We start from the raw sequence: 224,977 nt of genomic DNA, 5'->3' as shown, positions 1-224,977 counted from the left end.
CAGTCGGGTTTTCAAGATATCCCTAATGAATATGCATGAGAGAGATTTGCATATAATGGAAGTGACAGGCATGCAAATCCGCTCCATGCATATTCATTAGGACTATCCTGAAAACCCGATTGGCCTGGTGGTCCCCCAGGACAGGGTTGGGGACCACTGATCTAGATCACTGCCCCTCCATGGTACTGTAATGTAATAGATTTCCTTTGGAGGCTGAATCTTCAGTTGTGGGCGTATCAAAACTGCTGCTCTGATGACGTCTGCATTTTCTTTCATGAGAACTCGTGTGACAATCCAGGAGCTTAGTATAAGATTGAGTCTTTTGGGGCTCTCGCCTATCTGTGTTCCCTTTCATGTGGTTTTGTGCACCCTAGACATGGCTTTTCTCAGTGAAGTACATAGCATGTCGGGTTGCATTAGCAGTGTGTGGTGCAGCGGTTAAAGCTACAGTCTCAGCACCCTGGAGTGGGTTCAAATCCATGCTGCTCCTTGTGACCCTGGGCAACTCACTTAATCCACCCAGGTACTTTAGATTTGTGATCCTGCCAGGGTAGAAGGCGAAAAATGCTCAAGTACCTGAATAAATTCTTGTAAACCGTTCTGAGCGCCCCCCCCCTGGTAGGACAATTGAATAAATGAATAGTGTGAAAAGTTTCAGCCTCTGATAACCAGAGCTGGTATTGTGATGTCATAATGCCTCATTCCACCAATGCCTAAGAGCCAGCCTTATCAGTGATGTCACAATGGCTTCATTGTACTAGACTTGGCTCACTTTTGCTACATTTTGATTTCTAGAGTGGCGCAGTGGTTAAAGCTACAGCCTCAACACCCTGAGGTGGTGGGTTCAAACCCACACTGCTCCTAGTGACCCTGGGCAAGTCACTTAATCCTCCCCCCCCCCCCCTCATTGCCCCAGGTACATTAGATAGATTGTGAGCCCACCAGGACAGACAGGGAAGAAAATGCTTGAGTATCTGAATAAATTCATGTGAAACCATTCCAAGCTCCCCTGGGAGAACAGTATAGAAAAGTGAATAAATAAATATCTTTTGTCTCGGTAGTAGCCTTCAGTCTGATTGATCACAGGTTGTAACTGATTAGACTGGCGTCTTTTTGAGTAAAGGCTTTAGTATGGGACTGGTTTGCACCATGAGGCTGAGCTGTGAGCGAAGACAGCTGGAGGCTCTTCTAGGGTAAAGCACCCTTCGGGGATTCAAGACAAGGCTGGATAAGTTCCTATAGGAACAGAACATACGTAAGTAAGTCTAGACTCAAATAGGGCACTGGTCTTTGACCTAAGGGCCGCCGCACGAGCCGACTGCTGGGCACGATGGACCTCTGGTGTGACCCAGCAGCGGCAATTCTTATGTTCTTACACCTTATGTAACAGCTTTAAAGAGGATTGTTCCAGTAACAAAAAAACAAAAATGGTATCAATGTAAATAGCTTTTCAGCTATATGGCAAATATCCTTCAATGCTTTTAAAGCCAGGGACATTAAAATGCATTCTGTATTCTATTGGAAGCCGATACAATTCAGTCCATATTCAAGAGCCGGGTCGTTTGTAGTGCGTGCCTGTTTTTTTAAAAAAAATTTACTTCTGCTGTGCCTTTTGTAACTTGTTCCTCTTAGACTTGCTGTTCCTATCTTATGTGTTAAATTTGTATTCTTTGTAAACCACTTTGCAATGTTCTCGTGATTGGGGGTATATTAAGTTGAATAAACCATAGTGCAACTATGAGAGAGAATGGGGTGGGGGTGATGAGCAAAGGATTTGCCTGTCCTCCCCAATCCATTCTTGAGAGTATCTCCAAATTAGCGAGTTTTGTTCATGCCTTGAGATGAAACAGTCCTAAGCCAAGGCATGCCAAATATGACTCAGCCCTTTATATTTACTTTCTTATGCTTGGTATCGTGCTTTTTGTTGTTTCTAAAGCACTTTTGGAGTTCATAAGATGCCAAATGTATAGGCAACCTATCAAGCTGTGTCTGAAACCCTTTTTTTAAAAAAAAAAAAATCAAGCCCATGGCTCCCAATTCAATGGAAAATATTTCTGTATCTTATCTGCAACATCGTATTGGTCTCGTACTGCATTTCTTTGTACTTGCGGATCTTTATGACTCCCAGAATTGGGAGTTGCAACAGTCTGAAGCTGGAGCAGGGACTTGAAGGATGCCAAAGATGTTGCTCATATCATCGGTGGACAGAATCAAAGAGAGCTGTGCAGGGGAGTATTGAAATGATCAAGGCCGTTAGGAGTGGCAATGCAAACACTGTTCTTAGAAGCCACATGGTTCAAACGATCAGCGCTGCATTTGGCCTAGTGCTCACCAAGACAGGCTCTAGTCTTGTTGAATCACCGTCTCCCACTAACTTACGAAGAAGCTTTCTGCATTGGAGGATTTGAAAATGGAACCCAGAAACAAAATTGCTACACTAGAATGAAGTCTTTTGTTTTCCAAGGTTCACAGTTGAACTGATGGGGTGGTTATGAGCAAGGCTTAACCAGAGTCAAAGATGCCAAAGACAGGGTCCAGGCCAGGGGTAGACAATTCCGGTCCTTGAGAGCCACAGACGGGTCAGGTTTTCAGGATATCCACAATAAATATGCATGAGATAGATTTGCATCTCAAGGAGGCAGTGCATGCAAATTTATCTCATTCATTGTGGTTATCCTGAAAACCTGACCTGCCTGTGGCTCTTGAGGACCAGAATTGCCTACCCCAGGTCCAGGCTGCCCTATTTCTACGCCTGCAACAACCAAGCTGTTGCCCAGGACATGATCTCCTATCTACTTTCAGCTCACCTATCTTGGTAGAGTCTCCAGAATGCAACACTTGCCTCAAAACATCCAAGACCAGGTTAAAATTATGGCTAAGAACATGTACTGGAGTTCTGCCATCACCTTGAGCAAGGGTCTCAAAGTCCCTCCTCGAGGGCCACAATCCAGTCGGGTTTTCAGGATTTCCCCAATGAATATACATGAGATCTATGTGCATGCGCTGCTTTCAATGCATATTCATTGGGGAAATCCTGAAAACCCGACTGGATTGTGGCCCTCAAGGAGGGACTTTGAGATCCCTGACCTTGAGGGACATGTCTGAGCAACTCCTCTCCACCAGCAAAGGACAGCTGAAGAAAACAAAGCAGCATCTGGATGAAGTGATGGATTATCTTGGCAACACAGGAAAGGCAAGTCAAGTTTTCAGAACAGCCACAATGAATATGCAAGAGAAATTTATATGGATCTAATCTCTTGCATAATCATTGTGGATATACTAAAAACCTGACCCGCCTGGTTTCTCAAAGGACTGGACTTGCCTACCATTGTAGTATCATAGAAACATAGTCTGCCCACTCTAATGACCCACCCCCCTAACTTCTTCCCCTAAGAGATCCCACATGCCTATCCCATTTTTTCTTAAAATCTGGCATGCTGCCGGCCTCAATTACCTGCAGTGGAAGATCATTCCAATGATCACCCTTTCGGTGAAGAAATACTTCCTGGTGTCGCCATGAAATTTCCCGCCCCTGATGTTCAGCGGATGCCCTCTTGTGGCCGTGGGTCCTTTAAGAAAAAAGATATCATCTTCCACCTCGATATGGCCCGTGATATATTTGAACGTCTCAATCATGTCTCCCCCTCTCTCTATGTTCCTCAAGTGAGTATAGCTGCAATTTACTCAGCCTTTCCTCATACGGGAAATCCTTGAGTCCTGAGACCATCCTGGTGGAGATCATCCTGGTACACTCTTTGTGTGCACTCTCTTGAAAGAATGTGCACTATTAATTTTCATGGGATTTTTTTTTTGGGGGGGGGAGGTTGCTTGTTTTTGTTTGCTAATGACAAGGAATGAACTGTATCAATGACATTTCCAATATTATTGCAAATGAATGCCCATCCCTATTAGACACAGGGATTTTCCATCAAAGGTAGGCACTGGATATGTAGGCCTTTAAAACCCTGGCCTACATTTACAATGCCTTTGCTGGAAGACATGATCCTGCGCCGAGCGCTACCATTTTGAAGGCAGCAGCCGGTTGCGCCAGAATCTGGCTCTAAGTTTTTTAAACTTCTCTTCTAACAGAAATAATCTCAATCCAGTTAAAAGTTTCATACTTTGCTTGTTAGGAGTGCAAAGAGTAGATCCACTTATATTTTATGGTCATTGCAGACAGAAAATGGTTAATCGCTTTATTGTACAACTAGTCTTATAGCCCGTTACATTAACGGGTGCTAGAATATATGTGTGTGTGTCTCTCTTTATTTCTTTTTCTCTCTCTCTCTCCTTAGCCGCTTTCTTTCTTTCTGCCTTTCTTTTTCCTTGGCTGTCCATCACCACCTCTTGCCTGCTCCCCCTGTCCATTCTCCCTTCCTTTTACCTCCCCTGTGTCCACCACCACCCCTTCACAGCTCTCCTTATTTAGCAGCAGCCCTTCTCCCTTTGTTTTACCTCCCCCCTGTCCAGCAGCACCTTCCTTCTCACCCTGTCCAACAAATGGTTAATCGCTTTATTGTACAATGGATTCTAGAGGAGGAATTAATGGCATTAAATGGGGCAATTCTTTCATCCTTGTTTTCTCTTTCAAAGCCTCATATTCGCTATAGAGAACTTCACCACTAAATACTTACTATAATATCTCTGGTTATGAAACATTTGCGGTCGGTTAAAAGAGTCCTGAAATTCCACTTTAGTAGCAAATTTCTCTCATTTGGTACAAGAAATCCAGTCTCTATGAAAACCATGAGATTAACAGCTTTGAAAAATTGTTGTGGTTTATACTCTACTCCACTAGGTGGCAGACTGAGTTCTTTTAAGGCTAAAGTAATTGCCGTAGTAAGAGATGTGGGACAAGGGAGGCTAATCATTTGACCCAAGTAGAGGTCAATTTGTAGCAGTTACCCAAAAATTGGCATATTACATATGCGTGGGAAGGCCTGGACCCTGCTACTTAATTTGTGGTTCAAAGGTGGACCTGAGTCTGAGAGATGCATAGTAATTGTCCCTCGTCAGAGTGCCATATCCAACTGGGACCCTAACGGCTAAAATGTTTTTCAATTTATTGATTATACTGTTGCATTTAATTTCAGTAATGAAGCCACAGTGCTGAACTGCTGCTCTTGTTGTTGTTTTTTGGGGGGAGATGAACAAGGCATACAAATTAAGCTGGTTTTCAGACCCACTTATATGCAAATGTGGTTGATGAATCTCCTCAAAATCAGGTCTGTTTGCAGCCTTCTCCTCCCCAGGGACCACATTTTACACCTCTCTAGCCCAGGATCTCTGATGAAAGGATAATGAGTTTGCAGGCTTCCTGGAAAGAAAACTTGTTGAAGCAGCGAAAGGAGATAGCCCGGTTCCACACCATGAAATAATATTGTGGGGTACAGCACCGGAGCTTTCAAGCAGGCAGATTATTCTCACTTGTAGGCAATTTCCTCCATGGAGCTCGGTATGGACAGTCTAAAAGTGCATTGTCACTTTAAAAACTTCAAGCATTTCAAGACCGCTCATCCTGCGCATGCACAAGTACCTGCCTACCCAATGCCATCATGCGGTTCCTTCATTTTTTATTTTTTTCCGTGGAGTGGAAAAACTATCTCTCAGGACATCTATTATGTATGTATGTTTATTTTTAAAATATATTTTAGACATCTAGTTTTGTGCCTTCCCTTCATTTTAGACGTATATTTTCATTTTTCTTTTCTCTGGTGAAAAAAATTTTCAATTTTTTGATTAACTTTTCTTTGCAGGTCTGCAGGCTCTGTTCAGCCCATTTTTAGGCTGGAAGGATTGTCTTTTTCTGGGCATAGTGTCTACTCGATATCCTGGGACCTTTGTGTCCTTTTTCTTGTAAATCTTTTTTACATTTTCCGAACTTATACAAGCACAAACAAAATGTACAATCAGATAGAACAAATAACAGCACTTCTCTTCAAACAAATATTATATTCTGTAACAAAATATTAATAAAAATGATTGAACTGAAAAAAAACAAAGTACTTTACTCCAGTAGCGTACCAAGGGGGGAGGTGGGGGGGAGGGGCGGTCCGCCCCAGGTGCAAGCCCTGAAGGGGTGCTCCCGGCCTTGGCGTTCAGTCCCCCCTCCCCGAAGGACCGCTCGCCTCCTGGCTTCCCCGCACCACCTACGAAGCAGCCCGCAGCGGGATCGCGATGCCAGCGATCCCTGCACTGCTTCGGCTGCTGCTTCCCCTGCCACGGTCCCGCCCCTCCTCTGACGTCAGAGGAGGGGCAGGACCGTGGCGGAGGAAGCAGCAGCCGAAGCAGTGCAGGGATCGCTGGCATCGCGATCCCGCTGCGGGCTGCTTCGTAGGTGGTGCGGGGAGGCCAGGGGGGCGAGCGGTCCTTCGGGGGGGGTCGGGACATCAGGCCTTCAGGGTGGGGCGGGCAGGCGGCAGGCCTTAAAGGGGGAGGGGGGTGACAGGCAGGCAGGCCTTCAAGGGGGAGAGGACAGGCAGGCTTCAAGGGGGGGACAGGCAGGCAGTCCTTCAAAGGGGGGACAGGCCTTCAAGGGGCGGACAGGCAGGCAGGCTTTCAAGGGAGGAACAGGCCTCCAAAGGGGGGGGGGACAGGCATTCAAGGGGGGGGGACAGGCAGGCCTTCAAGGGGAGGACAGGCCTTCAGGGGGTGCAGGCCTTCAAGCTAGGATTTAACAGAGAGGAAAAGTCCTTTTTGTTTCTTTATTTTATTTACACCACAGCGCCAGTGTAGTTAGGAGAAGCCAAAGGGGGGTGAAAAAGCTATAAAATAAACCCACCAGGATGTTTGAAAAAAAAACACAAAACAAACACCCAATTGGGCAGGAAAGTTGAATCGAAAAACCAATTCAAGAGGCTGAATCGAATCGAAAAAAAAATTTTTTTCTTGAATCGGACAGCACTAGTTTGCGCTACTGTCTTAGACTTTAGGACCTGGGATTGGGGAGAGATGGCATCCTCAATACTTTATAATGCAAGTGAAACGAGGATTTGGTCAGACTTTTGAAGAGTCTGCAGAAGAAAAATATTGTATAGGCCGGGGACATGAGACAGCAGGAAACGAGAACTATTCTTCCTTCTATTTTTGTGAATGGCAAGGCTGAGGATGTCAGAGAGTTCAGTTAAAATATGTGCTTTATAAGAAAATATAATAATGTGTTTTATAAAGTTTTTAAGCATTGCTGGCCTACCCGGTGAGATGTTCCTAATGGTGGTGGTGGTAGCAGTGTGTCAATGTGTTGAGAGGAAGAGGTGGTCTGGGAAATTCTGCTGAGCAAACTCCGGGCCCATTTCCACCCCCCAGTTAGTCCACTCCACTCAACTAGTTCACACACTGAGTGGGTCTTTGGGTGTTGTGCCTGGGTAGTTGTTTTGGGATCGCTTCCAGTGGTTTGTCAGTATCTCCTTGTGGTCCAAGGAAGGAAACTTTGTTAACCTTAGCATTGACCTTCAGAATATGTTTGTAACAGCGCTGCTTGTGTGGCATTATGCTATGTAGTGATCGAAAGAAAAAAACAGACCTTTGCACATTTTTGCACTATATGGTGAGTGTTTGAGGAGATTCACATTTCCTGCACAGCTAAGTCCTTGTGAAGTTACCTTGCTCTTTCTAGCATCTAGCAAGGTATCTGTTTGGAAGGAAAGATCTAAGCTTAAAAATGAAGTGGCCAGAAGTTATGGTAAAAGCAGATAGCGTTGCTGATTTTAAGAAAGGTTTGGACAAATTCCTGGAGGAAAAGTCCATAGTCTGTTATTAAGACATGGGGGAAGTGTCTGCTTGCCCTGGATCAGTAGCATGGAATGTTGCTACTCTTTGGGTTTTGACCAGGTACTAGTGACCTGGATTGGTTACCATGAGAATGGGCTACTGGGCATGATGGACCATTGGTCTGACCCAGTTAGGCTATTCTTATTTTATGTTCTCATCTGTAGGGGCCTTAGTTTTCACTTATTATTTTAATGTATTTTTTTTCTGGGAACTTATCAGTGTTTTTTAGAATGGGAACAAAAATGGAAGAGAATTAATGTGTGTGGAATGGGGGGGGGATAACTAATTTCTTCAGCTAAATAATTCAATCCACCTCAACCAGACATAGGAGAACTCACGCATCATTCACACACCCTCCAACCAAAATTGTCAAAAGAAAAAAAACTGTTCGACAATCTCCTAACACTCGACCCCCAACTCTACAACCTATTGACCTCGACCACAAACTACAAAACCTTCAAAAAAGAAATAAAAACCCTTCTATTCAAAAATCACATAAAACCAAACTAACACAATCAGAACTGTCCCAAGCATCACCTGCAACTACTCCATATGTACTTCTGATGTCATGACAATTCAGACATAATTTATGTTATGTTATGTTTGGAATAATGGTTACATATATGAGGTTCAATAAAAGAAAATTTTCACTGCCTGTTTCTATTATGACCATTTATTCCGCGTCATGGTTATTACAAAAAATATTTTTTTACATGGGGGGGTGTCAAAAAATGATGGGCCCCGGGTGCCACATACCCTAGGTACGCCACTGCTTTACTCCCTCCCCTATCCTCCCTCCCACCCTCTCTGGATGTGTGTAGAAATCAGCAAAGAATTAAAGGTTAATCAATCAATCAGTCTTTTATTAACAAATGCCTCTAATGGACCCCATATTTAAAAAAAAAAAATTTTATTATTGCCCAATTGGTCCACATTCATTTTTCTGGCACTGGCAGTTTTTCCGTCCATGAGCAGCTTCAAGAGGTGTGATCAACGCAACAAGTGCCTAATGTAAATCTCGAGCAATTCACAATGCTCTATAGAATAGAAGGGGATATACTGAGATGGATAAGCAAATGGCTGGAGAACAGAATGAAGAGGGTGTGCATAAACGGGAAGTTATCGGACTGGGAAAAAGTAACTAGCAGCGTGCCACAGGGCTCGGTTCTTGGGCCCATCTTATTTAATATTTTTATAAATGACCTGGAAGAAGAAACGACCAGTAAAACCATCAAGTTTGCAGATGACACCAAGCTAAATCGGGCAATCAGGTCACAAAAGGACAACGAAGAGCTCCAGAGAGATTTGAACCAACTAGGAAGATGGGCAGCAAACTGGCAGATGAAGTTTAATATAGAGAAATGCAAAGTGATGCACCTGGGCAGAAAAAAACAAGGAGCACAAAAATAAAATGTTAGGTGTAAAATTGGAAAAGTGCGAGCAAGAAAAGGACCTGGGGATACTAATAGACAGGACCCTGAAACCGTCGGCTCAATGAGCAGCGGCGGCTAAGAAGGCAAACAGGATGTTGGGCATGATAAAGAAGGGAATCGCGAGTAGATCAGAGGATGTCATAATGCCGCTCTACAGAGCCATGGTCAGACCACACTTGGAATACTGTGTCCAGCACTGGTCTCCCTACTTAAAGAAGGATATAGCAATACTGGAGAGGGTGCAGAGGAGAGCGACGAAGCTAGTTAAAAATATGGAGAACTTGAGCTACAATGAACGCCTCGGAAAACTGGGATTGTTCACCCTCGAGAAGAGAAGAATGCGCAGGGATCTGCTAGAGACTTTTAAAATACTAAAAGGAATCGACAAAATAGAGCAAGAAACAACGTTATTCACGTTGTCAAATGTGACTCGGAGAAGAGGTCATGGACTGAAACTGAAGGGAGACAGGACCAGGACAAACGTCAGAAAAGACTGTTTCACACAGCGAGTGGTGGACGCCTGGAACGCACTCCCGGAAGAGGTTGTGGCAGAAACTAGGATTTAAGGGCAAGTTGGACGCATATCTTCTTGCAAGACACATTGAGGGATACGAGTGACCAAGGTCCTCGACGGGGAACACCAAGCTGAGCCTCCGCGGGTGCGGACCACCGGACTAGATGGACCCGCAGTCTGATCCGATGTGGGCATTTCTTATGTTCATTTTTCAAGATTGGCTTGTGCTCATTTGCAGAGACAGCCAAGTAGCCATGTACTATATGAACAAGCAAGGGGGGGACAGGCTCTCGCCATCTTTGCAAGGAGGCCATGCAGATCTGGTTCTGGGCGATTCCTCTCAACGTTTTCCTGGCAGCAAAACAGAATATCTGGGCAGACAAATTGAGCAGAATGTTACAACTGCACGAGTGGCTGCTCAGTTCTACCACTCGACATCAGATCTTTGCAGATTGGGAAACACCAGAAGTAGGTCTCTGGTTTTCCCCTTACAATTACAAATTTCCACTCTTCAGTTCCAGACTCTGCACTCCCAATTGTCCTCGACTGGAGAAACAAGTTCCTTTATGCTTTCACACCAATTCCTTTCCTCAGGAAGCATTTATTCAGGAATGCATCAAACTTTGCCAAGAACAGGCCACCATGATCCTCGTAGTAACATAGTAACATAGTAGATGACGGCAGATAAAGACCCGAATGGTCCATCCAGTCTGCCCAACCTGATTCAATTTAAATTATTATTTTATTTTTTTTTTTCTTTTCAACCCATCATGCTACCAATTTTTCCAATATTGCTGACACAGAGCAAGGGCCCTCTTCTGCATCCCAATCTATGTTCATTGATACTCGAAGCACGTCGACGCTTTTGCAATTTCTGCACCAGTGCAACAAATGATAAATGATAGGCAGAAAGCAGAATGAAAAATGCAGCAAAAAAGTTTTCTCCTTTTGTTTCATTAGAAAAAAAATTAAACAATCCCTCAGGAGATCCTATTCATTTCAAAAACAAAAAATCAAGGCCCATTAAAAAAAAAAAAAATAAATATGGGATTCTTCTGCTGTACAACTCCTACCACTTTTGCTATTTTACCTGTCCTCTGGTTCTATGCTCTTGCCCTACCTTTTTCAGAACATTTTGTGCATTCAGCTAGGCAAAATGGATCCCTAGTTACCCGTCCTATATTCAGAATGGTCCTCGCTGAAACTGAGGCCTGTACAATTTAGTTGTGTGGCCTATAAAACCCAGATGTCTGAATCTGTTCTCCTTACTTCAATTGCTTTCAATGGAAGTAAAACCCAGATGTGTCAATATGTCGTCCTTTTTCTGGAACAATAAATAGAAAAAAAAACCTGATGGTGACCTATCGATTAAATATAATTTACATAACCATCGGTATAAACCAAAATGACACTGAAGGTGCTTGTTTAACTTTTTTCTCTTTATCTAATTTCTTTTATCCTATAAACAGGAACAAGCCTCAGATTATGGAGTTTTACCCATTCAGGGTTCTTTCAAAGAGAAAGACGGGTTTTTCTCTTACTCCTATTAGCATCACTGGCTTGAACCCATCCTCCCTACCTTAATCCTAATGTATACTATCTTTTATTTCTTCAATCTTCAAATAATTTATGCTAAAATACCTGACTAGATTATTGCCTTCTAATATTATTGCTTTCTAAGAAACTCAATGTTTTCAATACTAAATTCATTCATATTAAAGATCATTTGAACCTCACGGTACATTTCAGAAACTCAGAATCGGCAAAAGTGCACTAGTGCAAAGTGAGCTAGTGCTTTAAAGTGCTACATCAAACGTACCATAACAAAAGTGCATTTGTTCTGTAAACTTTTTCAGCTTCATTCAGACTTTTGAGACGTTTGAGACTTCTTAAAACCTAAGGTACTTAGCTTTTGCTCTTTAAGAGCCAGGGCCGTTGCTTGCTATTCTCAGTCCCTCAGGGCTGATTTTGAAAATGGGACCTGGTATCCATTACATTTTTTTTTTTCTTCTTTCACTGTTTTATATATTTATTTTTTTCAATTTGACATTTATTTTAATTTGAAGAAATGTGACCCCCCCCCCCTCGGGAGAATGCCTTGGCTGTAGAGCAGGAGGTGGGAGGTTCTCCTGGGGGGTCACTATGATAATGGAAGCTGGTAAGCTGCCTTAAATGGGTGGAGTTAAGGAGATTAATACAGCTGGGAAAATATGATTCGGTAAGTAAATAAATACTAGCCACTTGCTTAGCACACAGTCACATAAGTCCAAAATTGTAACAATATTTCTCACACTGAATTATCAGCAATTAAAAGCACTCCTTTGGCTTAATCAAGATCTGAAAAGCTAAACAAATTTTTGTAGGGATCTTCAGAACGCCATCGGGGAATATACAACACCCGCCTGCTTTTAGTCTTCATCGATCCAATTAATGTGCTCATTAATCATTGTGACATTTCCTCCATTATACATTTTCATATACACTTTTTCATAGTGCAGGGTTAAAAACTTTATCTTGCACATTTGTCCAGGTGCATAAGTGCTTTAGATTGCCACCTCTCCTGACATGCATGTTTCAAAGAAACTTTCTTCGGGGTTGAGGGGTTCTATAACGTTTGTGGGATCATTGAACTGCCGATGGTGGCTCTCCCCAATGACCCCTGATGAATGCAGCACTGAGAATCTAAACCCCCTCCCCCACAAGAGAAAATTGGCAGGAGGGATGGCCACTCCCTCCTGCCATGCCGCCACCCTCCCCCAAGAGACAATTGGCAGGAGGGATGCCCACTCCCTCCTGCCAACGGAGGCAACCCCCAAACCATCCCCTACCCTCTCCCCCCAAAAGGCAGGAGGAATGCCCATTCCCTCCTTCCACCGGATGCTCTCTGAACACCCCTCCCCCCTCCCATGGTAACTCAGTTTCCCATCCCATCCCATTAAAACTTAACTCTGATCAAAATAAAAAAAACTTTTGCTTCCCCAGGACAGGACATGTCTGGAACATTTATCACGTGAAAAAATATTCAATATCCCGTTCAACCTACAGTTAAACTTTTGGGGATCACTTTAGATCAGAATCTCACCCTGTGGAACTAGGAGCTCTTTTTACAAAGGTGCGCTAGCGTTTTTAGCGCACGCACCGGATTAGCGCGCGCTACCCGAAAAACTACCGCCTGCTCATGAGGAGGCGGTAGCGGCTAGCGTGCGCTATTCCGCGCGTTAAGGCCCTAACGCACCTTTGTAAAAGGAGCTCTAGCTGGACACGGTTGTCCGTAAAGGTTTTAACATCTTATGGAAACTCCAAACACTCGGAAGCTTATTTTGATTTTTCAGCCTTTAGAATTTTGGTCCGATCCTTAGTACTTAGTCATTGTGACATCATTTGCATAGCATGTACTGAGAAAAACCATATCGAGTTACGAATAATTCAAAATACTGCAGTCAGGCTCATCTACGGATTGAAAAAATGTGATCATATAACATATTATTATCGTGAACTGCACTGGTTGCCTGTCGAGGCACGAATCCTTTTAAAACTGGGATGTGTTTATTATAAGGTAGCAGTGGGTCTGGTTCCTTCTTATTTGATATATATGTTTTGTTATTTTTCTCTACATTGCTCATATAGTACCAAAGCGAGGTTTTGTGTTTTGTTTTTTTCCCACCAGTTAAGGGCTGCAAGATATTGTGATAGAACTCTTTCTTTCCAGGTTGCACTACGGCAGTGGATCCCAATCCTGTCCTGGAGGACCACCAGGCCAGTCGGGTTTTCAGGATAACCTTAATGAATATGCATAAGAGTAGATTTGCATGCCTGGCACCTCCATTATATGCAGATCTCTCTCATGCATATTCATTAGGTCTGTCCTGAAAACCCGATTGGCCTGATGGCCCTCCAGACAGGGTTGGGAACCACTGCACTATGGGATAAAGATTTCAAATGGCTGTTATCAAAGTCTATCTCTTATCTTCATTAGAGAAAACAATTGAAAACTTTTGTTTTCAAAGTTCTTTAGCTCTTAAAAACTAACTCATTTGTCATTTCGAACTATGTATTATAGCTAATCTTTTGTAAACCGCATTGAACTCTCTGGCAGTTGAGGTCTAGAAATAAATCCTTATGTTATGTTATAGAGTTCTTTTCCTGTCCCTGCCCCTCTCCTGCAAACTTTGAACTCATCTGCACAAGCCTCAAACACTTTAAATTAAAATCATAAGAAGCAATATTCTAGAACTCAGATTGTGATGTCATAATGTCTCATTCCACCAATGCCTAAGCTCTGTCCTCATCTGCACAAGCCTCAAACACTTTAAAATCCTAAGTAGTAACATTCTAGAGCTCAGATTGTGATGTCATAATGCCTCATTCCACCAATGCCTAAGCTCTGTCCTCATCTGCACAAGCCTCAAACACTTTAAAATCACAAGTAGCAACATTCTAAAGCTCAGATTGTGATGTCATAATGCCTCATTCTACCAATGCCTAAGCTCCGTCCTCATCTGCACAAGCCTCAAACACTTTAAAATCACAAGTAGCAACATTCTAAAGCTCAGGTTGTGATGTCATAATGCCTCATTCCACCAATGCCTAAGCTCCGTCCTCATCTGCACAAGCCTCAAACACTTTAAAATCACAAGTAGCAACATTCTAGAGCTCAGATTGTGATGTCATAATGCCTCATTCCACCAATGCCTAAGCTCCATCCTCTTCTGCACAAGCCTCACTTTAAAATCACAAGTAGCAACATTCTAGAGCTCAGACTGTGACATCATAATGCCTCATTCCACCAATGCCTAAGCTCTGTCCTCATCTGCACAAGCCTCAAACACTTTAAAATCATAAGAAGCAACATTCTAGAGCTGAGATTGTGATGTCATAATGCCTCATTCCACCAATGCCTAAGCTCTGTCCTCATCTGCACAAGCCTCAAACACTTTAAAATCATAAGAAGCAACATTTTAGACTCTAGAGCTCCGATTGTGATGTCATAATGCCTCATTCCACCAATGCCTAAGCTCTGTCCTCATCTGCACCAGCCTCAAACACGTTAAAGTCGTAAGTGTCCGAGGCTTGTGCGGTTAAAGCAGAGCTTACAGCACACATGTCAAACACGAGGCCTGTGGGGTGAATCCGGCCCGCCTGGCTGCTTTATGTGGCCCGCGTGATTATGCCGCATCCAAGCGCCTGACCGTGCAGCCCCAGTCCCAGCAGCTCTCCAAGCACTTCACAATGCTGCCTCAGTACCCATTTGTAGGCAGAAGGACCCAGTCCCAGTCCAAAACTAGGGCGCTCCACACAAGTTCCTGACCGTGCTTATTGTTGTTTTTAGAACATGATTAATGCACGAGAATGGGTGTGATATGGTGTCTCAGGGTGAGGAAGGATCTATACTTCTACTAAGACTACCTTAATATAAAATTTGGCCTGTATTTTAGATTTCTGCTCTTTATGCGATTCAGTTTGACACCCCTGGCTTACAGGAATGGGGCAGGGACAGTGACAAAACTCGCAGGGAAATTGAGTTCTTGTGGAGACAGGGATATATTTGTCCCAGTGTCATTCTCTAGGTTGGGGCAGGCTGCAGCCAGACAGGATGGGATTGTGGAGCCGCTGAGCAAACAAGCTGAGTGGCAGGAAGTCAGAAGGAAACCAGCATATTATAGTGTCCGAAGATCTAAAGGCAGAGAAACAGTGTGACAAGTCGGTGGCTGTTGCCAGAAGGATGCTAGGCTGTGTAGAGAGAGGCGTAGAGGCCAGTAGAAGAAAGAAGGTGTTGATGCCCCTGTACAGGTTGTTGGTGAGGCCCCACTTGGAGCGCTGTGTTCAGTTTTGGAGACCGTATCTGGCAAAGTACATAAGAAGACTTGAAGCGGTCCAGAGGAAAGCAACGAAAATGATAGGAGATTTGCACCAGAAGACATATGAGGAGAGGCTAGAGCAGTGCATCTCAAATTGTGTGCCGGGACACACTAGTGTGTCTCCTGAGATTTCAAATGTGACGGCACACTGAGGAGGAAGAGAGGCGCCTGCCAGCTGACTTCCCCATGCAGTATGGCGCCAGCGCTGCCCGATTCGCCGAAGGCCTGCATGTTTCCCCCTTCTCTCTAGCGTCCTACAGTTCCCCCCCTGGCCTCCCGGTCTCACCTTTAAAGCTAATTACAGCAGCCTGCAGAGGATTGCCGGTAGGTAAAATGAATTTATTTTCAATATAGTGATTGGAATGTGTCAGTTTTGAGAATGTGAAGCACCAGGCACTTTAGTAGAAATTCTAGAATAGAGGGTCTTCCGCAACAAAATCCTGCAACAGTGAAAAATTATTCCACTGTCTTACCACACCTCATTCAAAGAGATTACTTATTCAATTTTTAGGTCCTCAGCGGGCCACCACACACTCAAAGTTTTTTCATTGTGCGAGGCTTTATGCTCCTATTCGTCATTGGACCACTTATTTACTCTTAATTTTATAGAAAATACGTTTTAAATATGTGAATGCTAAAGGTACTTAGCTTAGAGTTTTGACGCTAGCCGGGAGGGTAGAAACATCCGTCACTAACATGTTTCGCCCATATTACTTAAGGGCTTTGTCAAGGCACCCTCTCCCTAGATAGAAATAAAACTAAGTGTCACAACTACCATAAAGCATATGAATAATACAGAATAAAATACTAACCAAACTCTCTTACCGTTCTCAACTATTATGTTTCCACCATCGCGTCTCCGACGAAATGGCGGTCACGCTCTTAGTAAACCTATTTATACGTCACCCAGACATGTACGTTAACGTCCCAAGAAATCAGGGACGTCAGGGGTTGACGTCAAAAGTTTTTTTACAATAACTCTATACCCAGTTATTTTTTCTATATATATTATATTCTTTTATAAAGGATAACATTCGGAACCCCCATAAACATCTCATATTAGAGAAGCCCACTCCAACTCGTTATTCAGTCCATAAGGGACCACTGTGTTAAGGCGGTAAATCCACCGTTGTTCAATGTAATTTAGTCTAGCCTCCCAGTCCCCTTCCATTTGTTGTTCAGATATATGCTCAATAACCCTCCATTTAATATGTTGGATCTCGTGACCCTTATCTAACCAATGTTGAACTATTGGGGCTTGTATTGCCCCTGTGGTGATACGGGATTTATGTTCGTTCAGACGCACACTGATGGTTCTTTTGGTGCGTCCTACATATACAAGATTGCAGGGGCATACAATAATATTATTTTGAGAATGTTTTGAGAATGTTTTGAGAATGTTACATCTGCTGTGTATATGAAAAATGAATGGAAAAAATTGCATTACAATTAGTAAAGGGGATGGGAATCTGGGACACAACTTGGGTGGGCCTAGGGAGGTCTGTGGTTGGGGTACTCAGTTGATATTTGTTAGACTTAGGGGGTACTTAGCTTGAAGTAGTTGGGAAACACTGCTGTAGGTAATCGGCTGGCGCCAGTGCCTCTCCTCTCCGGCCCTCTTCCCTGCTGGCACCTCCTACTGCCGTCTCAGGCCCCGTCTAGAGGGACAGGGGAGATGTCATTCAGACGTTCAAATACTTGAAAGCTATTAACGTAGAACAAAATCTTTTCCAGGTAAAGGAAAATGGTAAAAACCAGAGGACATAATTTGAGGTTGACTCAAGAGTAATGTTAGGAAAATTCTTCTTTACGGAGAGGGTGGTTGATGCGTGGAATGCGCTCTCGAGGGAAGTGGTGGGAGAGTTCAAGCAAAGTGTGGGATGAACACAGAGGATCTCTAATCAGAAAATAATGGGTATATATTGAAGGAACTAAGGCCAGTACTGGGCAGACGTTCAGCTGAGGATGAGCTGGGGAGGGCTTCGATAGCTGGGTTAAGATGGGCTGGAGTGAGCTTTGACGGAGACTCCGGTAGATAGAATCTAAGCACACTACCGGACAGGGCTCTGGGTTTCTGGCCCAGAAATATTGAAGTAGAAGGACCATTTAAATTAAATGATTAATTTATGGAGCATGGTTGGGTTGACTGGATGGACCATCCTCATTCCAAATGCATCCTCTTATCAAACCTTCAGGAAATCCAATTAAAACCTATCTCTTTGATAAATTTCTCTGACTCCCTCCCTGCCTTGTATCTCTGATATGCCTCCGGATATACCTGACTACTCTCGACTTGCTAAGCTAATCTGAATGTCTTGTATGTAATATCACTGTCTGTGTACAGTCTCTTCCTCTGTAAACCGCTCTGAACTGTTGTGGTACTGCGGCATACAAAAATAAAGTTATTATTATTAGTATTTATCTGCTGTCATTTACTTTACTATATTACATTTAAAATAGACTGAATAATATGTTTGCGTTCAGTATTCCAGAACCTATAGACCAGTGTTTTTCAACCTTTTTACACCTATGGACCGGCAGAAATAAAAGAATTATTCTGTGGACCGGCGATTAAAGAACACTGGGCTAAGTCATGGGCCAGACCCCGCCCATCTCTACCCAATCTCCACCCCAGACCCCGCCCCTATAATAGTACTAATTGCACCTTGCATGTCCTGTGTCTCATCTGGAAGCCTTCCCTCTGATGTTGCAATGTAAGAGAAAAGGCTTCCGGTTCAGGCGCAGGATGCCCGTAGGAGCATCCTGGCCCATGGCTTTGTGCACTGAATCAGTTAGGAAGAGGGAGCTGGCTCAAAGATAACACCGCATCGATCGCACCGTGGACCGGCAGTTGAAGAACACTGTTTTGGGCCTGATGAACGTGCTGGCCCTGTGGACCGGCAGGAAATTTCTGTGGACCGGCACTAGTCCATGGACCGGTGGTTGAAGAACACTGCTATAGACGATTAAGGAGAAGTAACCAACTGAATGCAACCCATAACCAAGTTCGTGTCGAACGTTTTCAAGTTTTCCAGTAAAATTCTAGTTTTAAAGCAACTCTTGAAGTAAGAGTGCTTCCCCCCTTTTTTGGGAACATTGCTACAACTAGACAGGTGGCGTCTTAAATCCCTTTGCTAGGATTGCTTTTTATTTGTTTCAATGGTATTTACTCAAATTTGGTTTCTAAGTGATTGTGAACCAATTACGTCGACCATATGGTGAAAAAGGAAGGGTGTTACTCTTTCTTCTAAAAATCATTATTATTATTAAATCAAATTATGACTCTGGCTTGTGCTCTGCAGCATCTTTCTTATTGGTCCTCTGAAAGGTATCACAACCTCGACAAGTCTCAATGTACAAACTGCACAGAAACGTCAGCCATTTCCATTTTCCCAGCTCTCATTCCCATCGTCCCTTCAAGTATCATTAAGTTTGCTTAAGTAGTCAATAGTTACTGCCGAAAAGAGCCTGAAGTGATAAATTCATGGAAGCGGGCTCTTCGTAATCAAGTACATGCTCTTGTCTAGCACTGTGCAGGTTGTCACTGTACAATTAATGTCACTCCTGGTATGGAATGTAATTAAAGTTTAAGAAATCAATCCATATGCTTATGAATTTCTGCTGAGCTGATATCTTTTTTTTTTCTTTTTCTGTACGGTGCTGAATCTTGCAGAGATCTTGCTGCACGCCAGTTACCGTAGCAATCTGTGCCCTCGGGTCTTCGGCTGTGTGACTGAACGCTACACCATCTGATTTACAGCACATGACTGGTGGCATCGCCCTGGACCTCATCGGTCAAGTTCAACATTTTGTCCACTGAATGATTTTCACATGAATATTACTGATCTGTTAGTACTTTAAAAAAAAAATAAATCTTTTTTTTTGCAGTGAAATGCAAGAAATATAGGGATCCTTTTAATAAAACTAACTCCCCCCCTTTTACGAAGCTGTGTTAGGTTTATTTATTGCCGGCTGTGGCGGCAATAGCTCTGACGCTCATAGGGGTTTTATGAGCATCGGAGTTAATACCACCGCGGCCAGTGATTTAAAAAAAAAAAAAAAAAGCCCAACGCTGCTTCGTAAAAGGGAGATAAGAAATGGGTCTAGCATGTTTTGAGATCCTACCATATATGTTTTCCATGACCCCTCCATATATGTTTTTTTTTCCTTAAATGTTTCTGTTTCCTTTCTTAAAAAATTTGTAGTTCACCCCTTTTGCCTTTTGTACCAGTTTGCAATAGAATGCCAAAATTTGTCTATATTATCTTGTTTTGTCCTCCCCAATTTGTTAATTGTTATTTTAAAAACAATTGTTATACGCATTGAAATATATGATATTGCGTAGATAACAAATCCCAATAAAACTTGAAACTTGACTTTGCTATGCTATAATCCCATTTCTAACACATCCCTAAAAAAGGCCCTTTTTTTTTACCTTTTGTCTTTTTGCAAGTCTCATGCTAATTTTTCCATTAGCATGCAAGATCTGCTAAAATATTATTGTGGAAGCACTTACCATCTTCTATTAAAGAGACATTAAGTGCTCCCATGATATGTCTGAGTTATCCAGTTATCACATGCAAATGTTCCAGCTGGAATAATGCTTCCATGCCCATTCCCTGCTCAAAAAAATAAGTTAGGAGTTAATGAATAGTATTGACTGTTTCTTCTTTTCTAGGGGGACCCTTGATAAAGCGCTCTAGCGAAACATGTCGGGTCATTCCCTCCCGGGTTACGCACAAGATAAGTGAAAAACTAATTATGGCAAAGTTAAAATCAAAGTCTATTTGAAATTTCAGTGAATGATATATATTTATTGAATGTATCTTAAATTAATTTATTGAAAGTATATTTGAATTAATAGAAAAAATGCTGGGGCCAATGATGAAGAGCCATGTAATTCTTCCCACTTAAAGTTTTTGCTAGGCGGTGGAGTGGTGGGTCTGAGGCCGGTTTATTAAATAAACATTATCCAGCACGAGACTGAATAGTGCATTCCCTGCTCAAGACACGTTCCCTCCTAAAAACATTTTTTTAAAAAACTCTCACCTCACAATTAACATACAATATCAGTGTATCGGTGGTATAAATTGTTAACTGGATTTATTAAAAAGAAACCACTTGTGCATTTATTGAATACCAACAAAAGCTTTATTGTCAGGATCTCTTGTTCTGTATTAGTATTGTTTTATTCTTATGTTATGTTACAAAAAATTTTCAATAAAACATACTGAACTTAAAAAAAAAAAAAAAGAAACCAAAAACCGGTCTGAGAGACATTTGGAGTATTGAGATTAAGCATCAAATTTCTGCATCTCAACGGACACGAATTTGGACTTGGAAGATGAGATGTACAGTGTCAGCATGTATGAGATAAACTTTTTTTTTTCTGTTACATAGAGCATTATGGACCCCTGTTTGGTTACAAAAGTTAGATCGCTCTAAGTCTAATAGATGTTGCCATTCTCATCTTGAAGCAGGGACTTTAGATCATTTATTGTTCTATTGTCCATTTATTATGGCTTTTTGGAAATCAATTTGGGACCAAATTAATTATTTATTAGAAAACCCAGTGGCATTGACCTATGATACTATATTATTTGGCATGTCAATGAAGGCAAAGAGTCAGATATCTTCAAATAATAACAGGCTTTTACTTATTATGACAGGGGTCGCCATACAACAAATTATATGTAATTGGAAAAACTGGACTAGATTGAACCATAATTTTTGGTGGAACTCGTGATGCCATATATATATATATAATGGAAAGAGAACTATCTATACAGAAGGGGTATTTAAGGAAGTTTCAAGATGTATGGGAGCCGTTAACAAAATATTGTACTGAATAGATATCATTTTTCCCTTAAATTTACAAGTTCAATACTGGGGAGGGAGGTAATTTTTAGTTTATTATTTAACAATATAAGAATGATAGGGGGAAATTTTATCATATGATACATATGTGGTTGATCGCTGGAATAGTCTTCCACTACAGGTGATTGAGGCCAGCAGCGTGCCTGATTTTAAGGCCAAATGGGATCGGCACATGGGATCTATTCACAGGGCAAAGGTAGGGGAGGGACATTAGGGTGGGCAGACTAGATGGGCCATGGACCCTTATCTGCCGTCTATTTCTATGTTTCTATGTTTATGTTTTATATTTGCTATGGAAGGGTGGGGGAGGGAGGGAGATAAGTTATATGATTTGGATTATTGCTGATTATTAAGTGTTCTATCTAATGTTAAAATGTTTTAACTCACTGTCACACTTATTGTAAGTTTTAAAACGAATAAAGATTTTATAAAAATAAATAAAAGGACCGCTAAGGGAATTAGTGTGCACAAAATTCTAAATCCCATTTTATACCTATAGGCTTTTACTGCTGAATTCTCTAAATGGCCTTAAAAGCAGCTGCCGCCTGGGTGTCAATCATGCGACGGCACCATTTAGAGAATCGCGCCTCCGGCAAAGATAGGCACCAGAAATATAGGCCAGGGTTTTCCAGGCCTATATTTCCGGTGCCTACCTTTCATGGGAATTATGCCTCCGGCGGTGCTTACTGGTGCCAAACGCCACTTCCGGCATTAGCCACGCCTACAGTGGCATTAGGCATCAGGAGGCGCGATTCCAGCGCCATTTGTTTAGGCACTGGTAGGTGCTTTGAATTTTTATTTAAATACCGTTTAAAATGGCATTTCCCTCTTAACTTAGGTGCTGGTAGGGCGCCTACTGGCTAAGTTAAGGCATCATTTATAGAATTTCCCCCTTAGTATTTAACGTTGCGCTTTAGAAATGCTTAGTAGTAGTAATGCTCGCTAATTTCCTTGGCGCATGTTAAGGTGTGTTAAACCCTAATGTTGCTTGATGAATTCACACCCGCTTAAAAAGCCCTATATACCCAACGTTACCATTTATTTTTTGCCTCAAAATGGGACAGGACCCTCCCTCCCCCCTCTCCCCCTCCTCCCTAGACCCGCTGGATCCCATTAAATATAGTACAAAATAAAGACAGCAGATGTAAATTCTCAAAACTGACACATTTTGATCACTAAATTGAAAATAAAATAATTTGTCCTTCCTTTGTTGTCTGTGATTACATGAGTCCCTGATTGCACTTCCTTCTGACTGTGCATCCTTTCTTTCATTTCTTTCTCTTTCTTTCTTTCTCTCTCTCTCCCTGCCCCCTTTCTTTCTTTCTGTCTTTCTTTCTCTCTCCATGCCAACCTTTCTTTGTCTTTCTTTCTATCTCCCTGCCCCCACTTTCTTTCTTTCTGTCTTTCTTTCTCTCTTCCACCCACCCAAACCACCGACAATTTCTCCAATCCACCGCAGCAACAGATCAGGCTTGTGCAGCCTTGACTGCACAAGCCTCCCCCTCCCCCCCCGACATCAATTCTGACGTCGGAGAGGAAGTTCTGAGCCAGCCAGGCAGCGATTGGCTGGCCGTAAGTTCCTTTCCGACGTCAGACTTAATGTCGGGGGGGGGGGGGGAGGGGGGAAGGCTTGTGCAGTTGCGGCTGCACAAGCCTGATCTGTTGTTGCATTGGCTTGGAGAAATCCCGGGCTCTGCAATCGCCTGTCCCATTGTCCCCAGGCACAGCTTCAGGACGCTCTTTCTAAAAATGGGACATTTCAGCGTCCCGAAGCTGTGTGTGGGAACAACGGGACAGGCGATCTAAAAACAGGACAGTCCCGTTCAAAACAGGATGTATGGTCACATTATATATGTTCAAACAGTTTTTATTGAAGGAAAAAAAAACATATACAGCATTTACCCACAGAGGAAGACATGCCATACACCAATAAGAGTTTGCAATACGCAGGGCCAGAACTCTGAAGGCTCCACTTCTTCAAGCTCTGCATACAACATCATTCCTTCAAAATTTTTATATCTTATTATCAAATAACCTATGTCAAACCCCCAAACCAATAAACCATAATAACAGGAGAAAATAATCAGGTACAGGTCATCAAATCCCACTGTCCCACCCAAACCACCCCCACCCCAAAAACCCCCCCTGTTCCAAAACAGACACTAGAACTCCTTGCCAAAACAGAAGTAACTTCCCCCAGGAATAGAAGAAGGAAAGGAGATAAGAAAAGAAAAGAGAAGAAAGAGAAAGGAAAGATCACCTGGTGCCTCCTCAAAGATGGAACATGCCCGGGCCTCAGAAAGAATTACAAAGAATTCAAAATGTCACTTCGAGTCCTCGGAGATAATGAAAAAAGGTAAGAATTCCAGATTCGAAGGAAGAGACGCTTTCTGTGTAAGCTGAAAGACGCATCCTTCCGCTCCAGCAGCAGCAGAGCATGCAAGCGATTCCTCCAAGCCCAAAAAGAGGGCAAAGTATCACCAATCCAAACAGATAGAATTACCTTCTTCCCCAGCACCCCCACCCGTCTCATAAACTGCCGCTGCCCCGAATCAGGTAAACAAAAGGCCTCATATTTATCCAGCAGGAGACCGGCTGCCGAAAAGGGAAGCGTCAATCCCAAAACACGCTCCACATAAGATAGAACCTGCCTCCAAAAACGCTTGATTTTCACACAAGACCAAAAGGCATGAATAAACGAGTGAGGTTGCTGGTGACATTTGGGGCACAAAGGAGAATCCGTAAAACCTGAATAATACAACTGACTCTTCGTGAAATAGCCTCGATGTATAACCCTAAACTGACACTCCCGAAGATCAGCATTGACAGACACTCCTGGTAGTCTAGCAATCAAGGAAGAAAGATCCAAAGCGTCCTGAGCTATCCCTAAATCTCGACACCAATGATCCTGTAATACGGTACGATCAGTCGTTCCCAACCAACGCCTGAAATCTCTATAAAGGCCAGAAACCGTAAATCCATTTTCCAAATAAGGATCTAAAAGTGTTGTAAATTTATCCTCAATAGGAAATGCTAGCGCAGCTCGGGGGAGAGAATGAATATAATGATGAAGTTGTCGAAACGCAAAGTAGTCACCCACAGCAAAAACCCCAGACCGGACCAAAGCATCCCAAGACATTAAGGAACCATCAACTTGAAGCACATGGGTAAGTAACGTGAAATCCCGGGACGCCATCTCACGAAAACTAGCATTCTCCATGCCGGGGCTAAATTGCAGATTTCCCTGAATAGGTAAGTATCTAGTAATCGTGGGAGTCCCTTTCCAGGAGTTCAGTACAAAAGACCAGACGATACGTAGAGAATGCAACAACAAACTTCCCCGAAGTGACATCGGTAATTGAGAGCGAGGGGACTGTACCAAGGACAAGATGTGCCAAGGGGCAAAAAATTCCTTCTCATAGGGTTTCGGAGTAAAATCCTGGCGGTCCGATAGCCACTCACCCAAATAACGCATCAAACAAGCAGCATTGTATAACCGAAAATGCGGCAGCCCCAAGCCCCCACCCTTCCAGTCACCAAACAGGTAACGCAACGCCACCCGCGGACGCCGTCCCCCCCAACAGAATCGAGAAAGCATAGAATGCAATTTAGCAATATCCCGTTTCAAAAGCCATAACGGAAGTAACTGCAAAGTATAAAGCCATTTAGGAAAAAGAACCATATTAAACAAATGAATCCTGCCCGACAGGGACAAAGGGTATGGAGCCCACCTAGCAAAACACTCAGCCGAAAAACTGAACAGGGAGTCGATGTTATCCCGATATAACCCAGAGGTACACGGTGTCAGTATTATCCCTAAGTACCGAAACGAAGAGGAAGCCCATTGAAGAGGAAAGGACCCAGGCCAAGAGTCCCGTATTGATGATGACGTGGCCAACGCTAAAGATTTGTCAAGGTTAAGCTTAAACCCTGAATAATCTCCATATTCCTGAAAAGTGGCCATCAAATTGGACAGAGAGATAACGGGGTTCGAGATATGAACCAGGAGGTCATCCGCAAAAGCCGAGATTTTAAATTCCGAGGAACCAATGCGAATACCGGAAATAGTTTTATTAGTCTGAATATCCCGAATCAATGGGTCTAACGACAGAGCAAAAAGCAATGGGGAAAGAGGACAGCCCTGACGTGTACCACGACATATGGGGAATGAAGAAGAACAATGTCCATTAGCCCAAACAAAGGCCGTAGGGGAATGATAAAGTACCCGAACCGCATCCTGAAAAAAACCCGTTATGCCATACCTAGTCAAAACCTCAAATAAAAAATTCCAAGAGACCCGATCGAAGGCCTTCTCAGCATCAAAGCTGACCAAAAGGGAAGATATATTGGTTCTTTCCACGAATTCCAAAGAGGCCAATATGGATCTAATATTTTTCACACTAGTACGTCCCTGCACAAACCCCACCTGCGGGGAAGCTATCAAATCCGGGAGAACACAGGCCAGCCTGTTAGCCAAAACCTTGGCAAACAATTTAGCCTCCACATTCAGCAGCGAAATAGGGCGATAAGAGGAAGAAAGGGTAGCATCTTTCTGGGGCTTCAAGAGCACTATTATTTGAGCAGAAGTGAGAGAATCCGGGAGAGCACCCCGATGAATGGCGGCTGTGAAAGTATCCGCCAAGACTGATGCTATCGAAGGGTGTAGGAGTTTATAAAATTCCATCCTGAAACCATCCGGTCCAGGGGCCTTCAGTAAAGAACCCTTCTGTATGACACCGGACACCTCCTCAGCCGTAATAGGGTTATTGAGGTTAGCCACCGCCTGAGCGGATAGACACGGAAGGGTAATACCGTCCAAATATATAGAGCCCTCCATTAAGTCAGATGGTTGAGAATAGAGCTTCCTATAATAATCATAAAACACTGCATTAATCTCGGCATCCGTCCTGACCATATCCCCCCTTGCCGAGCGGAGCTGTAAAATATGAGTACGACCCGTAGACCGACGGACCACCCTAGCCAAGAGTGCCCCCCTTTGATTCCCATGTCTGAAAAATTGATATTTATAATAAGCAAGCGACTTGACTGCCCTAGCATGCAACAGCTCCTGAAGTTGACTCTGGGTGGCTAAAAGCCGAGAACGCAATGAAGAGGTGTGAGATTGACTGTACAGCCGACGGAGGTCCCCAACCCTACGTTCCAATTGCAAAATTTCCCTATCTCGAGCCCGACGTTGATGACTGGAATAAGCCAAGATCTCACCGCGGAGCACTGCCTTCGCTGCCTCCCAGAAGAGAGTAGAATCCCTCCGATGGTCAATATTATGGAATTGATAGTCAGACCATTTCTGAAGTAAGAACTCCTGAAACTTCGGGTCCTTGTACAATCGAAGCGGAAATCGCCAACGGTAGGAGCCCGGGGAAGAGATATCTAAGTGTAGGGTTAACAAAAGCATGGTATGATCTGAAACGTCAAAGGATCCAATTGTAGCCGATTCAATTTGAGAAAACAAAGAGCTAGAAGTCAACCAATAATCAATCCGTGATAAAGAGGCATGGGCCCTAGATATGTGAGTATAGTCACGCTCACCTGGATGAAGCGTCCGCCAAACGTCAAGAACATCTAAAGAAGAACAAAGTAAAGAAATACCCCTCGTAGGCTGCATCCGGTCCTGAGGAGCCGGGAGCGACTTATCCAGCAAAGGATCATGAACACAATTGAAATCCCCTCCCACAAGTAATGGTATGTCAGAATGTTGGCCAAGAAGACGTATAAGTGAGGAGAAAAATCGAGATTCATAATTATTAGGCGCATAAACATTACAAAGAATCAGGGGTTGACGATGAAGAAGCACCTTAGCAATGATATACCTACCCCCCGGGTCTACCCACTGCTCTTGGAGGACAAAGGGTACCCCCTTCCGAATCAGAATCAGAACTCCCGCCTTCCGATCGATCGCCGGTGCTCCCAAATGCTGACCGACCCACCAAGTTTGAAGCTTAGCATGCTCTGCTGCTGACAGATGTGTCTCTTGCAAGAAGGCTAAATCAGCCTTCTGACGATTCAAGGCTCGTAAAATTTTTTGTCGTTTAATAGGTGAAGTGACACCATTTATATTCCAGGAAATACATCTAAGAGGCTTCATGAGAAAATGTAGAAGGATAATGAGCCGGTACCAAACCAGAAAGGTAACCGAGAGCAAGGCCGTCCCAGCCATCGACCCGCTCCCAGCTCCTCAATCCAGACCCGAGTTTCCACCAATGGACAGAAGGCCAAATACCAGGTTTCAAGAACACGAAAGAAGAAGAAGAAGAAAGAAGGAGGAAAAAGAGAAAGAGAAAAGAAGAAGAAGTAAGAACAAGAGGAGAGCCCAGCACACCCTCCCCCCCACCATCCCTCCCCCCCACCACCATCCCCCCCCCGTCCCTCATATGACCCACTGGTGGTCTAAGGGCCCTGTGCAGCAACTCCCAACCCCCTCCCTCCGCAGACTATATCTGCCAACCTCCAAAGCGGGAGAGAGAAGGAGTCACGCACAAATGTGAACAGGGCCCCGAGTCCCCCCAGTCCCAAACCTTCCATCCCCATATTCCTCCCGCCCAGATCTCAATCCACATAAAGAATCCCCGAAATAATTCACACCTGACCATCCCACTGTACCCATCCAGAACCAACCATGAGTATATGATGGACATAACATCTCAAGTAACAAGCAGAAGCATAACCCAACCCAAGTAGCGCCACCAGACATCCAGTAATAGAAATGCGTCTCTCAGGGTACACAGAAAGAAGCCCCTGAGAGTCCCCCAGAGGCACCCGTTGAAACACACATACTCCTTCCATGGCACTGTTTTCACCATCCACTCCCAAAAAAGTCACATCCAATATAGACATTCGTACCATAACCCCAGCTCAACACCCATCTTCCATCCTTACCCCCAACACACAGGACCAAACCGCATCCATACAAAACATAAGAAAGGATTGTTCATCCAGAGAGTCCTGCAATGCAAAAGAACAAAGAGCCAAAGTGTCAAATTTAACCACCGGACCCAGCTCTACAGGTGGATCCACGCCGGGTGAGGTCTGCATCTACCCAATCCGAAGCAGCACAAGTCCTGGTCACGACTAATCGCCAAGCGTTCAGGCTATGCAGCAATAGTGGGCCATCCGGAAATACCCCGGTAATTCAACAGCAGCAGAGGCCAGAGGAGCAAAAGCCCGAACCCCAGAAGCAGGACTTCAAGGGCATGCAGAACCATCAAGCTGTCCTTCAAACAAGGATCCACAGGATAGAACAAGCAACAAGCCAACAAGGAACAATTGTGAATCCATGTCTAAAAGGAGAAAACCGCTCAGCATCCCGCCCTCCGGTCAGCCAGGAAAAATCTAAGGTCCCAACTCAAGCAGCGCCAGGACACCACCTCAGTAGCAGAAATACCAGCTCAGAAAGGAAATTTTCAGGGGACCGAGGAAGGTCCAGCCTCCCCAGGCAGAGAATCCAAATATGCCTGAGCATCGTCCGCTGATGTGTAACTTTTCCATCCTGTAGCAGTCCAGATCCGCAATTGTGCCGGATAGAGCAGCTGGAACCTTTGCTGACGATCAAAGAGAGCGGAGCAGACTCTAGAAAACCGCTTCCTTCGCTCCTGCAGTGCTGGAGAGTAATCCTGGAAAAGACGAATCTGTGTTCCTTCAAAGGTAAGATGGTTGCGCTTTTGACGGTACTGTTTCATCAATTCCACTTTATGCGCAGAGTTATGGACTTTGAAAATAGTGACCCGTGCTCTGGTGTGATCTTCACTGCGTCTCCCCAGGCGGTGGGCCCGATCCAGCCGCAAGATGCCCATACCTTCAGGAAGAGGTAAGGCTGTGCGAAGCCAGGATTCCAATTTAGTGTGCAGCAGGGAGTCAGGCACTGTCTCAGGTAGACCTATTAGACGAAGATTGTCCCGTCTCGAGCGGTTCTCGAGGTCTTCGATTTTGTCTGCCTGCCGAGCAATTAGCGTTTTAAGAGAGGTCAGATCCGCCGACGAAGCAGAGTGGGCCTCCTCCACGTGCGCCACCCTGGTTTCCAGTTCTCCGGTCCGGCGCGTTGTTTCTGTGACCAGGGACTCCAAAGAGGAGAGTTGACCCGACAGCTGCTCAACTCTAGCATCCAGAGCCCGCACCACCGAAGCGGAAAGAGCAGCGATATGCGCCTCCGACAGCGGGAGCTCAGGACCCGCGTCTGGTGTCCCGGTCGCCATCTTTAGTTCAGCGCGGTGTAATCGCGCCTCCCGATCCTTCGCTCCCCGGGTCACCTTGCCGCTCATTACAGGGCTCACAGGCTGGGCAAAACGGTCCATAAACTGCTCCCACCAGGACACAGCGAAATCGCAAGAAATTTGTTACTCGTTGGGACAAAAGAGGACCCGGGACCCCGGAGCTCGAGCAGAGCACGTCTTGCTCGGCTCAACACATCACGTGACCCCCCTGGTCACATTATATATATCGGGCCCTATAGGACTAGGTTCTGTATTTTTTTGTTCTTATTATTTTATCTTTGTTTTTTTTTGTTGTTTTGTTTCAAAGAGCAACTGCATCAAGGGGTCCTTTTACTAAGGTGTGCTAACCGATTTAGCGTGCGCTAAATGCAAAGGCGCCCATTATATTCTATGGCCGCGTTAGCATTTAGCGATCGTGAAATCGGTTTTCCCGCCTTAGTAAAAGGACCCCTAAATGTGCATATGTGTCATACTTGCCAAAGATTTACTTTTGTTTGCTTCATCTCTTCTCATTTTTCCTTTCTTTGCTGGGGGGGGGGGGTACTGCAGGTTTTGAAAATATTCTCTTTTCTTTCCTTGAATGTTTAATATTGTTTGCTGCACGGTCCTCCATTAATTTTCTTTGTGTTTTTATTCATTATAAAAACTAAAATTTTTTTAAAAAGAACATATTAATGGATACTAAACTAAACTAAACCTTAAGTTTGTATACCGCATCATCTCCACAGAAGTAGAGCTCGGCACGGTTTACAGGAATTGATATAGAAAGGAACTCCAAAGAAAAGTAGAAGAACTTGGTGCAGAGAAGTTTAGAGAGACTTAGTATATCGAAGAGGGAGAGGTCGTTACATTTTAGAGAAAAGCCATGTTTTTAAATGTTTTCGGAAGAGTTGGAGGGAGGTCAGACTCCGAAGCGGGATAGTAAAGCTGTTCCAGAGTTCGGTGATCCTGAAGAAGAGGGATGTCCCTAATTTTCCTGCATGGGATATGCCTTTTAAAGAGGGGAAGGATAGTTTAAATTTTTGAGTAGCTCTGGTGGTGTTGGGATTCGAGGAGTTCCAAGATAGTGGAAAAAGGGGAGGCAGGATGCCGTGTAGAGACTTGAAGGTTAGGCAGGCGCATTTGTTTGTTTTTTTTCCAATTCTTTATTCATTTTCATATCTCATAACAAGTATACAATAATCATTCAATATTCATACAATTCACTTGTATACTTCATATAATATTAAATCTTATATTATCCCCCCTCCCCCCTTCCCTTCCACACATATCAACATTTTATTTGAATCTCACACATTATACCCTCCCAATCCCATATCATATTATTCTTCTATAAAAAAAAAAAAAAGTGTCTAATCATTCGAATATTCAATCAATAGCCCCCAAATTTTTTTAAACTTGTTATAATTTCCTTTTTGCATAGCAAGAATTCGTTCCATTTTATAAATATAACATATAGAATTCCACCAAAAAGTATAGTTAAGTCTTGTATAATTGTGAACTCTAAGGATTACTGGGAGCCAGTGAAGCTTAGGCAGAAGCGGGGAGACGTGGTCGAATTTGCTTTTTTGCGAAGATTAGTTTAGCCGCGGTGTTCTGAATCCGCTGGAGTCTAAGAAGGCTTTTCTTGGTTAGGCTTAGGTAGATGGAGTTACAGTAATCCAGTCTGGAAAGAATGATGGATTGAACGAGGATAGCAAAGTGTTGTTGATGGAAACAGGATCTCACTTTCCTTAACATGTGAAGATTGAAAAAGCATTTTTTTTTACTAGGGAGTTAAGGTGGTCGTTAAAGGACAATGTAGAATCAATGATGATGCCCAGAACTTTGCTTGAGTGTTCAAGCTGCAAAGTGGTGCCAGAGGAAAGTGGGATGAGGGTGGGTAGCTGATCTAATTTTGGGCCGAGCCATAAGTAGTTTTGTATACACTAATTAAAACACGCGAGACAAACATGCGCCGACAATGGCACGCTGGACTTGTATGCGCCAAATTAAAGCAGTTACAGTATGCGCTCCGAGGGGGGGGGTGTGGTGGGGGAACCTTCACATTAAACTTAGAAGTGTTCGCGCTCCCTTTGGGGTGGTGATGGAGAGGGTGACGCCCCCCTCTCCATTACAGAGGAAACTGCTGTTTTACCTCGTTTTGGGGGGTAATCAGCAGTTTCCTCTGTCATGGGGGCTTCCCCCACACACATATCCCTGATGGGAGCGCAAACACGTCTAAGTTTAGTGGGGGGGTTCCCCCCCCCTCCACACACACACACCCTCGGAGCGCTTACAGCAACTGTTTTAATCCGGCACGCATAAGTCCTGCGTGCCATTGTCGGCACGCGTTTATCCCGCGCGGTTATGACATTCCTCAAAGCTGTTTTTTGCTAACAAACCTCTCCTTTTACAAAATCGTAGCGCGGTTTTTCGGAATTCTATGAGCATTGGAGCTGTTACCACCGCATCCAGTGCTAAAAATCACGCTACGGTTTTGTAAAAGGGGGGGTGGGTGGGGAATGTTCACAACACCCTTTTCAGATCTGAAAATCCCACAGGACATGACATGTGTGCATGTAGTAGATCTTTCCAGAAATGTTTAAGATAGGATGAATATAGTAAATGAAACTACCGTGTTTCCCCGAAAATAAGACCTACCCTGAAAAGAAGCCCTAGTCGTAGGCAGCCATGCTTCCCCCCGCCGCACAGCCGAACCCCAGCTGACCCTATATCCTTCCCTCCCAACCGATTCCTGCCGACCATGACCATAAATACCTTGCTGCAGAGGAGCGTCAGGCCAGCAGCACTTACAGGCTGCTTCGCTGCCTTCTCGCTGGGACCATCTGTGTACTGATGACGTCATCAGTAACGCGGCACACAGAAGGCCCCAGCGAGAAGGCTGTGAAGCAGCCTGTGAGTGTTGCTGGCCCGACGCTCCTCTGTAGCAAGGTATTTATGGTCGTGGTCGGCAGGGATCGGTTGGGAGGGAAGGATGGAGGATCATCGGTGGTTCGGCTGCGCAGGCGGGGGGAAGAATGGCTGCACGAGGGATGGGAGGGAGGGAAGGATTGAAGCTGCAGAGGGAAGGCACACGGGGGATGGGTGAGAGGGGAGGAAAGATGTTGCACATGTGGGGGAAAGCAAAGAGGAAGAATTGGGGTGACGGAGAGGAAGGGAGAGATGATTATGTATATGAAAAAAATAAGCCCTACCTGAAAATAAGACCTAGTGCCTTTTTTTGGGCCCCAAATGAATATAAGACACTGTCTTATTTTCGGGGAAACACGGTAGAATTATCTAGGATGAGACTTAGGGCTCCTTTTACAAAAGTGCACTAGCGTTTTTAGCGCACGCATCGGATTAGCGCAAGCTATAGCGTGCGCTACCCGAAAATCTACCGTCTGCTCAAGAGGAGGCAGTGGCGGCTAGCACGCGTGGCATTTTAGGATGCGCTATTCCACGCGTTAAGGCCCTAACACACCTTTGTAAAAGGAGCCCTTAATAGGATGAATATAGCGCATGGTGCTAGAGCTATTTAGGATGTGTGTAAATATAGATTACTTAGTTGTAAAGGTTAATGTAATGTAATGTAATTTATTTCTTATATACCGCTACATCCGTTAGGTTCTAAGCGGTTTACAGAAAATATACATTAAGATTAGAAATAAGAAAGGTACTTGAAAAATTCCCTTACTGTCCCGAAGGCTCACAATCTAACTAAAGTACCTGGAGGGTAATAGAGAAGTGAAAAGTAGAGTTAGAGGAAAAATAAAAATAAAATAAACATTTTAACAAGACAGCATTGATCTAAATACTTTGGAAGGTAGAAGAGAGGAGGGTGTAAATATGGCATACTTGGAATGGTTAACTGATACATGCATATATAATAGTGTAATAATGTAAATATGTTACCCTAAGCAAGCAGCTAGGAGGCCGACAACAATCACAGTGGAATCCATCGGAATCTGTATTTAAAATTCATCACAGATGTCTTTGAAAAACACTCTCAATTGACTCCCCAGTCATTAGGAGCGGTAGAGAAGCTTCCGATAACGATAAAGATAATTTCCTTTAGCGTAGCTGATCATTTTGCTGTGCATATAAGTGTATGATTCTATGCCTTTTTTTATGTAAATTGCCACCAGCTCTGAGCAGTGCCAAATTCTAACATTAAATGTTACTGCAGTTTATTTTCATTTTCATCCAACTGAATGACAGTGAGGGAAAATCACTTTATGAATTCATTGCATTATTATGTCGGATGGGATTGATTCAGACCGAGCAAATTTACTTTTTGCAGATATTATTTGTACTTGTCCCTTTTATCTACATAATAATATAATAAATGTTGATTGACAAAGATTAGTCTATCCAGACTGCCCAGAAGTAATTTATCTTACGTCAGGTAGAGAAGCAGAAATAGTTCCAAATGAAAAGTGAAATCTTCTTCTCCTTCCCACTATATTTTATGGCTGCAGTGGCCAAAAAAGCAAACAGGATGCTGGGAATTATGAATGTTATAATGACCAATGTATTGCTCTATGGTGCGACCTCCTAGTAACGTAGTAACATAGTAACATAGTAGATGATGGCAGATAAAGACCCGATTGGTCCATCCAGTCTGCCCAACCTGATTCAATTTAAATAAAAAAATATATATATTTTTTTTTAAATATTTTTAAATTTTTTTTCTTCTTAGCTATTTCTGGTCAAGAATCCAAAGCTCTACCTGGTACTGTGTTTGGGTTACAACTGCTGAAGTCTCTGTCAAAGCTCACTCCAGCCCATCCACACCTTCCCAGCCATTGAAGCCCTCCCCAGCCCATCCTCAACCAAAAGGCCATATACAGACACATACTGTGCAAGTCTGCCCAGTACTGGCCTTAGTTCAATATTTACTATTATTTTCTGATTCTAGATCCTCTGTGTTCATCCCAGGCTTCTTTGAACTGGAGTATTGCATTCAATTCTGGTCTCTTTATCTCAAGAAAGATATAGCGGCGCTAGAAAAAGTTCAAAGAAGAGCAACCAATATGATAAAGGGGATGGAACTCCTCTCGTATGAGGAAAGACTAAAATGGTTAAGGCTCTTTAGCTTGTACAAGAGATGGCTGAGGGGAGATATGATTGAAGTAATGTAATGTAATTTATTTCTTATATACCGCTACATCCGTTAGGTTCTAAGCGGTTTACAGAAAATATACATTAAGATTAGAAATAAGAAAGGTACTTGAAAAATTCCCTTATTGTCCCGAAGGCTCACAATCTAACTAAAGTACCTGGAGGGTAATAGAGAAGTGAAAAGTAGAGTTAGAGGAAAAATAAAAATAAAATAAACATTTTAACAAGACAGCATTGATCTAAATACTTTGGAAGGTAGAAGAGAGGAGAGAAAGGAATAGAAGCAGAAGGGGGAGCCGTTGAACAGTAGAATTCTGGAGAAATTTAAATGATAGAAATAGAACAAAACAAAGACAAAAGGCAAAACAATAGATAAAATTAAAGATAAATCATAAGCTGGAAAGAAAAATAAAATAAAACTTTGTCTACGAAATCCTGAGTGGAGTAGAACAGGTACAAGTGAATCGATTTTTCACTCCGTCAAAAATTACAAAGACTATGATAAAACTGCAAGGAAATACTTTTAAAACCAATAGGAGGAAATATTTTTTCACTCGGAGAATAGTTAAGCTCTTGAACGTGTTGCCAGAGGATGTGGTAAGAGCGGATAACGTAGCTGGTTTTAAGAAAGGTTTGGACAAGTTCCTGGAGGAAAAGTCCATCGTCTGTTATTGACAAAGACAGAGGGGAAGCCACTGCTTGCCCTGTATGGGTAACATGGACTATTGCTACTCCTTGGGTTTTGGCCAGGTACTAGTGACCTGGATTGGCCACCGTGAGAACGGGCTACTCGGCTTGGTGGACCATTGGTCTGACCCAGTAAGGCTTTTCTTATGTTCTTATTTCTTCAATGTTTTTCCATAAATTTGATGGAATAGTTAAGAGTTGTAATTTCTATTAAATGTGTTGTAAACCAGTTTGGGTGAATCTCTTCATAAAATCTAGATAATAAATAATAATACAATACAATGTCTTATATACTACAATTCTCTACAAGGAATCTACACAGTTTACAATAAGTATTTAATCAAGTGCTTGAAGTTACATTTTTAAGCCCGATCTTGTGGTTGTTAATGGGAAGAAGTGAAGGATAGGAGGTTGGCTACAGAGAGAAGAGATATAGGCCTTAAGTTTCTTCCAGAAATCAAGGCAAGTGATGGGTTGTCTTATGTAGGCTGGCAGTTTGTTCCAGATAAGAAAGTCCTCTGTATTAGAGAATGACATGGTGACAAAATTCATCACCGTTCCCGTCCCCGCGGGAAACCATCTTCATGTCATTCTTTAAGGAGAGAGGGAAGAATCAGAGTATGAATGGCCACAACCACTGACCCGCAAGCTTTGCTTTGAAAAATGCTGGTGTAGAAGGACAGGTTGAGATAGACACTACAGAATGGCAGTCTTTGGTATCCAGAGCAGATATTGTGATGTCATAATGCCTAATTCCACCAGTGCCTAATAGCCAATCACATCAGTGATGTCACAATGGCTCCCATAAGAATCAGAGTATGAATGGCCACAACCACTGACCCGCAAGCTTTGCTTTGAAGAATGCTGGTGTAGAAGGACTGAGGTTGAAACAGACACTACAGAATGACAGTCTCTGGTATCCAGAGGACATATTGTGATGTCATAATGCCTCATTCCACCAGTGCCTAAGAACCAATCACATCAGTGATGTCACAATGGCTTCATTATCCTTGGCTCACATAAGAATCAGAGTATGAATGGCCACAATCACTGACCCGCAAGCTTTGCTTTGAAGAATGCTGGTGTAGAAGGACTAAGTTTGAAATAGACACTAGAAAATGACATGGGATTATTTCCCGCAGTTATCCGCGGGGACGGGAACGGTGATGAATTTTGTCACCGTGTCATTCTCTACTCTGTATTCAAAGGTAGCATGAAACATCTTCTTCCGCCGAACTTGTTGAGGCGATGGGAACTGCGACTCTGCAAGTTACCCTGGTTCTTCCTAGCTGCTAGGGTTTTTGTTTTTTAATTAATCATTTTCCATAAACATATCAAGTATACACTTGTACAGAAAGGCGGAGCTAAATAAAGAATATAAAATTTCCCATTAAGATTAACCACAATCAAGACAAAGTAATCTTAGACTCCGCCTCAAGTCCTCAAATCATAGATCCAAGAAGTAGAGCAGCGAGCCTACTAAAATAAATCATAGAAATATAAAGAAAGGAAAACAGGGATACAATTAGCTGTGGGAAGTGACCAAATTTAACATTGAGCACTCATGTTGTTGTCCCAGCTTTCCGGTGTGTCACTTGTATAGGATCAAAGAAAACATATTTCTGCTTTTGATACACTATCACACATTTACATGGGTGTCGTAAAAAGAAGGAAGCTCCGAGGGCAATAACTCCCGGCTTCAGAGTCAAAAATTCACGTCGACGCTTCTGGGTATCTCGTGCCAGATCCGGAAACATTTGTATTCCGAGTCCCAAGAATTCTTTTAACTTATTTTTGAAGTAAAGTCTCAGCAACCAGTTTTTGTCTGGTCCCAAGGCAACAGTAAGCAGCAAAGTTGCAGGTGCTCCAACATCAACGAAACATGTTAAGTCCTGTTGAACCTCTTGTGGTGTCTGCTAGGGTTTTAATCAGGCAGGCTCAGCACCCGCATGTCCAAGAGGGCCCAAAACCCTGCCCAGAGCTGAAGTGGCAACAGCAGGTCAATGGGATTTGGGATCCACTATCAGATTTCTGCCCTGAGTCCCTGCGTCTCTAACCGAGGCCTTCTAATCAGGCCCAATCATTTTATTAACACACTGAGGCCCTTTTCCTAGAGTGTGGTCGGCGGTCGCCCAAAATTCTATTTTAAAAAAGCGCTAAGAATTGTGCGTGTAATTTTGGTCATGTATCTTAATTGCACACACACAGTTTGAATAACAAAGTAATTAGTGATGATAATTGGCTTCTTAACAAGCAATTATTGGCGCTAATTAAAATCAATTAAATATTACACGCATACGTTTAAGCGCATGATTTGTGCCTAAATTTTACATGTGTGTCCAAAAAGTGGTCACGGAAATGGGCGGAGTGAGGATATCCTTTCAATTATGCACATAATTATAGACTATGCGCATCCATGCCTAAACTTGCCCCCTCTTCTACAAAACTGCGACGGCAGTTTGTAGCGCAGTGAGCCGCGCTGAATGGCCCACACTGCTCCCGACGCTCATAGAGTTCCTATGAGCATCGGGAGCAGCACGGACCATTCAGCGCAGCTCTCTGCGCTACACACTGCTAGCACAGTTTAATAGAAGAGGGGCTTAGGCTCCATAAATCCAATAAATTTGGTCACGACCATAGGTAGCGGGAACGCTGCTTTGTTAGGGGGAGGGGGCCCAGGAGCTCTGCCCTGGCACACGACCTCTAAACAGCTCCTGAGTCCCCCACCCACCTCCTCCCAGCGCTTTAGTTAAATATTCAGCAGCTCAAGAGGGCTTCCTCAGGAGGAGATTACTTGAGGCAGAGCAAGCGAAACCGCTCAGGCAGCATAGACGCTGAAAGACGAAGGCTTTGCCTAAACTAATCTTAATGTATATTTTCTGTAAACCGCTTAGAACCTAACGGATGTAGCGGTATATAAGAAATAAATTACATTACATTACATTACATTACAAAGTAAAAGGGAAGGACGATGAAATAATCTACCAAAGCCCAAGTTTACCTTTTCCCAAATTTGGATGCCAGCAGGGAAAATATTCCAATGGGGTTTTTCTTCCTCTTAGCAGATCCTCACTCGGCACCTCTTCAGGACAAGGGAAACCTCACCTCTTTAACTCATGAGAGAAGTTCCATCCTCTTTATCATTTTGGTCGCTCTTCTTGGAACCTTTTCTAAGTCTGCTAGATCTTGTTTTGAGATAAGGCGACCAGAATTGAACGCAATTGAGGTGAGGTCACATTATGGCATTCTAATATTCTTGGTCATGTTTCCCTTTCCTAATAATTTTTGGCATCCTGTTTGCTTTCTTTGTCGTCGCTGCACACTGGGTGGAATATTTCAGCGGTTTTGTAAGCTCTACTGAGAAGGAACTGTCTCCGATGTTTTGGGGGTTGTTGTGTGTGTTTTTTTTTTTTTTTTACCCCCATCCGCGACGCTGTGTACATCTAGAAGTGTTATTGAAATGATAAGTAGTAGCGGTCTATGATGACACCTAGATCTTTTTCTTGGGTGCTGACCCTTAAGGTGGACCCTAGCATTTGATAATTATGATTAGGATTATTTTTTCCCAGTGTGCATCACTTTGCATTTGCCCACATTAAATTTCATCTGCCCATTGGATGAAAAATTTTGTTTTGGTTACAAAACCAAATAAAACCACATAGGAGACGACAGTCAAAAATGACATCCATCCACATTTTATGTGTGATGTTGATTGATGCGCTTACTTTTAACGTGTTAAACGGTGAGCAGTTTTCAAACACTTCACTGACCCAGGTACATGGGGGATTTTGAAAACTGCATTCTAAAGAAATATTTATTATTGTCCAATGAAGATGATGGAATGAGCGATTTTGAAATCCTTCATGCTTTATTTCGATTTTAAAATCACGCCTATCTTTTTAAAATTATGCCTATCCTTTATACCGACTTCATTGAAGCGATGCTTTGATTTTTATCCATTGACAGCAATATGCATGTGTCACAAATTAACCCCTTCTTTCACAAAAGCCGGCAGTGCAGGCCGCCGCGCTAAATGCTCCGATGGCCATAGGAATGGAATGGACATTGGAGCATTTGTGCGGCTTTGTAAAAAACACAAGGGGCCTAATTTTTTTTTTAAATATATACTAAGATTTATAATTTCCTCTCTCCTTTCCCCCCCAAAGGTTTCACACTATTATTTTGGAAAACTGTAAACAGAAAAAAAGCAATTCAAATGCCTATGATTGACCTTCCTGGGTCTGACTGTGGGTTCTCATACTCTGTTGCAACATTTATGTTTGTCTCCCCACCCCCTTTTTTTCTCTCAGTTGTTTTTTTGTTTTTTTTTAAATCTCTCTCTCTCTCTCCCTCCCTTTCCCTAATCCCTCTTGACCCCTGTCAGAAAGGCTCAGGAGGGGAAGCATGCAATTTAGTTTGTAGGACGTTTAGAAGCCGGGATGCAGAACCACCAGAAAGAGCACCTCTACAAGATCCTAGTGATCGGGGACCTCGGGGTGGGTAAAACCAGTATCATCAAACGCTACGTGCACCAGAGCTTCTCGCCACACTACCGTGCCACCATTGGAGTAGACTTTGCCCTGAAAGTGCTGGACTGGGACTCGGAGACTGTTGTCCGACTACAGTTATGGGACATTGCTGGTGAGTAGGCTCAAGTCACGGAGATGATGAACAAAATGCGGGTTAAGGGGGGGGGGGAACTTGGCTTCACTCTCCCCACTGGATGCTCTACATACATTATAAACCTAAAATTGTGCTTGAAATAGTGCTGAATGTAGCTATACAGTATAATGAAAGAAGTGATAGATTCATGAGCTGGGTTTCAAGCCAGCTACAGAGGCTTTTAGCACAAGTAAGAGGAATGCACATGTGATGTTATGACTATTTGCTTCTACAAATTCCGACGGTTGTGCCGTTTCTTTAGCATAAAGCTCATGTATCTATGTAGGTTTAATCAAATAAAACGAAGATCAAGAATTAATTTGCTATGTTCCTTTAGCCCAAATACGAGGGGGTGCTGAAACGTTTTCAGCCCAACCAACCAACTTCCTGAATTCTGAGCGTTATTTTGCCACTGTAGCTGAAAAGAGTGTTATCTTATTTCGTTAAGTGCCAATTTGCAGAATCAAAAATTCTGTTTTATTTGACGTCGTTTCAGATCATTGATTGAACCATATCCACCTCATTCTCTTCTTGGCTGGGCTTAGAACTTTTCAGCACCCGCTCCTAGTGTGAAGCGGTTCAGTGTCTGGTAACCAGAGCTGAGATTGTGATGTCATAAATGCCTCATTCCACCAATAAGAGCCAACTTCATCAGCGATGTCACAATGGCTTGATTGTCCTATACTTGGCTCACTTTTAGTACATACGAGGGGGTGCTGAAAAGTTTTCAGCCCAACCAACCGACGTCCTAAATTCTGAGCGTTATTTTCCCACTGTAGCTGAAAAGAATGTTCTTAAAGTGCCTCGCCTTCCTCTCTATTAAGGAAATTAAAGCCTTAGGCAAGATATGTCGATCCTTTATCTTTTCTTTCATTAAAATTTGGAATGATCTCCATGTAGAAGTCAGTCTTCTTCCTTCTTAAAAACTCAAAAACTTAAAACCTAAAAAACTTACCTATTTCAGAAATTCTTAACTGACTCTCTAATTTAAATCAAGGATTATACACGATGAAGCCTTCACCTTAGGGCTCCTTTTACTAAGGTGCGCTAGCGTTTTTAGTGTACGCGGCAAATTAGCGCTAGCTAACCCTGCGCTACGCAGCTAGAACTAATGCCAGCTCATGGTGTTAGCATCTAGCGCGCGCTACTCTGCGAGTTAATGCCTTAATGCAGCTTAGTAAAAGGAGCCCTTAGGGTAATACCGCGCGCTAAACCGCCGGCCGCGCTAGCCGCTACTGCCTCCCTTGAGCAGGCGGTAGTTTTTAGGCCAGCGCGGGGGTTAATGCGTGATGAAACGTCGTGCGCGTTAACTCCGCTAGCGCGGCTTGATAAAAGGAGCCCTTAGTATCTTGTTCTCCTTGTTCTACAATTAATCTTTGTGAACCGAGTCAAGCGCCATTAAAGGGATGAATCGGTATATAGTGTAAGACCAAGGATTGGATTTTTTTGTCATTGTTTCAGATCACTGATTACACCATATCCAGATCATTCTCTTGGTTGGGCTGAGAACTTTTCAGCACCTCACCCCACCCCTCTTCGTATTATATTGCTGCTTACTGCAAAATCCTGTTTGCATAAAAGAAGTAAGAGCTATTATTTTATGTGAACAAAATTAGAAAGCAGTAATTATTATTCTACTTATATCAATTGTAAGCTATGCCATGCAGAGCTGAATCTCTGAAAAATAATTCATAATTGTAGATTTGTGTGAATTTTTTTTTCCGACGGACTGTGATACATTGTTTGATCTCTCTTCATTGATGTTCTTCTACAGTTGCTTGTTCTTGTTTTTTGAAATATACCAATAAAAATATTGAACTTTAAAAAAAAAAATAATTGTCTGTAATTTTCAAATATGCTGTAATTTTTAAAAAAATTTCAGCTCAATTTCTGTCAAAAATTATCTACTTTACATTGATAAAAAGATAATAGTTTTATTTATTTATATAGTAACATAGTAGATGATGGCAGATAAAGACCCAAATGGTCCATCCAGTCTGCCCAACCTGATTCAATCTAAAAAAAAATTTTTTTCCTTCTTAGCTATTTCTGGGCAAGAATCCAAAACTCTGCCCCGTACTATGCTTAGGTTCCTACTACTGAAATCTCCGTCATAGCTTACTCCAGCCCATCTACACCATCCCAGTCACTGACACCCTCCCCAGTCCCAGACAAGCAAATATAGTAGGTATCACAGTGGAATTTAGAAGAAATCTCCATTGAGCTAAGATACGCCAGCTTTTACAAAAATGCGGAAGCAGTTTTTAGTGCAGGCTGGCACGCTCCCGACGCTCATAGGAACTCTGAGTATTGGGAGCAACGCAGAGCATTCAGTGCGCTGGCCTTCGCTAAAAATCACTTTCGCGGTTTTGAAAAACAGGGGGGATAGGGCAGATTTAGCCATACCTGTATGGAACTATAAGTCTGTTCTAAGTTTATTGGCCAAAATAATGCAGATGGCAGATAGTTTTCTAAACTTCACTATAGCCCACTGAGCTATTCATATCTTTCTTACCAGCGGTAACCTTACATAAAAACATAGAAACATGATGGCAGATAAAGGCCAAATGGCCCGTCCAATCTGCCCATCCACAGTAACCATTATCTCTTCTTCTCTATAAGAGATCCCACGTGCCTATCCCAGGCTTTTTTGAATTCAGACACAGTCTCTGTCTCCACCACCTCTGCTAGGAGACTGTTCCATGCATCTATCACCCTTTCTGTAAAAAAGTATTTCCTTAGATTACTCCAGAGCCTGTCACCTCTTAACTTCATCCTATGCCCTCTCATTCCGGAGCTTCTTTTCAAATGAAAGAGACTTAACTCATGCGCATTTACGCCACGTAGCTATTTAAACGTCTATCCTATCTCCCCTCTCCCGCCTTTCCTCCAAAGTATACAGATTGAGATCTTTAAGTCTGTCCCCATACGCCTTATGATGAAGACATCCTTTTTATATCTTTTTGAAGGTGTGGCCTCCAGAATTGTACACAATGTTCTTTTTAATACCATATAGCATTGCTTCCATAAAATAATCTTTTCACAAAATATTTTTAATTATTTTATATATAATTTTTAATTTTCAATTTATTAATATACTTTCAAATCACAATGTGATAACAGGAATTGGAAAAACATTCTAGGCAAATTCACACATAAATTTGAATATTATCTCTTCGTCCACAAGAAAAGGGAATGAAAGATCTAAGATTCTAGGAAAATACTTAAAGGAAAATAAAGATAAATACAAGTGACTACGCAAATTTGAATCATGCTAGCGACCTAAACAGCTTTACAACTGTGAGACTAAACCTGGACGTGAACTACTTCTTTTGAGTTAAAAAAAAATCAATTAATTGTTTTGATGAAAAACCTGATATATTTTACTCTCATAGGAAACCAAACAAAAGGAAATCTTAATACAGAAGTAGTGCCAAGGGCTAAAGCCCTGGCTTTCAACCTTATAAATTCTTTTGAGATGCTCTAGATCAGGGGTCGGCAAACATTTTTTGTAAAGGGCCAAATAGTAAATATTTTAGGGCTCCTCTTTCTAAGATGTGCTAAGCATTTAAGCACACGCTAACCACACGCTAAATGCTAGCGTGTGCATGTTAGCGCACCTTAGTAAAACAGGGGGTTAGTTTTTGTGGGCCAAGGGGTAAACTCAATGATATTTTTGTAGAAAGGCCTTCTTAAATAACAAGCAAAAAAAAAGTTTTTGCAAATTTATTGAACAAAATATACCATAATCAAAATAATAATCAAGTTTCAAGTTTAATAAAATTTTTGATTAATCGCTTAATCACATTTCTAAGCGATGAACATTTTAAAAAAATTACAGAATAGATTTAAATAAATCAATTTTCTCTGGACACATTTCTTCGGCTGCAACAATTAAACATGATTTAATTAACTCGCCATCAGTGAACGGCTTTCCTTCCTTGGCTAATAAATGAGATACTCATAAACTTACTTTCATAGCAGCCTCATTTTCATTTTTGTGAAGAAATTGCGTTGCGATGAAATATTGGATATGGATATGCACTGGTCATAAAAGAAGAATTATAAATGACACAGAGAACTATTACAGATTCGCGATAGAACAGCATGAGCAGAATAGCGATACACAGAGGGGTCCTTATACAAAGGCGCGCTAAGGGCTCCTTTTATGAAGCCGCTTTAGTGGCTTTATCGCACGGGACTAAAAACTACCGCCTGCTCAAGAGGAGGCGGTAGCGGCTAGCACAGCGGGTAGTTTAGCGCACGCTATTACGTGCGTTAAACTGCTAACACGGCTTCGTAAAAGGAGCCCTAAGTGTTTAAGCGTGTGCTAACTGGTTTAGCGCGTGATAATTGATTGAGCACACACTAAACGCTAACGCATCCATAGGATATAATGGGCGTAGTGTCTAGCACGCGTTAAATCAATTAGCGCGCCTTTGTAAAAGAGGGGGATAGTACTATAAATGCTGCCAAATTGTAACTGCGACTGCATGGCATCACAGCAGAGGCTACCAAGAGCGAGAAAATGAGAAGCTGCAGGAGTGCCCCATGGGGTCTTTCTCACAACTCCGCAATTTGACTTGTCAGCCGCTATAGTGCGTACTTTGAAATTTTAAAGAATTTGAAATTGTAAAATCCATTCTTAGCTCATGGGCCGTACCGAAAGAAATGAGTATGTTCATAGTGGAGGATGTAGGAGAGTCTATGAGAGTGTGGCAAAGTGGTTAGAACTACATTCTCAGCACCCTGAGGTTATGGGTTCAAACCCATGCTGTTCAGGTTAGATCACACTTTTCTTTAGCCGTGCACACTCCCTTGACAACCTTGGCCAAGCTCCTGTTCCTTCCCAAGAGGCAAGAATTCTCTCATATTTTGGAGAACAGTTAATATAAGTTGTTAGGTGTCATTGGCTTCTGTTCAAGTCCTAGCAACTTGATGAATTGTGGATCTAAAAGGAAATAGGCTTTGTGCTAGTCCGGAAAGGTCCTTCAGCGTCATCCCCATGGTTGTTTTCAATGTGTCCAGCCATCTGATAGCAGGTCACCCTCTTTGCCTGGTTCCTTCTATTTTCCCAAACATGATGGTTTCGGGGCTAAAGGGTCTCCTGTACGAAGAAAGACTGAGCAAATTGCAGCTCTACACTCTCGAGGAGCGTAGGGAGAGGGGAGACATGATTGAGACATTTAAGTACATCACGGGACGGGTAGAGGTGGAAGATGATATCTTTCTTCTCAGGGGACCCTCGACCACAAGAGGACATCCGCTAAAACTCAGGGGAGGGAAGTTTCGTGGAGATGCCAGGAAGTACTTCTTCACGGAGAGAGTGATCGAGCATTGGAACAAGCTTCCAGTGCAGGTGGTCGAGGCACGCAGCATCTCAGACTTCAAGAACAAATGGGATACCTATGTGGGATCCCTACGAGGTCATGCCAAGGGTTAGGGTCACTAGGACTGAATGAGCGGGTCAGTAGAGTGACAGTATAATTACAATTATTCTTTAGGGGGTCAGTAGATTTAAGAGGGTGGGTAAATAGTGTGGGCAGACTTGATGGGCTATGGCCCTTATCTGCCGTCATCTTTCTATGTTTCTATGTTTCTATGTTTCTATGATGTCTCTCTCTTCTGATGGCGTGACCAAAGTAAGACAGCTGCAACTTTATCATTTGGGCTTTGAGTGACATAGCCGGTTTGATCTCCTTCAGAATTGATTTGTTAGTTCTCCTGGCGGTCCACGGTACGGCTGAAATCCTTCACCAGCACCAAAGCTCACACTCGAGAGGAGAAGACTGAGAGGCGATTTGATAGAGACTTTTAAAATATTAAAAGGATTTGATAAAATAGACCAAGAAGCAGCATTACTAACATTTTCAGATGTGACACGGACAAGAGGTCACGGCCTGAAACTGGGTGGTAGCAGGTTCAGGATAAATGCCAGGAAGTTTTGTTTCTCAGAATGAGTGGTGGGCGCTTGGAATTCTCTTCCTGAGGATGTTGTGGCGGAGACTACTCTTCGGGGTTTCAAGCACAAGTTGGATATTCACCTTCTTGCAAATCATATTGAGGGATACGGTAATTTCAGGTTTTCATAATAGAGAACCTAAACGGGCCGCCGCGTGAGCGGATCGCCGGACTTGATGGACCTCGGTCTGATCCGGGGAAGGCATTTCTTATGTTCTTATGAAGTCAATCTTCTTTCTGTTTTGTTTCTGTAGTGTCCAGCTTTCACATCCGTAACTGACCAGTGAGAAAATGAGCAGGTAGACAAGTCTGATCTTAGCTTGCCTTTGAATACTTTGTTGAGAGCCTTGGTTGAAGAGCAACCAAGTGCTATTCTGCGGACTATTTCCTCCCTGCTAGTGGCTTCTTCGTTTACAAAACAGCCCAGGAAATTGAAATCCTTTACAACTTCTATTCTGTCGCCTTCAAGTTCAAAATCTTTACCATTACCGTGTTCATGATCTTTGTCTTGTTTATGTTCACTTCTCATCCCATGTTATGACTTTCGGCTTTGACTTTGCTGAGTAGATACAGCACGTCTTCTTTGCTGCTGGTGATGAGCGTTGCCTAGCACAGGTGGTTTATATTTCGGCCACCAACTTTGAAAATGACACCCTCATCTTCCAAATTTGCTTTTCTGAAGATGGTTTCGCCGTACAGGTTGAACAGGTAAGGTGACAAGATGCATCCTTTGCCTGATGTCACATTTTATTGGAAACCAATCAGTGTTGCAGTATTCAGTTCTCACTGCAGCTTCTTGATTTTCATATGGGCTCTCTTATCATCTGAGTTATGTGTTTGGGTCTTCCCATTTGCACTGGAGTTCTCCATTGTTTATTGTGATCCACACAGTCAAAAGCTTTGCTGCAGTCGATGAAGTAAAGGTATAGGGGGTTTTGGTATTCATATAAGTACCTGTATTTAAATTGCAAAGCATTTTGCTTGTACCACAGAAAGATGGTATATGAAATAGATGACGCTTGCCTTTGGGTGCTTCTATTTTGATCTTCTCAAAGTATCTCCATTTATTCTAGCTTCTTCCCTTCAAGCCCAGAAGAATCAAATGTTTCAATTCAACGATTCTGAAAACTGAGTAGTCCAGCTTGGCTCCTGTACTCAAGCTCAGTGGCGTAGTAAGGGGGGGGCACCCCTGCCGCACGCATGCCCCCCTTCCTTTCCCCCATACCTCTAGCTGTTCACCACCATGAGTAACAACCTCAATGTGCTCCTCGTGACCGCATCTGCTCCTGATGATGTCACTTCCGGGTGCCGCGCATAGGAAATGACATCAGAGGGAGAGGATGCGGTCGCGAGGAGCACGTTGAAGTTGTCGGTTGTGGCAGTGAACAACTAGAGGGAAGGGGGGAACGCACACATGTGGTGGTGGGGGGGGGTCAGAGAAGGAGTGAGGGGTGGAGACGAGGGGTGGGGGAAGGGCACCACTGCTGCTAAAGCTTAAGAGCCAGAGGATGTGGTAACAGCGGATAGCGTAGCTGGTTTTAAGAAAGGTTTGAACAAGTTCCTGGAGGAAAAGTCCATAGTCTGTTATTGAGGAAGACATGGGGGAAGCTTGCCCTGGATCGGTACCATAGAATGTTGCTACTCTCTGGGATTCTAGAATCTTGCTACTCTTTGGGGATTCTGTATAGAATGTTGCTAATATTTGGGGTTCCGGAATCTTGCTTACTCTGAGATAATGGAATGTTGCTACTCTTTGGGGTTCCGGAATCTTTTGTTACTCTTTGGGATTCCAGAATCTTGCTATTCTTTAGGATTCTGAATGGAATGTTGCTACTCTTTAGGTTGTGGCCAGGTACTAGGGACCTGGATTGGCCACCGTGAAAACGGGTTACTGGGTCTCACCCAGTAAGGCTATTCTTATGTTCTTATGACTGCTCTGTGCAGCATTTTGCCTGGAGCCGGTTTTCTCTCCGTAACAACATGATTGTGCTAGTAATTACCTCAGCCACTGTTCTTTCTGAGGAAGAGGTTTCTGTAAATGGTATGCCACAATGAAAAAAAAAAAAAAAGGAATCGAAATTGGGACATCAAAGTATATTTCTGTATAATTTAAATAATTTTGGTCATTTTGTACTATAATGTTCATTTTTTTTGAAGAGCAGATTAAGAGCTGGATTCGTAAATGATTTCTTCCCATCTCAACAGAATGGAAGCCCGGACCATATGTAACAAAGAGAAAATAGCAAATTGAAACTCAAATCTAGCCGTCCTGTCATGCAGTTGTGTACTTTGTTATAAAATAATATGAGATATTTTCAATAGAAAGCTTTGCATTTTAAAGGTCGCTAGAAGCCAGATGAAATCTTTACACTTGTTCTCAATAAAAGAACATTGAAAATATGCAATAGCAGCATAGTAATCACGATAATTCAGTAATAATCTATTATTTTCATATTGTTCAACGCATTAAAAACATCAGCAGACAGAAAATGAAGATTTTCAAGCATTTAACTGGCTTTCACCGAGGACAGCGCAGATGGCGTGACTTACATTATCTGGGAGTGAGCCAGAGTACTATAATTACCATGGCCAATCATGTGAGAAATAGCATGGGATCTTTCTTTTTTTTCTGAGAAATGGTGCCTCGACTATATCACAAGATCCTCAGACACCATAGAACATAAGAATTTGCCTCCACTGGGTCAGACCAAAGGTCCATCGCGCCCAGCAGTCCGCACCGGCCCATCAGGTCCATGACCTGTCAGGTCACCATGATCCAGCCCCACAGCCCCCCCGCTTCCATCCACACTCCTTCCACGCTGACATCCACCCCCCTCTGCATCCCCCAATCCTCCCATCCTTCAGGAATCCATCCAATCCCTCTCCGAATCCACGCAGCGCACTCCTCCCGACCACTTCCTCCGGGAGCGCGTTCCATGTGTGGTCGGGCAGAGTACGCCACAGGGATTCAAAGGAGGACCGGATGGACTCCCAAAGGACAGGAGGACCGAGGGACACAGAAAGGGGTAGACATCAGCATGGAAAGAACACAGACAAAAACAAGGGGACCACAGGGCCAAATCATGACAACCTGACAGGGATTTAATAATGGTTTCAAGGGAAGAGTTGGGGATTATTTTCTAGACTGTTCTCCTAGGGGTGCTCAGAATGGCTTACATGAATTTGCTCAGGTACTCAAGCATTTTTCCCTGTCTGTCCTGGTGGGCTCATAATCTTTCTAATGTACCTGGGGCAATGGGGAGATTAAATGACTTGCCTAGGGTCACAAGGAGTAGCAAGGGTTTGAACCCACAACCTCAGGGTGCTGAGGCTGTAGCTTTCACCACTGCGCCACTCTAGAAATCAAAATGTAGTAAAAGTGAGCCAAGTCTAGTACAATGAAGCCATTGTGACATCACTGATCAGGTTGGCTCTTAGGCATTGGTGGAATGAGGCATTATGACATCACAATACCAGCTCTGGTTATCAGAGGCTGAAACTCTTCACACTGTTCATTTATTCAATTTTCTCTACCATTCTCCCAGGGGAGCTCAGAACGGTTTACATAAGTTTACATACTCAAGCATACGGTTTACATACTCAAGCATTTTTCCCTGTCTGTCCTGGTGGGCTCACAATCTTTCTAATGTACCTGGGGCAGTGGGGGATTAAATGACTTGCCCAGGGTCACAAGGAACAGCGTGGGTTTGTACATTCTATAATGGGTACTCATAGAAGAGCACCCATTAAATATTAGTGTTGGTGCCAGGAATTACATTTGCTGAAACTATGAGGGGATGCTGAAAAGTTTTCAGCCCAACCAAGAAGGGAATTATTTTTTTTCTTGTATGAAATGAAACAAAGTATCAATAAAATGTGGAATAACTTGTAAGTTTCATGGCTCCATATCATTCTCTTCTAGGTTGGACTGAGAACTTTTCAACAGTTCCTCGTATTGTGATGTCATAATTCCTCATTCCACCAATGCGTAAGAGCCAACTTCATTGGTGATGTCACAATGACTTGGTTTCCCGATACTTGTGCCCATTTACTAGATGCATTGAAATAACAAGTGTAAAGAAAAATTTGGAACAACTTGTAAGTTCCATGGCTTCAAATCATTCTCTTCTTGGTTGGGCTGAGAATGTTCCAGCTGCCCCTTTTAGCTGGAATCCCTGGCACTCAACTTGGTACACATGCCCGGCATTCTATAACAGAGCATGCAAATTTTAGCAACACCCAGGATCCATATATGTATCTCCCATAACCACACCCCCTTTTGAGTTGCACACCATGGGATTTGGGCTCACGTTTTTTTTTTTTAAATAGAGCGTAGCAAGATGTACATGCAAATCCAAATTGGGGCCAATTAGCACCCAACTATTGGAACTAATTTGGCTTGTTAGCCAATTTAGTTGGTCACACATCTTGGATCAGTGCCCAAATATCGAGGCCCAATTTTGGACACTATGGGGCTCATAATAAAAAAAAATAAAGATGTCCAAAAGCTGTCATAAGTCAGCATGTGGACACCATAATTGCCGGGACGTCAGTGTTGAATTTTTTTAAATTGTCTTCCTGGACGGTTGTGAGGCATCCAAGCCACTGAACATCCAAACTTTAAGGGGGTATGTTGGCAGGCGTGTTATGGGCAGGCTTAAACTTAGACGTCTTGAGGCGATAATCAGGCCTTTCCCATGATATCCTGGACAGAGCTTAGACAACTGGAGCGAGACTTATTTTAGAAGTGTCCACATGCTACAAAGGTACCCAAACTGATCAGATGGATGCATGACCACTGGATGCATGAAGGTATGACCCCCCCCCCCCAACACTCCCAAAGAGGTCTCTGACTCCCCCCTCCCACTCCCCACAGATCTGAATAAAACTGTACATACCTGTATCTAGATCAGTAGCATTTGGTGTAGAAAAGACGTGTGGAGTTACTTGACGGGTGCTATATGGAAACAGAGAGAGGGAGATCCAGGCCTACAGTATATACCACTCTATCCACTACATTTAGGGTGGAAAGTGTGAGCCCACCAAAACCCTACTATACTGCCATATAAGTGGCACCTGGAGGAATAAGTGCTAATGGGGGTGGTAGGCAGGTGGGTATAGTAGGTTTGGGGGGGAGTTTTATAGGGCTCACCAAACACTATTGAAAATGACCACATATGGAATCCTGGGGTACCCTCTACCACAAATATGCGCAAATTTCAGGTACCGAGTTTAGACAGAAAACAAGTTGGCCTTTGGGGCTCAGTGGGACTAGATGAAGGAATTGCTCTACAAAGCAGAGATTATTGAATATCTCGTGACTTGGATTTTGGTCTAGTAAAGCCCCAAAGAAAGATCATAAGACTCCCCGTGCTGTGTTAAGGCAGGGAGTGCACATGATCTTAGATGATTCTTTTTTCTTTTTGGAAAAAAAAGATTTGCAGTGTCAGTAGAGAAAAATGTTTTAGGTATAAAAGTCTACCCTTGGGGGGGGGGGGGTTTATAAATCACATCATGAAACTTGCCTTCGCAGCACAATTAATTATGCACAAATAAGTTAAAACAGTGTGACGATAATGTTGTGTTTTTGTTTTTTTATTTAGAAACAGCGTACAGTTGTAATAAAGCGTGCATGTACGCCACAGGAAATATCATATGATAAAGTGAGTTCTTTCGTCTTTGTTCAAGGACCTGGTTTTTCAGACTTTTTAGGCCTGATTCTGTGAAGTTCTATGATTCTAAAGTTAGGCACTGATACTGGCACCAATTCTACAAAACTTAGGTGCCCATTAAGAACATAAAAACATAAGAAGTGCCTCTGCTGGGTCAGACCTGAGGTCCATCGTGCCCAGCAGTCCGCTCACGCGGCGGCCCAACAGGTCCAGGACCTGTGCAGTAATCCTCTATCTGTACCCCTCTATCCCCTTTTCCAACAGAAAATTGTCCAATCCGTACTCTGCCCTATCACGCCCTCTGGAAGCGCATTCCAGGTGTCCACCACACGTTGGGTGAAGAAAAACTTCCTAGCATTTGTTTTGAATCTGTCCCCTTTCAACTTTTCCGAATGCCCTCTGGTTCTTGTAGTTTTCAAAAGTTTGAAGAATCTGCCATTCTCTACTTTCTCTATGCCCTTCATGATCTTGTAAGTCTCTATCATATCCCCTCTAATTCTCCTCTTCTCCAGGGAAAAGAGTCCCAGTTCCTCCAATCTTTCTCTTTCTCTCTCTTTCTCTCTCTCTCTCTCTCTCTCTCTCTCTCTCTTTCTCTCTGTCTCCATTTCTCTCTCTCTTTCTGTCCCTCTCTACTCTCTCTATGCCCTTCATGATCTTGTAAGTCTCTATCATATCCCCTCTAATTCTCCTCTTCTCCAGGGAAAAGAGTCCCAGTTCCTCCAATCTTTCTCTTTCTCTCTCTCTCTCTCTCTCTCTCTCTCTCTTTCTCTCTGTCTCCATTTCTCTCTCTCTTTCTGTCCCTCTCTACTCTCTCTATGCCCTTCATGATCTTGTAAGTCTCTATCATATCCCCTCTAAGTCTCCTCTTCTCCAGGGAAAAGAGTCCCAGTTCCTCCAATCTTTCTCTTTCTCTCTCTCCCTCTCTTTCTCTCTGTCTCCATTTCTCTTTCTCTTTCTGTCCCTCTCTACTCTCTCTATGCCCTTCATGATCTTGTAAGTCTCTATCATATCCCCTCTAATTCTCCTCCAGGGAAAAGAGTCCCAGTTCCTCCAATCTTTCTCTTTCTCTCTCTCTCTCTCTCTCTCTCTCTCTCTCTTTCTCTCTGTCTCCATTTCTCTCTCTCTTTCTGTCCCTCTCTACTCTCTCTATGCCCTTCATGATCTTGTAAGTCTCTATCATATCCCCTCTAAGTCTCCTCTTCTCCAGGGAAAAGAGTCCCAGTTCCTCCAATCTTTCTCTTTCTCTCTCTCTCTCTCTCTCTCTCTCTCTTTCTCTCTGTCTCCATTTCTCTCTCTCTTTCTGTCCCTCTCTACTCTCTCTATGCCCTTCATGATCTTGTAAGTCTCTATCATATCCCCTCTAATTCTCCTCTTCTCCAGGAAAAAGAGCCCCAGTTCCTCCAGTCTTTCAACGTATGAAAAGTTTTCCATCCCTTTTATCAGACATGTCGCTCTCCTCTGAACCCTCTCGAGTATCTCCATATCCTTCTTAAGGTACGGCGACCAATCTTGGACGCAGTACTCCAGATGCGGACGCACCATTGCCCAATACAACGACAGGATAACTTCTTTCGTTCTGGTTGTAATACCCTTCTTGATTATACCTAGCATTCTATTCACTCTCTTAGCGGCCGCTGCGCACTGTGCTGTCAGCTTCATTGTCATGTCCACCATTACCCCCCAAGTCCCTTTCTTGGGTACTCTTATTCAATAACATCCCTCCCATCGTATAGTTGTACCTCAGGTTTCTGCTTCCCACATGCAATACTTTACATTTCTCAGCGTTGAACTTCATCTGCCATCTCGTCGCCCATTCCCCTAGTTTGTTCAGGTCCCTTTGCAATTCTCCGCAGTCCTCTTTAGTCCGAACTCCACTAAATAGTTTGGTGTCGTCTGCGAACTCTATTATCTCGCACTTCGTCTCTGTTTCTAGATCATTTATAAATATATTAAATAGCAGCGGTCCGAGCACCGACCCCTGCGTAACACCACTCGCGACCCTCCTCCAGTCCGAGTAGTGGCCCTTCACTCCTACCCTCTGTTTCCTACCCACCAACCAATTTCTGATCCATTATAGAATCATACTTAGGGGTGTTTTAACTAAGGCACGCTGGTCATTCATAAAGTAAGGGGAGGGTCATTTCTGTTCAGGGAGGCCAAACCCCGCTGACCCTCCATCCTTCCCTCCCATCCGATCCCCGCCTTCCGTGACTATAAATATCTTCTGACAGAGAAGTGTCGGGCCAGCAGCATTCACACGCTTACTTACTATAATGACTAGACACCATTTTCTATTGAAAGTATATTTGCAAATGGGGGAGGAGGGTGAATTAAAGTTTTACTATAGGTTTAATCAATAGTAACGAATATTTATATTTGTATATTTTTGATTGAATGCTAAAGGAAAGGGTGGGTGGGAAGGGAATAAATTTATTTATTTGATGTTATACTAGAAAGAAATTCAAGTGATGTATTTAATTTTAAATGTTTTATTATTTGTACACTTGTTGTAAGATAAAAAAATGAATAAAGAATTTTTTAAAAAAAAGCATTTACAGGCTGCTTCACAGCCTTCTTGCTGGGGCCTTCTGTGCGTCGCGTTACTTTTATGGGCCCCAAATAAATATAAGATACTGTCTTATTTTTGGGGAAACATGGTAGGTGCTTAAGGGGGAGGGGGAAACCCCTTCATTAACTTTCCTAGAATAAGAGGGCTTTCCAAAGTTACTCAAAATTGCACTTCAGTCTTCAAAAAAATGGGCTGCGTAGTTAGGTGGGAGCTTTGTGGTGGTGAAGTTGCTTTGCTGCCTTTTAATTTACATCACCACCATTTAGCTAGTGCTAATTGACATAAGCATAGTAAATGGGAGCCTGTGTGTCTATGGAATAAAAGCTTTGTGAAAGAGGCCCTGAAGCCTTATTAAATAAAGATTTGTTTCCGTAGGCACATGAGGAACCGGATGAGGGTGCATATGCTATTAGAATTTAAAGAGAGACCTTAGCGTGCGAAGTGTGAAATGCTTGAGGTGCTTAAGTGCTCCAATTAACACATTTTCCAAACACACAAAATGCATTTCAATGTATTATCCATTTTTATTTTTTTTTTAGGAGCCTCACAGCAGCTGTATTAGGCAACGCAACAAAAACAGAGGGTTGTGGTTGTATTTTTAAATCCGAGGGCAATATTCAGAACTTTGCAGAGTTAGAGGCCGATATGGGGGAAGCCGCTGCTTGCCCTGGATCGGTGGCATGGAATGTTGCTACTCTCTGGGGTTCTAGAATCTCGCTACTCTTTGGGGATTCTTTACGGAATGTTGCTACTATTTGGGGTTCCGGAATCTTGCTTACTCTGAGATAATGGAATGTTGCTACTCTGGGATTCCAGAATCTTGCTATTCTTTAGGATTCTGAACGGAATGTTGCTACTCTTTAGGTTGTGGCCGGGTACTAGGGACCTGGATTAGCCACCGTGAGAACAGGCTATTGGTCTTGATGGACCATTGGTCTCACCCAGTAAGGCTATTCTTATGTTCTTATTTGGTTCATGGTCGGTAGGTGCCTAAATCCATGATCTATACCAGGCCATTTCTTGCAACTGGCAATGAATATTCAGTTTCACTTTTAAGTATGGCAACTTAACTGGTTAAGCAGGTTTTCCACTCACTAAGGCCGTTTTTAGCACTGCTGGGAAATTTCTATTCTACAATAATGGTCACACACTAATGGGATATTAGCATATGGTCATTACTGTGCAAGCACTTAACAATACTTATTTCTGTAGGTGGAAAGGCCCAGATTCTATAAATGGTGCCTTCCAAAAAGTGGGCATGGTTAGAGGGCAGATTATTGTCGGATCTTGGGCGTGTTTGGTGTCTAGGCATCAAGAAAATCCTGGCATAAATAGGAGGCAGTGTTGTAGTAAACGTGGTCTGCCCTGGGTGCCATCTTGGTGGGGATGCCAGCACCCATCCTCCCCCTCCGCTCCTTCCCAAATCCGCCCCCTACCGCCGCATGTGTGCTCCCCTTCCCTTCCATCATACCTCTTTCATTTTCCCGAAGCGAGCAGTATCACAAACGTGCTGCCTGCGTTGCTGTCGGCTCTCTCTGACGTCACTTTCAAGTCCCGCCCCTAGGAAGTGACATCAGAAGGGGAGCCGACATGACGCGGACAGCAAGCTCATAATACTGCTTGCGCTGGGAAAATGAAAGAGGTGTGGGGGAAGGGGCGGGTGGGTGGGTGGAGCAAATGTCGGGGGAGGGTCATCACCGCCCCGGGCACCACTCAGCCTCACCGCCACTAAGAGGCGCCTAAGATTTTGATGCCTATTTGCACGTAAATCCAATTTAGGCACCACTAGGCTTGATTCTATAAATGGTGCCTAATTGAAGATTGACATGCGCTATGCGCAACACTTCTCAGTGCCTATCTTTTAGCCGTCGTTTATAGAATCAGAGCCTAAGGGCTCATGTGCTAACCATGCACTGGGGTGGGCAACTCTGGTCCTCGAGGGCTGGAATCCAGTCGGATTTTCAGGATTTCCCCAAGGAATATTCATTGAAAGCAGTTCATGCAAATAGACCTCATGCATATTCCTTGAGGAAATCCTGAAAACTCAACTGGATTCTGAGTGTCAGGTCAAAAGCGCGCCGGGACAAAGGCGCGCGCAGACAATTGAGCGCAACGCGGAGCCGCGTGCCAAAGAAAATGACTGTTTTAAAGGGCTCCGACGGGGGGGGGTGTGGGGGAACCACCCCACTTTACTTTATACAGATCGCGCCACGTTGTGGGGGCGTTGTGGGGGGTTTGGAGGGTTGTAACCCCCCACATTTTACTGAAAACTTCACTTTTTCCCTAAAAAACAGGGAAACAGTTAAGTTTCCAGTATAATGAGGGGGGTTACAACCCCCCAAACCCCCCACAACGCCGCCGCAATCTGTATTAAGTAAAGTGGGGGGGTTCCCCAACAAAACCCCTTGTCAGAGCCCCTAAAAACATTCTTTTTCTTCGGCACGCGCTTCCGTCTTGCGCTCAGTTGTCGGCGCGCACCTTTGTCTTCGGCGGTTTTGTCTATGAACCGGATTCCGGCCCTCAAGGACCAGGGTTGCCCACCCCTGCATCGGTTAGCACATGGCAGTGTATCTGTGCTGATCAATGCATAACACGCCTACTCTCTGCCTACTCTCTCTTTTATTGTTTAGTGCTTGGGTAATGCGTGCGCATGCAAAATCTATGGCAGGAAGCCTGAGCACGCCCCACAATAGTGCGTTAACCTGCGGTAAGCGTGTGCCAGTGCTGACCACAGCTTAGTTAAAGGATCCCTAAATTAAGCTTGAAAGGTGTAGGTACCGCTAAATACCGCTAAGCCGGCTAACTGCCGATATTCAGCGGGAGACGGTCAGCTATCTGCCGTTGACTATCCCGCTCACTGGATTGTGGAATCCTTATCTGTGGATAATTGATGTTCTCATCCTCAGTATATCTGCAGGGATCCACCATTAATTAAAAATTTGAACTGGTTAAAATTTTTGTTCATTCTGTGATTGTCAATACAAGACCATTAAGAACCATTTTGCATGTGTTATTTGATTTTTATTTTTATTTTTTTAGATCATTTCAAGTATTTTATCAATTTGTTTATATTAGTTTCAAGTTTATTTCTGTTTTTGATTAATCGCCTATTTTAATTTCTAAGCGATGTACATGGTACAATAAAATACTATAAAGAAACTTTAATAAAATAACAATGTTTTCCAATTCTGACTGACATGAGTAATAGGAAGGCGGGTAAAGTTACATTTTTGGGTATGGTGAAAAAAGGGAAGAACAAAAGGAGGGGTATAAAATTTACCAAAGCACATTTCGTAAACAATAGTTAATCGTCTGTTATTTAGAGATTAAAAGCATCCTTAAATAAATAGGTTTTTAAAAAGATTTTAAACTTTGCCATATCTTGTTCTGTTCTAATGTACTGGGGGAGAGTATTCCACCATTGTGGCCCCGCGACAGTAAACATTAGTGTTTTATTCATGTGTTGCTGGGTTTTGTTTTTATGGATTTGTAATTTTATTCTCTTGTATGATTTGTTTTTTATATATGATGATGGATATATTTTAGCATGTTTTCACATGTTGTGTTTTATATTTATGTTTTAATTGTTTATGTCAGTTTATGAATAAATGATATTATTTGGTTTGTTTACAGACTCCTGAAGAAGGTATTATTTCAAGGACCGAAATGTTTGCAGCGTTGAGTCTGCTTACACTATAGAACTGAGTCCTTGCTTACAATAAAGATCCCGTTTGGAAACATCTCACCATTCCCACTTGTTTGTCTTCGACTATGTCATGTCACAAAGTTGGTCACTGCCAAAATCCATCAGCTCTCCGGCCAGATAGACCCGCTGAAAAAGCAAGTCTATCTTTGGCTGCTAGGTTTACAGTAAGCCGATGGCTATCGGATTGGCTGGCTAAGTCCGTGGCAGCTAACTTTAAATCGGAATGTCAGTGCTGGTGGCCGGATACAGCTCCAGCTTTGAGTATTTGCGATCGCCTTTGACCATGAGAGGTAGCTGGGCTGCCTTCCGCAGTCTGAATATCGGGCCGATGATGTTCTAACACAAATTTGTCTTTATCTCATACTGCAGGGCAAGAAAGATTTGGAAATATGACACGGGTCTATTACCGAGAAGCCGTGGGAGCATTTATTGTGTTCGACGTTACAAGGCCTTCGACGTTTGAAGCGGTGATGAAATGGAAAGAAGATTTAGACTTTAAATTAACTTTACCTAACGGCGCACCTGTGTCGACGGTGCTGTTGGCCAACAAATGTGACCAGGGAAAAGACGTATTTATGAACAATGGCATCAAAATGGACCAGTTCTCCAAGGAGAATGGTTTCGTGGGCTGGTATGAAACCTCTGCAAAGGTAATTATTAATTTACTTACTTATGGGTGTACTAAAAAAGATACGACCGTGATATCTGCAAAGTTTAACTGCACATTTGTATCCTGCTGTATCCGAATGGTTGAGCTAAGCATTGATATTATTTTAATTAACCCTTTTGCCCCCAATACAGCTGCTGTTAAAGCTTATAGTTCTTATAAATAATTTCATTTCATTTTGGCCCTCTTCTACTAAGGTTTCTACCATGGTCCGGGGCACTAAATGTTCCGGCGCTGCTTTGAAGCGCGTAGGAATTCTCGTGTCAATCACACTTAGGCTCATATTACAGAGTCGCGCCTCACTTAAAATTTAGGCACTTGTCCTTTAGAAAATCACATCTAGCCGTTCCTAAGCCCTTATCCTCCCCTATACACGCCTACTTTGGAATTTGGCACCGCTAGACCCCCCCATGCAATAGATGTCTATCGTTTGTAGAATTGCGTCTAAGAAGATCGGCGCACATCGCCCAATTAATATTTATTTTTTTCAATTATCAGCTTGTTAAAGCTCATAATTGAAGCCAATTTCCTAATTGTTAGGAGCCTCATATATTTCCAACATAGAACATTGGACACCCGATGTAGGCCTTCACACTGAGTAGCAAAGAACAACAACAATGGTGACCAATTGGTGTTCAGTCTCTTTATATTGTAATTGACTCGACACGATCGTGTTGCGGCCCATGAGGGGCCTGCCTCAGGAGTCTTGTAGTTAAATCGTGATAGATGAAATCACAATGTTCTTGTACTCCTCTTGAGAAATACTGGTACCAGGGCAGGATTAATTCGTTGAGGGCCCCTAGGCACACAAGGCCCCCCTGCCCCGCCCCACCCCATCATGCACCCAGGCGGAAATAGGAAGCTACATCAGAGGGAAGGTTTGGGCAAGCAGCACCGCTTGCAAAATTACGGTTCCCGTTGCCTTTCTTACCTGCGTTGCTTGCTTGTCTTACTTTCCGTCAGTGGGGGGCCGCGTTGCTGATCGGGGGGGGTGGGGGCTGCGTTGCCGATCGATGCTGGAGGGGCCCATCGCCGTTTAGAAAAAACAATGTTGATGCTCTCCTTCATCGGACTCCCCCCTGACCATTTCAGGCCCTACCCATGTGCATACTTGGCCAATTGGTTAATCCTGGTACCACTCCTTGTGAAACCTGCATATGCGCCTGAACTGCTAGCTTGAAAAACACCAATTGGTCACTTCTGTTGTTGTTGTTCTTTGCTATTTACTGGTTTGAAGGCAGACTCTCCTGTTCGTTTTCCAAGGCATTCACACTGAAACATGGCTGTGTGGAGTCTGGCTTCTCCAATTCTGATTTCTTGCTTGAAAGATGGACTGTTTGTCTTTCTATTATGGTTGATAAATAAATTAAAAGTGACTTTGTTACACATCCAGTGAACCCTTTGGGCCTGATTCTATATAGATCCCCCAAACAATCGGTGCTGACTAGAGCAGCGCTAAGCGTGATTCTATAAAAAATTAGGCGCACTGTGTAGAATCGCGCTTAGCACCACCTAAGCAGGGTTACCAGACATCTGGATTTACCCAAACGGCTTTTCAAAACCCGGCACTTTGTCCAGGTTTTGAAAAGCTTTGAGCTCGGGGCCATGTCTGGAGAGCAATCTGTGCATGCGCAGATGCGAAGCAGTGACATCATGCATAGAAACATAGAAACATAGAAATAGACGGCAGATAAGGGCCAAGGCCCATCCAGTCTGCCCACCCTAATATCCCGCCCCTACCTTCGCCCTGTGAATAGATCCCACGTGTCTATCCCATTTGGCCTTAAAATCAGGCACGCTGCTGGCCTCGATCACATGCAGTGGAAGACTATTCCAGCGATCAACCACCCTTTCAGTGAAAAAGAATTTCCTGGTGTCCCCGTGCAGTTTCCCGCCCCTGATTTTCCACGGATGCCCCCTTGTTGCCGTATGCAACATTCATGTTATCTATTCTAGAAACATAGAAACACAGAAATAGACGGCAGATAAGGGCCACGGCCCATCTAGTCTGCCCACCCCAATGACCCTCCCCTACCTTTCTCTGTGAATAGATCCCACGTGTCTATCCCATTTGGCCTTAAAATCAGGCACGCTGCTGGCCTCAATAACCCGAAGTGGAAGACTATTCCAGCGATCAACCACCCTTTCAGTGAAAAAGAATTTCCTGCTGTCCCCATGCAGTTTCCCGCCTCTGATTTTCCACGGATGCCCCCTTGTTGCCGCGGGACCCTTGAAAAAGAAGATATCTTCTTCCACCTCGATGCGGCCCGTGAGATACTTGAATGTCTCGATCATGTTTCCCCTCTCTCTGCGTTCCTCGAGTGAGTACAGCTGCAACTTATCCAGCCGTTCCTCGTACGGGAGATCCTTGAGTCCCGAGACCATCCGGGTGGCCATTCTCTGGACCGACTCCAGTCTCAGCACATCCTTACGGTAATGCGGCCTCCAGAATTGCACACAGTACTCCAGGTGGGGGTCTCACCATGGATCTATACAATGGCATAATGACTTCCGGCTTTCGGCTGACGAAACCCCTGCGTATGCAACCTATGACTTGTCTTGCTTTGGATGAAGCTTGCTCCACTTGATTGGCAGCCTTCATGTCCTCACTGACGATCACCCCTAGGTCACGTTCTGCTTCAGTTCTTGTTAGGATCTCGCCATTTAGGGTGTAAGTCTTACATGGATTTTGGCTGCCCAGGTGCATGACTTTGCATTTTTTGGCATTGAAGCTGAGTTGCCAGGACCTAGACCAACGCTCCAGTAGGAGTAGGTCGTGCATCATGTTGTCGGGCATTGAAACATCATCTATTGTGCATTTGCCCACTACATTACTTAGTTTGGCGTCATCGGCGAATAATGTTATTTTACCCCGAAGCCCTTCTGCCAAGTCCCTTATAAAGATGTTGAATAGGATTGGGCCCAAACAGGTGAGCTAATATGTTTCACGACTTTCTTTTATTCACTCAGTGACTCGGCATGTACATGTTTCGGCCCACCTGGCCTGCATCAGGAGCCTTATGCTTTGCAGAAGTAACGCTAAAATTTATCAATTCAAGGACTTGGCCCACTATATTTGATAAGCATGTGCTAGCTTATACAATAGTTTCTGTAGAAAGCTTCCCCTCTGTGCAGGCACTGGAGCTTAGCTTCTCCTCTGGAAGTCTGGGCTCCCTCTAAAGTTCTCTGGCATGCTTGGAGGCCTTCCAAACGCGGCTCCGAGCTCAAGAAGAGGAGGTTTGTGGGAGGGGCTGGAGTGGAATCAGGCGTGATTTGGGTGAAACAGGGCAGGGCTGGTTGGACCTGGGCGGGGCCGAGGGGGCAGGGCCAAATGTCCGGATTTTACTCATGTAAAATCTAATAACCCTACACCTAAGTTTTCAAGTTTAAAGTTTTATTTAAAATTTGATTAATCACTTAATCGTACTTCAAAGCGATGTACATAATTAAAAGCTTTACAACTTTCAGGGGGGACGGAACATCTAACCGAGACTCGACGTACTTGACATACGTTAGAAAAGGGAAAAAGGGTAAGAAGTGCAATAATTGATAGAAAAGGAAACAAGGGATAAAACAACAGGGAGGTGCTAAGTAGAGGTGTCAAGAGGGAACAGAGGTTAAAATTTAATGGCGCTAACCAGATCTAAGGGACTAATCAGTCAAAGGCATCTTTAAAAAGAAAGCACTTTAACTTGCTTTTTCTTTTTTTTTAACTTTATTTAGTTTTTAATGCCAACAAAAAGTGCAATACAATTTATATCCAAATAATGATAATCAACCAAGCACTTATAATCAATCAATATCTATACAAAAGATAAAAATTCCCTCCCCCATCCATCATTACCATTAACTTGCTTTTAAATCTGTCTATAAGATGTTCCACTGTTACGTAAATAAGTAGGGAATTCCACGTTTGTGGAGCAGTGAGGGAAAATATATTTTGTCGACGTGTGGCGATAAGTTTAAGGGAGGGGAGCATCAGTAGGTGTTGGTCGCTGGATCTAAGCGTTCTGGCGGGAGCCTAGGGAACCAAAAGTCTCTCAATGAAGGCCGGGACTTTGTAAAGAAGAGACTTGGGCGTTATCAGGCATATTTTAAAGGTTATGCGATGAGACACCGGAAGCGTTGTTAGGCATTGCTAGGCATTCTGACTTTAGGTGCGCCATATTTAATGCCAGGTTTTCTTTACCTAAATACCTGCACCTAATTTTAAAAGAGACGCCTAACTCAAAAACACACACATGAGGCGCCCCTAACCATGCCCATTTTTTTTTTTTTTTTTTAGTTAGGCGCTTTGGACTAGGTGCCTACATTTTGTAAAATCGTGTTTTTTGGAGTTAGCTGCCTAAATTTCACTTATCGGCACCGATTAAGCCTATTAACCAATTACGGTGGACTAAATAGGATTTGCCAGTTCGGTTTTCCTTTTAAGCCCTCATTGCTACTCCATCATGCGTTCGAAGCAACGTGGAAAGTGTAAACGTCACACATCGTTTATAACCCAAAACAACAGCAATACATTAAAAAAAAAAAAAAAAAAAGTCAGGTTTCTTTAAAGTGATGTTGTGTTCCAGTTTTAATGGAGCAGGGACTGTCTTCCAGTGTATCGTTCAGTTTGGTGTAGTGCTGTATACGCCTGGTAACACTATGGAAATGATCAGTAGCAATAGTAATGGTTATCAGCCATGAGCACATGAATTTTTGAGCTATTTCAGGTTAGTAAACAATTCGCCATTGGCTTGGCTTCAAGGCAGTGTTAGTAAACTCTAGGGGGAAACCATTACCCTACATGAAATGACTATAGATTTAATGACTCTTTCCCCCACCTTCCTCTGACCTGCCACTTAGTTTGCTGTCAGGTGATTAGAATGAAGTTAATATCTATACCTTTGGTCTTCCTAATCAATTTTTAGTCAAATTATCATATATACCCAGAAAAGTGATTATACTATAATAAGACCAGCGGAGGAAGTTAACACAATTAAAATGATTAATTGTGAACAAGAATTTTGCGATCAATCCACTGCCCTAGAACTTACAGCAGGGGTGTCAAAGTCTTTCCTTGAGGGCCGCAATCTAGTTGGGTTTTCAGGATTTCCCCAATGAATATGCATGAGATCTATTAGCATACATTGAAAGCAGTGCATGCAAATAGATCTCATGCGCATTCGTTGGGGAAATCCTGAAAACCCGACTGGATTGCGGCCCTCGAGGAGGGACTTTGACACCCCTGACTTACCGTTACCCTCCAGGACTGAAGTCTGTGCGTCAAAAAATCTTTCACCCTTGCTGTTCTGTTTATCTAGCACGGACATCCTGAGACAGTCCATCACTGACCATCTTTTTTGTTCCTTCAAGTCGCTTCAGCTGTCAAGGCACTAACTTCCTTTTCTCAAGCATTAGCATGCGGAACAACTTCCAGAAAATAATGTAGACTCTAATTATACCAGGGTGATGAAATTAGCTTCTTCCCTCTCTCTCTAAGCTGCTAATTCAGTCACTGCCTGCGCACGGAGACCCGCCTCACTGACTCAACCCGCCTCACTGACTCAAAGTCAAAGTCCCTCCTCGAGGGCCACAATCCAGTCGGGTTTTCAGGATTTCCCCAACGAATGCGCATGAGATCTATTTGCATGCACTGCTTTCAATGTATGCTAATAGATCTCATGCATATTCATTGGGGAAATCCTGAAAACCCAACTAGATTGCGGCCCTCGAGGAAAGACTTTGACACCCCTGCTGTAAGTTCTAGGGCAGTGGATTGATCACAAAATTCTTGTTCACAATTAATCATTTTAATTGTGTTAACTGGATTGATCTGTTCTCTGCCTTCCCTTCCCCAGCTACATTGTGGTGCATAGCTGTACCTGCCTTCCTCCGCTGGTTCCCACAACACTTCCTGCAGCCACGTTCCAGTCTCAGAAACAGGAAGTCGTATCAGAAGAGGTGGGATCCGCGGAAACTGAGGGATGGAAGGCAAGGCAGAGAATATCCTGGCACAAGCTCCTGGAGTAAAAATCCAGTCTGCTATTGAGACAGACTGGGGGGGGGGGGGGGGGGGGGGGAGGGGGGAGCCACTGCTTGCCCTGAGATCGGCAGCTTGGTATTACATTACATTATCATTTATATACCGCATAACCTGATTTAGTTCGATGCGGTTTACAACTTTAAGAATCTGAGATGATCTCAGCAACCACAAAATGACAAATTATCGTGTCCTGATTATATGTTACAGAAATTTATCAAATATAGATAGGTTTTCAACAGTTTCCTGAAATGTTTATACAATAAAGCGTTAGCTATTAGCCGACTAAGGCCCCCTTTTACTAAACCGCGCTGGTGGTTTTTAGCGCCGGGAGCTACGCTGAATGCTGTGCGCTGCTCCCGTTTTTGTGACACCCAAAAAAATCAAAGCTGATAAAAATTAGTACTAAGCGCTATTCTATAAAGCATTTCAGTCAAGGTTCAAAACTATTTAACCAGCCAGAAACAACCGCCGGTCCATTAAAGAGCTTGTTTATGGCTATCCCATCATTTTCAGTGGCACTTAACTGGTTATCGTCGCTGAAAATGGCCGATTAGCAGCACACTCAAAAGTGGCTAACTTGTTGGCATTCTACGGATGGAGTCAGGTGTGACAGTGACCCTGGGCTGCGCAGTGGGGATCCTTTATTCAGTACCCTGGAGGTCCCTGTTACTGCCTTTAAGCAGAGATTATGCCTGGAAGTGCCCCAGAGCAGAAAACTACAACTCCCAGAACTCCCTAGGTTTATTCCTTTCCCTATAACAGGCAGTATTTAGAACCCATGGTAAAAGGCGGATGGTTCCTGTAAGATTCTGCCTGAATTAGTAGAGGGGCAGGATAATGCAAGGCCCTTTATCTCTGATAGCTTGCCAAGCATAGAGGGGAGTCCAGAGAAAGGGAGAAGCAGGGAGTCCTGGAAGGCTCTCCCACACCAGTTGGCTGATTTGGGGAAATGGAAGATGTCAGCCCAGCGCCAGAGGGTCCTGCAGAGGAAACTTGCCCCAGACGCCACCATGCAGTGGGAAAGTAGCTCACCCTTGGAACTAGAGGGGAAGTACGGCATGTAATGTAATGTAATGTAATTTATTTCTTATATATCGCTACATCCGTTAGGATCTAAGCGGTTTACAGAAAATATACATTAAAATTATAAGTAAGAAAGGTACTTAGAAATTCCCTTACTGTCCCGAAGGCTCACAATCTAACTAAAGTACCTAGAGAGTAATAAAGAAGTGAAAAGTAGAGATAGAGGAAAAATAAGAAAATAAACATTCTAACAAGACTGTATTGAACTAAGTACTTTGGAAGGTAGAAGAGAGGAGAGAAAGGAATAGATGCAGAAGGAGGAACCATTGAACAAAAGAATTCTGGAGAAATTTAAATGATAGAAATAGAACAAAACAAAAACAAGTGGCAAAACAATGAATAAGATTAAAAATAATTCATAAACTAGAAAAACAGAAAAATAAAACATTGTCTTCAATCCACGGTTTCAGCTTCAGTGATGAAGTGGAGCAAGTAAGTTTTGGAGGAACGATGACGTTCCCAGAAAAAGGACTTCTTCACGTAAGAGATTTGGTTGATAGTCCCAGGATGCCCATGTCTCCTCCTCTGCGATGGTCTCCTCCATGCAATCCTCCCCACGACACACTGCCCGTGCTCCAGCCGCTGCCCTGAACGGCTGCTCCAAGGAGACTGCCCTAGATGAGGCCTGTGGTGACTGTTAGGGTTCCTCTTCTGCGGAAAAGCCGCATGGTGCTGATTTTGGAATGTGTTGGTGCCGCAGGAGCTGGGGCTGACAGGGAACCCCTGCTTTGCTGCTGCTGCTGCGTTCCCCACGGTGACTGTGCGACACCGGCGAGAAACTCTGGAGAAAAGCCGGGCTGATGAACGCTGGGATTTCAGGGCAGAAACCCTCAGACTCCGGGCCGGGCAAGCGCCAAACAGGCCGCTGCCGCCGGAGCCAGGTGCGCAGGAGACAGGCGGAGGCGGCGAAGAGGACCGCACCGACCACGGGGCGCCGAAGCTTTAGTCACAGCACGGCAGGTGGGAAGTTTCCTACTTTAAAAGCTATTACAGCTTGTTTTTGTGTGTGTGCTGTGCTAGCACCTGGGAACAGGAAGAAAATAAAGCCTGGTTTGCCTTTTTGTTTCGTTTGTAGTTTTGCTCGGGATTGTGAGGCCCAGAGAAGTGGCTAAAATGGACTTTTAAAACTAAAATACCTGTAGGACTGGAACTCAGGTGGGTTCCAGGGAAAAGAAAAAAGTTTTGTTTGGGGTTTTTTTTTCCCTCTGTGGTCAGAATTGCTTATCCCAGGACTGTTCTGGAGAAGATTAAAGAACGGAAGCCTTGCAGAGTGGGAATAAATGTATCTATTTTGTTTCTGCTTTATTTTTGCTCTCCTGGAGAGTGGTGCAAGCCAGTAAGCCCAGGGTGGGGCTGCTGCCGTGCAACTGTGTGAACCCCCCCTTCCTCCCCCAGATTGTTGGGTTTTTTTTTAATTTTGGAGAAAAGATTGTAATGCTGCCAGAGCATGGAAAATGTGTTTTAATCTGATTCTGAACTGTTGAGAACTTTACTGCACAAGAGTTATTTTTGTGAATTACTGGATATTTGGCCACCTGACATGAACTGAGTTTAATGAAAGCACCCGAATTAAACTAAGAAGTGTTTTTTTTTGTTTTTTTTTGAAAACTTTGTGTGGTGAACTTTATTTTTCAAATACAGTCCCCTAATGGGAAAGGTTATCACAAAATATTATTACTCACAATATTCCCATATATATATGAAAAAGTGTATATCACTTATATACTAGAAAATGTGTGTGTAGGAAGAGGCCTCAGTAACGGAGCTCCGTTACTGAGGCCTCTTCCTACACACACATTTTCTAGTATATAAGTGATATACACTTTTTCATATATATATGGGAACTTTATTTTTCCACACAGCGAAGAGAACAGAGCCAGAGCACACCAGTGGGCGGAGCCACTGGCAGGTTACAGGTCACAAACATCTATTCCTTGGTGGCAGGGGCCCCGGGTGGGTCACTCTGGCTCAGCCCAAGCGTCACTGCCACACAGGTCAAATGCCGAAATTTAGCCCCTCACCGCATAAGTATACAGCTTAAATTTAGCTGCATAAAATAGTGGTTTGGCTTTGGCTAAATATTGACTTAGCCAGCTAAGTGTGAGCTGGCTTTAAAAAAAAAAGTGCAGTGTTTGGAGCTACAGCCTTGGCATCCTGAGGTTGCGGGTTCGAATTCCGCACTGCTCCTTGTGACCCTGGGCAAGTCACTTAAGGGCAAATTCTATAAGAAGCGCCCAAAAGTTGGGCACCGAAATAGGCACCGTACAGCGCGATTCAAGTAAAATTGGGCACTGTTTAGTGAATCGCGCTGAGCGGCACCTATTTTGGAGGCGCCCATTAAATAAGCCAGCTCTAGGCACAACTAAAAGTTAGGCGCCCGTGTGAGCTCTTAAGCACGCTTAAGAGCAGCGATTCTGCAACGAGGCGCCTAACACGTAGCCACGCCCACACCTAACGTGCATGGCGCCTATTTTTTTTGAAGGCCGCCTAAATTTTTAGAGGCGCCTTATTGCAGAATCCCTCTTTCTTCATAGGCGCCTAAGTTTCAATTCACCAATATTCTTACATCGTTGTTTAATACCATATTCTCCAGCTAGATCTCTAAGATCAACAGATCAGCATCTGCTCACCAATTCCATCTTTGAAAATAATAGGCACTACAATTTTTTCTATCCTAGCACCTCAGCTTTGGAACAAGCTACCAATTTATCTACGTGCTGAAACCTCTTTAGAAAAATTTAAAAACACACTAAAAAGCCACTTATACAAAGATGCATATGAGTCATAGATTGGATAACTTTTTCTATCAACAATCTTAAGATCAAACAATTAAATTTAACCAGATCCATATATAGGTCACAATCTCTCTAATTCACTCTTAGACCTAGTTTTATTTAAAATATTTTTAATTACCCTCCTGATGTTGTTTCCCCTTAATTGTTTTCTATTCCTTAAAAAATTGTAGTTCATCCCCTCTTTCCTTATGTTTCACTATCTAGTATGTATAATAATAATAATAATTTTATTCTTATATACCGTCAAAGCCATAATAGTTCAAGGCGGTTTACAACAAGAAGTTCTGGACAATCAGGTTTTATATGTTTTTATTGTAGACCCCTGTCGCAGGCACATTGTTAAAGCATAGCCTGTTTTGGGTCCTCTAATAAATTAGTTGCTTCACCCCAGTTCTTGGGGTCCATTGTCCTTTATTCCTTCTGTGCTCTGTTCACATTTGATTCCCTTTCTCCTGTCATTCACGCGTTCCAGTTCTTGTTAATATTTTTGTAAGAGATACCGTGGAAGGGCTGTTGAGCAGTTTGCCTCTCTGTTGGTGAGCAAAATCTGCAACAGGGTGGGTGCTCTTTACACTGCAGTGGTTGCAAGGGAACTTCTACGCATGCTCAAAAAAGAGTTTCTTTGCAGTGAACTTCCCATCTCCAGTCTTCTGCACTTGTGACAGATGTTCATCTTCAGGACCTTCCTCTGAAACAGTCTCGGGCTGTCTTTCTTCATTATAGTAATTGTATGTTTATTGGTATAAATTGTTTTATCTTGCCCCCTAAAATTATTATTGTTATATGCATTGAAAATATTTGATATTGCGTTTACATCAAAATTTTAATAAACTTGAAACTTGAACTTGAAACGGAGTAAAAAGCTTAATTGAGCTTAATCAATTTAGAGAGGCGCCTATCTAGTTGGGCGCCTCCAAAATAGGTGCCTAACATTAGGCGCGGTTACAGAATTTGGGCCTTAATCCCCTTTGCCCCAGGTAGAGTATGAGCCCGCCGGGACAGTTAGGGAAAAATACTTGAGTACCTGAATAATTGGTAATCCGCATAGAATTGTAAGATATGCGGAATATAAATTAATTAAAAAAAAAAAAAAAAAAAAGTCTGGTCAGAGCCAGGGATTGAATAATGCCAGCGGCACTCAAACGCTCATTGCGCTGGTGGACTATCAGGGGGAATTTGGTTCCTGGCTCCAAACTCTGTCGGTCGCTTTTTAAATAGGTCTAGAAATGTTGCCAGGATGAGTTCCACTGGAAGAATATTTGCACAAATCTCAGTGCAAACACTGACATTTCTCTAGCCTTAAAAGGTCGCTTTAGATTTTTCTGTTTGATACAGTTCCGATGAATAACCCTTCTCCAAAGTCCTTGTAAACCTTTTTAATACAGTTAAACAATTAATCATAGCTGCTCTTAACCTGCCACTTGACATTTAACCATGGTGCTCAGTAGAGAATGACACGGTGAAAAAATTGGTCCCCGTCACCGCCCCGTCCCCGTCTCACCATCCTCTGCACCGCCCCGTCACCGCCATTCCCTTCACCGCCCCGTCACCGCCACTGCCACCCCATTCACCGCCCCGTCACCGTCACCGCTGCATACATAAAAGCCTCAAACGGGTACGATTTTATATACTTTTCTAATATCTCCCCTATGTATCTGCCATTGCCCCCCCCTGTGTCCATATACCATCCCCATGGCATGTCCCCTTTTTGTCTCTGTCCCTATGCCCCATGCACATAATTTCCCCTCTTTCTGTTACCTTCCTGTGTCCAGATTTCCCCTATCTTCCTCTTCCATACCAGTGTGTCTCTTCTTTTCAACCCCATCTAGCTTTTTTCCCTCTTTCTTCCCCCCCCCCCCCTGCTTCTAGCATCTGGCTCACCTGCCTGTCCTTCCCTTTCTTTCCTGCTGTGGGTTTTTCTTTCCGTTTTCATCCCCTTGGCCCAGAATCCTTTTCCCTTTCACTCCCTCCTTACAGTCTGAGCCGGGAACACAGGTGATCGCACGGTCCTCGCAGCCCCCACCCGCCTGCCCAATCGATCCTAGTGTTTAGCCAGCTCTCTCCCTTCTCCTCACCTTAATTTGCAGGCTTTCTTTTTCAGCGACCTGCACGCTTTCCCAAAGAGCCGCACACGCGCGGCTGCTCAGTGTTCAATCTTCTGCTCTGCTGCAACTTCCTGTTTCCGATTGCGTCAGAGCAGAAGATCGAAACTGAGCAGCAGCGGCTCTTTGATAGCGTGCGGGTCGCCGAAAAAGAAAATCTACAAACTAAGGTGAGGAGAAGGGAGAGAGCTGGCTAAACACTAGAATCGATTGGGCAGGCGGGTGTGAGCTGCGGGGACCGCGCGATCCTTCATGCCTCACTGCGGGGACAAGACCCATTCACCGCCCCGCGGGCGGTGAATGGCCTTGTCCCCGTCATCGCAGCGACTGCTAGTTTTCTTCCCCGTTTTCGGCGGTGACCCGCGGCTAAAATGCGGTGGCCGCGGGTAAACCGCCACCATGTCATTCTCTAGTGCTCAGCGTTTAGGAAAAATGCCAGAGGCCGCAGCTAAAATGAATCTAGATATCCAGTACCTGGTACCTAGATATCCTGTTTCAGCACCAGCCCAGAAGTGTTATTGGGTTAACAGTCTAAATATGGCCCCTCAGAGGGAAATTCTATAGCGTGCTTGTTGACATTTGCATGTTCATTATGCATGTAAATGATTAGAAAATTGCATTTAAACTAAACTAAACCTTAGGTTTGTATACCGCACCATCTCCGCAAGCGCAGAGCTCGACACGGTTTACAGAGGTTGAGAGGAAAGGAACTACAAAGGGATATAGGAGAGGGACTGAGAAGATAGAGAGGGAACAGGGTACTAGAGAACGGGAGGAGATTAGATTTTTGAAAAGAGCCAAGTTTTCAAGTGTTTGCGGAGGGATTGGAGGGAGCTAGAATTTCTGAGTGGGGATGAGAGGTTGTTCCAGAGTTCTGTGGTTCTAAAGGGGAGGGATGTTCCAAGTTTTCCTGTGCGGGATATACCTTTTGTAGATGGGAAAGATAGTTTTAGATTTTGGGAGGATCTAGTGGAGAGTGGGTTTGAGGAATTCCAGAAGAGTGGGATAACGGGAGGGAGGACGCCATGTAGAATCTTGAAGGCTATGCAGGCACATTTATAGAGGACTCTGGAGTATACTGGGAGCCAGTGAAGCTTGGAGAGGAGTGGGGAGACGTGATCGAACTTGCCTTTTGCGAAAATAAGCTTGGCCGCGGCGTTCTGAATTAGCTGAAGTCTATGGAGGTTTTTCTTAGTTAGGCTTATATAGATGGAGTTGCAGTAGTCCAGTTTAGAGAGGATGGTGGAGTTCCCGACGTAGTCTCGAGAGACTACGGGAACTCCCAGCAGCCATTTCCTCATGGCGATCTGCACGGGGCAGGAGCGTAGGAAGATCGCTCCTGCCCCTGAAAGCCCTCTAGACCACCAGGTAAGGCCGGGAAGGCGGCAGGGAGGATAAAAGATGGATTTTTTTTTACATGAAGACTGTTTTTTTTATTTTCCCCCTCCCCAGAAAAAAATTGCGATTATATGAAACCGCGAGTGCAGGAACCGCGAATGGGAAGGAGGAAGTGTACTGCTACTGCTATCCATTCAGTCATGTCCAACCCTTGGATTAGAGCTACCCGATGTCTGGATTTCCCTGGACATGTCCGGGGGTCCCGACGGCTTTGCAAAACCCGGCACTTTGTCCAAGTTTTGAAAAGCTTCCAGCTAGCAGGGACGTCGGGACGGCATCTACGCATGCACGGAAGCGACGCGGTGACATCACAGCGCATGCGCAGATGCTCTCCTGACAAGCGACCAGGTTGAGGGGGCGAGGCTGGGGGCGGAACGGGTCATGACTCGGGTAGAACAGGGCGTGACTCAGGCGGAACGGGACAGGTCTGGGGGCGGGGCATGGGTCCGGATTTTCGATTCCAAAAATCTGTTAACCCTACCTTGGATACTCTGTGGGCCAGTCCTTGCCATTCTCCCCTGTTTTCCACAGCTTCTTTCAATTGCTTGATGTTCATTCCCGTGTCATTCTTGATGATATCCAGCCTTTGGTCTGCTTCCTTTTACTACTGACCACCCCGAGTAGCACCTCCTTTTCCAGTGAATTCACCCTCATCACATGTCCAAAATAGGTCTGTTTCTGTCTGGTAATCTTGCCTAAAAATTATGGGAGCTCAGAACAGTTTACATAGATTTATTCAGGTACTCGAGCATTTTTCCCTGTCTGTCCTGGCGGACTCACAATCTATCTAATGTACCTGGGGTAATGGGGGGTTAAGTGACTTGCCCAGGGTCACAAGCAGCGGCATGGGTTTGAACCCACAACCTCAGGGTGCTGAGACTGGAGCTTTAACCACTGCACCAATCTAGAAATCAAAATGGAGTAAAAGTGAGCCAAGTAAAGGACAATCAAGCCATTGTGACATCACTGATGAGGTTGACTCTTATTGGTGGAAGGAGGCATTATAACATCACAATCTCAGCTCTAGTTATCAGAGGCTGAAACTTTTCACACTATTCATTTATTCAATTTTCTATACTGGTCTCTCAGGTGAGCTCAGAACGGTTTACATGAGTTTATTCAGGTACTCAAGCATTTTTCCCTGTCTGTCCTGGTGGGCTCACAATCTATCTAATGTACAGGGGGCAATGAGGGGACCAAAAGACTTACCCGGGGTCACAATGAGCAGCGTGGATTTGAACACACAACCTCAGGGTGCTGAGGCGGTAGCTTTAACTGCTGTGCCACTCTAGAAATCAAAATGTAGCAAAATGAGCCAAGTGTAGGATAATCAAGCCATTGTGACATCACTGATGAGGTTGGCTCTTAGGCATTGGTGGAATGAGGCATTATGATGTCACAATACCAGCTCTGGTTATCAGAGGCTGAAACGTCCCACACTATTTATTCCATTTTATATACTGTTCTCTCAGGGGAGCTCAGAACTTTTTACATGAATTTATTCAGGTACTCTAGCATTTTCCCCTGTGTGTCCTGGTGGGCTCACAATCTATCTAATGTATCTGGGGCAATGGGAGGATTAAGTGACTTGCCTGGAGTCACAAGGAGCATTGTGGTCTTGAACCCTCAACCTCAGGGTGCTGAGACTCTAGCTGTAACCCCTGTGTCCCCGCGCAACTCTCTAATTCCAAGGGAATCGAATGGGCTTTTTTTTTGGCATTCGACGCACCACTAATTGGTAGCAGAGTGTTGTACAAGGACCCCTTAATAATCCTCTATCATGTAACAATGGAAGACCTCGGCTACCATCAAAACTTAGGGAGTAAATAAAAGCAGGCTGCCTTTATAATGAAATCACTGTGGAAAGCAGCACAGTATTAGGATATGTGTTATGTAAATACTAATAGAACTACTATCAAAACCCCAAGTATATAAGAATGCAAATTCTTGTGAAGCTAGTTGCATTGAAAGTGATTTTTCTTTTGTTGACATCAGCTAAGGAAAACAATGAATCTAGATGTAGGATAAGCAGCATACATTGTAAAAGAAACTTCTGATTCCATTTGCTTTTTGGAAATTCACTTTAATTACATTTCTTATGGTTCTCATTAACTGGAACAGAACGAGTTTTCGAGTGTTCAGTCGTATGTAATGTGTTTTCGGGTACTTTCCATTAAATTACTAACAATTTGCAAAATATGGGGCTCATTTTCCCAAAAAGAAATTGCAGACATCCAAAAAAACCAGCATAAACCGGTCTCCAAGTGCCAGTTTTCGAAACCATCTTTCTGGATGTTTAGCAAGGCATCCTGGCCGCTGTGCATCCAAAATGAAGTGGGGGAGGGGAGGGTGATTGGAGGCGCGTTATGGGCGGGCTTAGACTTGGACGTCTTGTGGCAATAAATCGAACCCTTCCCAAGACGTCGTAGACGGAACATAGACGTCCAGAGCTAGACCTGTTTTAAAAGCATCTTAAGTGCTAAAACGATACCGAAACAGACCAGGTGGCCACTGGAGAGATTAAGTTGGGACCCGCCACAATCCCCCAGTTGTCATTGACTCCCTACCACCCCCTAAAAATCTGAATGAAGCAGTACATACCTGTCTGTAGAACAGTAGCACCTGGTATGGGAAATCCTATTACGGCATCACACGTGTATCTTAAGTAGCTTGATGGGTGGGCCACCTAGCGAGTTAGTGAACAATAGAAAGAACAACACAGGCTCATAAGCCACTCCCACCAAAATTCTACTATACCGCCATATATCTGCCACCTACCCATCACGGCCTCCTTCACATTTTTTGCAATGAATGATACATACTACATTGGTAGAAGAGCATGAGTAGCATCCCTTTATGTTGAAGGTTTCCCCATATTAGGGTTACCAGATGTCCAGAATCTGGACTACGGACCGTGTTGGGTTCAATGAAATGGGGCAAAGGAATTTCCAAATTGGCCTATATGTTTTAAGAACAAAAGCATAGCCTCACTGGGTCAGACCAATGGTCTGTCAAGCCCAGTAGCCCATTTTCACGGTGGCCAATCCAGGTCACTAGTACCTGGCCAAAACCCAAGGAGTAGCAACATCCCATTATCTCAGAGTAAGCAAGATTCCGGAACCTCATATAGTAGCAACATTCCATGCAGAACCCCCAAAGAGTCGCAAGATTCTAGAATCCCAGAGAGTAGCAACATTCCATGCTACCGATTCAGGGCAAGCAGTGGCTTCCCCCAGGAACTTGTCCAAACCTTTCTTAAAACCAGCTACGCTATCTGTTTAATATACAGTAGCATAGTTCTAAAGACATTCCCTTCTCCACTTGTTTTTGTTTTCTGTTTGATTATATGTGAGGCTGTGTTTTCCTTTTTGTTGTGAAATATATTCATGCACTAATGTAACCATGAGTGTGTGGTACCTGCAGGACATGAATGTGGGACCTATTTAGGTGGTACCAAGAGCTCACGGATTAATTGTGGCTTACGTAACTAAGATGCTCATTTTCAAAGCCCATGGATGTCTCAAAATGGCCAAAAAAAGGTCATCTGCCCAAAATGTTGGACTCTTAAAGCTGACGGTAGGAAACAGAAAACGGGGACCGACCAAGCCAGCAATTTCTTCGTTCAGATTGTTATCTGCACCGGGGTTCTTAATCTGATTTATCCTACTGCACATGTTCTGAATTGTATAGACACAGGATATGATGAGAAATATGAGGGGGGTGCTGAAACGTTTATAGCCCAACCAAGAGACTGACGTGGATATGGTTCAATCAATGATCTGAAACAATGTCAAAATGTAGAATTTCGATCCTTCAAATTGGTACTTAACGAAATAAGATAACACTCTTTTCAGCTGCAGTGGCAAAATAACGCTCAGAATTTAGGTTGGTTGGGCTGAAAACTTTTCAGCACCCCCTCGTATGTATTAAAAGTGAGCCAAGCAAGTATAGAACAATCAAGCCATTGTGACATCACTGACGAAGTTGGCTTTTATTGGTGGAATGAGGCATTATGACATCACAATCTCAGTTCTGGCTACCAGAAACTGAAACTCTTCACACTACGAAGGGGTCCTGAAAAGTTCTCAGTCCAACCAAGAAGAGAATGATGTGGATATGGTTCAATCAATGATCTAAAACAGGGATCTCAAAGTCCCTCCTTGAGGGCCACAATCCAGTCAGGTTTTCAGGAATTCCCCAATGAATATGCATTGAAAGCAGTGCATGCACATAGATCTCATGAATATTCATTGTGGAAATCCTGAAAACCCGACTGGATTGTGGCCCTCAAGGAGGGACTTTGAGATCCCCTGATCTAAAACAATGTCGAAACTGAGAATTTTGTTTCTGCAAATTGGCACTTTACGAAATAAGATAACACTCTTTTCAGCTACAGAGGCAAAATAACGCTCAGAATTCAGGAAGTTGGTTGGTTGGGCTGAGAACTTTTCATCAACCCCTTGTATAGGTCTTTTTACTGAACAACATAAACTACTTAATATGCATTAAATACTGAATTCCATGTTTAACATTCATTAAAAAAAATATAAATTTACATTTTTACTAACGCTTGCTCAAGCATTGCCAATAACAAGAAAAGTTTCTTATGTCAGTGCTTTGTCCTTGAATTAGATAATAAAAGCATAATTTAATTTATATTACATATTGGCTTGTCACTTTGTCTAGCGATTTAAATTTACCTTCATTCCGAACAATATTTCTAGCCACTCCACCAGTAATAAAAAGTGTTCACCCTTGAAAGAAGCAATGAGAATCCATGTCTTATGATGGGGAAATACAAACTTTTTCTTTGCCTGCATTTTAAACACAGAACCTCTCTCAGCATCCAGGAGTATTTCCAACAGGAAGGTGTGTTTTCGTTTTTCAATGTTTGTCTAATTATCTCTCGGGAGGCTTTGGGTTCGTGCTTGTCATGTCCGTCGGAAATTATTCACTCGATGTATGCTTTCAAGGAAACTAAAAGCAATTGTTAACTTAATGGCAAACCTGTGAGGGCACTGACACAGCAAAGAGGCTGTGAATCTATATATTTCAGGCTAAGAGCAATTTCAAATTTTATCTTGTTCATTATTTAAAAAAAAAAAAAATGCTAAGTCGCAATGTTCAAGGAAAATCTTCTTTTGCACATGACATGGTGCTCTGCTGATTATGACCTTAGAACAAATTGGATTGGAATTCAAATCGTCGTTCATTTTAATTTTCTATGCGTTCCGTTGCAATGCAGTCGATAACAAATAAGCTCATATTTGTTCATTGAAAGAGTTTATCCTCAGGGATTTCACTGGATGATGGTTGAACTGCAAATTGGAAGGATTCTGTATGACAGCTTCATGGCAAAAATGTAACACATAAATATTTAAAACGCCCTAAAAGAATAGAGGACTTACAAATATTCCGTGCACTGCAGTGCTGCAAATGAACGGAAGCAAAGACAGTTTATAACTACTTAACAGGACCAGCTAAGTGGTTGAATTGGTTTATTAAAATTTATTTTTGGTTATTAAATAATAATCGGTCCTTTTTACTAAGCTATGATAGAAAGTGGGCTTACGTAGGTCTTTCCTACACACTGAGAGGGTCATTTTTAATTGGGCATCTAAATCCGGCTTTGGACGTTTCCCACGAGACATCCAAAATCGGAGGCAGAGAAAGGGCCATTTTTGCAAGTGGCCACTGCAAGACATCCAAAGTTGTTTTATTGTTTTTAATTGCCTAGTCCGATGTCTTGTCCAACCTCAGGATGTCCAACCTCAGGACGGCCAACTTTCTTCACCATCTTCGACCACAAAAGTGTTCAGGTTCAAAATGTCCTAATCGAGACCATTTGGATGTGAGAAGGGTCACCATTGTAATGGACTGGCCACAAAGACATAGCACAGCAGTGGAGCATCCTAGGGGGCACTGCTGTGAACTTCACCTAAAGAGTGCCAGATGTACATCTCACCATAACCTCCTTATAGTGTATGGTAAGCCCTCTAGAGCTCCCCCAAAACCTAATACCACCCTTATGGCTGCAAGTGGCACCTATACATCTGTTTAGCAGGATTTTAGTAGGTTTTTCTGGGTTCACACTTTAGTGCCGAGAGTGGCTTATGAACCTGGGTCCTCCTCTCTGGGGCTCACTAGCCCACTCACCGGGCTACTTAAAGATCCCTGTGTGCTGCTGTCCTAGGCTTTCCCATACCAGATGCTGCTGTTTTAGAGACAGGTATGCACTGCTTAATTCAGATTTTTGGGGAGTGGGTCAGTGACCACCAGGGGAATGTGTGTGTGTGTGTGTGTGGTGGTGGTGGTGGTGGGGGGGGGGTTATTACTTAATCCCTCCAGTGATATTCTAGTCAGTTTGGGTATCTTTTGGGCACAGACACTTTAAAAACAGGTCTAGCTCAAAACATCGAAGTTCCATCCAAGACATCTTGGGAAAGTTTTGATTATCACCACAAGGGCACACCATTAAAAGTATGACGGACAAAGCCGCACCGACATACATGCACTGGACATATGCACGTTGCTGGTTCACTCTATTTAAAGTCTTATCTTTTACGCTCTGAGGGGGGGTGTGGGTGGGAAACCCCCTGACTACAGTTAGAAGTACTGGCGTACCCATTGAGGAGAGTTGGGGGACCCCCTCAATACACTGAAAACTCCCGTTTTTCCCTGTTTGGGAGTTTTCAGTGTAGTGGGGGGGGGGTCTTTTGGTAATGTGGTGGGGTGGGGTGGAGCAGCGCCGGTGGCCGGGGGGGGGGGGGGGAGAGGAGGTGGAAACAATCGAGCGAGTTTCCCTTACATCCTATGGGAAAACTCGCTTTGATATACGAGTAATTTGGTTTACGAGCATGCTTCTGGAACGAATTATGCTCGTAAGCCAAGGTTCCACTGTATTTGAATCGATGTGTTTCGCTTCTAAGAATTTCTTCAACTGCCGGGAATCAAAGTAAATGGACCAATTATCCTGACACCCAACCATGAGGGGGTGCTGAAAAGTTCTCAGCCCAACCAACCACCTTCCTAAATTCTAAGCGTTATTTTGCCACTGCTCCTTATGACCCTGCGAAACTCACTTAATCCCCTCATTGCCCCAGGTGCATTAGATAGATTGTGAGCTTGCAGGGACAGATAGGGAAAAATGCTTGAGTAAATTAATAAATGAATTGAGTAAAAAGAATAAATTAATGTAAACCATTCTGCGAGAACAGGTATAGAAAGTTGAATAAATAAAACCAAAGTGCCTAAGTGGAAACCAAGCCTGTTATAATATACGGTCATATTGCTAGGGGCCTAAGTTTCATTTATTACCAATTAACAGTACCGATTAGACTTGTTAAACAAGTTAAGCACCTACATTGCTAGGTGCCTAGTTTCATGTGTTTTTTAAAAAATTTATTATTCTAGGCGGTGTACATCAATCAATAAAAACAGTTAATAAAATAGACATAGTTGGGGGGAACAATTAACCAAACGGACAAACTTGAACAAAAGGAAAAGAGGGGTCGAACTACAAAATTATAGAGGAAAGAGACACTGAAGGAAAGAACAAGAGGTGGGGGAAAAGTCCAAGAGAAGGGATGTCGAAATGTCCTTAGGAGGACTGTTGCTATTTGACGGCGTTTTTAAGAGAGCAATCGCTACCCAAAGACGTCTTTAGACAAAAAGCTTTTTAATTTTGATTTATTTATTAAAACATTTATATACCGCATACAACTATGCGGTTTCCATATCACATACATTAAATCTTATTTCCCTACGATTTCCATATATAACATAGACATGTCTGGACAACATCATAATCATCCCCCCAAAATGAAATATCAATAAATCAAGTCAAGACAAAATTAATCTTTTATTACATTACATTAGTGATTTCTATTCCGCCAATACCTTGCAGTTCAAGGCGGATTGCAAAAGAAGTTATCTGGCCATTTCCAGAGGAATTGAATATTAGAGCGATTTGCTACAGAGAGTTGGGATGAGTCTTGCGGTGTTAGTTTATCTTCAAGGATGTCATGAATAGGATGGTTTTTATTTCTTTTCTAAACGATTTGTAGTCTGTAGTCATTTTCAGTAAATTGGAAAGTTGGTAGTCTAGTTTTGCTGAAGGCCGTCATACAGTTTTTTTCATTTGATGTCTCTGATTGGGGGTTGAGTAAACGGTTTGTGCGTTCTCCTGTGTCTGGTTGAGGTAGTTTGGATTAGGTGGTTGTTTAGGTAGGCTGGGCTGTCTATGTTTATGGTTTTAAATAGTAGGCAGTAGAATTTGAATTTTACTCTTGCTTGTATTGGGAGCCAGTGTGAGTCTAGGTACACCACCGTGGTGTGGTCGTGTTTCCTCAGTGAATAGATAAGTCTTAGCGCCGTGTTTTGAACAGTTTGTAGTTTTATCATGCTTGTGGGCAGGGGAGATAGAGTATGTTGCAGTAGTCTAGAAGACCTAGGACTAGGGACTGGACCAGGAGCTGAAATTCTGTTGAAGAATTTTCAAACCTGTCTTAAGTTTCTCATGACCCGAAATGATTTTTGTATTGTTTTGTTGATTTGTGGTTGCATGGTACAGCATCTGTCAATTGTCATTCCTAGAAGTTTTAGAGTGGGTTGTATAGGGTATGTGATTGAGTTTATAACTAGATTTGTTATAGTTTGGGTTTTATTATTTTCGAGGAGAATGAATTTTGTCTTGTCTGGGTTCAGTTTCAGTTTGTGATTGTTCATCCATGTTGCAACTGTTTCAAGTGTCCTGTGTAGAGTGTCTGTCTTGGAGGACGTTAGTTAGTCAAAAGGAAGGAGAATGGTGATGTCATCTGCATAGCTATAGGAGGTTAAGCCTAATTTGTCCAGGCAGGTGCCGAGGGATGCAATATAGAGATTGAAGAGAGTTGGAGATAGTAGAGATCCTTGGGGTATGCCGCAGGGGTTGGACCATGGTTCTGATTTTTCTTTGTTCAACTTGACTCTGTAAGTTCTTGATTGTAGGAAGTCTTGAAACCATGTGAGAACCTTGTCTGTTATTCCTATTGTTTCTAGTATTTGTAATAAGATGTTGTGGTCCACCAGATCAAAAGCTGCGGTGAGATCCAGTTGTATAATCAGCATTTTTTTTACCTGTGCTGAGGTGTTGTCTAGCTGTGTCCAGGAGGGAACCCAGTAGAGTCTCTGTGCTGTAGTGGGTTCTGAAACACGATTATGTAGGATGGAGTATGTTGTGGTTTTCTAGGTAGTTGGTGAGGAGTTTGGCTACCAAGCCTTCCATTAGTTTGACATAGAGTGGTATTGAGGCCATGGGTCTATAGTTGGATGGTTGCTCTGTTGCTCCTTTAGGGTCTTTTAGGATTGGGGTGACAACGATTTCGCTGAGGTCTTGCTGGAAAAGGCCATCTGTGAGCATTGTTTGTATCCATTGTAAGAGGAGAGTGCGGAATTTGGTGCTGGAGGTTTTTAATAGGTATGGTGGGCAGTGATTGAGATCGCAGGTTGCGTGGCTGTATTTTTTGTACAATTTGTTTAGGTCAGACCATTGTATTGTGGGGAAGTGGGGCCAGGTTCTATCTGCCACTGCTGAATCTTTTACTGTAGGGGGCATTGTGATCTCTTCTAGGTGGGTTGGGCTTCCGGAGAGGGTGGACCTGGCAGTTGTTTTTAAAGTATTCAGCTAAAAGTGTAGCTGAGAGGGGAGGAATTCCATTGTTGGCCAGATAGGGTTTGGTGTCTGTGCGTTCTTTTAGTATTAGGAATAATTTTTTTGTGTCTTGGGTTTCTTTGCCTATTAGGTTGGAGTAGTGTGTTTTTCTTTTTTCTTTTAGTTTCAGTTTATATTGTTGGTTTAGTTTTTTCCATGCTGTTTTCGTGGGTTCTTCTTTCTCCATTTTCTTTCTAGTCGTCTGCATTGTCTTTTGAGTAGGAGTAATTCATTATCGAACCATATGTCTGATCGTCTGTTAATTCTGGTTTTTGTTTGTATTGGGGCGAGCTTGTCTAGGGTAGCTGTGCTTAGCTTGCACCATTGTGAGACGAAGTCCTTGAGGTTGCATTCTTGGATTGCTGCATCTGTTTTAGTCCAGAATTTGGAGGGGTCGATGTATTTACGAGAGTTGTAGGTTTGGTTTTGTCTTTGGCCCAGTTGAGGTTGAAGGAGTATGTGTAGTGGTCTGACCAGAGGGATCTAGAACACTTTCCATTTGATGTTTGAATCTCTGGCAGAAAGGGCTGTTGGGTATTGAAGGCTGCTATGTCTAGTTGGTGACCTTTTTCATGTGTGATTTGTTGGTCTAAATCTTGTATGTTAGGGCTTCAAGGAATGACAGTAGGTTTTCTTCTTGTTTGGAGGATTGGTCTTCGAGATGGAGGTTAGGTCTCCTAGGATTAGGTTGTAAGGTGCTGTTAGTGAATTTTGGTATATAAAATCTTCAAGTTCAGGTCTGGCTGTGTTCCAGTTCCCTGGTGTTATGTAGCAGAGCATGCATGTTATGGATTCTTTTAGTGCAGTGCATTAGAGTTAGCAGGCTAGTAGATCCATTTAAGGGGTGGACGTTTTGGCTAGTATATTCAGATTTATGGAGTTTTTGACTATGATGGTTAGACCTCCTCCTCCTCCTCTTTTCTTTTCTCTGCAGACCAGTGGCGTACCAAGGGGGGGTGGGGGATGCGGTCCGCCCCGGGTGCCAGCCCTAAGGGGGTGCTCCCGGCCTTGCCGTTCAGTACCCCTCACCCCTGAAGGACCGCTCGCCCCACTAACCTTCCTGCACCACCTATGAAGCAGCTCGCAACAAGATCGCGAACTCAGCGATCCCTGAGCTGCTTGGGCGCTGCTTCCTGCGCCACGGTCCCGCCCCTCCTCTGACGTCAGAGGAGGGGTGAGACCGCGGCGCAGGAAGCAGCGCCTAAGCAGCGCAGGGATCGCTGACGTCACGATCCTGCTGCGGCTGCTTCATAGGTGGTGCGGGGAGGCCAGGGGGGGCGAGCGGTCCTTCGGGGTGGGTCGGGGCGGGCGGGCAGGCAGGCAGGCTTTCAAGGGGGAGGGGGGTGATAGGCAGGCAGGCCTTCAAGGGGGGAGGCAGGCCTTCAAGGTGGGAGGCAGGCAGGCCTTCAAGGGGGGAGACAGGCAGGCCTTCAAGGGGGGGGCAGGCAGGCCTTCAAGGGGGGAGGCAGGCCTTTGGGGGGGTGCAGACCTTAAAGGGGTGCAGGCCTTCAAGGGGGGACAGGTCTACAAGGGGGTGGGACAGGCCTTCAAGGGGGGGACAGGCCTTCGGGGGGGTGCAGGCCTTTGGGGGGTGCAGACCTTCGGGGGGTGCAAACCTTCGGGGGGGTGCAGACCTTCAAGGGGGGGACAGGCAGGCAGGCCTTCAAGGAGGGGACAGGCCTACAAGGGGGGGACAGGCCTACAAGGGGGTGGGACAGGCCTACAAGGGGGTGGGACAGGCCTTCAAGGGGGGGACAGGCCTTCAGGGGGGTGCAGGCCTTCAAGGGGGTGCAGGCCTTCAAGGGGGGACAGGCCTTCAAGGGGGGAGAAAGGCAGGCAGGCCTTCAAGGGTGGGACAGGCTTTCAAGGGTGGGGACAGGCCTTCAAGGGGGGGACAGGCCTATAAGGGGGTGGGACAGGCCTTCAAGGGGGGACAGGTAGACCTTTAAGGGGGGACAGGCCTTTGGGGGGGACCCTGGTTTAGAAGTACATGGAGGGAAGGGGGTGTTCAAAGAGACGTGCATATGCCAAACTTTGGGGGGGGGGGAAGAAATAATGGGTCTGAAAATAGAGGAGAGGGAGAGAGATGATGGACCATGGGATTTAGAGAGGGAGGGAAGGAACAGAAAGGGAGAGAAATTGGACACAAGGGATGGTGTGGAGGAGGGATAGAGATACTGGATAGGAGGGTAATTGGGAAAAGAAAGGGAGAGATGGTGGACTCTGGGGTGGTGGGGAAGGAGGGAGAGATGCCGGATGAAAGGGTAGTTAAGAAAAGGTGGATCTGTGGAGGGAGATGAAAAAAAGGAAAGATACCAGACTTCCTGGGGAGGGAAGGGAAATGGAAAGGGAGGACAGAGTTGGCAGATGGATGGTTAGCATGCAGAAAGAAGAAAGAAGGAGACCCTGGCAAGCAAGTTATCAGAAGAAAACCAGAGCCTTGGACCAACAAGATTTGAAATATAACCAGACAACAAAAGGTAGAAAAATTAATTTTATTTTCTGTTTTGTGATTACAATATGTCAGATTTGAAATGTGTATCCTGCCAGAGCTGGTGTTGGACTGCAAACGTGAGCTAGGATTTAACAGAGAGAGGAAAAGTCCTTTTTGTTTCTTTATTTTATTTACACCACAGCGCCAGTGTGATTAGGAGAAGCCAAAGGGGGTGAAAAAGCTATAAAACCCACCAGGAGTTTTGAAAAAAATCACCCAACTGGGCAGGAAAATCGAATTGAAAAACCAATTCAATAGGCTGAATCGAATCGAAATTTTTTTTCCTGAATCTGGCAGCATTAGTTTGCGCTACTGTCTTAGTCTTTAGGACCTGGGATTGGGGAGAGATGGCATCCTCAGTACTTTATAATGCAAGTGAAACGAGGATTTGGTCAGACTTTTGAAGGGTCTGCAGAAAAAAAATATTGTATAGGCCGGGGACATGAGACAGCAGGAAATGGGAACTTTTCTTCCTTCTATTTTTGTGAATGGAAAGGCTGAGGATGTCAGAGAGTTCAGTTAAAATATGTGCTTTATAAGAAAATATAATAATGTGTTTTATAAAGTTTATAGCATAGCTGGCCTACCCAGTGAGGTGTTCCTAGTGGTGGTGGTGGCAGCGTGTCAATATGTTGAGAGGAAGAGGTGGTCTGGGAAATTCTGCTGAGCAAACTCCTGGCCCATTTCCACCCCCCAGTTAGTCCACTCCACTCCACTCAACTGGTTCACACACTGAGTGGGTCTTTGGGTGTTGTTTTGGGATTTCTTCCAGTGGTTTATCAGTATCTCCTTCTGGTCCAAGGAAGGAAACTTTGTTATCCTTAGCATTGACCTACAGAATATGTTTGTAACAGCACTGCTTGTGTGGCATTAGGCTATGTAGTGATCGAAAGAAAAAAACAGACCTTTGCACATTTTTGCACTATATGGTGGGTGTATGAGGAGATTCACATTTCCTGCACAGCTAAGTCCATGTGAAGTTACCTTGTGCTGTATTTGACATCTAGCAAGGTCTTTGTTTGAAAGGAAAGATCTAAACTTAAAAATGAAGTGGCCAGAAGTTATGGTAAAAGCAGATAGTGTAGCTGGTTTTAAGAAAGATTTGGACAAATTCCTGGAGGAAAAGTCCATAATCTGTTATTAAGACATGGGGGAAGTGTCTGCTTGCCCTGGATCGGTAGCATGGAATGTTGCTACTCTTTGGGTTTTGACCAGGTATTAGTGTCCTGGATTGGCTACCATGAGAATGGGCTACTGGGCATGATGGACCATTGGTCTGACCCAGTTAGGCTATTCTTATGTTATGTTCTCATCTGTAGGGGCCTTTGTTTTCACTTCTTATTTTAATGTATTTTTTTTCTGGGAACTTAGCAGTGTTTTTTATAATGGGAACAAAAATGGAAGAGAATTAATGTGTGTGGGATGAGGGGGTAACTAATTTCTTCAGCTAAATAATTCAATCCACCTCAACCAGACATAGGAGAACTCACGCACCATTCACACACCCTCCAACCAAAAACGTCAAAAGAAAAAAACTGTTCGACAACCTCCTAGCCATTCGAGCTGCAACACTCGACCCCCAACTCTACAACCAATTGACATCGACCACAGACTGCAAAATCTTCAAAAAGAAATAAAAACCCTTCTATTCAAAAAACACATAAAACCGAACTAACACAATCAGAACTGTCCCAAGCATCACCTGCAACTACTCCATATGTACTTCTGATGTCATGACAATTCAGACATAATTTATGTTATGTTATGTTTGGAATATAAGAAAATTTTCACTGCCTGTTTCTATTCTGACCATTTATTCCGTTTCATGGTCATTACAAAAAATATTTCTTTACATGGGGGGGGGGGGGTGTCAAAAAATGATGGGCCCCGGGTGCCACATACCCTAGGTACGCCACTGCTGCAGACCACTGTTATTTTGTATCCATTGGGGCAGACTTCTGTTATCCTGGGATCTGAGTCTGATGCAAGCCAGGTTTCTGTGAGGAATAGGCAGTCCAGGTTTTCGTTTTCCATCCAGCCTTTTATGTGTTCTGTCTTAGGGCCTAGAGCTCTGATGTTTATGTAGGCACATGCAAGTGTTGTGTATTCTGTTTGTGCACTGCTTATTGTTTTAGGATAGATGAGTGGTCTTGGGCGAGGATGTGGTTTGGTCATGGATGGATTTGTCGGTCTTCTTCCCCATGTTGATGTGATGGTGTGGTGTGCATAGGTCTGGTAATTTATATGCCTGTCCACTGTGGTTCTCCTGGTTGGGTGGTGAATTCTGTTAGTTGTTGTAATAATTGGAATTGGGGAGATGTTGTTCGCTGTTGCTTTCCAGTTGGTTAGGAGTAGGATGATCACTAGGATAGTTTGCATTTGTTTTTTGTGTTGTAGGTTTCATTGTGTACGATAGGAGGTAGGAGTTGTAGAGAGTGCGGTTGTAGGAGGTTTTTTGGGTTGGAGAAGTTGTTGGTTTTTTTAGTTTTAGTTTTAGTTTAGTTTATTTAGAGGGGAAAAGGAACGTTGCAAGTTTTTTTTTTTGTTTGTTTTTATTTAAGAGAAGAAAAGGAACGTCGCAAAGGCCGTTGGGGGTGGAGTTGGGCTCCCACACCTGACCAACTCCTTCCCTTGTGGCTGATTTTAGTCCGGTCGGGTTGGGGCAGCTCCCGATTCATTCACTAATCTCTCTCTATATATATTTTACGTACTTTGGTATCAACAGCGCCTACTGGTATGCGCCATTTGTAGAATCAGGCCAACAGAGCATAGTGAACATATGCACTTGAATTCCAATCAGTTTTAGAAAAGACCAGCCCGGCACAAGGAAGTAGGAGGATCTCCCTCACACCGCCCAGCCCAGCAACAACGAGGGAGGATCTTCGGGCACTGGCACTGGCACGTCCTGTGCATTGGTGCTGGTGCCGGTGCCCAATCGGGTAAGAGATGTTTTGCGGTGCTGGGGGGGGAATGTAGGATCGTGGGGGAGGGGGGCCGATGTGAGCGGGGGGGGGAGGATGCCGGTTCGCAGGCCAGAAGAGTAAGCGGGAGTGGAAGGAGGTTATAGCAGCATGCACGGTATACGCGTGTGCATGCTATATAAATTTTTTTTTACAGAAATGCTTTGGACCCGCGCGCTATACGCGTATGCGTGTTATACACGTATGCGCGTTATATGCGTGAAAATACGGTATATCAAATCCCATCCCCTTAATTGGCAGATTCGTTTACTCACAGATCTGTACCCAACTTTGGGCAAACTACACAGAATCCAGCAGTAACCATGCCAAAAAAAAAAACCAAAACCCCAGGAGGTGGTGCAGGAATAGCCACGCTCTACCCCTGACATATTTTCTCAAAATAAATATAAAAAATAACACACAGCCCACACACATTCTGAAACAAACGCAGGATGCTTTGGAGCTGTCTCTCTCAAACTTTTTCATCTCTGGCACACTAAACGGAGCAAATGTTTTTTGCAGCACATTATAACTGAAATGATAAGATTCAAAACCAACAAAAAAATGTGAGATTTATTTATTTAAAGTTCTATAAGCTAAATATAAGTAATTGTAACAATGGTGAAACTAAAGTAGATAGACTAGAATTGCTAATCAATGGGATGGATGAGCTGGTTTTTGAGTGCAAATTAAATAAAAAAACGTGGCTCGATAGTCGACAAACAAACAGGCATTTCATTATCCACCATCTGTAGTCGTTCTCATTTTTTGATTTAATTTCTGTCAGAGCTGAAAATCCAAGTTTCGCAAAAATAAGAAGATCCAAATGGTAACAAAGCCTCAATTGCTTTGTTGCTCAAATTAGGATAACTACTGCATAAAAAATAAAATTACTCGCTATTAGTTTTTAAGGACCAATCACATCAAAGAATGACGCTTGTCTGGGCAGTTATATCCTCACGCATCATACAGACACTCATAACATTGCCAGACTCTTCCAAATGCGAAGTACATGTCATCTATTGTAATGTATATTTATGTAGCAAAATTTTATATATGTTTTGGGAATGCCCTTTGATTTGTAATTTTTGGACAGAGATTTTCATTAAGGTTAGTAATATGTGGCATGTTAAATGGCATTATAATAGTTACTAGTCTTTAAGCCCATTACATTAATGAGCTTAAAGACTAGATAGATGTGTGTTAGTCTTTCTTTCTTTCTCTCTCTCTCCTTGGCCGCTGTCTGTCTGTCTTTCTTTCTTTCTGTCTCTCTCTTTCTTCGGCTGTCCACCACCACCCCTTGCCTGCTCCCCCTGTCCAGCAGTAGCCCTTCTCCCTTCCTTTTACCTTCCCCGTGTCCAGCAGCACCTCTTCCCTGCTCCCCCTGTCCAGCAATAGGCCTTATCCCTTCCTTTTACCTCCTCCTCTGTCCAGCAGCAGCCCTTCCCTGCTCCCCCTGTCCAGCAATAAGCCTTATCCCTTCCTTTTACCTCCTCCTCTGTCCAGCAGCAGCCCTTCCCTTCTCCCCCTGTCCAGCAGCAGCCCTTCTCCCTTCGTTTTACCTCCCCCCTGACCAGCAGCACCTCTTCCCTGCTCCCCCTGTTCAGCAGCAGCCTTTCTCCCTTCCTTTTACCTCCCCCTTGTCCAGCAGCACCCCTTACCTGATCTGCCTATCCAGTAGTACCCCTTCTCCTTTCCCTAATCCCCCCTGTCCAGCATCCATTAGTCCGGGCAGCCTCTGGGCTTTTGCTAGGTCGGCCCACCTCGCATCATTGAAGTGGGCCAGCCTAGCAAATGCCCCGCGGCTGCTGCGTTTGCTGTTCTGGGGGTGAGGCGTCCCGGCATCAGCAGTGCAGGAGTCAAATCGCCACCGCCGCTCAAATCTCTCCACGCACAAGCCGTCACGAGCTGCCCCACATGCCGGAAATCGAATTTGGCATGGAGGCAGACAGCACGGTGGCAGGGATCACGAAACCCTAAACGCGCATGCGCACTTAGGGTTTTAGATAGAGGATAGCCTATTTTGGTTTTTTGATATACAACATCCAGTGCCTAAAGGGTTTAAAGATTTTTTTGAAAAGGGTGATTTTATCAGGGTTAAAAGCAATTCTACATGGATAGGGTCTACGGGAACAAATTATGGTCATTGGAGGCCACAAATGTTATTTTTAGAGCTAATGGAGGCTATGCCTGTTTCTGACTGGGATATGAAGAAAGGTAGGATTTTGCTTGATATTTGGAAGCCATTTTTAGAAACATTGACTCCAGCTGCTCGCAGTTGTGTTCTTTTAGGAAAGCCTTAATTTGGTAATTTTTTTTTTTTTTTTTAAATTATGCAGTTCTGGAAGGGGATATAGATAGCTATATTTATTTACTTATTTGGCTATTTATTTTTCAATTATTATATTTACATATTTATTACTTTGGAAGTTGGGTGGGTAGGGATGGGACATGAAATGGTGGGATAGAGATTGGTAGTTGAAATTGCAATTGTTTAAATTTGATCTTTGATATTTGTATAAATGATTTTCTTTTATTTCTGCTCTTTATTGTATTTCCATATGTTTCATAAAAATAATTTAAGTAAATAAAGTCAAATTCTGGAATCTCTTCGGGGCACACGGTTTGAGAGACATTTCTTTAGAGCAGGGGTAGGGAACTCCGGTCCACGAGAACCGTATTCCAGTCGGGTTTTTAGGATTTCCCCAATGAATCTGCATGAGATCTATTTGCATGCACTGCTTTCAATGCATATTCGTTGGGGGAATCCTGAAAACCTGACTGGAATACGGCTCTCGAGGACCGGAGTTCCCTACCCCTGCTCTAAGGCTTCTTAGGTGGCCATGATTCTATATCGGGGGTAGGGAACTCCGGTCCTCGAGAGCCGTATTCCAGTCGGGTTTTCAGGATTTCCCCAATGAATATGCATGAGATCTATTTGCATACACTGCTTTCAATGCATATTCATTGGGGAAATCCTGAAAACCCGACTGGAATACGGCTCTCGAGGACCGGAGTTCCCTACCCCTGCTTTAGAGCATCCCACATTAGGCTTTTCTTTTCTTGCTGTGTTGATCGTGCATTAGTGCTTAACATAACTTAATTAAAAGTCCTCTGTATTAATAATAATTGCCCTGCTCTCAGCCTGTATCCTTTGTGCTATACTGTGCTGCAGTTTAAGCAGAGAAAATATCAAGAATCATTAAAGGTGCTTCAGCAGCTTAACGAGAAACCAGTTTTAATTTATTTAATGTATTCAGGAAGCGGTGAGTTAGCCATTTCACATGCTGATGGAATAATAGTTGGGAGAGAAAAAAAACTTTTAATTAGTTGCTGACTTTGTAATTGATTCCACCCTCCCCCCCCCCTGCGGAATCAAACATCTGTCTTCAAATTCTTACTCTCTGCCCTTTCTGCACCGGGCAGCCCATGAACAAGCAGGAACATCACAACTTTTATTGACATACCTAATAGCTGACGTGTGGCACGGACCCTATGATCGGCATAAAGTGCCTGCGACCCCAGAACTGGAGTTCACTGGGGGACGAGCTTTCAGACTTCACTGTTACATTTCTCGTCTGTGCAGCAAGCCATTTTCAAAGGGCTGCGAGATTTAATTAGATCGCTAGGGCAACAAAAGAATTAAGCACTTAAAGGAGCCGTTATCAATAGGTCAAGTAGAACAAAATGGGGTGGGGTCTTATTAAGCTTTTCTTTTCCCAAAAATACCAAAAAAGTGGGAGAAGCCTTTAATACATCAGGCCCATAGCTCAATAACCTGCAACAAATTGCTGTATTCTATACTCGTCTTCCCCCAAGTCAAAGTGTCTGAGGTCTTGCCGTGGCGGTGCACTTTTGCCGCTGTCCGTGCTGGGCTCCGTGAATGATGTCACCCACATGTGAGAATATACTGCCTGCTTGGCCTTGGATAATAAGTTTCAAGTTTATTAAAATTTTAATATAATTGCATATATATATTGCATATTTTTAAATGATTAATATACATATGAATTTTATTATTTGTGTATGGTTATGGGAGGGGGTGGGATATAAAGCTTTTAGATACACATTGTGATGGAATTTTCAAGTGATAATGTATTATGATAGTTTGTATTTAATGTACACTTGATGTATGTATTAAAATGAATAAAGATTTGGAAAAAAAAATTTAATATAAACGCAATATCAAATATTTTCAATGCGTATAACAATAAAAAAAATTGGGGGGGAGGACAACGTAAAACAATTTAAACAGTCAAACATACCATCAATGTACACAATTAATAAGTGATACATAAGGAAAAAGGATTGAACTATAATTATTAAAGAAAGTAAAAGAACATTTAAGGAAAAACAATATCTGGAAAGTAATTAAAAATGTTTTACAAATAAAACGAGGTCTAAAAATGAAAGGGAGAAGTTGTGAACTATATATAGATCTGGTTAGATATAAATATTTGAACCTGAAATTGTTGATAAGAGTTATCCTGTTTATGACTCGAATGTATCTTTGTATAGGTGGCTTTTTAATGTGCTTTTAAATTTTTCTAAAGAAGTTTCCCCACGCAGATAAACTGGTAACTTGTTCCATAGCTGGGGTGCTATGATTGAAAAAGTTGTAGCTCTTCTGGTGCCTATAATTTTCAGAGACGGGATGGTCAGCAAATGCTGATCTATTGATCTTAAGGATCTGGCTGGGGAATATGGTATCACAAAACGATGTAAAAATATTGCTGTGTTGGTTTGTTGAATTTTGAAGGTTAATAGTGCGATTTTATAGATTATTCTATGTGAAATTGGTAGCCAGTGTGCTTTTTGTAACAGGGGAGTGACATGATCGTATTTTTTGGAGTTAGTAATAATTTTTATTGCAGTATTTTGTATAATTTGTAACCTTCTTATTTCTTTCTGAGTTACGCCATGGTATAATGTATTGCAGTAATCCAGCATGGAAATAACCAAGGAATGAATCAGAACATTAATAATAATAATAATAACTTTATTTTTCTATACCGCCATAATCTTGCGACTTCTAGGCAGTTCACAATGAAGAATAGCTGTACAATCAGCGAATTACAGTAAATAAATAGATAAAAGGTCACTGAGCGGTCAGTGATTACAGGTGCAAGGTGGTTAGAAGAAAAACTAAACATAGGTTACAGTATAAGAATTAACCATTATACATATTACATTGGAAATGGTCGGACACCAGCAAGTAGCTGGATAACAATTGTGGAGAGGAAATTTTTAACAAACAACTTTGGCTAAGGATCTAATGAGACGTAATTTGTAAAAACAGTTTTTAACTACGGAGCTAATCTGATGGTGTCAGGTCAAAAGCGTGCTAGGACAAAGGCGCACGCAGACAATTGAGCGCAGTGTGGAGGTGCGCGCCGCAGAAAATTACTGTTTTTAGGGCTCTGATGGGGGGGATGTGGGGGGGAACCCCCCCCACTTTACTTAATAGAGATCGCGCCGCGTTGTGGAGGCGTTGTGGAGGGTTTGGGGGGTTGTAACCATCCACATTTTACTGAAAACTTCACTTTTTCCCTGTTTTTAGGGAAAAAGTTAAGTTTACAGTAAAATATGGAGGGTTACAATCCCCCAAACCCCCCAAAACGCCGGCGCGATCTCTATTAAGTAAACTGGGGGGCTCCCCAACAAAAACCCTCGTCGGAGCCCCTAAAAACTGTAATTTTCTTTGGCGCGCGCCTCCGTCTTGCGCTCAGTTGTCGGCACGCGCCTTTGTCTTTCACGGGGTTGTCCATGAACCAATCTGATCATGGAAGGATAATTCATGGTCCAATAATACTCCCAGTATTTTTGTCGTCGTTACTTTTTCTAGTGGAAAATTGTCCAAGAGTATTTGTGATAAAAATGTAAGATCCTTTTTCCATGGAAAAAACATCATTGAAGATTTAGATGGATTCAGGCCCAGCATGTTGTCTTTTAGCCATTGACTAATTTGTTGTGGCTTATTGTTTATATTTGTTATCTCATTAAAGTCCGCAGTATATATTGAAGAACTAAGGCCAGTACTAGACAGACATACATGATCCGTGTCCCGTATATGGCTATTCAATTGAGGATGGGCTGGGGAGGGCTTTGATGGATGGGATGGTTTAGATGGGCTGGTGTGAGCTTTGACGGAGACTCCAGTAAACAGAATCTAAGCACACTGCCAGGTAGGGCTCTGGGTTTGTGGCCCAGAAATATCTAAGAAGAAGGACAATTTAAATTAAATCATTAATTTACAGAGCGTGTACATTTGGGCAGACTGGATGGACCATTCAGGTCTTTATCTGCCATCATTTACTATGTTACCTCAGTGACACCTCTCCCCTGTCACCAATAGCTCATAGCGGTAAAGCTTTATATGTCCTCTCGTCACTGGTCCCCAATATTTATTTTAAATTTCTTATTATACTTTTCAAACGCTTATTTCAAACATTTCACTTATCTTGAGGGATTTCTCCTAAAGGATTTTCCCCATGGTATGATCTGGGAGGGCTAGATCCAACGTGTTTCACCCCGAAGCTTTTTCAAGGATCCTCCCCAGAGCCGTTCATTGCCATCCGACTCCACTATTTAGTAAATAAACACTATCATCTCAGGAAGAGCAAATTTCTACATGCCATCCTTAAGAATTAACGTGAGTATTCACACCTTTCCCCCTCCATTTGCTCACTCAATAACCCCGACACTTGTGGCAAATCAGGCCACAGCTTTATTTGGCATTTTAACAGTGTTTCACAATTCTGACAACGTTAACGCGTGATAATTTCAATTATAAAAAGGGTAGTATTTACCCATGGGCTAAGCCCAAAACTCCATTCAAGCAGAGACATAAGTCTAGATCCATTGCCAGGACTGCCAATGTCACCGAAGATCTAAAGATATAAGTGAAACATATGAACAGAGTAGAAAGCGAATTAGAAACGGCTCGCATGAAGATTTTGCGTCACCACTGACCAGCCCTTCCACGTCATGTGCAGTCACCGCCACTAGACCCACGACTGTTACGAGACCGAATTCGTTTTCAGAACAACTTTGGACATCGGAGAAATTCATAGAGAGATCACAGAATCGTTGTTACCCTTAGAGATTTCCAGCAGAGGGAGGTAGCAGGGTGACAGGCTGGACTCCCTGGAGTCCTTCAGAGTTTGCCTGTTCCTCGCTATTGAAAACGTGATACTGAAATAACACCCCCTAACTGTCAAAAATGTAGGCAGAGGATTTCTGCACAGCTTAGAAAGAATGTTGCTGGCTCTCCAGGAATTTTAGAGACTTCTTTTGCCGTGGATCTTTATTGAACTAGATCCAAAGCTGATCATACAGCTGCATTTGGTGCATAATGGGAATAATATTCTAACACATGAGTTTCAGCTAAAATGTGGCAATATATCTATTTTTAAGAACATAAAAATAGCCTTACTGGGTCCATCATGCCCAGTAGCCTGTTCTCATGGTGGCCAATCCAGGTCCCTAGAACCTGGCCAAAACCCAAGGAGTAGCAACACCTCATTATCTCAGAGTAAGCAAGATTCCGGAACCCCAGATAGTAGCAACATTCCATGCAGAATCCCTAAAGAGTAACAAGATTTTAGAATCCCAGAGAGTAGCAACATTCCATGCAGAATCCCTATAGAGTAGCAAGATTCCAGAACCCCAGATAGTAGCAATGTTCCATACAGAATCCCCAAAGGGTAGCAAGATTCTAAAATTCCAGAGAGTAGCAACATTCCATGCTACCAATCCAGGGCAAACAGTGGCTTCCCCCATGTCTTTCTCAATAACAGACTGTGGACCAGTGGCATACCAAGGGTGGGTGGGCAGTGCGCCCCGGGTGCCAGCCCTGAGGGGGTGCTCCCGACCTTGCCGTTCAGTCCCCCCCACCCCCGAAGGACCGCTCGGCCCACTGACCTTCCTGCACCACCTGTGAAGCAGGATCGCGACGTCAGCGATCCCTGAGCTGCTTGGGCGCTGGTTCCTGCGCCGCGGTCACGCCCCTCCTCTGACTTCAGAGGAGGGACGGGACCGCAGCGCAGGAAGCAGCGCCTAAGCAGTGCAGAGATCGCTGATGTCGCGATCCTGCTGCGGCTGCTTCATAGGTGGTGCGGGTAGGCCAGGGGGGGGCGAGCGGTCCTTCGGGGTGGGTCGAGGCATCAGGCCTTCAGGGTGGGGCGAGCGGGCAGGCAGGCAGGCAGGCAGGCTTTCAAGGGTGAGGGGGGGGGACAGGCAGGCAGACAGGCCTTCAAGGGGGGACAGGCCTTTAAGGGGGGGGACAGGCCTTCGGGGGGGTGTGCAGACCTTCAAGGGGTGCAGGCCTTCAAGAGGGAGGGACAGGCCTTCAAGGGGGGGGCAGGCAGGCCTTCAAGGGGGGGACAGGCCTACAAGGGGTGGGACAGTCCTTCAAGGGGGGACAGGCCTACAAGGGGTGGGACAGTCCTTCAAGGGGGGGACAGGCCTTCGGGGGGGGTGCAGGCCTTCGGGGGGGGTGTAGGCCTTTGGGGGGGGGTGCAGACCTTCAAGGGGGTGCAGGGCTTCAAGGGGGGGGGGACAGGCCTTCAAGGGGGGAAAGGCAGGTAGGCCTACAAGGGGGGGACAGGCCTACAAGGGGGTGGGACAGGCCTTCAAGGGGGGGACAGGCCTTTGGGGGGGTGCAGGCCTTCGGGGGGGTGCAAGCCTTCGGGGGAGTGCAGGCCTTCAGGGGGGGTACAGACCTTCAAGGGGGTGCAGGCCTTCAAGGGGGGGACAGGCCTTCAAGGGGGGGACAGGCAGGCAGGCCTTCAAGGGGGGAACAGGCCTACAAGGGGGAGGACAAGCTACAAGGGGGTGGGACAGGCCTACAAGGGGGGACAGGCCTACAAGGGGGTGGGACAGGCCTTCAAGGGGAGGACAGGCCTTCGGGGGGGTGCAGGCCTTCAAGGGGGGGACAGGCCTTCGGGGAAGGGTGCAAGCCTTCAGGGGGGTGCAGGCCTTCGGGGGGGTTGCTGGCCTTCGGGGGGGTGCAGACCTTCAAGGGGGTGCAGGCCTTCAAGGGGGTGAAGGCCTTCAAGGGGGGACAGGCAGGCAGGCCTTCAAAGGGGGACAGGCCTACAAGGGGGGGACAAGCTACAAGGGGGTGGGACAGGCCTTCAAGGGGGGACAGGCCTTCGGGGGGGTGCAGGCCTTCGGGGGGGGTGCAGACCTTCAAGGGGCTGCAGGCCTTCAAGGGGGGGACAGGCCTACAAGGGGGGGGGACAGGCCTTCAAGGGGGGTGCAGGCCTTCAAGGGGGGACAGGCAGAATTTTAAGGGGGGACAGGCCTTGGGGGGGACCCTGGTTTAGAAGTACACGGAGGGAAGGGGGTGTTCAAAGAGACATGCATATGCCAAACTTTGGGGGGGGGGGAAGAAATAATGGGTCTGAAAATAGAAGAGAGGGAGAGAGATGATGGACCATGGGATTTAGGGAGGGAAGGAACAGAAAGGGAGAGAAATTGGACACAAGGGATGGTGTGGAGGAGGGATAGAGATACTGGATAGGAGGGTAATTAGGAAAAGAAAGGGAGAGATGGTGGACTCTGGGGTGGTGGGGAAGGAGGGAGAGATGCCGGATGAAAGGGTAGTTAAGAAAAGGTGGATCTGTGGAGGGAGATGAAAAAAAGGAAAGATACCAGACTTCCTGGGAAGTGAAATGGAAAGGGAGGACAGAGTTGGCAGATGGATGGTTAGCATGCAGAAAGAAGGAGACCCTGGCAAGCAAGTTATCAGAAGAAAACCAGAGCCTTGGACCAACAAGATTTGAAATATAACCAGACAACAAAAACGTCAAAAGAAAAAAAACTGTTCGACAACCTCCTAGCCATTCGAGCTGCAACACTCGACCCCCAACTCTACAACCAATTGACATCGACCACAGACTGCAAAACCTTCAAAAAGAAATAAAAACCCTTCTATTCAAAAAACACATCAAACCGAACTAACACAATCAGAACTGTCCCAAGCATCACCTGCAACTACTCCATATGTACTTCTGATGTCATGACAATTCAGACATAATTTATGTTATGTTACGTTTGGAATATAAGAAAATTTTCACTGCCTGTTTCTATTCTGACCATTTATTCCGTTTCATGGTCATTACAAAAAATATTTTTTTACATGGGGGGGTGTCAAAAAATGATGGGCCCCGGGTGCCACATACCCTAGGTACGCCACTGCTGAGGACTTTTGTTAAGATTATTCTATCTAGGCTTCTGTCTAGGAGAAAAGAAGAACTGGATGTATAAAGCCAATACCAGGGGTGCCCAATACATCGATCGCGATCGATCGGTAGATCAGGAAGGCAATGTGAGTCAATCGCGGAGCCCATCCCGGGCTCCGTGATAGACTCGTATTGCCATCCCGATCTACCGGGCCGATCAGCCTTCCTCTCCCCGACGTCAAAGACGCCGCCGCCGGGCATCCACTTTAATCTGTTTTTTGTCATTTCGGAGGGAGTGGTGGGGGGGGGGGGGGGCGGTGGCGGCGGTAGCAGCCTGAAAAAGAAATCATCCTGGCCAGGGTCAGTGTCATGATCCGGAGCTTCTACCTCTTCCAGCATCCTTCTTATCTGGCCCTCTCCCTTCTACCTGCATCCGGCTACACCCCCTGCTCCACGGCTCTCTTTGGCAACTCGTCAGCAGCAACAAGCTTCTGACGTTGGGGTCTACCCTCTGCGAGTCCCGCTTGTTTCAACTTCCTTTTTCCACAAAGGTGGGACTTGTAGAAGGTCGGCCTTGATGTCGGTAGCTTGTCTTGATCACCGTTGCTGACGAGTTGCTGAAGTGGACCACAGGGCAGGATGTGTGGCTGGATGCAGGTAGAAGGGAGAGGGCCAGATGCAGGACTCGTGGGTGAGGGAGGAGAACGAGAGAGAGAAAGAGAGAAGGGAAGGAAACAAAAGGAAATATTTCATACTGGGCTGGGCCGGAGTGGAGGGAGGGTGGAAAAATTCTGGCTACAAGAAAAGTGTGGAAAACTGAAAATGGAGATAGTGACACAAAGAAGAGAAAGGGTAAGCAGGACCTACTGAATAAGGATAGAGATACAGAGGAGACATGCTGAAAGCAGGGGTGGTGGTGGTTTAACACAGAGGGAGAAATCCTGAAAAGGGGTTACATGGGTTTACAGAGGGAGACAATGCTGAAAGAGGCTAGATTGGCACATAGAGGGAATAATGCTGAAATGGAGGGTTGATGGGGATACAGATGGAGCAATGCTGAAAAGGAGGAGAGGAGATAGGGACACAGAGAGGGAACAATGCTGAAGGGAGGTAGTGCTGAAAAAGAGGAGGTGAAATAGAGACATAGAAGTAATGCTGAAAAAAAGGGGGGGAGATAAAGACATTGAAACGGCAAATGGTGAACATGGGGTAAAGACAAGGACAGAGACAAAAGAAGATTCTGAAAAAGTGGTGAGATAGGGATATAGGTGAGATGGACACAAAGAAGGGTGATGTTGGAAAATAGGTTGAATGGTAATTCTGACAGACACAGAAGGGAAATGCTGGATCAAGGAGAGATGGGGCTCAGGCTGGATGGAATGGGGAGAAATGCCTGGTTGGCCTGGAACTTACTCTTCTACATCAGAATTGACATTGGGGAGCGGAATGCTGGTCAGCGCGACACTTCTGCAGGGAGAGCTTGGGGGCTGTTCCCCGATGGCAGCGGCGGCAAACTGAGTGGCTTGGGGGAGGGCAGGGAGAAAGAAAGAAAGGGGGCAGGCAGGGAGACAACAAAAAGGGGGAACAGGGAGACAGGAAGAAAGGGAGGCAGGGAGACAAAAATAAAAAGTTGGGGGAGAGAATGAGGTCTGGAGGAAAGGAAACATACAGGAGGCTGAAAGAAGGGAAGAAAGATTGGATGCACAGTCAGAAGAAGAAAGTGCAACCAGAGACTCATGAAATCACCAAACAACAAAGATAGGAAAAATGATTTTATTTTCAATTTAGTGATCAAAATGTGTCCGTTTTGAGAATTTATATCTGCTGTCAATATTTTGCACTATGGCTCCAACCGCAATAGCGTTTTTTAGCGCAGGGAGCCTATGAGCATCGAGAGCAGCGCGGAGCATTCAGCGCAACTCCCTGCACTAAAAACTGCTATCACGGTTTAGTAAAAAGGGAGGGGGTATATTTGTCTATTTTTGTATGGTTGTTACTGAGGTGACATTGCATAGAGTCATCTGCCGTGACCTCTTTGAAAAAAAACCTGGAATATGAATGATAATTAACATTTTCTCTGCCTTTCAGTGTGCTTTGTGTTTTTTTTTTAATTTCATTGTTGGTAGATCATTTTGACTTGGTCATTTTAAAAGTAGCTCGCAAGCCCAAAAAGTGTGGGCACCCCTGGCCTATACAATAGAATTTCTCCAACAGAATCTCTCTCTTGGCCTCTCACAAACAGACCTAGCTACCACCCCCCAAAAAATGTACATTTGGCACGTTTTCTTCTTTTCTGCATTCCCTTTTTTCTCTGTCTGGATTAACCAAGACGCTCCTGGGAAAATCTCTTATGTACTGCAAATCAATTTAAATAAAACTGTCAGTCACTGAAAAACCAGGGAATAAAGGATTGTTCTTATTTACTTTGGATTTAGCTCATGCTTTTGCATGGATAGGTCAAGGCAATGAACATTTCCATACAGTATATATTTCCCTGATCCAGAGGGCTTATGCTCAGGGAGGGCAAAGTACATATCAGGCATCCTAAATTTCATAGTTTTATATGTACTTAGATTGTACCACTTTTCTAAGGGAAAATAGGCACATACTTTCCCTTGGAAATTAGTCCATGAGGAAAGTAGACATACACACGTAGGACAGGCAAACAGAAGAACACCTCGCCTCAGGATGCAAGCAGTCAAACAGAAAAGGCAAGGGAGGTGTCTTTGGGACCACTATATCAAATAGAATAAAACCTTGGTTTACGAGCATAATTCATTCTGATAATGCCATTGTATAAGTTTCTGTTGAGGCCTCATTTGAACATAAGAACGTAAGAATAGCCTTACTGGGTCAGATCATTGCTCCATCAAGCCCAGTATCCCGTTCTCACGGTGGTCAATCCAGGTCACTAGTACCTAGCCAAAGCCCAAAGAGTAGCAACATTCCATGCTACCGATCCAAGGCAACCAGTGGCTTCCACCATGTCTTTCTCAATAACAGACTATGGACTTTTCCTCCAGGAACTTGTCCAAATCGTCCTTAAAACCAGCTACTGGAATACTGTGTGCAATTTTGGAGACCCCCCCACCTTCAAAAAGATGTAAATAGGATGGAGTCGGTCCAGAGGGCTGATATAAAATTGGTTAGTGGTCTTTGTCATAAATCGTTTTGGGACAGACTTAGGGACCTTAATATACAGGTATATACTCTGGAGGAAAAACGGGAGCGAGAGGATATGATAGAGACTTTTAAATATCTCTGTGGCAGTTAATGGACAGGAGGTGAATCTTTTTCAAATGAAGGACTACTCTGGAAGGAGAGGGCATAAGATGAAGTTAAGAGGTTCAGGAGTAATGTATGAAAATACTTCTTCACAAAAATATTGCACCCTCCAACAAAACAAACAAAAAAATCACCTTTCTTTCCAAAAAGGGAGAAAAGACCTCAGTGTCTAATAGGGGCTTTATAAGCTTCCCACATAGACAGGCTAGTTTTAAACAGAGTTTAATCCTAGCAGACACATCCTTGGTCAAAAAACTCCCAAATTACATATGAAATTCTATTCTTAATTTTTCTTATGATTTTCTTATAATTTTCAAATTTTTCTTCGTATTTTCAAAATTAGTCTCTCATGTTAAACAATTGAACAGTTGTTTTTCAAAATAGAAGTCACTTATCTGAGTATTGGTATTCAAGTGTAGTCCTGGGGTTAAGAAAGCAGGAAAAACTGTTCCATGGAAGAAAAGCTACCAATCATCCAAGCTAAATATTCTTCCAAAATATCCAACAGGGCCCCCTGTTTCACAAAAAATGCTTCTTCAGGGATTTGCTGCAAAACATAAAGAACAAATTGTAGAAAGTTTCAAAATAAAAACAACAAAAAAACTTTGGAAACTTTCTACAATTTGTTCTTTATGTTTTGCAGCAAATCCCTGAAGAAGCATTTTTTGTGAAACAGGGGGCCCTGTTGGATATTTTGGAAGAATATTTAGCTTGGATGATTGGTAGCTTTTCTTCCATGGAGCAGTTTTTCCTGCTTTCTTAACCCCAGGACTACACTTGAATACCAATACTCAGATAAGTGACTTCTATTTTGAAAAACAACTGTTCAATTGTTTAACATGAGAGACTAATTTTGAAAATTCGAAGAAAAATTTGAAAATTATAAGAAAATCATAAGAAAAATTAACAATAGAATTTCATATGTAATTTGGGAGTTTTTGACCAAGGATGTGTCTGCTAGGATTAAACTCTGTTTAAAACTAGCCTGTCTATGTGGGAAGCTTATAAAGCCCCTATTAGACACTGAGGTCTTTTCTCCCTTTTTGGAAAGAAAGGTGATTTTTTGTCCTGTTTTGTTGGAGGGTGCAATATTTTTGTGATTTATTTTGGGCATCCTTTTCTTGAATTTTTTTGATATGTTTGAAAATACTTCTTTAAGGAAAGGGTGATAGATGTGTGAAAGAGTCTCCCGATAGAGGTGGTGGAAATGAAGATTGTATCTGATTTCAAGATAGCATGGGACAGGCATGCAGGATCCCTTAGGGAGAGAAGGAGATAGTGGATGTTTTGGGATGGGCAGACTGGATGGGCCATTCGGCCTTTATCTGCCGTCATGTTTCTATGTTTCTATCTGGCAGATCTCAGTTAAAGTAACAGATTGCAATGATAGATGAAAGATTACCAGCAGTAGGTCAGCACATTCTTGTTTCTGTGCCTTCAGAACTCCAGGGTGAATCCCATCAGTCGTTTGATGTTGTCCTCTTTAGTCTGTCTGCTTTAATTCATCCCTGCTCTTAGGTATCCCTTCTGTCATGAATTTATTCTGCTCTGTTAATAAAAATACTCCGAAAATGGAGAATGAAAAAGGAGGAAATATTTCCGCCAGACCACACATGTCTCGGAATTGTCATCTCTTATTTCATAAATCTGGCACTACCTGCAAGAAGGCGATTAGTCTTTTTCCAGCTTCTCTCAGAAAGAGTGCATGGACACAGCGAACACAGCCAGTGCCGGGTCAGCTTTTTATCGCTGATAAGAGAGCGTCTAAACCTGCAAAACCGTTGTTTCAATAGCATTGCACATTGTACAGCACTGAAAGCTTTTGGTAATCTGGCATGAGATTTTTCCCACTCTGTAAATTTTTAATTTATTTTTCAATTTGGTATCAGTGAGTATTGTTTGCTTAGTATGGATATGTAAGAATTTTATGTATGTGCTAATTGTAAGCTGCCTAGAATGGTTGGATAATGTGGAAAAATTTTTTTTTTTTTTTTTTTTAAATAACCTGTAACACGTTCTGAGCTCTTTGAGGAGAACGAGATAGGAAATAAATTAATTAGTCCCTCCCTTTTACAAAACCGCAAAAGCGGTTTTTAGCACATGCCGGCGTGTTGAATGCACTGGGCTGCTCCCGATGCTCATAGGAACTCTATGAGGGGCGGGAGCAGCGCAGAGTATTCAGCGTGCTGGCCTGTGCTAAAAGCCGCTATCACGGTTTTGTAAAAGGGGGTAAATAAATTTTAAATACAGCGTCATTAGCTTTTGGTTGATTTTAGAGTTCAATGCAGACAGGGGAGATGGGGATTCCTCAATGTGTGCTTCTGTTAAGACAGGTTATTTTACCACAAATGGTGGTATTTTTGCACAAGGTCTCATTGTGTAAAAAGGGCCCCTGTCCTAAAATAGCACGATTTGTGGTACAAAGGGCCGTTGAAAAGTTTTCAGCCCAACCAAGACACTTTTCATTTTAATGATATGAAAATAAATGAAAAAGTGTCAAGAAAGGTGTGGAATAACTTGTAAGTTTCATGGCTCCACATCATTCTTTTCTTGGCTGGGCTGAGAACCTTTCAGCGGTCCTCATATTGTGATGTCATAATGCCTCATTCCACCAATGCCTAAGAGCCAACCTCATTGGTGATGTCACAATGGCTTGGTTTCCCTACACTTGTGCCCATTTGCTCAATGCATTTGCCTCACTGAAACAAAAAGTGTCAAGAAAAGTATGGAATAACTTGTAGGTTTCATGGCTTCCACAACATTCTCTTCTCAGTTGGGGTGACAATTTTTCAGGAGCTCCTTGTATTGTGATGTCATAATGCCTCCACCAATGCCTAAGAGCCAATCTCATTGGTGATGCCACAATAACTTGGTTTCCCTACACTTGTGCCCATTTGCTAGATGCATTTGCCTCATTGAAACGAAAAGTGTCAAGAAAAGTGTGGAATAACTTGTAAATTTCATGGCTCCACATCATTCTCTTCTTGGTTGGGCTGAGAACTTTTTAACGGCCCCTTGTAAAATAACCCATCTTAACAGTAGAAAACAATGATAACTTTAACGCATTAATGGAATTAGTGCACGCTACATGCTAGGTTCCCAATGGGGTTTGGCACATACCATGTGCTAATTGCATTACAGTAAACCCCCGTGAATTCGCGGTTTGCAAATCGCAGACTCAGTAATTCACGGTATTTTCCGACCGCTTCTTCCTGGTACTAAAGTTATGGTTACACCAATCAGGAGATGCTTTGACATGCTCTCTGGCGTATCAAAGCAGCTCTGATTGGTGTAACCATGACTTTAGTACCAGGGAGATATGGTTGGAAAATGTGCCCGGCTTTGTAAGTACAATTTAAGCACCCGCCAGCGCCCCAGCTGCCCTCTCCTGCCTTTGATCAGCTGAAAAACCGTATTCGCGGTTTTTATTAAATTCACGGGTGTTCCTGGAATGGAACCCCCGTGAATTTCGGGGGAATACTATAATGCACATTAAAGTGGTAATGCTCCTTGATGAATTCCCCCTTAGTGCTCTAATCTAACTCATAAGGCACCCCAGTTTACCTTTCCCTATGACAGGGGTAGGCAATTCCAGTCCTCGAGAGCCGGAGCCAGGTCAGGTTTTCAGAATATCCACAATAAATATGCATGAGACAGATTTGCATCTCAAGGAGGCAGTGCATGCAAATCCATCTCATACATATTCATTGTAGAGATCCTGAAAACCTGACCTGGCTCTGGCTCTCGAGGACCGGAATTGCCTACCCCTGCCCTATGATGATCTTACATACTTCTGTTAGAATCTTACATAAATTGCATAATAGATATTTTTACATTCCTCCACCCAAACTAGCCCATCTAGAATCTACTAGGTTTAGAGCAGTGGTTCCCAAACCTGTCCTGGGGGACCCCCAGCCACTCAGGTTTTCAAGATATCCCTAATGAATATGCATGAGAGAGATTTGCATACCTGTCACTTCCATTATATGCAAATCTCTCTCATGCATATTCATTAGGGATATCTTGAAAACCTGACTGGCTGGGGGTCCCCCAGGACAGGTTTTGGAACCACTGGTTTAGAGCCTTTTTCTATGCTGCACATCTAATCTGAAAATAGATTGATAATTACCCCCCCTAAAAAAAAAAATAATAGAGAGAGAGATGGCACTATGATAAATATGTGAAAGAAATAACAAAAAATTAAATGGAAAACATTAATGAAATTAAACAATTTGCTATGTACAGCCCTCAGTTTCAATAACTCCAGCATTGGTGTGGTCCGACTGAGTCCTGTTCATGATTATTTTGATATAAGTTTATCCATTCAGACACAAGGAAGAGCTCAGGCAAATTTCAGATTTCAAGGATTTTTAATACATATTAACAAACAATCCAGAACCAACATATTTTTTTCTTTCTTTCCAGGAAAACCTAAATATTGAGGAAGCTGCCCGATGCCTGGTGAAATACATAATGGCACGTGAGAATGACATCATACCGTCTGTAGAACCCGATATTATAAAGCCTCAAATGAATTCTTCCAAGATTGCAAGTTGTTCAGGTTGCTTCAAATCCTAGGAAGCTTTTTCCACTCAACAATACATCAATTAAAAAAAGGAAAACAATTGAACTGAGTTTGCAGCTTTGCAATTCTTCCCTGAGTGTTTCTAAAACGGAGAGCAGCAACAGCCTGGGTTATTTTAAATTGTCTTCTATGTTGGATCTATGGGGGGGAAAAAAAATGTTTAATAAATCGTGATTTCAGCTCTTGTGATGAAGGTCTTCTATGTGGAATTTAACTAAAGTACAGTACGTATTGTAATGACATGAGAAATAAAAATTATATTCAGAACGTTACAAAACCCAAATGCTTCAGCCTCACTATTTACAGGATAAGAACGTCATAAACCAGCCATGATCTGTGAGAATGAAGGGAGTGAGTTGAAATGGGCAATGGCTGTGGGAAGTTTACTATTGGTCAAGGAGCAATGGCTTTTACTAAATACCCCTCTTCTACTAAGCCATGGTAGAGGTTTCTACCACGGCCTGGGGCGCTAGGGAAAATGCTTAAAGTACCTGTATGTTCTACTGTAGATAATGTGGATAGGTAGGGACTATCTCAGAATATATGTCGGCCAAGTCTCTTCCCTGAAGAAGCCCTTTTTCTGGAAACTAAAATCTTGTTAAAATGTTTATTTTATTTTTATTTTTCCTCTAACTCTACTCTTCACTTCTCTATTACCCTCCAGGTACTTTAGTTAGATTGTGAGCCTTCGGGACAGTAAGGGAATTTTTCAAGTACCTTTCCTATTTCTAATCTTAATGTATATTTTCTGTAAACCGCTTAGAACCTAACGGATGTAGCGGTATATAAGAAATAAATTACATTACATTACATTACATTACATATATGCATATGGTCCCACATACAGTAGTCATTTACCTCATTGACCAAATACTGTTTGTCTCTTATTCACAACCAATTACAAAAGAATATAATGCCAGAGGGAAATAACTAACTCATTGAGAAGATGCAAAAAACAAACAAAAACCTAGAAATGTTGATTTTTTTTTTTTTAGACTCGTTTCACATATTCATTTTAAAAAAACTCAAACCAGTGTTAAAACATTTTAACATCCTCAATAAACTAGATAAACACTAACAAATATATATCCCAATCCAAAACCTAATCTAAAGAATATGGACAAATTCATACATCCAAATAAGAAGACCTAAGATTTATAGGCCTCATAAATTTTGCAGCATGTACAGATTTTTTTTTTTTTTAAAAGTAAATAAATCTGACAGATTATGTGAACAAGACTGAAGTATTCAGTGGTGTGTACGAAGAAGGCCATACAGGAAAAAAGCTATCCACATCCATCACTCACTGAAAATCTCAATGCCTTCCTAGTCATGGCAAGTGACAGTTCTTAAATTTGTGCAAGAATAAGCAGAAATGGAGGACAGCTATCAAAAAAGATGTCAAAAAAGACACCTTTCTGATCGAATGTGATGTGGAGGCCTCTTATTCAGCGGAATGTTTGCCGTGCCTACATTTCCGATGAATTTTAGAAAAGTCCATTAACATATTAATTTACAACACGATGATCCTTTCAACTCACAAACACACCCTACAGTCAGTCCTATCTCGTCTAATATAATTAAAATGTTCTTTGAGAAAAAAAAAAACCCATTTGTTTATGTTCTTGAACTCATCAATGATTCAAATTATCTTGAGTTTTTAAATGATGTATGTACGACCTGCGTCAATTACAACAGCTAGAAAATATAGAGTTCCTTTTATCAAACTGTGTTAGAGCCTTATACCGCAGGCCGGTGAGATAAATACTCTATAGCTCATTGGAATTGAATGAGCGTAGGAGCATTTACCTCGCCGGCCCACAGTAAAAGGCTCTACTGCAGTTTGATAAAAGAAGCCCGTGGAGACTATAATGGACTATAATGTCTTCTTGAGATAGTCAGGATAAAGCCTGCCATGCTGTTCTACTCCTTGCAACAAGGCCTCACGCTCCACTGGGTCTTTGGTGAAACCGGTGGCAAAGTCAGTTATCGATTTAACACCTCGCTCGGCTATGTCATTAACTTCATTGTGTTATCATGTGAGACGACCACTAGAGGCGCCATTTTGGAGCCAGCAAAGGACTGGGCAGGAGCAGCTGAGCATCACTTCTACCTGAAAAGCCTCCTGGACCCCTGGAGGACCCCCCACCCTGAAACACCAATGAACGCAGTATGGTGGGAGAGGGGGGAGGAACACAAAATGAAAGAAAATAGAAAAAAATAAACAAAACCAGTGATTTGAAAATTTAAAAAAAATGATTTTATAGTAAGTAATTTCTAGGATATGAAAATATTAAATATATGAAAGACCCAGAAATATAAATATATATCTCCCCAAAGTGTAAAAATTGACCACCAGGCCAGGTTTGCAAAACGGATGCCAATATGAGAAGTGAAATTAATATGAATAGCCTTTGTTTGTATTTCAGTTATGACTTCGTTCTGGCATCCTTATACTTCAACACACGGAACAATGAAGGTCACAAAAGCTATTTAGCTGATAATGTATTATGACAAGGTGATTTGAAAGGCAAAACACATTGGCATGGCTACATTGTTAGTTCTGAATGATTTTCCATTCAGGGTGGAAATAGCTGCAGTTTTACACTAGCTGCATACAGAATGCCTTTAGTTTGTGGCCGTTCTTTATTGATCATCTTTAAGGCCGAAGACATTCAATAATGAATAAATGTTTTTATGCTTTTATTCTTCATGTGCTGCCTGTCGCATTGTAAAATGCTTTGAACTAAAATGAAGAGTGGAGGTAGCGTCACACAGAGCCCGATAAACATTTGTTGAAGGGGGGTGATCAAAGCAGTGCCGAAAACTCTCACTTGTTCAATGAGTCCTAAGAAAATAAACTACGGAACAAAAAAAAAAGTCCAAATTCTATAAACGGCGTCCCGATTGTAAGCGGTGGTAGATGTCCTACCACTGTCTAACCAGCCAATCAGGACGCAAGTTAAGCCCCCCCCCCCAAAAAAAAAAACACTGAGTTAGGCTGCCCATATTAAAGGTGTCTTTCACGGTTAAGGGAGATGTGTAGGGACTCTTAAGATCACTTAAGATCACTCAAGGCTAGGCGTGGGCATGGTTTCACCCAGGATTGGCCTTGGGAGAGCTTAAGTGGCCCTAGGCGTCTCCCTAGGGCTGCGATAGGCACCTGAAATGTAGGCCATTGAATTGCCGGCCTACATTTCAGTTAGATACGGTCACTAAACTGATCGTAGCAAGGAAATCTCCCTGCCATGATCAGTTGAATGGCCATGGCAGGGAACCCGCCCTTGCCCGCGAAGTCGGCTGGCACCCCTTAAAGCATCCCCCAGCAGGAAGAGTGCCCAATTCCTCCTGTTGCCTCCCTCTGAACCATCCCTCGGCAGGAGAAGTTCCCAATTCCTCCTGCTACCACCGCCAAAACATCCCCCAACCACCCCTGTGACAACTCCCCTTCCAGGACCCCTCATCCACCTGGAGACCTCACCTGGCATCCCCCCTAACAGGAATACCACCCCTGTACCTTTACCGGAGGGAGGCATACAGCTGGAGGAAGGCTGTGTCGGCTGGCAGGCCCACTACTGAAAACTGGCTGGCCTTCCCCTTCCTGGTGCATTCTGGGATGCACTGGGGAGGAGCCTAAGGTCCTGATTGCCTCAGATGCCTAAGGTCCCTCCCATGTGGGGTCCTTAGGCACCTGAGCCATTTGAGGTCTTAGGCCTCCTTCCCAGTGCATACGTAAACCCCCATGGGAGGTGTTTTAGGTATCTAGCCAATCGGAGTCTTAGGCCACTCCCAGAGCATCTCAGGATGCACTGGGAAGGAGGCCTAAGACCCCAGCTGGCCCAGGTGCCTAAGGCCCCCTAAGAGAGGTTCCTTTGACATCTGAGCCAATCAAGGCCTTAGGCTCCTCCCCGGTGCATCCCAGAATGCACCGGGAAGGGGAAGCCCACCATTTTGCAGTGGTGGGTCTGCTAGCCGACACAGTCTCTCTCCAGCTGGACCTTTATTTTAAAAGGTATGGGGGAGTGGGGGTGGTCTTCTTGTTAGGGGGTGCTGGGTGAAGTCTCCAAGTGGGTAGGGGGCCTTCCTGGAAGGGGGGTGGGCACCAAGTGGCAAGGGGATGCTTTGAGGGAGATGCTTTGGGGGATGGCAGGAGGAATTGGGCACTCCTCCTGTCACGGACAGTCAGGGTGGTGGTTTGGGGGTTCTGGCAGGATGGAATGGGTATCCCTTCTGTCAACCAAGTTGCAGGGCGGTTCTCGAGTTCCCTGCTGCTGCCGCCGCTCAGATGATCGCATCAGGGAGATTCCCTTGCCACGATCAGCTCAGCAGCAACGCGATTCTCTAAATGGCGCCTGTGACATGGACGCCAGTTATAGAATCGGGGTGGTTAGGCGGGGTTAGGTCAGACATGATTCTGCATAGGACTCCCGCGTGTATTTCTCAAAAGTTGCTTAGGCGGCTGCTGAGACCAGGCGTCCTATACAGAATCAGACCCTAGGTGTATAGTTCTCAATGGAGACTGCCCCAACTTTGTAGACTGGGCCGAGAACTTTCCAGCGGCCCCTTGCTACGACTCTAGGAGTTGATGTAGCTGTACCCAACATACTGCTTAGTTCCTGGCTCAGTAATAAGTATAGAACCAGACTATAGTCTGTTGAAAAACACATCTTTCATCTTTCATCCGGCATCTCTCCCTCCTTCCCCACCACCCGAGTCCACCATCTCTCCCTTTCTTTTCCCAATTACCCTCCTATCCAGTATCTCTATCCCTCCTCCACACCATCCCTTGTGTCCAATTTCTCTCCCTTTCTGTTCCTTCCCTCCCTAAATCCCATGGTCCATTATCTCTCTCCCTCTCCTCTATTTTCAGACCTATTATTTCTTCCTCCCCCCCCCAAAGTTTGGCATATGCACGTCTCTTTGAACACCCCCTTCCCTCCGTGTACTTCTAAACCAGGGTCCCCCCCAAAGGCCTGTCCCCCTTAAAGGTCTGCCTGTCCCCCCCTTGAAGGCCTGCACCCCCCTAGAAGGCCTGTCCCACCTCCTTGAAGGCCTGTCCCCCCCCTTGTAGGCCTGTCCCCTCCTTGAAGGCCTGCCTGCCTGTCCCCCCCTTGAAGGTCTGCACCCCCCCGAAGGCCTGCACCCCCCCGAAGGCCTGTCCTCCCCCCTTGTAGGCCTGCCTTCCTGTCCCCCCCTTGAAGGTCTGCACCCCCCTGAAGGCCTGTCCCCCCTTGAAGGCCTGCACCCCCTTGAAGGTCTGCACCCCCCGAAGGCCTGAACCCCCCCGAAGGCTACAGACCCTGGGGTCAATCAAAGCAATTTAGCCAGCCAGAAATGGATTCTGAATGGTTAAATCGCTTATTCAGGGCTGACCAGTCATATTCAGCAGCACTTAATCAGATCTTGCTGCTGAAAAAGTCTGGTTAGCACCCAACGTGAAATCAGCTATTTTGGGGATGTTTGGGGGTGGAGTCAACACTTAACTAGCCAATGAAATTGCATAAAGAGGATCGCACAAAAGTTAGTCCCATCGATATGTGGTTCGTCGGAACCGGTTAAACGTTGAATATCACACTTAACTAGGGTTACAAGACGTCCGGATTTCCCCGGACATGTTCTCCTTTTGACGTCACTTTGTCCGAGTTTTGAAAAGCTTCCCCAGAAATTGTGTTGGGCAAGAGGGCATTCACAAATGCGCAGATGCCACGTGATGATGTCACGCATGAGTGTGCATGATGTCATCGTGTCGCGTCCATGCATGCGCGGATGCCCTCCTGCCCGACCAGAGCAAGCAGCGGGGCCGGGGCTAGGATGGGATTGGGGCAGTACTGGGGCATGACAGGGCGGGCCTAGGGGCGGGTCTAGCGGTCCGGATTTTACGAATGTAAAATCTGGCAACCCTACATTTAACTGGCTATGTTTTCACTGGTTTTCACTGGCTCTGTATATCCAGAAGTTCAAACCTGGATCCCAGACATGGCCCGACTCTGAATTTCTAGGGATAACGCCGATGACAGACAGCAAAATGCTGATCATGGCTGGCTGAATATTAGGCCCCATATTTATCTACATTTAGGAGTCTTCTCTACACTTTCCCCTCCCCATTCGCGGTTTCACATAATTGCGATTTTTTTGGAGGGGGGGAGGAGGGAAAAAAACCCATATTTTTGTCTTCCCCCCGGCATCCCGGCCTTACCTGGTGGTCTAACTGGTTTTCGGGGCAGGAGCGATCTTCCTACGCTCCTGTCCCGTGCAGATAGCCATTAGGAAATGGCTGTGGGGAGTTCCCATAATCTTTCGAGAGACCACCAGGTAAGGCCGGGACGCCAGGGGAAGGCGGAAGGGAGGCGGGGGTGGGTCAGAGCCGGATATTCATGGTTTTTTGCCATTCGCGGACCGGCTCTGCCCCTATCCTCCACGAATAACGAGGGAGAAATGTATTTCATACATGCTTTATTCAATTCTGTTACTATTTTTGACTCCACTGTCCCCACTAAACTATTTCTAACAGCCTTTCCATTCTGATGTTGCTCCTGAGCCTTGCCCCCAGGAAATCTCTTTTTTTTATGGGGGGGTGGGGGTGGTAGGTCTTCCACCTAAGGGTTAACCTTATTTTGTGTCATCACCCCATTTTTTTAAGACTTCTTTCTTCTGTAGTCAAGTTTTGTTTATAGAAAACACGTGTATGCAGCATAAAACGTTTGCTGTGACATTTAAGGGAGATTTTATTTTTTATGTTTTTATTAGGGCTACAGAAAATTTTAAAAGTTTAGGCTTTGCTTGATCATATAAACCCAGAGTTGTCCCTGGAAGGCAAGATTACCAGACGGAAAGTGACCTATTTTGGACATGTGATGAGGACAAATTCACTAGGAAAGGAGGTGCTACTCGGAAGGCATCAGGGAAAAGTATACCACAAGATTTATTGATGTTAAGGGAGCGTTTATTTATATGGAGCCAATCACTGATCTTGTCAAGTTTATTATTAATTTCTTGTATTTCGTTTATTTTTGAAGAGTCAACAGGGTGGAGTAGTTGAATGTCGTCTGCCTATGCGAAAATTGTAAAAACCGATGGACTGATCTAGGGTGAGAAAAGGGAGATAAAAATATTAAATAGTAAAGGAGAGAGGATAGCATGGGTTTAGCACGCGCTAAAATTCTGCGTGCGCTAAAAACGCTATCGCAGCTTTGTAAAAGGAGCCCTTAGAACAGGGGGCGCCCAAAATGTCGATCGCGATCTATCGGTCGATCGCAGAGGCAATGCCAGTAGATCGCTGAACCGGTCTTCTCCCTAGTGTCTTTAGCATCTTTTAGCCGGGCACTCTGCCCAGCTAATTTAGGTGAGCACCCAGCTGTCTTGCTCAGATGACATGTTTCCCCCTCAGCGTCCTCCGTTCTTCCCTGTGGACCTACCACAGCTGAAAGTTAATTACGGCAGGCTGCAGAGCAAACGTAGCAGCCTGCTGTTGGTCTCTGTAGCACATTCCCTCTGCCGCGGTCTCGCCCCTGACGTTACAGGAGGTGAGGGACCGCAGCAGAGAGAACATGCTACAGAGGCCGACGGCAGCCTGCTACGTTTGCTCTGCAGGCTGCCGTAATTAACTTTCAGCTGTGGTAGTTAGGCCCAGAGGGAAGAACGGAGACGAGGACAGTTTGAAAATAAACTGAGAGAGTAAGTCTATACCCTCATCCATCCTCTTGTTGAAACATAGCATTTAGGAAAGTACTCCTCCCAGTAAGGCCCCCAGAGTGCCTTCCCAGCTGCCTGTGGCATCCGTTTGCTGAGCACTTTGAAATGTATTCATTTTAAGTTTGCTACTGTTTTGTCTAATTTCAGAGGTATAAAGGGGAATTACCGTAGCTCAAGTTGCAATCAAGAGGTAAGGCTGTGCCCATAGCGAGGGCCCCTGGTGGGATGGGGGGTTGCCTTAGAGATGCTGGATCGAGGGGGGGAGAGTCAAAAGGACCTTAAGGAGGGGAGGGGGAAAGCAGCTTTGAACCAAAAGGGAGGGGGAAGACAGGGCAGATCCTGGACTATTAGAGTGGTTAGAGAGGGGAAACACCCCGAACCGAGGAAAGAGAGGTGCCAGGCCCTGGGGAGGGGGAAGACAGAGTGAGAGAGACAAAGACCTGGACCAAAGGTGGGAAGACTCAAAATGTTAGCAGAAGGAAGATAGAGAGAAGGAGAAACCTGAAACAAAGGGGAGGCTGAAGAGAAGGGGGCAAATGTTAGCTATGGAAGGTTTTAAACAGAGGGGGAGAGACCCTGAGGAAGAACAGAGAGATGCACGATCATAACAGAGGAGGGAGAGAGAGGGAGACATGTTGCCAATAGGGTTGGAGGAGAGAGGAAGAAAAGTTGGACTCCCAGAGGGACAGGGAGAGATGTTGGTTGGGGAATGGAACGAGGTCTGGAGGACAGAAGAGGTGCACACAGTACATATAATAAATAAATATGGAGGTCTTTTACTAAGGCGTGCTAGCCGATTTAGCACATGCTAAATGCTAATGCGTCCAAAGAATATAATGGGCGCATTAGCACTTAGCGTGCACTAAATCGGCTAGCACACCTTAGTAAAAGAGGGGGTATATGTTTAGTGTTTTTATTGTTGGTAGATCATTTTGACTTGGTCATTTTAGAAGTAGCTCGCAAGCCCAAAAAGTGTGGGCACCCCTGCCTTAGAATATAGGGAATTCCATTCCATAATTCTGTTAGTTTGAAAGGAAAGGATTGGCTGAGGTTCCTAGTTGATTGTATTCCCTTAACTGAGGGAAAGGAGAGCTTATATCGTTGGGTGCTTCTTGCAGGACAGGATCAATAAGCGTTCCAAGATAAAGGGACAAGAGAAGCAAAGATACCATGAAGGCAATGCAGACACATTTGAAATGAATCCTGCAATAGATGGGAAGCCAGTGACGTTTTAGGAGCAATGGAGACACGTGATCATAAGAATTGCCGCTGCTGGGTCAGACCAGTGGTCCATCCTGCCCAGAAGTCCGCTCCCGCGGTGGCCCCTAGGTCAAAGACCAGCGCCCTAACTGAGACCAGCCCTACCTGCGTACGTTCCAGTTCAGCAGGAACTCGTCTAGCTTTGTCTTGAATCCCTGAAGGGTGTTTCCCAAAGATCAACTTGGCAGCAGTATTTTGTATTAATTGGAGTCTATGCAAGGAGGTCTTCGTGGAAAAGAGGGAAGCAAGGCGAGGACTGGCCTACAGAGTCTCCAAGGGTGGGACATGACCGAAGAGATAGTGGCATCAGCAGTATTACCTAATGCTGCATAATAAAAGGGTCCCTTAGCCTGGGACAGAAAAATATTTACTCTATGTGAATGTAACTTCAATTGAGGTGCTCCAGAAAAAGGCGCGAGCAAAATCCTGCCCCATTCCGTTCCATCACAAGATGAGATTTGCTGTGTTGTAGGGAATGGATTTCAGTTTATCTTCCCGCCCTTGTTGCAGTTGTTGTTGGGTTCTTTTGTTGGGTTGTTTTGGTTTTTTTTTTTAATTAGTTAGCATATTTTTTTACATTTTTCATTATAATGTTTGCTAATCTTTTGAGGTTTATTGCCCTGGGATTTCCTCCCTGATAATTCTGCTTCATTAGTGTTTTCTTCATATCTTTGAACACTGTGTTCCTCGTTACAACTTAATTACTGCTGTTTTCTCATATTACCGTATTGTGATTGACACGTTATCTGTAAGAAATTCAGTGTGGTGTTTCATTCTTTTTCTGGTCTGGCTTCTATTCAATTTTCAATGTATATTCTAATTTAACCCCCCCTCCCAACACCCTTTTACTAAGCAGCAGTAGAGGTTTCAACTGCGACCTGAAATGCTAAATGCTCCAATGCTGCTCCGATGCTCAAAGAAATCAGAGCAGCGTTGTAGCATTTAGCGTACTGAGCCGTGGTAGAAACCTCTACTGTGGCTTAGTAAAAGGTGGGGGGAGGGGTGTTAGATTTTTCAGAATTTTTCACATATGTTTTTATTGTTGAGATTATGGCTGGGGGGGGGGGGAGAGATCATGAAGGAGTCTATGATTATCAGAATCAGAAGGAGATAACATAAGAACAGTCATACTGGGTCAGACCAATGGTTTATCTAGCCCACTATTTCCAACAGTGGCCATTCCAGGTCACAGAACCTGGCAGAAATCTATACAGTAGCAACATTCTAGAGCCTCAAAGAGTAACAGGGTTCCGGAATCCCAAAAAGTAGCAGCATTTCATGCTACCAATCCCAGGACAAGCAGTGGTTTCCCTCACGTCTGTCTCCATAGCAGACTATAGACTTTTCCTCCAGGAACTTCTCTAAACCTTTCTTAAACCTAGCTATGTAATGTAATGTAATGTAATGTAATTTATTTCTTATATACCGCTACATCCGTTAGGTTCTAAGCAGTTTGAAGATAATATACATTAAGATTATAAATGAGAAGTAAGAAGGTACTTAAAAAATTCCCTTACTGTCCCGAAGGCTCACAATCTAACTAAAGTACCTGGAAATTAATAAAGAAGAGAAAATAAAGATGGTTGAAAAAAGAAAAATTCTATGTGAATTTATAGGATGGAAATTAAACTGACAGTGAAGAACTGTATGAAAAATACATATGGAATGCAGTTAGAGAGGGTAGGTTACAATCTATTTATGGTATTTGTTTAATTGGAAGGTGTTAAGGTGGGTAATTTGGGGGAAGGTTATCTGAAGGTAGGTGAATCTTCTGGAGATAAAAGAGGAGGGGTTAAGATATTTGGATGAATTTTTTGAAAAGCAGGGTTTTGATTTCTTTTCTGAATGTTTTGAAGTTGTCTGATATTGTCATAAGATTGGAGATGGAATGGTTGATTTTTGCTGCTTGTGTTGCCAGAAGGTTGTCAAACATTTTCTTGCGTTGTGTGCCTTTGAGTGGGGGGAAGGCGAAAGGGTTCGAGGTTCTTCTGTGTCTTGAGGTGGAGATTTGGTTTAAGCGGTTGTTTAGATAGGAGGGGGAAGAGCCGTGTAATGCTTTGAATATCAGGCAGTGGAATTTGAATTGGATTCGTGCTTGCATGGGTAGCCAGTGAGAGTCTAAGAAGGCAGTTGTTATGTGATCATATTTTTTGAGTGAGTAGATCAATCTGAGGGCGGTGTTTTGTATGGTCTGGAGTTGTTTTATCATAGTGGCTGGACAAGGAAGATATAGGGAGTTGCAATAATCCAGCAGACCTAAGACTAGGGATTGGACGATTAGTCTAAATTGTGCTTGGTCAAAGAATTTTCTGGTTTTACGGAGATTTCTCATGCTAACCACTGTAACAAACGAAGCTGCATTAGGTTTTTTTAATCGCTGGCCGCCGCAGATTTAGCTCTGACGCTCATAGGAATTCATCGAGCGTCCGAGCTAATACCACCACGGCTGATGATAAAAAAGCCTAATGCGTCTTCGTATAATGGGATCTATATAATCATTAACAATGTCATAATGACTACTACCTGTAGCATAAAAAGAAAAAAAAAGCGGTGTATATCAAAGAGGAAGCAATTAAGAACCTCAGAGTCCCTGGATCTGCAACCGGCTTTAACACATAGGTCCATTTAGAGACTTCATTTCATATCACTGGTTCTAAGTGTCCTCTTGAAATAATTCAAACTGCTTACAAAAAGCTTACAAAACAACGAAAACCAAAATAAAACTGAATGGAGATAAAAGACCAGGTTAAAAAAACACCACAGGGGGAGAAAAAAAAACATGGTTGAAAAACTCCAGAATAAAAAAAATATTGGGTCAGTATTTAAAGTGATTAAACCAGCCAGAAATGGCCTCTGTTTGGGGCTAACTGGCCATTTTCGGTGGTACTTAATTGATTAGTGCTGCTAAAAATGTCTCAACTCAAAACTGGCTATTTAGGGGGAGTTCCGAGGAAAGAGTTGGCACTTGGCTGGTTAAACAATATGCCCATATGCAGTTACATAAATAGGACGGTGCTATTTGGATGAATGCCCTTCCTATTTCTGTGCTCTCTTTTTGGCACGGATCCTGCTTAAATATACATGCATAAATTTAAATTGGCACCAATTAATACTAATTGCTGGTGATGGGACTAAATCGCGCGAGACAACGGCGCGCCGACAACTGAGCGCAGACAACTGAGCGCAAGGTTGATGGCACGCCGAAGAAAAGCACTATTTTAAAGGGCTCCGACGGGGGGTGTGGGGGGGGAACCCCCCCACTTTACTTAACAGACATTGCGCTGGCGTTGTGGGGGGCTTGGGGGTTGTAACCCCCCACATTATACTTAAAACAGAACTTTTTCCCTAAAAAACAGGCAAAAAGTTTGGTTTCAAGTATAATGAGGGGGGTTACAACCCCCCAAGCCCCCCACAACGCCAGCGCGATGTCTGTTAAGTAAAATAGGGGGCTTCCCCACCAACACCCCCCGTCGGAATCCTTTAAAATAGTGCTTTTCTTCGGCGCGCCGTCAACCTTGCGCTCAGTTGTCTGCGCTCAGTTGTCGGCGCGCCTTTGTCTCACGCTATTTTGTCTATGAACCCTAACTGCTGGTTAAGAAGTAAATTATTAGGGTTAATTGGCTCATTATTCAATTACGTTGCACGTACAAATTGGGCTCACGCTCAAATTTGTGTTTACAATTCAAAGTGCCATTTTTAAAGAATTGGGGGGGCAATGTGCATTCTATAAGGTACACATGTTACACCCACAGTACAGTACAACCCCCCCCCAAAAAAAAAAAAAAAAAAAAATTCTGGGAAAAAAAATACAAATCACCAAAGTGACGGGAAACAAGTAGCTACAAATGCAATAAACATAATTTATAATTGCTTATTGATATGATTTAGTTTTTGGTTTTTTTAGGTACATATCCAGGGTAGGGTGGGAGGGAGGGGGGATTATTTCTGTCCTAGTTTTGTTTTAGGATACTTACATTCGGGATTGGGTGAATGGATGGGAAGATATTATCAATTAGAATAGGATATGCCTTTTTGTAAGTAAATGTGCTTTTATTGTATTATTATATGTAACATTTGTTGTATGCACTATTTAAGAAGTGGGGACATTAGATCATCTTTTATTTTATTGTCCATTCATATTACTGTTTTGGAAATCAATTTGGCCTCAAATAAATAGGATGTTGGAAAATCCGGTAGCCTTGACATATGATACGATTTTGTTTGGTACTGCAATGAGAGCTCGGAGTCAAATCTCGTCAAATAATAACAAACTTTTATTTATATTGACTGGAGTAGCAGTTCAACAAATAACATATAATTGGAAAAATTATGACAGATTAAATTACAATTTTTGGTGGAATTCAGTTTGCCATATATATAAGATGGAGCGTACATTTGCAACACAAAAAGGTTATATTGATACGTTTAAGAAGATTTGGGGACCATTAACAGATTTTTGTAATGATTGATATAATTTTTCCCATAATAAGATACTGAATAAAGGAGGGGGGGGGTTTGGGTTATTCTCTTTATCATAAACTAGCTGATGACCCGGCGTTGCACGGGTATTTAATTAGAGCAATAACACAGTAAATGGATTGAAATAAAGATACTTTATAGTGGTGAATGAAATTATTTTTTTACAGCTTTATAAAAAGTACAATAATCAAATTATAATGTGAAATATTTGACAAAATGAATACAATACAACTAACACAAAACTTGAATATAAACAACAATAATAGTTTCACCTCCAGGAGCAAGAACATATAAATTCTTGGGTGAACCCACCCTTGATCAAGCAACATAGAGTTGTCCATGGAAAAACAGGGGGATCTTAAATCCACTCCACAGTATGTAATAGTCTGTCCCTGTGATTTGTTGATTGTGATAGAGAATGCAAGTCTCACTGGAATTTGCAATCTCTTAAACTGAAAAGGAAGATCTGTTGGAATAAGTGGCATCCAAAAGTTTCAGTATTGATTTAAACAACTCAATATGTGGAAACTCAGGTTGAAAAGAAACTCCATGTAGTTTGTTCCCGGTTCAGAATGGAACCTGTGTTCCTAGTTCAGGATATGTGAGTACTCATGTAATGTAATAACATTATGAACTGGGGTGCATGAAGGAAACAGTTACAAACACAGTTAGAACATACAAACTCTATATGTATGGTGTCCGTGGTAGAATAGAAACGATGTCCCTAGTGGTTATAGTGTCATAGAAAGTGTTTTATAGTTGGAATTACAGTGAGAATGGCAGCTTTTTACATTTTTTCCATTGACATGAATGGGTGAAATCTGATTTTCTGTTTGTAGCTCCGCCCACGTGTGCAGGTGGGCAGCGAGACCCCCAGAACATATCACCCCAGGTAGTGAGGGATCTGCATACCAAGTTTTGTTCAAATCGGTCAAGCCGGTTTTGAATTACAGTGAGAATGGCAGGTTTTTACATTTTTTCCATTGACATGAATGGGTGAAATAAGATTTTCTGTTTGTAGCTCCGCCCACGTGTGCAGGTGGGCCGTGAGACCCCCAGAACATATCACCCCAGATAGTGAGGGATCTGCATACCAAGTTTCGTTCAAATCGGTCAAGCCATTTTTGAAGTACTGTGAGAATGGCAGCTTTTTACTTTTTTTCCATTGACATGAATGGGTGAAATAAGATTTTCTGTGTGTAGCTCCGCCCACGTGTGCAGGTGGGCCGCGAGACCCCCAGAACATATCATCCCAGGTAGTGAGGGATCAGCATACCAAGTTTCGTTCAAATCGGTCAAGCCGTTTTTGTGTGATCGCGGCACATACACACACACACATACATACCTCCGATTTTATATATATAGATTATAAATAAATTATTATAATAGTGGTTATATTGTGTGCAACTAACAAAATAAGGGGAGGGAAAGGGATTCATAATTGAATAATAGTTGATAAAATTATTAAAAATTTTTTATATGATGTCCAAAATTATAGTAAGGATTATATAAGATATGATGTATGTACAATATGTTATGGAGATATCAAGTGTATACTTAAGATAATTGTATGAATCTTTATGACACACTTGTTGTTATATGAAGAAAAAATCAATAAAAAATTTAAAAAGAAAATCAATAAAGAAGTATAAAAATAAAAAATAAAAAAATATATTTTTTGTTGTTAATGAGATGCCCGCAGATTAAAAAAAAAAAAATCACCTGATCATGTGAAGCCGTGTAATGTTGCTTTAGAAGGTGAAAGGAGTTTTCTCATTCATAGGGATGATCTCACTGCCGTTGGTGACATTTTTTATATATTGTCAGAAAACGAAAGTTCATCAGGAACAAGAAGCATTCTCTTGCTTCAAACCAACTTTAAATGTGCAACAAACAGGAAAGTTTCAAAGCTGTGAAAAATGCATCGCAGCCAGTACTTATCGGAGCTGTGTGTAGGATCTCAATGCAACGAGCTGCTGAAAGACACGCTGAACTGGCAATCCACAAACCGTGGTTTCCGGAAAACAGCCGAGTCCATTAGAAGAACAAAAGAACTCTTCCCTGATCCAGACGCCCAACTCCGCCGGGGTTTCGTTGTCAGAAACTGCTTCAGGGGCTTAGTTAAAAAGTATTCATCATAAAGAAGTCTTGTTCCTCGGACATCAACTGACTGCAACCCCATAAGAGCATAAGAACTGCCATACTGGGACAGATCGAAGGTCCATCAAGCCCAGCATCCTGTTTCCAACAGTGGCCAACCCAGGTCCCAAGTACCTAGCTGAAACTCAAAGAGTAGCAACATTCCAGAGCTCAGATTGTGATGTCATAAAGCCTCATTCCACCAATGCCTAAGAGCCAGCCTCATCAGTGATGTCACAATGGCTTCATTGTTCTATACTTGGCTCACCTAAGAACATAAGAGCTGCCTTAATGGGACAGACCAAAGGCCGATCAAGCCCAGTATCCTGTATCCAACAGCGGCCAACTCAGGTCTCAAGTACCTAGCTGAAACTCAAAGAGTAGCAACATTCCAGAGCTCAGATTGTGATGTCATAATGCCTCATTCCACCAATGCCTAAGAGCCAGCCTCATCAGTGATGTCACAATGGCTTCATTGTTCTATACTTTGCTCACCTAAGAACATAAGAGCTGCCTTAATGGGACAGACCGAAGGTCCATCAAGCCCAGCATCCTGTTTCCAACAGTGGCCAACCCAGGTCCCAAGTACCTAGCTGAAACTCAAAGAATAACATCATTCTAGAGCTCAGATTGTGATGTCATAATGCCTCATTCCACCAATGCCTAAGAGCAAAACTCAGGAGTGATGTCACAATGGCTTGATTGTTCTATTCTTGGCTCACATAAGAACATAAGCGTTGCCATACTGAGACAGACCGAAGGTCCATCAAGCCCAGCATCCTGCTTCCAACAGTGGCCAACCCACGTCCAAGTACCTAGCTAGATCCCAAGTAGTAAAACAGATTCCATGCTGCTTATCCTAGGAATAAGCATTGGATTTCTCCAAGCCATCTCAATAATGGCCTATGGACTTCTCTTTTGGGAAATTATTGAACCTTCAACAATCCCTTTACAATGGATAACATTTTCTCTCTGTACTGTGAGGTTGGATTTAGCATGCAGTTAGTGTTCATTCCTCCTTACGAAACGTCCTCTGCCCTGCTTGGAAGACATCCACCAGCTATTTGCATTTTTACTCATCTGGACATTGCACTCTCAGCCTCCTGCCTGGAATACTGAAATACTTTGTTATTCTGTAGCTTGTAATATAGTGTTCTACAAATCCACGACAGATTCTGTCATTAGCATGTAACCGTCTAGGTGTCCGATCTGCAAAATTTGTTTGTGTGCAAATTGGGGTCAATTTTATAATGTTTTGCCCATGTGTAAAATCAATTTCTTGAACAGGAAAAAACTTTTCATAAAATTCTTTGGCCATATACATATGTACATGTATGCACACCAACAAAATGGCATGTGCTTATCCATATTTTAGACTAAGTAAAAAAAAAAAAAAGGGAGAAAACACAAATCAAAAAGAAGCGTAAGTTGCATGCTTACTTAGAACATTTATCTAAACTCATGCAAAAATATCAAAAGAGTTTACAGTTCAAATTCTCATATGTGGAAAGGTTGTGCTCAGAGACATGGAGGAAAAAGGGGACGGAGTCCCCAAAAAACCTCACCACCCAATCATTGCAGTACTTCCACTTGTAATGTAATAGATATTTACATATTTTAGAGCTGAGCTCACATCTCATTCAAACATTTAAAGAAGCTTTCAATCATTGACACATATGCAGTGGTTAGGCGGAGGGTTTCCCTATAGGGCTTGTCCCTGGGCGGGCTCCACTCTTCTGAGTATATGTGAGATTGAAAAACTATTTTTTTGTGCAAGAAATAGTTATACTGAATCACCTGAACACGTGCTATGATTTATGCATTATTGATATTTCATTTCACCATTTTTGCCCTGATTAAGATTTATTTACAGAGGCATCAACACCTCCTTTCTTCTACTGGTTACACCTCTCTCTATACACTCAATTTTCCCGTCAGTTTTGTCCCTGTCCCTGCCCCATTCCTGTAAGCTCTACCTTAACCGCACAAGCCTCGAACACTTATGATTTCAGATTCAAACAGTTTGAGGCTTGTGTAGATGAGGACGGAGCTTAGGCATTGGTGGAATGAGGCATTATGACATCACAATCTGAGCTCTAGAATAGAGGTCTGCACGGGAACGGGGATTGCAGGAATCCCGCGGGGGACCCACGGGAATCCCCCCTAACCCACAGGACTCCCACAGGGACCCCCTTCTAGCCAACGGGACTCCCACGGGGATGGAAAGCTTTGGAAACAGGGTTCGTCCATATAATATAATGGACACATCAGCCTTAGTAAAAGAGGGGGTTTATAAGTTAATTACCTGAACAGAAAACAAAAAAAGGGTTCCACCAAAGAGATTCCACAAGGAAAACAGCAGCACAAACACAAAATAAACTGTGGAATTGATGATCCTGTCAGAAGTAATTGCTGCTTTTTATGGGGACGGGTGGGGACGAAGAGGATCCTGGCGGGGACGTGCGGGGATGGGTGGGATTTCTGTCCCAGCGCAACTCTCTACTCTAGAATGTTGCTACAGATGACTTTAAAGTGTTTGAGGCTTGTGCAGATGAGGACGGAGCTGGCAGGGATGGAGCAGGGACAGGAAAAGAACTCGCCGGGATGGAGAAAGATGTGTCCCCGTGTCATTCTCTAACTTCAGCTCATCAAGTTTATTCAAGAGCCTCCTATGAGGAACTGTGTCAAAGGCTTTCCTGAAATGTAAGTAAATTACATCTAACACATATCCTTGATCCAGTTCTCTGGTCGCTCAGTCAAAGAATTCAATCAGATTCATTTGGCACGATTTACCTTCAGTAAAACCATGTTGCCTCAGATCTTGTAAAATAATAGATTTTAGGATATTCACTATCCTTTCCTTCAGCAATGCTGCCATTATTATTCCAATAACCAAAGTGAAGCTTACCAGTCCGTAGTTTCCCACTTCAACTCTGTGACCACTTTCGAGTAGAGGGACCAGATCCGCTCTTCTCCAATCCCACAGAACCTCTCCCATCTCCAAGGATCTATTGAACAAATTTTTAAGAGGACCCACCAGAACCTCTCTGAGCTCCTTCAGTATCCAGGGATGAATCCCGTCCGGGTCCCATGGTTTCACCCACCTTCAATTTTTCAAGTTGTTCTTAAACACTTTCTTCCGTGAACGGTGCGGTATCCACTCCATTCTCACGTTTAACGTTGCCAGCCAATAGCGGTCCTTCTCCAAGATTTTCTTCAGTGAGCACAGCACAAACGTTTGCTTTTCCCTCCTCACTCTCCACAAAGCGGTTCAAAATTTCAAAGCGGTTTACAACAGGGAAAGTTAATACATACAGGGCTCCTTTTATGAAGCCGCGTTAGCGGTTTAACACATGTAAAATAGCACGTGCTAAACCACCAGCTGCGCTAGCCGCTACCGCCTCCTCTTGAGCAGGCGGTAGTTTTTCGGCTAGCGTGGGGGATAGCGCGTGATTAAAAGTCGCGCGCGCTAATGCGGCTTCGTAAAAGGAGCCCACAGTGTGAATAGAAATAACATAAGAGGTAAAATCTATAATAATAAAATGCTGCGCGCGCATGCGCACTCTCACCGCGTGTTCCCTGAGATCTGATCTGTCGGGATGTGCCGGCAAGAGTGCGCATGCGCGCTTACTACGTCACCAAGGGCCACAACTCCTCAGCACTGAAAAGTTGCAATTGGCGGCATGTCTGTCTCCGCCCAGGAGGGAGGGGGGCAGCCCCAGCACCTAGGGCAGCGGGCACCCTCCTTAGGCAGAGCAGGTCCTGGGGAAAGGCTTCCGAGCGACCGAAGAGGGAGCGAGACCCTCCCCCCAACACATAAACCGCCAGCACCCCCTGCCCTCTCCGTCGCGGCCCAGGAGAGACGTGGCAGTGCGAGGCCTGGACGTCACCGCCGGGCGACGCGATGCCTTTGCGCTGCACACAGAAGAAAGCGCTGCGGCTCGCCTGGGCGGACATGTTGGTGGTGGCGGCTATGGAAGAGGGAATGGGAGGATGCTCAAAGCTGTGTTTGTAGGAAGTGCTTCTGTCCAAGGGTTGAAGGCGATCGGACAAAAGAGATGACGGGAAGCGTAGAGGAGTGAGACAGAAGATCAGTAGGGACTCTAGAGAGATTGGAGGAAGCGGCAGCACCCGTTAATGTAACGGGCTAAAAAAAACTAGTAAGCAAATAAAATTGGAATAGATCAGTTAAAACATGAGATGTTTTGTAAAAACACGGAACGTATTAAGGCGTCAACCTATCAAACTGATGGGTCTTTAACAGTTTTCTAAAATCAAAATAAGAGGTAGCCTCTAACATAGTTTTTCCAAGCCCCGTATTCAGTTTAGCGGCCTGGAAAGCAAAATTTCTCTCTAGATACTTCTTATAGTGACAGGATTTAATAGTTAAACAGGTTAATCCTATATACACTCTTGTCAGAGTGACTCAAGAGAAAATGGAGAGCAAGATATTTTTTATTTTTTTTATTTATTCAATTTTTCTATACCGTTCTCCCAGGGGAACTCAGAACAGTTTACATTAATGTATTCAGGTACTCAAGCATTTTTCCCTGTCTGTCCCGGCAGGCTCACAATTTATCTAATGTACCTGGGGCAATGGGGGGATTATGTGACTTGCCCAGGGTCACAAGGAGCAGCGTGGGTTTGAACCCACAACCTCGGGGTGCTGAGGCTGTAGCTTTAACCACTGCGCCACACACTCCGAAAACTGCTTTATAACAGACACGAAAGAATTTAAACAGAACTCTGGACTCTACTGGCAACCAATGAAGTTTTTGATAAAAAGGAGTAACATAGAAACATAGAAGATGACGGCAGAAAAGGGCTACAGCCCATCAAGTCTGCCCACTCTGCTTACCCACCCCCTGTCTATGCCCTAATGACCCAATTTCCTTATCTTGACCCTCGTAGGGATCCCACATGGGTATCCCATTTATTCTTAAAGTAATGTGCTCCTATTGCAAACCAATAATACAGATTCCCGACCTTCAAATGATACAATGGTTCTTGGTTTATTGTGGAACGTCCGTGTTAGAAAAGACCTGCACAGTTTGATATCCTGTGATGTTGCAAGTTCTCATAGCAGTCTGCTTTGAATCCTTTCATTTTGACGAAACTGATGGAATGGTTTGTCATGGCAAACTTCTAGAATGCCATAGAACGTTAGACATGCATAAAAGCCACCATCAGACACTGTCCCCTAATCATTGTTAATTTATACATATCGGCATGAATTTTCAGAAATGGGCATAACTTTACCTTTATATTCTGCAGGTGAATTTATAACAGTCCATTTGCATAGGCAAAGCAGGGTTTTAACCATAGAATGCTTTTGAAAATTGCCCTCTAGCCTCTCCTGAAGGCACACACAGCTGGAAGGTTTTTACAGATCACCACAAAAAAATGTGCCTACCATAGATTTCCATACAATGACTCTCTAAAATATATGCGAATCTGGCTCATGCATATTCCTTGTGATGATCCAACAAATCCACTGACTTCGGGAGACAGTTCAGAGGCACTGTACTGAATAATTAATTAATGAGCCACTGTCTCTGTGGAAAAGGAGCACACAATTTTGGTCTTTATTCATAAGATGCTAAAGCAGAATTAGCATGCAAAATAATGAAAAGCTCATTACCTAAGCAGACAAAGGTGCATGCACGGTTGAATAATATGCTTGGATTAAATTAATTCTCCAACAATTTGACCTTGAGTATGAGTTTTCTAAGTATAAAGGTAATTTTCAAAGCAGTACTTTAAAGTTCAGCAAAGGTCTATTGTAAAAGAGCCTGTATAACATGCAGACAAACTGGTCCATGGGGGGGGTGCGAAGGGTTTTGCATTTGCGTGCATATATTGATCATATGCATCTAAGTTAACCACAAAAATCCAGGCCTTCCAATGAGCAAATGCACATACTGTACATGCACATGGTTTCTCCTGGGGTCATTTTTCAAAGCAGAAGTATGTTAGTATTTTCACTTTGAGAACAGTCATTGAAAATCACCAAAGTAAATGGTCGTGGTCAGTGGTGTCAGGTCAAAAGCGCGCCGGGACAAAGGCGTGCCCAGACAATTGAGCGCAGCGCACGCCGCTGCACCGCTCTAAATTACTGTTTTTAGGGCTCCGACGGGGGGGGCGTTGGGGGGGAACTCCCCCACTTTACTTAATAGACATCGTGCCGCATTGTGGGGGCGTTGTGGGGGGTGTGGGGAGTTGTAACCCCCCACATTTTACTGAAAACTGAACTTTTTCCCTGTTTTTAGGGAAAAAGTTCAGTTTACAGTAAAATGTGGAGGGTTACAACCCCCCAAACCCCCCATAACGCCGGCGCGATGTCTATTAAGTAAACTGGGGGGGTTCCCCAACAAAACCCCCCGTCGGAGCCCCTAAAAACTATAATTTTGTGTGGCGCGGCTGCGCGCGCTTTTGTCTTTCACACCGTTGTCTATGAACCGTGGTCAGTAGTCCCCGCCCACAAGAACCTGACAACTCAGTACCATCATGCACAGGCTTATCAGCCTAAAGAAACAACAAAGGAGAAAAGAATCCTTAGGGTTGCTAGATTTTCTCTTTGGAAAATCTGGACCTTAGGCCCGCCCCCCAGGCCCACCTAGTTCCACCCATACCTGCCCTGTTACACCCCAGTCCCGCCCCCCAATCCTGCCCTAGCCCCGCCCCTCACTGCCTGCTGTCATCGGGCAGGAGGGCATCCGTGCATGCGCGGATGCGATGACGTCATCACATGGCATTCGCGCATGGGCGGATGCCCTCCTGCCCAACGGCGATTTCTTAGAAGCTTTTTCAAAACCCGGACAAAGTGCTGGGATTTGAAAAGCTGTCCACGCCCCCGGACATGTCCTCAAAAGACGGACATATGCGGGGAAATTCGGACGTCCAGTAAGCCTAAGGATCCCACGTTGGACACAGAGAGGAAAGAGAAGTGGGGTCCCAAGAAAACATCAAAAAAAGCAACAGTGGTGATGAGATATGTCTATATAGATATAGATACGTGTCTGATCTTCAAAGAAGACATGTAGAGCTTTCCAAAAGGAAGTCTTTATTCATGAAATCATCAAATGGAAGCTACGCTGGCACCATGGTTTTTCCACAGTGCTGTTCACAGCTTTTCTGAACAGTCTACTTTTCCAAAGATGCGTCAGGGCCTTAACGCGTGGAATAGCCCGCGCTAAAATGTCGCACGTGCTAGCCGCTGCCGCCTCCTCTTGAGCAGGCAGTAGTTTTTCGGGTAGCGCGCGCCAATCCAGTGCGTGCGCTAAAAACGCTAGCGCACCTTTGTAAAAGGAGCCCATGAACTGTCACGGAAACCTCCTCAGGTTTTGCACTGAAAAGCAGAGGCTCCCCGTGGGCCAATCACTGGAACAGACTGGCACTTCTCTGAGGATCTCCTTCAAGTTCAAGTTTCACGTTTATTATAGATTAGATTGGTCGCTTATTCAAAATTCTAAGCGATGTACACGTCAATAAAATTACTGATTTTTAGGGGACAACAAAACAAACGGCAAAAACTAAATCTTATCAGACACTTATAACTGACCCACTCATCTTCTTTCTCCTCCATAGTGATTCCTCTGTCCTATTAATCTCTTTCTCCTCAACAACGCATTTCCGGTCCTATTAACTCTCCTCTTCCCCCCTCTTTAAATTCAATCAATTTGTACCTCGCTTAATCTATTGTAAACCGCATAGAACTTAACCGTATTGCGGTATATAAACTGTTGTTATTATTATTATTATTTTAAAGACTAACCTTACAAACAAATTAAAACAAAAGGAAAAAGGGGAAGAGAAATACAAGTTGTTGATAGTAAATAAGACACTTAAGGGAAAAACATTGGGAAGGGAGAGATCCATGTACTTCAGAGAAGTTATGACGTGGAATTGAAATAAGGCTCCTAATCAGGCTTTCTAATTATCAAATGCATCCTTAGAAAGAAAGCTTTTTAATTTGCTCTTAAATCTTCCCTTAAAAAGATAGGGAATGAATTCCATGTTTGAGGGGCTGTGACATCAAAAATGAATTGCCGCCTTGTATTAATAATTTTAAGGGAGGGAATTATTAGTAGATGTTGATCGTTTGGCCTCAGTAATCTAGTTGAGGTATAGGGAATCAGTAATTTATACATTATGGGCTCCTTTTATCAAGGTGCGGTAGGCGGTTAACGCCTCCAGTTTTTAGGCTTGCCGCAGGGGTTAGTGCGTGATGAAATGTCCAACGCGCTAACCCCCTATATGGTGAGTTACTGGGAGCCAATGCGCTTTCTTAAGGAGAAGTATCACATGATCAAATTTCTTAGCTTTCATTATAAGTTTAATACAAGCATTTTGGATAATCTGTAATGTCTGATTTCTTTTTGGGCTATTCCCTTGAATAGAGCATTGCAATAATCCATTTTAGAAATTAACCCTTACTTCTGTAACCGTGGTGTTCGTCTAAGAAATGAAAAACAAAACAGAAAATAACAATCAAGTCTCAGAAATATTGACTAAATCATAATAAGCAGAAAGATAAAAACTGTCTCAAAGGAACACTTAAAAAAACAAACAAACAGCTGTGCACAACAGGCGGAGTTTGTTGAAAACCAGGAGTAATTCCACACTGAAATAGACTTCTTAAAAAGATAACTTGAGATGTACCTCATTCCATGTAGCATAAAATTGCTGTGATAAAAGATTGCAAAACAGCTCAAAATCATTTAAAAAGTGGTTGAATGCTAGACTCTTGATCTTATCAGGAAGTTCTGTTTCATGCAGCGAGTGGTGGACACCTGGAATGCTCTCCCAGAGGAAGTAATTGCAGAATCCACCGTTCTAGGATTTAAGGGTAAACTAGATGCACATCTCCTTAAGAGTGGCATAGAGTGATACAGGTAAGGGTAAATTAGATGCACATTTCCCTTGAGAAGCATACAGTGATATGGGGACTAAAACTATGCCAGGGTACACCTGGCGGGGCCTCCGCGTGTGCGGATCACCGGACTTGATGGACCCAGGGTCTGATCCAGAGATGGCAATTCTTATGTTCTTATGCATTCCAGTGATGCTCCACTGACATCACTGGTGCATTCCAACCACATACGAAACCTAAAATTATAAATACATAAGTATCTGAAAATATAAATATCTAGAAAAGTTGAAGAACCTCTCTATAAACCATCTAAAAACCAGGTCAAAACATCTCAGATCATCAAAACTATACAAATATGGTGTCTAGAGTGCCATCATTACAAAAGTTAAAAAAAAAAAAAACAACGATGATAAAACTATCATAGCATAGAATAAAAACATCAAAATGAAAAAGGGTAAAATTATAAATATGCATGATGACTGAGGTTAAATATAAATACAAATATTGTTATAGCATAATAAATTTGTGGAGACGAGACCAATAAAAGAAAGCATTGCAAGAAATCAGAAAAGTCTTTGTCCTGGTTTAGTCCATGTATTAAATCTGTGAATCAGTCTTGGTTTCATTTGCAGCAGCAGTCTATCTAAGTCACCTGTTCTTGCGGGGCATGGCATGTACAAAACAAAAATACTAAGATCTTCAAATCAATGTTGATTTTGTGCACTGTATTATATTACATTTCTAGACCGCAAAACCTCACAGATCGATGCGGTTCACAAAAATAGAAAAGTGGACATTCTCAGTGAACTACAAAGTAGACATCGATCAATTCAATTCTCTAAAAATTGTTACAAACAAAACTCTCTTTATTGCACTTTTGAGTTTCAAAATCCTTTTGTTCCGAGGTCTTACAGTTTTACCCACATACATGAATTTGCAGAGACATAGAACAGCATACGCCACTCTGGCACTTTTACAGCTGCGGACTCTTTGCAATGTGGATCTCTCCCTTGTTCCTGGATGAACATATTCCTTGATATTAATGTTCACTCTACAAACAGAGAAGGTACCACACTTATGGTGACCCATTGGTCTAATAATTTGTTGCGTGGAATTAGGAAGAGCGGAATGGATGAAAATATCTTTAAGATTCCTCTCTTTCTTGTGGACAATCATAATTTCCTTATCCCCAAAGTGTTCGGTCCCTTATACAATATGCCAATGGCTCCGTAAAATATTGATGATGTCTCCTGAAAGATGTATGAACTAGAACAGGGGTAGGGAACTCCGGTCCTCATGAGCCGTATTCCAGCCGGGCTTTCAGGATTTCCCCAATGAATATGCATTGAAAGCAGTGCATGCAAATGGATCTCATGCAGATTCATTGGGGAAATCCTGAAAACCCGACTGGAATACGGCTCTCGAGGACCAGAGTTCCCTACCCCTGAACTAGAACATCTATTTTCTCATTTTATTTTCTGAATTCAGTCTGTGCTAACATGTTCCTGTTATTACTTAAACCTTGTGTAAACCAAGAGTGTAACCAGTATTTGATTTTGCAAGGGGGCCCAGGGGTGGACTGTATCCCACCCAGGGACTGCTGCATCATACCTTTTCTGGAAGGTATGCCCTGCCAACTAAAGAGATTCACCACTGAAACCCCCACTTGTGCTACCTGAGCAGCGAGGAAGCCAACGGGTGCTCTAGCCACTGACATTTCTGCGCATGGTCTGATGAACTGAACATGGGCATCGGTGGATGGATCACCCTGCCAACTTCCTACTGCTCAAAAGGGAATCGCTTTGACTGTCAAGGGTTGAGCATCCCCACCAGCCATGCATCTGTTTGAAGGGGACCTGAGCCTAAAGGGGCAGGGCGCACCCCCCGCCCCCATGGCTACACCACGATCATAAACCATTCTGATATGAGCAATGAAAGGTGGTATACTAACCCCCACTTTTACAAAGCTGTGTTAGGTTTTTTTATCGCTGGTCACAGCGATATTAGCTCTGACGCTTATAGGAATTCTATGAGCTAATACCGCTGGGGCCAACGATAAAAAAAAGCCTAATGCAGCTTCGTAAAAAGGGGGAGGGGTAAATTTGCAAATGAATGTTCATAACACTTAAGATTGGAAAAGTGAGATGTGATTGCAAAATGCAAGATTATGGGTTATCTTTCAAAATCGAAATGCTATTTCTACCCCACAACTATCTGCTTATTGCCTAGTTAATTGTGATCTTTCTATTGGACTGTATATTTAATGATAGAAACTGATTTTCTGCAACTACTGTGAAAATTTGGGACTTTCAATATTGCTGCTAGAGATCAGAAGTGTAATTCTGAACATCCTGGCTCCCTTTCTCTAGCCATCATGCATTTTAGCAAAACATCTTACTCAAAATTAGATTAATTATAGACTCTTATGCAGAAGGGCATTAAAACCATGCCCTTCCACTATAGAGATACTGTAGAGCAAGGATCTCAAAGTCCCTCCTCGAGGGCCGCAATCCAGTCGGGGTTTCAGGATTTCCCCAATGAATATGCATTGAAAGCAGCGCATGCAAAGAGATCTCATGCATATTCATTGGGGAAATCCTGAAACCCCGACTGGATTGCGGCCCTCGAGGAGGGACTTTGAGACCCCTGCTGTAGAGATATTTGAAAAACCTTTACGCCTGTGTTCACTGTGATATAAAAACTGTAATTGGTGATATCTTCAACTTCAACTCTTAGTGATTTAAATACTTGAAAAAATTCAACTTACCTTGAAAGGGTGTTTAGTAAGTAGTCTCACTCCAGCGGATCCTGACACGTTTCGCCAATGGCTTCCTCAGAGACCCCCCCATTTGCTGGATAAATGAACAGAGTAGAACTTCTTCCTAGCGAAAAAAAAGATAGGAAACCATTTAATGTGTAAAAAAATACCGGTGTTTTCAAATAACTCTCGTCGCTGCCTAAGTACTTTAGAACAGTGGTCCCCAACTAGCCAGTCGGGTTTTCGGGACAGCCCTCATGAATATGCATTCCTGTCATCTTCATTTCATGCATATTCATGAGGGCTATCATGAATTGAAATGGCTAGTGGCCCTCCAGGAACAAACAAACCAAAACTGCAGAAGTGTACAACGATGTAGGCAAAATTTATTTGTGACAACCAAAATACATTAAAAACCTTTTTACCAAACAAGGGAACCAACACGCTCCGTGTTTCGGACAACCTTCATCAGGGGTCCACGGTAGAAAAGGGAAAAGAACATTAAAGAGTTTGTTTTTACTGTATTTTTCAACATTTTTTTGTGACACATGTTCTTTTCCCTTTTCTACCATGGACCCCTGATGAAGGTTGTCCGAAACACGGACCGTGTTGGGTCCCTTGTTTGGTAAAAAGGTTTTTAATGTATTTTGGTTGTCACAAATAAATTTTGCCTACATCGTTGTACACTTCTGCAGTTTTGGTTTGTTTGTTCCTGGTTGGTTTTTTTCACTGCAGACTAGGTTGGACCTTCCTTTTTTCTCTTGGTTCTATTGTTTAGTGGTCCTCCAGGACAGGGTTGGGGACCACTGCTTTAGAGAATCATGCCTAATGGTGCCTTTCTCCGCCCCTAAACACGCCTACTTTGGGGTTAAGTGCCATAAGATAGGTGCCTATCACCCAATTAATTTTTTTTTTTTTTCCAATTATGAACAGCTAGGAATAAAAAACCCACTAACGTAGCTTCATAAAAGGGGGATAAGGTTTGTCAGCCATATGAATTATTGACCACTCCTTCAGGCTCTTGACATTGAAACCTGGGATATGGCCTACGCAACTGTGTTTGACGACTAATATTTTTCATACGATCAATGACCCATTTCCGAGGAAATATTGCAGCGGTGGAATCATCTTTTCACCGTCACAGAAAGCAAACATCAATAGAAGCCGAGTTAAAATCTCATGAAACATGAAGTAGCTCTGTCTGCTCTTCTTGAAATTTTCGTGGGATGTCTTCCGAAGATGTCACTCAGAGTATAATGAAGCTGTGGAATCTTTTATATATACAGAAAAAATTAAATATAGTAATACTGTATGTAAGTACGTGATGTAACTCTGCATTTTCTTTTCACATAAAATAAATTTAATTGGAACAGCCTCTAAAACAGGAAGAAAAAAGATCTTTCATTTTCTGTATGCTGATGTGACCAGAATGATGTTCTACTCTATATCATACGTGTTGGAGTTATAAAATGTAAATGAAGATTTTTAATTTCAAACTCCATTTACGTCACTCTCTTCTACAACAGTGTGGCGTAGTGGTTAAAGCTACAGCCTCAGCACCCTGAGGTTGTGGGTTCAAATCCAAGCTGATCCTTGTGACCCTGGGCAAGTCACTTAATCTCCCCATTGCCCCAGGTACATTAGAGAGATTGTGAGCCCGCCAGGACAGATGGAAAAATGCTTGAGTACCTGAATAAATTCATGTAAACCCCTGGGAGAACAATATAGAAAACTGAATAAAATAAATATGCTACAGTATAAATAGTCAAATGCAAAAGAGAAAAAATACACCCACACCCACCTACTTATTACTAAGCTGCGGTAGAGTTTTCTACTGCGTCCCGAAGCGCTAAATGCTCCGACACTCATAGAATTTCTTTGAGAGACGGAGCAGCATTTAGCACCTGGGCTGCGGTAGAAACCTCCACCGCAGCTTAGTGAAAGAGGGCCTTAATGATTAAATAAACGTGCAAAACTGAGAAAGACACCATCACATTTCAAATTTATTTTTGTGTGTGTGTCTAGTGGTTTGGGGTTTTGTTTTTTTTTAACTTCTTTGGGCTTCCAGCTCAGTGAGAACTCAAATCATAGTTACCAGATAAGAACATAAGAACAGCCTTACTGGATCACACTAAAGGTCTATCAAGCCCAGTAGCCCATTCTCACGGTGGCCAATCCAGGTCACTAATACCTGACCAAAACCCAAGGAGTATAGACATAGAGACATAGACATAGAGACATAGAGTATGACGGCATAAAAGAGCCAGCGGCCCAACAAGTCTGCCCACTCTAATAACCCTCCCCTCTAAACACTCCCTCGAAGTGACCCCACATGTTTATCCCATTTTTTCTTAAAATCGAGCACATTGTTGGCCTCAACTACCTGAAGTGGAAGATCATTCCAACGATCAACTACCCTTTCGGTGAAGAAATACTTCCTGATGTCACCATGAAATCTCCCACCCTTGATTTTTAATGGATGCCCTCTTGTAGTCGTAGGTCCTGTGAGGAAAAAGATGTTTTCTTCCACCTCAATACGGCCAGTAACATATTTGAACGTCTCTATCATGTCTCCCCTCTCTCTGCGTTCCTCGAGAGCGTATAGCTGCAACTTACCTAGGCGTTCTTCATATGGGAGATCCTTGAGTCCTGAGACCATCCTAGTGGCCATTCGCTGAACCGATTCCATTCTCAGCACATCCTTTTGATAGTGTGGCCTCCAAAACTGAACACAATATTCCAGATGGGGTCTCACCATAGACCTGTACAACAGCATTATATCTTCAGGCTTTCGGCTGACAAAACTTCTTTGGATGCAACCCAGCATTTGTCTAGCCTTGTGCTGTTGTTCAAACTTAAACCTTTATTCCCAGGTGAACCCACCGCTCAAAGATGTCCCACCAAGGACAGTTCCAAAGGAGTACTCCAAGGAGTAGCAAACATTCCAGCATCTCAAAGAATAGCAAGATTCCGGAACCCCAATGAGCAACATTTCAGAGCTGAGATTGTGATGTCATAATGCCTCCTTCCACAGTGCCTCAGAGCCAACCTCAGCAGTAATGTTACAATGGCTTAATTGACCTGTACTTGGCTCACGTAAGAACATAAGAATAGCCATATAGGGTCAGACAAATGGTCCAACAAGCCCAGTAGCCCATTCTCACGGTGGCCAATCCAGGTCACTAGTACCTGGCCAAAACCCAAGGAGTGGTATAGTATATTGTGCCGTTGTTATTCCCAGGTGAACCTACCGCTCAAAGATGTCCCACCAAGGACAGTTCCCAAACCTGTCCTGGCGGAACCACCACCAGCCAGATTTCAGAATATCCACAATGAATTTGCATGCAAGTGATTTGGATGCCTACCACATCCATGTAATATGCAAATCTCTCTTATGCAACTTTATTACGGTTATCCTGAAAACCTGAGTGGTTGGTGGTCCCTGAGGTCAGGTTTGAGCACCGCTGATCTAGAGGGATGACATTGCATGAATGTCCATTGAACGGCTGACACAGATTTATTTCCTTTTGCTATTCTGAGAGGAAAGAAGTGAAAACAAATGGGAAGTTACTTTGCACATTTATTTCTATAAACTATGTCAGTAAAGCAATAGCAATTATATTTTCCAATCTTACTAGGACAAATAAAGCAGTATTTTCTGCATAATATATTAGCTGTTAAATGCAAAGATTGCTCCGGAGAGCCATTTCTAGGATGCAGGAATACCATGTGTGGAAGCACTTCAGTGCCTCCTCTCTGCTTTTATGCCACCTTTAGTTCCGATAAGTACAAACCCTAGTGAAAACCAAATGGAGCAGGTGGATAAGTGCATCCAAAATGTGTGTTTAATAAGCCAAGGCAAAATGAAACGAGTGTGAATTTCTAGCAGTTCATTTTGAACATCATAAAGATTTCGAGAACATGCGTCCTGAACAAACTAAGATATTTTGGGCTCTTGCAGCAAAAACTGTCACTCCCCGGCTACCTCTCTTGTCAGCATTTGTCACGTCGGGAGCCGCATTGCGGACATGAAGTGAGGAAATAAGAGCTATTCAGACTACGCTGACATACATGCTGTTCACTGAGTCAGATCTAAGATAGGTGTATTGAAAATAAACAAGGATGCACTGGCAGTGGGGAGCTATATACCAAGCCTAATGGGTGGATTTAATTGGTGCACTGTCCAAATAAAATGATGAGACGCAGCTACACTTTTGGGAGTTTGGGCTTTCTGATCAAAGGATGTAGATGTCTTTTGAAAGACCAAATTGTTAGTATACAACTAGCTGAATTGTCCCGTTCCTATAACGAAGGCATTACTGGTATTACGAAGACTAGCCATTAGCCAATGCTAAACAGGAAATATCCTTCCCAAAAGCATCTCTAAAAATCTTCCAGTTGTTCAGCCAACTATAATAGTTAGCCTTTTATTTTTCTTTCTTTCTTCTTCTTCTGAGCCTCAGCCCCACCACTCCACCGTATCAATAAGCTTTCACAACGGTTTAAAGGGTAATATCGGCACTGGCTCCGTATGAATCTTAAATTCTTTTTACTCTTTTACATACTGAATTATTATCATTACTCCATTCACTTTATGTATAACAATTTTTATTGAAAGAATCAAATAATCAGTACCATAGGATAATACAAAAATACATTCAATACAATAAGAATTACAATAATATTTCATACAAATTTAAATCATTCTTTCAAATTTAATTTCCATATGAATTAATTCAATCTTATCTACACCCCCCTTAATTCCATCCCCTACCCACTATCTTCCCCTAAATGAAATCCCTCACCCTGGATGAAAGTTGACAAAAATAAAGAATTAAAATAAATAACTGGAATGTAATTATTAAACCTAATTTTCATAATAAATCATTGATAACCAAACTTCGTATTTTTGGTGAAAGATTCTGAATATAAGTATCCCAAACGTCCATAAAAAGACGAGTTTTTTTAGGCGAACCTCGAACCTCCCAACTCTCAAATAAAAATAAGCGATGTAATTGATTCGTTACCTCTAAAGTGCTCAGTGCTTAATACTTTAGTTTCTCATAATAAATAAATAAATAAATCTTGAGAAATACATGTCCAGTTTCATTTTAACCATGGACTTATCTTAATGAAGTTCTTCTTTAAGCATAATTCCAGCTTTTTAAATGCAATTTGGGAGGGTTGGACCCAACATGTTTCGCGTCCTGCGTTTTCAAGGGTCTTCCCTACAAAATATAACTATCGATCAGTACTTGTAACCAGTGGCGTACCAAGGGCGGGGGGTGCAGACAGCCCTGGGTGCCAGACCAAGGGGGGTGCACAGCCGGCCGTATCCGGAACCTCCCACGCTGCTCTTCAACGGGACCTGCACCTCAGCGTGGCTGCCGTACTTATTCCGAAGCAGAATCGGCAGCCGCGCTGAAATGCAGGAAGGTTCTGCGATGACTGCTTCTGCTGACTCTGCTCCAGAAGATGTAAGTGACATTGGGGGAGGTGGATCGGCAGCCGCAATCATTGCAGGACCTTGCCGCAACTCGCTGCATCTGCTGGCCCATCCCCTCCAACGTCACTTACGTCTTCTGGAGCAGAAGCAGTCATCGCGGGACCTTGCTGGTTTGGAGGGAGAAAGGAGCATAGAAGGGTGGTGGAGGGAGAGAAAGGGGGCAGATGCTAATGGAATTGGTGTGCAGGGAAAGGGGAGAGAAACATAAGGGGGAAGGATACTGGATGGAATTGGGTTGGAGTGAAAGAAAGGGGGCAGATGCTTATGGAAGTGGGAGGAAGGGATAGGAGAGAGTAAAATGCCAGACCAGGAGGGTGTGGGAGAGGGAAGGGAAGAAGAGGAGATGCCAGAGCATTGGAGGAGGAAAGGAAAGAAGATGGTTCCCAGAGCAATGGGGGTGAAGGGAGAGATGGAAGAAGGAGGCATAAAGTTTCTGGAAGGGGAAGAGAAGAGAAGATGCCCTATAGAAGGGGCAGAGAGAGGGTAGACAGTGTATGAAAGGAAGAGAGTAACAAGAAAATGAGGAAAGCAGAAACCAGAGAAGACAAGACAAAAAAAAAATTATATTTATTTATTTTTTTGCTTTAGGGAAGATGCTTCGCTCTTTCTGTGGTGTTGCATTGTATACAGAGTCTAGCTTCTTGGTGGTTCAATTTAACCTTTGTCTACATATTTCTATTTTATCCCCCCTTTTACAAAACTGTAGAGCGTTTTTTAGCACCAACCATGGTGGTAACAGCTCTGATGCGCAGAATTCTATGAAAGTCTGAGTTGTTACCACCATGGCTAAAAACCACACTGCAGTTTTGTAAAAGGAGGAGGGGTTAGTTTGTGATTATATATTCCATACTAGGCGAAGGAGTTTTCTGTGTTCTGTGTGTACGAAAGACATAGTTTTCTGTTAGGATTGACTGTGCAGGCTTGAACTGTACTAGTCTGGCTTGTTTAGTTTTACAATGGGTGTATTGATGTTGTACCGCTCACTGCAGTATGTAAGATGCTGCATTTTCCTAGGTATACTCTTGTGTGACGTGTGAGTTGTTACTAAAATTCATGTTCTTCATACAGATGGGTATGTGAGTGAAAAAATGATGGGCCCCGGGTGTCACATATCCTAGGTACGCCACTGCTTGTAACTTATCAAAATATTCTAAAATAAGCCCCAAGCACCCATCAACTTATAAACTAAACTTATATACTCTAACCGTTCTTACTGTTAACGCCAGCGTCAGCCACCCCACCAGATTGTTTCAAAGCAAAGATGGCCGCGGCGTCCTTACTTTAAAATTGCAAAATAACCAACCACACTCCCCTGTCCCCTCATTGGTAGGAACTTAGCCAATCAGTGAATTCCAATCCACCTCAGTATTCAACCCATTAGGCTCTACCGTGGCTAAATGATAGATCCATCTTTGTTCTTTAAAATTAAGACTCTTCTCTAAATTTCCGCCCACCCTCCCCTCAGTTAACTGGTCAATAACCCGTCATCTCAAACCTTCAATCGGATGTCCCTTCCGACTCCAGTGACTTACCTTTGGAGCTACAGGAAATATTAGCATAGATAAATTGAATGTTGCCAGATAATGTAACAAATAGAAATAGCGAGAGAGAGGGAGGGAGAGAAAAGATAAGAGCATGTTCAGGTATAAAGAGAAGTACCATTGGCAAGGAGGAAACAGTGATAACTGTGTGTGTGCATGCATTGTGACAAGGATCCCGTGAGCCCTGTCATGGACATTGGGAAAGAGCAGGTTAGCCCCAGTAGCAACACTGAAGTTAGAATTCTGAAATATCTAAAGTCTAGGAAAAATCCTGTAAATAGCCCTAGCCAGGCTCCTGTGCCTTTAAGAAGCACAAACGTTCAGCCTGATTGTAATAGTGCTGGGCCCTTTAAGAGTTGCTTTGTCCCTGCAAGTGGGGGGGGAGGGGGGAGAAGTTATGTTCCTTTCAAGAGCCTTTCTCATCAGATACAGGGAGAGTACACCAAGGCTGGGAAGGAAGCCAGTCTTCCCTTTAGAGCAGGGATGTCAAAGTCCCTCCTCGAGGGCCGCAATCTAGTCAGGTTTTCAGGATTTCCCTAATGAATATGCATGAGATCTATTTGCATGCACTACTTTCATTGTATGCTAATAGATCTCATGCATATTCATTGGGTAAATCCTGAAAACCCAACTAGATTGCGGCCCTCGAGGAGGGACTTTGACACCAGCATGGCTCTGAGAAGTACAAATCACCTGTAGTAGGAGGAGCTGGGAGCTACAGAAGCCAGCCATGGAACCGAGAAGTTAAAAGGAGAGAGTCCTATGGAATGGACACAGGACTCTGACTTGTCAAAGCTACCAGATGAGAGCATGGTTTGTGAATAAGGCTACAAAGCCATGGAATGTTTTATTTTTTCCTTCTTTCATGCTGTTTGTGCCTGAAGGTGTAATTGTGGGCATGGCAGGCTCGCTGAACTGTGTTCCAATTGTTTATGCCTGAAAGTCTGCTCTTTACTTTTGACCTGTGCAGTTTGGATTTTCTGTCAAAGCTTTTGCTGGGCTATGGAAGGGTTAGAAGCCTGTTATTTTGGAAGGGCAGTCAAACACCAGTGAGGATTAGGCTGACCTTCCTGCCCGCTTGAGAACCCTGGTTTTTCCCAAGCAAAGCTATAGTCAAGACCAGAACTATTGTTATAGAAGCTGAATGGAAGAAAGTGTTTGGTTTTGAAGGATTTAAAAACCCTAAGGAAAGCAGTGCTTATTTTGCAGGCTGCCAGCAGCCTGCAAAATAAAGGGTTTATTTTTGTTTCTGGGGGATTTTTGTGCCAAAGAAAGAGCCTGTAAAATATGAAGTAGCCCTGGGACTATGCTTTTGTTCCTGTGTATTTTCCCCATGCTGTGCTGAAGGAAAGTGGATCTAAAGCTGTGGTTCCCAACCCTGTCCTGGGGGACAGATATCCCTAATGAATATGCATGAGAGAGATTTGCATACCGGTCACTTCCATTATATGCAAATCTCTCTCATGCATATTCATTAGGGATATCTGTCCCCCAGGACAGGTTTGGGAGCCACTGATCTAAAGCAAGCACTTTTGGACTCTATTAGAGAGGTAGGAATGAAATTAGCGCTCTGAGCTAAGCTCTGGAATAAAGCGCGAACTCTGGGATTTGTTTTCCTGAACACGTGACTTTTCTGCTTGTGACTGAGTTCCACTCGTGCTGTTACTGACATTGCGATTATGTGTGTTGCTTTTCACCAATAAAACTTTATTTATCTTTTTTTACCAAAAGAAACTCAGTGTGCTTTGGGAGGCACTGAGGAATAAGCCTACTGTGTGCCACATGTCCAACCAGGTAGCTCCTGCCTGAGTGGGATCCTGTCACAGTGTGTTAGGTGCTAGAGAATGACACGGGGACAAATTTGTCCCCGTCCCTGTAGAACTCAATTTCCCCATCCTGTCCCTATGAGTTTTGTCGATATCCCTGTCTCTGCTCCTGCCCCATTCCTTTAAGCTCTGCCTTAATTGCACAAGACTAAAACACTTATGATTTTAAAGTGTTTGAGGCTTGTGTAGATGAGAACAGGGCTTAGGCATTGGTGGAATGAGACATTATGACATCACAATCTGAGCTCTAGCATGTTGCTACTTAGGATGCAGATGAGGACGGAACTTAGGCATTGGTGGAATGAGGCATTATGACATCACAATCTGAGCTCTAGAATGTTGCTACTTAGGATGCAGATGAGGACGGAACTTAGGCATTGGTAGAATGAGGCATTATGACATCACAATCTGAGCTCTAGAATGTGCTACTTTGGATTTTAAAGTGTTTGAGGCTTGTGCAGATGAGGACAGAGCTTAGGCATTGGTGGAATGAGGCATTATGACATCACAGTCTGAGCTCTAGAATGTTGCTTCTTGTGATTTTAAATTGTTTGAGGCTTGTGCAGATGACGGAGCTTAGGCATTGGTGGAATGAGGCATTATGACATCACAATCTGAGCTCTAGAATGTTGCTACTTAGGATGCAGATGAGGATGGAACTTAGGGATTGGTGGAATGAGACATTATGACATCACAATCTGAGCTCTAGAATGTGCTACTTCAGATTTTAAAGTGTTTGAGGCTTCTGCAGATGAGGACAGAGCTTAGGCATTGGTGGAATGAGGCATTATGACATCACAGTCTGAGCTCTAGAATGTTGCTTCTTATGATTTTAAAATGTTTGAGGCTTATGCAGATGAGAACGGAGCTTAGGCTTTGGTGGAATGAGGCATTATGACATCACAATCTGAGCTCTAGAATGTTGCTACTTAGGATGCAGATGAGGATGGAACTTAGGCATTGGTGGAATGAGGCATTATGACATCACAATCTGAGCTCTAGAATGTGCTACTTCGGATTTTAAAGTGTTTGAGGCTTGTGCAGATGAGGATGGAGCTTATGAATATGCATGAGATCTATTTGCATGTACTGCTTTCAATGCATATTCATTGGGGAAATCCTGAAAACCCGACTGGAATACAGCTCTCGAGGACCGGAGTTCCCTACCCCTGGTCTAGAATCTGGGAGCTTACAGCATGCCAGATCTCATCAAACGAAAACAATCAATTTCTTTAACTGGATGATTAGAAAATTAGATCAAGGACATGCATTATGGGAGTATTTTTATAAAGGAGTCGCAGGAAATGAAACCAGATAGACGCCTCTTGACGGGATCAAAATCCAATGGACAAAAGTCACGAGGAAGAAACGTCTTCAGCCAGGAAAATCTCAATCGATGTGCATCTAGACCAGACATGGGCAACTCCGGTCCTCGAGGGCTAGAATCCAATCGGGTTTTCAGGATTTCCCCCATGAATATTCATTGAAAGCAGTGCATGCAAGTAGATCTCATGCATATTCATGGGAGAAATCCTGAAAACCCGATTGTATTCCGGCCCTTGAGGACCGGAGTTGCCCATGTCTGATCTAGACTCAACACGGCCAGTATTTCGGCAGCACCGGCCTTTTTCAAGAGTCTGTAAAATATGTTGTCGGCTTGTAATAAAACACGGGTGTATACAGTCTCATCAATGATGTATCTTAGATGTAATATCCAATAGAACACAGCAACCAAGAAAAACCGCCATACTGTGTAAAAGGTATTTTATATGGAAAATGGATATTATACAAATAGATGGTTCTATACATGTATGCCAGGGGTAGGGAACTCCGGTCCTCGAGAGCCGTATTCCATTCGGGTTTTCTGGATTTCCCCAATGAATATGCATTGAAAGCAGTGCATGCAAATAGATATCATGCATATTCATTAGGGAAATCCAGAAATCCAGAAAACCCGACTGGAATACGGCTCTCAAGGACCGGAGTTCCCTACCCCTGGTGTATGCAAATGTGTGCATCAACACATTTATACATATACGAGATGTAGGCATACCAAAGAGTACAATTTTGATGGAACTAGAGTAGAGCTTTCACCCCAATTCTATATATGGCACCCAAAATTGTGCCTGCATGTGGTCCTTATGAGCTGCCATTCTCTCTTTCTATGAATTACAAAAGCAAAGACCTTCCATTGTTTTAATATGCAAACCACTCTTATGCTAGGCCACAGGGGTAGGCAATTCCGGCCCTCGGGAGCCGGAGCCAGGTCAGGTTTTCAGGATATCCACAATGAATACGTATGAGAAGGATTTGCATGCACTGCCTCCTTGAGATGCAAATTAATCTCGTGCATATTTATTGTGGATATCCTGAAAACCTGACCTGGCTCCGGCTCTCGAGAACCGGAATTGCCTACCCCTGCTCTAAAGACTCCTACTTAATTAGAAGGGCTAAACTTTTGCTGCTCCTCGGCAAAGCCAGGGGAGTGTTTATCTGCAGAGACAAAATCATTCATCAGTGCCAGAGAATGACTGTGATCTGAGAAACATCTTTCTTTTCTCTCCAGTTTTAAATTATAGAAGAGGATCTGTTTCTCCTTGGAGAACTGTCCTTGCCACACCACTGACAAACACCATTAGCACACAAAGAGGACAAACGAGAAACTGAATGGCTGGCTGCAAATTAAAATGGACAGCGTTATAAATATTTTGCATTATTAAGATACAAGTCCGCTTAACTTGTCTCATCGAGGCCTGATTGTAGCTACTTTTAGATTCCACATCAAATGCACAGGGTTTTAGTTTTACTTATTTCTTTATTTTGCAAAAGGAGCATTTCTCTGTTTTAGTGTTCCCTTTTTTCCTCTCTCTCTATTGCTTGGAATGAGATTCTGCGATGCTGAGACGTACAGGGTCCTTTTACTAAAGCGTGCTAGCCTTTTTAGCTAACGCGTCCATAGACTATAATGGACCTGTTAGCATAAGAGCATAAGAATTGCTGCTGCTGGGTCAGACCAGTGGTCCATCGTGCCCAGCAGCCCACTCCTGTGGCGGCCCCCCAGGTCAAAGACCAGTGCTCTAAATGAGTCCAGCCTCACCTGCGTACTTTTCAGTTTAGCAGGCACCTGTCCAACTTTGTCTTGAATCCCTGGAGGGTGTTTTCCCCTATTTGAATCCCTGGAGGGTGTTTCCCCCTATAACAGCCTCTGGAAGATTGTTCCAGTTTTCTACCACTCTCTGGGTGAAGAAGAACCTCCTTATGTTTGTACGGAATCTATCCCCTTTCAACTTTAGAAAGTGCCCTCTCGTTCTCCCTACTGCTCATCTCTCCGAGTTCATCTGTGCTTGTCCCACACTTACTTGAATTCAGATACTGTCCTTATCTCTACCACCTCTATTGGGAAGCTATTCCACTCATCCATCATCCTTTCTGTAAAGACATTTCCTTAGATTATTTGTCAACCTCCTTTAATACTAATTGTATTACTTCTTACTCCAATCTTCTTTCTGTTTTAAAAGCACTCACCCCTCCTGTGTATCTATACCTAGAGATATTTAAATAATCTCCATCACCTCCCTCTATCCTCCTTCCCTTCAGGATAATAATAATTTATTTTTATACTAGTATTTTAGCCTGTTACATTAACGGGTGTTAGAATATATGTCTGTCTGTCTGTCTTTATTTCTGTCTCTCTCTCCCTCCCGCTGTCTTTCTTTCTGTCTGTCTGTCTCTCTCCCTGGCCCCCTTTGTCTGTCTGTCTTTCTGTGTCTCTCCCTGCCCCTGTGTCTATGCAGCAGCATTTCTCTCCCCCCACTTCCCTGTGCAGCAGCCACAGCAGCATTCCCTCCCCCTCCATTTCCCTCCCCCCACACTACTTCCCTGTGCAGTAGCAGCGTTTCCTCTACCCCCCCCCCCTTTTACTCTTCATGGCCTCCTGTCTGTTAAAACCAAATTCCAAAGTCCAAATATACAGAGAAACCAGACTTCATGGCGAATCTCTCCTCCACCTCACAGGGCTCTGGCACAGGCACCTTGGAAGACAGCGGCGCAGCGACCCCCGGGGCCCCGTCTGCACTCTACGCATTCCCCATCCTCCCGGCCCAGGGGGTCAGGAACCGTCAGAGCCGCCTCGCGCTCACTGCCTCGCGTCGCTTCATCCTTTGTGCTAGCAGGTCCCGCCTCGCGCTGCAGACTGAGCAGTGGCGCGAGCGCCCCTACAGCTCCCCATTCATCGCAGCCACCGAGTGCCGAGGCCCCACCCCTCACAATGCCCCGCCACTGGCCGGTCACACGGGCCATCGTCCTCGTTGGTCCTCCGCTCCGTCTGGTCTCGCGAGCCTCCTGGTGCAGCTAAAGCGAAGGGCTTGGAATGGACACATCACCGAAGTCAGCCAGGATGCACAGTCTACCTTTACATCTGCACGACAGAACCCCAAGCGCGCATGTGCACTCCTACCTGCTGGAGACCTACAGCTCACAGAAAATGGAACCCGCAAGTAGGAGTGCGAATGCGCGCTTAGGGTTTTATTATATTAGATACCGCCTAACCAGCAGTTCATAGCGGTTTACACAATAGGTACTCGGCATACAATATAATCATATATAATATTTAGCGCGTACTAAAATGTCTAGCATGCCTTAGTCAAAGGACCCCTATATTATAGACAAGTGTGATGCTTCCTCACATTCCCTCCCCCGTTTGCAAAACTGCAAAAGTGGTTTTTGGCGCAGGCTGGCGCGCTGAATGCTCTGCACCGCTCCTAACGCTCCTACGAGCATCGGGAGCAGCGCAGAACATTCAGCGTGCTGGCCTGCACTAAACCCCGCTTTTGCAGTTTGTAAAACGGGGGAGGGTCAGATAGCTCATAAATATGTGCGTATTTTTCTATGTTGTTAGCCATTTTATGATCTCGTTGTATAAGTTTTTAAAATTTTATATATTTTTTTGTTTAGACATACAGTCAAACCTTGGTTTGCGAGCATAATTCGTTCCGGGAGCATGCTTGTAATCCAAAGCACTGGCATATCAAAGCGAATTTCCACCATAGGAAATAACGGAAACTCAGATGATTCGTTCTACAACCCAAAAACTTTAATACAAAATATTATACGTACTCGTATTGCAAGACTTTGCACTCACTACACTCCCGCAGCATCAGAGAGAGAAGAACCATTGGCTCAGTTGTGATGATGTGACACATGTATACTGTATGTACTTGTATTGCAAGGCTTTGCATGTTTACAACAGTTACTACACTCTTGAAGCGTCAGAGAGAGAACTATCGGCTCAGTTGTGATGTGCGTATACTGTATGTACTCGTATTGCAAGACTTTGCTCATTTAGAACAGTCACTACACTCTTGCAGCGTCGGGGAGAGAAGAACCATCGGCTCAGTTGTGATGATGTGATGCGTGCGTGTCAGATTTTAAGAGAAAATGGGATATTCACATGGGATCTCTAAGGGAGTAAAAGTCAGGGGGGCGGGTATTTGGAATGGGCAGACTTGGTGGGCTATAGCCCTTTTCTGCCGTCATTTTCTATGTTTCTATGTTTATATACTCTTATTGCAAGATTTTGCTCATTTAGAACAGTCACTACAACCTTGCAATGTCAGAGAGAGAACCACCATCGGCTCAGTTGCGTTGTGTGTATACTGTATGTATTCGTATTGCAAGATTTTGCTCATTTAGAACAGTCACTGCACTCTTACAGCATCAGAGAGAGAAGAACCATCGGCTCAGCTGTGGTGATGTGACGCGTGTATACTGTCTGTATTCATATTGCAAGATTTTGCTTATTTGGAACAGTCACTACACTCCTGCAGTGTCAGAGAGAGAAGAAGAACCGTCGGCCCAGTTGTGATGTGTGCATACTGTATGTACTCGTATTGCAAGACATGGCTTGTATATCGAGTTAAAATTTAATAAAATGTTTTGCTTTTCTTGCAAAACACTTGCATACCAAGTTACTTGCAATCCAAGGTTTTATTGTATTAGTAAAACGGAAAATAAAATATTAGTTCAGGCATGAGAGGTTTCCTCTTTTATGAAGCCACTTAGCACCAGCCACTGCAGTAACTGCTCCGAAGCCCGTAGGGATTTAAAGGGTTTCAGGGCCGTTGCTGCATGGCTTTGGAAAAGGGGGGGGGAGGGGCACTCTAAGGGATACTGCAGGTGATGTCACGTAAAAAGTCCCAGGTGGCTTTTGGAGGGCTCACCATACAATATAAGCAAGTTATAGTGGCATGTGTACCTGAGACTTTTTAACATGATATTCACTGCAGTACCCCTTAGAGCAGTGATCTCAAACCCTTTGCAGGGCCACATTTTGGATTTGTTGGTACTTGGAGGGCCTCAGGAAAAAAAAATAGTTAATGTCTTATTAAAGAAATGACAATTTTGCATGAGATAAAAATCCTTATAGTTTATAAATCTTTCCTTTTGGCTAAGGGCTCCTTTTACGAAGGCGCATTAGCGGCTTTATTGCACGCAACTTTTTAGCGCTCGCTAACCCCTGCGCTAGCCGAAAAACTACCGCCTGCTCAAGAGGAGTCAGTAGCGGCTAGCGTGGCCGGCAAATTAGCACACGCTATTACGCGCGTTAAACCACTAACGCGGCTTCGTAAAAGCAGCCCTAAGTCTTAATAATTGTAATTTATAGCTAAAGAGACATATGATCAAGAAGCTGTTTAATTTTACTGCTGTGATTATGATAAACATACCGAGGGCCTCAAAATAGGACCTGGCGGGCCGCAGGTTTGAGACCACACCACTGCTCTAGAGTGATCCTCTGCTTGGCTCTGCTGTGCTCAGCAGTTTGCTAAGAATGCCGGCTGCTTGGACGTCCCAATAGCTCGTTTTTCTGTGTTTTTCATTTGGACATCCTTGCAGTCAAAAATGATTTAAAAAAAGATAGATGTACTAAGAACGAAAACGTCTAGATAGGATGACCAAATTCAAATTGAAGCTCAACACCGACTAGAGAGGGTGCAGAGGAGAGCGACGAAGCTAGTAAAAGGTATGGAGAACTTGAGCTACAAAGATCGCCTCAGAAAACTGGGACTATTCACCCTTGAGAAGAGAAGACTGAGAGGGGATCTGATAGAGACTTTTAAATTGCTAAAAGGGATCGACATAATGGAGCAAGCTCACTCACCAGCAAGGGGGAAAGGATGGTGAGCAAGAAATAGCGTTATTCACATTGGCAAATGTAACCCAGTCTCGGACCAGAGGTCATGGCCTGAAGCTGAGAGGGGACACGGCCAGGAAAAACGTCAGAAAGTTCTGCTTTGCACAGCGAGTGGTGATCGCCTGGAACTCTCTCCCGGAAGAAGCGGTGGAGGAAACCACCATTCTAGGATTTAAGGGAAAATTGGACGCACATCTTCTTGCAGAAGACATTGAGGGATACGAATGACCAGTGTATTCGCCAGGGTGTGCCTGGCTGAGCCTCCGCGTGTCCGGATCGCCGGACTAGATGGACCCCAGGCCTGATCCGGTGCAGGCATTTCTTATGTTCTAAAACTAAATTTGTCCTCGCAAGCCCCAACGACAAAATCAGAGACTCTTCGATCTCCTTGAATGGTCAGGACTTCCCTATTGACCACTCCAATAAAATCCTGGGAGTCACCCTGGGCCGCCACGTCACTCTAAATGCTCAGAAAAATTTATTAGTTAAAAAATGCTTTTCGGTACTATGGAAACTCAGAACCATCAGAAAATACGTTGATGCTCCATCCTTCCGCTTACTGGTTCAATCTTCCATCCTGAGCCTGCTCGATTATTGCAACATTATTTACTTGGGATCCTTCAAAAAAAAAAACATCCTAAGACTCAGAGTCATTCAAAATTCGGCAGTTCGACTGATTTTTGGGCTGAAGAAATGGGAACACATAAGCCCCTACTATCAAAAACTCCATTGGCTGCCCCTAGAGGCCCGAATCCTGTTTAAGTTCTCCCGTCTGTGTTACAAATCATCATTTGGCCTAGCCCCCACTTACCTGGTTTCCCACTTCAATCTGGCAAGTTATCTTAGGCCCACACGAAGAATACATCTGCTCTCCTATCCGACAATAAAAGCCTGCCACTACAAAAGATTCTTGGACAGAACTCTTGCCTTCCAGGCAGGCAAATGGAACGATTGGCTTAGTAACGTTTTCGCGCTCTCATCATCCTGCTTCAATTTTAGAAAACTGGTAAAAACGAGCTTGTTCACTCGATTTGTTAACTAAGAATCTACTCAGCTCTGCTTACTCAACCAGTAACCCTAATGTTCACATTCCTTCATTATGTAAGATTGTATTGCTGACTTTGATTGTAACCTCTTCGCTGATTGTCCAGCGCTTCTTGCTGTAAACCGCCTCGAACTTCTACGGCTTTGGCGATATATAAGAATAAAATTATTATTATTAATAAAAAGAGAGAGACTCCCTGCTGTTTTGAAAATGGACTTTTACTGTACAGGATTTATGAACGTCTTTTCCAAAACATCCAAACTCAGACTTACCCCCTCTTATACTAAGATGTGCTAACATGCATGCGTTGGCGTCTAGCATGTGCTAAATTGATTAGCGCGTGGTATTCGGTTAGTGCACCATAGTGAAAGAGGGCCATAGACATCCTATCAAGTATGCTCCTCTGTATCATGTTGGTCCTATTACTAGAATTCAAATGTCCGTCTCTAACTTTATTTCATTGATTGTACTTATGCTTTTATTTGGTCGTTGCTCTTAACAAAATTATAAGCTTTTAAATCAAGTTGTTCCTGCTGTACACTGCCTTGGGTGAATCTCTTCATAAAGTTGGTTTGTAAATCCCAGTCAAACAATCGATAAATGCTAATATTTTCATGTTGGCATCGTGAATAAGGTTTCTAAAATAACCCCTATAAACTTGTTTAAAAATATTTATTTAAACACCGGCTTGAGTTTTTGAAAGGAGATGCGCTCCCCACGGGTATCACAAATGAAGAAAACGAGAAGCGAGATACTTTATTCCTTTGTGCTTTTGAAAGACAGCAATGAAAAATAACTGGTTATCCAAGCAGTGGCATAGTAGCATAGTAAGGCCTGGCGCCGGCCTGCGTCAAAAACCACCTTTGCGGTCTTGTAAAAGGGGGAGGGAATGCAAGGAAGCACCCATTTTCAATCATCACACTTGTCCATTATAGTCTACTGTAGAAGGATTTATGGTTCACTTAGCCTACACTACGGACACATTAGCGTTTAGCGCAGGCTAAAATGTAGTAAGCGGGGGCAGTCTGCCCTGGGCACTGTGTTGGGGTAGGGGCGCCGACCCTTCTCCTCCTTCTTTGCCCTGCCTCTTCCCACTCCCCTCCCTCGTCGTGCACCACCCGCCTTCCCTTCCCCCGTACCGCTAGGTTTTTTTTCACCGCCACGAACAACCGCGTCGTCTCTCCCGCTGATGCCACTTCCGGGTGCCGCACATAGGAAGTGATGTCGGCGAGAGAGACGACGCGGTCACGAGGAGCACATTGACGTTTTTTTGTTCATGGTGGTGAACAACTAAAAGTACAGGGGAAGGGAGGGTGTGCAGTGGGGGGGGGGGCGAAGATGATGGTGGGGGAGGGGTACCACCGCCACAGACGCCTCGCTACATCACTGTATCCAAGTTCTAGTGCAGTAGGTTTACCGCTTGTTTGGCTCAATATTTTGCTGCAACTTTTGCTAGATTTCCAGGCACAACACTTGGAAATGTTTATTTGCGTTGTTAACATTTTGCAAACTGGGCTGTTTTCAAGACTGCTAGCATTCCCCCGCATTCTAAATATTTCATTCTCTTGGGCAGCATGAGATAAGCGTAATGAGATTCTGCTGCCAGATTCCATAGGTGTCAAAATAAAAGTCCTGAAGTTATTACTGCACAGGCATGCTATTAAAATTAGAGAAGAAATGAGAGCCGAAGAATCTATATTTCACTATAGCCTCTTTGTAAGGGGTAGTTTTTTTTGCATTTCCATTAACTTTTTGTCTAAGATTTCAAACTGCAAATTGTTGCCACACAGCTCAAAACGAAGTAGGGGTGACTTAGTTTCTTTGTATTATCTGTCATAATCAGTGTGGAGGCAAAGGCGGCGGCAAAAAGGCGAACAGAATGCTAGGAATGATTAAGAAGGGGATCACAGAGAAGGTTATCATGCCGCTGTACCGGGCCATGGTACGCCCCCACCTGGAATACTGCGTCCAGCACTGGTCGCCGTACATGAAGGACACAGTACTACTCGAAAGGGTCCAGAGAAGAGCAACCAAAATGGTTAAGGGGCTTGAGGAGTTGCCGTACAGTGAGAGGTTAGAGAAACTGGGCCTCTTGTCCCTTGAAAAGAGGAGACGGAGAGGGGACGTGATCGAAACATTCAAGATAATGAAGGGAATAGACTTAGTAGATAAAGACAGGTTGTTCACCCTCTCCAAGGTAAAAAGAACGAGAGGGCACTCTCTAAAGTTAAAAGGGTCAGATTCCGTACAAACGTAAGGAAGTTTTTCTTCACCCAGAGAGTGGTAGAAACCTGGAATGCTCTTCCAGAAGCTGTTATAGGGGGAAAGATCCTTCAGGGATTCAAGACAAAGTTAGACAAGTTCCTGCTGAACCAGAATGTACGCAGATAAGGCTAGTCTCAGTTAGGGCACTGGTCTTTGACCTAAGGGCCGCCGTGGGAGCGGACTGCTGGGCACGATGGACCACTGGTCTGACCCAGCAGCAGCAATTCTTATGTTCTTATAGTGGACATGATCGAAACATTCAAGATACTGAAGGGAATAGACTTGGTAGATAAAGACAGACTGTTCACCCTCTCCAAGGTAGGGAGAACGAGAGGGCACTCTCTAAAGTTAAAAGGGAATAGATTCCGTACAAACGTAAGGAAGTTCTTCTTCACCCAGAGGGTGGTAGAAAACAGTCTCTTCACAAAGAATCCTGTAGTTCAAGTTTCAAGTTTAATAAAAAATTTTGATCAAATCGCCATTTCAAAAAAATTCAGAGCAATGTACAATATAATGTGGGGAAGACAGACAAAACAATTAAGAACATTAACCGGAACAATCATGACTTATTAGATACGAAAGGGATGCGGGGAGAACTACAATTGTAATAGGAAAGAGAACAATTAACGGACAGAACATGAGGACAGGAAAAATGAATAAGCAGAGCCTCGTAGGAATCCTATCTGTCGAATGCGTCTTTATGCAGAAAGCTTTTTAGTGATCCTTTAAATTTATCTAACGACTTAAGAACATAAGAACATAAGAACTGCCTTCTCCGGATCAGACCTTCGGTCCATCAAGTCCGGCGATCCGCACACGCGGAGGCCCTGCCAGGTGTACACCTGGCTTAATTTATAGTCCACCATATCCTTATATGCCTCTCTTAAGGAGATATGCATCTAGTTTGCTCTTGAAGCCTAGGACGGTCGATTCCGTCATAATCTCCTCTGGGAGGGCATTCCAGGTGTCAACCACTCTCTGAGTGAAGCAGAACTTCCTGACATTAGTCCTGAACCTGTCCCCCCTTAGCTTCATTACATGTCCTCTAGTCCGTGTCAAATTGGACAATGTAAATAATCTTCTCTGCTCTATTTTGTCGATTCCTTTCAGTATTTTGAAGGTCTCGATCATATCCCCACACAGTCTCCTTTTCTCAAGGGAGAACAATCCTAGTGTTATAAGTCTGTCCTCGTATTCCAGTTTCTCCATACCCTTCACCAGTTTTGTTGCTCGTCTCTGCACCCTCTCCAGCAGTTTTATATCCTTCTTTAGGTAGGGAGACCAATGTTGGCGCAGTATTCCAAGTGTGGTCTGACCATTGCCCTATAAAGCGGCATTATAACTTTCTCCGATCTACTCGAGATTCCTTTCTTTATCATGCCCAACATTCTATTTGCCTTCTTTGCCGCTGCCGCACATTGTGCCGACGGCTTCAGGGTCCTATCTATCAGTACACCCAGGTCCTTTTCTTGTTCACTCTTCCCCAGAGTGCACCTGACATTGTATACTCGTATTCCTTATTTTTATTGCCTAAATGCATTACCTTGCATTTCTCCACATTGAACTTCATCTGCCATTTCTCCGCCCATGTTTCTTTTTTTTTTTTTTTTTTCATTTTATTTATTTATTTTAGGCAAAAAACATTGCAATCCCTAAAACCATAACTTCAAAAATGTGCACACTGCTGTAACTTTTGGCAATAATCATATTCTTATTTTTTTATATTCAGGCGATAGTGTTTGTCTGTTCTGTCACATCAAAATCTAATCTAAATAAAAATATACATTACGGTGCACAGTATTTCTTATAACCAACACAGAAAGGTCTGCCATCTTAAACTGGTACTAGCAAAAATCACACACCCACAGCTATATAAAAGAATTCTAATGTCTCATAAAGCCAAAAGATATCCTAAACTATTCATAAATTGTTTATGTAAATCAGAAAACTAGTTTTTGGCTCCTACAACCACAGATCTATCTAGCTAAGTTATCATACAGATTGTTGTTTTGTGTGTGTGTGGGGGTTCTTATTCAAACTCATTTAACATTGATTCTCCATAATTACCCAAATAAAGATTGCATTGCATTGTATTGTATTGGCTTCTGCAAGTCTCTCTGGAGTTTCTCTCTATCATCCTGCGATCTGATTGCCCGGCATAGTTTTGTATCGTCTGCAAACTTGATGATCTCACTGGATGTTCCTTCCTCCAGGTCATTGATATAAATATTAAAAAGGATCGGCCCAAGTACCGAGCCCTGGGGTACACCACTAGTCACTTTCTCCCAGTCGGAGAACTTCCCATTTATGCCCACTCTCTGCTTTCGGTTTTCCAGCCATTTGCCTATCCACCTTTGTATATCCCCCTCTATGCCATGGCTTTGTAGTTTCCTGAGAAGTCTTTCGTGTGGAACTTTGTCGAACGCTTTCTGGAAGTCCAAGTATATTATGTCCAGTGTTCCCGCTAAGCTGCGTTGACGTGCGCACGCGCACAAAATATTACCTCGCAGCGCACAAGTTTCTCGTCGCAGCGCACACAGTGTAGAGCACAGTTCTTCAACCGCCGGTCCGCAAACAAAATCTTGCCGGTCCACGAAGGATTCGGTCCCCGCCGCAACGAAAGGCCGGCGTCAGCTGACTTGCAACTTCCTGTTGCAGTCGCTGTGCCGGGACTCCTGCCTTCGCCGGGACTCCTGCCTTCCACCGCGTTTGCCTCCTGCCTTGTCTCCGCACCTCCAGACCAGCAGCGGCAGCTGTGTATGCTTTTAACTTCGGCACAGAGCTGCCCCTAATCAATAGTTTAGCGCGGTTTCATAAGGCAGCCTCGGGGCCTTTGCTAGGCCGGCCCACATCGCATCATCGAAGCGGGCCGGCTATCAAAGGCCCCGAGGCTGCCTCATGAAACCGCGCTAAACTATTGATTAGGGGCAGCTCTGTGCCGAAGTTAAAAGCATACAGAGCTGCCGCTGCTGGTCTGAACTCTTGGGCCGCTGAAGGAGGGCAAAAAGCAGCTGTCCTGGAGGTTTCCCTTCCTCTCGCCTTTACAGGTTCCTTTTTTCCACCTTTTTTTTTTCCTTCAAACGGCAACGGGCCCCAGCATCGACATCAATCAAGTAAGTTCCACTGTCAATCAAGCGGTTCTGCTCGGCCAAAGCTTCCCCTGTGACATGAGCCACCCTCAGGGGAAAGAAAGTGACCCACAAAGGTGAGGGGAAGGGGGGCAGATGATGGAAGTTGGGGGGGGGGGAGAGAGAGAGAGAAGGGGCAGATGATGGAATGGAGGAGATGAGAGAGAGAGAGAAGGGGACAGATGATGGAAGTGAGAAGAAGGGAGAGAGAGCAGAAGGCAGATGGATGTCAGTTGAGAAGGGAGAGCAGATGCTGAATGGAAGTGGGGAAAGAACACATACTGGATGGAAGGAGGAGATAAATAAAGGGGGAAGAAAATAGTAAGATAATGGAGGGGTGAGGGAAAGGGGTGACAAGCTGTGTGTAGACACAGTGAAAAGAGGGAAACGGGACTAAATAGTAAGAAAGAATTTAATTTAGATGGAGGCAGAAAATAGAGAAGGAAGACCAGAGAAGAAAAGGGAAGAGAGAGCAGAGAATGATCAGATCTGAGTGGAGGAAATGAGAAGAGAGATATGCTAAAAACCACAGGGGGGAGGGAAGGATAGAGATGCCAGACCATGAGGGGAACAGAAGGAAGATGATGGATGCTAGACCAAATTGGGGGGTGGGGGGGGGGCAGGAGGAGAGATGGCAGGGAAAGACAGACAGTGAATGGAAGGGGCAGATGCTGGACTGAAGAGACAGAGAAGGTTATCATGCTGCTGTACCGGGCCATGGTACGCCCTCACCTGGAGTACTGCGTCCAGCACTGGTACTTTAAGAAGGACACGGTACTACTCGAAAGGATCCAGAGAAGAGCAACTAAAATGGTTAAGGGGCTGGAGGAGTTGCCGTACAGCGAAAGATTAGAGAAACTGGGCCTCTTCTCCCTTGAGCAGAGGAGATTGAGAGGGGACATGATAGAAACATTCAAGGTACTGAAGGGAATAGACTTAGTAGCTAAGGCAGGGAGAACGAGAGGGCACTCTCTAAAGTTGAAAGGGGATAGATTCCATACAAACGTAAGGAAGTTCTGTGGTAGAAAGCAACATATTTATTTGGCTCATAACTTGCTGGCGCCCGATATTTTTAGCTCACAGTGAAAAAAGTTTGCTCACAACACCCGCCCGCTTAGAGGGAACACTGATTATGTCCACCGGCTTCCCACTATCAATTTGCTCGTTCACGGTCTCAAAAAATTGGAGTAAATTCGTCAAACATGATTTCCCTTTCCTGAATCCATGTTGACTGGGTTTCATCAAGTCATGTGCGTCCAAGTGCCGGACTATGCTATCCTTGATCAGTGCTTCAACCATCTTGCCAGGGACAGACGTAAGACTCACAGGTCTATAGTTGCCCGGTTCCCCTCTCGATCCTTTTTTGAAAATTGGGGTGACGTTCGCTATCCTCCAGTCGTCCGGTATCTGTCCAGTTCTGATTGTCAGGTTTGCAAGTTTTTGCAATAACTCTCCGATTTCAACCTTCAATTCCTTTAAGACTCTCGGATGAATCCCATCCGGTCCAGGGGATTTGTCACTTTTAAGTTTGTCGATCTGATAGTATATCTGGTCTAAGTCCACTTCAACTGTGGTGAGGCTGTCTTCTATTTCTCCTGCAAACACTTTCTCCGCTTCAGGTATTGTTGAGGTGTCCTCCTTCGTAAAGACGGACGCAAAGAAGGAATTTAGTTTGTCTGCGATTTGTTTATCTTCCTTGATGTACCCTTTTCTTCCCTGGTCGTCCAGGGGTCCCACTGCCTCTTTTGCAGGTTTTTTCCCTTTCACGTATCTAAAGAAGGGCTTGAAGTTTTTGGCCTCCTGGGCTATTTTTTCCTCATATTCCTGTTTTGCATCCCTCACCGCCTTGTGACATTTCTTCTGATCATCTTTATGTTTGTTCCAGGCTTCGGTTGTCTTTATGCATTTCCATTTTTTGAAAGAGTCCTTCTTTTCTTTTATGGCTTCCTTCACCTGTATGGTAAGGCATGCCGGTTCTCTTTTGCTCTTTGTTCTCCGATCTTTGGAAATCCTCGGAATGTAGAGATCTTGTGCTTCTGTGATAGTATTTTTCAGTAGGGTCCATGCCTGATCAACCGTTTCAAGTTTGTCCACCATCTTCTCGAGTCGTTTTTCTACCATGGCTCTCATGCTATCGTATTTACCCTTTTTAAAGTTCAAGGTGGTGGTTAAGGTTTTGGCATGTTTCCCTTTCCCGATGTCAAGTTTAAAGTTGATTACATTGTGATCACTCGTTCCCAGTGGAACCATGACTTCCACTTCTGTTATCGGTCCCGTGAGGCCATTTAGGACCAAGTCCAAGGTGGCGTTGCCTCTTGTCGGCTCTTTTACCATTTGTTCCAGGAAGCAATCCCCTAGCACCTCCAGGAACTTGGCTTCCTTGCCGCAGTTGGAGGTTGCTAGTTTCCAGTCTATCCCTGGGAAATTGAAGTCTCCCAATATAATTACATTGCCTGTCTTGCATTCTTGTTTGATTTCCTCCATCATTTCTGAGTCAGTTTCCTCCGCCTGTCCTGGTGGACGATAGTAAAGGCCAATTTTCGTATCTGCGCCATATTGACCAGGAATTTTGATCCAGAGTGACTCAAGCTTCTCTTCCCTCAGTCCTTTCGGCAGTGAATTCAAGGTTTGTGGAGCTACAGCTGAAAAGATAGTATCCCTCCAGGCATTAATGCATCTTAAAGATGGGATGGACGGGAGGTTTTTGTCATCGGATCTCAATGCTCTTGAAGGTGCGTAGGGAATAGGTAATCTCTCTAGGAATAAGGGGTGCGTGCTGCTCAAAATTACTGTTTTTAGGGCTCCAACGGGGGAGGCGTGGGGGGAACCCCCCACTTTACTTAATAGACATCGCGCCGCGTTGTGGGGGGTTTGGGGGTTGTAACCCCCCATATTTTAATGAAAACTTCACTTTTTCCCTGTTTTTAGGGAAAAAGTTAAGTTTACAGTAAAATGTGGAGGGTTACAACCCCCCAAATCCCCCATAACGCTGGCGCGATGTCTATTAAGTAAAGTGGGGGGGTTCCCCAACAAAACCCCCCGTCGGAGCCCCTAAAAACTGTAATTTTCTTCAGCGCACGCCTCCGTCTTGCGCTCAGTTGTCGGCGCACGCCTTTGTCTTTCGCACCGTTGTCTATGAACCCTTTCCTTTGCTAGATCAGTTTTAAAATTGTAAACCTCTTTGATTGTTTTTATTGAAAGTAGAATATCAAGTGTAAAGCAGCATAAACTACTTGTCCAAGATGACAAGGAGATGCAGTAGAACAAGGTCTGTTCTTCCCTGGTTCTTTTCTCAATGATCTAACCCAGTGTTTTTCAACCTTTTTACACTTATGGACTGGCAGAAATAAAAAAAATTATTTTGTGGACCGGCATCAGTCTGTGGACCGGCAGTTGAAGAACACTGGGCTAAGTCGTGGGCCAGACTCCACCCATCTCTACCCAATGTCCACCCCAGACCCCGCCCCCCCATAATAGTCCTAATTGCACCTTGCACGTCCCTTGCCTCATCTGGAAGCCTTCCCTCTGACGTTGCAACGTCAGAGAGAAGGCTTCCGGTTCAGGCGCAGGATGTCCATAGGAGCCACTGCCCGTGGCTTTGTGCACTAAGTTAGGAAGAGGGAGCTGGCTCGAAGATAACGCCGCATCGATCACACCGTGGACCGGCGGTTGAAGAACACTGTTTTGGGCCTGATGCACCTGCTGGCCCTGTGGACCGGCAGGAAATTTCTGTGGGCCAGCACTGGTCCATGGACCGGTGGTTGAAGAACACTGATCTAACCAATTCACTATCAAAAGAAGAGTAGAGCTTATATAAAATTGCAGGGTTGTTGTGGTTTTGGTTTTTTTTAATCTTTATTAAAAGTTCCAAACTACCATTGTGCAAACAAACAATTTCAATATACATAATATTACACGAAATGAACATTAAACTTATAGACATTAATGCACAACTATTCCCCTCCCAAATAATCATAAAAAGTACATACCTACAGGAAACCATCCATATATTCCCCGAATGAAATTCCAATGCAAAACCCTCCCCTCTCCCTCCCACCCTGGATGTGTATGCTTAAGGGTCAATAAAATAAAATCAGTTATCATTCCTTAAAGAACTTAGGGCTCCTTTTACGAAGCTTTAATGCACGCAACTTTTAATCGCGCGCTAACCCCCGCACTAGCCAATAAAACTACCGCCTGCTCAAGAGGAGGCGGTAGCAGCTAGCGTGGCCGGCAGTTTAGCGTGCGCTATTATGCACGTTAAACCGCGGCTTCGTAAAAGGAGCCCTTAGTCAATGGTTCCCAAACATCCATAAATTTCTTATACCGTCCCTGTTGTACGGCCATTGAACGTTCCATTTTAAAAGTATAACAGAGAGATTCCCACCAGAAAGTGTCATTTAACCTATCCCAGTTCTTCCAATTCTTCAAAATGAGTTGTATGGCAACCCCTGTCATTATAAAGAGTTTATTATTTTGAAATGATATTTGACTTTTTGCTAATCTAATCTAATCCTTAGGTTTGTATACCACATCATCTCCACGTTCGTAGAGCTCGACGCGGTTTACAGTAGGAGAAATAGGAAGGAACTACAACAGAGGGTTAGAGGTAGAAGTGTGAAGAAAATTTAGAGGACTTGGGATGCCAAGATATAAGAGTTTCCTTGATTCCTAAATTGGAGGGAGACTTACATTTTTTGAGAAAAGCCAGGTTTTCAGATGTTTGCGGAAAACTTGGAGAGAGCTCAAGTTCCGAAGGTTGTTCCAGAGCTCAGTGATTTTGAAGTGGAGGGAGGTCCCTAGCTTTCCTGTGTGGGAAATGCCTTTTAGCGAGGGGAAGGATAGTTTTAATTTGTGGGAGGATCTGGTGGTATTAGGGTTTGAGGAATTCCAAGAAAGAGGGATAAAGGGAGGGAGGATAGCATAAAGGATTTTGAAAGTTAAACAGGCGCATTTATAGTGGACCCTGGCGATTATCGGAAGCCAGTGGAGCTTGGCCAGGAGCGGGGAGACATGGTCAAATTTACTTTTAGCGAAGATGAGCTTGGCCGCGGCATTCTGAATCCGTTGGAGTCTGTGGAGGTTTTTCTTAGTTAGGCTTAAGTAGATAGAGTTGCAATAGTCCAATCTGGAGAGGATGATGGATTGGACAAGGAGGGTAAAATGTTTTTGATGGAAGCAGGATCTAACTTTCCTCAGCATGTGAAGGCTGAAAAAGCATTTTTTTTACCAAGGATTGGAGGTGGTCATTGAAGGACAATGTGGAATCAATGATGATGCTCTCATTAACGTACCAAGCAGGATGGTTATCGTACGTCAATGCCACTGGATTTTCTAATATTTTGTTCACTTGATCCCAAATGGATCTCCAAAATTTAAGTATCAAGGGACAACAGTATTTTTTTTTTTTTTTTAAATAATGAGCTTAAATTAAAGAGCACTAAAGGGAAAATTCTATAAGAAGCGCCCAAAAGTTAGACGCCTGATTAGGCGCTGTTCAGCGCGATTCAAGTAAAATTGGGCGCTGTTTAGCGAATCACGCTGAGCGGCGCCAATTTTGGAGGCGCCCAAGAAATAGGCCGGCTCTGGGCACGACTAAAAGTTAGACACCTAGCTGAGCGCTTAAGCACGCTTAAGAGCAGCGATTCTGCAACAAGGCGCCTAACATGTAGCCACGCCCACGCCTAACGTGCATAGCGCCTATTTTTTTGAAGGCCGCCTAAATTTTTAGAGGCACCTTGTTACAGAATCGAGCTTTCTTGATAGGCGCCTTTGATTCAATCAGTGCTGATTAAAAAGCTTAATTGAGCTTGTTATTCAATTTGGATTGGCGCCTCCAAAAAAGGTGCCTAGCTTTAGGCGCTGGTTACGGAATTTGGGCCTAAGTCTGAAACCATGTTTTTCCCAAACCAGACATCTCTTCCTACATTACGCAAGCTCACTATTAAGGGAATTCATCTCTCCTTCAAGGGCTCTGCTATGATTCTTGGGGTCACTCTGATCCATCAGGCAAAGTTCTGTACTCGTGTTTCTTATGTAATGCCCTCCAATTTCTTCACTTTCAGACAAATTTGTTTGATACATTCCCTACTTGGCCTCTCATCCTTATATCTCCGAACTAAGTTGTGGCCCTGGAGTGCTTATAAAGGATGGTGTGGTATACTCGGGGCAATTAAAATAACAGATGGGGGACAAGCCAGAGAAGCTCGGGGAAAGAAGGAACCATCCTTGAAGACTTGAAGTGGTCCAGAGGAGGGTGATGAAAATGGTAAGAGGTTTGTGCCAAAAGACATATGAGGAGAGAGTGGAAGCTCGGAATATGTATACCCTAGAGCAGGGGTCTCAAAGTATCTCCTTGAGGGCCACAATCCAGTAGGGTTTTCAGGATTTCCCCAATGAATATGCATGAGATAGATTTGCATCTCAAGGAGGCAGTGCATGCAAACCCATCTCATACATATTCATGGTGGATACCCTGAAAACCTGACCTGGCTCCGGCTCTCGAGGACCGGAATTGCCCGCCTCTGTCCTAGCTCATGACCAGCTGTTCAGGACACAATATTTTGCAATGAGTTTCAGCCTGATTAGCGTTATCCTTCTTGAAACTTGTATTTACACCTTGGCGAGTGTTTAAGATTCTGAACTCCTCGAGCAACGTACAAATATGCTGTATTTTAGCTGATTGAGATGAATTATGGTGGCTCTATAATTAAGAGAGGTCACTTGGGTCTATTAGAGCATACTTTAACGCTTCATCATTCAGAATTCTCGTACAATCCCTAATACTAAGCCATCTCGATTGTTGTAACACCGCCCATCTGGCAATCTCCCAGAAGAACATGCAAAGACTGCAACTGGTGCAGAATGCGGTGGTCAGGTTGATCTTCAGGTTGAAGAAGTCCGATCACATAACCCCTTCCTACCGACTCCTGCACTGGCTGCCAGTGGAGGCACGTGCGAAGTTCAAGCTGGGATGCTTTTGCTTTAAGGTACTAACCGGTTTAGCCCCTCAATATATAAATGACCTCTTCCACTTCTCAACCAATAGACACAAGAGAGGTACACACCCAAAGTTCATCTCCCCACCGGTTAGAGGATGTAAATTTAAAAGACACCATCAACATCTTCTCTCTTACCAGGCGGCATTATGGGGCAAAGACTTGGAAAAACTAATTATAAATGCAAATAACTATGGTGAATTTAGGAAACACCTAAAGACAAACCTGTTCTTGAAATATCTAGGTAGCGAATCTACACAATCTCTCCCATCATATTCTCCCACCTCAATCCCCCCCATCACAACTGTTCCCTATGGCGGTATAGAAGAATAAAGTTATTATTATTATTATTATTAAACTGCTAGCCACTATTCTTCAACTATGTAAGTTCTACTCTATTTATAGAACCTTTCTAATCATTGTAAACTGCACAGAACTTCACGGTCCTGCGGTATATAAACTGTTATTATCCATAATAATAAAAGGCTACGCGCGGATGCGCTTTTCAAAAATCGTGATTCCTGGTGGCGTGAGGTGTGCTTCTGTGTCACACCTCACGTGCCTCCAGCGCTAGCTGGAGGCACTTGTTCCAGAGACTCCTCCCTCCCGCTGCCGCTGCTCTTCAAAGCGGCCTGCTGAGGTTCGCCAGCCCGCTGTAGCGAACCTCGCAGGCCGCTCTCCACCTTCCCGATGCAGATAAAAAAAGGAAATCCAGGTAGGACGGAGGCTGCGATCGGCAGCGACTGCTGCTACTCCTCCAGCCGCCTAGCTCCTCTCCGCCGGCCCCGAACGGCAGCCCCCTCCACCCCGTCCTGATCATGAGGGAGACCGTGCAAGGGGAAGGGGAAAGGGAGGAAGCGTCTCTAGCACCCGTTAATGTAACGGGCTTAAAGAGCTAGTTATTATTATATTATTATTACTTATATCAAGATCACTGCCAATGCAGCACACAAACTTAAATATGATATAAAATCTGCAGGATCAGTTATCACATTCCATCAGAACCCCTCCCCCCCCCAAAAAAAAAAAACACACCCCAACAAAAAACACCATGACCTACAAGTTCACATTGTCATTTTCCTCTGACTCTAAAATGTCTTCCCTCCTTGAATTGCTGCTGTAGAATAATGAAATGCTCCCATTTGTGTGACAGCGATGACTTTAAAGACTTCCTTGTGGCTCATTACTTTTATTTTCCTGCTCCGTCCTGACATTTTATTGCCATTCGGTACTTTGTAGTACAGTAATAATTAGGTGTGTCTGTGCAGAAATGTGACTTGGCCTTCAGAACAGAGCGATGATAACTCATATTCTGTAGGGAAATCTTGTTTTTATTTAATCCAGCAAATAATATTTACTTTCTTTTCTTGATAGGATCAAAAACTGTGAAAGACAGACATAAAAGTGCATTGGGTTCAAAGATGGCCACAGTTGTGATGTTAGCTCTTATCTTTAACCAAGGAAAATCTGTACATAAGAATAGCCTTACTGGGTCAGAACAATGGTCCATCAAGCCCAGTAGCCAGTTCTCACGGTGGCCAATCCAGGTGCCTAGTACCCGGCCAAAACCCAAGGAGTAGCAACATTCCATTATCTCAGAGTAAGCAAGATTACGGAACCCCAGATAGTAGCAACATTCCATACAGAATTCCCAAAGAGTCGCAAGATTCTAGATTCCCAGAGAGTTGCAACATTCCATTATCTCAGAGTAAGCAAGATTCCGGAACCCCAGATAGTAGCAACATTCCATACAGAATCCCCAAAGAGTAGCAAGATTCTAGAATCCCAGAGAGTTGCAACATTCCATTATCTCAGAGTAAGCAAGATTCCGGAACCCCAGATAGTAGCAACATTCCATACAGAATCCCCAAAGAGTAGCAAGATTCTAGAATCCCAGAGAGTAGCAACATTCCATGCTACTGATCCAGGGCAAGCAGTGGCTTCCCCCATGTCTTTCTCAATAACAGACTTGGACTTTTCCTCCAGGAAATTGTCCAAACCTTTTTTTAAACCCAGCTACACTAACTGCTTTTATCATACAATCAGTAGCAAATTCCAGAGCTCAAATAAGCAATTAATTTGTTCTAAGTGTATTGCTTAAAAAATCTTCCCTTTCCATTCCACTTGTGATTTTGTAGACCTCTGCCATAGATGTCCATGTAAATTATAGAATAGCTCTTAGGCAGAACATTAGAACATAAGAATAACCTTACTAGGTCAGACCAATGGTCCATCTAACCCAGTAGCCCATCCTCACAGTGGCCAATCCAGGTCACTAGTACCTGGCCAAAACCCAAGGAGTAGCAACATCCCATTATCTCAGAGTAAGCAAGATTCCGGAACCCCAAATAGTAGCAACATTCCATACAGAATTCCCAAAGAGCAGCCAGATTCTAGAATCCCAGAGAGTAGCAACATTCCATGCTACCGATCCAGGGCAAGAGCAGCTTCCCCCATGTCTGTCTCAATAACAGACTATGAACTTTTCCTCCAGGAACTTGTCCAAACATTTCTTTAAACCAGCTACGCTGTCCGCTCTTACCACAATTTGGTTTGTCGGCCAAATTTTGAGTGCCATTTACTGAATCCACTCCTCAATCAATTAGTAGTAACATGCAGCTAAAATGAAATTGTAAAACTTTCTTGACATTAGCTTGCTTAGGAGCCGAAAAATATATGTTATACATTTGGAGGAAAGGTCCCGTGGGGAACACCCCCCCCCCAAAAAAAAAAAAAAAAAAGCTTTATTCGGTCTATTTATATTCTTTTATTCCTGCATCAGCTGATTAATGACATTTCACATTTGCCATGCTGTTCTGACATGTAAATGTGCTTAACAGATTGTGAAACCCTTTGCACAATATTTATAATTGCTATTGATTGTGTTATCAAGAAAGTGCTATAGGAAAATGGAAAAGAACATTTGCTCTTGTTGAGATACAGTAAAATGGTATCTGGGAGCTGCTCAAGTAATCCACGTGCTGTATTATTAGCACGCTGGATCAGTGCGCTCTTGCTACAAAATTGCTTCTAAGTAGATTACTGTATTTCAAAACAACTACCAGCTGTTCCTTCTTCTTTACTTTCAGACTGAAAGTGTCTGCTTTTAACAACTCAGTGATGGAAAAAGCATCTTTCTGCCATCAAGTCTGCACCCTCTCTTCTGTTTCTATAACAACTCCCTACCTTCTCAGGTGCAGCTAGTTTTCGCAGAGCATAGGTTAAAAGCTCAACTCCAACTGTTACACTCAAGCAACCCTATCCGAGGGCTGCATATAGCAGAGCTGCAAAATCCCCAGCATTGCTGATGGTGCCCACACGTATGTAACAAACAGGCCTAAGAAATTCATGCATCTCTTACTGCAGTGCATGAAATTTCTATCCTGCTACATTTGCAATCGGTAATTTAGAGACACCTGTCATCACTCTCTATAAATCCACAAAATCAGAACTGTGTTTGAGATTACATCCCTTGTCCTATGCTACGCACACTTATCCCAAAAGAAAAATAAAATTGGAACGCGATAGTTATATAACCTTGAATTTCTATGTTTTACCTACATGCGAGCCGGTTGCCATGGAGATCTTATCTTTCCCGTGCTATCTACAGAGTGCACGCAGAGATACAATTCCTAAGTGCTACCACTCTTCAACATATGGCATAGTTATGAATCATACTGTATAAGGAACAAATACCATCTTGGTTGAGAAATAATGGCAATCATAGTCCTGAAAAGCACTCAGAAGAACTTTTTTGTAACTTGCCTGTCTAGTTTTATCAGGGGTTTTTTTTTTTTATTAGTTTCAATTTAATTATCAAGCATTACAACTTGTACAGAAAGAAATTAAACCCATATGCATCATGATTTTTTTTAAAATTTATTTATCAATTTTCAAATAAACAATCAAGTATACACTTGTACAGAAAGGAGAGGCATTAAAGAAAAAAGACACATTCCAAGCAAAACAATAATTATAATCGGTTCATAGACAACGGCGCGAAAGACAAAGGTGTGCCCGGACAATTGAGCGCAGCGCAGAGGTGCGCGCCGCTCAAAATTACTGTTTTTAGGGGCTCCAACGGGGGGGTTTGTTGGGGAACCCCCCCACTTTACTTAATAGACATTGCGCCGGCGTTATGGGGGGTTTGGGGGGTTGTAACCCTCCACATTTTACTGTAAACTTAACTTTTTCCCTAAAACAGGGAAAAAGTTAAGTTTACAGTAAAATGTGGGGGGTTACAACCCCCCAAACCCCCCACAACGCCCCACAACGCGACACGATGTCTATTAAGTAAAGTGGGGGGGTTCCCCCCCACGCCCCCCCGTCGGAGCCCTAAAAACAGTAATTTTGAGCGGCACGCACCTCCGTGCTGCGCTCAATTGTCTGGGCGCGCCTTTGTCCCGGCGTGCTTTTGACCTGACACCATTATAATCATAGCAAAAATAATCATAATCTCCTCCTCAAATCCTCAAATTAATGGATCCAAGATGTAAACCAGTGAGCCTAACAAGAAATCGTAGTAATATATCGAAAAAAGGAAACAGGGACACAGTTAGCTGAAGGAAGTGACTAAATCAAACAATGAACACTCATGTTATATTTATCCCAGCTTTCAGGTGTGCAGCTGACAGAAAGGTTGTCAGTTGTGTAGGGTCAAAGAAAACATATTTTTGCTTTTGATATATTATCACACATTTACATGGGTGTCTTAAGAAGAAGGAGGCTCCAAGAGCGATAACTCCCGGCTTCAAAATCAAAAATTCGCGACGACGCCTCTGGATTTCTCGAGCCAGATCCGGAAATATTTGTATTTTAAATCCCAAAAATTCTTTTAACTTATTTTTGAAGTAAAGTTTCAGCAACCAGTTTTTGTCCGGTGCTAAGGCGTAAAGTTGCAGATGTCGCAATTTCCTTGTCCGACTGTTCTAATATCAATGAAACATTTAAATTCTGTTGGACCTTTGTAGGTAATGGTGGTTCTTGATGTTGTTGATGTTGTCCTTCAATTTTCCGTATAGACAGGTAATAGACCACCAAACAACTTAATGAAACATTAATGAAAGACAATATAAATATGAAAAGAAAATTGGAAGCCTTCGATAATCTTTCTCGTAATAACAATCTCAGGCTGATCAATTTTCCCAGAGTGGCAACAATATCTCCGAGAGAGATGATAAAAAGATATATGATAGAAATCTTGGATATATCAGAAGAATTGCTTCCACCTTTATACATAAAGATTTTAACTTAAAAATCTTTCCTTGATGTAGTAATTTGCCACGGTTTCCTCCCCTTCTATTGTTGTTAACTCTATCTATAATGAAACATTGTAGCTCCTCAAAGTTATGCTTCAATCTTTTGTCTCTTAATGCTGGAACAATGTTTATTCATCTTAATCTAAAAGGTCTAATTCAGTGGTCTCAAACTCAAACCCTTTGCAGGGCCATATTTTGGATTTGTAGGTACTTGAAGGGCCTCAGAAACAAAATAGTTAATGCCTTATTAAAGAAATGACAATTTTGCATGAGGTAAAACTCTATACTTTATAAATCTTTCCTTTTGGCTAAGTCTTAATAATAATATTGTCATTTATAGCTAAAGAGACATATGATCAAGAAACTGTTTTATTTTACTTTTGTATTTATGATAAACTTACCGAGGGCCTCAAAATAGTACCTGGTGGGCCACATGTTGCCCCTGGGCCGCGAGTTTGAGACCACTGGTCTAATTGTATGTAGATGTATGTTTTGAAAATGCTCCTCTAAGCATGTGATAATGATTTTTTATATATATATATATAGAGAGAGAGAGAATATCTTTATTGATTATACCATAATAACATAAGAATAGCTTTACTGGGTCAGACCAATGGTCCATCAAGCCCAGTAGCACGTTCTCACAATGGCCAATCCAGGTCCCTAGTACCTGGCCAAATCCCAAGGAGTCACAACATTCCATTATCTCAGAGTAAGCAAGATTCCGGAACCCCAAAATAGAAGCAGCATTCCATACAAAATCCCCAAAGAGTATCAAGATTCTAGAATCCCAGAGAGTAGCAACATTCCATGCTACTGATCCAGGGCAAACAGTGGCTTCCCCCATGCCTTTCTCAACAGACTATGAACTTTCCTCGAGGAAATTGTCCAAACCTTTTTTAAAACCAGCTACGCTCTACGCTCTTACCACAACCTCTGGCAATGCGTTCCAGAGCTTGACTCTTCTCTGAGTGAAAACAAATATTTCAAATCGCATCATGTCATCATCAGTGGGAGCATTGCCTTTTGCAGATTTCAATGGCGTTTAAAATCTTCAGACGCTATTGTTCTTTTTTTCCACAAGTAGTCCAGTATTATCTGGGGAAAGCTCTGAAAACATGGGGAAGAACTTGATCTGACAGGAGTATTAAAGCAGAGAAGAATTTTTGCCTGTCTAGTTTTCAATAGAGGGATGAATCCGTTCCTGCTCCTGATGAAGATAGCGAAATGGAGCTCTGCCGAGCAGTAACAGAACTCCTTTTGGGATCCAGATAAGTTTTTGATTGCCTTATGATTGCAAGATACTAGCTCATAATAGAGCAGTCTGTGGATCTCCCGAAACCTCCAGAGAGAGGTGGTGGAGAAGAAAACGGTGACTAAGTTCATAGAAGCGTGGGATGAACACAGAGGATCTAGAATCAGAAAATAATATTAATTATTGAACTAAGGCCAGTACTGGGCAGACTTGCACAGTCTGTGTGTCTGTATATGACCCTTTGGGGGAGGATGGGCTGGGGAGGGCTTCAATGGCTGGGAGGGTGTAGATGGGCTGGAGTAGGTTTTAACTGAGATTTCGGCAGCTGGAACCCAAGCACAGTACAGAGTAAAGCTTTGGATTCCTGCCCAGAAATACTAAGAAGAAAAAATTTAAAAAATTTAAATTGAATCAAGTTGGGCAGACTGGATGGACCATTTGGGTCTTTATCTGCCGTCATCTACTATATGATACTATGAGAGAGAGAGAAAGAAAGAAAAAGAGAGAGAGAAAGAAAGAGAGAGAGAGAGAGAAAAAGACAAAGAAAGAGAGAGAAAGACAAAGAAAGAGAGAAAAAGAGAGAGAGAGAGAAAGACAAAAAGAAAGAGAGAGAAAGACAAAGAAAGAGAGAAAAAGAGAGAGAGAAAGACAAAGAAAGAGAGAAAAAGAAAGAGAGAGAGAAAGACAAAGAAAGAGAGAAAAGAAAGACAAAGAAAGAGAGAGAAAGACAAAGAAAGAGAGAAAAAGAAAGACAGAGAGAAAGACAAAGAAAGAGAGAGAGAAAGAGAGATAGAAAGACAAAGAAAGAGAGAGCAAGAGAAAGAAAGAGAGAGAGAGAAAGACAAAGAGAGAGAGAGAGGTGGTGGAGAGGAAAACGGTGACTGAGTTCAAAGAAGCGTGGGATGAACACAGAGGATCTAGAATCAGAAAATAATATTCAAAATTGAACTAAGGCCAGTACTGGTCAGACTTGCACGGACTGTGTCTGTATATGGCCGTTTGGTGGAGGATGGGCTGGAAAGGGCTTCAGTGGCTGAGAGGGTTTAGATGGGCTGGAGTAGGTTTTAACGGGGATTTCGGCAGTTGGAACCCAAGCACAGTACCGGGTAGAGCTTTGGATTCTTGCCCAGAAATAGCTAAGAAGAAAAAATTAAAAAAATTTAAATTGAATCAAGTTGGGCAGACTGGATGGACTATTCGGGTCTTTATCTGCCGTCATCTACTATGTTACTATGTTACTATCTGCAACTAACAATTTTGATTTCTTTTCACTCAAAAGAGCACTGTGTTTAAAATAGTATTAAAGTTTTTTCACAGACATATTTATACCTTTTAATATTAAAGCACATAAAATTCAATAAGACGATGATGTATTGGGCGGACTCATTTAAGCACTAGTCTGGTGCTTGTCACCTATGAGTCGCGAGCCTGGGGTAAGACCGTGGAATGATTATCGCAGTTCCCCCAGTACTGAAGTCTTCATTTTACCATCATCATTTGCTTAATGAATATAACACAGGTGCTCATTTGAGGGTAGGAATTTTTTTTTTTTTTAAAGTATTTTGCCAATCGTTTCTGTTTCCTTGATATATTCTTTGGCAAACGTTAGGTTTTTGTTTTTGGCCTCTTAGTTGAGGGACATGAGTGTACTTTTATAGTTAGATATGATATTGAAAATATAACATTTTATTCTCTAAAGGGGTCTTTTACTAAGGCGTGTTAAATGCTAATGCGTCCATAGATTATAATGGGTGCGTTAGCATTTACTATGGGCTTAGTAAAAGGCCCCCTATAAGACTTGTCAATCATGTTTACTATTACATCTGCTTAAAGGAAGAATTGACATAGATTGGGGGGTGGGGGGGAGGGACATGTTCCCAAACAGACAAGTATGAAGCACGTCAAGTTATAATTTACAAGTATTTGTTCAATAGGGTTCATAGACAACAACGCGGAAGACAAAGGCGCGCACCGACAACTGAGCGCAAGACGGAGGCACGCGCCGAAGAAAATTACTGTTTTTAGGGGCTCCGACGGGGGGTTTTGTTGGGGAGCACCCCCAGTTTACTTAATACAAATCACGCCGGCGTTGTGGGGGGCTTGGGGGGTTGTAACCCCCCACATTTTACTGTAAACTTAACTTTTTCCCTAAAAACAGGGAAAAAGTGAAGTTTTCAGTAAAATGTGGGGGGTTACAACCCCCCCAAACCCCCCACAACACCCCCACAATGCGGCGCGATCTGTATTAAGTAAAGTGGGGGGAATTCTCCCCCACGCCCCCTCCCCCCGTCGGAGCCCTAAAAACAGTAATTTTCTTCGGTGCGCGCCTCCGCGCTGCGCTTAATTTTTTTGTCCCGGCGCGCTTTTGACCTGACACCGTTCAATAGTGCTTTCACACAGTTTTTAATCTTTCACTTTTCTGGTCATTACAGAGGCAAATAAAAGTAATATTTTTGCTAAATATTGTTTATGCGGCTATTACTTTTTTGTAAAGTGCATTAATGGTTTGTCAGGAGCATAAGAACATAAGCATTGCCCCTGCCGGGTCAGACCAGGGGTCCATCGCGCCCAGCAGTCCGCTCCCGCAGCGGCCCCCCGGGTCCATGACCTGTAAGTGCTCCTAACCTAAAACATTCATACCCTATTCATTTAATATCCTGTAAAGTAACCCTCTATCTGTACCCTGCAATCCCCTTCTCTTCCAGGAAGTCATCCAGTCCCTTTTGACCCCCAGTATTGTACTCTGTCTTATCACCTCTCCTGGAAGCGCGTTCCAGGTGTCCACCACCCTCTGAGTGAAGAAGAACTTCCTTGCATTCGTTTTGAATCTGTCTCCTCTCAGTTTTTCTGAATGACCTCTTGTTTTTCTTGTCCCCGCTAGTCTGAAGCCACCTTTTCTATGCCTTTCATGATTTTATAAGTCTCTTTAAACAAAAATATATTATTTTAAGCAAGAGCAGACAGAAAACAATTCCAGCTCATGGTCCAATCCCTAGTCCTAGGACTTCTAGACTACTGCAACATCCTCTACCTCCCCTGCCCTGCAGTCACGATAAAAAAAAAACTACAAACACAGCTCTGAGACCGATCTATTTGCTGAAGAAACATGAGCACATCACTGTCACACACCTTGACTCACACTGGCTCCCAATACAAGCAAGAATACGATTCAAATTTTACTGTCTACTATTTAAAGCCATGAATGGAGACAGCCCAGCCTACTTGAACCACCGCCTGATCCAAACTACCACAACCAGGCAAAGGAGAACCCAGACACCATTCACGTACCCCCCCAATCAGAGGCGTCAAACGCAAAAAAAATGGACGCTGGCCTACTGGCCATGCAGGCAGCGAAACTAGACCACCAAGTCTCTAATCTACTGATCACGAAACCAGACTATATAACTTTCAGAAAAGAAATAAAACCCCTGCTATTCAGGAAATCCATCAAGACAAACTAACACCGCAGGAAGCATTTCAATCTCACGAAGTAACCCACTCAACTCTGTAACACTTCTGGAAATGTCCAGATAACCTCTTGTGTAATCCTCCTTGAACCGCAAGGTGATGGTGGAATAAAAGTCACTAATGTAATGTAGTTTCAAACATAACCAACTTTATTAACGCAGACATTTTGTAACACTGAACAAGGTCTCTTTTGCTTTAAAGCAATATATTCTCGTATAGATATTATTCCCAGTTTTCACTTCCTTTCTAATTACGAACCAAACGTTATAGGCTCCTTTTACAAAGCCGCGGTAGCAGCTGCTGCGGCGGTAATCGCTCCCACATCCATCGGGAAGTAATGGGCGTCTGAGTGTTTGCTGTGCGGCAGCCAGTACTGTGGCTTTGTAAATAAAGGGGGCGGGGTGAGTATGCTTCCAATTCCTCATGAAATATTCACAATCCATGACCAACTGCACAACTGTAATTTATAAAATCATAACAAATCATTGGTGACCTAAAATAACCATACATTGGTACTGAAAAACTGTTGCTAGGCAACGAATGCTCATTGTTACTAAGCATATTATTATTTCTGAAATGTTCCTCTGAAGCCCTATTTGAGCTGTGAAGTAAGAGCAAAACACACAAAAAGATGACAAACTTCACCGAAGACTCCTCCTGCCAGTGGCGTAGCGAGGGCGAGAGGCGCCCCCCCTCTGCTGCGCACATGCCGCTTCCCTTCACCTCTGTAATTGTCCCTGGCGCGAGCAGCAACCCCCAGCGTCGCCTCTTCCTCCGCCGTCGCCTCCTAGGCGCGGGTCCAGGAAGTAGCATCGGAGGTAGAGCTGATGCTGGCGCAACAGCAGATTGGGGGTTGCTGCTCGCACCGGGAACATTGCGGAGACAAGGGGGGAAGGGAAGCGGTATGCATGTGTGGCAGTGGGGGGAAGGGGGCAGGAAAGATGGCACTCGGGGCTGACTACCACCCCTGAGCCCCCTTCCTATGCTACTGCCTCCTGCGTAGCCAGATTAAAATCTACCTTGACTTACATCAGTGTATCGCACACTGTGCACCTCCGTGGCACACTGGCGAGGAGAAGTCATCCACGCCGGCTGACTGCCCACAGGACGTGCCTCTCGAGGCGAGAGGCATGTCCTGTAGGAAGGCAGCCGGCGCGGATGGCTTCTCTTCCTGTGGGCGTCTCTCCTCTTCTCCCAGCATCTCCCGGATCCCGCAACCGAAGCGGGTCACGGCCCGATGGGCCTCCGCGCATGTGCGGACATCGATACGATGACATCACACATGAGTGTGATGTCATCGCATCGACGTCCGCAAGCTTCAGGGCACTGGATTCAGTGTGCTACCGGCCGGAAAGTTTGCGAGACACTGACATACATGAACGACGGAAGCCAATCCTGGCACGGAATTAAAAGCAATTGCCGAAGCCAATTGCTCTGTTAAACAGTAAACAACAACACACTCCTAATTTGCCAAACAAATCCTAAACTAGAAAAAACAAGGAAGGCAACCAAGTCACATCAAGGTCTGTGAGGGGGAAGCTCAAAGTGCCTAACTTGGCTCACAACTTGCAAACCAAATATAGTGTAATATGTCAAAGAACATGTCACATTATATGATGTTATAGGGCGCTCTCAGTGTGAACCCTCAGTGATAGGAGCACAGCTCCGACACTTCACTTCTGGGCCAAGGCCATAAGCCTCCACCCGCACACCATCATCGAGCGCCCTGTGTGTGCAGAAATCAAACCAATCAACAATCAAAGTGAGTAAATGAAACTCAACACAAGCAACCTGAGCGACCCCCACACAAACCCTGCCAGCCAAACCCCCTCAAAAAACTCACGCAAAATCACAAACAAAGTCAAAAACCATACCAAAAAGTGAAAAACATGTCCAAAAGAAACAATACTTATCCAAAACTGTCACACAAACGGAAAAACCGCGCCAGGAGGAGAGGTTCAACCGCGCTGGTTTCGGGAGGAGCCCTTCTTCAGGAACCTGGCCTCCAACAGAACACAAGCAGAGAGGAAGGCTCTCCAGCCCTCCAGCCTTCCTCTCTGCTTGTGTTCTGTTGGAGGCCAGGTTCCTGAAGAAGGGCTCCTCCCGAAACCAGCGCGGTTGAACCTCTCCTCCTGGCGCGGTTTTTCCGTTTGTGTGACAGTTTTGGATAAGTATTGTTTCTTTTTTTTTTTTTTTTTTTTCTTCCTTTATTTATCATTTTAAAAATTTTAACAAAATCAAAACATTTTGTACTGAAAGATTGTCAGATCGAACACAAATAATAAGTAAATCATTAACATAATAAGAACAAAATTCAAATCGGACAATCTCAAGTCCTCAATAATTATGTGATCCAAGATATATATAAAAGAGTGAACTTTTAAGGAAATCAATTGTAAATTCTATATAATAAAGAACAGTATCATGTGTCTGACTTGAGGAATTATTCTATACCAAGTCCAACAATTACTTAGTTGTTATTGTGGTAGTTGTTGTTATACCCTCTTTTTCCAGACGTTTCAGTGTCAGAAAAGCTGTAAGTTGAGATGGCTCAAAAAACACATACTTATTATCTCGATATCTTACTATACATTTACATGGGAAACGTAAAAAGAAAATGCCACCCAGCTGTGTAACTCCTGCTTTCAACAAAAGAAACTGACGTCTACGATTCTGAGTTTCTCTACTAACGTCTGGAAACATTTGAATTTTCAAACCCAGAAACTCCTTACTCTTGTTCCTAAAGAACATTTTCAAAATCCAATCTTTATCCGGCAGCAATGCCACAGATAGTATAAGAGTTGCTGGTTTAACCAAATCTTTATCTGATGTTTCCAAAATTGCTGTCAAATTTTGTTGAAGGTCTTGTATTTCCTGTCTCTTATCCTCCGAATGTTGACCCCTTGCGTTCATAGGCAAATAATATACTCGAGAAGTATTGTTTCTTTTGGACATGTTTTTCACTTTTTGGTATGGTTTTTGACTTTGTTTGTGATTTTGCGTGAGTTTTTTGAGGGGGTTTGGCTGGCAGGGTTTGTGTGGGGGTCGCTCAGGTTGCTTGTGTTGAGTTTCATTTACTCACTTTGATTGTTGATTGGTTTGATTTCTGCACACACAGGGCGCTCGATGATGGTGTGCGGGTGGAGGCTTATGGCCTTGGCCCAGAAGTGAAGTGTCTGAGCTGTGCTCCTATCACTGAGGGTTCACACTGAGAGCGCCCTGTAACATCATATAATGTGACATGTTCTTTGACATATTACACTATATTTGGTTTGCAAGTTGTGAGCCAAGTTAGGCACTTTGAGCTTCCCCCTCACAGACCTTGATGTGACTTGGTTGCCTTCCTTGTTTTTTCTGTTAAACAGTAAGGCACCAATTCCAAAAATAGCGTCATAAGTTAGGTGGCGGAAAGCGCCCCTACCGCCGTCTAACTTAATTGTTTTAATTGGTTCAAACGGCACAATAATTGACTGCGTCCGATTAAAAAAACAATTAAAATTCTGTCTTTAAAAAATGGAGCCATCCGTAGGCGCCTCCAAAAATGGAGTCATTATCCCAACTAAGGAGGCACTTTTGGCACCTATGGCCGCTGTAGGCACAGTGAACACTGAAATCGACTTTAGGCAGCGTTAGACGCCTCTGTAGATGTGATCCTTGTCGAAGGCAGGTGCCAGAAATGTAGGTCTTTAAAACTCTGGGAAACATGTCCGGCACCGATCTTTCACAAAGCATCTCAAGTATTGACACTGTTGTGTAAGTGACACGATCGGTGTGGCTGTGTAAAGGAGGGGTTTATTTCTTTAAAACTTTTTTATACTGTTTACAAAAAACTAAATGGTTTACATCAATTAAAACATACATAAGATTAAAATATCTATACATACTAGCTTTATAGCCCGTTACATTAACGGGTGCTTGAATATATGTGTGCATCTGTCTTTATTTCTTTCTCTCTCTGTCTCCTTAGCCACTTTCTGTATTTCTGTCTTTCTTTCTTTTGGCTGTCCACCACCACCCCTTGCGTGCTCCCCCTGTCCATTCTCCCTTCCTTTTACTTCCCCTGTGTCCTTCACCACCCCTTCACTGCTCCCCTTATCCAGCAGCAGCCTTTCTCCCTTTATTTTACCTCCTCCCTGTCCATCAAAACCTCTTCCTGCTCCCCCTGTCCAGCAGTAGGCCTCCCTTCCTTTTCCCCTCCTGTCCATCAGCACCTCTTCCTGCTCTCTCTGTCCAGCAGTAGGCCTCCCTTCCTTTTCCCCCCCTGTCCATCAGCACCTCTTCCTGCTCCCCCTGTCCAGCAGTAGGCCTCCCTTCCTTCCCCCCCACCAGACCAGAATCTCCCCTCTGTCTATCCCCCCAACAGTCCAGCATCTCCCTTCTCTCTATCTCCCATCAGTCCAGCATCTCCCCTCTGTCTCCTCCTGTCAGCCGCTGCCGTTCCCCATCTTGTCGAGCCGCTGCCGACAGGCGGGGTCCAGCTCCGGCGCGTCACTCGCACACAGCAGCAGGAGCAGCGCCACCAGCAGCAGCGCCGCCATTGCCGCTTCTGGACACTGCGGGAGCCCCCGCACCTGCGCATCACCCTGGCACGGGTAGGCGAGCGGCAGTTGGTTGCAGAGCACGTGAGGCCAGCTTTTCAGCCCTTCTCGAGGGGGCGGGACAGGATGGTGAGGAGCTTCAGAGGCTGCTGCTGTTAGCCCCGGCAGAGACGGAGCGGCTGAACTGAGCTTGCGCAAAAGAAAACTGATGATCCAAAATGGGGAGACCAGAGGAGCGGAGTGGGCTTGTGGAGGCAATCGGCGGCTGGCTGCGGTCCCACTTGTGGAGTCGATCCTGGTGATGTATTAAGCGCATATGCGCACTCTCGCTGGCACATCCCGACAGTTCAGATCTCAGGGAACACGCGGTGAGAGTGCGCATGCGCGGCTAGCATTTTATTATTATAGATATGTCATAAAATCTACACACTAAAACAATTTCTTCTCTTCCCTTGTCAACAAATAAATTGTTGCAGCGTCATTTGTTTTGTATGATGAAATATGGCCATTGATGTTTTTATAATGGATAATTGTGTGTAATATGAAGAGAATGAGAGGGCACTCACTGGAGTTAGAAGGGAAAAGATTCCGTACAAACGTAAGGAAGTTTTTCTTCACCCAGAGAGTGGTAGAAACCTGGAATGCTCTTCCGGAGGCTGTTATAGGGAAGAACACCCTCCAGGGATTCAAGAAAAGGTTAAATAAGTTCCTACTGCAACAGAACATGCGCAAGTAAGGCTAGACACAAATAGGGCACTGGTCTATGACCTAAGGGCCGCCGCGTGAGCGGACTGCTGGGCACATTGGACCACTGACAGTTATGATGGATATTGAAATACTGTATTGAAATAAATGCTTGAGGGGTGCTGCAGAAGGAGAGGTGAGGAGAAGGAGCAGAGGCCCCGGCGAGGAGGAGAGGCACAGGCGCTGACTGACTGCAAGACGTGCCTCTCGCCGCAAGAGGCACATCCTGGAAGCCAGGGGTGTCCAACCTGCGGCCCGAGGGCCGCATGCGGCCCCGTGATGTATTTTGTGCAGCCCCGGTCGAGGGCGATGCAGTGTTTTCCTCTGCTGCTGCCAGCTCCCTTCCTCTGTCTTGCTGCAGCATTGCATGTTTGTGCAGCCCCAGAAACATTCTTTTCGGCCAATGCGACCCAGGGAAGCCAAAAGGTTGGACACCCCTGCTCTAAGCAGTCAGCCAGCGCCAGAGCCTCTCCTCCTTGCCGGCATCGCACGGCACACCTGGAATTTTCCGAGGCACACAGTTTGCGATACACTGCCCTAAGGGCACTTTTGGCGAAGCTGAATACAGCCGTTTCTAAATCTTTGTACATAGAAGCATTTGTTTCTAAAATGGATGTGCTGGCATTGAATCAAGAATCCTGCACAAGGGCCTGCATTGAGAGAGGAATTAAGGTTGAAAAGGAGATCAAAGAAGATCAGAAAGTTAATGCTGCTTTTATGCAAGACAAAGTGATACTGCACCATAAGAAAATTGACAGGACGAGAATCCACTTCATCATATGCATGAAGCGAGGCTCCGGGGCATGAATACATATGGAGGGAGAAGAATACAAAAATAAATTAGTGTAAAATGCAGGGCTCTTCTACTACTGCTACTTATACACAACGCTGTACATTTAACATTCAATAGATGGTCCCTACCAAGAAGAGCTTACAATCTAATTTGGACAGACAGACAGGACATCTCAGGGTTGGGGAGTTTCTGGTAGAAGGAATGATACAATAAATATAGGTATCTGACAATGAATGGATGTTAAGAGTTTCAAAAGCTTCAAAAAGAGTTAAGAGCTTCAAAAAAAAAGTGGACTTTTAGCTTGGATTTGAGTACTGCTAAAGACGGAGCTTGACTAACGTGACCATTTATTTTTTTCCTCAAAATGGGACATCTACTCATTTTCAGTCCCGCCCCCAATTTCTTCCATTCATTTTTCATGTACACACAATATCTTATTAATTCATAATGGTAACCATAAAATATTTTAAACATAAAGCACACTGTATGCAGAGAGAATGTTAATTATCATTTATATTCAGAGGGTTTTCAAAGAAGTCAAGACAGATGACTTTAAAATATGCAATGTCACCTCAGTAACAACTATAGAAAAACAGACAAATATAGTGCAAAATATAGACAGCAGATATAAATTCTCAAAACTGACACATTTTGATCACTAAATTCAAAATAAAATCATTTTTCCTACCTTTGTTGTCTGGTGAGTCTCTGGTTGCACTTCCTTCTGGCTGTGCATCCTTTCTATCTCTCTCTTTCCCTGCCCCCCCCCCCAGTCACCACCGCCACAGCAACAGGCCAGGTGCATGCCTTTCCCCCTCCCCCAGCATCAATTCTGACATCGAAGTCTAAAGTCTCAAGCATATAAGTACGGTAGGTGCAGTTGAAGCAGGCCATTCAAAAAGGGTTCACTGAATGGCGTAATTTAAATAAACAGTATAGCTTGCTGGGCATACAATGAAAAAAGTGCATGCAAATAGATCTCATGCATATTCATTGGGGAAATCCTGAAAACCCGACTGGATTGCGGCCCTCGCGGAGAGACTTTGACACCCCTGGTTTAAATAGTATATACATTTTTTAAATAAATACATAAAATAAGAACAACCATCTAGCCCAGTTTTCTGTTTTTAACAGTGAACAATCCACATAGGTCACTTATAAATAAACTGAGCACCACTGACTAACAGAGTTTGAGGCTGGTGGAGTGGAAGGTGACAAAACAGTTAGCGTATATACCCGAATATAAATTGAGATTTAAATCAGGATCTCAGCTTATATTCGAGCCTCCACCTAACCACCGGTGCTGCTATTCTCTCTTCAGTCTCCAGTGACCACCGCCAGCTCTCTTCAATCTCCGATGACCACCACCAGTGCTGTAGTCACACATCTATCCCCACCGAAGAACACCGATACTCTAATCTACCACCCCCAAAATGACCTGAACTGATGCCCTGGAGATCCTTTCTCAAACCCTCCATGCACGCCCATACCAGCACATGCCTACCCCACATGCATGCCCCCACTAGTGCTATAGTCGCATGCCCACCCTCCCCGAAGAACACGGCATCATTATCCTCTCAACCCTAAGATCACCCATATGGTTGCCCTCCATGCGCATCGCCCCCAGCCGACATCACGCTTACCCATCAGCTGTTGAAGAAAAAAGCTGCCACCGCCAATGCTAGGTGTTGATCCAGTGCAGGGCCGTCAGCATCTGCGCACGTTCAAGCAGGTAAGCTCCCGCCCACCCCCAGAGAATATCTGAGCATCCGGAGGAGTCGGGAATCAGCAGGCTTTGAGCATGCGCAGAAGCTCAAGGCCCCGCGTCGGATCAACACAGCAGCTTTATTCTTCAAGAGCTGACGGGTAAGCGCAATTATAACATCAAGTATCTTGGTACAAATGGCCTTAGTGCGTGGAAGTGACACTCTTAACATGAGCTATGCAGGGGTCCCAAAATCCCTCCTCGAGGGCCATAATCCAGTCAGATTTCCAGGATTTCCCCACTGAATATGCATGAGATCTATGTGCATGCACTGCTTCTAATGCATATTCATTGGGGCAATCCTGAAAACCCGACTGGATTGTGGCCCTCAAGGAGGGACTTTGAGATAACATAAGAACATAAGAAGTTGCCTCCACTGGGTCAGACCAGAGGTCCATTGCGCCCAGCGGTCCGCTCCCGCGGCAGCCCATCAGGTCTATGACCTATGAAGTGGTTCCTGACATTTCTATAACCTACCTCTGCTTCTATCTGTACCCCTCAATCCCTTTATCCTTTAGGAACCTATCTAAACCTTCCTTGAACCCCTGTACTGTGCTCTGGCCTATCACAACCTCTGGAAGTGCGTTCCATGTGTCTACCACCCTCTGGGTAAAAAAGAGCTTCCTAGCGTTTGTTCTAAACCTGTCCCCTTTCAATTTCTCCGAGTGACCCCTAGTACTTGTGGTTCCCCACAGTCTGAAGAATCTGTCCCTGTCTACCTTCTCTATGCCCCTCAGGATTTTGAAGGTTTCTATCATGTCTCCTCTAAGTCTCCTCTTCTCTAGATCCCTGAGCTAAGGCCATTTTTTGTTTTTGTTTTACCACAGCTTAATAAAAAAGTCTCTAAGCAAGAGATCAGTTATAAGCTTATTGTTTGGTGTAAATCTTTAATTTTTGTTTTAAGCAGCTTTTGGGAGGTTGACAGTGGGTCGGAAATCTTTATTTTTTTTGTTTTAAGCAGCAGTTGGGAGGTTGCTGGAATCACAGCCATATTCCTAGAATAGCAGAGAAATGGACAGGGAAGAGCTCTGCATGAACTCGTGCCGAAGGGGGCTTTCTTCTTCTTTTGTACGCTGACTGTTTGGGAGCTGCTTTGTGCTCAGGACTGCTACAGATGGTTGAAAGTCGATTCCTAAAAAGATTGCATTGCATTTCAGAAGCCAGAACGAGGCTCTTATTTAAAACCCCTTTAGATAAAAACTGCTTACTGTATCCTTTCAGTCTGTCAGGGGATTGCACTCGCTTGTAGCTGAAAGCACGCTGTACTGATCTGATCCCGGATGCCTTAACAGAACAGGGGCCGAGAATAGAAGAGGTTACTTGTTAAGTCTGGTTCCTATTGAGAAAAGAGGCGTATAAAGAACTTTTTTTTTTTTTAAGAGAAAGCACTGTAGAGAATGTCTTAGCTGACTAGAATTTATCTGGAGAAATTGCCATAAAAAACATCGGATAAAGGATGAGCACTCCTACCCGGCGGACATATAAAACCCATTCAAGTCCCAAAGGTGGCCCAGTCACGACATAGTACAGGGAGTAAAGTACTTCTATGTATTTGATGATCGTAAGAAAGCTAAAAAAAAAATAATGTATGTTATAGTAACTGTTCTGAATTGACTCCCCAGTCATTAGTAGCTTCCAATAAACATCCCACCCATTCTTATGCCTCCTAATTAGAATTTCTACCTTATGAGGTCAATGAAGAAATTAGTATGAACTAATGGTTTATGCGGTGCGTAGAGCATGACACGGTGACAAAATTCATCACCATTCCCATCCCCGCGGATAACAGCGGGAAATAATCCCATGTCATTTTCTAGCGTCTATTTCAACCTCGGTCCTTCTACACCAGCATTCTTCAAAGCAAAGCCATTCATACTCTGATTCTTATGTGAGCCAAGGATAATGAAGCCATTGTGACATCACTGATGTGATTGGTTCTTAGGCACTGGTGGAATGAGGCATTATGACATCACAATATCTGCTCTGGATACCAGAGACAGTCATTCTGTAGTGTCTGTTTCAACCTCAGTCCTTCTACACCAGCATTCTTCAAAGCAAAGCTTGAGGGTCAGTGGTTGTGGCCATCATACTCTGATTCTTCCCTCTCTCCTTAAAGAATGACATGAAGATGGTTTCCCGCAGTTATCCGCGGGGACGGGGACGGTGATGAATTTTGTCACCGTGTCATTCTCTAGCGGTGTGCTGTCAACGACTCTTGAGTCCTAGTGACTTGATGAATTGCGGATCTATAAAGAAATCAGTTTTGTGCTAGTCCGGAAAGGTCCTCCAGCGTCATCCCCAAGGGTTGTTTTCAACGTGTCCAGCCATCTGATTGCAGGTCGCCCTCTTCGCCTGGTTCCTTCGATCTTCCCAAGAGTGATGTCCTTCTCCAGTGATCTCTCTCTTCTGATGGGTGTGACCAAAATAAGATACCATGTTGGTGACTGCTCTCATGCACATTCTAAAAAATTGGAAATCACCCTCGCTATTAGATTATACCTTTTGGTGGAACTCTCTGAGTATGTATCATAGATTTGAATCCTATGCATATGAGAAGAGAGTTACATTCCGAACCTGCATGAACTTGAAATACAACAAATCTCCATGGTCATTCTTAGACTCCTATGTACGCTCATCTTCTTAGACACTCCTGTTATCCTTTTCTTCTCCTCTCTTCTCTCTTTCATTTTTCTTTCCTTTTTCTTTACTGCTCTCTCTCATCTTTATCTTATATATCCCTTACATACATTTTTAATAATTGGAGCCTTTGCTCCTATACAGTTAAACATAGATTTATATATTTTATATACAGAAAGCTTTATTTTGTTTCTATGTACTTTAAATGATTCTTGTATCCTTTAAAATACTTAATAAAAATTATTGAACTGAAAAAAAAAAAAAAAAAGACAGTCATAACGTCATCATAAGGGTTTCGAGTGACATAGCCGGTTTGATCTCTTCCAGAATCGATTTGTTAGTTCTTCTGGCGGTCCCCAGCACGCCTAAAATCCTTTTCCAGCACTAAAGCTCAAATGAGTCAATCTTCTTTCTGTCTTGTTTCCGTAATGTCCTGCTTTCGCACCCATAACTGGCCACTGAGAAAATGAGTGTGTAAACAAGTCTGGCGTGTTACCACCTTGCCTTTGAATACTGTGTTGAGCACATATATACATACATATATACATACACACACACACACACACACACACATATACATATACATACATATAAATATACATATATATATATACATATAAATATACATATACATATATACATATACATACAGATACACATATATACACACACATATATGTATATATATATATATGTATATATATGTATGTGCCTTTGAATACTGTGCTGAGCACATATATACATACATATATACATACATACACACATACACACACACATATATATCTATATACACACACATATATATGCATATACATATAAATAAATATACATATATATATATACATATACATACAGACACACACATATATGTATGTATGTATATATATATGTGTGTGCCTTTGAATACTGTGTTGAGCATATATATAGATACACATATATATATGTGTGTGTATATATATATATATATATATATATAAATTCACACATACACATACATATAAATATGCACATATATATATATACATACACACACATATATATATATATATATATATATATAATATATACAATGTATGTAGTACATATTAGCATCTTTTAAAAGCCACATTAATTAAACCACATGATTGAGTAAATGGTCCGCAAAATGCTATGCATCCCTAAGACCAAACCATAAAATCTTTAACAGCTTCTATTAAAAATGCTAAAATGTTTCTAGTTCATTAAAGCTTCTGTAAATCAGGAACTCGGCTTAGCATCAAAAGTGATTCAGAGATTTGCATTGTGAATTACAGGGTTCTTGTAACAGATATGCAAATGGCTTCTCATCGGATAAGTTTAGCTAGTCAGAGCTGTCATCTGCCTTTCAAACTCGCACACACAAAAATTTGCTAACGTTCAGAGCTGTCATTTTTCATACTAAGCAGTCCAGAAGTAACTTAATTGTGAGAGGACTTGTACAGTGCAAACCTATCAAAAATGATCATTCAAAAGACTAATAAGAACATAATGACATAAGAAATGCCGCTGCTGGGTCAGACCAGTGGTCCATCCTTCCCAGTACGTTCACGCAACGGCCCTCAGGTCAAAGACCAGCGCTCTAAATGAGTCCAGCCTCACCTGCGTACGTTCCAGTTTAGCAGGAACTTGTCCAACTTTGTCTTGAAAACCTGGAAGGTGTTTTCCCCTATAACAGACTCCAATAGAGCATTCCAGTTTTCCACCACTCTCTGGGTGAAATATACTGTAGGCTGATGTGTTTGTGAATGCATGAGCCATTGAGAACAATGAAATGCATATCCGGAATTCGGGAAGTCCATGGCTTGAAGCTTCTCTTAGCAGCACTCATAGGGCTTCATTTGCTAAGGTACCTTATTGCATTCAAACAAGTTAATCTGGATCCATAGCCCCACCCCCAGCCCTGCACAGTTCCGCCCTGCCCCACCCCCACAATCTGTTCTCGTCCTTGGGACCTCGTCAGGAGTGCATCTGCGCACGCGCGGATGCAGTGCATGATGTCACACGCCGGCGAGCGACATCACCGTGATGCATCCATGAACGTGCTGATGTCCTCCCGACGTGGTCCCGAGGTGGAAGCTTTTCAAAACCTGGACAAAGTGCCGGCTTTCCAAAAGCCATCCGGATGCCTTGACACGTCCTCTAAAAAGTAAATCCAGACATCTGGTAACCCTAACATTGATGCTAGTTAAGAGCTTAGAGGATAACCCTACTCCCCTCTGCCCACTGCTCACCACCCTAGCCTCTTCATCTGTCTTGTCTGTTTAGATGGTCCCTGCTCAAAAGAGCTTACAATCTCTATTGTGACTGTACAGCACTGTGCACGTCTGGTAGCACTATAGAAATAATTAATAGTAGTAGTAATTGTAGACCTTTTTTCCCCATGTAAAGCTTGCTTAATCTGCTTTATAAAACTGTGCAATCAAATAGGTAGGAATGAGTGTTCACACCAACAAGATCATATGGACTTACACAGGCACTTTGGCCCTGATTCTACAAAGTGCGTCCCGATTTTAGGCAGCTGTAGGCGTCCTACAGCTGTCTAATCAGCCAATCGGGATGCACGTTTTTTAAAAAAATGCTCCCCAGACAGGCCGCCTATATTGAAGGCGCCTCCGGGAGCCTAGGGAGGCCCACAAGACGCCTAAGCTCGCCTAAGGGGCTTAGGCGGGCCTTAGGCGAACCTAGGCGGCCCTACGCGTCTCCCTAGTAGAGGAAGAGACGCTTACAATGTAGGCCAACAAAATGCTGGTCTACATTGTAAGTAGACGCGGCCGCTATACTTATTGCGGCAAGGGATCTCTCTGCCACTATAAGTATAGCGGGCCGCGGCCGCCTGTCCAATTGCCGGCAGGAGGGTGCCCAAACCCTCCTGCCAGAAGATGCCCCCCCCCTCGACACTACCGATCGCTGGCAGGAGGGTGCCCAAACCCTCCTGCCGCCCTCCCCCGACACTACCGATCACCGGCAGGAGGGTGCCCAATTCCCCCTGCCAGAAGACGCTCCCCCTCCCCTGCGCTAACAGTCCCCAAACCTCCCCCCCACCAAACTAACCTTTTCTTGTTGGCCAGACGGGACTTGCCCGTCCAGCCGGCAGGCCCGCCTCGTCGAAATGAAGGGGGCCTGCCCCTTCCCGGCCCATCCTTCCGAAGCCTAAGGCCTGATTGGCCCAGGCTCTAGAAGCTTGGACCAATCAGGCCTTAGGCATAGCGGGTCCGCCCATCCTCACTTAATCTAAGGCCTGATTGGCCCAGGCTCTAGGCGCCGGTTACAGAATCAGGGTTTAGTGTAGGCCCGATTCTGAATAGGACACCTCTCCCAGGCATCCTATACAGAATCAGGGCCTTTGTGTAGGCATTTACAGAGCGAGCCATAGTTTGGGTAGATTTGTGAGCCCCATATTTTATAAAATTGGCAGATAAATGCAGAAATTTACACCTACTTCAAAGAAGGTGTAAGTTTGTACAAGAACATTTAAGCACTACTGGATGAATTTCTGGAGTCTATATTGCCTTTATAAAATAAACATTTGGACATTCAGACCCAGATTCTGTAAACTGTGACCCGATTGTAGGCAGCTGTAGGTGTCCTACAGCTGTCTAACCAGCCAATCGGGACGCACTTTTTTTTTTTAAATGCTTCCCAGGCAGGCCGCCTACATTGGAGGCACCTCCAGGAGCCTAGGGAGGCCCGCATGCCCACCTAAGCCTAAGGCTAGCCATGGGTGTGATTTGCCCCAGAAGTCACCTTAGGCGAACCTAGGCGGCCGTACACGTCTTCCTAGGCCAGCGGGAGACACGTACAATGTAGGCCTTCTATGTTTCTATGTTACATTGTAAGTAGAAGCGGCCACTATGTTTATCGCGGCAGTCTCTCCCCCCGAATGAACACGGCAGGAGGGATGCTCAATCCCTCCTGTCGGAAGACCCCCCCTTCATATGGACCCTCCCTGCCAACCCCCTCCCCCACCACTAACCTTAAATGTTGGCCAGCCGGATGGGACTTCCGACTGGCTGGCAGGCCCGCCTCCATAGAAATGAGGTGGGCCTGCCCTTTCCCGATGCATTTTGGGATGCATTGGGAAGGGTCCTAAGGTCTGATTGGCCAAGGCACCTAAGGTCCCTCCTATGGGCTGGGCCTTAGGCACATGGGTCAACTGTACTTACTCTCCACCCCTAACCACACCTATTTTTCAGATAGGTGTTGTTTTGAAGAGCGCCTTGATTTAGGCGTCGCCAGGCGTTCTAAGAGTTCTGTGTGGAACTCTTAATTGGTCATTTATTTATTTTTTGATTGGCTGAAAACTAGTGTGGTCAAGTACCATACCAATTAAACCAATAAAAAAAAAAAGTTATGCACCAATTCCAAAGTTAGACACCCCTAGGTGTCCTTAATTAGGGTACTAAGCAGCACCTAACGTAGGCGTCCTATATAGAATCAGGCCCAAAATGTACATTTTTAGCATATGAAAGAACATGCAACCTATACTGTGTAAGTCACAACTTTAGGGGCAATAATGAAAAGGTTTGTGTTCCTGCAAGCTAATTGCTTTCAGTTCCAAACTTTAACTCACCTCCTAAGCCCTAATATCTGTCTTATCATTCCCTCTGTAATTCCCTTACCTGAGCACAGTGTATTGATGCATCTTCTTGACCAATTTGTCTGTCTTGACTAGATTGTAAGCTCTTTTGAGCAGGAACTGTTTCTTCTGTGTTTTGATGTTTACCACTGCGTACGTCTAGTAGCACTATAGGAATGATTGGTAGTAGAAGTCATCATCGTATATAGATACTATGGAACCTTTGTACATTTTACATCTGATCTGAAATGACTGCAAAATTACTCATCGCAAAGTACTTATGGAACTTTTAAAACTGAATGTCTATAAGGGGGGGGGGTAATTTTTTATTTTTATTATGTGTAAAGATTATAATGGATATATGTGGGGGGGGGATATTTGATCTGAACTACTTTTGTTAGTTTATTAAGTGATGTTAAAGTGTACAATGATTTTTCCTGTATTCCACTTATTTAAAGTTTTAAAAATGAATAAAGAATTTAAAACAAAAAAACTGAATGCCTCTATCCACTAGCCTAAATTTGCCTTTTTTAAAATTTTAGTGGGGATGAGACATCTTCAAATCCTCATGAGTAGACGTTTTACTTTCTAGGTTTTAAAAAAACTTTTATTTTTAGAGAAGCTTTTGAATTTTCCATTGATTTACATCCTTTAAACTTTGTACAATGGTTTCCCCTTTTAAAGACTTTTATACTTTTTTTTCCCTCAAATGTCTGTCCTTCATGGCTTGGAAATTAATTTATTGAAGGGCAAGTTAATGACTCGTTTAATTTTGGTCTGTCAGTTTGGGTACATTACTTTGTTATGTTCTTTTTAATATACTTGAAAGCATTTCAATTCATGCATTTAGAAGTGAAATTATAACCTATTATAGGTAAGCCTAAAGCAGCAATTTGATATTATTCTATTTTAAGAAATCACTCTTTAAAATCAGGATGGGTTCATAGTTCGTAACAATTTTAAGCTCTGACTATCAGAATGCACAGAATTCTCTGGAAAGTTGAGGAATTAGGTTCTTCTTTGGCAGTTACCATTATTGGCCATATGAAAAGTTTTCAGCCCAACCAAGAGAACGACGTGGATACGGTTCAATCAATGATCTGAAACAATGTCAAAAAACATACCGGTAGAATTTCATTTCTGCAAATTAACACTTAACAAAATAAGATGACACTCTTTTCAACTACAGTGACAAAATGGCGCTCAGCATTTAGGAAGTTGGTTGGTTGAAATGAGAACTTTTCAGCCCCCCCCCCCACCCGCTCGTATATTGGGTATAAAAGTGGTCTTAGGAAGTTTTGAGGTTCTAGCGATTTATGTAGCTCGGAGTCTCTGTTATCCATTAATAAAGGGACCTAAATAGTTTCATATTCTCCTGTCCAATATAATATTTGGATAAACACTAATGGCTTTGAAATAATCTAAATTTGTGTTACTCCTCAAGTTGTTCTGCTAGTTTTTAAAGATTGAGAAACATACAAAATGGCAGCAGATAGAGACCCGATATTTTATCAATTCGGCATTCAGTTGTAAAAAGACACCGAGTGATCCGCACAGGAGACAAACCATTTACATGTACTGAGTGTAATAAAAGCTTCACTCGGCTTTCAAATCTAAAAATTCACCAGAGGATCCACACATAAAGAAACTTCCCCACCCATTTATTTATAAATTTATATACCGCATACAACTATGCGGTTTCCATATCACATACATAAAATCTTGTTTCCCTACGATTATCACATATAACATAGACATGTCTAAACAACATCATTAATCGTCCCTGTTATAATAGGGTTGGAGCACAAATTCAATCAATTCAGAAGTACAAGCAAGCTTTAAATCATACATTGCTGTCAAAAGAGCTCTAAAAGGCAATTATCAACTGAAATATATTGTAGCATAAGAAGGCATTGGCATAATTGAGTTTTAAGCATTTTCTTAAAATTCATCCTTCCCATACAAAACCGCAGGATACCAGGCAAGGCATTCCATAGCTCTAGGCCAGCCACAGATATCATTGATGCTCCGATCCTTGCATGCATAGTCGACATTCTACACTCCAAACTTAATTTCATCCCATTTACATCTCTAAGCTCTCTTCTCGGTTTATTGATCTCAAAGAATTCTTGTAAGATCTTTCTTTGTCCCTTTCTTGTTCTCTTGTCTTTGAATATTCTAGTTCTTACCTTTTTCCTCCAGTTTCTGGTTGTCTTAAGTTGAGTCTTTTTGCTACACTAATTTCCCCTGATATAATTTATTGTCAAGTTATAACCTTGTTTTATCGTTGTTGAATGCTGTTAATTTTTTTATTGTACACCGTTCAGAAGCTTGATTGAGCGGTATAAGAAATTTTAAATAAACTTGAAATAAATAAACAAACTTGATCATCTATACCAGTGGTTCCCAACCCGGTCCTATGTGTTTGTCCCATGTCTGCTGAATTCAGATATAGCCATCTCTACCTTTTCTTCCAAGCATCTACCATCCTTTTCATATAGAAGTATTTCTTTAGGTTCTTCTCATTCAGTTAAGAACATAAGAATTTGCCGCTGCTGGGTCAGACCAGTGGTCCACCATGCCCAGCAGTCCGTTCCTGCGGTAGCCCCCAGGTCAAAGACCAGCACCCTGAGACCAGCCCTACCTGCTTATGTTCTGGTTCAACAGGAACCCGTCCAACTTTGTCTTAAATCCCTGGAGGGTGTTTTCCCTTATAACAGCCTCCGGAAGAGCGTTCCAGTTTTCTACAACTCTCTGGGTGAAGAAGAACTTCCTTACGTTTGTACGGAATCGATCCCCTTTTAACTTTAGAGAGTGCCCTCTCGTTCTCCCTACCTTGGAGAGGGTGAACAACCTGTCTTTATCCACTAAGTCTATTCCCTTCATTATCTTGAATGTTTCGATCATGTCCCCTCTCAGTCTCCTCTTTTCAAAGGAGAAGAGGCCCAGTTTCTCTAATCTCTCACTGTACAGCAACTCCTCCAGCCCCTTTACCATTTTAGTCGCTCTTCTCTGGACCCTTTCGAGAAGTACCGTGTCCTTCTTCATGTACGGCGACCAGTGCTGGACGCAGTACTCCAGGTGAGGGCGCACCATGGCCCAGTACAGCGGCATAACAATCCTCTCTGATCTGTTCATGATCCCCTTCTTCATCATTCCCAGCATTCTGTTTGCCCTTTTTGCCGCCGCCGCACATTGCGCAGACGGCTTCATCGTCTTGTCGACCAGTACTCCCATACATACTCTTAATAATTCTTCCCTCCATTATTTTTATGATAAGAAAGACAATTGCATAAATTCATTTTTCTCTTGTTTCCATTACTTTGCATTGCACATAGTTGTCGTGACCAGAATCAAATGCAGCTCCCTCCGTAGCCAGAGTCCCACAAAAAGTCCAGAGGACTAGGGCTTTATGGATTACAGTGAGCTTAGAGACATGTTCCCTAATCGTATCACTACCATTTGAAAATAAAAAGATAGTCTTGACTGCTGACATAGTGAAATTAGAGAAAGACACCTACTATAAAAGAGACCCCAAGAACCTTGCCGGCAGCTCCTAAACATCAGCAAATGCTGTGGGAGAACAGTTGGAAAGAAACAAAGCTAAATGGCATCTAGGTGCCGCTCGGGATGGTTGTCATCAACCACTAGGCGCCATTTACAGAATCACGCCTAGTGGCGCATAGGTGCCTTTAGGTGCTGATATATTAGGCCAGGGTTTTTGTGGTCTAATTTATCGGTGCCTAATGATGTCTAAGTTAGTGGTTCCCAACCCTGTCCTGGGGACCACTAGGCCAGTCGGGTTTTTGGGATAGCTCTAATGAATATGCTTAGAGCAGATTTGCATGCCTGTTACCTCCATTATATGCAAATCTCTCTCATGCATATTCATCAGGGCTATCCCAAAAACCCGACTGGCCTGGTGGTCCTCCAGGGCAGGGTTGTGAACCACTGGCCTAAGTCATGCCACGCCTAATTCCCAGCCCTAACCATGCCTATTTTTCAGGTATGCACTTCGACTTAGGCGCCAAATTCCGCATGCATCTTAAATTAATCTTTTTTATTCTTGTTGGTTTTTAATGATGTGGTCAATTACCATGCTAATTAAACCAATTTTTAAAAATTAAGCTGCACCCAGATTTCAGTTGGCATTGCTAGGTGTGACCAATGAGGGCACCTAGTGATGCCTTACTTAAATCCAGGTGCAACCCAAATTGAATTAACAAGCTTAATTGGCATGGTAATTTACCACACCTTTGAACTTGAATAAAAATGTTAAACATCATTTAAGGGTTGTGCGTAGAATTCCACGTGGCGCCTAAAGACGCCTAAGTCGAGGCTCCCTCTGATATGTAATGATACCTACCTGAAAAGTAGGCATGGTTAGGGCCGGAAAATAGGGGTGGTAGACTTAGGCATTGCGAGTGTTCGAGACAGGCACTGGTAAATTAGGCCGCATAAAACTTGGCCTAATATGAACTTGATTTGCGTACACTGCCTCCATTGAATGCAAATTTCTTTTATGCATATTCATTTTGGAAAGCCTGAAAACCTGACTGGCAAGGGGGTACTCCAGGACCGAGTTGAGAAATACTGGCTTAGAGCACAGATAGCAGTTGAGGAAAGCCTCCGTTTAGTGTTGAGATTGGAAATGAAACATCAAGCAGTGACTGAGTATTTGTTGACTCACACATTTGGAGCAGCCATTTTAAAGAAATATACATCTGGAAAAAAATGAGCAGTGCAAATCCAACAACTTTTAAGTGCCAGGACTTCCATGTGATTTCAAAACTTCCACATGCAGCCATCCCATTTTGCAAACTTAATCGTGACAGGGCCACCAATTAAGTTGTGAAGCTGAAATTTTTTTAATATTTTTTTTTTAAAATTTTATCTTGGAGGTGGAATTAAGAAGAATTACTCCTTTCTAAGTTTAATCAAATTTGATATGCCGCTTAAAAATTGTCTAAGCGGTGTACATTGCATTAAAAAATATAAAAACTTTGGGGGTATATAATTAAGACGTGAACAAGTTTCAAGTTTTATTTGTATTTGATTAATCGCTTAATTAAAATTGTTTCTAAGCGAATTACAATATATAAAAGTGACATATAATTAAACATAATACTAAAATAAGAAATAACATATAAGGTACTATAAAACTAGCAATTTATACAATGAATACAATAAAAAAAGGGAGAATTTACATAACAAATATATAATAAGCTAATAAATTTATACAATAATGAAAAAGATATCAACATAAAAATGAAAGAATTAGGAAAAGAAGCGTGGAAAAGAAGAAGAAAGGGAACGAGGAAAAGCTCAGAAGTAATTTATAAGTTAAAGGCATCCTTGAATAAAAAGCATTTTAAATTCTTTTTAAAATCGCTTAAGTTACTTTCATCTCTTAACTGTAATGGTAATGAATTCCAGAGTTGCGGTGCTGATACAGAGAACCAAAACAAGATTGAAACAAATAGGAAAAGAGGGTAGAACTACTGTCGTAATAGGAAAGAAAGACAGAGGTCGATACAGTGGGGGAGGGAAGCTATGCTCTTCCTTATTTGATTTTTAAGGGGAATTGGTGATCAAGAACAGAAGATACCAGATGTCATAGGCATCCTTAAATTAAAAAAATTTAAGTTCGTTTTAAAGTTTTAAGTTCTATAAAGTTTTAAGTTCTATATTTTCTTCCTTTCTTAAGTAGAGTGGAAGTGGGTTCCAGTGTACAGGCTCGGTTACTGAAAAAATACATATTTGGGCAGTATCGTAGTAAAGGTGTCTTAAGGATGGAACATGTAAAAGGAATTGATTGAAGAGCAGGAGGGGGGGACAAGTAATCTTTGATTCGTCATGTAAAACCTGGCCAGAAAGGAACACTGTTTTTAAAAATGTGTCCATGCTTCTGAGCTGCTGCAAAACTAAACAGGAAAAATGTTCCTATAAACGTGTTTTTATTTTTCCTTTTGTAAAATATGTTGGTTTTTTTTAAAAAACCCCGTGTAGATTGTTTTACAACCCAAACCTCGCTCACACTGTGCCTTCTTCAAATTTCTGCATGATGTGGATCTCCGTGTGTGAAGAACGGCATTCTGAAATCACCATTTACGTATGTATGCAAACTACATGTTTGAATGCCACTATTTATATATGGAGATGCTTGTAAACTAACCACCGTTAACTGTCAGGGCATTTTAAATCGCTGGTGTTCCGAGAAAGCTTGCTTTCTTGTACAATTGAGTCTCCGTTCCAAAGGTGAAGCAATAACTCTTGCTGAGCTTGTGAGGCTGAGCATAAAGAGCAAGAAGGCGCGTTTTAGCTGATAAATAATTGAACCTTCAAGTCCCTGGGAATCAAGGCCACGATTTCGAAAATGGACTCAGAATTCAAAGGGGACCAATGCAAATTGTTTAGAGTCGTTGTCCAAATTTTTTTTTTAAATTAAGCTAACAGCAGCCAAGCGGCAGCATCTAGAAAATCTTGGAGACATACACATACACAACCCCCCCCCCCCCTTCTCCCAACCTCTCCATGGGTCTGGCCTCTCTTTCTCTTTCTCCTCCCCTCTCCCCTCCCCTGGTAGGTCTATTGTCTTCATGGCCCTCCCAAAGTAGGAGCAGCAATTGGGCCCACAGAAGCAGCACTGTGAACAGGGTGCTTGTGACTGATCGTACTAGGCCAGGGGTCTCAAAGTCCCTCCTCGAGGGCTGCAATCCAGTCGGGTTTTCAGGATTTCCCCAATGAATATGCATGAGATCTATGTGCATGCGCTGCTTTCAATGCATATGCATTGGGGAAATCCTGAAAACCCGACTGGATTGCGGCCCTCAAGGAGGGACTTTGAGATCCCTGTACTAGGCTCTTTCCTCTGTCGCATCTGTCTTCAGGAAGTGACATCATCAACAGATGACACGCCAGAGGAAAGGCCCTGGAGGGGCAGGCCATAAGCAGCCATTCACAGCGCTGCCTCTGCTACTTTGGGAGAACCTCAGGTAGAAAAAGAGATGCTGGATCCTTAAGGGAGGGGGTTGGAGTAGGAAGGAGAGCAGAAGGACCCCACCCAGCAGGAGGGCAGGAGATGGCAGATCTGGGTGTCTGCGTAGAATTCTGTATGCATGTGCAGAATTTTGTGTGGATGGGGAATTTTGTACTGCAGTAAAGATCTGCTGGCTAAGATTTCCTAGAGATTATGAAAATGACTATCAGTTCATAGAGGTAGAAACTTTAACTAAGAATTAGTCTGTTTCTCTCAGGAGAAATGAAAGCTGCATATTTCCAGTTCAGCAAGAAATGCATTTGGAGGATGCTTTAACAAACTAAACTATGTCGAAACTTTTAAAAGCATTTACTGTAAAATCTCCTGTGCACACCAGTTTTCCTATCAGCATAATATTTTTATACCAGGGGTCTCAAAGTCCCTCCTTAAGGGCCGCAATCCAGTTGGGTTTTCATGATTTCCCCAATGAATATGCATGAGATCTATGTGCATGCACTGCTTTCAATGCATATTCATTGGGGAAATCCTGAAAACCCGACTGGATTGCGGCCCTCTAGGAGGGACTTTGAGATCCCCGTTTTATACGGTTCCAGAAGTACCGTGTCATACTGTGTATTCAATAACAGTTAAAGCTGTTCACCGAGGACCCTGGTCAGTTTGCCAGAGGGAATGATTCACCCAGCTGGTCCATTACCTCATCTGCTCCAATACAACTTTTAAGAAAACCTATTGTCAGTCTCTTTCTAACAGCCTACAAGTATCTGGCTACATTCACATGGACTAGCCCAGTGACTGGAGGACCACCAATTGGGTTTTCAGGATAGCCCTAATGAATATGCATGAAACCTAATATGCATGCCTGTCACTTCCATTATATGCAAATCTCTTTCATGCATATTCATTAGGGCTAGCCTGAAAACCCGATTGGCCTGGTGGTCCTCCAGGAGAGGGTTGGGAACCACTGAGCTAGCGTACAGCAATTCTTCTTAAGTCGGTATTCATAGATTTCCTGCAGTTAGTTCAATTATAATCAGGAACCTTACTTAACCCAAATCCCTCCGCATACAGACTCTTGTTTGCAATTTTAATTACATCGCAAATCAAAAATCAGCATGTAGCCTCTCTGCCAGGTTTATAGTATATAAAATTTGCTGTCTCCCTCCGATATTTCCCGTTTGCCTTCTATATGTGTGCAGGATAATCTTACGACTGCCCATACTAGTTACAAGTAAGTGGTGTTGCCATTTGGCTGAGCCTGAATCCACAGTGGGAGGGCATGAATTTTTCTCCCTGCCTTCTTCTCGCTCTCTCATCATACCCTCCCTGGCAAACGCTCCCCCATCCGCAAAAAATACAAATACCTGAGCTGGCAGGGATCCCAAACCCTGCTATCTGAAAACCTCCTTCTCTGGTGGCCAGAACTCTTTGCAAAGTTGCCAGGGGGCATCAGTGTCCCTAGCCCACTGCTGCTGTCAGCTTCCCGCATGAAAACTCAGCGTGCATAGGGGTGCTGGCGGCTGCCGATAGGTGCCGAACCTGGAAAGAGTTCTGGCTTTCAGAGAAGAAGATCTTCAGTTGGCAGGGTTTGGGAATCCCCACCAGTCACAGTAAGGGTGTGCCATACCCTCTTTGAGGTTGCAGCTAAGGGATTTGGGCACCCAGGGTTATAGAATAGTGCATAGGCAGACGCATGCACAAATCCAAATTAATGCCAATTAACTTTATTGTTTATGTTTATTGGGGGGCTTGATAGCCCACTAAATTCATAAGGTCATAGTGGTTTATAAAATTATAGGAGCCATAGCTCATAGATCTGCTGCCTATCTCCTGCACCCATCCAGTGTTCAGCATCTGCCTTCCCTGGATCCCAACCCTCCCCCACCAGTCTTTTATTGGTCCTTGGCAGTGGTAGTTTTGGCACATCAAAGCACAGAGGAAAAATCCCATGATGAAGAGAACAGCAAAAAAAGGAGTAGGGCTTAACCAAAGGTTTCCAACAAGCCAGGTGAATACACAGGAGGAAACATTTATTGTATAAATCCAAGATACAGGGGACACGACACAGCACTGTGTTTTGGCACAAATGCGCCTACCTCAGGGGTCAAATCATTCTACAAAAACAAATAAACTACAAATATAAAAATCGGATCAACATAAATAAATCCATTAAAAAAAAACAGCAACATGCTCTGAAGCTTTCCCTCTGGCCCTTCCTGCCTCCACTGACATCACTTCCTGTTTCTGCATGGGCAGGATGGGTCAGATGGGAAGCTTTGGACCAGGCTGCTGAAAGCATATGTGCAACAATGTCACCACCCTGGGCCATCAGAAGACCACCTTTAAGATAGACTGGCACGGGAATCGGATGATGTTGATTCGCAAGTAGGTGGAACGAATAGGGTTACCATTAGGCTCCAGAAAAAAAAAAAAAAAAAAGAGGACAGATTGAGACATCCGGGTTTTATTTCCATTGCTTTCAGTGGAAGTAAAACTCGGACGTTTCAATCCATCCTTCTTTTTCTGGAACCATATGGTAACCCAAGGAAAGAAGCCACTTTGCACTGAGGATGGGAATTGGAAGGACAAGAGCAGTAGAGAAATTGCAATTCATTTTTTAAATGACAATTAGGGCTCTTTTTTATCAAGTTGCGGTAGAGCGTTTTTGTGCGAGCAGCCAAAGTAAATGCGCCGATGCTCATTCAATTCCTATGAGCATTGGAGCATTTACCTTACCAGCCTGCACTGAAATGCTCTACCATGGCTTGATAAAAGGAGCCTTGATAATTAATTCATAAGTTGCAGAGTTAACTGTGATTAATTTGCAGCCCTACTATTTGTACAATTATTTACTACTTGGGTTCTAGCTAGGTACTTGGGACCTGGGTTGGCCACTGTTGAAAACAGGATATTGGGCTTAATGGACCTTTGGTCTGTCCCATTAAGGCAGCTCTTATGTTCTTAGGTGAGCCAAGTATAGAACAATGAAGCCATTGTGACATCACTGATGAGGCTGGCTCTTAGGCATTGGTGGAATGAGGCTTTATGACATCACAATCTGAGCTCTGGAATGTTGCTACTCTTTGAATTTCTGCTAGGTACTTGGGACCTGGGTGGGCCACTGTTGGAAGCAGGATACTGGGCTTGATGGACCTTCGGTCTGTCCCAGTATAGTAATTCTTATGTTCTTATTTTATTTTCATGGACTCGTGGAAAACTTTTTCATCAAAATTGCTCATCTCAGTCCAACAAAAAGAGAAGAGTTTTCTTTATGTCTCTTCACTTCACTTCATTTCTCAAAAGAAGGCAATAATTCTTTTGAGAAAAAAACAGAAAACCCACACCTTTTCCTTATGAGCTGTCAAGTGTTCCCTACCTGAGGCTAAACCTCTGCAGGGAGAACATAAAAGATGATAATGGAAGGGCTTCAAAAACTGTTACAGAAATTAGAAGACAATATTTTGACAAATGTAATGATTTAGATCAGGGGTGTCCAACCTTTTAGCTTCACTGGGCCGCACTGGCCGAAAAAAATGTTTCTGGGGCCGCACAAACTTTCAAACGATGCAGCAAGACACAGGAGGGAGCCGACAAGATGGTAAACACTGGGGGGCAGCAGAGGAAAACACTGCATCGCCCTCGACCGGGGCCGCACATAATACTTCACGGGGCCGAATGCGGCCCTCGTTGGACACCCCTGATTTAGATTGTAGAAATGCCATGACCTCAATTCAGTTAAAAAAAACAAAAACAAAAACTACCCCAAAACCTCTGAATTGAGACTAGCAGAATATTGAGAGAGAGCCTGTGGCATTTTTTCTTTTCATGCCGCTAAAACAATACAGGATTCTGTCCCATGGAGATTGGCTTCTATGTAAAAAAAAAAATTTCATGCTTCAAAATTTCACAGATTCCAGGTATATGCTTATATGAGAGATGTTTCCACTCAGAGTGACTATAGTTCAGCACTTTTTTTTTTTTTTTTTAATTATGCTTTCATTCCGATATCAGTACTGTATAGAGCAGGGGTCTCAAAGTCCCTCCTCAAGGGCTGCAATCCAGTCGGATTTTCAGGATTTCCCCCATGAATATGCAAGAGATCTATGTGCATGCACTGCTTTCAATGCATATTCATGGGGGAAATCCTAAAAATCCGACTGGATTGCGGCCCTCGAGGAGGGACTTTGAGATCCCTGGTATAGAGAATCTGGGCCTAAGTGTACACATTTGATATTTCAAGTGGCCCAAGAAGTGCACATCGGGGCCAATATTCAGACCACAGGAGTTAACTAGGCTCACTTCCGCAGTTGGCACCGAGCCTGGAAACTCAATGCCGGGTCATTTCCACTGACCGACACTGACTACCCAGGCTATTTTTAGTCATTAAAAACATAGCCATGCCAATATTCGGCACTGGTCTGCTAGCTTTAGAATAGCCAAAGCTAGATCAGCCTATTTAAGCGACCTGATCTGGCCTCAACCTAGTTGGCCATCAGCCTGAATTGCGCAGCTAGCGGGCTAATAACTAACTGCTAATATTCAGTCGGGCGCCATTTTGGTGAGGGTGCAAGCACCCATCCGCCTCTCCTTCCAAGACCCCTCTCACAACTGCCGTGTGTGCACACCACTTCCCTCCCCCCCACCGCTGTAGTGTTCCTGGCATGAGCTGCAACCCCCAACCTACTGTTGCGTCAGCGTCGGTTCTTCCTCTGATGTCATTTCCTGGACTCACGCCTAGGAAGTGATGTCGGAGGAAGAGCCCATGCTGGCGTGACGGCAGCTTGAGGGTTGCTGCTCGTGCCAGGAACATTACAGAGGTACAGGGCAAGGGAAGCAGCACGCACGTGGCAGGAGGGGGCGGGGAAGCAGCGTGTGGAGGTGGGTGGGGTGCCTCTCACCCTCACTACGCCCAGTGGAGCTAGCTCTGACAGGTGGCAAATCAAGCAGCAATAATCATAAACAACATATATACTGAATAATGTACTGCTCATTTTTCTTTCGTTAAGTGCATATTACTGTTTACTGCTAATTGTTAAATTCTTTCAAAAAGGTTTAAGATCAATAGGTTCAACTAAACCAGGTTATTAACTACAAAACAGAGTGCATAATGTGAGTCATCTTTCTGCATCTTTTTTTCAGTTTTCTTAACATTTTTTGCTTTCTAGAGAACAGCTCAGTAGAAGGAACGTTAAAGCTATTTCTTCCATTCTGGTTGCTGAGAAATATTCTTCCAGGAATTAAACTTTATGAATTCATCTTCATTTTCTTGCCACCGTTGCCCCCTTCTGTTTCTTTCTAAGAAACCTTTTTTTGTAACATTTTAAATATTTGTCTGGGTTCACTATGGGAGTTTTTGAAATTCAATCCCCTCACCCCAGCTCTCAATACCCGCGGACACACATAGAAACATAGAAATATAGAAACATGACGGCAGATAAAGGTCAAATGGCCCATATAGTCTGCCCATCCGCAGTAATTATTATCTCCTCCTTTCCCTATTGGCTAAAGCTCTTAACATTTGCATCTCCTCTTCCTATAGGCTAAGGCTCTGTGCACCTGCATTGTGAGGTCATAGAGCTGCCCATTTGCAGTAACCATTATCTCTTCCTCTCTCTGAGAGATCCCATGTGCCTATCCCAGGCCCTTTAAAATTCAGACACAGACTCTGTTTCCACCACTTCTTCCGGGAGACAGTTCTACGCATCTACCACCCTTTCGGTAAAAAAGTACAGTCAAACCTCGGTTTGCGAGTAACTCGGTTTGCGAGTGTTTTGCAAGACGAGCAAACACTCAGCAAACTTTTGACTCGCAAACCGAGTGTTGACTCGATTTGCGAGCACCCCGATAACCGGCATCGCTCCCCCTGCTCGCAAAGGCCCCCTCGCTCCAACCGGCACCTCCCACCCCCCCTCCCCACGCAACCCGGTCCCCCCGCCTGAACAACTTAAACTTACCCCCCCCCCCCTGTCTAGCACAGGCACAGATCGTGTGCCTAGAAGATCTTCTGGCTTCCGGCTTCTGCCTGCCTGTTTTGAGCATGCATCTGCGCATGCTCAAGGACTTCTAATTCTCCCTCTCGCCGAGATTCTCGGCAGGCAGGCAGGCAGAAGCCGGAAGATATTCTAGGCACACGATCTGTGCCTGCGCTAGACGGGGAGAGGGGTAAGTTTAAGTTGTTCGGGCGGGGGGGCCGGTTCGCGCGGGGGGGGGGGTGCTGGTTGGAGTGAGGGGGCCTTTGCGAGTGGGGGGGAGCGATGCCGGTTATCGGGGGGGGGGGAACATATCAAAGCGAGTTTCCATTATTTTCTATGGGGAAACTCGCTTTGATAAACGAGCATTTTGGATTACGAGCATGCTCCTGGAACGGAGTATGCTCGTAATCCAAGGTACCACTGTATTTCCTTAGATTACTCCAGAACCTATCACCTTTTAACTTCATCCTATACCCTCTCATTGCAGAGATTCCTTTCAAATTAAAGAGACTCGACTCATGCGCATTTACATCACATAGGTATTTAAACATCTCTATCATATCTCCCCTCTCCCGCCTTTCCTCCAAAGTATACAGATTGAGATCTTTAGGTCTGTCCCCATATGCCTTATGACGAAGACCACACCATTTTAGTAGCCTTCCTCTGGACTGACTCCATCATTTTTATATCTTTTTGAAGGTGCGGCCTCCAGAATTGTACCCAATATTCTAAATGAAGTCTCGCCAGAGTCTTATACAGGGGCATCAATACCTCCTATTTCCTACTGGCCATACCTCTCCATATGCAACCTAGCATCCTTCTAGCTTTTGCCGTCACCTTTTCCACCCATTTGTCCACCTTAAGTTCATCACATACAAGCCCACCCAAGTCACGCATACACACACATGCCGTCAGGGTAGCGCTCGACAAATCCCTTGCACCAGATCACCATAGGCAGTGGCATAGTGAGGGTGAGAGGTGCCTGGGTCGTAGTGATCCTCCCACATCCTCGTCTCTGCCCCCTGCTCCATCCCCGATTCTCTGCCCACCTCCCTTCCCCTGTACCTCTAGTTGTTCACCACCGCGAGCGGCAACTTCAACGTGCTCCTCGCGACCCCATCGGCTCTCCCTCTGACGTCACTTCCTATGTGCGGCACCCGGAAGTGATGTCAGCGGGAGATCCCAAATAGTAAAACAGATATTATGCTGCTTATCCTAAGAATAAGCAGTGAATTTGCCCAAAAGGGAAATAAAAAAAAAAAAACAACACCTAAAAAGAAAACATACTGTGGAGAAACACAATGTTCTTGACTTTCCTTTATTTCTTAAAGATATCTTCGGACAACGGTAAAATTAGAGCACATCAAACATCAAAAAACTACCATGACCCGACACGGGCCGTGTTTTTCAAGGGTCCAGTCAAAACAGATGGTTGGTATAACAAAATTGATTGCAGTCACAAAGAGACCAAAGTGTGAATCAAAGCAAGCGCTAGGCTCTGATAGTACCGTATTTTCACGCATATAACGGGCGTGTTATACACAATTTTTACAAACCGTGCATAACCTTGCGCGTTATATGCATGAGCACGTTTTACAACTTTTTTTTTTACATAGTTCCCCCCCCGACGTCCGATTCACCCCCCCCCCCCGCAGGACCACTCGCACCCCCACCCCGAAGGACCGTTCACACGCACTCGCACCCGCACTCCCACCCCGAAGGACCGCTCGCACGCACTCCCACCTGCACCCGCACCCCCACCCCGAAGGACCGTTCGCACCCCCACAGCCTCCCGATCCCCCCCATCATGTAGAAGCTCCTACCATTGTCCTGCTGCTTCCTCTTGGCGGTCCCTGACGTCAGAGAAAGGGCGGGACCGCCGGAAGAGGAAGCAGCGCAGACGCAGGGCTCACAGAAGGGCCGGGACCGCCAAGAGGAAGCAGCAGGACAACGGTAGGAGCTTCTACATGATGGGGGGGGTCGGGAGGCTGTGGGGGTGCGAGCAGTCCTTCGGGGTGGGGGTGAGGGTGCGGGTGGGAGTGCGTGCGAGTGGCCCTTCGGGGTGGGGGTGCGGGTGCGAGTGCTTGTGAGCGGTCCTGCGGGGGGTTGAATCGGACGTCGGGGGGGCATCAGGCTTTCAGAGTGGGGACAGGACTTCAAGGGGGAGAGGAGAGTCGGGGCGGGTGAAAGGAGAGTCGGGGTGGCCAGAGGAGAGTCGGGGCGGGCGAAAGGAGAGTCGGACGGCAACGGGAGAGTCGAGGCGGCATGCGCGGTATACGGGTGTGCGCGTTATATAAAAATTTATTTACATAAATTACAGTTTCCTGTGCGCTATACCCGTGTGCGCGTTTTACATGGGTGCGCGGTATATGAGTGAAAATACGGTATACCTCAGGGTGCTGGGGCTGTAGCTTTAACCACTGCACCATACTCTCCCCATTCTTCACATCTGATAATTCCTAAACAAAATCTTTGATGTCAAAAGATGGGTTTGTGGAAAATTCAGCAATCTTAAGGTTTTTCATCCTTAGGGAATTTTCCCAAAACTGTTACAGAAATTAGAAGACAATATTTTGACAAATGTAATGATTTAGATCAGGGGTGTCCAACCTTTTGGCTTCACTGGGCCGCATTGGCCGAAAAAAATGTTTCTGGGGCCGCACAAACTTTCAAACGCTGCAGCAAGACACAGGAGGGATCCGGCAAGATGGTAAACACTAGGGGGCAGCAGAGGAAAACACTGCTTCGCCCTCGACCGGGGCCGCACAAAATACTTCAAGGGGCCGAATGCGGCCCTCATTGGACACCCCTGATTTAGATTGTAGAAATGCCATGACCTCAATTCAGTTTAAAAAAACCAAAAAAAAAACACCCCAACATTCCGGTGAAGAATCAATTTTTCCATAAACAAATATGAAAAAATGAATGCAGAATTTTTGGGGAATAATAAGGTATTTAAGTTAGTATTGGGCATATTAGCAGCTTTTGTTGCATCTATTTAAGATATGTAGTTATATATTTATGTCTTATATTTCTTTTAAATTAGGTTTCGTTCCCATACACATCCGGGGGAGGGGAGGGGGATACCGCATATATATTTTATGTCTGTTTACATTTCTGAGTTAATAATCTCTGGTTTCTCTTTAGACCAAATAAATCTTTTCGCCTTTTACATTTCTGAGTTACACAGGGTTGGGGGTAATGATGTCTTTTAATTTCTGTAGTTCAAAAGTGCTTTGTAATGGTTTGATATGTTTCAGATGTATATATTTATATTGCACTGTTCATAATAAAATATAATAAATAAATATAATAAAATAAATATAATAAAATAAATATAATAAAATTAAATAATTTAAAAAAAATTAAAAAATTTTTTTTTCCATAAACACAGTCGAGTCCACAGATAAGAAAACTTGTTTTGGTATAGGTAGAAGGTCTTAGTACTAAGCAAGGAAGCACTCTGTTTCCCATTCTCTATTTGGGGGTAGGGGTTTAACGTGCGTAATACCGCACTAGCCGCTAACGCCTGCATTGAGCAGGCATTAGTTTTTTAGCTGGCCACGGGGGTTAGCACGTGATCGAATGGTCCGAGGCGCTAACCCCGCTAGCGCAGCTTGATAAAAGGAGCCCCTAGTGTTTAAACAGATAGAAGCGGTAGCCTTGCAGAGTACATTTTTTGCAAAGGTCTTTCAGTTAGGAAGTTAGAAACTGCTCTGCTGTTCAGTTGCCTTTCGGTTAAACAATAGCGCCTTAATGTTTAAAGGGAAGAGCTAAAAGGGCAGGAAAAGTACAGAGTGACTCACCCAGGAGGGATAGCTGACATCACTTTCAGTTTAGAGGCACTTCTACGGAAAGGTACACCAGAACTCAGCTGCATCTTGTCCTGAAGAGGTGCCGAGTGAGGATCTGCTACGAAGAAAAACTCCATTGGAATATCTTACCATCTGATATTCAGACTTGTGAAAAGATAAACTTGAGCTTCAGTAGGCTGCTGAAAACTGACTAATTTAATGCATTTGTTTATTGATGGTTTTTGAATTTTGACTGGCAAAATGTACATTGTTCTTTTAGACTGTTCTTAGCTTGATTTTAATATATTTTTAATTCAATTGTAAATTCATTTTGTATGTGAACCTAGAACTATATGGTGTGGCAGTATATAAAAATAGAATAGGGCTTAGTGCGCATTCCGGTACCCAAATTTGGGTGTGAGGACTTACACTCAATGAAGCCTGGTGTAAATCCTAGCACACCACTTGGGCGCACAGCCCCCAAATTCTGTAACCCTGCACATCATTCTATGGAAAACCCCTGCCCCGTTGGATCACTTAGCCAGATCTGCGTGCAAATCCAAATTGGAGCCAATTATTGATTATTAACAGCTCATGAACTCAATGTGCAATTTTGGACACCCAAATTTGGATACCATTTATAGAATCCAGGGGATACTGCATGCAAATCTTCTCACATATATTGATAAGAGCTATCTTGAAAATCCAACCACTGCTCTGCTTCTGAAGTCCTTGAAGTCAAGCCTACATTGACTAGAAAAAATGTGTGCAAACGTAAGTATTGCATACAAAGCAGACAGTGCTCTTTTTGCAGGCATTTAGGAATGGCTCAGCAGTGTATAGAAGCATATAATATGTAGCCAAGAGGATAAGTCCTGCAGATTTTGCAAAACTGCAAGAAACATCAATCAGCAGATGTTTTCACATCACTACATGAAAAATGGTGGCTCAGCTTATGTACGATGCACTGATTATATACTTTTATATTTTCATATTTCTTACTTGAAATTCCCACTATTTGCAACCTTGGAAATTAGAGCCATTGAAGTGATAAATTAGATTTTATTGCTAATGAATAATAATGGAAGTTTTTGCTAATCATTTGAAATGAATCATGTCTTCAGTTCTGTGAATATAGAAAAGCAAGACATTTTCATTCCCAGCAAAAGATTTTTTTTTCTTTTTTTTATAAATTACTTTCATAAAGCCAGAAAGTTATTTTACCTGATAAACCCAAAACAATGTGTCTAGATGGCTCCTTGACTTATATTGTTTTGTCTGTGAGTTTGTCTACAGAACACGTCAAGTAATTACTGGTAGGAATGATTTATGAATTGCTGTTGTGAGTAATATGTTCAGAGTATTTTATAGACTTTGAAAATGAATAATATTACATTTTTATATTGAGTCTGGCACACTTGAGGTTAACGATCAATGTTGATCTTGTATTCGGCTTAATAAATTGACAGACTACAATAGCGGAACAAAAGTATCAAATAAAGAGGTAATCCTGTATTGATTTTGGTGTTAGTTTTCACTGTACTGACCCAAAAGTATTTAGTGATTTGCCTAAATGTGGAGTTAGGGGAACAAATGCTATAGTTTGTTCATCTTATCAATCATCGACTGCTAGTGGAACATTGGAATCGGAACAAACCTACCCTTTCAACTACTGATCCATGAAAAGCAGAGTTACTGGTGAATAGATATCTCATAAGAACATAGGAATAGCTTTAATGGGTCAGACCAATGGTCCATTAAGCCAGTAGCCCTTTCTCACGGTGGCCAATCCAGGACGGCCAAAACCCAAGGAGTAGCAACATTCCAGCATCTCAAAGAATAGCACGATTCTGGAACCCCAATGAGCGCAATATTTCAGAGCTGAGATTGTGATGTCATAATGCCTCATAGCCAACCTCTTCAGTGATGTTACAGTGGCTTGATTGTCCTATACTTGGCACACATAAAAGCATAAGAACAGCCATGCTGGGTCAGACCGAAGGTCCAGCAATCCAAGTGGCCCAATCCAGGTCAAAACACAAAGAGTAGGAACATTCCATTATCTCAGAGTAAGCAAGATTCTGGAACCCCAAATAGTAGGAACATTCCATACAGAATCCCCAAAGAGTAGCAAGATTCTAGAATCCCAGAGAGTAGCAATATTCCATGCTACCAATCCAGGGCAAGCAGTGGCTTCCCCCCTGTCTTTCTGAATAACAGACTATGGACTTTTTCTCCAGAAACTTGTCCAAATCTTTATTAAAGCCAGCTACGCTATCCACTCTCATTTGCTACTGAAAATTAATTAACTAATTGGTCGCCGACCATGGCATCCGTTATAGAATCTGGGCATGAGTGGTTGCACCAAAGACCTTTACAGAACATAAGAACATAAGAACATAAGAAGTTGCCTCCACTGGGTCAGACCAGAGGTCCATCCTGCCCAGCGGTCCGCTCCCGCGGCGGCCCATCAGGTCCGCGACCTGTGAAATGGTTACTGACCAATTCAATAACCTACCTCAAGTTCTATCTGTACCCCTCTATCCCCTTATCCTCCAGGAACCCATCCAAACCTTTCTTGAACCCCTGTACAGAGTTCTGGCTTATCACCTCCTCTGGAAGCTTGTTCCATGTGTCCACCACCCTCTGGGTAAAAAAGAACTTCCTAGCATTTGTTCTAAACCTGTCCCCTTTCAATTTCTCCGAGTGACCCCTAGTGCCTGTGGCTCCCCACAGTTTGAAGAATCTGTTCTTATTCACTTTCTCTATGCCCTTTAGGATTTTGAAAGTTTCTATCATGTCCCCTCTAAGTCTCCTCTTCTCCAGGGAGAACAGCCCCAGCTTTTTTAACCTGTCAGCGTATGAGAAATTTTCCATACCTTTTATCAGTTTAGTCGCCCTCCTCTGCACTCCCTCGAGTACCGCCATATCCTTTTTGAGGTACGGCGACCAGTATTGAACACAGTACTCCAGGTGCGGGCGCACCATTGCGCGATACAGCGGCATGATGACTTCCTTTGTCCTGGTTGTGATACCTTTTTTGATGATGCCCAGCATTCTATTTGCTTTCTTTGAGGCTGTCGCACACTGTGCCGATGGTTTCAGTGATGTGTCTACCATCACCCCCAGGTCCCTTTCAAGGTTACTCACCCCTAGTAGTGTTCCCCCCATTTTGTAGCTGAACATCGGGTTCTTTTTCCCTACATGCATGACCTTGCATTTCTGTACGTTAAAACTCATTTGCCACTTGTTTGCCCAGTCTTCCAGTCTCGTTAGGTCCCTTTGCAGGTCTTCACAGTCTTCCGTGTTTCTAACCCTGCTGCAGAGTTTGGTGTCATCAGCAAATTTGATAACCTCACATTTTGTCCCCGTCTCCAGATCGTTTATAAATATATTGAACAGTAGAGGTCCCAGCACTGACCCCTGCGGAACTCCGCTCGTGACCCATTGCCAGTCTGAGTATTGGCCTTTTATTCCAACCCTCTGTTTCCTGCCTGCCAACCAGTGTTTGATCCATCGGTGGATATCCCCTTGCACCCCGTGATTCCACAGCTTTTTATGTAGCCGTTCGTGAGGTACCTTGTCGAAGGCTTTTTGGAAGTCAAGGTAAATGATGTCTATGGATTCCCCCTTATCCATCTGGCTGTTTATTCCCTCAAAGAAGTGCAGCAAGTTCGTGAGGCACGACCTTCCCTTGCTGAAGCCATGCTGGCTCGCCCTCAGTTGTCCATTGTTTTCTATGTGTTCACAGATTGAATCCTTTACCATTGCTTCCATCATCTTTCCTGGAACCGAGGTCAAGCTCACAGGCCTGTAGTTTCCCGGGTCACCCCTTGATCCCTTCTTGAAGATGGGCGTGACATTTGCTATTTTCCAGTCTTCTGGGATCTCCCCAGTTTTTAGGGAGAGGTTACATATTTGTTGAAGTGTCTCTGCTATTTCGTTTCTCAGTTCTTTTAGTACCCTTGGGTGGATGCCGTCCGGGCCTGGTGATTTGTCGCTCTTTAGTCTGTCTATCTGTCTGAGGACATCCTCTTTACTTACCTCTAGTTGAATCAGTCTTTCGTCGTGTTCTCCGTTTATAAACACCTCGGGTTCTGGGATATTGGATGTGTCCTCTCTGGTGAAGACTGACGAGAAGAAATTGTTTAACCTGTCAGCTATCTCTTTTTCTTCCTTTATCGCTCCTTTCCTGTCTCCATCATCCAGTGGTCCCACTTCCTCTCTGGCTGATTGTTTCCCTTTCACATACCTGAAGAAGGGTTTGAAGTTTCTTGCTTCTCCTGCCAGTCTTTCCTCATACTCTCTCTTTGCTTTCTTGACCTCTTGATGGCATTTTTTCTGGTGTCTTTTGTGTTCTTCCTGGTTTTCCTTTGTTGGTTCCTTTTTCCATTTCTTGAAGGATGATTTCTTGTCGCTTATCGCCTTTTTAGCTGCAGTTGTTATCCATGCTGGGTTTCTAGTTCGATTTTTTTTTCTCCCTTTCCTAAACCTTGGGACGTACAGGTCTTGTGCCTCGAGCACTGTGCCTTTAAGCAGTGTCCAGGCTTCCTTTACGGTCTTCACCTTCCCTGAGCTGTTTCTGAGCTTTTTCCCTACCATTTTCCTCATGTCCTTGTAGTTTCCTTTTCTGAAGTTAAGTGCTGTCGTTGTGGTTCTTTTCACCTTTGGTGTTCCCATGTTTAATTTGTACTGGATCATGTTGTGATCGCTGTTCCCTAATGGTGCTAGTACCACCACTTCCTTTGCGGGTCCCTCCAGCCCGTTGAGGATTAGGTCTAGAGTGGCCTCCCCTCGCGTTGGCTCCATGAAACAGTCCCTTATCACCTCTAGGAATTTAGATGATGATATTCTTAGTTTTATTCTCCATTTCTTTTCAAATAATTCCTAACATTTTATTTGCTTTTTTGGCAGCTGATATGTGCTTCCTCACTTGCTGGTGCTCTATGACTTTTTGAAAAGTGTGTTGGTGAGCCCATGAAGAGAAAAGTTATAGGAAAGGAAGCCCTCAGCAGCAGATAAGCCCAGGTAGGGTTCCCAGATGGCCAGGAAAACCCAGACATGTCCTCTTTTTAGAGGATTGTCCAGGTGCCTAAATAGACTTTCCAAAATCCAGCGGTTTGTCTGGGTTTTGGAAAGCCCTGACAAGCTCTGGCTGTTTCTGGAGAGCCTCTGTTCATGCACGGATAACATCACACATATCCACGTGTGCTCCAGGCCCTCCAGACGCTGCCGGAGCTTGTCAAGGAAGAAGACAAGAGGTTTGTGGGGATGGAGCAGAGGCAGAATAAGGTGGGGCTGGTGACTGAACTTGGCAAAACTGAAGGCAGAACTGGGCGGAGCCAGGGGCAAAACAGGTCCGGGCCACGTGTCCGGTGTTATGTGGCCTGACATATGGTAACAGGGAGCAACATGAGAATTGAGCCCACAACCTCAGGGTGCTGAGGCAACGGTTCAATCTACTAGGCCACGCCTCCTCCTCCATTAGGCCACTCTTCCTCCTTCTGTGCATACAAAAAGGGGTGTTACCTAGGGCAGTGTTTTTCAACCTTTTTACACCTATGGACCGGCAGAATTAAAAGAATTATTCTGTGGACCTGCATCAGTCCGTGGACCGGTGGTTGAAGAACACTGGGCTAAGTTGTGGGCCAGACCCCGCCCATCTCTACCCAATCTCCACCCAAGACCCCGCCCCCATAATAGTACTAATTGCATCTTGCACATCCTGTGCCTCATCTGGAAGCCTTCCCTCTGACGTTGCAACATCAGAGCGAAGGCTTCCGGTTCAAGCACAGGATGCCCGTAGGAGACATTGCCCTTGGCTTTGTGCACTGAATCAGTTAGGAAGAAGGAGCTGGCTCGATCGCACCGTGGACCAGCGGTTGAAGAACACAGTTTTGGGCCTGATGCACGTGCTGGCCCTGTGGACCGGCAGGAAATTTCTGTGGACCGGCACTGGTCCATGGACCAGTGGTTGAAGAACACTGATGATCTTAAGGTAGCCAAGCAAGTGGATAGGTGATATCAAAAACTAGAAAGAAGCTTGGGTGCATTAGAAGAGGAATAGTTTCAGGAAAAACAAGGTTATAGGGCCTCCACACAAGTCTCTGGTGAGGTCTTTTGAAGTACATTACATTACATTACATTAGTGATTTCTATTCCGCTTGTGCCTTGCGGTTCTAAGCGGATTACAAGTTAGAAGACTGGACATTTCCAGTAGCATTGCAGTACATATAATCAAGAATGCGTTAAGTTACAATTGTTGTTCTGGACTTTTCCAGGATAGATTGGTAGTAGATAGTAGATAGTGATAGGTTGTTTAGACGAATAGAGATAATATTGTCCGGATTCTGCTGTTTAGACGAATAGAGATAATACTGTCCGGATTCGGGTGTTGCTGGTGGTGGTGTTAGGGTAGTCATGAGAGCATTTTCTAATACTTTTGTGAGGTTATGATGATGGGAAGTGTTTTTTGAAGAGATGAGTTTTGATTTCTTTTCGGAATGCTTTAATGTCTATTGATTTGGTCAGTAGATTGGTGATGGTAGTATCGATCTTTGCTGCCTGTGTCGCTAAAAGGCTGTCATATAGTTTCTTTCGTCGTGTTCCTTTGAGAGGGGGGTGAGTGAATAGGCTCTGAGTTCTCCTTGATCTGTGTGAGAGGTTACGGTGTAGTCTGTTGTTTAGGTAGCTGGGTGCTGTTCCATGTATTACTTTGTATAGTAGACAGTAGAATTTGAACTGGGATCTTGCTTTTATTGGTAGCCAGTGTGAGTCTAGGTATGCTTTGGTGATGTGGTCATATTTGCCTAGTGAGTAGACGATTCTGAGGGCTGTGTTCTGAACTGTCTGTAATTGTTTTATCATGTAATTTGGGCATGATAGATATAGGCTGTTACAGTAATCTACAATACTCAGTACTAGGGATTGTACTAATATCTTGTATTGATCTTTGTTGAAGAATTTTCTTATTTTTCTTAGGTTACGTATTGTGAAGAATGCTCTTTGGATGATTTTGTGGGTTTGAGACTGCATTGTGCAGTTTCTGTCTAGTAGAATTCCCAGGATCTTGAGTGTGCTTTGCATTGGGTACTTGATTGTATTTACTTCTAGTTCTGTGAGAGATGGTTTTTTTTCCCTTTCCAGTAGTAGGAATTTAGTTTTTTCCGAGTTCAGTTTTAGTTTATGACTTGACATCCATTTTTCTACCGTTTCCATTATCATTTTCAGGTGGTTTGTGGATAAGGGGTCTTGAATATTAAAGGGGAGGAGGATAGTTATATCATCTGCGTAGCTGAATGATACTGTGTTTAGGGCGTCTAGGGTTATGCCTAGGGATGCTATGAAGAGGTTAAATAATATGGGTGACAATGGTGATCCTTGTGGTACTCCACATGGGTTTGACCATGGTTCGGATATGTGCTCTTTTGATTTGACTTTGTATATTCGTGTTTTGAGGAAGCTTTGGAACCATTTGTGAACATTACCTGAGATTCCTATTGCGTCTAATATCTGGAGTAGTGTGTGATGGTCAACTAGGTCGAATGCCGCAGAAAGATCGAGTTGAATGAGAAGCAGCTTGTTTCCTTTGCTGAGGTGTTGTCGGGCAATGTCTAATAGTGATACCAGTAGAGTTTCTGTGCTATGGTTGGATCTGAATCCAGATTGTGATGGATGTAGTATGTGATGGTCTTCAAGGTAGTTGGAGAGGTGTTGTGCGACAAGGCCTTCTGTTATTTTAATGTATAGAGGGATTGAAGCGATTGGTCTATAGTTTGCAGGATTATCTATAGGACCTTTGGGATCTTTTAGGATAGGTGTAATTATGATTTCTCCTAATTCCGGTGGGAAATGACCTTCACTTAGTGTTGTTTGAAGCCATAGTGTGAGGCTAGCTTTAAATTTGGTGGAAGCTGTTGCTAGTAAGTATGAGGGACAGTTGTTCAAGTCACATGAGGATTTGCTGTATTTTTTGTAAAGCCTGTTCAAGTCTGACCATTGTATCTTTGGGAAGTTTGTCCATATCCTGTCTGCTGGTATTGCTTCATCTGTTTTGGGATTGATTCGTATTTCTTCTATGTTGATTCTTGAATTGTTGAATGTGGATCTGGTTGTGATGATTTTGTGTTTGAAGTGATCCGCTAATTGGGTGGCTGTGGGAGTTTGGTTTCCTTGGGTGGCGAGAAATGGTTTGGTATCAGTGAGATTTTTTAAGATGTCAAAAAGTATTCTTGTGTCTGGTTTTTCGGTGCTGATGAGTTTGGAGTAGTAGTTTTTTCGTTTTTCCTTCAGTTTGGTATTGTATTGTTTGATTAGGATTTTCCATTCATCTTTGATGTGGTTGTGTTTTTGTTTTTTCCATGATCTTTCTAATTGTCTGCATTTTCTTTTTAGTTGTAGAAGTTCGTCGTCGAACCATTTATTAGATGGTCTGTCTATTTTGTTTTTGTTTTTTATTGGAGCAAGTTCGTTTAGTGTAGATTCACTGAGGGTCCGCCAGCTGTTTATGAATTCTTTGGGGTTGTTGGGGTCGATTTCGGGGTCGACTGTGTTCCAGAATGTGTGAGGTTCGATTTTCGGTCTGAATTTGATGAGTGTTTTCTTTGGGATGGGTTTGTTGTTATTTTGAGCCCAATTGATGGTGAATGAATATTTGAAATGGTCTGACCATAGAGTAGGGTGCCAGGACCCGTTTGAGATGTAGATGTTTTGTGTGTTTTGATTTGGAGATGAGTAAGCTGCTATATCAAGTTGATGACCTTTTTCGTGTGTGGGTTCTGGGTTGAGAATTTGATAGGATAAAGTGTTGAGGTATGAGAGTATATCTGTTGTTTGTTTGGATGATTGATCTTCTAAGTGGAGATTTAAGTCTCCGAGGATCAGGTTATGTGTGGAGTAGAGTGAGTTCTGGAAGATGAATTCTTCAAGTTCTTGTTTTGAAGTGTTCCATTTACCTGGTGTATTGTAGCAAATAAGACAGTTCAGGTTTCCATTGAGTGATTTGTCAGATATTTGGCAGGCTAGCAGATCAAGATAAGGGGTGGAGTGCTTGGTTAGTACGTCGATGTTGAGATTGTTTTTTGTTATGATTGCTAGACCTCCTCCTCTTCTGTACTAGGCACAATCCTGGAGACGGCATGGTCAAAAAGATATAAGCGAGATGGAGTTGGTCCAGACCATAAATACCAGTGCCAGGGTTATGTACACCTGGAGCAGCCATGGAAGTGAGAAGCAGTGCTTCTGAGCATGGTGTGGTCTGCAGCTTTCCACCTCTTCCTGCAGCAAGAGAACCAGTATGTTTTTGAATAGTCTTTAACTTGGATTTTCATGAAATAATGCAGCTACGGATTTATATGTGAAGTATATCATGCCAGTTGTAAATTAAGTAAAATTAGTATCATTCTTTTGCTATTTTTCCATTGGCCTTTGCAAGGCTTTATGTCCACTTTCTCATAACACATAGTATTCACATTAAATTATTCTTCAAAAAAAATCTCACCTGCCACTAAAGGAATGTATCTCATTTTGTGAAGGTATATACCGATTAAAAGTAAATCCCCCTTAATAATGAAGTGCTAGGATTCCAAGTGGTAAAGCCTTGACATTCTCTATCAATCCCTGGAGAAAGAAGTAAACAAGAGTGGATTTGTAATTGCCTTTTGGATCTAGAGGCCTATTATGTGCTGTCTTCAGGCAGTTGACAGAAATCAACAAAAGCTTAGGTCTCTAATAATCTTGCACTTCTTAAAACCAAAAAGGAAGAAAAAGAGCACGCCAGGTCTACATTGGATTTAATTTCCTGAGATTTTCGAAAAGGGGGAAAAAATGAACAGAAAATATGGTGCAAGCAGAATCACTTCCAGAAACGCCCTTAAAGGAGCATTTTTTTCCCCAAAAATGCTAAATAGAAAAATTAATTTAAAATTTGAGAAAAAAAAAAAACCAACAACCTTTCAGATTGGAGCTTTATAGATATTTTGGCTATGATAATTTTATTTTCTTGAGGGATTTTTGCCCTGTAAACAGTTTGCAGGATATATAGGCCTCCTTTTACTAAACCGCGGTAGCTGAATGACCCGAGCTGTTCCCGACGCTCCTAGGAACTCTACGAGCATCGGGAGCAGCGCGGGCCATTCAGAGTGGCTCCCTGCGCTAAAACCACTATCGCGGTTTAATAAAAGGAGGAAGCCATAAGTTAAAAGTAGCTCCCAAAGTAAGAAGCCTAGCATGTAAGGCAGTCTTTTTAACTTAATGAAGAGAAAATATATTCACATTTCAGTAGCAGATTAGGAACCTGGAAGCTGACAGTTGTGTTATAAAGATGGGAAAGAGGACACGTTTCTTTGAACAAAAGTCTGCAAAATAGTGATGTATTAATATGAAGATTTTGTAACACTATAACTTGAATGGGATCTGTTGGGTGGGATGACCACATCTAATTATTTGGGTGGAATGATCCTCCATCATTGGACTTACTTTTAAAAGGCTCAGTGGTGTTTCAGGTTAGTTACTGAGGCATGTGAGAAAGAAACAATGGCAGATGATCAATGAACTTTTTAGGTGGCTGCCAATATTGGCGCCACATAGAGAATCTGGGCCTTAACTCTTTATTGCCACATGTACAAATACTTAGATTGTGAGCCCACCAGGACCAGAAAAAGTACCTGCATATAATATATGTAAACTGCTTTTGTTGTATCATAGAAAGATGGCATATTAAATCCATCCCCACCGCACCCAATAGCCAATTTACCTGGACAGGTATGTTTTTGGAAACTGTCCTTAGTAGCTTAAATTTATATCAAGCAAATTATGCCTGTTTTATGCAGGATTATTCAAGGAATGGTGATGTTGTGGTAATCATGATTAGTGAGATCAGTTATCAAAATCTGGGAGGGCGGGGAGGAGCTAGGGACTTGACAGCTTTTATTGGTGGTGGTAGGGGGGAGCTAAATAATTGCCAAAAACACTTAATACCATTGTGCTAATCCTACCCCAAATGTACCTTATGCACAGTTACGTAGAGAGGGTAGAAGGCGTCCCCCCCATGGTCTCCTTTCCGCCACTCCCCCCCCCCCCGTTCCTTCTGCACTAGCCATGCCACACTCGCACTCACCCTTCTCCCCGTACCTCATTAAATCTTTGCCAGCGCAACTTCTTAGGCCTGCTGCTCATGCTGGCATTGGTTTTCCCTCAGATGTCACTTCCTGGCCCCGCAACCTGGAAGTGATTTCAGAGTGGAGCCAGGCCGGCACGAGCAGCAAGCCTGAGAAGTTGCTTGCGCTGGCATAGATTTAAAGAGGTACAAGGGTGGGGGGAAGGACGGGTGCAAGCGAGGTGGGGGACGGAGAGGTGCCAGTGCCCCCCACACACACACACACATACCCTTTACCATGCCACTGCTTATGCAGAATATTCCAGAAAAGCACAGCAAACTTAAATTTGACAGAAGCAGTAGTATGTGAATGAAGATTATGCTTTGTGGAGTTTACAAAGGTTGATTTGGCTGATACCTCTCCTGTTAGCATTCAAAGTCCAAACTTATTGCTGAGATTTTCACAAGGGATACAGAGCAGAAAACAACATTTATGATGCTTTAATGGTTCTTTGTGTTCATGTCAGAAGTGAGAGAGACACATCCATCTGAGTCATCTGGTATCTCTCTGTACCTATCCATGTGAATAAAGAAAGGTCAAAACCCAGAAATGGTGTGAAGATTAGTTTAAAGCCAGCCTCAAGTTTCATTATCAGATTGGAACATTATACAGACTGAAAAAAAAAAAAAAATCCAGCAAACACTCTAGCAAAACAGACTAGGGCCTAGATTCACTAAACCCCCCTTTACCTTTCCGATCCGTGTCCGATCCATGGTCGAGTCTTCCCGAGTGACCGATCCACAAAGCGTCCTCATGCAAATTGAGGTGATCGGAGGCACATCCCACACCGACCACACGGATCACCGCAGAGTGATCCTGACGTGTGCGCAGACCGTCATCTTTGCCCGTAGATGGTCCGCGCATGCGCTTGCTCCCCATGGCAACACTTTTTTCTTTTTTTTAATTTTTAGCAATTTTTGGTGCTTTTTTTGTGCTTTACTCGTGAGCCCGTGGTTTTAACCCGCGGGTTTAAAGTGGAGCTGCACTGCGGCGTGTTCTGGAACAGAACACTCCGTAGTGCAGCCCTGTTTTAATCCCGCAGGTTAAAACCACAGGCTCACACTGCAGGGAAGTGCGGCAGAGAGCAGGAGAGTTGGGACGGCAGAGAGCAGGGCGTTTTGGGGGGACGTTTAACTTTGGATTTCAAGCCTGCAGGGCGTTTTTGGGGGGAAGCTGTACTTTGGATTTCAGGGCTGCAGGGCTGGGATTTCAGGGCGGCAAAGAGCAGGACAGTCGGCAAGGACGTGAGCGACTGGTCCTCAGCAGTCAAGTTTCAAGTTTATTAGGATTTTATATACCGCCTATCAAGGTTATCTAAGCGGTTTTTACAATCAGGTACTCAAGCATTTTCCCTATCTGTCCCGGTGGGCTCACAATCTATCTAACGTACCTGGAGCTATGGAGGATTAAGTGACTTGCCCAGGGTCACAAGGAGCAGCGCGGGGTTTGAACCCACAACCCCAGGGTGCTGAGGCTGTAGATCCAACCACTGCGCCACACACTCCCACACGCCACACAGTCGCTTCTTTTTTGATCGGTCAGTCCAATCGATGTTCCTTTTTTTGTTTTTTAGTGAATCGCTGCCTTCCTGCTTTGCATGCCATTTCCCCTCATTTGCATGTGCGGTTCGGATCGGGAGGAAGGTTAGTGAATTGGGTCGGGTAGCAAAGTGGTCGGGACACGGCTTAGTGAATCTAGCCCTAGCAGTTAAAGAAAAAAAATAAATCTGCCCATAAGCAACACTATTGCTAACAAAGAAACACAAAGCAATACACCTGTGAGGGAAGATCTCTCGTGATCAGACCATTTCATCTATAGACCCTAAAAGGGAAATTCAGAGCAATGCATGTCACCTAGGTTAGGATGACAAGTAGATGCCTATCTTAAAGTCTGTTTTCAAAGATACATGGGTGTCTATGGTGCAGTGGCATAGCGAGGGTGAGAAGCACCCATGGGTGTCTATGGAGCAGTGGTACTCTTCCCCCCAGCCTCATCCCCGCCTCCTGCTCCTTTCCCCATCCCCCTGCCACACCTCCCTTCTCCCATACCTATAAGAAGCCAATGTGAATTCCAAAGGAACGGTACAGTTTAGGGGGTGAAGAACTTATGTGCACGACAGAAGAGCGGAACTTGTGTGTGATTGTATGCGATCGTAATGTGGCCAAACAGGTTGAAAAAGTGATGGCGAAAGCTAGAAGGATGCTAGGTTGACAAGGGAGAAGTATGGCCAGTAGGAAAAAGGATGTGTTGATGCCTCTGTATAAGACTGGTGAAATCTCATTTAGAATATTGGGTACAATTCTGGAGGCCGCACCTTCAAAAAGATATAAAAAGGATGGAGTCGGTCCAGAGGAAGGTTACTAAAATGGTGTGTGGTCTTCGTGATAAGGCGTATGGGGACATACTTAAAGATTTCAATTTGTATACTTTGGAGGAAAGGCGGGAGAAGGGAGATGTGATAGAGTAGTTTAAATTCAAAATTTGAATAAGAATGTTATTAGCCAAGTTTCAAGTTTCAAGTTTATTTATTAATTTGATGAATCGCCTATCCATAATTTACTAAGCGAATTACAATGAGTTATATAAACATATTAAAAAGCATACAACTAATATTATGTAAAAAGGAGGGTAAAAAACAGTGGTGCGGGTAGGAGTGAACGGAGCAGGAGAGAACGGGAACCTCCCTAATGCAGCCACTGGTTGGCGAAACAAGAGCCTTGTTAGATTTTAACAGCTCGTTCCTTATCTTCATTCCAACGTTAAGTTTGCTATTGCAGGAAGATCGATTCGCTGGATTGAGCATGAAATGCTAATTGTGGACATCGATGAAGATAAGTGAACTGTAGCTCTTGTTCTTTTTCCTTTGTTCCCTGCGCACAGTGGTGGGACTTTTCCCTTTTTGAAAAATTACATTTTGAAAATTTGTGGAGTTTTTTTGCCTATGATACAGAATTAGAACGGCTAAAAAACTCATTGGGATGCCGTCTGCATATCATTAGTATACTTTTTCTCCACTGATTTTTCAAGGGGTACCCCCACCACTTGGCTAATAACATTCTTATACAAATTTTTGAATTTATATTTTGTTATTATTAGTAATATTCTTTTTTATTTTTAATATTCTTTATTCATTTTTGAAACTTCAATTGTGCACAACAAATGATGCATTTACATAAATGATTATCATTACAGCACAATATACATAATAAAAGAAAGATAAGACTTATTTTCTCCCAATATTATTTTCTCTAATATTCTTGAGAGTCGTTTAAATACCTACATAATATAAATGTGCATGAGTCGAGTCTCTTTCATTTGAAAGGAAACTCTGCAATGAGAGGGCTTAGGATGAAGAGGTGATAGGCTCTGGAGTAATCTGAGGAAATACTTTTTTACAGAAAGGGTGACAGGTGGAACAGTCTCCCGGAAGAGGTGGTGGAGACACTGACTGTGTCTGAATTCAAAAGAGCCTGGGATAGGCATGTGGGATCTCTCAGAGAGAGAAAGAGATGATTGTTACAGCGGATGGGCAGACTAGATGGGCCATTTGGCCTTTATCTGCCATCATGTTTCTATTACCATAAAGCTCTATGACCTTACCATGCAGGTGTAAAGAGCCTTAGCCTATAGGAAGAGGAGATGCAAATGTTAAGAGCCTTAGCCAATAGGGAGAGGAGGTGGTAGTGGATGCTGCAGATGGGCAGACTGGATTGGCCTTTGGCCTTTATCTGCCATCAAGTTTCTATGTAGAGCTTATGATTAAACAAACACTTCACAAAGCACAGGAGGAAACACAAATCCTCCCCATTCCTTCTGCTGTACAACAGGCCTCAGGTTCATCACATATTTCACGGAAGGAGAAAGCAATGCTAAGAAACTGCAAACTTTTCCTAAAAAATTGTCTCAGTCCCTATCGCTGTATTTAAACCACATGCTTTCTGAGCATAGAAATGCAAACACAGTGAAACGCAGATTCACTTAGAAATATAAATCAGGTGAAAGAGATTTCAGCAGGAGGGAATCATTCAGCTGCCACTCATTTCTGAGATGCCATCGCTTTAATCACTCTGCCATTGCATGTTCTAGTTCAGTGAACATGTTCTGTCAGTGGGAAACCTTTAGACTAAGATCACTCAAGCATATAGTGGCACTAGCTAGATTAGGACAAGGGAAAATATTGGAAGAAATGACTTTGCCTCCTGCACGAGAAAAACTTCCCTTTTTAGATTCTGCACGATATATTTGTGTCAGCCCTTAAAAGCTCTAAATGCACTAGGAATAAGACAATTAGGGGAAAATTCTATAAGATGAGCCTAAATATAGGCACCGTGGGAGTGGCCTAAGGGATCTGCCAATCAGAATCATAGGCCACTCCCAGTGTATCCCAGAATGCACTTGAATGGGGCTTAAGATTTTGGTTAGCCCAGGTACCTAAAGCCCCTCCTACGGGAGGGGGCTTAAGTGCCTGAGCCAATCAGGACCTAAGGCCCCTCCCTGTTGCATCCCACGATGCACCGGCAAGGGGCAGGCCTGCTATTCGTGAGAAGGCATGCCAGCCAGCTGGAGGCAGGAAAGATGTCTCCAGCCAGCCAACATTTTAAGGTAGGGGGGTTCTGGGGGGGTCTGTAGTGGTGGGTGGGCTGGGGGTTCTGACAGGGGGGATGCCCGTGATGTTCGGGGGTGGGAGGGTTCCGGCAGGAGGGCCTGGGCATCCCTCCTGCCGGTAGTCTTCACGGGGGGAGGGTTGCCGCCTAAACTTATCGCGGCAGGGATATCTCTTGCCTTGATAAGTTCAGTGTCAACACGATTCTCTGACTGGTGCCTGTGACATGGATGCCAGTGTAGGGTCATGAAATGGTTAACTGTTGTTTAAAATATTGCTCTGGCCTACATAGCTGAAGAAAGTGTACAATCTATTGACTTCATCTGCTTAAAATGTATGTCCCTACCTTACCACATTGTAAGCTGAATAGATAAGAGTTTGAGCCATGATGTACCCTGCCCTTCTGTACATTTAACTGTAAGAGTTAGATAAGTGTCCTGCTAGTGACCTGCTAGTGTGAGCTTAGAACCAATGAGTGTTAAGAAAAGTAACACGTGAAAAGCTTTTTCTAGAATTCAGTTGTATAGCCAGAAAAATGAATAAATATCTCTGTAACTTCCTGGTTTCGGCACTTCTGAGCCAGCTTGGAGCTCAGGGGTCCAGCATGCATGCTGTGAATAAAACTCTTGTACTTTCTTCACGCCTCTCCATCATGCTCCCCTCATTCTTGACCTTCTTGAGGCCGTACAACTACCCTCACGTGTTTCTGTTATGCACTGCCATGCTTACAGACGCGTGATGGACCTTGTCTCTCGTGGCAATGCCCTTGCCGACCGCACAGCCCGAGCTGCCAGTCTCTGCCCCCTCTTTCGGCTCCTCTGTATACAATCATTCCTTTTCTGGATTCCCTTACACCCCAGTACGCTTCTCAGGAACAGACTTGGGCATGCATTATTTTGGGCCAGTCTGTCCTGAAAGGGGGGTGGATACAAAATGCGCCAATTCAAGTGCCAATCCAGACCCACACACTGATACTTCAAACGCAAGCACAACACCCTCATAGTTATTCCTCAACATCTGGCCCTCACGATTGTCAAAAGATGCCATGATCTGGCACACTCTGGAGAACCCGCTATGAAAATTGACTCTCAAGAGACATTTCTTTATCAATCACATTGATCAGCTAGTCCGGAATATGGTCCGACAGTGTGTTGTCGGTTCTAGAATAAAATTCCCAATCAGATGACTGCCACCTCTTGGATACCAACCTATTGGAACATATCCGATGCAGGTTCTGTCTGTAGATTTTACCCACATGCCCATTTCCCGTTCCCTCAGTCACTTCCTAGTCTTCACAGACACCCTGACTAGATGGGTCAAAGCCTTCCTTACTTGCACTGAACGCGCCAGAGACGTAACCAAACACCTCCTGAATAATTCCATGCCTTGATCTCCTTGTTTTTATAGGCAGTGACAATGGCCCTGCTTTCATTGCCGATGTTGTCCAACAAATTGCTCAGGCCCTCCAAATTGAATAGAAATTATATGCTGCTTACCATCCTGAGAGCTCTGGTCAGGTCGAAAGAATAAACAGAACTCTTAAGACCCTTCTCACAAAATGAATTGAAGAAACTAATCTGTCCTGGCCTGTCCTGCTGCCTTCTGTTCTTTTTCAGATTAGATGCATCCCATCTAAGCCCCATTTGAGCTCATGTCTGGCCGGCCACCACCCATTGTGAACCCAGATTCTGGTTCCTTTGCTACTCTGGGATCAGATATCCTCCAGAGTCAGGTCCAGTCTTTAGCTAAAGCCCTTTAAGAGCTCCACAAATGGGTCCTGGAAAGGGCCCCACTATCGATAGCTACACAAGTCCATGGGTATGTCCCTGTAAATACAGTATGGCTAAAACTTGGAAGTCAGACCCCCTGAAACTTAGGTGGATAGGTCCTTTTACTGTAATAATTTCTTCTCTTACAGTTGTCAAGGTGTCCGGACATGAAACTTGGTTCCACTACAACACGGATCTTCAGCTGAAGCTTTCTAAGACCTCAAAAGTTCTGAATATTTACCACTGTACTTAGCAGGTGTTCTGAATATAATTCTTTATAAGTGTTTGAGTTTAATTGACTGCCTGTGGTTCACACTGCCTTTAGCAAGTGTCTTGAGTATAACTGTTTGAAGTTTTCTAAGTTGTGCCTGAAAGAAAAATGAGCTTCCTATGTTAGTATATATAGATATGATATTTGTGTTGCCCTCACTTATGTTTCTTTCTTCTGTATTTTGTACTTAACAAGTGCAGCCCCTTTGCCTGATGTTTGTTTGCATGAAGGAGTTAAGTACAGAAAGTGTCAAACATTTGAGGGTATTTTCTGTTTCCAACCTACTGGTGATGAAGTTTAAAAGTGGGCGGAAATCTGCATTGATGATGTTGAGGGTCCACTTATCAACTAGACTCTTATTGTAGACCCCACTCGCCCGGTGTCTTTGTATTGTGATACATGTGTGCTATTTGATGTTTCTCAAGGTCATGGTACTACTCCTAATTCAGTTTTGTGTGGCTCCCTAGATTGACAGCGTTATTATACCAAATGTGCTAAGTATATAGGTCTGTATAACCTGATGCCTTTAAGAACTGCCCCTATGAGGAAACCTTCACTAATGGTGGAGCCTGTCCTTTATGAGAAAGAATACCCCGTCTGCCTCCCTTACTATAGGTCCTAGCTCCGGCCCCTTGTGTACTACAGGCTACTGTAATCCCATGGTTTTCACTATCACTGACCCATATAACTGGAATGCCAATGTCCAAGTCCAGAAGGCCAGAGACTGCATGGCATTGTATATTGATGGTAAAAGGTGAGACCCAGGTACTGATGTATATGTCCGAATTGTATCCCACTCATGTGCTCCTGTCTATCACTCTGTGGTGTTTCCCCAGTTTTATGAAATTATGAAAGTAGATACTAATATCCTGTAATCACTAGAAATCTGTTTATATAGTTTGCTGAAACTATAGGTCAGACTCTTAATGTTAGCAATTATTTTGTATGAGGAGGGACTGGTATGGGAGAACAGTGGCTATGGGAGGCAATGCAGCTGGACATGTTAAACCTGACTTCACAGACCCTCACTTTTACGTCAGATCCACGACCTTAACGATGGGCCTTGTGAACCTCCATTGTTGCTTCCCACTGTCTTCAGCCCTTCAGACACTGCTTAATGGAACTTCTTATGAATTATGGTCAGCTCCTGATAGTTGATATTGGCTCTGTGATCCGTTTGCCTACTCTTGGTTGCCTGCTTAATGGACTGGTACATGTGTGCTTTGCATGATCCGTCCCAGCTTCTTCCTGTTACCGCTGGCCGATGGTGAACACCTGGGAGCCCCTGTATTCAACACCAGAGGTCGCCAAAAGCGGTCTACTTCCACCAATTCCCTTAAAATAGGTGAATGGGGTGTTGACTGGCCTGCAGAACGGATCATTGCTGCTTATGGACCTGCCACATGGACCGAGGATGACACCTGGGGCTATCGGACCCCAATCTATATGCTGAACTGCATTATTTGTCTATAAGCTGTACTTGAACTGATAACCAATGAGACCTCCCGAGCTTTGAGTACCATTGGCAGAGCGAATGCTAAAATGCGCACTGCTATTTATCAGAATCGTCTAGCTTTGGACTATTTACTAGCTGCTGTGCCTGTGATAAATTCAACCTCTCCAACTGCTGCCTTGAACTTGAGTAAAGTGATTGAGAACGATGTGGATCGTATCACCAAACTGGCTCATGTTCCTGACCAGACCTGGCGTGACCTTACTGCAGACTGGATCTCTGATACCTTCAGCTCCTGGTTGCCCTCTGGTTCAGCATTGAAGATCATCTTGCTGGTTGCTGCCCTGTCTTCTCTGCTCCTTTGCTGCCTGCCCTGTATGGTCCCCATAGCCATAAAGCTGCTCCACTGAACTATGGACTCTGTTGTCAAACGTTCCACTGCTGCATTGGCCCTCTCCCAGTATCGTCCCTTACCCACTGGGGACCCCGACTTTCCTGACCCCTAACTTTATTTTGTCAGGCTTGGCTCCTTAGGTACACTAGCCTGAAAGGGGGGAATGTAGGGTCATGAAATAGTTAACTGTTGTTTAAAATATTGCTCTGGCCTACATAGCTGAAAACAGTGTATAATCTATTGACTGCATCTGCCTAAAATGTATGTCCCTACCTTACCACATTGTAAGCTAAATAGATAAGAGTTTGAGCCATGATGTACCCTGCCCTTCTGTACATTTAACTGTAAGAGTTAGATAAGTGTCCTGCTAGTGACCTGCTAGTGTGAGCTTAGAACCAATGAGTGTTAAGAAAAGTAACACGTGAAAAGCTTTTTCTAGAATTCAGTTGTATAGCCAGAAAAATGAATAAATATCTCTGTAACTTCCTGGTTTCGGCACTTCTGAGCCAGCTTGGAGCTCAGGGGTCCAGCATGCATGCTGTGAATAAAACTCTTGTACTTTCTTCACGCCTCTGACTTTGTGTGTCCAAGTGACCTTTCACCGGTTAGAGAATCAGGTTATTAGGCAGGGGACGCGATTCTCTATTGGACGCCCATGTGCAATTCTCAAAAGGCACTTAGATGGCTTCTGAGACTGGGCGTCCTATACAGAATCCGGCCCTTACTGTTTAACTTTGTCTCTGTATGCAAACCACACTTATTGCCTTGAAACAGCCACTCATCTATAGCAGGTTCTAGATTGTAAGCTCTTTCAAGCAGGGACTGTTTTCTTATGCTCTGTGACTCTGTGCAGCGTTGCGTGTGTCTGGTAGCGCTATAGAAATAATTAATAGTAGTAGCACATCTCCATATCTTCTGTACTGGGCAGCTCTGTGAACTCAGCAGCCATTTCACAGGAACTTAAATCATCTTCCATTTCAATCTCATTCATATTAATATTGTCAAAGTCATCAGAAGCTTCCCCACTGAGAGCTCCTACCTGCTTCTGTAGAAAGAATGGTGGCTGTTGCTTTCCTTCTCTTGGCCGAAGTGATCGGTCTTCCTCATCCATCCGAGAAGCTTTGTGAATCCGTGGCTGCCTCCTGTGGTGGAGGGTCACACCCTTTTCCTCGCCTGCTCTCTCCTGATTAGGCTTAGCTGCAGCTGTGCTCCTAGGCTCTGCTGCTTCTACACTCTGGAGCCTTCTGAACTGGTTTGAACCAGTTTCAGATTGGTCTGGTAGCAGGAACTGCTCCAGCCCTGATTTTTGGCTTTACCTGTTCCTGCCTTGCTGGGATTTGTAGTCCTGTTTCACTACAACTGACTTCTTAGGAAAAGAAAAACAGGTCTTGGGATATTACAAACCCTGTTTGTGGGTTACCGAATTTTCCTTGCCTGCAAGGCTCTGTTGCTTTAAGTGTAGAAGCTACAGGAACTTGAGCTGCCTCAATACATTTA

General features: G+C 43.6%; 1 protein-coding gene and 2 long non-coding RNA genes across 5 annotated transcripts; 2 read left to right on the top strand and 1 right to left on the bottom strand.

Moving 5' to 3' along the window:
- The first annotated feature begins 4,514 nt into the window (after window positions 1-4,514).
- On the top strand, window positions 4,515-20,791 carry LOC117363214. Its single transcript, XR_004539998.1, has 3 exons — window positions 4,515-5,622; window positions 19,249-19,423; window positions 20,254-20,791. It is a non-coding gene; the product is annotated as an uncharacterized LOC117363214 (long non-coding RNA).
- Window positions 20,792-39,871: 19,080 nt separating this feature from the next.
- RAB38 (RAB38, member RAS oncogene family) lies at window positions 39,872-105,329 on the top strand. Its single transcript, XM_033950633.1, has 3 exons — window positions 39,872-40,114; window positions 58,413-58,693; window positions 105,159-105,329. Exons 1-3 carry the CDS (start codon window positions 39,913-39,915, stop codon window positions 105,309-105,311), a joined length of 636 nt encoding a protein of 211 aa, XP_033806524.1. The 5' UTR covers window positions 39,872-39,912; the 3' UTR covers window positions 105,312-105,329.
- Window positions 105,327-224,743, bottom strand: LOC117363212. Of its 3 annotated transcripts, none has more exons than XR_004539996.1 (4): window positions 224,520-224,743; window positions 203,847-203,952; window positions 132,528-132,642; window positions 105,327-105,456 (listed from the first exon to the last, which is right to left on the bottom strand). It is a non-coding gene; the product is annotated as an uncharacterized LOC117363212 (long non-coding RNA). The 3 variants fall into 3 exon arrangements; XR_004539995.1 differs by having other exon boundaries at window positions 203,847-203,949; XR_004539997.1 differs by lacking the exon at window positions 105,327-105,456 and adding an exon at window positions 130,442-130,811 and having other exon boundaries at window positions 203,847-203,949.
- Window positions 224,744-224,977: the final 234 nt, after the last annotated feature.

The sequence above is a fragment of the Geotrypetes seraphini genome, chromosome 6 (assembly GCF_902459505.1).
Source record: "Geotrypetes seraphini chromosome 6, aGeoSer1.1, whole genome shotgun sequence".
In the NCBI taxonomy this organism is placed as follows: Eukaryota; Metazoa; Chordata; class Amphibia; order Gymnophiona; family Dermophiidae; genus Geotrypetes; species Geotrypetes seraphini.
This window is presented reverse-complemented; position numbering and strand designations above follow the sequence as displayed.

Bases quoted from the DNA above. Each gene is read 5' to 3' on its own strand.
- RAB38 (XM_033950633.1), top strand. From the start codon at position 39,913: ATGCAGAACCACCAGAAAGAGCACCTCTACAAGATCCTAGTGATCGGG. The intron at 40,115-58,412 runs GTGAGTAGGCTC...CTCATACTGCAG, and splicing joins ACAGTTATGGGACATTGCTG to GGCAAGAAAGATTTGGAAAT. The intron at 58,694-105,158 runs GTAATTATTAAT...CTTTCTTTCCAG, and splicing joins GGTATGAAACCTCTGCAAAG to GAAAACCTAAATATTGAGGA.